General features: G+C 30.4%; 6 protein-coding genes, 1 non-coding gene and 1 pseudogene across 14 annotated transcripts in view; 1 reads left to right on the forward strand and 7 right to left on the reverse strand.

Annotated features, from left to right (window-relative positions):
- Positions 1-373: 373 nt before the first annotated feature.
- On the reverse strand, positions 374-16,035 carry LOC132938614 (uncharacterized). 4 transcript variants are annotated; one of them, XM_061005546.1, is made up of 7 exons: positions 15,786-16,035; positions 15,559-15,694; positions 8,040-8,118; positions 5,137-5,227; positions 4,083-4,210; positions 1,358-1,490; positions 374-1,279 (listed from the first exon to the last, which is right to left on the reverse strand). In XM_061005546.1, the coding sequence occupies exons 3-7, from the start codon at positions 8,112-8,114 to the stop codon at positions 936-938; spliced, it is 771 nt and encodes a 256-aa protein (XP_060861529.1). In that variant the 5' UTR covers positions 8,115-8,118; positions 15,559-15,694; positions 15,786-16,035; the 3' UTR covers positions 374-935. The 4 variants fall into 4 exon arrangements, with proteins under 4 accessions (XP_060861529.1, XP_060861526.1, XP_060861527.1 ...); XM_061005543.1 differs by having other exon boundaries at positions 374-1,288; positions 15,786-16,028; XM_061005544.1 differs by having other exon boundaries at positions 374-1,288; positions 15,769-16,028.
- Positions 16,036-18,735: 2,700 nt separating this feature from the next.
- LOC132939666 (deoxyribose-phosphate aldolase) lies at positions 18,736-22,501 on the reverse strand. Of its 3 annotated transcripts, none has more exons than XM_061006961.1 (7): positions 22,307-22,501; positions 22,064-22,140; positions 21,040-21,236; positions 20,369-20,558; positions 20,012-20,308; positions 19,113-19,198; positions 18,736-19,021 (listed from the first exon to the last, which is right to left on the reverse strand). In XM_061006961.1, the coding sequence occupies exons 2-7, from the start codon at positions 22,086-22,088 to the stop codon at positions 18,824-18,826; spliced, it is 993 nt and encodes a 330-aa protein (XP_060862944.1). In that variant the 5' UTR covers positions 22,089-22,140; positions 22,307-22,501; the 3' UTR covers positions 18,736-18,823. The 3 variants fall into 3 exon arrangements, with proteins under 3 accessions (XP_060862944.1, XP_060862945.1, XP_060862946.1); XM_061006962.1 differs by having other exon boundaries at positions 22,244-22,501; XM_061006963.1 differs by lacking the exon at positions 22,307-22,501 and having other exon boundaries at positions 21,040-21,247; positions 22,064-22,129.
- Positions 22,502-23,050: 549 nt separating this feature from the next.
- On the reverse strand, positions 23,051-27,622 carry LOC132938921 (dehydrogenase/reductase SDR family member 11-like; annotated as a pseudogene).
- A 2,291-nt stretch (positions 27,623-29,913) lies between these two features.
- Positions 29,914-42,406, reverse strand: LOC132938652 (general odorant-binding protein 71). Of its 2 annotated transcripts, XM_061005603.1 has the most exons (7): positions 42,081-42,406; positions 37,732-38,055; positions 33,338-33,607; positions 30,847-30,882; positions 30,366-30,492; positions 30,209-30,276; positions 29,914-30,093 (listed from the first exon to the last, which is right to left on the reverse strand). In XM_061005603.1, exons 1-7 carry the CDS (start codon positions 42,177-42,179, stop codon positions 29,995-29,997), a joined length of 1,023 nt encoding a protein of 340 aa, XP_060861586.1. In that variant the 5' UTR covers positions 42,180-42,406; the 3' UTR covers positions 29,914-29,994. The 2 variants fall into 2 exon arrangements, with proteins under 2 accessions (XP_060861586.1, XP_060861587.1); XM_061005604.1 differs by lacking the exon at positions 30,847-30,882.
- A 3,044-nt stretch (positions 42,407-45,450) lies between these two features.
- Positions 45,451-79,698, reverse strand: LOC132938599 (uncharacterized). Of its 2 annotated transcripts, none has more exons than XM_061005521.1 (5): positions 79,526-79,698; positions 55,418-56,836; positions 53,641-53,706; positions 46,948-47,075; positions 45,451-45,817 (listed from the first exon to the last, which is right to left on the reverse strand). In XM_061005521.1, the coding sequence occupies exons 1-5, from the start codon at positions 79,526-79,528 to the stop codon at positions 45,658-45,660; spliced, it is 1,776 nt and encodes a 591-aa protein (XP_060861504.1). In that variant the 5' UTR covers positions 79,529-79,698; the 3' UTR covers positions 45,451-45,657. The 2 variants fall into 2 exon arrangements, with proteins under 2 accessions (XP_060861504.1, XP_060861503.1); XM_061005520.1 differs by lacking the exon at positions 79,526-79,698 and adding an exon at positions 73,644-73,853.
- A 10,956-nt stretch (positions 79,699-90,654) lies between these two features.
- On the reverse strand, positions 90,655-212,023 carry LOC132939433 (uncharacterized). Its single transcript, XM_061006592.1, has 8 exons — positions 211,833-212,023; positions 192,529-192,575; positions 152,871-153,072; positions 126,353-126,578; positions 119,858-120,226; positions 103,315-103,500; positions 96,967-97,233; positions 90,655-91,913 (listed from the first exon to the last, which is right to left on the reverse strand). The coding sequence occupies exons 3-8, from the start codon at positions 153,053-153,055 to the stop codon at positions 91,710-91,712; spliced, it is 1,437 nt and encodes a 478-aa protein (XP_060862575.1). The 5' UTR covers positions 153,056-153,072; positions 192,529-192,575; positions 211,833-212,023; the 3' UTR covers positions 90,655-91,709.
- Trnae-uuc (transfer RNA glutamic acid (anticodon UUC)) lies at positions 116,551-116,622 on the forward strand. The gene has a single exon. It is a non-coding gene; the product is annotated as a tRNA-Glu (tRNA).
- Positions 212,024-285,824: 73,801 nt separating the features above from the next.
- The window catches only part of LOC132938922 (uncharacterized), a 4,729-nt gene continuing 2,195 nt past the window's right edge, over positions 285,825-288,358 (reverse strand). The window contains exons 3-5 of the mRNA XM_061005907.1: positions 287,862-287,961; positions 287,664-287,783; positions 285,825-285,998 (exon numbers count right to left, since the gene is read on the reverse strand). Of these exons, the coding sequence (XP_060861890.1) occupies positions 285,825-285,998; positions 287,664-287,783; positions 287,862-287,961 (394 nt within the window). The remainder of the gene's footprint in view (positions 285,999-287,663; positions 287,784-287,861; positions 287,962-288,358) is intronic.

Consider the following 288,358-nt stretch of genomic DNA (forward strand, 5'->3'; position numbering starts at 1 on the left):
ATTAATTAAAACCGATCAATTCAATTTAATAAATATTAATTTACCTGCAGCCTATATGTCTATATATGGTTTTATTAATCAGTATATTTTTAATCATTATTATATATTATTTATAATATGTTACCCATATTGATTATTTACAAATTCAATGAATTAATTTATTATTATTATTTTAAATTATAAACATTGGTTGAGCTAACTTTTTTTTGTGTAAAACGAATAATAATATAATCTTAACAAACTCTAATCATCAGTTAGTCATAGTTTTTTTTTTTTTTCAACATCGGTTATAATTTATGTCTTATGAGTTATTACAATAGTTAATGTAAATTGTATTTTCTTACACAACAGTAATAAATAAAAAAATATCTCATCAAATATCAATGTTTTTTTTTATTGATTACATAAAAAAATTACAACTTTGTTCTTAGACAGTCTTATACAAAATATGAATTAAATTAAACATTGTACAAACATCTAAGATGAATTTATTTTAGAAAATAATACAGTCTTAGATTGTTTTGATTAATTAATAAATAAAAAACAAATTAACTTTAAATACATAACTACTGCAGTATAGTACACATAAAATGCGTATGTTTCTTTTTTATTTATATTTTAAAAATCATATACTTAAACTCAAAAAAATCGGAACTAATTATAAAAACTAAGCTCAATGCACACTTATATCTTTTTTAAGCAATGAATGAGATTAATGTAAATAAGTATTCAGTGCTAAAATGATTAACACATAGTACTTCACATGGTTCATTAAATATAAAATAAGTAGTAAATAATAATATTGTATACAATAAACAATTTGTACTTTTCAACACATAACACATACAAGAGTCAGAAATGTATATATCATAATAAAAAAAAGTTTTGGATTAATTGTATAAGATAATGGATTGAATAATTTTACTGTATAATAATTATTGTTTCACTGAAGGACCTTCTTGTGTATTATAACTTGGCGAATACGGTGGTGGGTTACAATACTCTTGAAGGCTTTGTTGGCTTGGCACAGGCATAGCAACGTGAGACTGAGAAGAAGTTTGCTGTTGTGGCTGATACTGGTACGTTTGCTGAGGATAAGGAGTTTGTGTAATGGGCTGATGCACTTGTTGAATAACATAAGGTCCACCTTGCACAGGATAGACTGGGGTCTGAAGGGTTTGACTGGTTATGGTCACATATGGCGTGGCATGCAACGTAGGTGGAGTTATAGCATTAAGTTCATCATCATAAAAACATTTCACGACATAAATCTGGTACACTACAACAACTAATAACAAATAAGAATGTTGAATATTAGAAAATTTTAATATTATATAAGTAAACATTTGATACATACTGCTTACAGGAATTCCAATAGGAATTATATCAGGTGATGCATTTTTTACCGTAGTAAAACCAATAAACAGAACAAAAAATACAAAAAATATTGAGTTTACCACCAACCACTGATTGATACTTTGAGCGTTCCGCTGAAAATAAATATACAATTGAACATGATTAATTTTTTTATTTAAATATTATCTATACTCTTATCAGTGAAGAACTGTCAAACTGTACTCAGCGGTCTAATTTCACACAGAAGCATGGCATTATTAAATGGCAGACATACCAATGGTTGACTCGGTAGGAGAACAACTGAAACTTGCCACCCGAAAAAACAAGACGCCGTCGAGTACGATTCTTAATTTAATATAATGTATTGTATCTTAACAATAAAATATAATTGTTCAATAAGCATTAACAAAAATATCATACTACAGTTAACTTTCATGATAATTGAAGGGGTCCGTGCAAGAACGAGATAACTCCATTTTTTTTCTTCGAAAAATGGGGTTTTGGCTGTTTATTATCAAGAAAAAAATTATGAGTATATCTGTGCAAGAACGAGACAATTCCGATCATTCGTATAGGAGATATAAAGTAAATGGAGTTGTCTGGTCTTTTTTTTCCGTTGAAAAACCAGATAACTCCGGAGTGGTACATACAATTATATTTATATTTTTTTTTATTATTTTTTTTATATTTTTTACAAATTTCTAAAACATAGAATGAATAATAATATTTTTTTTGTATTAAAACAAATTATGAATAAATAATAAATACATGGTTCTGGTCAAAAAACAAGATAACTCCAAAAATGTAGGTTAATATTAACTATCATCTTAAAGAAATTAAGAAAATCAAATCAATTACTACGGCATCTTTTTTATCGTGGTCTAATGTATCTAAAGTAATTTCCAAATTATATTTATCTTTATTTAAATATTTTTAAAATAACATTATCGTTTCCTGAAAAGTTTTGAAAAATGGAGTTATCTCGTTCTTGCACGGACCCCCCCCCCTTCAATTATACTTCAATCATAAGAGTGCATAATATAACTAATGCAACTATTATCATAATAAAAATAAATTTTTTGAATATTATTAACTCTGTTAAGTGGTGTTATTATTGAAATACCTACTATAAAAATATTGTACTCCTGTAATAATACTATTTTCTTTTAGTTAGTAGTTATGAAGGCATTCATAACATTAATCTACAATAATCTCAAAAATGATAATATAAATAAAAATATGTGCAAATGATACATTGGTTTAACAGATTTGTGTTTATTTTTAACTTTTTTTTCCAAAACTTATCAATACATTAAAAAAATGTTTTAAATTATAATAAATATTGAACAGTAGATATTAAAATTCTGAGTACTGTAAGCAAGTGCACTTTATGACAAAATCAAGCCAAGTTGTTATTTATTGTGGTATTTAATCAATATTGGATAACCAACCCAAATTTATGGTTCACAATATGTTTATTATATAATATATAATATTCTGATCGTACACTATATTAGTTAAACTTTTATTAAAAAAATATTTAATGGCAATATTAATTATCCTATTCTGTTATCTCAATTTAGTTTTAAAGTACCTTCCCGCAGCAAATGTCAATCTATTCCATTCTACATCATCCCCACGTGCCAATGATTTTTTTAAAAAAAATCAACTTTTCTATCGTTTTATGTTAGAATCCAATTTGGACCCCCTCTTTTTTTCTTTATTAAGTATTAAACTGTCAATTTAAATATTTTTTTCTCTTCTTCTTTTAAATTGTTTAGAAAAAAAGAAACTACTATGTAATATTTGTATGTACTATTATTTATCGTTACAAAAACTGTATGACGTTAATTGATAAATAAATAAATAATATATATATATATTACATTGATATTGTAATAATGATAAATGATTATGAAATGATTTAACATGATAAAAATTGGTTGCTTATATTATGTATTATATTATTAGACGTACACGTTAACAAATTGTAAAAACTATATGATTTATATCTTTATTGGCCAGCAACCTATTCAATATAAAAATATACATTTTGTGTTTAATAGTTAGGTAGTTAGGTTAGGTTATTGATATTTGATACTTTAATTTTGTACGACAGACATATTCAACAAACTGCAGATCAAAACATTATAGAAAGTAGATTGTACACTGCACAATATTTTTTGTTAAGGAAACTACTATGAAATACTTGATTCACATCAAAAAGATAACAAGCACAAACATTTTGAAGACCGCAGGTTTTCAATTCCTGGAAACCATTTATATATATAGAAAAATATGTAAGACGAGAACAATAAATAATTGTAATACACTCACAGACATTTAACAAAAATATCTACAGACAGTCACGTTTATAATTCTATATCTCTAGTATTATATTGTTTTGCACAAATATGTAAAGCATGACAGTATCCTATAATTTATGATAAGTTTTAAAATTGAAAATAAAATAGGTATAATAAATTATGAGGTTAATGAACCATATTCATAATATATTTTGTAGATGACATATTGAACCTAACACTTTTTGAGCATATCATAGATTGTTCCGCTACCTAAGAATTGTTACGCTTTACATATTAGACATCTATCTACAACTCAAGGTACAGTAGACTTTAATCAATATAAATAAGAAAAATTCAACCTGACATTCTTAATTGTTTGTTTCAATTAGAAATAATTTAATTATAATATATTCAACTTACTATAAAAGTGGCTTTCTTTAGATTCAAGTTGACATAAAAAAATAGAAAAATTATAAATAATTGACTAAATAAGTTGAAATCCCTTTCCAATAGTTGAACACGATGCTCACTGGTGATGGATCCATCATCTACAAAACAAAGAAAATAATATATTAAATTAAATAATTTAAAATAATTAATATTTCTACTTATATTGTTTTACTAAATAAGGCTCCTCTAAGTTCGAACAATTGGTAATTGCCAAGCTATACTAATAGAAATTAAAGTAATATTTTAATAATAAATTAGTAAAAACTATTTTTAAAACTTGATAATTTGCTTTTTGCATAATATTATTTCTAATAGACATAATATATTATATAATAGATAAATGATATTAAGATGATATTAAGATAATATTAAGCGTTATTAATTAATATTTATCAAAAAAGTTTAAGCGAAGAGCATAATTTAATTACTAACATTTTTATAAAAACATGAAAATTACAAAGCTTGAACAAACAAACGTTGCAATTATATAAATAAAAAATGATTCACTTGTTTAAATGTTATAAATTATGATACACACGGAATGATAAAAAGAGAAACAAAGATGTATTATAGAGGTCAACCAATTTGGAATTTGACAGTTATATTTCTGACAAAATAAAATACTTATAATTATAATAATACCTAATATTGTTTGTTATATTCTTACATTTTGTAAAGGGCTATCGCCCGTTGATCATACAATAAATAAATATTTTTATGGTAAATGTGTTAAGTTATAGAGTATTTTTAAAATGTGATATATTATCCACTAAATCCTCGTTTTAAAATTTAAATATAGATAAAAAGTTGATGTAAGAACACAGATAATGTTCTTACTTTAAAGTTTGATAATAGGTTAATTCACTCGAATATTAAAATTAACAACACAAAATTGGAGCTGCTGAACTCATAATTTGCTTTGTTGTACCCACGGATACATACATGGACTTTAATACCACACTAATAATTTCACATCAAAACATTAGATATTTTGATTGAAAATAAACAAATAATGTACACTTACCATACGAATTCAATTTTACTTTGTATGTATACGTATATGGGGTGATGTTTAGCGTAGTAAGAGCTCTCACCGTGAGTATTATACAAATCAACTAAACAAACAAAAACACACACATTAGTTGTAAACAAGCTTCCATACAAAGTCATAATATATTTTTTATAAAGCTAATGCGATATGTATAGGTATAAGTGGTTAGAATATACGGTGTTATAAAATAAGTTTTACTGTAGATTTATACATTTTGTTTAAATATTAGCTAAACATGACACATGATATAGTTTTTACAATATTATAGGTAGTGTAAAATAAAAAAAAACATTCGGATAAACTGTTAATTCGGCTTAATGCTTAATTACACGATTCAATAGATTTTTTTAAAAATATAATTAAAGCAATTATTTAGTAGGTAGGTAGTAGGTACCTATATAACAACTATGTAGCTTCTAAGATAACACAGTATAACGATGAGCAAAGACGTATTATTAACATTATGACACAATTATAATGTATAAACATAACACCTCTTGAAATAAATGTCGGGTAATGATTTCATCTCTTAGATTCGGAATTTTAAAATAATATTTAACGATTTTACAAAAACTTTTTATTTCTTATGACGTACCTATAACTTGAAAATAGATTAGAATTTTATTAATTTAAAATAAAATAAACAAATTTCTAAATTTCTTATCAAAATACCGCGGATATATTTTATATAAAAAATGTACGTGATAGTCAAATGCTAATATAAATATATTAAATGTTACCCGTTGTTTGATGAATCATATTTTCACGTTCATTAAGGTTTGGAATTTATACCGTTTTCATCAATAAAATATTGTATTACTAACAAAGTAAACCAAACACAATATAAACATATAGGTAAGGTTGTTATTTTTTTTTTAATTAAAAATACTTTTGAAACACGATTAATTTGAATTTAGTGACGCCGATATTTAACGATCATGCGACTGCAACACTTTTCGAGGTCAGCAGATAGGAAACGTTATCGTGACAACAAAATGGTTTTGAATAGTAAGTTCATAACGATGTATCGTGGCCATACGAAGATAAATTAATGGTCGGAGGACCAACAACTTTATACAACTGATGGACAGCTATATCGTAATACTGAGAAGTGAGAACATATTAAAATGTATTTAGGCCTTAACCTTTCCGATGTTATTCAAGAATTATTTTACCGACTAATAGTCGGCGACTATACAAATTCAGAAAATCAATAAAATCGTAATCTGCAACTATACATATTATTACATAATGGATTCGGTAGGTATATCTATACACTCAATGTCTTGTGAGAGTACAATTAAAGAAAACGAATTTTATATTAAAAATACACATAACAGTATTCGATAAAAAAAAAAGAAAATGTATTTATAAGTGGCATACACGGTACACGCGACTTATGACATATCTATTTACACATTGTTCACGTGAGTGATATTTAATATTGAGTGTTGTACACTTGTACTGTAATATAAAACCGGACCTATCTAATGATTAGGTCTCATCGAACAGAGAACTAATGAATAAACGTTTTTTTTTTTTGTCTCTATAGGGTTAGACTTATATTATGTAGGTATGTGTAATAAGACCAGTGACTCTAAAAACCGAATGGCTTATTCAGAGGTTTTAATAAAACAATCATTTGATTTGACAAAAGACGGAGTACTGCAAAAAATATAATATTTGAATTATTACATTATAGAATATAGACCCACGAGTGTGTAACGATGTGTTGACGATCAACGTACACTTAAATACTTGTTAGGTACCTAAGTAATATACTTTGGATGTACACGATTATGTACAAACGACAAATCGGTAGATAAATCATCAAGCCGATTGAGGAAAATGCTCCAATAAAATATAGCTTAAACCATACAAAAAAGTTTATACAATTATACGGTGTGGATAACTTTTGTATAACTTTTGTATAGTACCTAACCACAAATTCGCTATCATAAAAAGTTGTACGTATACGAGTATTAGGTACTGAATAATCACAGAAAAATAATTGTTGTGACCAATGCAGGAGGTGCTGCCGTCAAATTTAATTTGTGGCCGAAAACGAAATATAGGTTACCTACTTCTAATCGTGGTGCACAACCTAAATACATAACGTCACGCAAAGGCGTGTTGAACCAATTTCAAACCTGAGGCAAACTATACCATTTCACTACCCACCCACTGCTTTAAGTCTACATTTTTTATTTTATTTATTATTCAGAACTTTTTATCGTACTAAATCTATTGCTCAGTTAAGTTAGATGGGTCATACATTTATTTTTTGAGGCAATTGCTTCAAAAAAACACACGTAGGCACGCCGCGTCACTGACGTCGCGTTGTAAACACGAATTTTTATTCGAATTTATTATTTTAATCGTTGGGGTCAACCGATGTTCAAATTGGAGTGTTGAATCGTGGCATAATATGTGTAACTTCGTCAGATGCAGTAGAAAAAAAAAAAACGTTGGTTGCATCTTCAAATAACCCAAAAAATATCCCATCTTGAAAACCGCGGGTTGTCATTATACATTTATACAGTGTACACGGTTATTTATTCGCATGGCCGTGGGTGTCCAAGATATTACGTTAGTGCGTCCAGCATTTTATATATATTGTACAATATACACTTAAATTAATTTTAAATTAAGAATCGAATACTCTATAGGCATTGACTAACTAGCTGCTGACCGATGGACGACGGTGTGTGTCACTTCATGTTAGAAAAATGTAACCAACTACCACCCCCGTCTCAACAAACATAATGGGTACCTATACAATTATAGTAAAAAAGTTTCGGGTACTAAGAACGATATAAGGTATTTTATGCAACTACGCTAATGATGTTATGAATAATATTTCTAGTTATACTCACCATGTCGAAGATTGATATCACCCACGCACCCTTGCGCACGTTAGAACACCCGAAACAGCATCTGGAGTCCGCCATTGGTCTGAAATAACAACAACGACGCACAACGATATTATGATTGATGTGAGTGTAGTTAGAATAGTACGATATTATAATCGTTGTTGGGTTTTTGTTTTGTTATAGGCTAACAATGGAATATTTTATTATTATAGTACGGTAAAGCGACAACGACCAACGACGGTGTCGACGCGGCGGCGGACCGAATTCAAATGAAACGGACGGACATCGCACGCGGAGCGTCACTGCTCGCCATACGACGCGGCCGACGCATCGCCGTCGTACAGGTGCAAGCGTACAACACGTCACGGAACGTACCATCGTATGGATCGGTGCCGGGTGCTGCGGTGTTCAGGGGCGGCTCGGTCGTTTTAAAAATGAGGTCCTCGGTGTTCGGACACGGCTTTTACTATGGTCCGTCAATTAATACATTTTTTTTTTTTTATAGATAAATCGTATTATAATACCGCTGCCGGATGACGCATCGGATAATTATTTAAAAAAAAATATTAATTAATTGTAATCGTATATTCGTATCATTATTTATTAATTTATCATAATGCTGTGGATAATTTCGTCCCGTTATCGATTTGTACAAAGCCGCTGCCGGTGCTATCGCAGAATAAAATATGTAATTATTTACATACTTTATCAAAATATTTTTATATCGTGTATGTTTAAAACTGAAAATAAATACACCCATTGATTGGTAATAAACTATAAAGAGCCGTCGGAGTTATTTCGATGAATTTTTCGAGACTTTACCGCGGACACAGCAGAATATCTTATAATAGTAAGTAACACGTAATCTATCGTCGGCAACCGCGCGGCGCGACTCGAATATTATAATAATATAAACTATAATAAAGGTCGCGGTCTGCTCTCTTATGCAAACGGCCTTCGTCGTGTGTCCAGGACAAACGACAAACGTCAAGACTATAAGTCATATATTATTATACGTATTACCATCGATCAACCACAGCACTTTGTGTACAATGTATAATAACAATCAATGGTATTAAACGCGTCGTGTAATAATAAAATAGTTTATCGTTTTTGGTGCGCATATATTATTATAGTCGATTGTTTTCACCACACACGCAAAAACAAATCGAAATGAACATAATATTAGTATACACTATGCATAATATATTATATATGTATATAGTGTGTGTATAGAGTATCAGATTTGACCAGTTTGGAAACCATTATGTTGTGTCGACACAAAAGCAATCGTCGTGTTGTAGTGTACGTACAGAAAATACTTAAACGCAAACACACGGTCGTATTTTTATTAAGGTATGCCAGACGACCGTCCGTACAATCAGTATATATTGTTCGGCTCGGCGCCACCGAGACCGCGCGTTATATGTTATATTATAACGTTATTATTTATTATATAAAATAATATAAGAATTGCATTAATATAATCTCCGATGGATTATACTCCCCTCCCCCCACCCCACCACCGGTAAGAGAAGCACACACGCTCGTATACGCGGTTGGTCCGTGGTCGGGGTCTAGGAGGAGGTCGTTTTGGTTATTTTTTTTTTTAAAACGTGGGCACTAGGTAGTCTATCAATTTCCGAAACCGAACCTTCCTGTCAGACGAACGCGTCTTCAAAAATGTCAAACCGACTTTGTTTGCAGGTGGTGTTTATCGCGGGGGACGTTGACATATAGACGAGTTAAGGTGAAAACAACGGTCAATGCTTTCCATTCTTTTTTTTCTTTTCCGGCCAAAACCACGTAATAGTTCATTATCATTTAGAAAATAATAAAATTGTTTGTGTTAAATGAACAGCGACGTCGGTTTTATTATAAACCATATTAATAAAACATTTTAATATTTTATATGCATATTATAATCGTCGTTATTCTTTGCGGGGGCAGACGTCTGCAGCCTGTACTTGTCGATAATGCATAATATATTATAAAGAATAACTGAATAAAGAATAACCGTGTTAGCAATACAATTATAATCATAATTTATTATGATTTATACAATGATTCATTATTAACACGTGAGAAATGAGTTACCGATAGAGATACCAGGAATAAAAAGAGATATGACGTTCATATTATTATCGTTGGAATATACACAGATATTTTTAGTTATATTATGATATTATGTTTTCTCAGATAGATTTTATTTTAATGAGTGCATCTCGCCATTACGTCGTTACAAATAGTGGTGTAATTCAGTGCCGTATTTACTGGGGAGGTGGGTTCATGGGGTCCGGGGGATCCCCCATTGATCCCATAAATACATATCTTAACATCTAATATAATTTACATAAATATATACTATAGCGGAGCTCTCCACTTAAATGTGATTAGAAAATTAGCTGGACCCCCTCCATGAAAAATGCCTAAATACGCCACTGTTGTAGTTCTAGTATTAGAGCAAACTCACTGGCTGATGTTACTGGGGTGTAATTGTGACCTGAGAAACTGAATACTCGACAGTAATACAGTATTATAGTTGTGACTTGTGGTCAAGTGGTCTGCAACTATATGAAAATAAAAATATCCCCCAGATAAAAAAAATCGGATTCCGTACGAGCTACGAATGACTTGGAAGTTGGGAACCAAATTGAACTACCTATTTCATGGCGGGTTATATAATGAAGAAAAACCACAGTCCAGTTGTCGGTTTAACAAAGTTTCAATAAGAGGTGACATAAGACTATATGAGACTATGAGAGTATACTTAAAACATTATCTGAAAATATCAATCTGAAACAATATATTCTTTGTCACGCCTGCACTGAATGTTATTATGTCGATGCAAGTTAAAGCGTTGGAAAATTACCGTATTTCGTCACATTAAATATGTTTTTTACGGCGACGGAAAAGTTAGTGTCTAATTTAATTGGCGGTTTCGAAGGCGGGAAGAGAATTTCAGACTTTGTCATCCGATTTACAATACTGTTAAAAAATACAGACGATTTCATGTTTATCCTGTAATTTTCGTATTTAATAATATCGTTTATTTATATTTGAATACCACACAAGGAATATGGAATATAGGTAATGATTATACTAGTCACATAATGTTCATAACCACGTGACACTGCACGAAAAACAATCGATTGAAAGGAACAGTCTGAATGCGATAACAATATAAATGCCATCGTAAAAAGATTCAAGTGTATCCGTGTTTGTTGAATCGAACTCGAACGTATATATTTCGCAATCGGCAAACGAATAACACACAAAATACTAATATTGCCATATTATATTATATTATTACTATCACTGCCATTGAGTCATATATCATAAGACAAGAATAATACAAGAGATAAATTAAAGAATACAGTTATTAATTATTATTAAAAGTAGATTAACATGGCGAATACAGAGCGTCCCGACATTATTTTCTAAGTGGTTCAAGCTTTCGTTACCGTCCTGCGTCCGTATACTCCGTATCACTCGAAACCGTCAAGATTCAAGATTTGAACATTAAATTGTTAAATTATTTCTCAAGTATTCGTAAATCGTACCTATTATCGATACCATTGCATTTTTAAACAACATTATATCGTTCCTATTTTTCCACAATACTGCAGTATATAAAATCTAACACGGCGATATAGGTACATATATAATGTATATATACACGACGCAGGGGATTTAGTACCTCTTATTTTAAAAAAAAATATTTTAGAGTATCAACACCACTATCAACATTAGGAATACGAAAGATGAAAGAATAATCGATTAGAATTTTGGTGCAAATTTCAATTCCTATTTCTTACTACCTGAGCTGGTGCAAATTACATATGTGGTATATATTTAGGGTCAATTTAGGTCCAAAATGACGGTATGGTAATAGATCAAGAAGATTTGGGGGGCCTAGATGATTTGAAAATATTAGTAATTACTATTGATCCATCAATATAAATAATTTGTAAAAATGATTTGAGTACAATGAATATTTCATATTGTTTATATTTTTGTAAAACCATATTTAAGGACTATTCTCCTTAGTATGAACATTTTAATAACTTATTAGAATTTTGATTTAGATACATCAACATTTTCATGAGAATCACCCACTAAATAATTTACCGTTTAAAAGAGGGATTTTAATTTGAATAAATTGAAGTTTTTACTGTCACACTCCTTGAGATGTACAAAATTATCAGAAATTTGAAAATTTGGTTTTCATGTAGGTATACTTAAAAATTCTAAAAATTTGAATTTGAATAAAACTATTATTAAAGGGATAAATGGAGGTGAACATGTTTAAAAAATTATTCTGTATATTACATATTTTTATAAGTTCTACATATTATTTAACATGTTGTAAACATATATATTACACATTATTAGGGAGGGGCCCATATATTTGTATAATATTATAATTATTAATTTATGACTTTTGTCAAGAATATTTATTTTATGGACATGTATATTACTGAATTTTTCAATACCTAGCCAAATAAATTACATGGCAACATTGCACTAAATTCATTCTCAATCATATTCTTTTTTGAGGTTTTTTTGGAACAGCGGTAAGTTCTTTGTTAATTTTGCGGCCAAAAGGTATAACATTTTCTATCGTTGGATAGCAGTCTATATTCTACTACATTTTTGTAAATTACATTGTCAGTTAATAAACAAAATACCTAAATTGTAAAATATGTAAGATGGGGAATGGTCATTTGATAAAAATGTAAGTAGAAATGTACTTGTGAGTATTTTTTTTTTTTTTGGTGTACCTATATGGGCGGGTCAAAACCATTCTATTGAGAACTGAAATAACGCCACTGTCTATAAGAAATTTTGATCATGAAAAACCTTGAATTTATGTAACGCAGCTATGATTGTTTCAATATTTATTGTAATCAGAACTTTTATGTTTATATTAATAATTATATAAATATATAATTAGGTATATAATAATGAACTTATATGAGTATACTTTTGTTTTAATTAAATTCTTGTTAAACAAATGGTTGACATTTAATAATAACAATAATAATATTAATGGTTATAATAAAATCACCAACACAGCAACACTAAAGTCATGTTTCAATTAAGATAAAAATTAAAAGCAAGAAGATTATTAATATTAATTATTTTTGTTAGTAAGAGCTTCAACAATAATATGACTTAATTATATCTTATAGCAATAAATGTACCGTGTCAATTGTTCAAAAATATTTTTTTTTGCAAGCAAATATTAATTTTTTTTTATTGTTAATAAAATATGAACATATTATCATTGATTATAAATTAATAATGAATATACAATTTGAATAGGTAAATTTAAGCATAAAGTTAATTATGTTATTTAGATTAAATTGAAAATCAGTAATTTTGTTACCGAAGTTTTTTTTTTTATAGGAATGTACCTATACATTAGCTTTTTTTTGGATGATATTGAGAATTATTGGAAACACTAAACTATTTGTTAATTTAATTTTAATTACCTAAATGGCTAAATATAACTAAGTAATTTTATTTTTCTTCATATTTTTAAGCGAACAAGAAAAGTTCTGAGGCTGACATATTTTTATGAGCAGTTATTATTTGTCAATAATTTGTTGCCTACCAATAATAATTAAGTCATTTCGATAACATTTTGTATTTTTTTTTAACACAAACAAGTCACCAACATATCAATATAATATGATAAAATGGGGTACATTTGATTTTAACTAAATTTTTTAGATTTTCTTAAACTTGCTAAAATATTAAAATAATAATAGAATATACAAGAACTTATAATGTTAGTAGTTTTAATTTGTAAAAAAAAGGATCTCCATAGGCTATGGTCTTTTTATTTAATTTTATAAAATAGTGTTTTTAATGTTAGCACGTTCAAGGAAACATAAAAAAAAATTAAATACATTTTGTACTATAATTGTTTAATTCAGGGGCGTCAATGCGTCATTTCAACTTTTTGAAAGGTTTGCTGATCCACTATACGTATGTAGGCCAAAAAAAAATTCAGCAGACCAATATAATATGCTCGACAATTACAATCTTTATATTTTTCATTTAATAATCTAATAGGTACCTATATTATGAATATAGTATATCTAATAATACTAAGTTTGTACTTAAATTATTTAAACCTCCAATTTAAATATTTATAGACACGCTTTTGTAGCTTATTATACCCTTTATTATATATCACCTACATTTGGTTATTAATTATTCTTTTAATGTGCAGGTACCTAGGTTGAATTTTTTTTCTGATCTCTCCCACCCACCCAATACAAAATGTATGTATACGCCACTGTATACATTGCCTGATATTATAGGTACATTGCTAGTTGTATGTTGGAAAACAAAACAATCTAATGTAGTAAAGTCAATCGAGGTTAATCACATTGATAAGTAAAGGGGTTTCTATATTTAAAATTAAAAAAAAAATCTAACTTACAAATATAAAATATATTATTTATATAATGCATTTATGAACTTTAATATTGTGCAGTTTAAAACAAAAAAGATCTTGTGAGATAATAATAAACACTTGCTTCTTTGTACCTTATAATTAATTACATTTTAAGGTACTCAATATAAGGAAGGTACTCATATCTTCTGAGATATGTTTATCATTATGTTTAGCTAGTTGCTATAATAAATAACTAAAAATACTTATTTAAAAAGTAAATTTACTAAAATTTTATAAGCATTGAATTTAATTTATAGTCATATTACAATAATACATAGTTCAGGGTAGTTATCCGTTATTCGTTACGGGTTAAGACAGTTAAGGGGTTTCGTTTTCCCAGATTTTAAATAATATATTAAAATAGGTATATATTATGTAGTTACCTATACACCCATACTTCATTCACATTAAGAATGAACATCGGCAGCCGATTTGTGCACAAGGGCGTGGCTTAATCATACAGATGGTTGATCGGTGAGGATGACAAACAGGTTTTGCCTGACCTCCGCCCGACAAAAACTGGTCGCCACTGAGGTCCCTTCTTAAAGTGAATAGAATAAAGGTACCTATCATATTTGTCTTAGATACATAAGTCCAACACTTAAAATGTTTCAGGTCAAAAAATATTAATTGGAAAATGTACATAAGTGAAATCAGAATGAATTCTTATATTTTATATATTTCACCATCTACCTACTTGGTTAGATAGAGCTGATAGAGGAGTAATTCATTTCAAATGTTTAACAAACGGAATGCAATATCATTGAGATGAACAATATTGCATATATTAGGTACACCAGAGTTGATCGGTAAATAATGTTTCTTCAAAAATTATCAATTAATATATTTTTAGAACTTTCGTTTTATTGTTGCTGTTGTCCACTATACATATTTTGTTTGACGCCTCTTTTCCCACCATCACGTAGTAGGTATCGATAACATTACAATATTTTTGTATGACTTTTCGAACAATCATTTTGTATTCAGTATTTTTTCCCCGTCATATTACTATACACTAAAACCAGTACAAAATAGGTATTCTTTACTTACCGAGCAGTTTGATATCACGGCTATGACACTATACTTCACAATGAATCTTCTGTATTCACCCAAAACGTTTGAGTTGAAGGAGTATATTATAAAGAGTTACTGAATTGTCGTTTAGTAATTTTTTTAGCAGCGTTTACTGAAAATGTAAAGATTTTAAGTTATTGCGTTAGTACGTAGAAACAGACCTGGGAAATGATGATGTATAGTTACTTTAGCTGCACGTTTACCTGAGACGATTCAATACCAAACAGGCTACAACAATATTATTATCACATCACCGCGAACGGAACGATAAGAAATTATGAAGATTATGAATAACTTGAGCCGTCGGGTTTTCGAAAACCGTCTATAATTAAATTTACGAGTGACAACAATGTCTATAAAAAGTGCTATAGTAGTGCTAAGTGCTGACCGCTGAGAGGATCTGAGTTTGTGGCTAAAACTAGTCCTAGGCCTCAATGATAATGATTGAACGATGTTATCACAGTATAATTATAGCGCATGATCATAATTACACAGAATTATATCACAGAATTCTGTGGACTGTGATTATAATATTATTATGACGATATTGTTGCATTTCGATTTACGACGATAACGAGCAAACAAGGAATATAACATTTACTTTAGAGGCTATAGGCATAGAACAATAATATTATATGATTTTAGGTAACTTCAGATTGCTGTCTTCGATAAATGATGATAAATTTGCAAATAATCACTGATATTTTCTAATTAACACGTATAAAACTAAAAAAGAAATCATCACCTACTTCAAGACCAAACTCTCGACTTTCACTTCAAAGAAGTTACCTAATGAACGAAAAAAAAACAATTTTTGTCTGAATTAAAAGTCCCAATTCAACAAATATCAACTGCTGGCCATCACCGAGGCGCCAAAGTTGTGCCTGGTAGCCAACTGTCAGATGAACAGGGAGAAAGAAGAATACTTGGTGTAGTACGTAACTATAGACCTTCTGACTAAGATTTAGCCCCTCCAAAAATATCTCTTATTGATATAATCCCACTATGGGTTATTTAAAATAAATAGTTTTGTTAGGTGGGCTGTAGCCTCCACAGAATTTTAACCTTAGTTGCGTCTATAGGAACACCTTTAAAGCGCTGATTTAGAAATTAAATTTGGTCATATCAAGAGATCAAAAATGAGTTTGTAAGAAATTGATAGTTATTAGTAGTCATCATATAAAACCACTTGTTTATAAAAACTATTATTTGAATTATTTAATATAGTTATAATATCTAGTTATAGGTAATGCAAAAAGAGATATAACTCCAGTCAGAGAATAGAAAAAACATTTTCCTATTCTAATCTACTGTTACAGAAAATACATTTATTACCAAAAACTACTGAATAATATAAAAACCCTAGTACAAATTCATCATAATTTATACCAAGATAGATCAATCCTCCTTGAGTTATATTTATATATTATAATATACAAATAGGTTATGTTAGGAATATGTAATTGTAAATAAATCAAATTAATGTTTATTTTAATAAGTAATATAGTTTTGTTTTGATTAATAATGTATCATACAAAACTAAAAAGTAATTAAATATTTTAAATGGCTATTAATTAAATAGACATAATAATAATAATGACTTAAATTGAAGACCTTGGGGCAACAACTAGACACATCCCTTTTTAAAAATGTTCAACACACAAAAAAACATTGAAAATTCCAAAAAAAAATTTTTTTTTTAAATGGTAGATTTTAGTTTGAGGGTAGATACCCACAACATATGCTTCTATAGATTAATGCTAACTTTTAATAATGAGTTGAGGAAGCAAAAAAACTTGTTAAGACATATTATCTTGTTGTTGCACTGTAATTAAATATTTTTTGGACATATCTTGCTGTTGCACCAAAACTAAATTATTATTTAATATGTATTTTTCTGGACATATCTTGTTGTTGCACAAAAAAACAACAAGACATGTCCATTTTGTATTATAACTTTATATATTATAAGTATATAACAGTCGGACATGTATGATTGTTGCACCAATCGATGCAGGGTTTTTTTCTATTTTATGACGTGAAATAGTGATTTTGGCCAAAACATGAATATGTCTCGTTATTGCCCCAAGGTCTTCAGTTAATCTTATAGTTATAAATGATCAAATTTGAATATTAACAGTCTTTGGTGGCAAGGGCGACCGCAGGAATTTGTCAAGGGGAGGACAAAATATTTTCCTTCTTACATTTTTTGTCTCACTAACTTTAAAAAAATAGTTAATTTAGTAATTCAGTAATTTAGTGCCCTATTTAGAATTGTTGGGGCATTTTTAAGTTTTTTCAGAACATTAAAATCATCAATAATAATTATGATAATCAACCCTGAAAAAGCCAAGGAGGGGATACCTGCCCCTACTTGCCCCTTATGCGGACGTCATTGTTTGGTGGTAATGGTCCTTTCTTTAAGATTTATCTTTACAACTTCTAAGAATATGTATCTTCATATGTATACATTTCATTTGTCTATGTGCATGTCAGTAACTCCTAAATTGCAGGACCGATTTTGATGACATTTTTTGTGTGTATTTGAGTGGTTCCCTAGATGGTTCAGATTCACAATTCACAACAAAAAATCTTGGTCGATTTAGTTTGCAAAGCTACACCTTAACCAAGATACACTTGTATAACTAAATTTTGTATTTATCCATTTCATCACAAGCAAAATCAGGTTATACAACTAAAATTGGATGTTGGTTCATCCAAAGTTAATAACCTCAAAAAACAACTGGACCGTTTTCAATTAAATGTATATCAATAGATTACTTGAAACTTGCAGGGTGTTTATAGCTTGATTTTTCAACTCCTATAGGCTAAAGATAGCCAAGGGTAGTTCACACATGATTTTTTTTAAGAAAATTAATTTGTTTATCTAAATGGTTGCAATTAGTTACTACATTGCATACAAATATATTTATTAAAAATACAAATCTTTAGCCTGGATAATATCAGGCAGGACAGTTATAGTTTAATACAAAGTACTAAATTCAATATTTTTCACAAGTAATTATTTTAAAATTAATATATTAGAATCAACATTTAACAATTGTTGAACATAAATGTGAATTAAACTTGTTAAATAATGTATGTCCTCAGTACTATCATTGTATTCCTGTTATATTATAAATAACAACTATCTATTGTGATCATACATTATGTTTATTATCATATAATTTTTGTCACAGAATGCATATAAAATTAAAATTTAAAAACAATTAAATTTAAGTTAATTTTTTAAATAGTTTGTTTGTAATTTTTTCAAGACAATACTTAACCTTTTAACAACATCTTCTAGAAGACTGGATGCACCAATACGGAATAAACTTGCTTTCAACCAATCATTTCCCAATTGGTTCTTTACCAAAATAAGCCAACTGAGTGCCTGTTCATTAAATTTAATGCCTCCAGCCGGTTTAATACCAACCTATAATCATAGTTTAACAAAAGTTTTAAACTTTAAAGAAATGCCTTTAACTTTTTTACAGAAAATCTGATAATAAGACATAATTATGTACCTTGTAACCCGTGGTATTGTAATATTTGTTAATTGCTTGACACATGATTACACCGTGAGACAATGTGGCATTCTCAGCTTCTTTTCCTGTGTAAGATAACATAATCATTATTTTAACATCAAGCACAAAATTACAATAAAAATCATAAATAATGGTTAAAAAAATCCCAAAAATCGATAAGAAACATCCTGTGTCATCAGTGGCGCTGAACTCTAAAAATGTTTGTGAAGTAAAATCTACAATTTTTATCCTACCGCCCACCTCAACTTTTTAAGAACCCTTATTTAAGAAGTGAAGCTATATATGATTGAAGCAACTGTGTGTCGTTAGCAAACATACTGTGCAGTGTAAGATAAAATAAAAATTTGTTTGTTTAAGCTTTGTACACTAATTAATAATATTATCAGACATCAGTTTGTTTGTAGTGTCCGACCAAAGATAAACAAAAACACTGATAAATAAGAAAAATAAAAATATAAAGATGTCAGTACACTATTTGTTTTCTCTCTCTGACTCATACACTATATCAAATTAAAATTAGAATAAATTAACATTTTACAAAACTTAAAGCAAAGAATATTATCTAAAGCACTTTATTGGGTTTTATTAATATTTTAAAATGTTTATAACTCGCTTTAAAATTTAAATATCAATTAACTTTGAGATGCCCTAGAACTTATTCATGTTTTATATCTTTAATATTGATAATAGATGAACTCACTATAATATGAATGAACAATATAAAATTGTATTTTCTGACTGAAAAATAGCTATGTTATATCAACGAGAGAAATACCTAACCTAACCAATGTACATCCTGTTAATAGCTTATAATTTTAGCACAAGATCATGTATGACTAGCTTGTCATTTTATTTTATTATACATTTATAATTCATACCAGTAGATGTTTTAATAAAGTCCGATCCAGCCATCATAGCTGTCATAGCCATTTTATACACGGTATGATAAGAATCCAATTCAGTAACAGACAGAATTGTTTTCAATGTGACATCACCATTAACACACACACTTTTGATGGAACGCAAATCATGATATAATCTATTAAAATCACCCATGTTTGCTAAACCACGATCAATTACAATATCTATTTCTGCAGCTCCTTGTGAAATTGCATATTCCACTTCAGTTATTCGACTACTCAATGGTACTTGGCCCATAGGAAATCCTCCTGCAACTAAACATGTTTATTATTAAAAATCACAATGTAAAAATATTTAATTTTATGTGTAATCACCGGAAGCAATGTCTATGTGTTCATTTTGACAATTTATGCTTTGTACAGCATCAGCTACACGCACAGAAGATACACAGACCGTTTGAGGAGTCAATGTACTAGTAGTGAAGTAGTTATACATTTCACAAGAATGATAAGATGCCATATTTTCAATATCAGTTTTTAACATTTTTTTGGTAAAAGTTAGAGCCTAAAAATGTTTTAAAAACTTCAATATAAGTAATCTAAATTAACATAAAACAGAACTTTACCAAAGCAATAATAATTTCTTTATCTGTTAATGAAACAGAAGTCTCCACAAAACCATATTTTTAGTATAACCTTAAACAGTTAAATCAAATGGTACCAGTAAAACGTTAACAACTGTTTTTTTGAATTAAGGAAAAAACAGTTCAATTATCTAATATACAATATTATTTTTACATAGATTTAAATTAATTTAATTTGAGAAACAACTATATCTAGAAGTTACTTTAGATTTGATTGTATTTTATAGGTATAAAATAATATATTTTGTGGTTTATATTATTTGTCCATATTACTTAAATCATGGATATTTAAAATAATATTTAGATAATATTCTATTGTACATAATACAATAATTTGTTTTAATATTTATAGTTTATGTAGTCGATATGCCTAAAAGAATATTGTAAGTTATTCCTTAATACCTTGTTTACAAGAGCTTCAATAGTTTTTTGATTGTCTGTGGAATTAAGTGAAGTAAGATCCATAACATGAATCAAGAGCCCTAAATAAGAAGCTTCTACTTCAGGTAAAAATCCAACTTTGGTACATCTATCACACTCATCAACAATTGTCACAATATCTTCATCTTGATCTTCATTACGCTTCAGCATGGTTTCATCTGAAAATAAACTACATTAATGGTATGTTTATAATATAATGATATTATCATGTGTTTTATCTTTTTAATTTAAATTTTTTTGTTACTATTTATTGTTAATTAATGATTTTTACTTTACCGTATAATTATTCTTTATTTTGCTGTTTACTATTACCATTGGTACTACTAATTTTTACTTATTATTTTTGTATCCAAAATTTATTATAAGATAAGCTAAACTGTACTTATAATTATTCAAATTGTTAAAGGGTTTAATACCCGTTTATCATACATAAACAAATAAATAAATATCAAAAATGTCTGTTCCTGCAAAAATAAGATTTAAAACTTTGTATACACCAAATGAGAATTGATATCTGGAAAGCTGTATAGATTCAAATGTAACACACATCAAAATAAGTTTGACCTTCACTTACTAAGGCGTTTTGTACAATCCACGCATATCGAGCATGCATGTGATGGTTACAGGTATACAATTTATATCAAGCATTAATCTAATAGACATTAGTTGCCTATAAGGTAAGTTATGTATAAATAATAACCCTTCGGTACACTGTTAGCCAGAAAAAAAAGCAGAGTCCAAATAAGACAGTAGGAAATACCAGAAGTGTTGTAGACTTATTGGAGAAGAGCAGTTAGGATAAAGTAATTTTAAAGGTATATAATTAACAATAAAAGTGTAATTGTAATTCCATCCTTTCTATTATAATACCGTGCAGTATCACTACATCAAACATCAACATTTTACTTAAAACATAAAACTTATTTTTTTTTTCATCATAGAACGAAGGCTGTTTAATGTAAAATAATATATATATTCTCCTCACCGAAAAGTATTCCTGGATTTGACATTTTTGTATAGCTTTGAAAATTTTCTATCTTTCACACAATGTTTGGTAATAATCTGTAAGAATAGTACGAAGTACAATTAACAATTTGTATAATAAATAATAATATATTAATAAGGAATGTAATGAAACTACATTCTATATAATTATTATATATACTTTTTGTGGTTATCGGTATAATTTTGTTTATCTATGATAATAATTATACTGTTTTTTTTTTACCTTCAGAAGTTCAAACTTCAAATAGTTATATAAGTACTCAGATTTCTATGAAGTAAGTAGTATTGTAATAAAGAAAACTGAGTAGTGACTACTGACTATAGTAAGAATGAATATTGAATACTATAACAAAATAACAAATACTATAGATTAGAATACGAGAAGCTCTGTAGAAACCTGCTGGCGTCATATTAGCGCTCCAAAATGTATGTGATTGCCTATCAGCCCCTTTCTCCTTATCATTTTAAAACAAATAATTTGGCGCCATAAATCAATGATATAAAATAGGTATTAAAATATAGATTACTATTATATTATAATGGGTACAATATACATTGGTGCATATTTTGTGGTATGCAAAATACCAAAACAATAATTATTAAACAACATAATATTAAATCAATGAATAATGATATCACTATATCAGCATTAAGATAATTGATTATTTTTCCATACCTTACGAAATTACTCTAATAAAGTAATAATTATTATTGATGTAACAGACAAAAGTGAGGATAATTCTCAAGTCATCCTGGAAAATACACACATAGAAATGAAATCGTATCAAAATGCCAATTTATTATATCCATTTAAAAACACATTGGAATTTGCAAAAAAAGTTACGTGTATATTTAATTTAAATATAGTCACTTTTGTTAAAAAATAAAACCGGTGTTCGAAAAGAAATAATAAAAATTGTTGATATTGTTTTAATATTATATTAAATATATGTGATGCATGTAAGACCTAATTCTTAAAAAAATTTTTAAATGTATTAATAAATAGTTTCATAAAGAATAGCAATAACAACATTGATGTCTTCAAAATGCATTAAAAAAATTAAAAAAAATTGTTCATTTGTAAATCAATATATTGTATATTAATCAAATTGTAAAATTTATATTCTTTAATTTTACCTATATTGTATTATATTATACACCTAATTATTAATTTAACATATTATATCATAAATATAAAAATATTGTTCATACATATTTTATAATGTTCTCATACCTAAGTTCTATTTCTTTTATTATTTTGTATTTGTACATTGTACATAATATTATGACTTGTAATGATGGTGTACACTATTGTAAATATTTAGTAGGTACCTACATTTTTTATATTGTTTTAATAATATTTTGTATTAATCTTTATGTCACACATTTCTCACTGTACATATTTTTTAGTTAGTATAATCAATATTTTGTGATAATTATATAATTATTTTTTCACAACTAATCGATATCATTAAAATGTTTAAAACTTAAGACCCGTATAACCGTGTAGAACTATATCAAATTATTGTAAAAACAATAACCATCAAGTATTACTCTATGAAATAAACCTTGTTTTAGTAATCCAGTGTCCATAATCCATACAGCCATACACTTGATACAGGTAAATGGTAATGATGTATTACACGTTTTATTATAAACTATGTATATATTTCTATATTTTAACACTAATAACACTATAATATTAAGTATCTAAAGGCTAATGGACTATTGGACTTAATTTAAAAATTAGAAAAAAGCTAAGTAGTTGTTCTTTTGTACTAATAACTTATCAGTTAATAGTTATCAGTGTCTAAAAAAGAAAAATTAAGGGGCAACCTACTATAATATGGAGCGCTACAGTGTCCCCTAGCAAATCTAAGAGCTTCCCGTATTCTAATCTATAGTATTTGACTATAATGAACATAATAATATTAATATTATGGTACATTGTGATAATAAAAAAAAATATCAATGTGATAACAATTTGTTAGATAAGTGCCTTATAATAGTGCCTTTGGTAAAAATGCTAGTAGAAGTGCTTCGATTTAAGTATATTTAGTGTTAGTATTTACAAAAGTAAAACTCTCAATAGTTTTCAAAAGCTTAGGGAAAAACAAAAAAAAAACATAATGAAAAACTGGAATTTTTAAGCAAAACCAGTTTTTGACATGATAATAGGGATATGTATCGATTTGTACAGCCTATACTTAAACCTAAACCTAAAAAAAAATAAATTACAGTGACTCTGACGGGTAAATCTTTCATGCCCATCAATTCTCTTAAATTGTCTGTGATTGAAGTAATACTTTGTTTGGTAGCACTATAAACTGAAATATCCTTCATATATGGAAATTGGTAATGACCTACAACATACTATAACATAAGTCAATATTATGTTACGATAATAATACAATTATTAGAAGCGTAGGTGTAAATTACAATTTTGAATTTCAGAATTTATACCATGATCTGAATAAACGAACATTTAAAAAAAAAAAAACTGTATCATAATAAATATTTATCTTTTTTTTAAATTTCTAATACAATTGTAACGAAAATCGTTACAAAATGGTATATATTTTTTGATTACCACACAATGTTATTACATTTAAATTGTTACCTGTTAATATTTATTAGGTATATGGCCCTCATTGATTTTTAATTCTTCCATGATTTTTACTGCCTCTCTAGTTAACCTATGACATTTGGGTTAAACATTTTTCTCCAATCATTTGTGTTTCCTGTAAGTATAAAAGTTGGCCAAAGATTTTAATAACATGAAATTAATACGATTTTGTTGATATTGATTAGTGATTATAAGTATCTGATTCTTCTCAACATATTTTATTTAAATTTGAAATTAAATTTAAAAATTATTTTGAATTACAATTATAGTTAATATTTGCTCAGCTGCTTTAAAAGGATACCTAATAGAAATCGTGGTTAGTTATTAAAGTAATAATTCATGTGAAGGTATGAAATTTATTATTGTTATTATTGTTTATAATACATATTTACAATAATATGAGTGATAATTGACAAATGTCTGATGTTAAGATGTGTGCAGATTAGAATAATTACAATAGATTTTCTATTGAACTAAATATTTGATAATTTATTACTTAGATATTCTTGCTTGTAATCCACCTGTATAGAAGTACCGATTTTTATAAATGTGAACAATTTTGTAGATACCTTATGTTGGTATTGTCCTTTAATTTGAAACAAGAATATAAAGATTTGATCTATGATCAAATTTAATGTTCTGAATGTTATTTAAGCCCCGGTTGGCTCAATGCCTTAATATATATTTTGATTTTAAAATAAGTCATAAATATTTTAAAGTTAACAAAAAATTACTTATTTTAAATGCTCATTAATTTATTGTTCTAAAGTTAAAATATAAAAAAGGATACGTGGAGCCGATAAAAATGTATATCTATAATTGGTAAAATTAACACTATAATATAAAAAATAACGAAGTAAAACTGATTATTATGAACGTAAAATGTACACACAAATACACAATATAATATATAATATATTACATAAGTTCGTTTCAGAAATAATAAACTATCAAGTCAATTTGTCAAAGATATTAACGAATATCATAGACGAAAAATATATTTCCGCTGAAGAACATCTGGTACTGTAAGAGAAAATGTCTCTTTTTGAATGAAGAGTAATTGTCCAATGTTAGATAAATTGAAAAAGATCTAAGTATACCAACACCTCCCCTTCACTCTTTTCTTATGTATTCAGTATTATAATCCAATGAAAATCAAAAAAGGTATAATCCGCATAATATGTAGGTACTTATTCAATATAAATAATTCGTTAGGTAGGTATATACAATATTTGTATTAATAGTATTATTCATGTCGTGATTTCAGTATTTCTACTTTATAAGTTATTTCATTAGGTACCTACATCATGAAAAATGATACATTTTACACTTTTACAGTTGAATTAATAAAAATGAAATACCTAGTTACAGTGTATATCATTCTTAATACATTTTATAAATTGTATTTCATATTATTTTATATACCTATATTGTAACACATAGAGTTAATTATTGTAATACACTTTAATATTCAAAATTACCTAACAACTATAAATTCATAAACTAATTCAATGTACCTAATAAATCACTTTGCTTCCAAACACCTGCATTGTTAACTAGCACGTCAACCGATTTAAATGTTCTCTTTACCCCATTAAAAGCTTCCAAAATGTTTTCTTCCGAACACAAATCAACTTTAACGTAATAAAATGTACGCAGTTTTCCTTTTAATTCCTTTTCTAATTCCTAAAAAAAATATGTTGGGTCAGATACAACACTCTGCTATATTAAGTACGAGTATCGCTTGTTATTGTTAAAGTGTATAAGGGAAATATTATATTTTGTATGCTTAAAACTACAAATGTTTTGTTAAATATATATTGTATTTTTATTAAAACAGAATATTTTTTTTTAATTCACATTTACAACGTATTTACCTGAAGTTTATATTCCCTTCTAGCAAAACCAACAAAAATCATTTCCTTTTAAACCAGTTGTCGGCAAGTCTCCTCACGGAACCCAGAAGAAGCGCCTGTCACTACAGCAACTTTTCCATTCCACTTTTCCATTTTCGTTTTAAAATTTCAATTTGGTATTAATTATAAAAACTACTCGGTGCTTATCGGCGTCTGAACATCAACTGAAACATTATTCTGAGAGTTCTCATTTCCTAAGAGTAATATTTTTAATTTATAACATAATAACTAAAATAGTTACAGGAAAAATCGTAATTTAAGTTTAAATATCTAATTTTGTCAGAATTTAAACTTCATTGAACTGTTATAGAAGAAAAATGTTTTAATTTATTACTGTAAGGAAAACTTTTGAGGAACTTAAATTGTATTAAATTTCCAAGATTTTTGACTTACAAACAAAGATCGTACAAACATAAATTAAATAAAAAAAACCTTTAAGTTAGCCAGTTATAACCGTTAAAAAAGAAATCGATATCGAAACTGAAAACAAAATCGAAAAAAAATCAATACCTATGTCCGAAACCGAAATCGAAATAAGAAAAAATATTTTCGATTTCAAGCCCTGTTTTTAAGGTAATTATAAATATAATACCTGAATCAGTGACGGTCTGGCTAATGATTGGGCATGGTCACAATTTTTTTTATAAGTATTTAAATACTTTAATAAATACGTTAAAGTCAAGAAAATGTGCAAATTATTTTGAGTTATAGATATTCATAAATATTTATTTTTGAATTTAATTTTTGAAATCGTAATATAAGATTCCCCTTAAGTGTTCCTAGTGTTCCTACATTTAACATAAAAAAGGTGGGTAAGTGGATGTCGCTCTGCTGTACAGTAGGTTAAAAGTGAGTCACTGTAATGGATGGTGTTAAATTTGAATTCAATGATATAATATCATTGTATAAGAAAAACGATTCTGAGCGAAAACGGTCAGTCAGCCTATGATATTACTAAGTATAGTTGATGATATTATTGTGAATAAAGTAATTTATATACAACCTATTTACGCCATGTTTTAAATTTTCAATCCTTAGTTATAAAAGTTGAACATTTTATAAATTTTTAACTACAAAATAATTATTAAATTATAAATTTGATAAATGTTGTCAAAATTTGAACTTTAAATGCTAATAAAAAAAATTATGCCTTGCATTAAATTTTCACGCTTTTTTACCCAGCAAATAAAATTTGATCGTGTATAGAAAATGCTTATATTACATTCAGTGAATTTTTCAAGTATCTACGTTTTTTAATTACAATTAAATAAGAAAATCGTTACATTTTTAAAATTGAGTGAATATCAAATGTTGTAAAAATATGAATTTCAAACGCTCATAAAAATTACTTTTAGCCCATTTTGGAAGGTCGCAAGTCGCTCCTTCATCTTAAAAATCCAAGTAAGTAAGTAATATAGACGGCACTTGAAAACTATTTTCCATCGCTAGCCTAGCTAAAATTAACATTATCAAAATTTTAATTAGGTATACATCATAAGTACTAACTAGTAAGTACGTAACAACATTTTCGGTCGGTGTCAGTCGGTCAAAGACAAGATCAAACATCCAGGTCAGTCAAAGATACATATCCTCTTACTTTTGTAACATACTTCAGTTATCATCGATCAATTGCTTACCGATTACGTAAACTTTTTTGCTTAGTTTTGAAACTCACCTGAAAATGCTTCCGCCGCCGTCAAATTCAAAATCAAGTAAACAGTTGTATGTAAATGACCAGCCTAACAGGTATGGGCAGCACCTAAGTGCGAAAAAATTTAACATTTTCGAATTTTTTTTCAGCCAACGTCTAGGTCGTCAGTACCACCCGTGGCGCGACCTCGACGGGTTCGCGAGCTAAGCCCGCTCGGTAATCGCTGACGCGCTAGACACCATGGCGGCTAGCTGGCGAGCGCCCGGTCGCAGTTACGGTCACGTGGTGCGACCGATGACGATGACGACAACTTTGCGGCTAGTATAGAGGTACCAGCGCGGGCAACTATTCCGCCCCGACAGAACCAACGATGACGACGACAGCGGTGTAGACTTTGGCACGGTGTGAGTTGTAGAGATATTTTGTCCTTACCTTAGTCCTCTTTAGGTCCGGTGGCTCGTCATTTCGTGGTGGCGGTCATTCAATGAGGACGTGGCTGAAGGGACAACGCTAGGGCGAAAATTACCGAGAGTTGAGGATTTCGGTGCGTCGAGCTATGCGGTTCACAGCGGTCCACTGTGGTCCACTGCGGTCCGCTGACTCTCGCCTTTTTCGCCCAGCGGTAACCCCATCGGCCGGGCCGCTTGTCCGGTCACCGCCGCAACACAAAGTCTCGTTTCACTCGCTCCAAGTCTATTATGGCCTCCGCCGTCCATCGTCAGAGTCGTCACCGCCAATAGTTATAAGACTTATATGTGTTTAACTTTTTGTATTCAAATTATGTAAAATTATATGTAGGTATTTATAAAATATTTATGAATGAGCCACTACTGCAGTGTGCTACGTTTATTTTGTTTAATTAATAAAAATACTTTTTGTATGCATAAAAAAATATTGTTTCTTCTTTTGTCGTACTGTCGAGTGTACATATTATATCAACACAGTGATACAGATTTAACGTCTAAAAAATCGTTAAAATATATACTTTCAACAGAAAACCTTTTAGTCGTTCATACTGAGTATAATTGACCTGCAGTATAAACGCTACACGAGTGCCTATTATATTATTATATGTTCGAAGAAACATTTAAATCGTCAATCACTAAACGCGATGAAAACTGGGAAGTAAATGATGAGACAACGCTGAACAAATCTTGTAACCGGTACAATACTGTAGTACTCAGCCACTCGGGAATTCATTTTTGACCACGTATATTATGTGAGTTTCGACAGTACAATAACAATTAAAGGCATAACCACACAATATGTGGTACACTGGTACACCTACCCTTACCCGTTACCGAATCGAAAATGTAATTGGTAAATTTGCGTAGCCTATAGCTCGAATAACAGTGTGAACTCGCGTGGAATTCATGTGTCAAGAAAATTATGATTATGTGTGCAAAAGTATAAATATTAAATAGTTTTTGATAAAAAATTTGAATATGATTAGGAACTATAAGGTACTTGAAAATATTTCATTACGCGTATTATTTGCATATAAAGTACGCTATACTCACCCTCCTCCTAGTGCGGCTGTCGGAAAGCGGGAGAGTCGCGACTGTGCAGCGTGCCAATCATTCGGAGAAAATTCGTTTTGCTACGATATATATATATATATACATAACAATACAGAATAATGTCGACTTTTAAACGTTTAATAAATAGTTGAAATAACTTAATCAATCACATTAATATTTTTCTACGCAGAAACTTTTTTAATATCCTTTTCTTTTGTCTTGCTGGTTGGTTCCGTCTTGCAAGCCGGCCGAGTTGATTTTGTTCGCGGATAAGTTTTCATCCCAATCGTCGCAATTCTACAGTGACATAAATTAAAGCAGGCATATACATGTATACAATATACCACTAGCTGGATGCACTATATTTAAATTTTAAACTATACATAAACCGTAATCGTTTTAAAATATTTACCCTTTGAGCTTTATTCTCCATGCACACAGCGAAGTTTTTTGAAAATTCGCATTTGTTATTATTCGAGTCTGTGTAAATTAAATCAATGGTGACGAGAATTAATTTATGTTAATAATATTATATTCGGCAATGGTTTCCAAAGTTATACAAAACTCACCCAGCTCGAGAGTGTCGAAACATTCGTCGATAGAGTCCTGTATGAATTCCTTTAATTCGACGTCTTTTATTTGATTGGTCATGATGTTAACTATCGAATATTTGTCTGGACGAGAGTTCGAGTTCAGCTATCCGGCAAGTATAAATACAATTTCTAAATTACTGTTTATTGTATAGGTATAGTAAATATAGATAGTATAACGGATTGTAATCGTTCGAGTGTTAAAGATAATAAACTTTCTTTTATAATACGTTTTGTCGCTCATAAATATAAAATTATCGTTTGATTTCCACACTAAATAAATCATAATACGAATTATATTTATTATTTAGTATTAAAATTGAACGATTAACGTAAGATTATAATATTTATTTGAAATTTGAATCAAACATACAATAGAAAAATAGAAAAATAGAATTAATTCAATAGAAAAATCAATACTTTGGATAACCGAATTTATTTTAAAATAAAAATTACTAACCATTTCTAATTGGTTGAACACGCAATGTACTGTGCACTGTAAATTCAAATAAAAATATTACAGTTTTCAATATGTGGAGAAAATTATTAGGACGAAATCAAATATTATCATTAAAAACACATAGATCAACCTGGATTTATTGATTTTGCTTAATTTCACATAATCCGAGCAAACATCTATATCTGCCTGATTTTTCCAGAATAAGCGTTAACTATTATACCTAATACCTATTATAATATTTATGTACAGGTCGAAATCGTGGTGACTATAATACCATAGGTATACGGTACACCTATAATGGTTATAGCAGTATGTTCTTCTATATTGAACTATATTATAATATAATATATACGTATATAAATAAATATAATATATATGAATATGACAGCATAAGGGCTGTAATGTATCCGTTCGCTATTAATATGTCAAAATAATGCTCGAATATACGAAACGTATAAATATTGTGCTGAGTAGGGTAGTGAGCGTTGAAAAAAGAGGTTTTTGACAAACTGAAAGCAACCGAATAGTGATGCATAACATCGGGCGTACATAATACATATACACATTTTATATACACATAAGAATTTGTGGATACCCACGCGTCCCAAATGCACTCCTATGTTTGGATCGATGGAAAAAAATCACCCGCAGACGATCTAAACAGTTCCTGCTATTATATTGTTATAGGCGACGATCGTGCATAATAAGAGCATAAGAGCATATCTACGAAATACTGTATTATAAACGAATTATATTACTAACTATTACGCAATATTATGTAAATAAAACAGTATGTAAATAAAGTATACTAATATTCAAATATAATTTTTGTTAGGGTAAGTATAACGTATAATAATCATAATAACTTGCACGAACATGTTCAGTGGAGCCCACTATCTTCTTGAAGAATACAATTAAATAAATAATGTACCGGTACGAAAAATACAAATCCGCTCATTAAAGCAGTTGTACATAGTGTATAATGACATAGTAATAAGTGTTTAAAACAAAAATAATTTGTACATCACAAATAATATTATGTAGGTGCATTATAGTTATAATAACCTAAAATTTAGGTCCTAAATTATCGTTTAGTAACATAACCCACTGTCGTATCAAAAAATCTTTAAGTAAGGATGAATTTCAAAAGCGCAATCAATAACACGTGGCTCTGCGTAGAATTATGTATAATAATAATAATAATAATAATAATAATAATATTAAAAACATCTAACAGTTATTAATTAAGTATTTACCAATGTATGTATGCATAAACATTAAACATGCGCTTGTTCTCTGACACCCATTCGCCAGTTAGGTCTTGTAATAACGTAAACATAAGGCATTACAAAATACGGCTGAAAGTTGTATTAGAGTTGTTTTAAGATTAAGTGAAGGACCTGAATGATTATTTGCACCTGTAGGCTGTAAGAGCTGGAGAATAATATCAGATGCAAATATGTAATGACGTCACTATATTCTTAGATATCCAGCTTCTTACATTAAAATCTACTCAAGTAAGTATATATTTGAATATTTAATGGCAATACAATTAGTAATTCAACTTTAAAAATATTTAACTGAATTTGGTAGGACGTATTTATAGTAATCAAAAAACCTAAAAACAATAGTTGAACATTATTTATTTTTGGTCCAGGTAAACTAAAAATGTTATGAATTTTAATAATTATCAAGAATTCTCTATACTAAGAAGTCGTGAAGTGAGTAATATTAGCATTTTTATATTACAATATTTTACATTCCTACTCAGAACTTGGTTAAAGTTAAAATACCGTAACAAAATCAACGAGAGAACACAAACAATATTCTTGATAGTAGGTCACTCTAATATTTAAGCGAACAACACAAATTCGTTTCCGCTGAACTCAAATTTCATATGTTTTACCTTTGCAAGACGGAGACAACACAGAATCATGTTTCAAAGTTATCAAATAGAAGAACTAAGTTAATGACACAGTGAAACATCGTGTTAAGTTTTTACCACGTGAAAAACGAGTAGAGATATTCTGCAGTGTTTACAAAATATGGCATACGCATTATAATGTAAGCATACGCACGATTCTAATCAGCCATGGAATCGTAATATTATCGTTAGAGAAAGTGTTAATTATTATAATATTGTATCGATAATGAACAATAATATGATATTTCGAAGTGAAGTAGGTAGCTATCGACATAATATTTTTGAGGAATGATATATATGTGTCATTACTCATTATTATTATTACTACGGTTAGGTATGATATATAATGGTATAGTCGGTCGAATGCGTGACGTTCGAGAATAATATATTTTTATTATTTTGAGAGTAGAGACGCGTCTGATTTAAAACTCTTGTCGATTACATCGACTAGGTACTATACTTTGAGTCTATAAAATATATCACATCCCCCCTCCCCCTCTTTTCATCCTAGGACATAAAGATTCAGCTGATGTATATTGATGATATTATTATGCTATACAATCTTACGGCGTCCATTTTGTCGAGGTACGTCCCTTTGCCCGCCTGGTTTCCTCCGGTTTTCGTCACGTTTCTGAAACGATTGTTCCCCAAAAGTCTGTTATTGCTGCCCGTCACGGCCGCCTTCTGACGTTTGCTCTTCTCATTGCTGTCATCTCTACGGTACCGTCTCGTCGGCAACGACTGTCGGTTATAGTTGGAATTTGACTGTCCCAAATCGTAATCGGCACTTGGATAACTCCCTTGCCGATGATTCTTAGATCGGCTGCCCGTGTTCCCCTATAATACCAGGGTGAGGGGAAACAATGAAAATATATTTTATATTACACGATATGATATCATAATATGTTTATATTTTCCGATTTCAAGCCGTAACTCGTAAGTATGTATAATATGATGCGATGCATAGATGGAACAATAAAATTATAATATATAAAATAATACTATATGTATAGGTGTATAATAGTGTCGAATTTCCGTTCCACGAAGCAACTACGCAGCGTTCACGGATCACCGCTGTCGTCAAAAATAATGTACCGAGTGTACCTGAATTTAATGGCACAATTTTTATTCTGCATTTTTTGCATTTTTAGGGAATTTATTGCTTTATGGTCATTTTATTTCATTTTAGATTCTGAGAGAAGCGATGAATGTATTGATTTTATAATAATGTGTGTTTTTTTTTTTTTTTGGTGTCTGTCATCGCCTTTTAGGACAGTAAAAATGCTTGGATTTTCTTCAACAGTAACTTTTCTGATAGGAAAGTGAATCTAGTTGGTACTTTGGGGGGTCGAAAGTACATATTTCCCAGTCATTTTCAAACGCGACGTGAAAAACAAAAGAAAAATTAAGGAAAAACGGGAATTTTTACGCAAAATCTGTTTTCGAGAAAATCGATTTTGGTTTTTGGTGCAACTCTAAAACAAATGACCGTAGGTACATGACATTTTGCTTGAATGTTTATATTAGCATTTTCTATACACCATAACATTTTCCAAATATTTTGACTTATTTGAGCTGTTTACGGACATTTTTAGTTTCCAGTTTTTTTAATTTTTTTTTCTATAAATATCAATAAAATTTTATTTGTTTGTTAAAAAGCTTGAAAAATTAATAGAAGGCTCCTAAGTTATTGTTTCAAAGGCAGATGACAAAAATTAAAAATCCATAGTCACAATTTTTGTTTATAAGCATTTAAAGTTCAAATGTTGATAAAATACGTAAAAATGACGAAAATGTGCAAATTATTTTGAGTTAGAAATTCATAAAAAATTTCCCTTTTAAATCTAAAAATGTAAATGAAAATGTATTACAAGATTCCTCATAAGTTTTTCTACCTTTATCAAAAAAAAAAATGTCTACAAGAAAGTCAAATTCAATTTTTATGAGCGTTTGAAATTCATGTGAAAATTTAATGCAAGGCTCCTGATATTATAATGTTACAATAGCAGTTGAAAAATATTGAAAATACATAGGCACAATTTTTTTTTATAAGCATTTAAAGTTCGAATTTTGACAAAATTTATCAAATTTAAAATTTAATAATTATTTTGTAGTGAAAATTTATAAAATGTTCAACTTTTATAGTTAAGGATTGAAAATTTAAAACAAGGTTCCACGTAAATAGGTTATATATAAATTACTTTATTCACAATAATATCAAATATACTTGGTAATATCATGACTGACTGACCGTTTTCGCTCCGAATCGTTTTTCTTATAGAATGATATTATATCATTTGGTGCATTTTATTCATTTTTGTACTTTTTTGTACATGCAATTGCATTTTAGATTCTGAGCGAAGCGATGAATGTATTGATTTTATAATCTGTTGAGTAAAAAAGCTTGGAAATTTAATAGAAGGCTCCTAGGTTATTGTTTCAAAGGCAGATGAAAAAAATTAAAAATCCTTAGTCACAGTTTTTATTTATAAGCATTTAAAGTTCAAATTTTGACAAAATACGGAAAAATCACGAAAATTAGCAAATTATTTTGAGTTGAGAATTCATAAAAATTTTTCTTTTTAAATCTAAGATTTTAAAATGTAATATAAGATTACTCATAAGTTTGTCTACCTTTATCAAAAAAAAAAAAATGTCTACAAGAAACTTAAATTAAATTTTTATGAGCGTCTGAAATTTATATTTTTACAACATTTGATATTCACTCGATTTCTCATGTAACAATTTTCTTATTTTATTGTAATTAAAAAACGAATGACTGTAGATACTTGAAAATTTCACTGAATGTTTATATTAGCATTTTCTATACACCATAAAATGTTGAAAATATTTTGACTCTTTTTGAGCGGCTTTTTGTCAGTTTTCAATTTTTTAAGTTTTTTTTTCTATAAATATCAATAAAATTTTATTTGTTGGGTAAAAAAGTGTGAAAATTTAATATAAGGCTCCTGATATATCGTTCTAATAGTAGTTGAAAAATATTAAAAATACATAAGCACAATTTTTTTTATAAGCATTTAAAGTTCAAATTTTAACAAAATTTATCAAATTTATAATTTAATAATTATTTTGTAGTTAAAAATTTATAAAATGTTCAACTTTTATAACTAAGGATTGAAAATTTAAAACAAGGCTCCACGTAAATAGGTTATATATAAATTACTTTATTCACAATAATATCATCAAATATACTTGGTAATATCATAGGCTGACTGACCGTTTTCGCTCAGAATCGTTTTTCTTATACAATGATATTATATCATTGAATTCAAATTTAACACCATCCATTACAGTGACCCACTTGTAACCTAACGTACAGCAGAGTGACATTTACTTGTCCACCTTTTTTTGTTGTAAGTTACACTTTATTGTAACACATTCAGTTTTCATTAACTTATCGATTATCTGTATAAAACGTACATTTTTAAAAATGTTAAGTCATGATGAAGTAATTTTTGTTATTTTTGTGGTCATTTTTTAAGTAATTTTTTTATGTTTATAACTTTATAAGGCATTTAAAAATTGTTATGTGTGAATTTTTTAGAGACTTTTAAGTAATCAAGCTCTGAGCCCTAGTTATAACTATATAGGCACCGAAATATATTGTTAAAGTGAAGTTTCGCAGGGCTGGCATCATAATAATATATATAGACACATAATATAGTTTCTCGTTTATACTTTACACCTAAAGCCGAGTAGAGTATTATAATTTTATAAAAATATATGACTGAGGCATTTGATATTATTATTATGTATACGTAATATTTACGTAAAGTTTAAAATCCTTAAGCGAAAAACCACCTTACGGAGTTGGGCCTGACATTATGTATTATGCGTAGGTGAAGGCTAAAACTAACAATAAGTGTTCGTCTTTTAGTTTTGTTTGATATATATCACGAGCTAAACAACGTGATCCACCAAGCATGCTCACCCCCATTCTTACCTTTAATAATTTATTAATTCAAATTCTATTTTTTGGAATTTTTAAATATCCATATAAATAGTTATAAATATTAAAGACCATATTTTAAAAATCTTGAAATTTTTTGCGCTACTCAAGGAATGTTCTTGTGGTGATATAAATTTATGTTTTTCAAATGAGAACAATGGGGGCTCCCCCTCACCGTATATTATTTAGTTGATAATTTTTTTTTTTGAAAATGTTAATTTATCTTACTGTTTGAACAATTGTGGTGTAGTTTAAATTAGGCACATTAAAGTAATTGTAAAAATACAAATGGTCTAACAAAAAAGAATCAAAATTAACAATAGTGATCTGCAAACCACAACCGGCGAACAACCCTGTACATCATTATTCATCATCATAAATCGTTCGAGTTTTAGGACAGTACATTCTTATTTGTTATCTTCGTCTTACAAGTGCATGTACATAAGATGGCAAACTTACGTTCAGTAGTTCACGTTATAAGCTTTCATAGTTTTATAATATTAGTCTGAATAGATTTTTATCGTATAATGACGTATAATTTTTTTTTAATTTATCTTTTTTTTGCCTGTTGTGGAAACGAACGGGTTTTACAAAATAAACTTTTGAAATATTTAAGACCGCAAACTACGTTGGTGCACGTCCTAGCTACATATATTATTAGTACACATTTCCATTACTATTAGGTACAATATTATGTCGTAAAGTCACCGGTCAGTAACAAAAAAAAAAACAAAAAAAACCCCGGATTCGATTCGTAATTACATGACACACACCACCCAACGCCGTTATCTGCCCGAAAAACAATTTAAATGAGAACGTTCCGTCACATTAATTTTTCGGACGTGGTTAAAACGCACACACTACATACCTACTCGTAGTATCTATATTCTATGCGCAGTAAGACGTCTCTCTAAATAGTCACAATTTCGTAAAAAAAGAAAATAATAATAATATGAAAAATCCAATATAATAATATTATTATAACACTCACCGAATATTGTTGCGGTCGGGCTTCACCGCACGACGACTGATCGCGGTCGTAACCACCACCGCTACCACGGTTGCCGCTGAAGTCCTGTCGGTTCACGCTGAACTCTCGATTGTTGTTGTTGTTGTTGTTGTTGTTATTGTTGTTGTTCCGCCGGCCGTCTCCGTTCCACCGGCCGTCGTTGTCGCCGCCGGACGCGTAAGTAGAATAATCGCCGTCCACCGCCGACGCTGGCCGGTCACCCGAAGTCGTGTTGTTGCACTGTTCAGCTATGTCGATAAACTCCCCATGGCGTCTCGAGTGGTCTGCCGTCCTGCACTTAAGGTTCTGCACAACATTATTGTGGAATATTATTATGATTGGTTGTAACCAATAAGGCTGGGCCAGTTAATAATTTGTTTCAACTCAGTTAAGTTAAAAGTTAATACACACTTTTTGTTAACTTTTAATTAAGTCAAAAAAAAGTTAATTTGCAGTTTATGCAACGCTAGCGTACTTAATTTTTTTCCAACCCAAAACTAAACTATAAGATATAGTGTCAATACTTCATACAGTATTTCAATATAAGTTAGATTCGAAAGATATACATTTTTAACTTTAAACAATTTACGATACATATTTTTTGACCTGAAAACGAAATAGACTGAAATAGTGAAATATTATAAAATGAAAAACAAAATAAATTAACATAACTTACTTCTTAAAATGAAAAATTAACTCGTTAATTTCACGTTAATTAAGAAAGAAATTAAGTAAGTTAACAGTTAAGTTAATGAAAAGCCAAAAGTAACTAGTTATGTTAAAAAGTTAAAAAAAAATAAACTTTTTAATTTAACTTTAACTTTTTAACTCGTTAATGCCCAGCCTTGATTTCAACTACACGTGGGAACTTTAAGTTTCGATACCACGATGGTATCAATGCGAATCATTAAAAATATGGTAAATGTACCCGTCTCAGGTACATCAAGTGGTCACCAACCAGGTTCAGGGCCTTGCCAGTTTGTTTGATTTGCCACCAGACAGTAGCTGTTTTCAAAGTTTTCAATAATAAACGTCATTTTGAGACTTAAAATAATTAATTTGCCAAAAAATTACCAGCTAGTAGTGAACTTCGTAAATCAAAAATTGAGAGCCTGCATATAAAATACTAAGTGAACGAATATAACGTGCACGAATCATACACAAAATGTCAAGCAGTTAGTTGTGAGCAAGACTTGCCATTTTCCCCAATGACTTTAATCCAATTTTCTATTTCTATTATAATATTATTATAAATTTGTAGTTTATTTTTATTTAAAGGTTTTTTATTTGGAGGCCAGTTTAAGTAAAAATAATATATCTGTAAATACCTGTAATTAACCTATAAATAACCTGTAAATAAACTTGTAAATAATAAGATGGCATACTGTCATAATCCTATGTTTAGATTTATATAAATAAAACGTTTTTGTCATGTTATTTAGTTGGTTTTTATTTTATAGCTATTACAACTAGCTCTCCCCGAGCGTCGCTGGGGGAGACCCCCAAACCCCCCGAGTTGACGAAGAGTTTTAACCGATGTTGGAAGCTGCAGTGGCCTTTTGGTCTGGTCGTCGGTATCGAGCCGGTTGGTGTGTGATAAGGTTAGGACCACCGCGGTTCGACGTGGTAGCCCGGGTTATGCCGCCGCAAATTCGAAATTCCGTAAAAAAATCATATAGCCGCCACGATTTTTTCAGTGTCTAGCAGGTCAGTCACCTCAGTTATCCGGTTAGGCAATCCGACTTTGTCGGATAGAGGACAATGTGCGAAGGCCGGGTCACGTCATAAGGTATGCAATCCGACTGCGTCGGATCGCGGACAGCAATCATTACTGTCACCAAAAAAGCAAAATAAGTAATAAATTACGTGAAAAAAAAATTAAAAAAATTTCGGGCGTCCATGCAAATCATTCAGCCAACTAATTTTTTTGGGTGTCTAGCAAATCAAAAAAACATATTGTATATACCTATCTATGATATATGAACTAATCAATACATATATATATATATACATATCAATATAATATTACAGTTGTCAGGTGAGTTAACTGGTTAAGGTAATCAAATAGCCACTTTCTTATTTTGGTAATTAATAATTTAATGTAGCATTCAAATACTGCTACAGTTACTATATAATATATATTAATAAATAAATAGATCCTCATTAAGTCATATAGTATACATATAGGTTAGTTATTAATTTGATTTTATGCTCATGATTATAAACGTACCTATAGTATAGTCGACTCGACTCGAATCGACATTTACCTACCTACAGACCGATACAGTGGCTATATCGTGTATATTTATGCCAAATTAAATATATAAATACCAATATAAGGAAGCCACGGCGTGACCGAGTAGGCAAAAGACAAAAGGCAGTCAAATATAGTATAACAATAACGCAGTTTATTGAATCAAAACAAACATGTAAATATATCAATAAAAAAAATCGAACTTTTCGACGCATGTATTTATGTCTGTACATAGTAATACCTACGCGACGTAAAGTGGTAAAACACGACTTTCCTAAAAAAATTATCAATAAACACGCGCGACGGCGGCACTCGGTTTGCACGTTATCTCCGCGCCGCGGCGGGCCCACCGGGAACAAAATACGACCGCGCGCGGCCTGTAAATTTAGCGGGGAACGCGAATAAGGTCCGAGCGAAGACGCAGGAAGTCCTCAAAGGGGGTAAAGATTGATATATTATAATGATATCTTCGTACATAAACTATATTATTTATATGAATAGATCAATAAATAAACTAATCAATAAAATATATAAGTTTTTATCTTTAAATATAAACACAAAGTTCCTCGTTAATATACCTTTTTTTTCTGATAATATTTTCTATAAATCTTTAAACTTATAATCTCTAAGTTCTTCATAAATATACCTTTTTTTCTGATGTATAATATTACAAAGTAGAGGCCTGGGAGACCGCCCATCGAATTTTTTCATTGGCCGTCTCAAAAATCGCCAAAGGTGCGCTACACGGGTCTCTGCTTTATAGTTAGAGATAGAGATAGATATATGTTAAAAATATTTGATTTGAACTTTTATGGCCCCCGAAAATGTTAAAAATTCCCAATGTAGCCCTCCCAAAAACATATTATCATGATCGTTTACCTAGAAATAAAATCGTTTGTACCAATATTTTTTTTAGAGAAAAAAGGTTTGTATTTTGCAAGAACTTGCTTTAGACCGTATATTGAACATGGTTGGTAAGAGGTGCGAGGAAGTCAAAATTCGACACGTTTGGGCTAAAGCGTTTATAATGAAAAAAATAACATTGAAACAATATTGTTGTCGCAGTATAGATAGGACATATAGGTATACTGCCAAGGGACGTAGAACGATTGACATAACATGCATGTTATTTGTCGTGAAAAATGTGGATTATTGGTAAAAAATAAAAGGTTCAAAACACGAGATGAAAAAAAGAATATCCCTCGTCAACGCACTCAACATAATTAGTATAATACATATAATATATTATTATAATGTGTTGTAGGCACATAGATATTATTACACGGATATAATACCTGTACTGTCTTATAATATACCTACGGTCTATGTGGAGAAATAATGTAAACATAAACTCTTCCAGTTGTTCCTAGTCCTGAATAAGGTCACGTAACAATATTATTATAATTACCTACCTTTTACGTTTTTAAACATTATAAAATATATTTTATCAATACGCATAAAATGCAGTAAGAGGATAAAAAAAAAAAATAATAAAGTGCAATTAGAGTTGGATTAGGGTTTTATATTATATTATCAAGTTATAGATTTGGCATCAAAACCAAAAACGATATTATTGAAGATTATGAGATTTCGGAAAAAATAGACTCGCGATAGTGATGTACCTACATTGCCTATGCAGGGCTCCGTGTTATCGTTATAATCATATAATATATTATAAATTAATTAGTAAATAATATATATTATGTATATATTGAAATTTTAGATATTAGAAAAACAAATAATACACAAAAGAGCAAATAGACCATAAGTGCAAATATAGGTGGGTGGGTAGAGCCCCCTCCCTTGAACTTTAGTATAGACCACACTGCCAAAAAAAAAAAAAAAAACTGAACATTTTACACATTTACAACATTTTTTAGGGGTTATGTAGTACCACGAAAGTCTTATAAGAGTCCGGTATAAACCTGAGCTTCAGACACCCTCCCCCCAAATATCAAACACTATTTTTCCCGTGAACGTGACATTATAATATATGGACTATTACACGGGTATGCACGGGGTGCATAATATATGAAATTAATAACGATTGTAATATAATATTATATTGCGAACTCACGTGGACTTGTCCGACAGTCAGCAGAATGGCAACCGACAGCGTCATGACCGTCGTGGTACTGTGACCGCAGCATCCTCCGCTGTTCAGCAATAATGACATGGTGACGATGGCGATGTGTTGCGAATACAATATCGTCGTATTGTGGGTCTTTCGGTTTTATACGCGTTGTCGGAAACCGTCATCGCGCACGTCGCGTGGACAACAATAATAATTGCAATTAATGTTATTGTGCTGTACCGGTGATTGATATATGAAAACAAATTGAAAAAATATTTCGATTCCGGTCCGGACCTACAACGCACGCGTAGAACGGGCGATGGCTGAAACCGCCGCCGAACGCGCGTCCGCAATATGTCTTCCGGTCGGAAGTGAGTAGTAGTCGTCGTGTCGTCGGCGGCGGGTGACCGACACGCACGTGGTGTATTATAATATTATGGTATATACGTGCCTATAATTATTTAATAATATGCTGATGTAAGTACAATGGGAATATGGGATATTCATACGATATGCTTATCGCGTGTACACTTGGTGTCTCGCCGCTTTCGTCTTGATCGACATTTTTTACGACTAATTAATAATAAATTATTTACATATTATATGCGATATAAGTAGGCACGTACGCGCGAGGACGACTAAGTCGCGAACATGCCATATGTACATTGTCATAGTTTTTGTACCCATTATGACTGCTGCAGTTGTTATCGTAAGGACGTTAAGCTGGTTATAGACTTCCAAGTTCCGCGGGGGTGCAGTATCATACAAACCGTAACGGACAAAGGAAAGCGGTAATCACAACGCGATTTTAAGCTACTCAACACATCGAATAATATTTTTTCGCACAGTATTATAACCAAATTTATTGATTTGATTTAAATTGCTTGAAAAAAAGTGTCTTAAAATAGATAATAATGTTGCACCCGATTTAAAATAAAAAAAATAAAATTTTAGCGAATAGGTAGTACCTACTATAGTTTTTTTCGCGCATTCCGGACACCGGTGGGAGCGTATGCACGGCTGACGATCGACGATGACTGTTGGCCAATCACAGAACGCATAGCCATCGCATGAGCGGTCAGGCACCATTCGGTGGCTCAGTCTGCATGCGCAAAGCCGGTTCAATCTTAACCTGAACTCAGTATACCTACTTAAAATAAGTTCTGACCTGATATCCATCGAAACGTTGACAGATACTCTTCCAACCCAAAAAATACTACCGCAGGGGTCCACGTTCTTCGCGTTCCACACGATCCGTAATAAGAATACAGAATTCGAAGCTCATCGTGACAACTTCCGGTTACAGGAAGTAGTTACTCATTAAACATACTGAGTTACCGGTATTATTATCGTCGAAAAAGCAGTTGACGATAGGGTTGGATAGGATATTTTCCGTTGGTGAGCATTAATAAAATCAAGATAGAAAGAGAAATCAGCGTTTCGATTATTCGCCTTTTTTATACTGCCAAAAATATGTCACGTCTTACAGTTATACTCAATTTGTTTTTAATTAATTTTAGGCATGGATTTGTTATAAAATATAAAATTATAGTATTATAACATAGGCTATTGCTCGCAAGTCGCCAACATTTATAACTAGGGTTCGGATTTAAAGGCAATATAATCAATAAAAAAAGCATTTAAAATGTAAAAAAAGGCAAATAAAGGCATTTAATTTATATAAAAAGGCAATTCATAAATATACTACAAAATAAAAAAAGTGAACATTTTTTAAACACTTTCAATTGCACACATTTTGAGAAAAATACAAATTAAAAATTAAAACTGCATGCAAAATAAACTAGTTGGTATTAAAAAAAAAAATTGACTACCATGTACTTTGATAGGCTGTCTTCAGTAAATACCAAATACTCGATAAGACGATATCGATAAATATTGCGAATAATAAAACCCATTTGTAGCGATATACGCAAGCTGTGTATAAAATTATAAATCAACTGAAAAATTAAACACAAAATAGGCATTTATAAGTACAAAAGGTAAAAAAAGGCAAAAAGGCATTTATAAGTAAAAAGGCAAAAAAAGGCAAAAAAAAAAAGGTTCCATCGTCTAATAAATTAAATGAAACACATTTTTGTATAAAAATTATTTTTCTATTATGATTAATAAAAGAAAGGCATTTGCCTTCAAATCCGAACCCTATTTATAACAAAATATTTTTTTTACGAAAGTTTTTATTTTTATCATCTAAACGAATTCAATGCAATACAATATAGATTGAACTATTGAAGTGTTTTAATAGAAGAATTGTAAAAAAATAGCAAAGGAACGCTGCAAAGGTGTATTGAAAGGTTTGTTTTTAGAAAGTTATTGATTTAAATGTCGTTTAAAAAAATTAGAAGTGGGTAGGATAAAATTATCTTTAAAAAATAAAAGGCAACCTCCCTATATAGTTCACTTACCTACTGCAGATAATAACATAAAATTATGTGGCATGTGTATAATATATCTGTAAACGACAATAGTCATAAATATATTTTAATATGTCATTAAGACTGGTTTATACCACACTGCGATATATGGTACCTATTTACTGTATATAATTATTATAATACACAACACAACGATACGATTACACGTGACTTAAGTAGAATATAAAATAATAACAGCATGACTTATTATGTTTATTGCGCTTTTTTTTTTGGTTTTGAATTCATTTACGATGAAGACGATTTATTTATCCTCATAAAAACCGACTGGCGTTGTCTCTCGCTCTCTCATCTCTCACCAGCTACAATATACCTACATAATACACAGCAAATCCGTTATGTAAACGGTCGACGACTTTGGATTCCAGGAACGTACGATTCGTGTTGGAAACCACGACGAAAACGACAGAGTAAAAAACCAAATAGCCGGAAATTTAGACGCGGTCGGCGAGTCGCGAGCAAACAAACAGCGCGATCGAACGGTGGCGTCGGTCGTCTCACAAATTCATCTTCAATCGCGCACCGATGCAAAACGTTCTGACGCAACTCACCGTGACTATATACGGTATTGCCGGTGTATGCATACCTATGTCCTACACCTACCTACGGCTGTATTTATAATTTAATGCCTATACTGCCGCAGATAGATAACGCGTTCGTACGAGCCGTTTTTAATCAATTTCCGCGTTGCCAGTCTCGTTGAACGAATGGAATACGTAACCACGGTATACGGGGGTTAGGTCAGGTCACGTCGCGTGGTGTCACAGTGACTGTAGTAGTTGTAGTCCGTAATGCGCAAGTGCGTTATACAATTTTAAATTTAACACCCAAGTAAATATTTTTTTAATATCATTATATGTAGGTAAATAATGTGTATTCCGTCTTTCTACACACATATATATATATTATTATTATTATGCATACACGCGTTTAAAAACGAATCGTTTATTGATGGGCACATAATATTACAACGACAACAAACTAAGTCTGTAATATTATACATAGTTGGTATTTTACGCACTATGTTACTTAAGATATTAATTTATAAACAATTTATTAACAATTATATTATTATTATATTATGCTATAATAATCACATCACGTATTATTGAAGCGTTATACAACTGCTGTCACACTTCGAGAGCTTCGGCCTTTTGCGCGCGATACCCAAGCTCCGGATGCGAACTATAGTTGTACACTTGCATTTTTCCGTCGTTGTCCAGATATCCGTAATGGCCGTGGACGTTTCCTCCGGTGTCCCTTTCCTCGTACCTGAACTGTCTGTTGGACCTGCTCGAAGACGTCATAGTTACAATGATTATTACTTCTATCAGTGGCGGAGTGAAAATTATTTAAATTGCGTACCCACCCACCATTTCTTCCCGTGTTTATGTGGACGGTCCCATTTACCTACCAAACCCAGTTCATAAAAGTACATACATTGTTCATAAATTATAAACAAGTTCATCATTAAGTTACCCGGGGGTGGGTAAGAAAAATAGGTATCACGCCGCCACTGATTCACGTCGTATTTAATATAATATGTAATAATTATTCAAGAAGACATAATATACCTACATATTATAATAATTTTATTAAAATTCCACATTATTAAATTTATAATATGTCCATTGTTCACTTCTGAAGCTGTACAATATGTGTAGAAAAAACAGTGATATATGCGCGATAACTATAATCGATGATACCGATCCGATTGCGTACAATGTGAACGGACTTTCTTGCTGTTGTGGTATGGGTATGTTGTGGGGGGGGGGGGGGATGAGGTTCATCATCGAACTAGTAGTCTCGTAATAAACATCATTACATATAGACTAAGCCGATTATCTATATAATATGTTATATTATGTAAAAATGTGGTAATCGTTAACGGTTTAGTTGAAATGTGTTGTTACTCGTTTCCGAAATACTTTCTAGAAGCTTATAAAATCTTTTGCAGAAATAATTTTGACGAAAGATATATTTATAAGACTTAACGACTATTATAATGTCGTATTGTATTGTATTGTGTGGAATATCGATTTAAAAAAATTGAATTGATTTTAATGTACAATCGACATCGAGATGATGGAGCTTAAAAACTAATCACATATTATCCGTTCCACAAGACGACCAGAAGAAACACGAAGAGCGGTTGTTTTCTCTCACAAACGTTTAAAAGATTAAACCAAAATTGTATACGCGTGGCACGAGCCAGACTGCTGGATATATAATATAACTTAAGTTTATAAAATATATATGAATAATATTGTATATAGATTATAGGTACGTCACGGCGTGCTGGTGAATTTTATTTTAATGTGGGAAGCGTTTCGCATCGGTGGCTGAAAAAAACCGGCCCCCGACACGAACACCGATAAAATACGATTGCTTAAATAATTAAGAAATAGTTTAAGAAATACCCTTTGCCGGTGTCGAATCCAAATTTGTACGAATCAGGACCGCCGATGCCATGCAGCTGGAACTCAACACGTTCGCCGCCACCGTCTTCGAATGTTAAGTCACCACCAAACTGTTCGCTGAGCTGAGACTGCACCACCGTGTCAAAAATATGAAAAAAAAATATGAAACGAAATTAGAAAGACATTTTAAGACATTTATCCAGGGTAGGTATGCGATTATAGTATTGGTTACCTATACATTTATAATGTAACAAAAAGTATTTACATACGATATGAAACAAGATTCGCTCAAAGTTTGGATTAATAGCCAATAATAGGTATACAAATACATAATATATTTAGAACATTTTTTATTTTCATAAATATAGTATGTTTATATTTTTTACATCGAACAATACGGGAGTACCTACTTATTTCCACATAATTTTTCTACTAAAAGTTCTCACATCACATAAGCCTAATACAATTAGAATTTATAGTAGATTGGGCAAAAAAATGTTGGAACCAAAAATAAGATATGTGATGCAGAAATAATATCATTATCTATATCATACCTCACCCTCCCCCCACATTATACATTATTTTGTTGTTTGGATATGCCACTGACCACTGTTATACTTGGGAAAAGGTCATTGAAACAATACAAAGGTATAACAAAACGTAATACGCTGTCACAAATGTAGTCACGCAATGTCACAATAATATAGAATGACAGTTTTCATGGACTTCCTGTGCTATCTATCTATTTGCTAAATTTTGGAAAAAATCAACAAAATATACAGCTATTTTAGTTATACATTATAATGTATTGTATTGAAATATAATAATAGATGTCCGACGAAACGACAAGAAAAAAAATCATACCTTTTAGGAAACACTGTCTCATATAGCGATGGTTGCAGGGTGGTATGTTATGGTAAAATGGGTTGTACCTCATACAGTTCTACCCGAAATGCCAATGAATACTTCGTGTTTGTTATTTCGTAACTATAAGAGAGATACATGATGCACACTATCATTAATTAAAATAATAATTTTTTTTTGTTTTTCCCGGCGCTTTTAAATACTACTGGAAATTTCAAAATTTGACCTTTTGAATGCACCAACTAGACTCACCTTCACACCGGAAAATACACTGAAGTTGAAAATCGAAGCATTATTTCGACTTCTTACCGTGTACACAGACACAAATAATAATAAAAAGAAAACGCATATCATTGTACAATTAATACATCTATCGCTCCACTTAGAATCTAAAAATACACTCAAAACATTTTATAAAGAAGTGCGATATCCATTTATTTAAAAAAAATTTCATGCAGAATATTTTTCGGAGAATCATTATATAGGTACACATGTAACAATTTGAACATGTAGGCAGTTGGTTAGTTATATGTATTTAAAGTCTACATGAGCTCCGAGTAGTAGATGAAGATTTAGCGGCAGTTTTGTGCCACTCCAGTATACTCATATAATAGTCATATTATTTACTTAAAAGTTTTAACTACTTATAGTTTAGTTAGATACTGGTTAAAAAATTTTTTTTGTTTGAATTCTTAGAAAAATATTTCAGAATATGAAATTAAAATAGTATACTCAAACTCAAGTTAAAAGAAAAAAAACTAAAGAAATTATAAGTATTTATAACGGTTCGATATGGTAGGAAATATAATTTATTCCAAAAATTATGTTTAGCTATAGTTTGTGTATATTATGTTATAGTAAATTTAAAATTATGTAAAACAATTGTTTTCATAGCGTTAATACTTATAGGTACCTCGTACCTACCTATACATTTTAATAACATTAAAATATTGTGATTCAGTTTGTTACTACTATAACCACCATAATAGTGGTTCACATATAATCATAATATTATACTCAAGCCACGAGGTTATACTGTTTGATTCGTTGTTTAAAAAATATTTTATATTATACAGGAGGGGTGTAGATATGTACTTAATTACTGCTATAGCAGTGTGTGAATCAGACACTTAAGTCGATTGTTTATACTACGTTGATTTGTATCGACCTATGTATAATTTATACATTTGTAAAATTCCAATGAGCGTTATACCATATGTGATATACTAGCTGATCCCGTGCACTTCGCTACCCGTTAAATGTACGAACTTTTATATGACTCAAACTTTGTTCAATGCGTTATTTAATTTTCGGTGTATGATGTTCTAGATTTATCTTAACTTTTCTGTTGCCGGAACAAAAATTTTGATTCGCAGCAGTATATTATCAGGCAAGCAATCTACCTGTAGTAAATCGCGGACCCCGTGCTATTTGTACGTAAGTGTATGAATTAACTCTAAAGTATCAAAGTTATACCAAGTTTGTCGTTTTTACTCGGTATAACTTTGATAAAAAAAAAAATGAAATTTAACCCTTTTTAAAAGTGATAAATTAAAAAAATTAGTCCTTTTAAAATTGTTACCCTTTTTTAAATTTAACCATTTTTAAAAAGTTTCTAAAAATTCAAGGTTTTTATTTTTTTGATCCCTTTTTTTAAAAAATCTTTTCAAAAATATTAATCCTTTTCCTGTAAAATAAAATAAATTCCTGTTTGAGCACTTCCCCAGGCTTTTATTAATTTGTCGTAGTGTGGTGTTATATAGCCTAGCTATAGCCTTCCTCGATGAATGGACTATCCGACAAAAAAATAATTTTTCAATTCGAACAAGTAGTTCCTGAGATTAGCGCGTTCAAACAAACAAACTCTACAGCTTTATATATAAGTATAGATATAATATATATATATGCACACGAAATACCTATCTATACAATATATTTAAAAATATATATCATACGATATAGTAAGGATCCTATCGTGATACGAGAGCGGAAATCCGATACATTGGTTAAAAATTCATAACTTTTAGTGTTTCACGAAACGCAGTACAAGTTTTGTTTAAAAATGTAACGGACTTCCGTAGAAACTGCTATGCATATTGTATACGCTGCGCTGCACGGATCGTTGGCAAAAGAAATATTTAGGGCGGCATATAACATAATAATATGTATCATGTATGAATAATAGTTAAAAATATACAAATTCTTATTAAATATTTAAAATACTCTGCACCGATGAAAAATAAAAATGGTACCTACCTACCATCCTTTGCATAAATTTACATAATTGTGTGTGAGTGTGTGTGTGTGTGTGTGTGTGCGTGTGTGTGTGTGTGTGCGTATCTGTGGTACATTAAAACAGATTAAAATATTTTTTTTCTGAGTAAATTTGAATTGTTTAACAGTTTAATCAAAATATTATTATGTATTTAACATTTGAATCATATTAGTTTATACGGTGAAACCTTCGCTGTTATTATTATACTTTTTTATGGGACTTTCACAGTCTACAAGATTAAGAAATAATTCGTTTAAGGATAAACGATTTAAAATTTCATTTCGAGAATGGCTTCTCCTAAAACCGTTAACAATGAACAGCCTCATTTAGCAGTGGCCTTTTTTGGGGATTTGCGACGCGCGGGTAGACATAATCCCGGAAAAAAAAATATCTGTACACCGCCATTTGACAAACAAATTATACATATTGTATATTGCTTTAAGTATAAAGTTGTAAATTGCATACGTATTAAACAAAATTCGTCAATCGGGTCAATTCTTAAATCGTTCCCAAAAACGATCAGTGCAGAATTTGTTTAAAGGGGAGGGGGGTTCATTTTAATTAAATATTTAAATACAACTTGGAGAGGGGGTTCACACATCTTATATATTTTGGGATTATACGGCCCAATAGGTGTGGGGGGGGGGGGGGGGGGGGGGTTATAACACAGTGTGGGTACACTGTCTTCGCACCAGCTTTTTACATATTTGAAGTATAAAATAATGCATACAAATAGATAGTGTATTTAACAATAATAAAAATAAGTTATATGGATGACGATAATATTGGTACAAAATTACAATGTTAAGTATATTAAGTAAAGTATCGACATCAACACTATTAATGAAAGATCGCATAGTTCTGACCGAGTAATCTTTCATTACAAAATTTAAACGGAAAGTAAGTCGGAATATGGCACGTCTCGATGGATCTCTAACGGGCCATCGGAGCTTGTAGAATGATCAAACGCACGTGGAGCCAAAGCGAATCAATCTTTCATTGCAGTAATAACTAATACTCGCATACGACACATATTATATTATAGTAAAATATATTTAGGTGTCATCACTTTTTAGAATCGTGTACAACAATACTTGAGCAATGCACTATACTCTGGCCCGACACAAGCGGAAAAAAATATGAATAAATAGTATTAAATATCATTGTACAGGTATTAATATTATAGTCTATACCACGATCCTTCCGCCGCCAACCGTCTGGTTGAAAACGACCCGCTCCCCACGCCGACCAACCGACCAACACGTGATCGACAATAATTATTAATAAATATTTGAAGGAAAATATAAAAAAAACAGTGTCGTCTGCCAAAAGCGTTATTATACGTTGATAATACACGCACTGCTGCGATTCATGACTTAACGTTTTGCGCATAATGTCCATGCCGTAATAACGCCGTGTAATGCAGGTTCGTGCGTGTACATAATAAAATATATAATAATATAATATATAACATATATCTATACAACCAGGATTTTGGCATGGGACTCGTGGGAGTGAATTTTTCCAATAAACGACCGCGTTCATAGGCGGCAGCTGATTATGGGAGGGGGGCAGGGTGTTGTTGCTCCGGGCATAACTATACTTTTTTTTATAAATTTAAATTTAAATAATCCTCTCAGAAGTCATAACTCCACACATGGACTTATTTCCTACAGTTAATATTATATTTGTATATTTTATAATTTGCAGTTACCATTTACCATAATATAGGTTCCTAGGTGGTTAGGTATATAATGTTATCATATCGACCTAAATTCCTTAGCCGTATTACACATCGAAAATGATCTAGCTGAAGGTTATAGCTACCTTCACTATAAACTGTGATGATATACCAAGTTTTTACAGAAATATTTTATTCACAACCCAGGAAAAAATGTGTATAATTGTAATTTTTTCAATGTTTAAGTTAATTTTATTATACAAATTGTTTTTTATAACTTAATACATTTTCTTTAGTATGATTGGGCAGTTTTATTTTGTTGTCTTCTGGCCGGAAATTCATAAATAAGGTCCTGCTTCTTACCGATAGTTACTTATAGCTAATGAATATATATATATATTTTTTTTTTTTTGAGTTAATAAGGCTTCGACATTTGAGGTAATTAGCCTGAAGGTTAATTTTAGTCGGTCATGACTGTGGGTTAGGGTACGGTTTGGAACACGTATATACGTGGCGAGGATTTTTTACTAAAACCCGGGTGGTCACCCATCTGGAGGCTAGTGACACCGGCCAATGCTCGACCTAAGAACATGTTAGTGACTGAGATCAACCACCGTGCCACACCAGGCCACAGAGTAAATATTTATTATTTAATATTATAACACCACATTGTTGTATATGATAATATTATGATATTTGTTACGATGATTAAAAACTCACGAACAATAACGTTAAGAAAAAAAATTAATAAATCGACCGAACCTTTTTTTTTGTTTGTTGTTCTAAAAAAATTGGTCCATTAATTTTATAATACCTATAAAAAACGTGTGACAATGTTTTTTATATTTTTAGTTTTCTTGGTGTCAGGGTGATTTTTAGATTTTTTCGTTCATAAAATGTTGAATAAATAATAATATAGGTCAATATATTATTATTATTTCTTGTGTCTGTAGAATTATTACAGTTTCTAATCTTAACGAAACCGATTTAGAAAATTCGTTAACAGAAAAAATATACACGGTAATTTATTGTAAGACCAATATCGTCTTCGTTCGCCATTGACCTAATCCAAAACTAAAAGATTTTCTATTTCCTTTATTTACAAATATATTTTGCGATTCTTTAACAAAGTATACAATCGTCGTGTTTGAAACATAATCTCCTATACATAATAGTGATAATACGGCGACGGCGACAAATACGAAAAAAGTATAATACTGTTCCCATTTATATATGATGCTCCTGAGTGGAGCGAAGGAAAGTTATTTGGTCTTACGAAGTGTTTTTTTTAGTTTACACTTTTACATAGGTACAAATAACTACAAAGCTTACGCTTCAAAAAATATTGAAATTTTAACACAGCAGATTGTCCACCGTTTTGAAAAGTGTCATTTTTCGAATTTTTCAGTGAGTTTCAAAGGAGAATTGCGATGCGTATAACGGCGAGATAAAAACTGTCGAAGAATGCAATTAAAAATATGTTCTTCACAATCGTTTTTCCAGTCTGACGATTTGTCACCGATTAGAAAATTAAAGACTCCCCCCCCCCCCTTAAAAATCCTCGTTGTGCGAATCGTATTTTTAAGATTGATATTTTTTATAATATTATCGACTCGCTGACTCAGTTACATTAATACATTAGCATATTATTATGTACACACTACACACACATATAATATAATATATTATTATAGCGTTGCGCCGTTGCTCATAAATAGTTTATAAATCTAGAAATCGTGAACTAAAATAGTGTAACATTAACCAGACGCGTGCGGTTAAGAGAGACTATATACCGCGTGGTAGAAGGTATATAATGATATTAAAATAAAAATTATATTATAATATTACTGTATAACAATAAAAAAAACCTCACCGGTTCGTCCAACGTGTGTTGTTGCAGTTCGTCTTCGGCTTCCTCAACGATCGTGCCTTCGGGCAACTGAAACAATAAAGATATGATATTATATTATATATTGTGTGTAGTTTATGTACACACTGCAGCTGGTTAGCGGTTAGCGGTTATTAATATAATATTGTCATGCCAAGCCGAGCGATATGCTTGACCACGGCACAGATCGCCGTGTATTGTATGGCGGTACTGTCTTTGTTTTAAAAACGTAAAAAAAAAGAAACTCGCTTACAAGCTAAAAATAGTGGTTTACTACAACTTCGACTGTTAGTGATAGGGTTTGTTCAAAGTTGAGAGATAAAAGTAAATATTATCGCAAGCCGATTTAAAAGGGGTTATTTTTTTTTTTTTTGAAAAGGAGAACATAATAATTTGAATTTTTGGAATAAATACAAAATTAAATTCATTCGGCAGGCAAGCGTGTATCTGCTAAAACTCAATAAAACGTTTTGATTATAATTCGAACAGAGCTGTTTGAGGATGGTTAATATTTTTAATACGAACAGTGGTATAAAACTAATAAAGCTTACGAAATAGTATATTGTGTGTCAAGGAGGAGAAGTGAGCTATTAAATTATTTGAAATTTCCTTCCCGCACGAGCCACACGTACTATTTTTTGTCACGCCTCTGCATCCCCTCTCCACTAGCCCCATTGAACATTTCTGAGAACGCCACTGCGCCTCAGCGTTCATCGATCAGTGTCTGGTTGTGCAAGGGATACGTCCTGAAATTTTGAGGATTTCCAGTTTACCACCCGGTACTTTTTGGGATTTATAGTTTTACTGTTTACCGCCCGGCATTATGGGGATTATCACATTACCACCAATTGTCAGAAATAGGTCGCTTTTCACCATCATCGAAAACTAAAATTTTGGCGCATGCGTGATAAAATAGTATATTGTGTGGCAAGGGCGGGAAGTGATCTATTTCAGTCGCGGGCGACGTGTGAGGAACGAGCCGCAGGCGACGATCGCATTTCGCCAAAGACTGAAATTGCCTTCCCACACGAGCCACACATGCTATTTTTTTTGTCACGCTTCTGCATTCATCGATTAACGGTAAAGGTAATGCAGCTAGGGATCTATGCAATAACTAGACCATAATTCTACGACAACAATATTTCATGAAAGAAACGATTTGGTTTTATTAATTTTAAGCGTCAAGCATGGTGGGTATAATATGAATATAAGATGTAACCAAAAGTTTATATTTTGTAAGGACCGTGGTATAGATTTCAGTATAAATAATAATTATTATTATATTAAAATAAAATAAGAATAAAAAAATGTAATCAAGGCAAAGGTGTATAATGCATTATGCGGGGATCTATGCAACGACCAAATTATTATACGAAGGCAATTTCATGAAAGAAAAATGTTTACGCGTCATGCAAGGAGGTTATAATATGAATCTAAGATGTAACCAACAGTTTATGTTTTATGAGGACCGTAGTATAGATTTTAGTGTCTGTTTGTTCAGAGAATTCGCGTGATATCTGAGCTCAGTACTCTTGGAGATTTCCATTTCACCACCCGGTACTTTTGGGGATTCCCACTTTACCACCCACTGGACGGAAAAACGTCGCTTTCCAACGCTTCAACCGTCATCGAAAACTAAACTTTCGGTGCAGGCGTGACAAAAAATATATTAAGTATAACAATAATAATATTATAGTAAATTATAAAATAAAAATGTAATAATAATACATTGTACATAATTATTATTTGACATGACGCGTACCTTTTCGCTGGTGTGCACGTTTTGCGATTCCTGTTCTTCGGAGTTGGGCTGTTCGTCGTCGGCCCGTTCGTCGTCCTGCCGCACAAGTTGCTTATGTCGCCGTGACGGCGGTGGTCGCCTGTCGCCGTCATCCTCCTCGATTTCCTCCTCGACCGGCGCCGGTGGTGCAGGGGTGGTGGCCTTTGCTGGTTTCTTCTTCCTCTTCTTTTTGGCCTTTTTTGCCTTAACAGCCGGCCGGGTGGCCGTCTCCTCTTCCTCGCCGTCTTCGATATCGTCGACGACGACCGTGGCACCGCTAACGTCACCGTCGTCCGGCCGCCGGCGCCGCACCGATTCCTGGTCGCGGTGTCGATCATCCCTCTCGCGCTGCTTGAGCAGTTTGTTGAACCGGGTCACCAGATCGTACTCGGCGGGTGCCAACAGGTGTCGCTGCGCGGTCGGCGGTGCCGGCAGGTTGTACAGGAAAGGCACTTGGGTGTACCGGGTGGCCGGTTGCGCTGCTCCGTAAGGAGCGTATCGGTGTTGCATGTGTGCGTGGTGGACGGGATGTGGCTGCAGCAGCCTCTGATGGTGGCGGTGCAGGTGTTGGTGTGGTGGCGGCGGGTAGACCTGGTGAACGGTGGTAGCTGGTGTCTGTTTGACCTGGTGGTGGCGGTAATGGTGGTTAGGCGGTTGCTGGAGGGCCGCGTACTGCTGGTGACCGGACGTCGAGACCAGCGGCGACGGCGGCGGCGTCTTACCAGTGGCGTGCTGGAGCGCGAACTGGAGCGCAGGAAGGTTGTTCAACAGCATTCGGTCGTCAGCCTCAGCCGCCAGGTATGGAAGCTGGTACGCCACCGCGGCCGCCGCCGGTTCCGAGTACTTGACGATCCTGGCCACGGGCTGGGCCCTGTGCGGTTTGGGCGGCGCGTACCGGGCCGTGGACGGGTCGTCGTAGGCGGCCGGCTGCAGCTGCAACGGGTTCATCAGTATCGGTCCGACGTCGGCGTGCACCACAGATGCCGTCTGTTCCCACGGCGGACGGTCGCCGCCCCGTTGATGGTACGGCGCCGCCGCCACGGTCGCGGGTTGCTGCAGCGCGTGGCGTTGGTGGTGGTGGAGGTTCTGCTGCTGTTGCTGAATTTGCAGTTGGCGGGCGAAGGCGTCGGCGGCGGTGCCGTGCACAACGGGCGGCGCGTAGTACTGTACGCCGTAATAGTTGTTGGCCCTGGATGACATACTTTTGCTGCTGTCCGCGTACCGGCGGCCAGTCGACGCTAAGGTGGCCAGCGCCGCAGTGGTCGTAGTGTTTGCCGTAGTCGTTTCGTCGTCGTCCGCTTCGGCCGTCTGCACCGTCATGTCTGTGTCGTTCCGCGGCGGTCTAGAGTACACGATTTTTGGTTCGGCGCCGCTTGCGCACATCAACAACACCTGCGCATACTTTACACGAAGGGCGTCCATAAGATAAAAATATTACAAACACAGTAGGACCTCGCAAGTCCGACTTATATGGTACCACATAGGGGTTGTCGATTTAAGAGGGTTTGTCAGAAAACTGAAGGTTTGACCGAAAACAAAAACGACGTATGATTAATGTAAAACTGCATGTATACTCCTATTTAGCCTATAATTATATTATAAACGTAACGGTAAAAGCTAAAAATGTATAGTATTATAAAAATGAATGTTTGTTTTATTGAATGAAATCATAAATTAATTTTTTGTTTTTTACTTTGTAAATAATTTTTCACCACCTCAACCGGCAGCCGTTTCAATACCATTTTAAATCTTTACGAAATTTTCATCGGCCCATTTGGGACTAGGAATAAACACGCATGCACTTTTTGTCTCAACTTTTACATTTTTATAAATAGTTATAATGTATTGTCTTTATGGCTTTATCTATTATCGTTTCTATGTATAGTAAGATCTTCTTATAACGGAATCGCTAGCTATCAAATGAGTTTTCTGCTGAAGGGGAGTTTACGTTATAAGGAGACTAAAATATATGGGATATAACCTATACAGGACTGTTGTTATTTTCTGCTATACGGAGATTTCCGTCTAGTAAGAGGTCCGTTATTAAGAGTTTTTACTGTATACCTATTTAAAACTTAATATGTATACTCTGTCCAGCGAGAGAACGCACCGGTTCTGCGCATGCAGACTGAGGGCCGAACGATTGCCATGGTCTCGTTTCCCCCTTTGTAGGTGTTCCGAAGACGGTCGTCGTCGAGACGTGCCGATGGTCGTCAGAGTGCGCCGTCGGTTGTTGGGTGGATAATCGTATGCGCGAAACTAGACCGGCATTGGCCGTAGGGCGTTCTCTCGCTGGACAGAGTACACCTATGTTTGTACGGGGCTTATAGATTTGGAAACTCCTGATCCAATTATTGGCACCAATTTATGCGCACATTTTCCTTGGGACTAGGAAAGTGTACTTTGCTTCGTTTTCTAAACTTATATAGGTGTCTACAGGGTGATTCACGCTTGCATTTCATTCTGGCTCACAAAAATCGAATAATTTGTTTGGTTATATATAGAGTGGCAATTGCAGGTTACAGAAAACAAATTGAAAAAAAAATGTATAGATTAGCCGAACCGCCGGGCAATGGTATAGGATTTGAAATAATAACAATTAATACTTAATAAATTGTATTTGTTATTCAAATGTAGCTTATAGGCTCAACAACTACACGACGCATGCTGACAAAAGTTTCAGAGTTTGTTCTTACATATAATATCAAGAAAGTTTAGAAAGTAGTTTGAAACTGCACTTCCGAAATATTCTATGTGATACAAGCGGATTGCTCATCCCGGGCGAATTAGTTCATGAAGCAAGATACAGCAACGCTGTCGATTTTCCCGTGAACCGAGGTACACTAAAACCAAGATAGGTCGATATACGTAACACCGCATTTTATGTGTGGTCATTTTGTCTCGGGCGAAGTCGGCTGATACAGCTAGTGGGTATTCAAATATAATAGTTACCCTCATTATCTTTTTAAATATATTCAATATGTTCTATAAATAGAACAATAATGGCATGCTGTATTGCTGTTGACCTGGAGTTGTACTCGAACACACTGATCGTCAATGGTCAATCGTCATAATACTATACTCATATCGCATGAACTATTCAAACTGTTTGATTCAAAATTAGTCTCAAATTTCTTAAAGTTTATGGTATATCAATGGTTTGCGAACCAATTCACCCATCACTAGGGAATGATGATACGTCTTACATACAGGTAATACATATTATTTATTACACTTGAAATATTACTTCTAGGCTGAAAAAACCCAGACTCGATCGGCCTAGGGGCTAAAATGCAAACGGACAATACATAACACATAATATAATAATACGCTTACTCCCTCTCGTGGCTAAGAAAATGCAATGACACGGTTTTTGAATCCAACGATTTTCTTTGGACAGAAACGTGACCATTGCACTATAAATTGATATAACATCATATTAATATTATTAATATCTAATATTTCAACACTAGTCTGCATGAATATAATTGTATGCGATGAAGGTACCTATATAATATGATTTATATAATATAATAATGCCACTGCCGTGTGGGACCACTGCTGCGGGAATCCGACTGGACTGTGGGCAAACGGCGGACTGCACTATTGAATGGATTTCGCTGGAAATTTGAGTGGGACGATGAATTCTATATATAATATTATAACATAACCATGATATGTATTATCTACATTATACATTTCTACCTACTAATTTATTATCACCGATGTGAACGTCTAAAACATGATTGGAGGGTGAGTGGAAGAGGGCAGTGCCAGAACAACAACAATTTAATATTATGATCTATATGTGGGCCATAATATTATATAATATATATTATTATTATTATCATATCTGTTTGTCTTACTACATAATTTAGTCGAATATAATTCAATGCACAAATTTGAAAAACCGACCGAAATTTCAGCTGTCGACAGTCAAACGTTAAATAATTAAATAGGCAGAAGTCAACGTGAAAATCAAAACCACAGATTTAACACAAATTCGATCGAAGAATAAAATAATATGTATAATTATGATAAGATGTATTACGAGACGTTACATTATACGGTTATTGCAATGGACGCAAATAGAAAATATACACATTTTCTGGGCATTAGATAATATATTATTAGGTATTATCATGGCTTAAACATACAAGGTTATTGCAATAGGTTAACACCCAGTACATAATTTTATCACGTGAAGAAATTAAAACGGCAGCGTAAGGGGACGACGTCCTATACTGGTTACACTATGACAGATACTAAGAAATGGACTGTACCCTTATACGCTGCCATTTTAATTTTGTTTGATAGCAATACAGGCTATATTATGTGCAATAACCTCCCCAGACAGCAAATGTTTGACTACAAATATTATTATAACATTATAATATTATCATTTCAAAATGCCGTCTGAGTTGTATATTTAAACCATGGTGGGTATTATATACAAATCCAACAACAATTTGTATTATTGGACCAAATTATACTGAACCGGGTTGCACGTTATTGAAATGTACAACGACAAGGCGTTCCAAAAAAATATTATTATTATGGTTACCTTACGGCAGTTACGCTCATACAATACCGAGTCGTCCAAGGTTAGGTTAGGTAATGTAGGTATCGTATACTATAGGTACGTATTATTTTATGTTATTAATTACTGTGCAATCCGAAATACGCCTATTACGGTTTGATGTGGATGAAAAAAGTTTTATTAAAATTTAAAATACGAATAATGGGTACATCTGAAACCCGACGACGACGATGACGACGGTCCGATAATGACGTATAACTCATAAAAAAAAATGACAATATTATAGAAAAATCGTCCAACTTCCGAGTCCAAAATGTCGTATACTATGCATGACAGCACGTCATAAAATATTGGGCGGTAGTATATAATAATTGATTCTTAAAACATTATGGTCGCGGTGTATGCGCTAAAGTGAGTTTTGATGAGTTGGATGCATATTTTGAAAACACACACGCGATGCAATTTTTAACTGCGTACATCGTTAACGAATGACGATAAAACAATATTATGTATATTATATGCCTACTATATAGGTGTACCTATTATAATATTATTATACAACGCATTTCGGTGAAATAATATTCAATATGCGTATTATAAACAATTTCAATGCAAACATGTGCGCTATGTTAAACAATTTTCATGTCAAACGAATAATTTACAAATAAATACCATTTGTATAATATAAAATATTTGACTTTGACCTGTCTAGCTTGATCGACCGGATGATAAGTTCCGGTCACGGATCTGCAGGGTTTGAACTCTACGGGTACATATATTGTAAATACGTCTATTGGTGGCCGCCTACGTTAATCTTTTCAGGTTATCCCATACATATTTTACAATGTCCCCTCCCCCCTAACCCGTATTCAACGACGATTAAAGTTTAATTGATATTCTCATCGTCCGACATTTTTAACCGTAGGTATAAATGTTAAAATAAAATGTACAATAAAATCATTTCTAAAAGATAGGGAAAAAATTATAATATTTTTACAAACGGTATACCTACCTACGACATTTTATACTGCATGAACTGAACTATATATCAAGAAAACGGAAAAATGAATATAATTATTTATTTCATTGGAGCATTATTGTTGTGTTCTATCAATACATATATTGTACATAGGTACTCGAGTTTGGTAAATGTAAGTACACGAGGAGGTACTTTCCATAAATAATTTTTTTTTTACTTGTGCTGTTCTTATGCATATCTATGTATAACAATGCCATAAAAATGTTTAATCGTAACGAGTTATAATTTATAACAGTTAAATCACGGCCCATTCTAGTAAAAGTCCAATGGACTGCGTTTGCACGAAAGAGACAACTAACAAGTGGCAAAATAATATAATATGTAATCCTCGGCTGCATAACCACAGGGCCACCTCAAGGGGGTCCTGGTACTTGGCCCTGCGCTTTCAAAGTATTCGTATTGTATATAATATGGACATATTAGGTGTGACGCACTACTAATAAAGTAATAAACATCGAATAACGATTGGTATGAAAACGAATAACTTGTCACAGTTATAACCTATAGGTAATCCAGTGAGTGTAACAAATTCAAGAAATCAGGGAGACTTATTAACTAAAATATTTTATATAAACCATTAACAAGAGACCGTAGTATAAGCCGGACTGTGTGCCAATATCCATTTTATGTATTTTCTTAAGTGTTTAGGTAGAGAACTCTTAAATATAAAAATTATCTCGCACCAGGCCCCGCAAATCCTTGATCCTAACCTAACCATTTACCTACTTATTTATAACCATACGGTCTAAGATCTGAACGCTTATAATGTTAGGTATTGGAGCACCGATGGGTACACCAGCCCCGTTATTGAATTTTTATCGAGGTACACCAAAGGAATAATAGTGGGACGGGTTTTTGAGATTTATGTAAAAATAACGGATGTATATAAAAAAACAATTTTTTGAAACATTTTTTCTTTTGGAAATTACTTTATGATGGGGTAAGAGATGGTTTTCTTTGTACATGGTATACACCAGATATTCAGTTCATTTTTTTTTTGAGGGGCCTAATGTGTGTCAAAAAACCTGTTGCCAAATCCTTTATATCCGGTCTATCCCTTTTATACACTTCCCAGTATACGAGTACACACGACAATTTTTGTATAATAATCCTTGTCACGGAATTTATTATAATAATATAGTATAATAGATAACGCAATTATGGTTGTTTCTATAGATTCTCCTAAACCCTAGTCTCACATACTCTATATTAATAATAAACGGTAAATAATTATAATATTATCATATTGGCAAACAGTCGTGAATAAGTACTGCCAGAGCAGTATAATTATTATAAACTGTTGAGTGGTGATTCCATGCAGGGCACCCTTTTGAATAATACTGCCATAATAATTGCAGTACCTACTTGAAAACCCAACTAAAAGTGGACGCTACTGCTATAGCAGTGGTATTTTTGATGGTACCATATGAAAGTCTCATGCTGCACAAAGTGACATTGGGCATTGTCAAAATAAAGCAGTTAATAATATTATATCTGATATAATTTTCTTCATATTATAATTATAATATTATATACATTGTTATATTCATTTTAAAATTTCGTATATTCATATTATGTCATTATTTATATTCATGATTATAGGTTGTAATATCACTCATATCAGGCTGTCGTATCAAATATTATTGATAATGACAAACGCGTTTAAATCGATGGCAGAACAGTATAATATCAACGAATAGATTAAAATTAAAAACTACTGCTATAGCTGCAGTACTAGAACGTTGATTAAAGTTTAGGCATGATATTTATGATTATTAATAACTCTCACCGTTTAACAACACAATATTGTGTTATTGTAGGTGAATGTAAAATAAACGTGTACAAATAATATAAGCGTAAATAAATATTTTAATAAATATAAATGTTAACCTATAGGTACATCAATTTATTACAGATTATCTTTAAATCCAGACAGAAATCGCTATTACGCGTCTTGAATAGCCAATAGGAACAACATTTCAATTTTGGAAATGTAAGAATATAAATTTTGGTTTCAAAAACAAACCGTTTAACATGACACACGCGAAAATTGCGTTGTTTCACGGACGAATTATCAATACTAATGCGTAAGCTGTTTGACGGCAGGCCGAGAGAATTACGTTTTGTTCTCTTTACACAGAAATTCTTGACGGCAAATTACTCGGGACTCGGAGAAATTTTGCGGACGAGCAAAACATACAAAAAAAAAAAAAAAACAATGTCATCAATTTTATCGGCGCTAAGCAAATGTAGATTAATTTATACAGAATAGGTAATAGAGCAGAAATCGGAAGGGAAATGAGTAAAAAATATTGTCAGTGAAAGTCATCACGACCACCATCGTCCTTCAATATTTCTTCTATAATCTATATAATAATAATAATATAATAGATTTCAGTGTCACACTTGAACGAATATGCACACAAAAGACGATACCGCCTACTACAAACATCGCGCGAATAATAAACACTTAAATATTAGTTATTATATTTTTATGTTATTTGTATATTGTATTCCGTGCCACGAGAGAAGGGGCCCGTTTTGCGCATGCAGACTGTAGGCATTTCCCAATTTTGTGCCATTTAGTGTATGTCAAATACGTGGCGATGCGCGGAATCGAACGTGTTTTGGTCGGGACACGGGTTCCTTCACTCGTGGCGTAGAGTGTAGTACTGAAATAATAATAACGTTTCATTATTATACCTACGTTTTGGTAAAATTCTTTTAAACAAGTGGATTCCAAAAAAATAAACACTTTTTGTGATAAAGAGCAGTGTTTACCTTTAAAAAAAACATCTTGTGTACATGCAATACGTATATATAAATATTTATACTGTACTATTACAGAATATAGGCACATGCATATTGTTATTATCGGTGAGAAAACGAAAAGTTACAATTCATCACACCTTAATATGAACAGTTCAGTTTCAAGTTGAATATTTAATAATACTATTAGATTCCAGGATCGGATCTAGGACTTAAATATTCCTAGCTACCTACTTTATCGCCACTAAATATAAAATCTATGTACCTATATCTAAATATGGTGCGTAACGCGTTATTATTATAATCTTTTTTTTGGCAAATCTACAGAGACTTAAGATAGGAAAAGTTAGAAACGAGAACACAAAATATGTAACCCATAGATCCATGCCAACTATTTTTATTATTATTTTTTCGTTATTTTTTTGTATTACTCGCCTTTGATTATAGCACCTATACCAATAACTAATAAGCACCTGCAGTATACTGTCACATATATTAGAGTAGGTTTAGACTATGTATTTACGTGCTACCTATAGAATGTTGTATAGATTTTAGATGTATATTTAATATTTATACATTAATTTTGTTGTTGTTTGAGTAATCGCATTTGGTTGAAGAGTTTAGTACGCACGCACTACGCACGTAACCATAATCCGCAATGTGTGAATGTGAACAATACATTTTACCAGTTTAAAGTTTACAATAATAATTGACATACCTACCATACATACACGACAATTTGTGTTTTAAAATAAATGGTGGACAAACCTATAATAGAACCATATGGTATCTAAATTGGTCATTAATCATTATTCATTATACACACATACTTATTATAATTATAATTTCGTGCTAGACTAGCTCTAAATTAGGAATTTAGGGTCTCTAATTACCTATATAGTGAATTTCGTTTTGCTCTCACAGTGTGGCGCTCAAGCGCGTATTATTGTATTATACACATATATAGGCCCTAGTCGATCCTATAAAAAGACGTCAGTCTTGCAACGACGAATGGGATAATATTTCTGTACAATATACGCGTTGGTCAGGGTCTAGACACAGTAGCGGCTCGTGATGTTAAAAGTAGTTGACGCACGAAACATAATATTAACAAGGCGTATAACATGTTTATGCAGTTTTAAATTTGTATTTTTTGATATCTTAGAGCCATATGTTTAGGCTAGGCATAATAATATATTTCAGTTTATAGCCTATAGGAAAACGATCAGATGTATTCGCTGCACTTAATGTGCACAATAATATTGTTCTACCATTTACACGGAAACGCGGGCACGTCGTCGACCAATCGCGCATAAACCGAATTTAATTGTAACTCCAGACCGGAACTCGTCCTATTTTTTGTTTTTTTTGTTTTTATGTAATATGCTTATACACACACACACACACACACACACACACACACACACACTCACGTGTGTATAAAATATAAAATACAATAATATTATAGTCTGGTGTTTTTGTTTGTGTAACGACGTTTTAGCCATGGTCCGAGCGATTTTATTAGTGTTATTCGAACGCTTTATAAAAATATATACCTATAAGAATATTAGATAATATTCATAACTATGTACATAATATAGTGTGAGTGTGTGGTAACATGGTAATTGTTTCATCTAAGCAAAATCTTATAAGGAAATACAATTTATTTTAAAATAATTTTCTTAAGCCTAAGCCAAAACCATATTGTTCTATGTATCAATTGAGTTATAATGTATATTATGCATTGATACGTTTTAATTTTATTGCGCATTTTATTGATTAGTATGTACCCATTTAATTCCCACCAATCGCTTGATATTGATACACGTTATCTGTTATTTATTTTGCACATTGTAAGTACCTGCAATTCATATTATTAATGTCATTACACACACGAAAAAAGCACATTTTATGGGATATTCATCTAAAAAAAAATACAATATTATGCTCCTATTTCAATCTCATAAAATCAGTGATGTTGTCTTTGACGAAAAACATGTACAAATGTATTAAAAATGCTAGGTGTGGATTTATTTCGAAGTAAGACTAATAAAAATGATTTAGCTAACACGAAGGACCTATTGTCCTTGGTACAAAGTTAAATAGTTCTAAATCTATTATTAGAATTATGAATTAAATACATTTTCAGAAAAATTAGTTAATACAATATAAGTAGTTTACAGTAAAAATGGAGTTCTTATTTGAAAAACAGAAGTTTGCATCTTCACAGGACACTGGAGTACTGGGCACTCCTTAAGTACTACGATAAATCTCAAAAATTTAAAATAGGTCATATTTAAAAAATTCCAAAAGTTATATTTTGAGTAACTGTGTTATTGAAGAAAAAAAGGTGGATGGTGATCACTCTGTATATGCCGTAGATATAGGTTTAGCAGGTGTATTGAAAAGGTTCGGTGCACACACGCATGATATAAGGATGCCGAGTTGTCGCGACAATATTTTATTTTTTAGGATATTTTCCAGTGACCACTATACCTAATACACATTGAAAAAAAAATTAATTCCTTAAAATAATGACCAAACACATGCTCGCGCGCGTAACTAATTTGTTTTCGTTGTTTTTACACCGTAGTAGGTACCGTACATAATATTATAAGAATATCGCGTTATTGTGTTATAACGTTATGTTGTACTTATATATTATTACCTATATATACAATATGCGTATACATACGTCGTACATAATACGTGTATAATATTATTATGTTACACACAGATTCGGTTCGATCGCCTGTTGGGTAATCGATTTTTGTTCACGATAAATTAAAATATAAATCAGCGAGCATTCACATAAAACAAAATAATAGCTCAGAAACTATGTTATAATTCAAGGCTGGGCATCAACGAGTTAAAAAGGTTATATTATTGTAACTGTTAAGCTTAACTAGGTTACAAGGTTACTTTTGGATTTCCGTTAATTTAACTGATAACTTAACTAAATTGTTTTATAATCAACGTGAAATCAACAAAATCAATTTTCGTATTTAAAAGTTAAGTTAATTAATTTTGTTTTTAGATTGGTTGAATTTAATAACATTGCAAAAAATATTTCAGACAACGTTTGGTGTGAATTGTTTTTATTTTAGTGACAAAAACTGCAGTGAGGTAGCCGGTAGGTAATGTATAAACAATATACACTGCAGGTTTGAGCTGGCAAAAAGTAACAAATTAGGGTAGGGTTAAAAAAAATAAAATTTGTGTACTACTTAACTAAGTGTACTGAAAATTAAATAAACTTTTCTTTGCCCTTTATTGAATTAACTTATAACTGAGTTAAAAAAAAAAATCGTTAACTTTCCCAGCTTTATATTATAATATATAGGTATATTCCGCGTTTTCAAAACGAATTCATCTGATTATCAATTCTCATAATAAAATTATAAGCGCAAAATATATATGTTACGGACTATGGTTAAATCCGTTATAAAATGCCGTAAACGCAATTTTAAAAGCTTTTGAAAATACTACGGTCATTTTATAAGCATTAACGTAAATACTTGTAAATTCAAAAAACTCGATGTATTTGAACGTAGGTGGGAATACGAATATAAATCTGAGTATACCTATGTGTATAAAAACGGGGTGGCGATATTATTGTTACGACGTACGAGCATTTTTTTTTTTCACTAAACACGTCATGTGCGTCGAAACTGCGGATTGGAGAACGATTTGTTATTAATGGTCGGTTTACGCAGTTGGACGAGTGTTTAAAAATATTTATTATATATTACACAATATACAGTGTACGCATACGTGAACCAACGGCGGTATAGGTAAATACCGGTTGGTGGTATATACCGGTGGGTGGTATATACCGGCGGGCGACAGCGTATATAGTATATGGCGGAGCTTAACGTTTCCGAGAACGGCCGCCGCGAGTCGAGAGGAAAGGAAATAGACCATTTCACGAGTCAAACGAGTATTTTTTCTCCATCAATATTAAATTGTTTTAAATTGCGTTTGAATAAACGATAACCCGGCGCGGCGGCCAGCGAGTTGCAAAAAAAAAATAAATATATATTATACAATTACTCCGAGTGCTTACGCGCACGCGATGTTCAGATACATATATAGGTACTTATGGCTACATCACATTATACGAAGCGATGTAAAACAATACTGTTAATATAATATTATTGTTACGTTTTGATTTTGCATCATATCACGATGGTGGTGGTAATATCTTTACGCATGATATGCAGACATATTATTGCATATACACATAACTGCCTGGTGGGCACACGCTCGGGCTTAACGGAATTATATGCGATTGTTGAACGGCTCGTCGAGAGTGATGGCGGGCGCGCGGGCGTACGGATAAAACAATTTTCAATCATTATTGAAACCGAGTTGATCGCCATATGGAAAAAGTCTTTCGTTCTGACGACTAGTCGTTATCATTTAGTTATTACACTAAATCGGCAATATCAGTTTGCATAGATTGTTTTAGGCAGGTACTCACCCAGTGCCCGCGCCTAACTTACACCTACGCTTCCTAGGCGTCCGATGGAGGGTGTCATGTGTCCGTGTTGGCTGTTTTGTGATATTTACGATGGTCGTTATGACTTTATGGGCGCGTGTTAACTATTACAATTCAAAAATGCTTGTAAATTGTATGAAAACTTAAATCTCGTAAAAAAGCCAACGCAGAGACTCAGCTTATGTTCTTAGCTTGAATAATATTGATAATTGGTGAATTCGCACTATAATATTAAAATTAACAACATAGGGTTAGTTCTGCCGAGCATAAATTTGCTATGCTGCGCGTGAGACGGAGAGAGAAAACAAACGGTGCGCTGACATCCTCTTAAGCACGCGCGGAATACGCGATTGTCGTAATACGACGTGCGATGACTATCCTATTATAATATATTCTCTTCCGAGAATTCATAACAAAAATAGTGTAAAATTTAATTGTTTCTAACCATTTTTCCGGCAAGCGTATTCTGACCTAACCTATACAGCGCTCTATTATTATAGGTAAAGTCGGAACAAGGGGGGGGGGGAGGTGACAGGGAGGCCAACGAGTTGAGATTTTTTTTCAGGGGCCTCTCATATTTCACAATGCATCAATAGTATTGTAATATTATTACTTCCTAAATATTGAGCGTAAAATTATATACGTATTATTCGTTTTTAGTCCTTAATAATATGAGTAAAAAATATTATATTTTAAGAAAAAATTCCGGTTCTAAACACAAAACATTTGATGCTTCTAGGTTTAGAGTTTAGACAATATGACACGACCGTGCTAAATTACCGGTTTCTACATTTGTTTTAATATACGACGCAATAAATGATTCCATACACAATTTATGTACAGAACATCGGAAATAAATAAATTGAAATCAACAATCGTAATTATGTACTGGTAATGGACAGATGGACGCACACGACGAGGGGATATATAAGGGGCTCTAAGCAAATGATATTTAGAAACCTAAAATGTTTAGATAAAGCTAAGAAATACATTTTTAATTAAATACAGTTATTATTAATGTTTTATGGAAATAAAAATTGAGTCTTGGACAATTTTTTTAAATTTTACACTGGAGACTCTAAAAAAATTCGCCCTAGGGTCTCAAAAATCTTAATCTGGGCGTGTCTACAGGCCCTTTTATGTTTAAAATACGTCCAATAACGATGCATAATAATTGTACAGGTATAATACAGTAATACCTGGTAATACAGCAGTGTTTGTGATGTCCATAAAACGACGAAACTGTGCGGCGGCCGACGTGACTATATTATATTTTTAAGACACGGCCTAATTTATCCAAAGCGGGTAATAATTTCACGGCGTTTTAACGCGCGCGCGTAATACCTTACGACGACCGATCATATGTATGTATATATACATGTGCACGCATTCTACATTACACGGTACGGTAGACAGTCAAACATTAACCGTTTAATACGAAAATAATGTGTCAAGGAAACGCATTTCCTCTAAAAAAAAAAAAAATCACTATTTATACATAATATAATCATTATAATAATTTTTTGCGACGAAATCGGCTACAAAATCCAATGACCACTCGCTGTCCGTATTATGTGTGCATCGGCCCAGCACAGCCATTATTCATATACCTAGGTACCTATGTATAATCGTCAAAACTTAAAAAAAAAAAACAAATGGTTTTTCGTACGAAAAAGTTATTGGTAGAACAATATTTTGCGGACAAATAATATGCAATAATAACGACGTATCAGTAAGTGCCAAATACTATATCATACTGTATAATACCATGGATGCACGTTGACAGGATTGTGTAAAACTATGCAATAGTATTGTATACACGAGTTCATAAAGGAACTGATCGTAAGTATTATAAACTATTACTATTATAACAATATAGTTTTCAAATTATCGGTGTCAAATTATTTTAGAAGGGTTCTCGCCACAAAGGGTGATTATAATATGTGAGTTGAATTCCGTTGCACGGATTTACCTACCTCCCTCCCATCCAATTGGTTTGTAACATAATAATATGTAATGCACGTACAGAATTCGGAATAATTGTTCACTAAACGGGCAAATAGTTGATCGTATAATCAATATAACATATTATCGAATTCGTCCCTTTCGATACAATATTATAATATGTATATCCGTGCAAGGACTGTCGATTTACACGAATAGCTCGCTATATTAACGCCGGGTTATGTTTAAGAGGCATATTATTATAATAATGCATATTTTACTCGGCAAATCAAAACATATTAGTATATTATGCACGTTTAAATTATAATATCATAATAATAAAGAGATTTGCAACTCCCCCCCCCCCCATACATACGAATAGACGATTAATGTTGATGTACACGTGACTTGTAACCGAAACTGAAAAGTATCCATATTGTAACTATTGTATAGTATCCACACTGGTTTTTGACTTTCGTATTAAGATCAAATCCTAACAATACTAGAATACACATAATACGACGTATATGTAGTGCGATTGTCGTGGTTTTTCGTTTGTTCGTCAACAGTCGTTAATTATCGTTGTTAAGCTAGTGTGGTTCGTGAAGGATGCAAGTTTCCGACCGCATATATCATAATATATACACATTACACATACATACAGTGTTGTTTTATTTTAGTTCCGAACATTAATAATAATACGTCATACTATTATTACATACGTATAGGTAATATATAATATGTGAATTCGTTGACGTTTCCGGAACCTCTATTCAGAAACAACGTACATATAAAAAGGGAAAAAGTCCCGACTATCTCGTCGGCTGTGAACAAGAGGGAGGAGTTCTCCCCCCCCCCCCCCCCGGTTGGAGCAAGTGAATAAAAATCGGCAAAAATACAACAAAAACGAATTTGTCACGGGAGTTTATCCGCAGCAGTCGGGTTCGAGTTTACACACCTATATAGAGTATATATATATATATACACTACACAATATTCCACTATGTTATAATGTATAACAATAATGGTCGGCGGCCTTCCGTGATGGGTACATCCGCGTCGAAGGGTTCATCAGACTCGGGTGCACTGTCAAGGTCGTGCCTAACGACAATCATCGATTCGTTCGGTGAAAATGTTATTTTTTATAATTGTTATATATAAACGAGTTTACATTTCGTGTATATATATATTCACATTGCCTACATTGCCTGGTTAAATCTACATGGTCGACTAGACGTGTATTTCGTTATAATATACGTACGGATATAACCTACATTGGTAAGCTGCAGTTTTAAGATGCGTGTATGTATATTATTATGTATACCTAGGTAGTTATTCACAACGTGCGTTTAACCGGGGAAGGCCAGCTAGATAGATTAGGTGAGATCTCCCATCGGCTGGATATTCACGACAGTTCACGGCACCATTGTCTCCTAACATTAACCTAATCCAACCCTTCCAACACTACAAGTGATGCCGTTTTCCAAAGTCACATAATACGGACACCGTGGACCTACACGAGGGCGCAAACCACTGCAAAGCGATGTTCCGCATAGTTCCAGCCGTTATCCTCATCCGGGTCCGTTTTCATTTGGATCTGTGGGTCGTCGTGGACTACCACCGGAAGATTTAATAACAATCATCAAAATAAAAAAAAAAACACAAAATTAAAAACAGCCGATGGAGGGCACAAGCAATGTTTACTATTTTCGTACGTTATTTATTCGTTCCGGGGCAGCGAACATCATACAGCGGCTACATAGCACAATATCGTAATATTAGTAATGTGTATTTGTAATTTAATACCTATAATACTATAGTTTATATTATTAAAATATACATAACTGCGTGTTTACACGCCAAGTACATAATCCATGGCTCGTGAATTAACAGCAGTGGTTGATGCACAATTATTGCACATATATAGGTACTATTATTAATAATATTAATATCATATCACTATAATATAACAATGTGATATTGAGCGTGCGTGCCTTGATGATTAACCTAGGCTACGAGGCAGGCAAGTAGAAGTGAATAAGTCATAGGTATTTGTGCCAATAGCGTTATGGTATAAATATAGTAAATACTAAAATACTTAAGTAAAATATAATATATCACGATATACATTAGAGACTAGAGTAGACTGAATTTTCAATTATTTGACATTGTCAGGTCAAACGGTCTTCAAATTGGTTTTATACTTGTAAAATTAAAAGGGTTACTAATTATAGCGTAATATTATACTAACATTTTTATGACGTACAAATAGTTGGTACCAATTTATTTACCCCGATCAATACCCTAACACCCACTCATATTGGTTTATTAACTATTTATGTAGTGATTTTTCCTTTTCCTAAGTATAAATTATTTCTTTGAATTAAACTATAAGACATATAAAAGACATATTATCTTGTAAAAAATTTGTAATGAGTTTGCTACTCAAACAAACATTATACATTTATTTTGATTTTAATGAAATTGGCAACGAGTTCAATTTTTTTTATATTTACCTAATGAATATTTAAGATAAAACTTAATGTTCATAATATGATTAGGATGATTTAATACATTAATGAATTGATTTGAAATCTAATAACTTTTATACAAGTCTAAGTACCTACCTAATACAAATCATAATTCACAAATTCACAAATCATATTAATATTATACTAGTAAAGCTCGAGAACCAAACGACAATTTAATTTTAGATTTTATGTCCACAGATTTTAGTTACAATAGTATTTAAATATTAGTTATTATAAAATCTGGAATCATAGTATAATAATGCATAAATCCATAATATTATGTTGAATTATATTCTACTGAAACAGTCAAGATGCAGACTTATTATAAAATAATCGCTATTATTAACAACTTATCATTTATAACTATCATCATCATAATCGTTAAAAACACTCAGTAGGTCAATATTAATAACATAGAAGCCAATAACAACAGTAAGCACTCATTATTTTTAAAAGCATTTAAGTTTTGGAAAATATTTTTGTTTGAATAATTAGAAGTCATTATAAAATAATTTTATAATTAATATTTTACATAATTTTTTAATATCGATCATATTCTTTGTAAAATATTCCAGGGATATAAAATTCAAAATCCACCTACGTCACGATGTGCCGTTCGAAAAAGTAAAAAAATTATGAAATTTATAACGATGAAAAATTGCAAAAATATATTTTTTAATTTTCAAAAATATCGTTTCGTGACGATGTCGAATAATTGTAAAATGGAAATGAAATATTTCCCAAAACGTTAATCGCGATACTCGCAGCCATTCGTGTTTTACAATAACTATGCTGTTGAATGAATCGCACTTCGTAGGTATTATATTGTGCACGGGGCCAAAACTACGATAATATTGTTGCAGTTATACTCGCTGTGTACTCACTATGATAATTAGCACCATGTTCGTGCGACCGACGGTTACATGTTGGGCGCGATCAATCCGTTTGTGCAGCGACGGTGTCTGGCGGGCGAGCTGCCTGACCGGGCGGGTTGGCTGTGCGGAGCGGACTGGCGGCGGCGGCCGATTTCTCAATACAACACCTGTCCGCGACGATCGATCTATCGATTGCCGATCCATAATGCCGACTACTCCGATCTACGGGCGGGCGCACTTTTACGCGATTATCGCGGCGGGGGCACCGACTCCGTTCCGTGTGTCGGATACGCGTGTCGGCGATATGTATATAAATATATTAGTTATGTGTAAATCATTGCAGGTATATGTACCTTATATTGGTACGTTTGAAGTGAACAAATGTAATATAAAAGTGTGAGTCCAATAGTAATAAATCATCGATCCGGTTGTATAATATACCTGCGTCTACGCGCATGCCGAATGAATGGGATCACCGTACAGTCTAGCTGCGTAGGACATATTACGGAAAGGTTTGGTCCGACTGCAGGCTACCGGAAGATTCCCATAAGTCACTAGGCCTACTAGTATTACACTATAGTTCTGACTACTCCGATCCATGTGCAGGCGCACTTTTACGCGATTATCGCGGCGGGGCACCGACTCCGTTCCGTGTATCGGATACGCGTGTCGGCGGTATGTATATATATATATAATTATATTAGTTATGTGTAAATCATTGCAGGTATATTATGTACCTTATATTGGTACGTTTGAAGTGAACAAATGTAATATAAAAGTGTGAGTCCAATAATAATAAATCATCGATCCGGTCGTATAATATACCTGCGTCTACGCGCATGCCGAACGAATGGGATCACCGTGCGGTAGCTGCGTAGGACTTATTACGGAACGGTTTGGTCCGACTGCTGGATACCGGAAGATTCCCATAAGTCACTAGACCTATTGGTTTTACACTATAGTTTCCGATCCATAATGCCGACTACTACGATCTATGGGCAGGCGCACTTTTACGCGATTATCGCGGCGGGGCACCGACTCCGTTCCGTGTATCGGATACGCGTGTCGGTGGTATGTACATATATTGGTTATGTGTAAATCATTGCAGGTATATGTACCTTATATTGGTACGTTTGAAGTGAACAAATGTAATATAAAAGTGTGAGTCCAATAATAATAAATCATCGATCCGGTTGTATAATATACCTGCGTCTACGCGCATGCCGAATGAATGGGATCACCGTGCGGTAGCTGCGTAGGACTTATTACGGAACGGTTTGGTCCGACTGCTGGATACCGGAAGATTCCCATAAGTCATTAGGCCTACTAGTATTACACTATAGTTCCGACTACTCCGATCCATGTGCGGGCGCACTTTTACGCGATTATCGCGGCGGGGCACCGACTCCGTTCCGTGTGTCGGATACGCGTGTCGGCGGTATGTATATATATATTGGTTATGTGTAAATCATTGCAGGTATATGTACCTTATATTGGTACGTTTGAAGTAAACAAATGTAATATAAAAGTGTGAGTCCAATAGTAATAAATCATCGATCCGGTTGTATAATATACCTGCGTCTACGCGCATGCCGAATGAATGGGATCACCGTGCGGTAGCTGCGTAGGACTTATTACGGAACGGTTTGGTCCGACTGCTGGATACCGGAAGATTCCCATAAGTCACTAGGCCTACTAGGTCTATTGGTATTACACTACAGTTCCTATATGACTGTCGGACCGGGAAGTCTGAAGTGGCGTATACCCGTGGGGAACAATAAGCGCATTTGCCCCGTGTTACCCGAGAAGTTTTTTTTTAGCTTTATTCGTATTTATTTCGCGTAGGTTTTGGATTTTCAATAGTTTTAAAATTAAGTATTTAATAATGTTTCTCAGACACTTACGCTACTGGACGTCTATAAGCTATAAACCATTAATTTGCATAAAATATTCAGTACCTATTATCATTTAAGGAATATTAATTTTCCATTGTATAAACTATAGTGTATTCAATTAATCACTTCAATACGCCTAACTAGGACAAATTTTAGATGTTTAAATCGCGCATAGCAATAATAATTATACCAGGTACATAAATATATTAAACACATAATATTATTTATTAAGAATATTTGAAGCTATTGTTATGAAATATAAAATGTATGAAAACCTTAGCTCCACAGCTCACTCGTCGCTTCCCGATTGCTTATAATATGGTGACTCGAAGGTTTTGACAATCAATGTGGCCTGCACACGTTTTTCGGCTCTTAATGTTTTTCCAGACCGCCCTCACGTGGGACCACGCTGAAGTTGGTTAACTATATATAATTATTCATAGTAAATATTACATTATGTTTAGAGTTAAGTACCAGCTATTTCATATTTTCAGCCGTCAATGGGTACGCTTAACTGTGATCTAATATAGGTACTATACACAATATTATAATATCTAGCAATAACTATAAAAGAATAATAACTGTCGACATAACTCGCTGGCTAAGTATTTTGTTGAATCGAGTTGCATTATCAACATAATATTATCATCTATAAAAACCATTATATTACGGAACGTTAATATTTCTTAACTTGCAGCCGAAATCGTGAAAAGCTTCATTGCTCTCCCAAGACTTGTATAGGCAATAGGTAAGTGGCCATATGGCGCATAACTCATAACTTAGAAACGAGCGGGTGCACTTCGGGTGTATATTATTTTATACAGGTTCATTCGCCAATTTTCGCGTTGCATTTTCATTCAACCTCCTCCCCCCCCATTATTCTTTATTTTTTTTATTTTTTATTTATTTTATTCGAATAAACGGCCGTAGGGGCTCAAGTACAGCAGATTAATACAATCTTAAGTTTAAATGAAAACAAAACGATTGATAATATTAAAGAGAAGAAAAAAAATACATATTATACGGTTAAATGAAATAATAATAATTAAGTTTATTTAAAATATAATGAACATTATTTGACAAAAAAACATGGGTTTGAAGGATATAAATCTTTAATACTAAACAAATCAAAGTTTATCATGGCATTACACTCTCTGAATAAACGATCAATGGGATTATTGTAACCATATAGGATGTACGATGAAATGGCACTTCAAACGTGGGACAAAAACGTGATTGATACCGAGGTATATGGAAGTTAAATGATTGTAATAATTCGGGGCAAGATATCGATCCATTTACTAATTTGGACAAAAAAACAAATATCAGCGTACCTACGTCTATTAGCTAGATGATCTAAATCAAGAGAGGCTTGTACTGAGGAGAAAGAGATACAACTCAGGTGGATTAATGTTAAACTGTACCTACTTTACGCTTATAAAGTTATAAGCAATGATACGTAAAAATCTTCTTTAGACTCGCTCAATCACTTCGGTTTGGCCTGTTTGAGAAGGATTCAAAGTATTCTAAAATAGGACCAAGTAAATAACGTTTTAAGACAAATTTCATTTTTAAAGTCATTGAACTTGTGTCATAAGACTATTTTTCCATAAAGATGGGAAAGTACCAACACTTAAAGATCGATTAAACAGTCTACGTAGAGGAATTGATAAGGAATATTTACAAGAGCGTAACAATATATATTAGGTATACCAGGTCCCGGGCATGGATTAAAGTCGAGACTCGAGAGAACCAAGATCTTCAAAAATTTCGCTAACGGTAATTTTAATACTTGGTTGATGACATATATCGGCATAATTTTTTTAATTATCTAGACTTTTACTTATATTTAAAATTTTTGTTGTATAAACAGAGCTAAAGAATTATTTAAATAGTTCAGCCACTCCAGACCCTCCAGTCGAGGATTTATCATTTAGTAATATAGTGTTTGGTTTATCATTATCAATCTTTAGGCTTTTGATATAATTCCAAAAAGATTTTGGATCATAAGTTAGACCAGTTTGGATTTTATGTAGGTATAGAACATAAATAACTTATTTAAAATTTTTTTTACATAGGGCACGTATGCGGGAAAATTCATTATAATATATATTACGATTTTTTATTAATAATCACAATTAAAATTCTAATTTTTAGAATATTTTAAATGATTAATTAAGACCATAATATATTATATTTTCAAACACTTAGATTTTTATACCATTTAAAGATGATTGATGGCTACATAAACTTCTATTTTTCCACCGAGAACTTTATTAGGTAGGCACGACTAGAAAATATTGCTCAGCAGATGATTTTTTTTTTTTTGAATATGTTGTTGTATATAAATTTATATTGATATTTTAACTGGTAGTTTCTGAGTTATAAAACTATGTACCTACTATAATTACAATTATATTCATAATAGTGATTTTACACAAAATATAAACTTGATGTAATATTTAGTGCTTGAGGCGTTTTTAAAATTACAAAATGTTAATTAATTAATATTAATTAGCATAATTTCTTAACCATCGCAGCCTCCATTTCTTTTGAAACAACTACATTGGATTATTTCCCTAACTTAATAAGGTTTAATAATCCAGACAATATTCGTTTAAATTTAGATTTATACATAGATCTGAATTTTTCTTTCATTCCCTTCACACAGTATTTGGGTATGGTAAAAAAAGGTTAGTTCTTGTGTATGAAAAAAATTAATTTTTACCACCACAGGACACTATTGGGATGAAAGTGGCATGAAAAAATATGTAGTTATTTGAAAATACGGTCTTTCAACTAAAACTAAAAATGTTAAAATTTGAATTCATTAAAAGCGTAAGAAAATATGCGAGCAAACAAACCCTTGATCACTCTTATAATATATAATTTGTAATATATAATTTTCAGTGTGTAGCTAGTTCGGAGTCAAAGATGAAGAGCGTTTTTCGGTTTTTTTTTTTTTTTTGATTGTGTGTTCGTGTTGGATAAAATTGGCCGCGTGTTCCAAGACTATACCGACTGTACAACAACGATAAAGGTTTTCACGCATAATAGTATTAGGTTTTACTGTTTTAGAGCATTTATAATCGCTATTCGCAAAACGCCCCTGCGGACAGGGGAGCGGTGGAAAAGGAAACTATAGCACGTATATGCGTTGCCATTCCGTCTGCAGATTTAATGCGATTCGATTACACACGCGGTGCGTCGTTTCGACGTTTTTATCGCACAACCATCAAATCCAGGCTCTCTTATTTTCGACCGCTTGTATATAGTACGTTAGCGTTGTAATAATAGAGTACATAATATAATACTGCTGCAATAGTAAACGAAAACAATATTATATTTTCAACGCAAATATGAAACAATAATAATAATATTATACCCGCACAATAATATTATATGACTACTACGTTTAGCGCCTGCAAGAACAATGTGCACAATAATAATATGTTCAATTATGACGAAAGCTCGTCTCGCGGTGCGCGGTGTACAATCAATTAATTATTATATTTTGCGCATATGTTTTTTGATGATAATAATTGTTGATCATTTGCAGACAGTTCAAAAGGTGAGCATTTCGTTGCATACTTTATAATGTGTTATAACACACACCTACTTAAACAAATACTACTTGATGGCAATGCGAGTATCGCGAATATTTATATAATTTCCATTGTGGACATCACTTACAACTGCTTCAACTAAACATTTTTAAAAATGTCCGATGATATTTTGAAACGATTTAGTACGAATGTTTTTTTGTATTTGTTGTATGTATCTGCAAAGCATAAAATAACACGCGTACAATTCAAAACATCAATCTATAGTCGGTGCTAAATTATTATTTTATTTGAAAATACCGTTTTCCGAGTAAAATATAAAAATGACAAAACTTAAATACGTTGATAAGAAATATATTTTCTTAGGATAATATTATTATCCGAGTAAGAATGAGAAGAAAGTTCAGATGAAAGTTTGATAAATTAAACTCACCATATTTAACAAATATCGCTGTCGAATCCACACAAACAACTTAAAGTTTGTCGGAGCTTCTACACTCACTCGTGTTATTTGTTCGAACCGAAGTTTTCAGCACATCCTGTGTTCTTCGCTGTCTACTGAAAAATACGAAGAAATAATAATCGAAGCTATATCGCACAAACGAAATTGTTTACAAAACGTGTCGTCAGAAAGCATATATCGCATGTAGGCACCTGCAGGTGTGTGCCGAAATATATTGTTTGCGTTCGTCATATAGGTACGATATTATTGTAATGATACTGAGATAATATTGCGTGAGAATTAAGAACGGCAAGTTCACCTCGATGCGGAACGATTTTATATCAAACATTTACGATGTAAAAAATAATAACGAAACATTATAAATTAAAATAATCATAAGCTGACGTCTCATTTGTATGCGCACTGTGTGCACAACCGCAATGCTTAAATAGAGAAACGCTGAATTCTATGTGCACGGTCATATTATTATATATTTTGTGTTTTACCGACGACGTAACTACCAACGAGCTGCGCTGCGATATTTATCATTGTAATTATGCGTATTTAAACTAACGCCATAAATTGTTACAAAGGCTGCAGTGCAGTGTACAAAGCCATTCGCCAGGCATGCTCATTTGTTCCTTTAACAATGAACGTATTAAAATTCTGATTTTTGGACAATATTTTCAAATTAAACATTAGGTTTTTTATATGTCATTATAAAGGAGTGTCCTGTTGTGTCGATACGGACTTTTGTTTTTGAAAATGTGAGAACCACAATTTTGTGTTGTGCGCGTTAGATGGTTTTTTTTTTTATAAAAACGATAATGTTTAAAAATACAATATTTTAGGTGCAGGTTGTGTCTGAATTGTTAAACTTGATCTAAAGACACAAATCGTCTGAATTTTTAATTATACGTAGGTAATGACATTTTGAAAAAAAATTATTTTTTATTATTATATTATTATTTAATAGATGATTTACATGAAAAAAAGAAATTTGTATCTCCGCAGGCACTCATTAAATGGTATAAAATATTTAAACATCTGAAAACTTGGTTTTTTAACTTTTTAAGCTATTAAAACCAGAATTTGAACCTAAAATGTGCATCTAAAGAATGAAAATTCAGTTGTGATCATACTTTGCGAATCATCCTGTACAATATATTATAAAGTTGCTAACAAGGCGATCGTCTTTATAATAATGTAATGTACACGAAATAACGATAAACAAGCGTGCGATTATGTGTCGTGGATTAACGATTTTTCGCCAAATAATAATATTATGAGTACAATACATATTACATGATATTAATTCAATAATACGGCTCGTAACGCGTCCAGTAAACGGGTTAAAATTATTATTAATAATAATATGTATTATAAATGTATACCAATATTTATCAATATCATTAATATAATACGTCTTATCAGTGCACGGCTTGGTAGTTTTTATGGTTATAATATACAGGAAAAGTACAACATGTCTACATAAAAGTTATGAAAATTATTACGTGGAATCAAAACGTTTCCCGGCTTTGTAATAATACACTTCTTCACCAGCATGATATTATTATTATATTATTACGCACGGTTGCAACGCGGTACACGATTCAATTAAATAATGAATTCCGATTGAAAACCGTCCAGACTTCCGAGCTCCATATTATTATAATATTACGGTAAAATCGATCGTCCGGCACTCCGGCGGCTGACTTTATATAATATTATTATCATTATTATTTCACAACAAAATCGAACACATTATTATTGTTCGTTAACGATACTATTATAGACCTCCGACGTTTAAACGAATTTGTTCTAGACGTAATATACGCGCGGGACATGAAACTGTTATCAAAACTGCAGCCGCATGTCACTATAATATGATATCGCTCATAATACTATATTACACGGACATTTTTTTCCTCGGTTATCGTTACTTCAAACAATTTATTATAACGGATATTACGCTGTTAAACACGTGTTAAGAAAATGTGGACAAGTATTTCGATAGACTATATGTATGTCACATGGAGCATAATATGATATAATATCTAAATTAGATTTTTTTTTTCGTTGAGTGGAAAAATCTGATTCCATCAATTTGTATTTCACGCAAATCTAATGTCTTACGCGGATTATATTATCTGCGTTTATTCTAGAATGTACCCAATAATAGTTGGCATAGTATGTATTACTATAGTTAGTTCTGTTCAAAAAGAGAAATATGAATAATGACAATATCATTTTTAAGAGTTTGTGTAGAAACAATGGTTAATTTGACGTTTATGGATCGATCGGAAGAGTAAATTTCTAAGAACGTCTAAAACGAAACAACACGGGGAAAATGTCCTCGGGGTACATCAATCAATATAAAGAGTGCGCGTAGGAAAAAAAAAAGTCACACTTTGTAGTAAGAATTACAGGGGTAAGCGGATAACTCGAGAGTCACTCTAACTTTTGATTAAGTGAATTCCGTCATCGTCCCAAAGTATATCTTTTAGAATGATGTATCATGTGACCCACATCATCCGCACCACACTCAGGATTTACCAAAGCTCAAAACAAGCGTATAATATAATTGAAAATCTCAAAGCCGTGAATTGTCGTTGATATGAAGAAAAAAAATAGTATAGGCTGACGGTGTGTCACTTAAAAACGATGCTTGAAAAAATAACGCTTTCAGACATTAAATTAAAATATGAAAAACGATGTTCACGTCGCCGCTGTGGCGTTTGCGAGATTCGTCGCGCGTCGAAACTATAAACGTCTATGACGCAATAATAATATCATGGACACGCGTGTAAGATACACGCAACTGGACTTTTGGAATGTTGGACGGAATGAGACATTGGAAATACTATACCTATGCGCCCTGGAAATGAACCGCGATATTCAATATTAAAACGTTGTGTTTGCGGGAGGTCCCGAAAGACGCACAGACCCGTTTTCGGATAACCGCGACGGCCAGATGCGTTAAATAATAAATAATAGCGTACGCCCGGATCAGTCTTGTGAAAACACGCACACATCATATCATTTATGTACATAAATAATAAAACGAGGACGCTGTTCGCATAACTTTAGGGTCGCTTAATATTGTATATGGTTAGTGCAGTACTTTGTGAAAACATCGCGATTTTCTCCTATCAAAATGTATTCGCAATTGATTCACGGCGAAATAATGCGTTCACTACCGCCAATAGGAATCGCGTGTCTATAAAACAACATCGATAAATGCAATAAATCTACTAGTTAGCTATGTCTAAGTTTTGTGTTAAAATATAAAAACATTTACCTACGCCTGCATTGCCTCTTTCATATTTTGTGTTTTTCACTGTAAATTATAGTAATATATAAGGAAAAAAAACTATCATCTAAAATAAAAAAAATTAAAAATATATTATTCTAAAGCTGGTAGGTATATTTACATAATATAGTTACTAAAAATAATATGCTCAAGTTCAATAATATTAAAATTAGCTACCTGATTTAAAAATACTGTCGAAAAGATTCGACGTAGTCGTGTAGAAGGCATCGACTTTACAATAATAACGTGTACGTGTGTGTCTGTCACCATGGTTCACCTTTTGGAGCCGTAAAAATGCATCCAATATCTTTTGTGGTAGGAAAGTGAATCTTGTACTTAGGTACTTAGGTTAGGTTAGGTTAGGGTAGATTTTCTATACATGGCTTAATTTTCAAAATGTTTTCACTTTTTAAACTATTGTTGGATATTATACATTTTTTGCTTATTTTTTTTTAAATAACGATAAAAAAATATATTCTTGGTCAAAAATCTGGAAAATGTTATAACCTTTCTCGTAAGTTCCACAAGCGTGGGCACAGGGGGGGGGGGCGCAGGGTGGCCCCTATATACATATACGGTATATATATCATGTACCGTGAGTGGCGTCTGCAACTAAACAATAATCGTTATACATGCCTTTGCACGGAAAAATTTATTTTCTGATTAAAACACTTTTATTCTATTTAAAATCACAATTTTTACATGACGTATATAGGTGCCTATAGTTTTGTTTGTGTTTAAAACAATCTTGAAATAAAAAATACTATTTATTTAATATGTATTATAATATAGGGAGAATGATATAAGTTGCGACGCGAGTTCATTTTTCCGTACAAATAATAAATATGAACATTGAACATATAACTGTACACGATATTTGCACTTTGAAAAACAGTACCCATCGAGTTCGCCATGTTAAAATGATTTATAGTCTGATTTAAATAACATTTTTTTTTAGACATTTATTCAATAGTATAATATGATATATCATGCATGTATTACAATTATTATTGTAAATTATTGACATGCAATTTAGTACCAATGCGAATTTTACTTTTTTTTATACATTAAAAAGAGTTTCTGATCTCTGATTCAATGGTTTTTTTCAAAATTATTCCCTCCACTACGAATTTATATTTAACGATAAACTAGTAAGAACACACATTCTGCAAACATTTTGTACATAGGTAATATCTACCTATTGTGCTTAATTTAATTCATTGTTTGATGGAGAAAAAAATGTTTTAATTAAATCCACCTTAAATTTATTATCAATATAATTAAATCGAGTAGCAGAGGTTACTATTTCAAATATCAGTCGATGGCAAGTAGGTCACACCGACTGTTGCGTTAATGTCTGGCAAACGAATAGGTACTAAAATGGCATCCTGTATTCTGAAAAAAGGTAAGACATATTATATTTTATTGAAATAGAACAAATCACGCGGGATTACGATGTATAAAATATTATAAAAAATAAATATTATACCTATATAATAAGCTAGGTAATAAAAAGACAATTTTTCAATGTGTACTATATTATAATATGTTTCGAATCATTATTTTATATTATGGTAAATTTATTTTTTATTTTTTAAAATTGAACCCATTTTGAATTGAACGTCGAGCTACGTCGAGATAACGTCGTAATTAAATAGATTAGGTTACCATATTTTCAGTAATCGCAAGTCGGTCACGCCGACTCCGTGTAAATGTCAAACTGGAAAACGTATTATACGAAAACGGATGTCCGTGTTCTCGAAAAAGGAAAGACATATTTATTGAAATAGAACGAATCACGCGGGTTTACGATGCATAAAATATTATTATATACGATACGTATTATTACTATATATATATATACACGCGAGTCTCTCCCGCTCTTCACGATCTCCGCCCGCCCGCCCGCCCGCCCACCAGCTTGCCACCCTCTCGCTCGACGCGGACAGATATCATAGTTTGAACATAAACACCCCTTAGGCCCTAACAAGAGACGGTGGTGCTGTAGGTGACTGCGGCGGCGGCGGACCCTTAAAGCGTTTCCGTGCTTCTTCTTCCATTTATCAGAACCCGGTCCATCTGTCGCCGGCGTTTTTTTTTCCGACCGTCTACAACTGCACTTTGCTTTTATTTTTTATGCGAACATTTTTTTTACTATTATTATTATTATTATTATTATTATTATTTTCCCTCGAAACTCGCGTATAAAAAAAAAACATACACTATACATACAACCGACTACGTCGTGTGGCCTCCTGCAGCAGACCTGCAGTGGCGACAATCGATTTACACGCACTCCCGTTATATATATATATATATAATATTATATAGGTATATAATAATAACAAAGCGCCAACTAAAGGCGCATTAGACCAAAATCAATCGAACGCAAGCCGTGAGGTAACGACCGTTTTTTTTTTTCATTATTACTATTATTATTATTATTTATTCGATTACGGGAGTGCGTGAAATTTGTAGCTTTCCGAAGAACTTGGTACCGCCGAATGCCTTTCCATACGTGTGTGCCTTGAGACTTTGAAAGGACGGAAAAATAAATACAAATTGTGTTTACCTCCAATAATTTATCAGCACATATTATAAACGATACGTCATGTTTGTTTTGACATTGAATTATTATATATTTTCTGTATTTTATGATGTACAATTTAATACTCACGAAAATTACGTGGCACTTTTACCAAAACAATCTATGTTATTAACATTGTTTAAATGTACAGTCTGTATGACTGTATGATATACTCATAATATAATATACAATGATTGTAATATTGCAGATAACAATAATATCGTCTCACGTTTCCGGAAAATAATACCTATTTGATTGCAGTACGAGTACATAGTATACTATGAGGTACACCTTTCGATGATTTAAAGACGAAAAATATATTATGAAAATTCAATTTAAAATTGTATTATAATATATTAATTATAAATCATCATATTGTATTCACTCACAATGTATTGTATTTATAAAGACATTTTGTCGTTTAAACAAAAATTCCATAGGTAGTTGAAAAAAAAAAAAACGTTTTATACAATTTACCTGCGAGGGTATAAAATTTGACAGTGATTCGTAGTAGGAAAATACGTATTGAAAGTTAAGCAAATGTGTATCGTGTATAATAACTGAGTAGAGTCTCGATTATCCGGCAACGTGATAGTCCGATACGTTTAGTAATCTGCCTCTTTTTTTTCTCAATAATAATTACTAAATTGCTTATAAAATCGATAAAAACAATAATTGACGATCCCAATAAACCGATTAGACATATTTTTATCTAAGAAAGTTGTGAGACAACGCGTCCAGAAATATTCATACAAGGCAAAAAACCAGATCAAAAAAATAGACGATTTATTACGATAATAATAGTAGGTATGTAATTTTTATAAAATGTAACACGACGATTAAACGATATTATGCATGCATTTTATTCTTTGTTTATACATTTAAATAATCCGACGTATTCGATAATCTGACTTCTATACTCCACTCCCATATTGGTACTTATGTCAGATTACCATAACTCTGAATATGAAATATTATATTACAATTTATAGTATTTTTATATTGTTTGTGTGGAAGAAAAACAAAAAAGTAATTTTATGGTTAAAATGTTTAGAATTTGCTTCTTTGAGAGAGGAAATAATATAAAAATAATAATGTTTTATGTTCTGTCATAAAAAGTTATAACCACTAAGTCAAGCCGGTGTATAGCATTTGTTTCAAAGTATTCGAATTAGGTATTTTCCTACTTTAATAATATAATGAAAATTATTTGAACTTTATACTATTTGCAAATAGGACGTTCGAACGGTGTCAGAGTCCATGCAATAAAGACACTGTACGGATCGAATGTGAAATTATAATGTTATGGCTACCTTCATATAGATAATGAATTAAATTATTCGATGACATCGAAATGATTTCTAAGGTGTAACCATGTGATTGGTTCTATTAGAATTTTTGTTAATTTCTATTCAGTTGCAGGAGAGCTTAAAATAATATGTATTGTTTGTGTACGGCCAATGTTCGTTTTGAAGACGATAATGGTAACAACTATATTGTCAAGTAGTATAATATTATATTTTAATCTAAATGCATTAATGTAGTCGCTTTGATTGGCCACCTATAATTAAAGTAATATAGAATGTCTATATCTATCAAGTATTACTGCCTAATAACTTGATAAACTGAAATAAATATACATCTGTTTTATTAGCCAATACTAACAATGGTTAAGATGATATTGTACTATTATTGTTGAAACAATCGATACAGTATGGTTATGAAAATAACTAGTTGGTGAAATTAATCGTACCATCATATCGATAGGTACTCCGTAATTAAAATTAAAATTATAGATCACGTTTGATTTCGTTTGAATTCACAATACATTATTGTTCAAATAATATTGTTATGCCGAACATCTGAATAAATGTATGAATCTGTTTATAAACATTCTTTATAGATGATGTTTTTTGCCTGAAACTGAGTATTCAAGTATTGTGAGCTGCATTTATAACAGAGAAATATGCCGGTAAGTAACGTACATTGTTCTAAACGCATATCGTCAATCTCATCATGGTGTAAATTGAAGAAATTATAACACACTTTCGACGAACCCCAAAAATTAAACGAACGGCATTTTTCCGACCGACTCGTTGCGTGACAAAATAGAAGTAGCACTCGAACAGCATATTGTTATTTTTATACAGTAGGTACACACACACACCCAATCATAGCCGATACTAAATTGTTAGGATAATGTTATTGTATTCCCTGTATTGGTGTTGAAACACAATTTACTGTACCTGTGATGGTTATGAAAAAAACTCGATCATACCTAATCCATGATTAAAATTTCAATCATATTTCACGATTGATTTCGTTCAGGTTTGTTTTCATCGATGAAATATGTCTTACGTTATCATAATAATTATGATTATTGTATTGGACAGTTTTAACTAATACAATACGAATCTGCTTATAAAAATTATTAATCATAGGTGCATTTTCTTATTGCCGGACACTGCTATCGTGAACAATACCAACGGGGAAATACGTCGGTAAGAACGTACATTATCGTATAGGTATACATAGGTGTTATCACATAATGTAATATTATCATCGTGGCGTAAATTGAGGAAATAATACGAATTTTCGACGACTCCAAATGAACAAAAAAAAAAAAAACACAAAAAAATCGAACGACATTTTTCCGGCCATTACTCGTTGCGCAACAAAATGGAAGTACCGCCAACGACGTCATAATATCGTTGTAATTACCTCTTATAAACAATATACCTTGATGTATGTTATCCAGCAGCAACAGCAGCAGAAAATCGTTTGATTCCTCGCTCGGCGTTGATTGCGATTTCCGCACGCGTAGTGTAAACACAAACATATAATAATAGTAATAATAATAATACAGGTAGAGGTGTGTTATATATATATATATATACCTACACGTCTATTACGGCCGTTGCACAAATCGATTGTCACGCGGAGAGACGCGATGGTTTTTTTTTTTTTTGTCTCCATCGCCGAGTCCGCATAATCGCGCGAATCGTGTACGCATGTCGAACTACCTATATATAATATTATTGTACTGCAGTCGCACGCATGATGGTTATTCAAAACGATCCATATACGATTTCGAATTGCTCAATATAAATTATACTGTTTTTGGCATTAGAATAACAATGTATAAGGTATCGTGTTAGTATTATCACGGCGGCGTATACCGCTCGCGTCTCCTCGACACCCACGATGACGGGTCACTTGCGTCCCCGACTGTTCGTATAGTGTTCGCGATTTACCTGTCGTATTAATTATTGACGGGTTTTTCGCGTCCTAAACGATAGTTGTTAAGACATTTCTAATAAATATATTTTTATAGTTCGGTACACACGAAAAACAATATATTTATGTAAGTAAGAGCACATATTATTGTTATCATATTGAATAATTAAAATAAAACATTATAATCGGGGAACGATATATTACCTATATTAGTTATATGTATATGAATAACATAAATAATATCAATTTATTTTTTGTTAAATTTTGCTTATTTGAGTTTCAATAAATTTATTTATTTTTTTTTTATCACTCCTTTATTTTAGATTCTGAGCGGAGCGATGCATGTATTGATTTTACAATGATGTGTATTATTTTTTTTTTGTGTCTGTCATCACCTTTTAGGACAGTAAAAATGTTTGGATTTTCTTCAACAGTATCTTAAGCAAACAATTCCTAATAGTTTTCGAAAGCGCAGGGAAAAAGAAAAGAAAAATTAAAGAAAAATGGGAACAAATAATATGATAATCATCGAATAATAATAATAATTCAACTCAACCGGCTACAGTATTAATGACAATTAATAACAATATAAATATAATATTATAAAATATCCTAGGCTGACGAACCGTCTCCGCTCAGAATCGTTTTTTGTATAGGTACATTAATATTGTATAATTGAATTCCAATTTAACACCTATTCTATACAGTCATGCACACACTTGTGATCTACTGTACCACATCCACTTACACACAATTATTTGTTTTCTTTTGTTTAATTGAACTTTTTATAAGAACATAATACTATTGATATATATTAATTTGAAATTCTTTTGGTACCTACTTAAATAAACGCGAAAATATTATTAGGGCGTGATTGATAAAAAACGAATTGAACTCAAAACGATGAATTTCTTATTTAAATAAATTCGAGCCGCACATTTGAGTTTCTATTTTCATTTATCACGTAGGGACGTACGTACATACAACTATAAGTTATAACATGTGTATCTACGGTGTTTACTGAAGATTACGAAACTACAAACTAAACATAGGTACACTGGTTACACCTGTAAAATATCACCTCCACCATGTTGTAACAAGGTATTTGTCTTAATTTATTACATTATAGATGTCAAATTATATCGACACTGTTCAATTTCGATGTGAAATATTTGTTTGGGACGCGTCTTACCTGCCGTTAATTCTCATCAACAATCACTAAATACGATAATCGTAAAATGATAATGCTTTAATAATAAATGTTCTATGTGTCTTCTCTCGAACACACGTATACACCCTGGAGGCCTGAACCCATCTAGTCGGAACTCAAATAATCATTTAGTGCCCATAATATGCCGTTATAATATCGAATCCACCAATTGCATAGCTCCTCTGTGGTCGATGACAATATGGGGTGGTACCTACACATTATATCCTTAACGCAATATCCCCAAAAGAAGCAGTATTAACATGGCGTAAGATCAGGTGACCTAGGAAGCCAGTTGGTGCAAAGCATCACAGATGATTCATTTTGAATAACCTTGTGGGGTACTTTTATAATAATAATACGCGTATACATGCGAGCAGCAGGCGATGAACTCGTCGCTATCGGTTTTCTTCCTCGTCGTGAATTTCTGGCGCAGAACTTTTCAAAAGTTGTGGGGCAGGTATACCATATTGTATATATATATAGGTAATACGGGGTGTTCTACGAACAGGTCACTACTTATACATAATATCTCTTTTTCTAAGCGTCCGCTGCGTCAGAAGCTTCGCAAAAGCTCCGAAAACTTTCGACCGACGTCGAGATCAGCGAATATATATATAGTGTAAAGGCCGCAGGTGAGTGTTCGCGCTGTGGGTCTTGACGGTCGGCAACAGCCATATGTATACATAGGAGGTATTCACATAAGTATTTTAGGTACTGTAGTACTTACGCTAACATATCGATCCATGTCGAAAATCAAAAACAAAATACGAGTGTTATAGATTGGATTCAAGTGTTTATAGATATAGATGTTTTACTTTGATGTTTCACAAAAAACGTAAATCATGGACACAATATAATAGACATACAATAATAATAATAATAATAATAATAATAATGGTAATGGTTTTTTTTTTTATAATATAATATAATGTATTTAATAAAGTAAAAAATAATGATGAGAACGTGCTAGCACAAAAACGTATATTATGTTCGAAAACAGGCTGAGCGCCCGGTGAGCGGTATTTCCGGGGACGACGGCGACGGTTGTCGAAAAGTAGGCCAAAGTGGTTGAGTGCGGGACACACGAGGGTGGCGTCGAAAAGGGGGGAGGGGGGTCCGAGATGGCGGTGGCGCGGCGTGTGAGATAAATTCGAAAAACAAACGAGCGGGACGATATGAGACTCCGCGAAGATTGATATAAATAGGTAATAGGTATGCATAACATATATTCTATCTATACATACCTATACACACACACACACCTAATACCTACTTGTAAATATTGGTCGTATAGTCGGTATATTATATTATTATAAATACGCGGCGACAGTGTTATCGTACGACGTAAAGACGATATGGTATAATAATTATGGTATCGCAGTGTACGTATAATTATAATACTGCGTGCATTTGTGACCACGTCGTTCCGCGAGCGGATTTTCGGTTCGCCGCCGTTAGGTCGGTCCGTCGCGGTCGTTCGTTCGATATCCGCCGCCGCCAAAGTCGTGAGGGCGGTCAGAGTCGTGGGCGGGTGAAATATCCCCTCGTAGTCTGGGGTGGGGGGGGGGGGTGGCGCTTTATATGACCGAACCGCCCGCCACCTCCGACACTGTGCCACCGCCGCCACCGCCGCCATAGCCGCCTCCTAAGTCCTAGACGCGCTCGCGCGCGGAAGAATGATTTCGGAAGATTTATTTATTTTTTATGGATTTTATTTTTACGATTTATTCGGGTGACGACGGCCCGGAGGCCGCGAAACGGGAACGACACGAACACGCGGGAGAGACGACGACGACGACGACGATGACGACGACGACGCGAAATAAAATCATTCGGGCGACGAGCACGGTGGCGTTTCCCGGTGATGGTAGTAGTGGTTGTATCGGCGGTAATCGTTCGGCAGGTACTCATGACTGTTGTACAACCGACCCATGTTGATGCCCGACATGTCGTGTAGGTTGGGATGCGACGAATGGTAGTCGTAGTGCAGATCCCGGTGGTGCGCACCCGGGAAACGGTTCATCGGCCTAGTCTGTGTAACACATTAAAAATAAAATAAAAAACAATTATTTAAACCATTTTCAAATAGGTATTATAGAACATTATGATATATTGAAAATTGTGAATGTGTAAATGGGTGCGTAGTAAATGATAATTAGTGGGTGTAAAACAAATAGCGGGGCGCTCCCGCACGTGCATGTATACAAGCCCTTACCTCGGCGTTGCGCGCGTGAACAGTAAACAATATATTTTATTCTCATTTGTAAGAACTTTTTTCCATCCTACCGATCGACCTAATAATGTGCTAATATTTCCGAAAACTGATATGAGTTCGTTATAATATGACGTCTACTTGAGATCGGTCAGTCAACGTATTTTAAGTTTTCTGATTCAAATTCAGAAATGTTAAACTAAATGTATAGTTGTGGAGGAGGAGGAGGGGGGGGGGTGTTGAAATTTGGGAAATCGGGCATTACTAGATCGATCAGTATAATGGAAAAAAGATTGGTATATTTCAGCTAAAATAACCGTCCACCACCGATCCCCATAAGATATTTGTAACATTACATAGATAGGTATATACAAAATACATCGACTTTGCTATTTTTGATTAGGCTAGAATGTTAAAAATCAAATACGATACTGAAACACATAACTTCAATAAAAATACATTTTATGATTCCCTGTAAAAAAAAAAAAAAAACAAAAAGCAACAAGTATATTATATTCGTTTAATCCGCGAGCATAATAAGTAGTATAAGCAATATTAAATAATAATAATTTACTTCCCAAAAATAAAGATTCATATGAAACATAATATAAACAAAAAATGAGCAGTAATGTTTACCGGTTAGCAATATTATAAAGGTAGTTTTTCTTTTAGAGTCAGCAAAAATATTACATCAATATTTTTTTATTTATCTTGTGTTTTTGTTTTTTTTTTATAATATATTTAATATTATGTGTACCTATATGAATTGCTATACCTACTGTGTGTTTTCACAAACGTGAACATTTTAAAAAAAAAATACACTATATACTTTAATCGAAAATTGTTTAAATATAAATAATTTTAGTGCCTCGTGCGGATTATCATATTTCAATAAAACGTTTCAGCACCTGTTTTATTTGGTTTTGATGAAATTTGTACACAGCTATTTTACACAAACTCGTTTATAATACTAGTTTTCAAAAAACGACACAAAAAATATCATGATTTCGGGTCAAAATTATCTTTTGCGCAATAAATTGAAAGGTAGGATAATATTACTTTTATGCAAAATGTAAATGCTAATTTATGAAAACCCACGGACATGATAAAATTAGGTCGCACGTGCAGGGAGGATCAGCAAGTCAGTGTCGGTTAATTAAAAAAAAAAAAAAAAAAATGATTTTTTGTTTTGTTTAAAATAATGTGTTTGCAGTGTTTAAAGCAAAAAAAAAAAACACCACGAATTTTGCGCGGGGCCGTTTGATTATTATAGTCGGACGTTAATTAATGCAGGTAGGTACCTACTACCTGTATTAAGTATACTGCTACAGTATTTGATTGAATCAACATTATAGGAAACTCATCACCGCGATCCGAAAACGACGACACCGGACAAATTACACAAGGGATGGCGTTACACATATTATTCATTTATCGTATTACAGATAGTGCTTATATCATCAAAAAATATAATATTATAACGCATAGACATTGATCATGCAGGTGTGTATTTATGGAGGGTGATATGAGTGGATATAATATACCCTTTTGAACTATTTTTTTTCTCACTATTGTAAATCCTAGTTATTTAAAACAATACATAATATTATTATATTAATTTCTACACAATGCGTTATAAATGTGTTAACAAATTTATAGATTTGCGATAAGTGCGGTATTGCAGTGATAATACGCGATTGAATGATTATCAGAATAACAGATGATAAAATTATTTTATACTATAATGATCGAAATTATAAAATCATCGTGTTCATTGTTATTTCAATCCATAGCGTTGTTATCACGCCGCAAAGAAGAAGAAAATAGTTTATTGATAACTTTGCCTTGAAGAATATTGTTATATTATTATAAATTTAAAAAAATATATTTTTTTTACGTTTGGGAGTGTGTTATTGTTATCATAAGTAAAGTGAACATCCAAAAATGTAATTGTTCATCCCCTCGAGAAAATGCTAAATACGCCCCCGAGAATATGACGTATGCTAATTAGTAGGTACCTAACATATCATTTATGAGAGATGAATTAATTTCAATGGTCAGATTTGCATAAAATTCACGAAGGTATTATTATGTAAAGGCATTATAATAGGTATATATTACAATGGTTGAAATTTAAATAATATCACACATTTCACATAAAACTAGAACTTTTTGATTGAAGATAAATCCAGAAAATACGATATTATGTAAAATAATATTATTTTGATAGGATGGCTTTCTCAAATCTTAAATTTGATAATTTTTCATTAAAATGATGGTTGATGATGTCCCTATACAGTTAAAAACTGTCTAGTGTATAATGTAGAATAACCACCACATAATGTTAATATTAATGTTGAGTTATACTATTGTTTCACACAATTTTTATATTTACGCGCAAAGCTCTTATATCTCAGCATTTTTCGTCAAATTATGTGTAGGGTTCCCATATTGTTTTATACTCAAGCGTGAACTCGAAGCGATTCTCTTAGACGTTCTCGGACTCCGGAGTTGTGTAGATATTACATAATGTTATGCAGAATTCATCTCGTACAAAAATATACATTATAAGATGGCGATAAACATAATACTATTTTAGAGTTTCGGCTATAGAGTTTCTTGGCTGATACGATACATATATATTATACAGGTTATAGGTTTCACGGTTCCACAGTTCGCGGTATACCATATTATATAATGTATAGGTATGATGCGTTGGTATTTGGGGAGGAGCCGAGGAGGTGAGCGAGATGAACAAAGTGAAAATTTCGCGGAAGACAATAATACAATATTATTACAACGACATAGACTGGTATAAGTACATGATATTATTGTAATATACGCGTTGGCCGGATCTCTCTCATCACGCGTCACTGGATCTACTTCCGAGTCCACATCCATCACATGGTGCTCGTACACCGTACAGCTTTTTGCTATGTTGTATTTGTGTTAATAACAGTTATATATTTACGTGTGATATTTATATGAAATTATGTATATACGCGAGTTCAGGAGGGCGGGTGACCGGCCAGCCGGCGTTTCTCCATTCGTCATCCGTCTCTGAGAACCTCCACCGCCGATTAACATAATAGAATAAGGGCGTATGATATTATCGTTATAAGAATAATTAAGACCACTGAACTGGTAAGCAAAGTATTATACAACTGATACGGTACAATACGATTGCGCACTTTTTACCCGTAAGACACGCAACACTAATGCACATTTTTTACTTTTTTATATTTGAGAAAACACAACACGTACTGTGTTGATTATTTTTTACTTTTTATATTTATGAAAACACAAAACTATAATTTAAGAAATTATTTACTTACAGGATATAGTACTCATATAATTGATTACATTCCTACCACGTAGTAATAAATTGTATAGTACAAATAATAATTATACTATTGTAAAAATATATAACTACATAGTACATAATATTATAAATTTATAAACAATTCAGTACCTACTTTGATGAAAGTATAATAAAATAATATATGAAATTTGCGTATGATACTTATAAAATATGATATTAGATCCTAATTTTTATTTTTGTATGTCTTATAAAACACTAATAATGAGCATTAGGGCGGTATGTCGGGGATTAGTGCTTTTCATTATCCCGCTAACAGTATTAGTAGTGTATGCAAATCGCTATAGATATAATTAGACAGCCTATGCATTTTTTTAAAACTTACAGTATAAAATATTAACTGTCATGCGTAATCGTGTCGGGTTTTCTTAAAATATAGGAAAATGTATAAAATTCGCAATCGTGTAGGGATTTTTGCAGGTGAAAAGTGCGCAACGCCCAATCGTTTTTTAGCGAGGCGCTGCGTTCGGGAAATAGGAATAGTGTTACTATAATATTACACTATTATAATAGAAGCTAAATTTTAAAGATATAAACATTTTGACGGAGGGCCACTGCAGCAGACGTGGGCAATTGAAACTCCTCTCGCGGTCTTATTTGGTATGTTATAAATAAAACGACAATTCAGGAGAAGCCTCAGGCCAACCAGGGACATGTGTCCTATGCTCTGTTGTCTGGCATCATAAGCGATTAAAATGTAAAAAAAAAAATGTTAAATTATATAGGTGCCTCTAATCAATTATGCTAAAATGTCAATTATAAAAAAAACTAACCGACATTGTATTATTAATATGAATAGAGTTTTACATAGTGTAGTGTATTCTGATTTTTTTTATCTTTTATATTAATACCTACTAACATTTGTCAAAAGGTATTTTACATATTTTATCCTTTAATGATTATTTTATGATACAACTTTAATTTATTATTTTTTTTTATATCGATTCTTATATAATATAAATGAGTTTCCACTTACAAATAACATAATAATATGTATAATATTATATTATAATATCAAAATATGACAAATTGGGTGTACGATATAGAATACTGAATTTGCGCGATATACTACGATATGTATTACCAAGTGCATGGGTGGTATGTAAAAATATAATGAAAATATTCGAACTTTTAAGCCCCGAGAAATCATTTCGTCTCGGTTCCCGCAAATTCCCCCCCCCCCCTATGGCGCCGCCCCTTAGAAACCCTATCCCGCACCCGCGCCGCCAGCTCGACAAGGCCAATCCGTCAAAGTGCCACAAGTGCACACCGAATAAGACGTATTTTTCCGTCGACCTCTTAGACGTTTTGAATCCCGTTTTCTACACTTAAAGTACTTAGAACTCCCTCACGCATCCACACAACACCACCCTGCCAAACCTGACGCCATACCCATCCAAACCCGACCCGACCCAACACAACTGTCACGCAACGACGATATCAATAATAATGATATCGCGCCCCGATCCATCGCATAATATTGTCGTTACTCACCCTCATCGAAGTGTGCCGAATGGTGTACGCCGGCAGACTGGTGGGCGGCGGTGGTGGCGGCGCGGCCAACACTGGCTCGGGCGACATGCCCGGCACCGATGCGTCCAGCGTGTACGGTTCCGGCGACCACCCGGCCGTCAGCCATCTGGCCACCGTGGACATGCTGGTGCAGCAAGCGTCGGCGGCCGCTTGCCGGAGTCCCCGGTGCAGCACCAGGAACAGCATGGCGTTGACGAACGAATGGCCATTGGCCACGTGCAGCGTCACCTGTAGCAACGACAGTACGTCGATGGTATCGTATTAACTATTGTCGACGGTATTGAAATCGGTCATTGTATAGTTAGTCATTTGTTAGTCATTGTACATAGGAATGTTATTATCTACGTAATATTTATTATATTCGAGCACTTTCCATGTTGTAGGTACATTAACTATATGTGTCATGGGCGATCGTATTGTACTTTCGCATCATTTCAAAAAAAAAAAAAAAAACACTAACATTTTTTTATAAACATATTTTACATAATTTCAAGTCATTACGAAAACAACATTTATGGAAAAGTAAAATGATATTCCTTAGCAGAATATTATTCGGAGTATTTCGAACTATAATGCCGTGTCTCACGTGAATTCGGCGAGCAAAAAACAAAACGGCTTCTATATTCAGTGTTGAGCCGAGATGAATATAATTTTATCTAGATAAAGATAAAGATAAATTATAATAATTTTATCTAGATAAAGATAAAGATAAATTATAATAATGTTATCTAGATAAAGATTAGGTAAAGATCACTTAATTATTTATTTATCTAGATAAAGTTGAAAAAAATTTTTTTTATCTAGATAAATCAACGGATAATTTTTTTTTTATATTGGTTTATAGAACTCTCTGTAAGCTCGTAGAAATATAGAATAACTTAATTGTACGTTATCAAAAATGTCCATAGCTATTAGTAAAAATCACCTACTTAATAAATTACTTAATTGTCTTCCTATAAATTATAATGAATAAAAGCCGTTTAATAAATTTAATTATCTGGATAAATTCAAACTGGATAACGGTGATTTTTATCTTGGATGACTGTGTAAATTAATAATCTCTATTTATCTAGATAAGATAAAAGATAAAAGAATATTTATCTAGATAAACTCAACACTGCTTCTATTTCACCGCATCGGACGCACCGCACTGCGGCAGAACAGCATGGTCAGAATAGAATTCACACACACTCGCCGCGTTCACGTAAGACATGGTACGCCATAATCGAATAATTTTGGACTAGTAGTTTATTAGTTACAACTTTATAAGTATTTGAAGTGGGGTTGTAGTGGACCAACATTCTGCGGGGAATCCAATGTGTACCACTCTATTCCGCTCATCTAAAATTTAAACTCTTACAAAATAATATCATAATTCAAATTTCTATTTTTATACTGCCAAGTAGTACTCCAAAAAATATTCTGCTTTAGAATAAAGAATTGAGGAGTAATTATAAATGAGTTTTTTCATGAAAAAAAAATATAAAAAAAAAAATAGTGAAAATATTTTTTCTTTGAAAAATGTCGTTTTTCATTGTTTAAAATTACGTTGAAAAATATTAAAGCCAAACTAGTTTTGGAAACGATGAGTGTCTTACGTTAAACGTTACTCTACAGTATATTATACAATGTATACTTCAGTACATTTGTATGTTCCACGGTACGTTCGTTTTTTTTCTCCGCGGTAATTACACCATTTTCAAGCGAGAACGTCTCCCCCCCCCCCTCAGTGCACACTGATTTTACCGTATATCGCACCCATCTCGCGGAGATTATTTACACGCTCGCCGTCCCCCTATTCGTCACTCGCACAATAATATTTACTGCGTATAGAATTTCACAGGGACGTTTCGCAATTTTCGTCCACGAACTCTCTCCTCGCACAAAAATATTTACCGTACACCTAGCATTTTACGGGGAGGTCGCACACTCAAAATCGTTTTTTGCCGCTCACTCGAAAATATTTACCGTATACGCACCAAACGTTATTACAAAACTGGAATATTTCAAATTTCTATATGATATATACATATAAATCGTTTCAAGAATTGTACTGTGAAAAAAGTATACGCAACCCGATATTAAGTACTTATCTACTTTCCTATTAAACGCGCCAATTATAGTTATCGATGGTTCAAAACAGAACGATTCAGCCACAGCCTCGGCGGTGGATGTTGAATTGGAAATTTAAGCATCATATAACCGCTTGCAGGTATGACTGCTTATTGTTTGTTAGTTCATAATCGCATTGTAGAATATGTACCTTTTACTGAGTTTTACTAGAGAAGTAAGAAAACTCGTGTAAATATAATTAAAAATTAATTTAAATCAGTAAAAAAAAATTTAATTATTTATTTAATAATTTGTGTTCTTTACTTGAAATAATTATTTCAGTTTTATAATAAGGTTTGGAAAAAAAATGTTAGTGTGTAAGTATACGGAAAATATCTCCGTGTAAGCGGAAACTTCGTGGACAAACGTACTGTGAACATACAAATTACTACTTAAATTTGTATACATAGTTCGGAAAAAATAGATAAATCATTGGAAAATTATTGTCATGTTGTAGAGTTGAACAAAAAAAAATGTACACATAATAATATGTATTGTCGTCAAGGCTGATAAAATCACATAAAATGCTCATTTTAATTAAGCATAATATAAATAAATCACAAAACGAAAATCAAATCGTGTTTCTGATCAAATTTAATCATTTAGAGCAGTGGGCGATACTAGTTTCAATAATTATTAATTATTATTATTTTATTGTTGTTGGGCTGTTTTTCTTTGTTACTTTGTAGTGGATATTAGCACAAGCACTCACTATAATATAGGTTCCACAAATATGATAGAACAATAGTATTAAAATAATCTGTGTTAATACTATTTTAGTGATACATTACATTTTTACTCTTGCAAACTACTATACTTTTTTATTTGAGCGCATTTATAATTTTTTTTTTTTTGATGAGTATTATAGTATTTTTGGAAAATCTACGGATGCCGACCTTATATTTTGTATTATTACCAAGGAGCCGCTTCCAATAGTAAATTCGAATAATAATATTTATTTGTATTCGTGAAAACAGGAGTAACAGCAATTTTTTATGAATAAAAGGGCATTGCTTACATACTATAGATTTTAATGTTGTTCAAACCAATAAATGCATTAAAGTATAATAACATCGAATTAAAATTAATCTCTATAAAAATGGCTTTTGTTAAAAATATTTGCTAATATTGCTAAAAAAAATAGGTAATAGTTTGGCATAATATTCAATAGATTTTATCGCATTAAATTCATAGCCTTGATTATTACCTAAATATTATTATTATTATTATAGTTAATATTATTACTGTTGCTATTATTATATTTAAGAGAGAAAAGATCAAGATTATATTTTGCTATGTCTGCACACTTTTCTTCGAGTGAATCTTCAGACTTATAGTGTAGTATTCGTAGGTACGTAGTTGGTTTTATTTGTTTTTAGAGCTATCAAGGAGATTTGATTAACAGAGTACTGACTGCATAAAATAGAAATATTTGTGAGCGTACAAACATATTATTATTATTACAAGAATGCGATGTATGTTTAATATCGTACGTCCATAAAAATATGGATGGTGAAATAAATATCTTGGCTATATCTTCTGATGTTCACGATAAATGATAATAATAATATTATGTTGCACTTACACCCATAGAATTATTGTTATTATTATTTATTGTCGTTAAATATTTATACATCAAACCACAGTAGGTGTCTGTGGCAGTATTTATTAAAGCCAATTTGAAATAATCGATTTTCCTCCTTTTTGGAAACAACAAAGCTATCCATAGTTTTATTAACGTATTATATAAGTATACTGTATAGGACGTGAATCGCTCTCTTGAGATTCCCCAACCTCTGATATTCTTGGGGGAAATTTATTTTAGTTTCAGTACGTCAATATATAGCGCATTGCGAATTTATAACAATATGGTTCTGTATACGTTATAATAATAATAATAATAAATTGAACTTAGATGATGGTATATTAATATATTATACTGTGCCTTATACTTAACAACTACTTGTCTCATAGACGAAATTTGATTTTATACGCTTGTTGTGCTTGAAAAATATTTATATTATATTATATAAGTATACCTGGTCGTGTATTAATATTCATCCTACCGGCAATATAATAGTCTAGTAAATTATGTGAAGGCTCAGTCACCAAAGCCAAATTGTATTCGTGATCAATAATAATAATAAAAAAAATTCTTATAAACTCGAACGTATCTGTTTCGAAAATGATGAATTATTTTTCACGACAGATGTATTAACTATAACAGTATGCGGTGCGTGACGTCACATATATATTACAGCATTATATATAAAACTGAAATACAAGTACGCTGCTGTTATTAAAATTAGAATTTTATTTATGAAGATTATACGAATTCATTTGTTTTAATTTACCATTTTTTTTTTTTGTTTTTGTTTTATTAATCGTTATTCGGAAAGTTTGGGTTTACCATAATATATTTTAAGTTAGTCGAAAACGCGTTCTCAGGCTATAAATCTATAATATAGTACTGTTACAATATCATTTACACAATATCGTACCTATACAGATTTATAGTCTTAGACCGTTCTCGAAGTATTTCCATTTTTCCTCGCTCAGGTCTCAATCACATTTCACCAAAATTTCACAGGTCATTAAATAATAATATAATATGGAACTATGATACCAATAATGTGTCGATGTACCACGTATTACAAAATATATACATATATATATTGCGAACGTACATAAACAAACAATATTGTTTTACGGCGTGTGACGTGTGGTTTGCGCCTGGAAACGAATGTATCGGACGAGATGGAGTTGAGGTTGGATGCGTATAAATGATGATGATGATGATGATGATGATAATGGCGATGATGGTTATAATATAATCATAGCAAAATGGTGGCAAGTCTAGGCATCGATGTTGCTTAATCGCTAGAAAGGAGTTGTGGGGATGGTTTTTTTTTTCGCGTGTGCGTCGGGGGAAGGTGCTTCTCGCGAATAAAATATTACTATGAAATAATAATCGTTTAAATTAGTATTTCATACGTGAATTGTAATTGGTACATTTTTTTTTTATTGGGTAACCCGCGGCTAGGCCATTGGGTGTGGAGGAGGGCACTGTAGGTTTTTATATTGGGTAGGTTGGTACACGTGTGTGTTGGTTTTGGCAGAATTTCTAATGGGGCACCCGTAGGTTTCTGCCGTGCCCCGGGTGGGGGGATGGCGGCACTTGTTCTCCGGACACCGTGACTCGCACGGAGAAAAATGCCGCCCGGTGGTCGAGGATCGAACTCGGACCGGCTGTGCCGAATCCGTCGCGTTAGACCACTCGGCCGCCTCGTCCCCCAATTGGTGTATTATACTGTACAGTGTAACATAAAATGAATTATAATTTAATATGGACAGAGTGAATTTAAGAGGCGAGAAAAAAAGAATCGTCCGAATGCATTTTGACCGTTAAAAGGGTCTGTTCGAGTTGCACGCCATTTACTTTAAAAGGGTCTGTTTGAGCTGCACGCCATAATGTAATATTAAATTAATAAAAACCTAACAGTGTTATAGTAAATTCTAATCTTTTCCATTCCAAGTTCTCAGGCTTGGAATAAATATGCGACATAGCAACATAATGTTGTTTGCACTACTGGTACGTATGGTTAATAAAGTCGCAGAAGTCTTACACGTGAGCTATGTATTGCTATTAGGTATTTATTTATATATAAAAAATGTATAGATATTTTGAATCTTTCCAATGATGTGCTCAAAAACCATCGTTTTTATTATCCTAACAAATGATTTTATTATATTATTATTATAATCATTTTTGATTCCTAACTGACTATTATTTTGTTTTTTCCGAAGTATAATTAATTATACTTACTCGTAAACTAATTTTCTTTTTTATACTTAAGGGTTGGTACGTATGCACGCGATGATCGACGAATTATTTTTTAGTGAATGTGCCATATTAGTAGGGAGTATAATATAATATCTGATTGGCATGCAATTATCAGAATCACTGGCCTTAAATAAACAAATACGACTAAATCGAACAGCATTTACGAAGGTACACAGACAGCGCCGGATGCATAACTTCTTGTCCAGAGGTACAACATAAAATAATTAGCAACCTTTTCGCGAAAGTAGGATATATTGTGTGGCACGTGATTCGACCTCTACATTTTAGTTTTCTCACGAAATTCACGGACGCGCCCTGCAGTATATAAAATAAATATATTTAAATCAGCTTACCTCGTAATCGGAACGATTGCCGGATAACGGGTGTTGTACCAACGTGACGAAAAATAGTGGTCCCCAGAAGATCACATACGCCGCAGTGATGACCACGAACATCTTAACCTTTTGGACGCCTTCCCTCTCGATGCGCAACAGGTAGTTGCGCATTCTCTGGTGCTCTTCCACCGCACCCAAACTTCTCTGCGAACAAACAAAAAAAAATGAATTGTTAATATTGTCGAAACAATTTAATATAATATATTATCGGTTATTATAGGATACATCTCCGATATTTAGAAGGTAAATTGTTATCTGGTTATGGTCAATAAACAAGACAATACTTATACAATATTAAACGTGGTGTACAATTATTCTAGTTTCACCATTAAAGGAGTTATAGCTAACATAAAAAAATCAAAAAATAACATCGCCTTATCATAAGTTTTACCTTTTCACATTAGATTTTTATTTATGTACGATAAATGCAACGAAAAAAAAAAATTAATTAAATAGAACAAATTAGTTGGTTTTAATGGTCCAACTCACATTATAACTGAAAAAAGTTGTACATTGTTTTTATAGTAAAAACGAATTTAAAAATAATTAATTTGATTCCATTTAATGTATAAGCTAGTCTACTATTTACTTCTACGTATAAATAAATTGATTTTAAGAAATCCTACATTTTGTGATTGTCTATTAAGTATTTGATAATGGTTACTGTTTCTATAACACAAGTTTTACCTTTAAATAAAGTTTAAGGTAATTATTTCTATCTGTTCTTTGAATCTCGCAGATACGCTGGATGTATGTAATTGGCAACACAAAACCTCAAACTACAAATTTCAAATGACCACTTGGTGACAGTTTAACGAAGTTAGAGTTGCACATCTTAAAAGGTTTTTAGAGTGTGTATTTTATTTATTTGTGTTAAACTTCCGTAAAGAGTTTAAAACAAACTTTCAGCGAAACTTTGACTTACTTACACTTGCGCTTCAGCCTAGGTATTTATTGAAATATACATTTGATACAATTATGATGTAAAAAAAATATTTTTAAGCAAACGCACTATATTAAACGCGTCTATGTCGATATAAATTTATAATTATAATAATAAATTATTTTTAAAAGTATAAAACCGTATCATTTTTCACGAGCTTTAACAAGTTTTTGGTTGATAATGCTTTAATTTACCTCGATAATTTTTGCAATTTGACACCCTTTCAGGTCTTTCTTCAAAAACCATAGGAAACTTTTAGACTCATAATTACTAACAATAAATCTACAAAGTATACACAGTTTTTAAGATATATATAAATCTAAAAACTATATAATATGCTATAATATCAAGTATCATTTATCATTTCTCATATTGTCTTATTTATACTTACCAAAATAAATTTAAGACGCATAAAATATTTTTCGTTGGTAAGACACACAATATATTGTAGAATAAATAATTTTTTTTGGTCTCTTACTAAGGTTATTGAATTTAATTTATAAAATCAATACCTAAATAAATTTAATCATCAGCATCATGCATAATGGATGGAGTTGTTTAGTTTGGGCATTGAGATACACAACTAATATTGTTATATTAAATAAGTTTAAAATGTAGTATTGTTTAAATTATCATACATCAGTATTTTATTTTATATAAGACTTATAAAAACAAGTAAATTGTTTAAATTAAAATATGTTAAGTTTAGAAATAAGTGGCAATAAGAAAAAAGCGTACCTATATAATATAGTCTATTTTATTTATTTTTTGCTGTCGTTTGAATGTCTGTTCAAAAACTTTTTTAATAAGTTGATTATTAATTTGTCGGATTGTTGTCTTTTGAATATACAACTGCACGAAAGTACATGGCCTGGAAACTTGTAATTGGAAAAGTAATCTCGTTATTAGATTTTTTCGCTTCAGTTCATTATAGGAGAAAAAATGTAAAAAAAAAGTGTTGCTAAAGTAAATTTATTAATAAAAACTTAAAATAACTCTAAATTATGCACTAATGTTATTTTGGAGTGAAATATATTTAAGGATAATATAGTTAAATAATAAAAGATGACAGAAAAAATCTATTTTTACCAACCAATTACCATGATTGTTTTGAAATATTCAAACATATGCATGATATTTTTAATGACTTATACAAATGGACAATGCAGCCAGAAACTTGTAAATAAGGGAAGTTTTTTGACGTCCGTGTCAAGAATTAGTCAGAGACAGCAATGTGCGAAACAGTAAAATAACAATAGGTGGGTGTTTTTATGAACCAAAATAATTTATAATAATAAAAAGAACAATATTTAAATTGAATTATAAATTTGTATACAGTACCCGAGTACTTATATAGTTGAGGAGTAAATTAAATTTTTTCATTAACTATACCGATAAATACCTACTATAATTGAAACACTACGTTTGAGGAAATTATACACGAAATAATAAAAAAAAGTCATCAAACTACGTGATTGAGTAATATAATAGGCTTATGCTGTACATTATCAAATTAATTATTAATATTAAAAACGTGTTCGTCCTACATCACGCACTATTAGCCTCCACTTTTTTATTAAGACCTTTCTATAGAGGCAATAATATACAAATTATATTATAACAAAAAGTTAATATTATCATACATAGTAGGTACCTCCTAATAATATCTATATTATAATATATGGATTTTATTTTTTTATCGAACCTGCCCAAACGTTATTCGTTATTATAACGAACAGAGATCCGTAGGTACCTATATTAATTTGGATAATTCAAAAGAGATTGGTACTATTATAGATACTTGTGATGTATACTAAATGTTTATGGGATGGCCAACTGAAGAACTACAGGTACATAATATTATATTAAATGCTCGTAAGACAGTCACAAGGAATAGAAATACTGATCATCGGGTACAATTTAAGTAAAACAATATTGGTAGGTTAAAATATTTTATAACTTAAAATTATTTAATCATATCGATGGGTAATTTTTTATCATGACTTATTTACTGATTAATGCTAATTATTTCGGGTCATTGTCGTATACAACTAAATGTTTTGAGATGGGCAAAAATTGATTTATAATTTTAGCGATCCGCCCAATATAATCGTGGAAACAATAACAGCACAGTGAGTGCTCTGATTGGTCCATCTATATTTTCCCACGGCGGGACAAAAGATAAAACAATATAAGCGTAACAATCATATTTTAATATAATAATAATAATAATAATAATAATAATAATAGACCCATTTATGGATCATCATTTATCACACACCGATATATCGTGTTATTGTTTTACTTTATTTTTCATTCAGCCTGTCTGTCTTAACCAAATAATGTAATAAATTATATTACTATAATTTATATTGACAGTATAGGTATATATTTTGTATTATAATATTTCCATACAATAGGTACCTACTATATTATAATACGATGGTCGCTTTGATGACGAGCAATTTTCTTTTTGTACTATAAAATTATAATGTTGCATAAGATCAATACATCTATTATGATAATAATGAGTATTTAATATTATGCGTATTATTACTATTATTGTATTATTATGATTTATGGTATAGGCTCGGATTATGGTATACCTCACTTGAAGTCTATGGTATGCTAGTGGAGCTGAAACGAGTGTTATACACACGATGGGCGTTGATCATAGGATAGACGAACAATCTTGTACAAAGACAAAAAAAAAACTGTATTGTATGTAGTGATGAGCAACAATATCGATATCACGACAAATTTTCCGTATCGATATTGTTTTATACATCGGGAACTAGTTTTTTTTCCTATCTTCAGTTAGCCAAGTAATAATTAATAATAATTAATTTAATATTAATATTTATTTATTTATATTAACTATGAATTTTAATAAGTAATAACTAATAACTCATAACTAATAAGTAGGTACCTACTAAGTATGTAATATTTAAAATGTCAAATGTGTATTATCGACATTTTCAATGCGATATCGTTAGAACAATATCGGAAAAATCGGGACGATATCGATACACTAAATTATATCGTTGTCTATCACTATATAGTCGTAACGATGGGCCAGCTACCACGATGTACCTAAATTGCCTAACCAGGACGCCGTGTCATTATTATTATTGTATTATTGTTTTCAACTGCATCCAATATTTATATCTAAATTATATTGTTAAAAAATGGTACAAGAACCTACACATATTCCTCTATTACTTCTCCCATTACAATACCCAATGATATTATAATTATGTTTTAATTTTTACCAGCTGTCTCGCACTATTATGTCAGTTACTAACAGTTAAAAAACCCCCCCAAAAAACGACATAAAACTAAACTTGATAATTTATCATCAATATTGTAGGTACTTATCACCCTGCACGACCGTCATACATTTGTTAACGAGATAATAGTTTGGCATTAGTGATCGTCCAGTAAATTATGAACATCAGAACACTTATAACTTGTTTGTCTATGTGACTATGTGTTTATAGAACGATCGACGATAATTTGCTGGAAATCACGACATTACCGCGTGAACGAATTAATATATATACTTAAATTGAGACCATGCGTGGTTCTAAGTCCTACGAAATATATACCTTGATATTATTTTGTATTACATACAATGATTCACCAAACATTCTGTTTTTCCGGATATTTTCCACAAAGTACTAACTAGATTAAATTTGTTACCAGAAACCACTTCCTAAGTGGAAAATCGAAGATTTTTTTTCCAAAAAGGTGATGACAGACAAAAAATAAAAACACACATCGATGTAAAATCAATTTATCATTTATCGCTCTGCTTAAATTCTTAGAAAATATGTGTACAATATAATGATATTTCACTAAGTCATATTTAACTAAGTACCTCCTCACAAATATGTCATATTATAATAGTGTGTGAAATAACAATAAGAATGCCTAAAGTTGCATTTTCATCAAAAAATAAATTATAATAGGTACATTATTGCTTATATTATATTATGTTAAATGTGCGGTATTATTAAAATCGTACTAGATAATATTTTGTTGGCACTAGCATAATATTGATTAAGTAGTGTATACAATATTATAAACACGACGTGACATGTGAAAAGGTTAGATTAAGTTAAGAAATTAAATTTAATCACTAACATACGGCTAGTGCGGTGTACGTTGGATGCGTCTAATCCTTGTGAAACTGAACAATATTATACTCTGTCGCGGGTTTTCTCCAGGCTCAAATATACGAATGAAGTACGTATAAATTATAATATAACATTTTTTAATATATATGTTTATAAATAACTCCTGTTACAAAATTTTTAAAATATCTTTACTCGTGCAGGTACAGGGGCGTATATAGGATTTTCTTGAGGAGGGGGATATCAAAATTTTTTAGTGTTGATGCAACCTTTTGTTAGTTACTCCATGTAAGGCTAACAATAAAAACAATAATATTGATTTTAATCTTACTCTGTTTTATTAATTTATAAAATAAACTCTAGTTTTCTGTTTTTTAAGCACAACTCATCAATTACTTCATCTGTTGTAATTTTGACCTCTCTGTGACAAGAAAGCATAGCCAACCCATTAAGTCTAGTCTATAATCACAAAACACATACATTTTTTAATATTTATTTCAAAATTTACGAATTCCTTATCGTTTTCTGTCCGCTGTCGCAATTAGTTTCGTGTTCTACGTATATAACAGTATAATAGGTTAGGTACTAGCGGGTTTTACCCGATTTCTCTCGAATATAGTCCTATTTTAATTTTGTTGTTATTGTTGGGTAATATCACTCGCAGCCCACAGGATAACAAAATTATAAAATATAAATAGCAACAGTACTGCAGCTTAAACTTTATACATAAACTAAAAATAAAAAGGTCAAGGGAGGGGATCTATCCCCCATATCCCCCCCCATAAATACGTCACTGTGCAGGTAGGTGTAGGTACTGCCGAAAACGACCCAAATACGCATATCCGCAATAAATAAATCATTTGAACATAATAATATGATTCCCTGTAAACCTTGGCTTGTGTATAATATTCCACAGACGATACGAATAAAATTGTTGTTCGTTTTATTCGAATATGATATTATTATGTTTACCTACGTCTGTGAATCCGAAGCGTGTTACAGTGGTGTATCAATAATTTATTTATTTATTTGATGTCATGTGGCATTTGTTAAGGGGCGTACAGTATCTATAACACAATATTATATAGTACGTTACGATAAACATATTATAATGTTATACAGATCGTCCGAACAGCTACGGGGAACTAGGTACTACAACTACAGCAAACAGCGACAGCGGTTATTTATATATTACAATCACAACGAACCTTTGTAGTCGCCAAGCTCCAGGCACCAATATATCAATGAAATACTCAAATACGCGTATAATATTATACATTATATGAATAATTATAGTATAGGTTTCTGGTATATTACGTTCGCAAAAACTCCTATTATCTACAAGATATCTTTACCCATACAGGTAGGTAGGTTAACCGAAAACAATCCAATGCGCGTTTCCGTTATAAATTTATCGTTTAAACATCATAGGTATTATAAAATATTATGGTCCCACCTACCATATCTTTCGTATATTCCACATACGATACGAATAATTTTGTTGTTTGTTTTATTTGGATATAATATTATTATGTTTACCAATAGTTCGTCTGTGAATCCGAAGCGTCTTACAGTGGTATATCAATAGTTGATTTATTTATTTGACGTCATGTGGCATCGGTGAGGGGTGTACAATGTTTATAACAAAATATATTTTATATAAGTAACATTATGGTAAAAAAATATAAATAATATTACATAGATCGTTCGAAAACAGCGGGCAAGTGCAATAGCAGACAAGCGGCGGTGCTTATATTTATATCATAACGAAACTCGGCTGTAGACCATACACGAAGGGTTAAAACGCATAATAATATTATTATATGGGCACGATAAACGGAATTACCATTTATATGTCACTATCATGACGTTTCGTGAACAATTCACACGTGTTGAGAATTGCAGACGGACTAGCACACAATATAATATAATTATCGATCATCATCTATATTTTCCCTCCCATTAAAAAAAAAAAATTGTTATTGTGTGTGCACGATTTTATTATATGTAACACAGTTAGGTACGGCTGTGCAATGTGCATGCAAAACGTACATCACATGATATATTATAATGGGTATACAGGGTGATTTATCAAGCTTGCTCTTCCCCTTTTCTTCTTCGATGATGCAGTAATTCAAAATCGAAATTTTTTAATTTTTAAATATAGACCATAGTTTATTAAAGTTATTAAATTATTCAACTATTACATATTTTAATTATTAACTAGGTATTTAAGCTGTGTCCTGTGTAAACTTCTGTTTTTCAAACGAGAACCCCATTTTCTACAATAAATTATTTAGCAGATCATTTTTCTGAAAATTCAAACGAGTTTTTAAGGTATTTAACTTAGTGTTTTAAAGATAATAAGTCAATGATGATGGGTTTGGCAGATATGTGGCCTATTGTAATTTAAGCATTTTATTAATCTATCAATATTTATATTTTATAAAAATGGTTCCAACTATAATAAATAGGATCTACTAGATCTGATATTACATTTATTTTATATTTTTGTTAAAGTATTTTATAAGGACCAACTATAAATTATCGTTAAAAACATTTTAATAACTGATAAACTGATAAAATATTCACTAAATAACTTACAGTAGAAAAGGGGGTTCTCATTTGAAAAATAAAAGTTTATATCACCACGGCTAGGACACTCTTTTAGTAGCACAAAACATATCATTTAGGGTATTCAAAATATGTTATAAAATATTTAAAAATTCCAAAAATCAGATTTTGATAAAATGTATTATCAAATTAAAAAATGGGGGTGAGCATGCTTGGTGAATCACCCTGTAATAAATATACACATTTATAATCAGTTGTGCATTGCGTATCTAAAATGTGCTTAGGTCATATAAAAAACACGGTTTTTGTACGCGTCGAATAATACAAATAAAAAACAGCTAACGCGGAATAGTTAATTTTTGTTTACCGTCTGAAGTACTGGATTTCGTGAATAGATAAAAAGAAATTGGGACTGCATTTCAATGTAATATGTAAATATGTACATTGTATATCTCACATGTAAAAATTGTATTATTGTATGCATAATATAGTCAATTGAATAGTCAACAGTCCAAGTCTAAGCGATGGTAAGATTTAACTGTACTATTAGCGTCCCACAGGGAAAAGTGGTTCTCTCTCCCGTTTTCTATTTAATATATTATGTAGGTATACATTTGATAAATGTATGGTTCTTAAAATATAATTTAAGAATACATTATACTAAATAAAATTGTTATACTATAGCTTTTACCGTAGACGAGAAAAAACTCATCAAAATGTATACGAAATAAAAATCCGCAACGTAAATTGTAAAATAAACAAATGTTCGTGTAGCACTGTATTTATGGAACAGAATAGATACACGAAATATTAAGGAATTACTATTGTTTTCACCAGCATTTCAAATAGTACACAATATATAAATAAATAAATAATATTATAATAATTAAACTTCAGAAATTACACTATATTCTGTCATCTGTATATTGCAAGAAAATGATTCAAATACTACTTACGAATATGATCTATTTTGGAATGACACAGTCTATCCTACAACAATATGGTATTAATCGTACTACTTGGGGTGGTTGTGGTACCTATAGCAATTACTATTTATAGTAGCAAGTAATAAGATATCGAGTGTTCAAAGTACCGCCATAATTATTAATATTTGATATGTATTATAAATAAATAATTTTAAACAAACCCAGTAAATATAAAAAAGATAGAGAATAATATTTTTAAGGGAATGACATATCGATTTGTCGATTTGTACTAAAACAATTTAAACATAATTTAAATTTACAACATTTTTTATTTATTTTGGTCGAATACAAAGTAAAATAACAATAAAGTATAAAATCCATGTGTCATTTTTTCAAAAATATTATTCTCTATCTTTTTTGTGATGGGTGATTTTACTCTAAGATTACTTAAAAACATAGAAAAAATGATTCTGCGTTCATGTGTTTTGTACATGTTGCGCGTGGGCCAAAGAGAGAAAACAAATAGTGAGCTGACATCCTCTTAACTATAAATGTTACATTATTAAATATAAACGATCTATAAAAATAGATGGTTAATTGATAATAACCTAAACAACTAATAGGTTATATAGGTAACGACTGACATTTAATGACAATATGTTTGCACAATTACGCATATCTTATATTCTTTATGCTAAAATGTTATTCGTATTTCTCAGAAAAAAACTTCTTGTCCATTCCACAGTAAATAATATAATATATTATAATACAAACTACAAAAAAAAATGTATAACTTGTTTTGTTTATTTTATTATACAATCATTATGATATAATTAAAATTACTGTGCTCGTATAACTTTTATTTAGACTGCAGTTTAATATTGTATAATATACGTTTACCGACTTCTTAGAACTTAATTAAAAATGATATACTTTTAAAACGTAGGTAGATAAACAATTAGGGCGAAGGAAGCCTGGAATAATAATAGTAATAATACACATGAGTTAATTAAAAAATACTCGGAAAAACTAATAATTCGTAAAAAAATATAACAATGTGATAGGTAATTAAGAATATACATTAAAATAATAATTTATTGTAATCATTGTTATAACAGCGACAACTAATGGTCGTTGTCGCCGATGTTTTGTTTTAGATGGATAAAAAAATTGAAAAAAATAATGTGAAGTACACAATTTAGATTGAGAAAATAATATCAATATCTAGTATTTCAGTGATGCAACAGTAGTTATAGGTAACCAACTAATAATAGAGATAATGGCCAATATTACAACAGTGATAAACACAGTAAAATGGTTTTAAATCTTTCGGTTATTTAAAATGTAAACGTTAAAGCAGGATAGGATATAATGTCGGGTTCAGTATTATTGATAATATACAAGCAATCAGCGTGTCATAAACATACAGCAGTTAATTATATTAATACCATTCATGTTTCGTATAACAGGTGCCTCCTATACATTATGAAAACAAAATAATACACTCTGAACTCAAACACCAGACTATATTATATTATCTGAGAATCGAATGTATACAATAATTGATTTTAATTAATTAAACCCGTACACACCGACGGTAAGGTGAAATATTATATTATTTAAGATTTAATTATATATTATAAGCTACGAGCACATCGTCTGTCTTGTGCACGCAGCTTACGTTCGTAATCGTATATTAAAATTGTAATACCACTAAACAATACCTATATATATATACGATGCATAAATATATATTTATTATTTAGACGTATACCAATATAAGTTTGACGATTATTATTATTTTTTTGATTTAAATGTTATGTAAATTAAAGTTTGTTCAACAATGGAGCTATGTGGACGGATTTAATTATGGTTAATTAAGTTATGATTCGGGGGAATTACGCACACACACACACACACGTTACACATTACACTGTAATACTGTATACACCAATATGGTATAAATAATAAATGTCATACACTAAAATAAATTAAAACTTTATCTCATAAACATATTTTATAGTAAAAGTATATTATACATTTAGCGAATTGCAAAATATTTGCATAAAGATTTATTATAAAGGTACACGTTTTGAATTTTGATCGTGAAAAAAGTCGTGCGCTGCAATAACAGATGCTTTTATATTATTATAGTATAATATAAAGAGAAAAAAAAATTTTACGAATATATAATGTATGACGCGTAACTGCCGGCGCTGCTGTGTACTAAATTGAATTAATCGTGATAACATTATTATAATATGAATTGTCCAATAGATAGACGGTACATGAATCGGAGTATAGAGGTGAAGTATCAAACTATAATATTGTCAGGAATGTAATTATTCGTTAAGGTTTTTAGATTTTAAAAAGCCGACCGATAAATGTATTTATCTCGCAATGATTTGTGTTTTTTTTCTGTCTGTCATCGTCTACCTTTTCTGGTAGGAAACTAATCTAGTTGGTTATTTTGGGTCAAAAGTAAAAAAAGTAGTTTTCAAAAGAGGCGGGGAAAACATACTTTAAATTGTCAGTAAATATTTATATGGACATTTCCATACATGGTAACATTTTCAAAATATTTTGGATCTTTTAGCTATTTATTATAGGCATTAGACATTATGATTTTTTTTTAAATTATTGTCGATTAATAATTTTTTTGTCCGAACAAGGTATCATAAATAGTTCATACTATGACCAACAAATCTAAAAAATATATAAACTAGTTTTTTTTATATATATTATTATGATATTTTAAGTTCAAGTTTGAACAAAATTAGTTATAATTTAAATTTTAAACGAAGAATAACGATTTTAGTTATTTTGTTGTAATTTAAAAATATTATTATTCATGAGTACCTACTATCAAAACTTTTAAAGTTTATTATTATATTTTATAGACACAATGAAATATTTTTAAAACGCTACGTTGTAACTTGTCGGCAACAATTAACTCAACCTACTGTATTATTAATAGTAATATAAATTAATTGAATAGTATTTTTATCATAAAATAGGCTGACGTTTTTCGTATACAACGATTTCATATTATTGAATTGAAATTTAACACATCCATTACAGTGACCCTAGCTGCACACGACACTTGATGTACAGAGCTTGCCCACCTTTTTAAAATGTTTCATTATCAAAAAGCTCGTTATAAATAGTTATTATTTTGCATATTGTACTGCACCGGAAACTGCGCAGAGTGGAGAAAAACTAAATGTTCATGTTTGCAGTGGTCGCTGTAGTTGTTAAATTCAGCGTGCGCATTTAATATAACGTATAATATAATATAATAAAGCAAAATGAACATTTTTTATTTTTCGTTTGGTGAAAATGTTTAAGTCATGTTTCATGTTGTTACAACGTGTATGAGTGTATTATTTTTTTTTTTAAAACGTTAAATGTACCTTTACCGTTGCGCTGTATACACGGCCGCTCGGAGTTTACCCAAGTGAAATGTACTGAAATATAGTTTAAGTGGTCGACATTAAAGCACAAAGTTCTACCTCGCCTGACCCCCTAACTTAGGTTATGTAATAGCTTTTATCCACTCGTTTTCCTATACCTATACGTAAGCTACTCACTCACTCACTTATCCGTCGCTACATCTAAAAAACTACAAAACGTACGAACTTAAAATTTGGAATAGTGGTTCCTCTAATGATCTATAGATGTATAATAAGAAATGATTTTCCGTGATTCGAATTTTAAAGATGTAGTCAAACAGGGATCTTGATATTCACTGTGGAAATTGAAACTTTTATCGTTTATAAATGATTGCCATTGGTTGCAGATTAATATAATAGTAATTATATTGGCAATTAGTAGATATTAATTTATTTTTGTATATAAATGGTTGTTATTGGTTACTCGGGTCGATCGTATGCGAGTTTTGATGGTTTTGATAGTTTTATAGTCAAGTGAGAATATTATTATTAAAAAGCTTACAGAGCAGCAAGATTTCAGCAGCGTCGATTTGTCATTGTTCATAAAATCCAACTATTGATATTATAGGCGTTATGCGTTTTGTAGTCAATTACCTACCTACATTATATAGGTGTTGTATACACCATTCAAAGTTAAGAAAAATAATAATAATTTAATATACTGATGACGGAGGACGAGCGGCCGACTAGATTGTGGGCTGCGGCCTGCGGGTATCCACTACACGGTAGGCATTAATATTCTACACAATATGATAGATTTAGTGGGATGGGGTTCGGGTGGGATCATATATAATTAACGGTGGCATCGGTTACTGCAACAGGTGTTGTTAACCCGGAATACGCTTAATTTACAAGTTAGTAGTTGTTAGTAGTTACCTACCTACTAAATCAAGTGATAAATCCTAGGAATGTTTTATGTTTGTAATAATAATATGGTTTTGTGCGGTCGTGCTGGCATCGTACCAACAATATTGATCCGTCCCGCCCGGTGCCGGGTAGTTGTATTTGTGTTGGAACTTATAATAGTCACATTGCGACTATACCTTTTAGACGTCGATGTAGGTAATTTGAAATATTCATTATCACAATGATAAAAAAAAATGAAGCTGTCTTTGTAGTCTTTCGTGGTTAAATATACTTGTTTCATCACTCGTTCATATCTATCCGGTATGGTCTAGTGGCTAGGATACCTGGCTTTCACCCAGGAGGCTCGGGTTCGATTCCCGGTACCGGAATAACTTTTTTGCGTTTTTACACAAAATTGATTTTACAAATAACTCCACTTTCATAATTTCATGTCGTTATTTTTAAATTAAATTATAGGTATTGGTGGGGGCAGAGGGATGTGATTCTTTTTTATTTTTCTGATAATAGGTAATAATTTAGTTTATGTCCAATTCGAAAGCCTTATTATCAAAGATATTTTTGCTTACACTAATTTTGAAATTCTCTATGACTGTATTGTTTAAACGTGAGTAAAAAGTACATTATTTTGAACCTAGTTATTAATTAGAATTACTAGAATTTATTTTTGAAATATATAAGAAAAATCTGCTGAGTTCAAAGTCGGTTATCCCGGGTTTTTTAGTATAAAGTGAAAAATAAAATATCACATTCCTTTGATAATTTAATAATTCAATAAAAATATGTAAGTAAATACGAAAGAGATCTTGATAAAAAAAAAAAAATTGTACAACATAAAACTAAGGATTCGTCCTGTGACATCGGAAATACCATAACATATAAAAAAACTAAGGCACGTGCAATTATTAAACAATATTATTTATTCCCTCGCCGGAGCCTGCCATGGTAGGCATTTCCATATGTATATTGTATAGGTCGTTATCCCACAAAAATATAAATTTACGTGTATCCGGTATTTCGGTTGTTGGGTCAAATATGTATTGGGTAAAACATAATATTTTAATAACGAGTAAACATAATATAAAATATATTATATGATAAACGATTTCCCCACCACCAGAAAAAAAAATCGAATGCTATGACCTTTGCGTATACCACTAAATTGTATAACATACACAGAACGGATACGAGCTTATATCTCAGTTGGTATACTTCTCAGCTATTATTAATGTGGTTGAAATGAATAAAAAATAAATAAATATCATATTATAATATAGACCCACACGAAGAGAGGTTGCGCCTCGGGTCCGCAAGAATATACATTTTTTTCAAACCACCACACAGGTGGCCGGTGGGATAATTGTACAAAAACCTGGCCAAAATCATATGTTTGAAAATGCATTAAGAATAACATTAATTTTGTTGTGATAATGCCTCGAAGGAGGGGTCGTCCACCAGTCGATCTTGTAAAGAATAATATTGTTATACGATTTCTTATCATGCTGCATGTAATAATATAAATAGTATACCTAAACAATAGTGGTAGCATTTCATAAAGGGCACCTAAATAAATACTTTATAATTATAATTAATAAGCAATTTTAAATGATATGCAAAGACTGAGTGTAAACGTTTAGTTTTCGCCCATACCCAACTTACAAATTAGTCTAAGGACGCCCCTGTAGGCTGTAGCCAGTGATCTTAGTTTAACACCGACGGACTAACCATCGATAGTATTTAACTTGATTTCAAATGACATTTTGAAAAGGACAGAATTGAGAAATTCAGCCAAATTCATATTTCCCGATGTAAACCTACATTATTATGACATAGATATTTCAGTGCAGTACTCGTATGGAGCTATCCATTATTTGATTTTTAAAAATGACATCCTACAAATTTTTTTGATTTCATCAATTAACAATTAATAATACAACAATTAACTGTTATTTACAATAAATTAATAACGTTAGGTTTAAAATTATAACAATTTATTTTACATTTATGCATAGGCAGTAGTCATTTATAATATATTAGAATAACATAATCGTTAAGACTGCAGTGGTTCTCAAGCTTTTTTATACCTCGACCCAAATTTCCTTCAAAAAATCTTTCACGACCCACGTGGCTTAACTTTTCAAAAAGTAGTTATAAAAACAAAATTCGTTTATTACTTTTATTAGGTATTTATTATTTTATAGGTTTATAACCAATATATTTTTACAAAATAATGTACTTTTAATAATGAGGCGTAATATACCCGTCGTAATAAATAAATATACGACAAATCATTATTTATTATACCCACGTAATTTTTGGTACTATATATTACTATAATAATATAAGTATATTTAATATTAATTTATCACACATTTTTTGAAATCTATATAATTCAAAAAAATGTTCACGACCCACCGATGGGTCGCGACCCACAGTTTGAGAAACGCTGGTTTAGAGTTTAGACGAACCTGTACCTAATATCCAATATTCAAACTATTCTTCAGCCTCTCGATATATAATCTGGCGATAGAGGACACGTCGCGTCCATAAATATTGTTTGTTAAAAAACCGTACAGCGCAGGACGAACTATGTAATGGAATTGAATTTGCATCATAAAAATGCAAAAACTTGGACCGTGCTATATCGTTTTTATTTTATTTTTCGATGCAACTAATATGAAACAAGTTACACAATTGTTTTAAAATGTGTATACTAACATCATGTTTTTGAAACTTAAATAACTTTTTCCGTGTACCTACGTCATATTATATTAAAAAAAATAAAAATGGTCAAAGTTCTCTTGTCCGCATACTTTCTTACACTGAACTGTTCCCCTGCATAATAAATAATAATTTCGTAATAACGCAATAGCAACCAACCGCAGTGCCTACTGGCGTTGGACCACAATAACTCCAAGTATTTGGATTAGAATACAAAGTTATACCTCCATAATATTGTACCTCGTATGATTTAATAATTAGGGCACGGATGCAATTTTTAGATTGTTTTCGATTTTAATGTAATTTTGTCGAATTTACTTATTTACACAACTAGATTGTTATAATAACATGTAAAATATTTATTTTATTTTGTAGAATTTAAATATTATTTAAAAATGTGTGGTGCAATTTTCGGTATTTTTTAGTGCAATCCTGGAATAAATTTTAATAGTTTTTACTACTACAACATCCGTGCCCTATTTAGAATGCGTGATATATTAAATAACAACTCTGGTATGTGGAGTAGAAAGGTCGACAGACAACTGTTAGAAGAAACAGTGATGACCCCAATTAAAATCTACATAATAAGAGATCGAAGGATCCATTGGCTCGGGCATATTGTAATGCCCGGAAACGACAATTGGTGCAGTCAAAGGAGTTATGTGCCGAATCCCAAGCGGAAAAAAGCCACGAGGATGGCCAAGAAAAAGGTGGGTGGATTTGGTCGAGAAGGGTTTTGAAAGAACTGTGGTGTACGAGTGGAGCAACATAATTATTCGAGATCGGGTGAAGTGGTGCAATGACTTTTGTAGAGTATATAGGTAGTATGAGAACCAGTGGAATAATAATAATAATAATAATAATAGTAATTCAATAGTCACTCACCCTCGGTGCATGTCGCGGGTCCGAGTAATTGTTGCCGGTTACGTTTACCAACGTGGTTACCAGTCCGGCCACCCTGACGGCTTCCACGTTGGCCTTGGTCAGGTCCCTGTGCAGCTTGCGCAAGTGGAACAGCGTGAGCAGCACGCACAGCAGGTTGATGATTATCCACAGGGCGTTGAGTATGTAGTGCCGGAACGGGCCGTGAACAAGCGGACAGCCCGGCTTGTCCCTGGTCACCTCGGCGCCAGCGGCCAGCGCGCCGCTCATGAATGTCGGGCCCAGGTTGATGGTGATGGCCGCGAACCATATCATGAACGTGCCGAACACGACGCACTGCGGCGAGTCCAGCAACAGTGGCACCGAAGACACCTGTAAACCGCATTAATTAATGTCCATGTTTGATTATCGTTATTAATTTAGGGTGTGCAATGCCTTAAGAGCATAAAGAAAACGCCTTGTGTGCCATACAAGTCCAATATTATATTGTACCAGTAAAATCCACTTCATTTTTGTTTTTATTTTAAACAAGTTTTGAACCGAAAAATATATTTTAACACACTGCACTATTTCAAGTCTTATACGTAAACTTTAAATCTGAAAAAAAGAATTGTTCGGTCGCTACTCTTTATCTCAATTTTACTTCTTATGGATCCGTTCGACAAATTACGATTAATATATTGCATTAGGTAAAAGAACATTGTTAGCTCGTTAAAAAGTTATTTTTTTTTTAAAGTAAAAGCCTTTTAAACTTCTTATTTCGATTCGAAAACACGTGAAACGTAATTTAACATATTCTAAAACGAACATCGCATAGCTAGATTTGAAAAGCCATACAAAACGCAACGAAATTACAGCCCGAGTCCAAGACCATTTTAGAGACAATTTATTATAAGAGAATATTTTAAGGTTTTTTTTTTTTTTTGGAGAATATTAAAACACATTTTAGGTACTTAACTTATTTAAAATTTGTAATGTCACATTTAAGTAACTTTGAACTGCCCACTTAACTGTACACTGAACAATTAAAATCAATAATGTAATATTAACTAAACAGTAAACGGTTTTTAACGAAATATAAAATAAATAAATAATATACTAATAGGTGTTTGATATGTTGATCTTAATTGTGAATAAATTAAAATAAGTAATTACTATCAAAAACAATGTGAAATGCGACGAATAATTGATCTTTTGAATTATCTATGAATGTATTTACATATCAGTATTTGATTTTCGAATACAAAATATTGTACGACCAAAACAGTATTTAAATACATATTTTACTCGAATAATTTACTGGACTAGTTTATGATTATAAACTATTATTATACTGCTGTCATCACTTATCTGTATAATAGATACACAGCATGATTACGCTGTCAACCATGATGATAAAACCCTACCAGAACTCGGAAGCACAATCGAATTAGATAAATCTGATTCAAACAATAATGTTACGTACGCACTGCAGCGTACTTTGTTATTGCAAAATTACAAACGAATTATCGTGTCTTAAACACAATATTATATCATTACGGAACCTATTTCAAACACAATAAATCTGTGAAAAATAATTGATTTTTTTTTTTTTTTTTTTTGACAAGAGGTTAAGACAAATAAAAAGAAAAATACAAACACTATAATAAAAGCGTCTTACAATATTATGTACCGGACCCGGTTGACTACAACAGTCGTATAGGTATCGTGATTAACGGTGGGGCGTAAACTATACAATGTTGGTATAGTTACCAACAATGGTTACGGCAACTGATTTTGATCACTGATATATCAATATATCGTACATATTTTGTGGGATAAACACTTCAGCTAATTCTGCAGGTCTTTACCAGTGTATTATATTTTATATAATATATTATATTATGTACATACGCGGGGGGCGACATGTAACACACTATTTATTTCAAAAAACAATGAATTTTTTTAAATGTGTATCTTACATAATTTTAAGTCGTATTTAAATTTTTTTTTTTTCGAAAAAATAATATTCTCACTGTTTTTAGCGTTATCGTATGTTTTTTTTTTTAAGTTTTTACTCTTTTGAACGAAAACACACATTTTTAATTTCATACTCTGAATCAGAGTATATTAGGTACCCGTAGTATTTTGATCTATAAGTATCGACAATATTTTGGACAAGTATTTAATTAGTTTTACAAGTATTTAAAGTTTTGATGAGCGCAGTAGTGGGCCAACATTTTGCGAGGTACCTACCACTGTTTTATCACTCTAATCCGCTCATCTAAACTTTAAATATTTACAACTCATAAATTACCTACTCATCCATAATTCAATTTTTGTACATCAAATTACCTTAAAAAAATTGTCTACTTCCGAATAAAGAAAATATTTTCAAAAACGTTTATAGTTGTTTAAATAATAATGGGCGTTTTACGTTAAATATATCTCACCCGGCATACACGTCGTCAAATCGGATTTCATTGGAATTTAGAATATTGTACGTTGGTACATTATGACATGTTTATTAAATTAAAAACGTGTTCGACTAAAACCTGCAATTCGCAAGGTTGTGTTATCTAACTACATACATTACTTTTAATTACGTTTTAATTGAAACAACGATAGGTAGCTATATATACGCTTTAGTTTCGGATGTCTATTTTGATCGTAAGATTGCTAATTACTTGATGACCCGAAGGGTTGTTAAGTTATAACAATGTTTAGAATAATAATTAGTATTCACCGGGGGACGGATATTGCTCGACACAACTTTCCGGCCAAACGCAAATCCGCTCGTTACACGGGCGCACTCGGCTAAAACTCTATTGTATTCGTAGCTTACCGTATTTGTTTGATGTTATTATAATATTATTAATAAAATATTGCTTACAATGATATTAGCAATAAAGCCCCCGTGCCCATGGTTATACCAACCGAGTGGTCTATTTCACTGGCCGCACTAATTTTCAAAGTACACGTTTGTGATTTTCATCAATTATTTTTAATGTAATTTAAAGTTTCAATCATATATTTTTATATATAACAAAAAAAAAACTGATAGTAATAATAACTAATACTATAATTCTCAATGACATTTAAATTTTATGAAAATACATATTCATTTTTATTAATAACCAAAAATAATTATTTTTTCAATATTCCATATCTACCTATATTGTGTATTAATATTATTATATAAAGGTACATTTAAAAAAAAAAGGTATCTGCTCCTGACTATAAAATTAAAAAAATATTTTATGGCCGCCCACACTGACATGATAATGTGGTAAGTTTGATCTTATAATACAATTTATGTATTATTATATGGTAGTAGTGAATAGTGATCATTGATTAACTTGTAGTATTCGCAGAAATATTTTATTAGGAATTATAACATTTGCATTTTGCATTATAGCTTGGTTTATTTTTTTACTTATGTTCTTCAATAAGGATAATATCATCAAGCTTTAAGAAACCTAAATATATTATAGTTATACTTGTACGTATATAACTGAATACAAAACTTGATCTTTTTTAAAAATGTATTACCTACCTTTGTACATTTATTTATTTTAAAACATTTTTTTTTTTTAAATCATAAAAATTATCTTAGAAAATCAGTGTAGCGCATCAAGTTAAACGCATTACCACATATAATACAATATATTATATTCTATTTCACTTTAGCTAATGAAAATTAGATCGCCTTTATAAAGTCTGAAAACATTTCGCGTAGGTAATTTCCTTTTTATCGAAACGTACGTCCTAGTATTTTTGGTTCTAAGCGAAACGAGGTTATGATAGTGTATTGGATATTTAACAATCACTTTTTTTTTCCATCACCTTCTTTGTAAACACTTTTCGGATGAAAAAAGTGTTTGAAAAATATCACGTAACACCTCTGCGAATAAGGATATCGAAAATAGACGGTGTTTCGAAGAGATCCTTTTTCACAAATAGTTTTCCTACAGGTAGGTAAGCGTCTAAGGAAAAACAATCTACAGATTATCCAGAACCACCCAAAATAATGTGAATCGCAGTCCGCACAGAATCTGTTTAATGATTTACTATATTATTATGATTATTCATTATTACGTTGAAATTGTACACCAAAACACCGATGCTACCATAAACTATAACCATAAACTAGGATACTATCCTAAACCGAGTTGAGCGAAGCAAGATGAGTTCTCAACATCCGGCGTCTGTATCCGGTCCGGATTTTATACTATATTTATTTTTCCATCAAAGTGAAAACTCTTGTTTGTCGGCAAACCATATTTTTGTTTTTATATTCTGTCCATCAAAGTGTTTCTCTTTTAATTTATTTTTGGTAATTAAATTCAAATACTGAGCCTAATGTAGAAAAACAGATAAAGTCTATTGTACAAAAATTAAATTATTAGAAATGGCCATTTCAGATATTTTAGCATTGTACAATATAATATTTTACCATTATATTAATTGATTCACAAACATAAATCATAATATATTATGCTATATTATATTATGAACCGTAAATAGATAACAATTCCATGGCGCGGTCTTAATAACAAACAATAATGAATAATTATAATGTAGATGTTGAAGCTTTTAAGTTCTAAATAGCGTTTTTTTCCCAGGCAACGAAATAAATGTACCTACAGACACGAATGTGAGAAATTATCCAATCGACAGTTTTTTAATACCTACTTAATAGATCGATTACCTATACCTATTGTATTTGAGATTCTATAAGCATTGTCATGAATGTATTGATTTAAGGATGATATTATTATGTTGTTTATTTTATTTTCATGTTTTGAAGCAGAAAAAATGACTCAATCATAAACTTTGAATGTATTTTATATGGCTGATATTTTTGGGAGGGGGAGAGTCGAAGAGTAGAAAATTCCTAGTATACTTAAGTTAGTATATTTTTAAAAATAATATGGAAACACTATCAAAAATCAGAGAAAATAATAAAATGTTTATGCGACACCAGTTGACAAAATCGATTTTATTTTGTTTTCTTGTTGTACCTATATACCTACTTAATTTGAAATGGAATAGCCGCAAACACCCATTTTATGTTAAGATTTTCTAGATAATATGATACATTTTCAAAATATTTTTGCTCTGTTTTAGATATTTATAGAAATTTGACAATTTTTTACTTTAAAATTTTTTTTTTAGTTACCTATCTATGTCGATATAAAATGATGTTGCATAGTCAAAGAGCTTGACAAATGTATACAAGACGACTTACAAATGGTTCTTATAGCAGTTCAAAAACATTGAGGATACATAGTGTTTAATCAATATTTTTAGTCGCATTATTTTGATTGAAACATTTTGTCATCACACATATTATTATTATTTTCTATACACGATAAATGTTTTTAAATTTTTAGACTAATTTTAAGCTATTTATAATAATCCACAACGAACCTATAATCCACACAGTTCTATAATATTATGTTAGTGTTGGCTCATAAGTTGATATCAATAGGTAACAGTGGCGTGGTGAAGATAATTTTTTTGAGGCCTGTACCTCAATATAAATGGGTGGGTGGTGAGGTGTACTGATGTGAGGCCATGAAAATAATATCAGATTGACTTGTCATAATACAGAATTAAATGTTAACAAGTAACAAACCGTTGGGAAGTAGGGGACTTGTAAAATGTACAGTTTGTACTTATAAAAGTAGTGGTGGTGGTATAGTAAAAATAAAAATGCATTGGGCCTCACACACAAAAAAATGTTCTACACGCCACTGATAGGTAATATTATTATGTAACACTAACTATTAGAACAATTTATTATTATGTGACGTTATGATATATCCGATTTACCTACTGTTGTCAAACATTTGTTCATCTTCTACCCTATTATTGGTTGATAAATAAGTTACGAATAGAAATACAAAATAGAATGTACAATATATTATGTTGAATAGATGACGCACAGTTTCTGATTGTATTCGTTTTTCGTGTGCAATGATTTATCATTGAATTCATAATTATTAACTCAAATATTACAGTGACGTACTCAATGACGCACTCGAAACTTACCAACTATATACAGCAGAACTATACTTCCACGGTTTATTATTTTTATCCAAGAGTATCTGAATTCCGGAACTCGGTCGGTAAACGATTGTAAATAATTATATACCAGCACACACATTTCATTCGTGACTGTATGCTCTTTCTCCTGTGGTCACCGATGTCCAACAGTCAAAAAACGATTGGTACCTATTTGTGGTTTCTATATTATTCATAACACTTTTCTTTTTAACGATTATCATTAGTTGTATGCAGTGGTATATAAATAATAATAGTAATATATATATTAGGCCATTGAAATATATACAATTACGAATGAAACATGACACTAAATGTCAAAAAAAAAGAACAAGATGATGCACCCTCCCCCAATCACCTCTTAAAAAAATCATGTCTTGTACTTGGGGTGAATCAGTTCAAAAAAATCAAGTTAATAAAAATAATGGTATTCGATTGAATTGAGCTCACCTGATAGCCGTCTTCCTCATCGTCCTCCGGAAACACCGGTGAATCGTTAAGGACGATGGTCAGCATGTTTATTGTGGACACGGTGACCAGCAACAGGAACGCGGTTTCGACCAGGCTACATTTTTTCACGGGCACACAATAAAGGAGGCTGTGCGCCAACGGTATCAATATGGCCGCCCTCGCGCAGTCCACCATCGCCTGGTGGAATAATAGTCCTTGCGACCACCTGTACAACAACAGGATAGTTTTCATAATATAATAATTCAGAGCGTCAACAACTGTTGTACAATACACATAGATAAATATCATACAGGTACATACAAATTTCGTGTTGTATAAAATTATTTAGTGTGATAGGTACTATTTGTATATATTTAATATTATTTATATTACGATTGGCGATAATCTTTAGAATAGCGCTCAAAAAGTTGAAAACGTACAAATAATATTTTTCAATAATAATTACGACGTTTAAATATTATAATTTAAAAATACACACAACGATTAGGATTTAGTATCAACGTAATTTTCAAATATTAACTGATGTCTAAACATCGAATTGAAAATTTGTAGTGACTCTAGACGAAAAAAAAACGATAAGACAATACAATTATGAAGTCAAATGAAAAACACAATGTACAAATTCATTTAAAAATAGATTAAAAAATTACGAGATCCACTTGTCGACGGATAGACGATAAAGATAAAAAAAAAATATTATGTTAAACAAGACAAATATAAAATATAATATAAACGTAACAAACACGTACAAAGAAAAAAAAGACATTTCCGGGGGATTTATACCTCCAAAAAATGTATATGCGTAATACATGTTTTATATTACCTTTATATATATTTATTATTTTTTTATTAAAATCTGATTATTGGGAAAAGTAAATATTCATAAAAATATATGAAAATATGTTCAATTTTAATAAAAAAAAAAAAAGAAATAAAAAGATCATAAATATTTATGTGTCTGCAAAAAGCCAGAAAAGTTTGATTCTCATCTCTTTGTAACGAAAAATTATTAGGTTATACAATGTACACAGAACTGTTTCTACACGTAATATTTTATACAAATATGTGAATATTCTGCAAGATAAAAGATTATTGTTCACGTCTTTTATAATATTATAACAAATTTTTATTTTGTAAACGTCGAAATGTCTGTTTCGTAAAGCCAGAATTTTATCTAAATTGTTACGTTATCTTTATATTGATTCCGTTTAGGCATATTTACGATGAAGATCACTATAATATTATCTAAATTTGAAATAAAAATTTAGTGCAGTGGTATATCTGCACACTGCGACACGGCGACATGTTTGTAATTGTCGGATATTTTTTTTTATTTAATAGTATCCGATACTGTGATTTTCTGTTTTTGTCCAACACACGAGCGACATAGAATTTTAGTCGTGTTTTTTGCCAAACATACCAATTGATCTAACGAAACGATAAGAACTCTGAAAAGAGATTTGAATTTGTCGTCAAGTCTACTTGAAATCAATTTTCCCATATTTTTGATATCATCCCCCAAATTCCTAAAAATGTAAATGTTTGGAGAAGTTAAAATTAAAAATGTGGGAAAGTCGATTTCAAGTAGATGACTTGATGACGAATTCAAATCTGGTTTTAGAATTCTTATCACTTCATTAGATAAATTGGTATGTTTGGCAAAGATCCCGCATAAAATCCAATGTCGCACGTGTGTTAGACAAAAACAGAAAATCACGGTATCGAATCCCCTTAAGACTGCAAAATATTCTCCATAGTCACGTCATGTCATCTTTGTATTGATTCCGTTTAGGTGTATTTACGATACAAATCTCTATAATATCTAAATAATAATATTTCAAATAAACGAATAGTGCGGTAGATCTGCACATTGCGACGATAATATTATGACGACGTGTTCGCAGTCATCGGCCAATTTTTTTATTTTTATTTTGCGCATATACGCATACCGGGATGACCTTATTTCGCATGTAGCCAGCTGAGCCGACTGTTACAAGCTTTTAACCACTGACTGGTGTGCGGCTGACGATCATCAAATAATATTATAAATTCTACCTGTATGTTATATTTTATTCGGAATTCACGTGGTAGAACATTGGTAGTGAATATATAATCTGCGCATAGATATTATTATTTAATTACGATTAGAGTGGTAAACTATCATTTATCAGTAGGTACGCGTAATATTAATAAAATATTATAACAATGAAAGAAGATATTTTTTTTTTTTTTTTTTAATGTTCCTCTCTATAAACTTGTAAACTATTTACTTCTTGAGTAGTTAAACAAACTTAAAGAAAAGTACTATACTAGAAATAGTTATACAGTTATATTGCAAATGTGGTGGTTATAATTAAATGGGATTGTTAATTGTTTTAATTCAATTTGTTTCAAAATGATTAATATAACAACAGAATATTCCATATTATATCGACTGAGTGAAAATATGTTTACTACTCCATATAGCAGCACTTCATTTTAATGACGATGAATTCATTCAAATTTATTTTTCGAAATTGCAATACAAACATAAACTATGTTTTTGTTATATTGAGTACTTGTAGTATAGTAGGTACTTATATAAGTGCACTTACGAGAAATTCCCATTAAAAATGTTAAAACTGAACTAATTGTAATAAAAACGTAAAATCGATGTAATAATTCTTAAGCCAGCTTGAAAAGCAGCTTTAGAGCAGGTAGAGATGTTAAAACTTTTCTAAAGAACATCTTCGTTTATAGAAGAGATGTTTTAAAAACCGACAGAAAAGTAGAATAAGAAAATAGTGGGTAATAAATGTATTTTTCTCTCCATAAAAGTGGCTACCAAAACCTATTCGTTTTCATAGTGACGTCGTGGTAATTCCTTTTTCTTTTTCGTTTTATCGCCGTACACTAAATGGTTATCTCATTGACGTTTTATGGCAAATGTCTTCCCGAATGTATACGCGATAGCCTTTTGTAGTCTTTTGATGGAATTGAAAAAAAGCCACTATCATAAATACATTTTTTGATATTTCTAAGATCCGGCGAGAGAGTACCAGTACCTACAAAGGTGCATATTTAGGCGTATGCGAAAAATATCACAAACATTAGCTGGTCGCGGACTTCGCGTAAAAATACTTTGATATAAATGTAAATGGTATCATACATTTTCTCTCCGTTATTTTTACGTACCTAGGTAGTTAATGTTTATAGTGTTTCGCTATCCGTTTAAATAATCCTCCATATAGCCAGTATTTAATAGACTATTTATGGCTGGATTAAGTTTCTCTCTCATAGATCAAACAAAGTGCAGAGCTCTTCTGCAAACCTTTTAGCTCACATTTCTAAAAATGTACACGTCTGTCTGTCGCGTTTAAAATTCTTATAGAAATTAATTTATATGTACCTATAACGTAATTAGACGTGGTAATAATTATTGTCACCTATAAAGTAAAAGTAACTTGATGAATTTAAATTGTGACATTGGACGAAATTTGAATAACATAATAGGCCAGCAGGTACTAGATATTGTGTTAGGTAGCAAAACTTACGATTGTTATGCTGTGTGAATAAAGTTTAAATTTAAGCAAAACCGGTGAAAGTTGAGGTGATAATAATATGCAAGAAGCGTGTACAATACTGAAGTTGTCTTTATTCAAAATGTGAGAGAAAAAAAATGAAACTCGAGCTTTCTTGTTTTCACAAACTTGCTGAAACTTTTCACTAAACAACCAACATTTAATGAGAAAAAAACAAGAATTATTAATTATGAATTAGTGTTGCAAAAACAATAGTTTTTAATGGTAGGTAACTATAGGGTATATTATAGTGTCGACCAAAGAAGATTTCTAAAATGTTTCATAATAATATACAGACTATACAATATAATTAATGAAAATATTACCACTATTATTTATTATTAATGTACAAACAAAATGGTTTAAAAATAATATTATGATTTATGATATGAATTATTATTACGAGTTATATTGGGTATAAACAATAATTTTGTACGTACTTGGCCAATTTTTATTTCTGTGAATGTTTCATAATATTATGCCTATAATATTGGTAAAATAAATAGTTTAATTAATGACAACGTGGACGGCATATCTAATACTGTTTTGATACCTATAGGTAGTCACTTTAAAAATATATTATAATATTATGCGCTTCTCAGTTTACTTAGTCAAAAATTCTTCTTTCGGTGAAAACTGATAAATGTGTATTATTAATAATCCAATTGTAAAAATAATATCGCGACAGTTATCTGCAATTGGTTCTATATCATGTTAACTTAATATTTATGTCAATACAGTGCGTTGTTTTTAAAACGTTATTTCATTTCAATTGGCGGGCGTGTACAACTTTCTAACAAGTTTCTAGAAACGATTCAAAACTTATCACTTAAAACTTTTCTTACCGAAATATCTGCAAAAAAATAATAATAATAATAATAATAATAATGCAAAATAATATAATAGATCCTTCGGAAGACTTATTAATTATTATATTATTTGGCTGTCATTTAAAGTGGATCGGGTATTTGACAAGACGTATTACATGACATATGCCTTTATAAGTGAACTAATTTAACACACGGAAAATAAAATGTCAATATTTTGTACGTTGGTACAAAATAGAACCGATTTGATAATAATAATTATTGCAGTTCAGTAATGTACTAATGTGTCTCATAATATTTTAAAATATTATTAGATATATTACATTTCTAATCGCGCGGTTGAAATGGAAAACGAAATGAAAAAACATTTTCATTGTGTAGCCTTTTATCATTTGTGCGCCACAATTTATATATAACATAACATAATGATAATAATAATAATAGTATATTATATTTATGCATAGGTACTAAAATAAAAAGGGGATGACATTATTAAACAATGCTAAACGTCGTGGCCGACGCTTTCTCGACTCCACGTGCTGCAGTGGGGTAAATTTATTAAACGAGGTGTCCTTAAAATTATTGTATTCCGTACAGAATATAATTGAAATAAATTAATCGACTTCCGGACCTGTGCTGCAATTTAAACGTCGGAGGTGGCGCGTAGAGTCTGCATTATGTTTACAATTGTAAATGTCAAAAAATTAATTTAAGATACTCTGCCAAAGTATATACCTGCTACTACCTGGTATAGTTGTTTCAGAGAATTGAACAATTTTACGCGGAATACTGTGTTTGAACAATGCTTGTAACTTGTAAGCCAACCTTTTATAATAGTTGTTGGACCTAAACATTTCCTGCGATATTTTTTTTCATATATATATATTTTTTGTCGTTGAAATAACGGTCTTCCATTATACTTGCGACCCCGAACAATTGAGAGCATTTTTTTTACAACAAATTTTATTCGAAAATAAAATCCCACCCAAAGTCGTTTTCGAGCAATAATAATAACAATAATAATAATAATAATAATATGTTCTTTGTATATTATACAACAAACCGATTGGACGTTAAAAATGTTAAAATTGTGTACAATTTAATTTACGGGGTTAGAGGTGGTGGCGGGTGATTTAAAACCGGTCGCCATTTTCTTTCGTTCATGAACCAAACGATATATTTTATTATTTATCAAGACATTTATAGTTCGATCAATTTGTGAGGTACAAACAACAACTTCAGTACACCATATTAAAAAATAATAGAGTACCTATTTATGAGAATGTTTTCGACACATTTTCACGTACACACATATAGGAGTAAAAAAAAAAAAGCTCTCGTCAGACTCGAACGACATATTATTTTAGCCCATTAAACTGCAGAGCAGTGCTCGAAACATTAAGGGGATTGAAAACGGGTCATTTTTTTCCCGAAGAAAACACTACATCGACTAGAACGGTTTTGATAATAATTCAAGTGCACCCCCCTCATCAACCCCTCTCCGAACTTACCTACCTATATAATAATATAGTGGATCGAAACCGTGTCCAACGCAAGCCCAACTTTATAATCTCAAGACGAGAGAAAAAAAAAATGCACCATATCGATGATTGATGAATTACCGAATACTCTCATCTACGTCACATGTATAATAATAATAATAATAATAGCAATATGCATTTTATACGTCATAATAATATATTATCGTTGTTGTTATTATATTATTATTACATCGTACGTGTGACGTGTATGTGGCATGAAAATGCGACTAGCGGCCGATAAGCGCACAATGGAAAATATAATATACTTTTGTATGCATTAAATAAATATGCGTTTATCATTTTTTACAGTGTATTACGTTCGGCGCGTACCTATAATACGGCTGCTGCACTGCGATAATAATAATATTTTAATAAAACATCAATTATTACAACCATGCCCGTCGCGCGTGCACAGTGTTCTCCGTGTAGGGGATCAGGAATGACAAAATATTATTATAAAAAATATATATAAAATTTATGTCACCAATTATTAGTAAATACTAAATAGTAAAACCAATTATTGGTAATGGCGGGTAGGGGTTAACCCCCCCCCCCCCCCCCCAATAGCCCTGGCGCACAGGTATGATTACAAATTTACAACATGGGTACCGGCGCGAATGCATACAAACGAAATAAATCCTTCACAATAATGAAGTATGAAGTTCGTTTTGAGGGACATTTCGACACATTATTCATGTTTACTTTTCACGAAAGCTATGACATGAATCGTTTTCGTATGTCGCTCACACTTGGGGTGATTATTGTCGTACCGTTGCAGACGTCGTCGGTCGGCTAATATGTATTCAGCATTGGGTACACGTCACGTGACCATTGGCTATTGTGTATACGGTATTATATAATATTTAAACATAACTATTCTTGTTTTTCGCGCAGCCCGCCAATAACTTCTCTCGATTCTAAAGAAACAGTTTTGAAAGGGGCAGAGCTTAACGAGGCCGAACAAAAGTAGAGAAGAAAAGAATATGAATTATTATTCGAGATGTTTGATGTTCGGCGTTGACTGGAATATCAATAATATAGCGTATGAGTATAATAATGCTCGGGCCATTTAAAACCATTCAAAATGGGTGGTTGGTCCATTACTGAAATGGATGCCTCACATAATATTATGTTTATTAGGACTATACAGTGTAGTATTATAATAGAATATGACACACGAGGATGAGGATCCTTTACCACCTATTAAAACACACCTTAACCCTGCTGATGAAATCCTCCCTATCGCTATATATATATATGGACCTCTGCTGACTTAAAGCATGCCGAGTATGAGCTGTGGCTTCCCCGAAGAAAATAAAAATATTTCCAAATTCTCCTAAACAATTCCTAAGAGTAGCACTCAAAGTCCCATGCAGGTTCGTGCGAATCAAAAAGCTGCACAATGATACGGGAATTCCCTGCCTTTATCAACGTGAATAATAAATATTAACCTATACGACAATTTTAATAAAAACCTAAATATTATATAAAACTCAAGGAGCTCTCCATCACAACATTGGGGGGGAAACACCTAAGCCTAGGCTAAACCCACGACTATACCACAATATGCTTCCTAGAAGGCCAACCGGACCGCATAATATATATAGGTACTAACAAAGAAGAATATACTTTTTTGTTAATTTATGATGTCAATATTATATTGTATTCACTGCGAATGTCTTATAGCTTTGTAAAAACATATTTTTGTCGAACCTACTAGTTGATTAAACAAAATATAATTATTATAGTCTATAGAGCACGATAAAATGTATCGGTACTCACGAATATAATCAATATACAATGCGATATGAAATCCCTACATGTAAACAGCGGCGTGTACCTAACTGCGATCCCGTGCAGACAGAACTGCGTCTTGTTGCCTATCAAAGTGTAATATAATATCTGACCTCTATAATCAGTTTATAGCGTATATTATAAGTAATGCGTTCCCGCAGTCTGTGGTTACTGTTATCGTTTGACGAGGCGAATTAAATGTAGCGCACACTCGTCCGTTTTCAATTTTATGATAACGCTTTAAGGTTCACTCGACCTTTTCACCGGACGTACTAATAATATAAATGTAACTAATAACTATAGTTTTCGTACCTGCAGGGTGGGCGATCCCCCTGCAGAAATATCCATCTCTGGGGCGTATACGGTTAGGCCAGGATTAGTTTTCGAAATCGTGTACATCATAATAATTAATATTATAATCGCGGATATTATATTATTATACAATGTGGTGGAAACAATGCAACTCGCCGGGTTCGCTAACCTGACCTGCTCGTAGGGTTGCGCGCAAATTATATATACGCGTCGAAAATACATAATATTATTATAATACAACGTGGCAATACGTTTATGTCTCTCTGTCGCCCTCTGTTTCACTGCGTGTGTATGAGTGTCTCTCTCTCCCCCCCCCCCCCCCTCTCTCTCTATACATATATATATATATATATATATATATTTACATTAATATGGTATATAGGTTATGTTATTGTATATAATATTATATTGTATTATAATAATATATAGGTGATGGGCGGCGGCGGCCGTGGATGAATGAGCTGCTGCGGCGGCGGCGTAGCAGGTTGGGCGAGTGATAAATGACGATTGCGCGCGCAGAGCTATATGATAAATCGAATTTTAAGTACCGGGTCGGTTCCATTGTGTCCGGTGTAATATTCTGATACGCTTTTGTCGGTGACACCGCCGCCGTCGTCAGTCGTATACAATATTACAACGACGACGACGACGAATGCTCCGGCGACGGGTGCGGCGCACATAATATACCGAATAAAACGGCTAGCAAAGTGACGGAAAGGTCGGACTCACGTTCACGCGAACATATCCGAGACCCGTCGAGCTTCGTATTTTTTTACGCGTACAGTACAAACTTGTATAATATAGGTATAACGCCACACCCAATAGTTATATTAAAACATAATGATATAATACGCCATTAGAATAAACGCGTTTATATATTATACATAATATTATATACCGTATTATGCATATAATATACGGTATTATTACAACGACAACGTCATCGACATCAACATTAGGTGTGCGTTTAGTATATTATTATTGTTACGATTGATATTTTCCCCTTCTTCGAAAGTCCATCAGTCTACCGGCCGTCCTTCCTCCCGTGGGCTACTCCGGTTAGGCGCGGTAACCAACACTATATGGTAGTACCTACAATGCGGCCACTACAAATACGCGTCCGTATTATTATTAAGATTTATAATATTGCAAATAGGTCGCGCACGAGCCTGGCGAGGTGATATAATTTAAAACAACACAAGACGTATTTCAGTTTTATCTGTCAACTTTTGTGTTTTTGTAACAGGTAATAATAATTTATGCGTTATGTCTCTATTGTCCACTATTTACGGTTCTCGTATTGCAGGGTATACGACATACTTACTATAGTCTATAGTTACTATTTACCTACATGTTTGTAACTGAAATATCGTAAAAATGTAAAGAATGTTACACATTATTTATAGTGTCGATTTTGTAGCATTTCCCTTTAAACGGCGACCCGGTTTCATAAATATAATATGTTATTGATTTCGTCATATTTCTGGAATTGAATATTTTCCTGGACATATTTCTTTGATTCGCAAGTATGCATCATAAATATCATTATAATATATACGTAGGTGTACAATAAAACCTCCTTATAAGTTATAAGAGAATCGCTAGGTCCAAACTGATTTTTCCGTCATAGAGGAGTTTTCGTTACAAGGAGACTAAAATAAACGGGGTATAGATTATACGGGACTGTTGTCGTTTTCCGCTGTAAGGAGATTTCCGTCTTATAGGGGTCCGTTATAAGGAGGTTTTGACGTGAGATGAGTTATATATTAACGTGTGTATAGAAATGTTGAAGTTGAGCCGATAGATTGATATGTATGCGAGCTTATGCAGGAGCGTTTCTAGCCGCATGTTTAGGGGGTGGGGGGCGGCAAAAACTTAAGTTTTAAACTCCGTATTTGCATATAATTATAAAATTTAATATAATCATTTTTAAAATATATTTTGAGAGAACGTCGTACTTTCATGCCCGCATGCGTTGTCTTCATCTTACTATTTAGTAAAATATAGGTAGTAAGTTATACGTCCAGGATACATTTTACTCTGTTATATTTTATCACAGTGAATTGAAAATCTAATGGAATCTACAGGTTTTTTTATATATTATTTAATTTTGAATTAAGTAACGAATAATACGTTTACAAAAACGTTATATCTTTCTAAATGTTCATAACTTCTTTTAAAATTAAAATATCAAAAATAGCCAATGTGAGCCCCCCCTAAATAATATTAATACCTACCTATAAATTTAATAGTAGGTCAAATTACTCTTATATTCAAAATTACAGAGCAAAATGGAAAGAAAATTGCTTTTATTATGTGTGTTTGTTAGACGGAGACAATACTATCGGGTATGATTTTCTCAAAGAGGTTATAGATGAATTATTTAAACCACATACTAAGACAACATAATATAGTTTAAATGCATTTAATTGATTATTGGTATAATAAGTGTCATATAAAATTGTATTAATATTTATGGATACTGAAACAGTTCGGTTACAGAAAAATGAATTGTAAAAACTAATAACGTTCTTAAAAAGCTACAAAGTACGAGTATGAATGGTCTACCTACCTATCCTCTTACCCTCCTACCATCAAAACCCCCCTACCTTGAGCCGATGAGCATGTAGCAATTTTAGATGAGTTTTTTGCGAGTAGTCTGGTTCACTGTAGGATATATATCTATAATATCGGATATCCCCTACCTCACACCATCACCATCATTCGGTACATAAGCATACTATTGTGCACAGTTATATTGACAATATCTGTCACACGCGGGTTTCGAGACAAATGCAAACCGAATATAATATATTATGTTTTATACCTTTGACCTACGTAAATAATATTATAATATAATACATAAATACATAAAGTTTCTCTCATTTTAAATACGTCAATCATTATATTATATTTTATTCTATGGCCATCGCCCATCCCTATGCATTTTAATAATATTAGGTGCATATTTAAAATAGTTTGTAGGTATGTACCAGGGTGACTAGGACTAGGTTTATAGTGTCATTATTATACTGAATATGAATACTTGTAAACACAAGTGAATACTACAATACATACTAGTAAACAAGAAAAGTGGATAAAGAGTAACCACTCTGCTGTACATAGTAGACGTTAAGTGTACCTATTATGGTCATCGAGTAATAGATGGGATGAATTTGAATTCAATGATAAATTTCACATGAAAGATTATTCTTAGTGCCAGACAGACCTGTCAGCTTAAATATTACTAAATATATTTTATCATGTACTTATTTATTAATATTATATTTCTATAACTAATATAGTTATTAGTAGGTAGTTATTCCATTTTTTACCTATATTAGCTATTTATTTTACTATATACTTATTAGTAAAACACTAATACCGTCGGTTGAATTAACTTTTGCCGAAAATATAGCATAAGTATTTACTAATTAATAGTTATACAGTCAATTTTATTAAAACAGTAAAAACATATTTATATCATATACAATCGTTATAATTATAACTTTAATAACTTTAAGTTAATAAAGATTTACCATAGAACGGTATGAATAGGTTCATGGTATAAATAGGCGATACCTCAAAACGAATTTTAATATGCATAATATTAAACATGTCATTGTGTATTATACTAAAATATAGTTGTATAATATATAATAAACCTACAAAAAATATCAAAAATCGTTATTCTTTAGATATCTAATTTTGTAAAAATTGTAAATTTAATTTATCCCTGATTATTTAAAAGGAATACTGCAAGTATAAAATATTCAATTTTGACCTCCCAAAATCCCAAAATCATAGTAAAACCTATTCGTTCGCCGCTCCACTCAAAATCTAATATCAAATAATAAGGCGTGGTCGATACGCGTAGATTTTGATGTGATCCTCAAAATTTCGAGGCAAAGACCTTAGCATAAAATATTATGATACGGTGATGAATTATCTCAAACTGTTAATTTTTTTTTCTAATTTTTAATTTCGAATGTTTAAAAAGCCGGTGAAAATAAAAGAATGCAGACACTTTTAATAACCATTGCTAGGTACAATATATAAATGTTTCTTTTTTTTCATTTGTGAATTTGCGTCTCCGCAGCTCCCTATTCCCACTGTTTTGCAAACTCCGGCGTGAGTCCGCACCTGCTGCACTTTATTCCGAACGGCAGTGGCTGTGGGATATACGATTTTTTTCATTCATTAAGTACATAATTAATATTCATAGTATGACGCCGAATTGACGGCAGACTCATTATTATACTATAGACACTTATTATACACGTTATACCTATTTACTCGTTTTAATTCACGGTGATTCTTCTTAATGAAGTAGCATTGGGGTTAGTCTGAAAAATGTTGGTCGCCGCTCATCAAAACTTCAAAATATGCTTTCCTACTTGTATAATTATTTTATATAACCGGTACGGAATTCGATCTGTACACCACAGAATCCGTATAAAAGTATATTCAGCTCCTTCTGAACAATATGAAATTAAAAACGGTTGTTCGCGTATGTAGAAACTTATAAAATAACATCGATAGTTAATAATAGTGACAAAACATAATTTTTAATAAATTCAAATCGTCCAAAATGAATAAAATATATTTTCAAAAACGTTAATACTTTTCGAGGAAACGAGTGCTTTTGCCCAGCCATATCATTCATTGTAATAAATTGTAGTATATAACCATCGTACGTATACACTCATATTTCGGGTATATTATATAAAATATAGTATCTATAGAATTCCAGGCAAATGCGCCAACGACTGCAGGACGCTAAAATTCCGTTTCGTATAAAATATTCATGTCGCCGTGTGCCCAACCCCGTCCACCGAGCACGGCACAATACGGCTGTACTCAATATCAAATCTTATCGTTGTGTAATATTACAAACATTATACACCAGGCTCAACGATAAACAACATGTTTCAAAGGCATGACTCTGAATTTCACCCGGTTTTTTCTTTTACTGCATAAGGGACTTAATATTACACTTTTTTTGAAAAATTTAAAATTAACTCGACTATACACGATGTAAAACTTTATCGTTGTAATATTATTCACATTACACAGCGTGCTCAATGATTAAGGTACCTAACACAAAATATTTCGAATGCATATTTAATGCGTGTTTTTGTTACTGCTCGGAAAGGGCTTATATAACACTTATTTTTGAAATATTTGAATTTGAAATTTATTTTTTTCCACTAATACGTGGGAAAAGAATACTGGGTTGAATAGTATCATTTTTTTTTTGAGTCTGAATTAGATTAATTTGTTTAAATTTGAACAATTAGACAACTTTGATTTACGAAGTTTTTTCCATCTTAAGATTTAACTAATTGAGATTGATTTGAAGTTTTGATTTATGCATGTAGTATAATTTATCGTATTTTAACAGTCTATCTGAAATTTACACAGAACCTAAAATAAGGGTTCCAATTTCACAACTCTAAAATTGTAGATCAACCGTTAAATATGATTAACAAAACATGCATAACTCGAAGCATTTACTCAATCCATCAGGCCGGCAATAAGTCAACTTTTAAGATGGAACATTTGTTTTAAAAAAGTCAAAATTAATTAGTCAAAATCTGTTCTCCAAAAGACGTGGCGCAATATACAAAAAATTAATTTTTTCAAATACAATTGTAATAGTAATAATAATATGCAGTAAATAAACGCGAATGATATTCTGCAAGTCATGCGTTTGAAATATTTCGTGTTAAGTATAACTTTTATCGTTGAACCGCACACTGTATATTATTATTGTTGATATATTGCTTATACGATGTTAATATTATATCATATTATATACACACACGTTCATCGTGATTGATATTTTCTGCCGTGCTCCGGACGCATCAGACGACAAAATATATATAATATATATTATACACGATGATCCACGAGTTTTTAATTATGACAATATATTGGCTCTTAGTGGAATTTGAATATGATTATATAATAATATTCTGATAATAATATAAGGCTTCGTGATTGGAATATTTGCAGGTGCAGGCGTATGTACGATGTACATATATGTCATATGAGTATTATATGCATAGCGAGATTGAACACACACGTTGCAGCAGACGATAAAGTGGGACTGAATAAGCTGGTTGTGTTGTTTACATACCGCAGCGTCCTGTCCACAAGAATTAACCGTCGAATAAAAAAATGGGGAAAAAATTGTTCACTGCGTATAAATGTATAATTATATTTATATTTGTTTTTAGTGTCGTGCATTTTATTATATTGGATATTGACGCCCGAAAAGGGCAATAGAGTTTACTATATTAAAGTTTCTTATATTATATACCTAATATAAATTCAACTCATGACTAAAATATAATAAAAGTACCTATAAGACACAACTATTTGATAGTATATTTTATTTTTATTTTTTTTTTTAAATTGGTCATTAGGCCCGGAAACTATGGCCATTAGCTGTTTGTTTGTTTTTATTTGTAGGGGAGGATACTGTTGGTTGGTAAACACGTGTGTGTAGTTTTTGGCAGATTTTAAAGTGGGCACCCATAGGTATCTGCCATGCCCGGGTGGGGGATGGCGGCACTTGTTCTCCGGACATCGTGACTTGCCCGAAGAAAAATGCCACCCGCGACCGAGGTATCGAACCAGCGCCGGTGTGCGTCGCAACCGACGCCTTAGTCCGCTCGGCCACTCCGTCCCACTTAAATTATTTATTATCTATATAGTTTTGATAATTTTATCATACGTTTAATTAGAATCAATTTTTAATTTTTATTTTTTAGGTATTTATGTTACACTCTGTATAATATAATATAATATAATATCACGTGCAGGCTGTAGACGTGTTCGAAGACGTCGTTATAGACGACATGCCGTTATTATAATATGTAAGACCGACGTGGATTTATTTTATATTATTTCCAAAATCTATACGTAGTGAAATCACTGCCAAAATTGTAGTGTCGTAGTATCCGAATGACTCTATACGCGCAATGGTATCTACCTATATATAGTTTCAATATAATATAGTGACCTGCACCGACTTGCCTTCCCGATTTCGATTGGTAAATAATAGACGTGAGCGCATCGTGATTAAATCCTTTGGCCTTCGTGCCAAAAACCCTCCAACGGCGACGGGTCAATTATTATTATTATTATTATTATTATTACATAAGTTGTGGGTGAGAGGGGGGTACCCAGTACCTACTCGTGGGCCGTGGCAACAATACTGATACGTTTAAAACACTGAAAATAAAATATCGAAAATCTACTTTTCATCAAGGTACCTATAATATAATACATTATACGTTGCATACCGATGTACCGTGATGCATACCTAGGTAATTATTTATAATATATAGTCCCACTCTTTTGATTTTTCTCCGAAAGTTAATTTACTTCGCATACAAGACCGTGTACAACTGACGTTCACGAAGTATCTATTCGAGGCTTCGAACATACTTCGGCGACCGGAATGCAAAAAATCAATGCGTTTTCTGCATAAATTAGAACATCAAATTATTTTGTTGTTTCCAAATGCTGTTAAAATACTATTATGCTTAATACGCGCATTTTTATCATATTTTTCAATTATATGATATTGTTATTGTATTAAGCGTTCGTCAATCGTTATAGTTATTGCGTATTTTTAAAACAATATTTGCAGTATTTGACAAATAATGGCCACTAAACTTTCGTAAACTACTTCGAAAGGTCTGCATATAGGATTATATGGCAATTATTATAATGTATACATAATACCAGGAAATATGAATTTGAGCAGTTGTTTGGAGCGGAAAATTATTTGACAGTTTGGAAATAATAATATTATAAAATATTCAACCGATTCGCCATTTTCACATTTTCTGGACAGATAAAAAAAGATATTAAATCATTGCGATTGAGCAACGTTTAGAAGGATATTGATATTAAATTAATCGCTCGTATTTGTCAACCGACTTCAACTACAGACTTCAATGACCTTTTTTGAAAGATGAGATGTTAATCGGAACCAGGATAAACGATACATTTTTGAATTAAAAGTGTTTCATTTTTCTTACAAATAAATGTTATAAAATATAATGTATAAATTACGTCATAAGACATACTCATTAAATGGTATACAAGTCTACATTTTTTAGAATATGGACACTATAAGTAAGTATACAATATACTTGAAAATTCCAAAGATCAGAGTTAGATTAAATACAAAATAAAAAAAGGTTGACAAGTGGGCACCACTGTGCTGTACAGACGTTGTCGAGTATGCCATTGTAATGGACGTGTCATTTTGAATTCAATGATAAATCACTGCATACGAAAACGATTCTGAGCGGAGATGGTTTATCATCCTAGCTTACATGTATAAATTATCAAATTTAATGATTAAACCTAATAGCTGAATATCAAAATCTAGAAAAACTTGTTAGGGATCTTCTATTAAATTTTCTAATGTTAGCTATAAAAATAAGAACTTTTATTAACTTCTAACGTAAAAATAATTTACAAAATGTAGGTATTTGGATTGATTTTGTCAAAATTTAAACTTCAAATGCATCATATAAAAAATATTCGTACCCATGTATCTTTAATATTTTTTAACTACTATTAAAGCAATTTGTGAGGACCCTTGAATTAAATTTTCAACATTTTTACTAAATAAAAAAGTTTTAATCAATACCTAGTAGTTTAAAAAAAATGTCTCAAGGCTAAAAATATGCAACAAAAAGAGTCAAAATATATTTTTTTTAATGTTATCAATTTACCATCTATGAAAAATGCTAATATAATTTGGTTTTGCGTAAAAATTTCCACTATTTCTTAATTTTTTTTCGTGACGCTTTCAAAACTACTGGGAAATTTAACCTTTCACCTGTCAAATGTACCAACTTTATTCTTTTCTCTATCATACATGATGCTGATGTTGAAATTTGAGCATTTATACTACCCAAATTGTTGGTGAAAGAAAAAACAAAGACACATCTTTTTAAATACAATATACATTCATCGCTATGCTCAGATTCTAAAATAAGTAGTTACTTTTTCTGGTGACCATATTTAGTTTAACACACTGTAAAATTGTATTACAGCAGTATATCATATAAATCAAATTATGAGCATTAGTCGTTTAGTACGAAATGTGTCATTAAAACCTGTCCAGCAGACCATGCTGACGTTTTTCGTATTTTATATACAATTATAACTTATAACTACTTATAACCAATTGTTTACTTTGGAATTTAAATGTAATGCAGAAAAACATTTTTATTTATATGGTGGTATTTTTAAAAAAAGCATACATTCTAATGTCAATCGACGTTGCAGGCCGTCCGTAAGAATTTATTGAAATATATTGTATTGCGATAGGAAAATAACAAGCCTGGGGTATATAACTTTAGTAAATGTAACTTTAATGACCATTTTTCAATTTATTCTATATTATTTTATATTGAAAATTATTATTGAAAAAATTGCTTTCTATTTTTATACAATGTGAATAATTTATGTGTAAATTATAACGTATACACTTTAAACATTTTCATTATAATTGTATATAACTTACTGTGTTTATAAACTGGGACACTATTTATGTACTACGTACATAAATTAAAGGTTGAAAAAAGAAGAGTAGAAAAGATAGTTCATTTTCTTTTTATTTCTCGGTAGTTTATGGCGTCGCAATACATCATAAAATATTCACTCTTCGCTCTATCCGCACACGAATTTTCGCGAAAATAAGAAAAGTTTTTAAATAGCATATTACATAATATTATACCAAAACAATAATAATTATTGTCCACCCGATTATAACAGTGTATATAAAAGAATAGATCGATATTTTTTACGACTTTGGTGCATTATTTGATGGATTACAGTCGTATATACGATAATAATATATACGATATATTATTAGTACCCGCACGACAATGCGGCAAATGCCACATACACACACACACACACACACACTCATATAATATATACTGTTTTGATTTGGACACGAGGGACCTGTTAAATAATGGATTTTCTATCGCACGTCTTGCGTCCCGTGTTCAAGACATAATAATACTGCTCTGCAGTGGTATAGAGTTTTTAGTATTTAGGTTAGGTAGTAGTATAGGTAGGTACTGTAATAAACTCACGCCTGTGTGTGTGTCTCTGTGGGTGAGTGTGGACGTGGGTGTGTGTGTGTGTGTGTGTGTGTGTGTGTGTGTGTGTGTGTGTGTGCATTATAACTTATAAGCAACGTTGTCAGCAATATAGGAAATTGATATATTTTTGCCGCAGTCACATAACAGTGGCGAGACGCGTAAACATAACACGCGCAGACGAAATATGATTTCGCAAACATAATATGGCCGACGGTCTTTATAATGATATAGTAATGTTATTGTTTATTAACTAGACAATTTTGCACGCATGCCGCAATAATACTGTTTAAGATACGCAGTGCACACGCAAAGGCCCAAATGAAATTATTTCATATAAATGTACCGTGGGCCGTGGCTACAAGACGTATAGCTCTGCAAATATGATAATAGATTAATACATCGATATTTTTGGTAAAAACGATAACAACAAGTTGGTAAGACATTTCTCGTGACGTCAATATTATAAACCATCATTACCAGGATTTTTCTGTAATACATTGTATGTACATATACCTAAACGTTTATAAGGTATTTGCTTACAATTAGTTTTCTTGTATGCCTATATTAATTTGGTGATCGTAAATTATTTACATTTTTTTTTATTTAGAGAAAACAAACAGAATCACGCGGTCCGCGGAAACTATTGACTGAAATACGAACAAAACACCGTATTATATTATAATTGATCTCCAATACATTTTAATTGGTTGCGCTTCGTTTAGTTAAGCGACAACGTTTTTCATCATTATTGGATTAAATTAATTCATATTATAGCCTATTTAAAATATAACCGGATTTAAAAATATTTATTAACGTACAAGTGTATTAGGCGAATAGTAGGCGAATATCATACAATTTGTATTGTGTTTGGTCATAGTAAAAATTTCTAGAACACACGAAACCCAATAATTATCATTAAAGTTTATAATCTTAAGCTGGCAACGGGAGTAGCCTTGGTTAGTTTTTGAGCTATACGTCTTCCTATAACGTTTTAAAATTACAATTTTTTTTTTGTTTCTTTCCACGAGTGCCCATAAAATATTTTTGCCAGGTCGGAATGATTGGAACTGTAATGCAAGCTTCATCGTTATAGATGAAATATTATTAGGATTCAATATATAGGCACCGATTTAAACTGCAGGAAACTATCTGCTACATGTGCTGTCATGTGTTGTGCTGTGCATCATATAATATTATTGTTTATTACATTATATAGTATGTTCGCTAACGAAATCAAAAATGTATGGATAGCTTTCACCTGTACATTTTGTTCGTTATAATATTATTATAATTTAAACCGTTGAGTACGGAACCCGTGAACTAACTACGGGATAGATAATATTTAAAAAATATATAAGTAAATTCACCCTGTTCGTAAAATGTTACAACAGTTATGTAAAATAAATTAAAGTAAGACCAGTATGAACGCTTGATATAAGACAAGAATAAATGTGAAACATGCAATAATGTATATAATTTTTTATTGGATAAGTTTTCTCGTGCGACTCGCATAGTATTCTGTTCAATATTTTTGACCCAGTTGATATTTTACGTGACATGTCTGGTGTACAGTTTATGAACTTAACGTTCCGAAATAATTGTAAAGTGGGTGGCTGGGGAAATTCGCATTAATTCAAAGTAAACATAACATCGCGTAGTACCTATTAAATATAACACATATGCGTACTAAATATAATATTATGCTAGCTACCGCAATGTACTATTTTTCTTTTTAAATTTCGTAAACTTTGTGTCCTGATGGCTTGTTACTCGAAATGTGTTCGAAAAAAATAACGTTGACGGCAAATTGTACTCATTTTTACGGTTGTTGCGGCACAATAAACCATCGTGCGTTGTCCCCTCGTGTGCAGATCTCGAGGTATAATAATAACGTTTTATGGTTCAGTTTCAACGTGCAAAATTTACGGGTTTTCCTGATTTATTTCGTCTTTTAACGTTATATACGCGAATCCGAAATGAAAATTTTTCGCCACACTAATACACAAATATATATTTATTAATATTTAAAATGAGAATATTTTGCAGCACTCGTTCTAAATGACATAAGCGTGTAACTCACGCTCGTCATTCTCCTTTGTTTATTATTTTTTGTTTAAAAACCGCATCTGTGAAATTAAAATAATAAAATATAACAATTTCGCAGTGGAAATAATAAAAAAAACTGTTTATTAATATTTTGTATAGCGTTAAGTCAAATGTGTATGTTATTTTTAAAATAAAAATTATTTTAAAATTGATTGTACATAATAAAATATGTAAATAAAAAACATAATTCAGTAAAAAGATTCAGTAAATCTAACAAAAATAGGAATTTTATAATTTTACATTAACCGTACTTCAATAACAAATAAGTTAATTGTCAGTGCAAATTATAGGTACCTATACAATACAATTGAATTTTGTTTACGTTTTATTGTTATAAGAATAATGGCTTATATCACAATATCCTGTGCAATATTAGACAATATAATATATAAACTCCGACTTAATTCGATATTTCGACGATATGAAAATAGTGTTTAAAGTGACGTAAAAACGACTGATCAACGATTGAAACCATAAATCATACGCCCAACAATATATTTATAATATGATTTGAGGTTTAGAATATTCTTAAGAAAAATGGTTTTTCGTTTCATCATAAAATACATCTGATCCTAACTTGAATATATTAAATGTATTAAATATATATTTGTTTTGTTTCTAATTGGTTTTAATTATTATTTACGATTATTTATTAAAGAACAAATTTTAAATGCTTTATAGTTTATATACATATATTTTAGCAATAAATTTAAACTACCACCAATCATTATACAATAAAAATTAAACCAATAAAGGAGGGTGGGAAGTAGGTAACCGTTCTACTATACAGTTGTGCGTGTCGAGTGTACCTCGTAATTGAGTGTAAGTCTGCGTAATGCACGCCTATGTGTTAAATTGAAATTCGATGATAAATTATTGCATAATATACGAAAAAAAGATTCTGAGTGAAAACGGTCTGTTATTCTACATTACTAAGTATATTTTTGTGATGTATTTGTATTGCTGTAAAAGTAATTTATTTTACTATAACTACAGTTACATACTAGTACGGTAAGTTGAAATAATTTTGGGCGAAATCATTGCATCAGAAAAAAGTCATTGTGTGTATAAAATATAATAATCTACGTTACAAGTTTGAAGTACCTACCCATTATGATTTATGGCATCATTAATAGAATTAAAATTTAAATCGGAAAAAAAAACTCAAATCGTTATTCTTCGTATAAATATCTAACTTTAAATTTATTTTTTTTTATTCAAGAATCAAATTGATAAACAGAAAATAAAAATTTACATGCATACATTTTGAATAATTCACACCTTTAAGCATAGTTTTTGGTGGGGAAAATGAGTTACTTGTTAACAAGTACATTTAATATCCAATTACGTCGAAAATTAAACTTCAGTCAAAAAATATTTGTGGAAATACGGTGCTGAACTTTGTTTTTATAATTCTTGCAATAACTTGTGAGAAACACTGTATTCAATTTTAAAATCTTAGGCAGGTAAGAATGTTAAAAGTTGTAGGGATTTTTAACTGCAAATTAATTTGCAAGTTTTCGCGATTTTGACCAATCTCGTAAAAATTCTAACTTTAGGCACTAAAGAGCCTGCAGTGTTATTCTCGCGTAGATATGTTTAGAACAGTACCAAGTATTGTTGCCTTCTCGACAATTTAATTTCAAGACCTCTACTGGTAACCAATGTTTGGAAACAGTGAGTTTGTTGCGTTCACATTCATATTTAGTGAACGACAAGTGAACGTCACTCATTCCTCATAAATAGAGTGAACATGAACGAAATACGTATTCGAAAGTTTCAATGTTTTACAGGTAGTTTAAATTAAATTCATATTTAATGATGTTTTATCTAGTGAATTGTACATTTATAGCTAAGGTATGTGAATTGATAGCTACAGAATAAAATCAAGTTTGATTTTGAAATGTTAACCATTTTTGTTTCTAGTAAAGTTTGAACTAATTAGATACAACATATTTACTTAGGAGGTGTTTTTACGTGTCTGATTCCTATTCACAAAGTCTTAAATTAATAAATTATTTGTCTCATTTCTGTATGTAGAAATTAATTTTTAATAAATAATTGAATGAACGACATAATAAACGCGTTAATTTCTTCAATTAACGTAAGCTTGAACGCGTTCCTTTGAAAAAATAATGAATAAGAACGTAATAATGTAATGAATGACAAAGTAATAATGAGTTAGTTTTATATACACTGAACATGAACATGAACGCGTTAAGTTTTCAAGTGAATTATCCAAACACTGGTGTATACTAAGTAGTAAGTATAAGTACATTAATTGTCAAGTGAAGTATAGTATACATACTAATATACATACTATAATTTGGAGTGATGTAACAATAAAAACAATCGGGGAGGGGGGTATACATATAAACGTACACATATCATATTCAATTCAACACTTAATTATTACCCCTTCCTCTCTTCGATAAAATAAATTTAATCGACTGTTGAAAAAACAAACAAAACTAACTTAAAAGTAAGTAAGTTCATCTTTTAAATATTTTTTTCACGATAAGGGTTTACCCCGCGCTATACTATCCCGCCATGTGAATCAGTACATGTAAAAACAACTATAATCGTACACAAATAATATAGATTGAAAAAAATTGACTACCTATTATATTATAGCGGTAGGTTCATAGAAAGACAAGAATATTGCCATTGACAATATAATAATACTTATCTTAATTTTAGCAGTAGATGATATATTTCAATATTTTAATTGTTGTTTAAGTATTGCTTGTTGTTTTGCAGAGTGGGGTGGAATCGTAATGATAACTGTAATATTATATTACATCCCCGTTAAATACCACTTAAATAATTTTTAGCGGAGAAAGCGCACCTTCGCTCTCCCCCACACTATCACACTTTTAAGCAACAGAAAATAAATGATACGCATTGAATATTGTGGTTACCTATACCCATAACTAGTAATAATTCAATATAACATATATTGTACATACGACCGCGGTATATTGTTATTATTATAATATTATACTATCGTGTTAATAATTATTATGACTATATTGCGTAGGTAAGAAATATCAACCGAACGTGGTGTCAAGACCATCGCACTGCGGAGATGGTAAATCGTCGTGTACCGTGTACGTGCGTAGGTATATAATTTATTACAATAGTTATATATATATATATTTAAAAAAGGGTACCTGCATACGCTCATTGTACATATATCTAATATATAATATCGGTTGTATACCTCTATACACGCGCGGATTCGGGCGGGGCAGACGTGATAATATTAGCGAGCGTCACAACCGCAACGGTATGATAATAATAATAATAATAATAATAATAATATATTATTATAATATGATATACGTTTCTCCATAATATTAATTCGTTGCGGCCGATATGGTCGACTGCATTTGACGGCGCGAATGAGCTTTTTGTCGCCGGCGTACCTATATAGCGTCTTGAATGTGAAGACGTTTGTGCACCACGAAAAATATATTATAATATATACCTATATGTATTACACCCAGACCCAGTATGTATTATTACGTATATGCATGTCCGTGCCATATATATATATATATATATATATATTATATATTATGTAAGTACAGTGTACAGTGTACCTATGCACGCGTCTACGTCTGATACTGTTGAGTATTATAACACGCATGCGGACGCGTTTTGGTTGATTAAAACGGATAAATTGTCCAATTGTCTGATACACGACGTTGTGCATAACATCGTCAAAACATACCTACGTAGACTATTTATACCTAACCTATCATAGGGAATCATTGCGACTGCAGTAAAACGCTCCTCTATATTATGATAAATCGCAACTAATCCTTATTTTTATTTTTTGATAATTTAAGCGGAGAAAAAGTTTTCTGAAGCATTCGAATCGTATAAAACAGTTAACCAACATCGATAAAGATTGTATATTAAGTCAAAACCATGACTAGTTTGAATATTTCGATTACTATGTTCTACCTGAGCTAGGATACCGATTGATGGCCCGAGCAATGCGATCAGCACAATATTAATGTATAATATGTATACATTCGTAGGTATAGGAAATCCTGTACAATATGTACTATAGTATATTCGATGTACCTACAACTATTAATATAGCGTAGCCAGAAGGATGTTTTTGCCTTTTGGCGATGAATCAAACGGCCCTTTGGCCGTTATTATGCAAAATATATATTATATACCCAGTATCCACTATATTATTATTATGATTCAGATTTCTACGAAAATTGTTGTCGTATGGTTATGCAATATTTTATGATATTTGATATTATTAATATGAATATTGAGGACTCCAATCATGGAGAGAGTGTGTTAAGCTCCCCATATATTATGTTAATATATTTAAATATGCATTTAAAACACCCCCCCCCTCCCCTAAAAAAATCCTGGCTACGCGCCTGACATGTATTATAGTATTATATATAATATACCGCGTTCACATAACTATATCGTACAGTTTAAACGGTCGGTGATGGTCGATTATGAACGAATATGGAGCTCTGGAGGTGGCTTCGATATAATAATATGTAATTAATAATAATCAAGAGACAACTGAAATATATAAAAATATGTACAATAAATTATATGAATAATAATTATAATTTAAACAATATGCATAATAATGGTCCTTGGTAACCTTTAATATGATGTGGAGGGTGTATAACGAGTCCAATTTCAATATCTATGTCGAAACAGGTACGTATAGTTTGTGACCATTCCAGGTAACGTTAGTTCAACCCGGCGCGTTATGATATAAATTATAATATGATGCTAAAATAAATCACTACTCGCCAACCATATACCGAGATCCATTAAGACCATTTCGGTGAACCAAAATTGTTTATACATCAATATTTAATATTTTTTTTTTATCTCTCCTTATCGCTAGCGAAGGTTTCACCCCAATCGGCGCTTTCTTATAGCCATCAACACACAATAAACTACCCCATAATATCATTTTCCAAGTCCGTCTTTTAATATTCTTACTCTCATTCACCTGAAACATATTCCATACAATCCACTTAAAAAAAAAAATTCAATATCCATAATAATATATCCCGGTCCTAATCCAGATGATGTTGGTATATTATGGTTGGCTGCATATAGATCTGGGCGTCGTTGAACAACGACGTCTTCTTGGACCGTCTTTCAACCCGAGGGATGTTACAAGTTGACTTATACTCTCCGAAAACATCATCGAACGGTGTAACGCATATATTATAGTACAAATTAATTAAGCAATAATAATATAATATATATATATATATACAGTATAATATTATACGTGTAACATGCGCGTACTCGGACTGTTTGCGTTTCTGGGATTTAGCGCCTCGCCGAGCAGGTACCTATATTATTAAAAAAAAAAAATAAGGCTGATGCCGGCGGCCATCGCTGCTCTGCTTTGGCGTGCATGCCAAAAATCCTTATCGAAATTTATCGAGACGTGTGTTGTATACCTACCGTGCATTAAATTTATATTACGCAGCATATACTATTATTAAGTTTGGCGTTTAACGCGTGTACATAATGATCGAGAACGTCCCCAGGGAGATGTGGGCAACGATAAGTTACACATAATAATATTATGACATGAGTGAAATTGTAATAAGATTGTATCCCATTTGCTTAACATTTTAAGAGGATGTCAGCGAACTGTTTGTTTTCGCTCTCTGGCCCACACGCGTCGTTGACAAAACGCATTCACGCAAAACATTTTTTTTATGTTTTCGAGTTGTCTTAGAATTAAATCAACAATAACAAAACGTATAGAGAATAGGTAATCATTTTTAAGGATATGGCATATCGATTTTTCTAAAGCTGGTCTCGAGACAATTTAATATCCATTTCCATTTATAGCATTTATTTTTTATTTTTTAACTTGAATACAAAGTCAAATATTAATAATACAATTTAAAACCAATATGTCAAGATCTCAATACTATTATGCTATATAGTTATTGTAATAGGTGATTTTAGTCTGAGATAACTCAAAAATCACAAGAGCGAAAAACGATTTTGGCGAGTGCGGGTGATCTGTGTTGCGCGTGGGTCTGAGAGAGAAAACAAATATTGCGCTCACATCCTCTTAAGATAATTTATATGGCAGCTATTTATTTGGTTTAAGTGGAAAAACGTACGTTAATCTTAATGATTTCCTCGCGGGTCTATAATTTTAATAATATCATCATTATTACCTTCGCAGATGTTTGTTGAATATTATGAGGGCCATAAGCACCGTGTTTGCAACTATGCCCAAGCCGACAAGCGTGAGTGTTATGGTAGCCTCGGATTCTCCTTCCGGGTGGCATTGAAAAGCTCTACTGCCATTGGTCAAGGTCCCGTTAGGTCCAGGATTTCGAAGGTTGGGCGCACCAATCATCACCACCGTTCCTCCTCCTGTAAAAAGTCCAAGTTATATGATAACCATCATCTGAATTATTTTTAAATATTTTCACAGATTTTGTTTAGCTAATATTAAACATATTGTAAATATTATATTATATGTACAGTGTGAATTAAGAAATTTTCACGACTTTAGTAGGTTGTAGGTGCACTAAATAATAGTTATTTAAAATACACAAAAAATGTCAAAATCACAGTTAGGTACACAATATAATATATACATTACATGTGTACAATATACATAATATAAAATATATTTTATACGTGAGTGCCTACTCAAATTTCAAATTTATAAAGTGAATTATGTATTATTTATTATTGTTAGGAATAATCTGTAATGAAATCCTTAAATTGTAGGTACTTCATTAGAGAAAAGTGTTTTGTATTGCCTGGTTATTAGCTATATCCATAACATTTAATGGGACTCATTTATGAAATATGACACATTTACAGTATGCTAGGTAAACTATTACTGTAAGTTAGGAATAATAATAATAATTTTGAAGTGTCTTTACATAGACATGCACTAGTCAGATCAGTTATATTATCAATTGCCAAACTCCATCTTTTTAAATTTAAATTAGTTTAGTTTTTAAATATATAAAATACATAATATTGTAGTAACAACTGATTAAAAATAATGTAGGTATTGTTTAAAATAAATTAGATGTAGGTACGAAAAAGCCATATTATGCATAACAATAGTTTCGTAAAATATTATGTGAAATGTTTCGACTTTTTCCCTTTTGTGAAAACGACAGATAGTGTTTCTAAAATAGTTTGAAACTCGCAGTTGAGAGGGTGGAGGTGGGAATAAAATAGGTAAATACGTATTATCGGAGTACTGAAGTGTCATCATTCCGGGAACTAAATCTAAAAACCCAATGTAAGTGTGTGGCTTATGTGCTCAAACACATTCAATTGAATTTGACGAAAATCTCAGAGATATCATAAAAGTTTAGAGAGTAAGTATTATAAACCACGTTAAAAAATATACCAATAGTGCTAAATCTAATCCCCGACTTGCCCATTTAGGTCGAATTATTTACACAAAGCTATAGGGGCACTGATGCCGCTTAGTCCATGAACTGAGGAACACCAGATAGCGTATATTATATACCATATATTATACATAGGATTTGTAACAAAAAAAAACTGCACATAGGCGGAGCTGGAATATTCAGCTAGTACAATATAATATTATTATTATATAACTTATAGGTTTAATAATAATAATAATAATAATAATAGTATAATACATAATATATACGCGTGGTATTTTGTCACACCGGCCACCGCGCCGCCGCCGTTCCGCAGTCGGAACACTCGAACGAGTTTCAGCAACCCTCATCATCATCATCATCATAATAATAATAATAATAATAATTACTATGTCGTCGAGTAGTTAATGCTCTCTCACATATTTCAGGTGTGCACTCTCCCCCATCGTCATCATGCTGATTCTCTTTAACCGTGTAATACGCACATACTACAGTGTAGGTACTGCATTACATATTATACGAGGTATAGGTACGCGGGATAAATAATTAACTTTGTGCAGTACACACGTGGTCGTGTTGTACCGGGTACCCGGTCGCTGGTATACTCGAGCCCGTCATAATCTGCAGCAGCAGCAGCAGCAGCAGCAGTGGCAGTGTATACCATCGACTCTGAATCCGGTTCTTGGTATAATATGATTATTATTAAATCTTCCCGAAATTTGTCGAAATCCCGGGAGCACAGCTGCTGGTGCTGCACGCAGGTGGTTGAGGGGAGGTGTGTGCAACTTCGATACGCGTAGGTACACACTGTAATAATACGTATTATTATTATTATTATTATTATTATACATGTTGCGGCTTCCCGCAGTTTGCGTTTAGCATATTATAATACTATATGAAAATATTGCAATAACCGTCGTCGCCGTTATATTTTGCGCAGAGACGGTCGCGGAAATCGTTATAATAATAATAATAATTGTTATACGCATACACGACGCATATTATAGGAATATTACGAAGAAGCAAGGCGCAGCTATTGTAGTATTTTAATATTATATTCGACCGTTCTAAATTAATAACTAAATTTGATAAGAATCCCGCCATGGACGTTATTTAATTTATCAGCACTACTGTTCAACGTTTCACGCACTCAATATAATAATATAATATTATAAAAATACAATTATTTTTTCACGGTTACAACCAGAAATCTGTGAAAACTATAATTTGTTTATTATGTAGTTGTAACTAGTTTTCACAATTTATCCCCAAACTGATTTCGACTTGTTAGTTAAAACTAGAATTGACCGGGGTCCAGGGCCATAGACGTTGGAACTAGTTTTAACTTCCTCTTTTTTTTTTAGCTATAACTAGTTAAAAGTTATGTCTGAAATAATATAATAATAAAAACTAGAACTATGTATCGAGTCCAGTGGAAATAATTACTTAAGTACATATTAAGCAATAGAAATATATTAATTTTTGGAATGGATAATCAAACATTATTATTTGTTTTGGTGGGGCAAACTATCATGGCATTGAGATAGTTACATAGAAGTTTTTTGCTACCGAACCTCACAAAGCCTTGTCTTTACCCCATCGATGCTTTTTTTGCGGCTGAAATAATATTTGATATAAATCACTACAGTAACGAACACCTCTGTGCAAAAAAAAAAAATCATTCTCAAAAACTAATTATCTTATTATCACTTAAACACGTAAAATTTGGTTAAGACTAGGATTTTCAATTAGAAACTTAAACACGAGGTTAACTCTAATTTTAACGATACGTAGTCGAACTAAGTTTTGACGGAAGTGGGTAGTGAAAACTATAGTGTTGACTAGTTAGAAATAGTTTTGACGGGATTTTGGGTTTTAGCTGTAACATATTATTAAATAATACTTCAACCGAGCATTTTAATGAAATGTTGTTTTTTTTTATAGATTTATCATCTCCACAAAAATAAGTCTAGACGGTTTTTTCGTGCAATTAGATATTTACGCGAAGGTCTGATGAATAATTATTTTCAACGCACATTACCGGATTACACTGTCCGTGAGATAGGTAATATTATAGGTATAATACAAATGTTATCTACGAGACATTTTTTAGGCTTATAATTAAATCATAGCTCATCTTAGCTCATAAGAAACATTAAACATTTTAAAGTTACCATTATTTATGATATAAAAATATCTTACGATGGCCAAAGTTTTAAATCTACACAATAATATGATAATCGATTTATTATTTGAGCGGAACGTGTTCACAACATTTAATGCAGCACATTGTAATATAGATATATTATAAGCGTATATAAAACATATATTATATTTATTACCATTTGATGAAAGTCTCTGTTTTGAAAGTAATGTTCCGGATGAACTATGTTTGTGGCAAGTTTTCTCTTGGTTTTAAATGTTGTTCTTGCAAGTGAGGGCCAGTGGTAATGCAGTATTATCGGCGCATATAATACAAAATGTACATTTGACAATGGTTTTATTTGTACGGATAGTGGTTTACACAATACTGCAGGGACATTATTTCAAAATTTGAAGGTTTTATGAGAACGAACGGCTTGTTTATAATATAATATGATTTTCTGCGATAAGGAACTTATCCAAATTATGATTTTTTTCGGCTTTTAAACGTACTCATAAAGATCATGTAGTAAACATTAAAATGTTTCATTCAAAATGGATATTATATAAATCGTAATACAAATGAGTTGTTTATATTCACTTCTGTGTTATTTGACTTACCTAAAGACCTAAAGGGTAAAGTATACTAAGGGTTACCTATATAGTCCATGTCAATAGGTTTATAAGATACTAGAGGGGCATTTAATGACTTAAAAATATTGTAACTTGAAAAAAAAATTTTTTTTAACTGAGTTAAGTTAATTTAATTTTCTATCTTAACTTTAAATTTATCTAGTTAAATTTTTTTTTGTTAACTATTAACTGAAGGCAATTTAATTAACTTAACTTGTTACAGTTAATTATTTTCATTAACTTGCTCACCTTTGCAAAAAAATGTGTCATCACACTTGGCACTTCATATGAATTATTATAATTAAACGGATTCGTTATCAGAAAACTTATATTATATATTATCACCTATTAATATGATTTACTATATATTATTATCTTTCGATTACATGTTTACAAAATTACAGATTATAATGGATAATGGGTATAGTTTAATATTTACTATACCTAAAGGCTATAGCAGTATATCCATTGTAATTTGCATATCATATTATTATAATATGTATTATGATAACAGATGCAGCAAAAGTTAAAATATTTGGCAAATCGTGTCACTGAAAACGGAACTATACATCGTAAAATTTTCTATCAACATTATGATAAAGTTTAAATTAAATTATCGATTTCGTTTTTATTTTTAAAACAAAAATATGTTTTAAAATACAAATTGTATACATTTTTTTAGGTTTATTAAATTTTTATGTACCTAGGCTGTTTAGGGCGGTTTCTTGATTCAATGTGACTCTTAATCTTTTAGAAATGACATAAAACTATAGACTATATGGTTGTAGGAATACTTTTACTTTATATTTGTTTATTGTTTGATATACACAGAAGTTCTATGATAGAACACAAACATTGACAATTGATATGATACATACTATCAACAACGTTAAGTTTTTTATACTGTTTTTATATTAAAGTTTTGTGAAATATAACTCTGGTATGCTCAGTACTATATATTTTAATGTATTATTTAGCTTGAAATTCAGCCATAAATGTTTTCTAAAAATTTGGCTTTAAAAAACAATTTTATCAATAGACAAAAGCGTCAGTAAAAATAACAGAGAACTAACACGTAAAATAATACTATTTACAACCATGTCATATTGTTGTCATGTGACAAGATATAAAAATATACAATAATACACTTTTGACGTTATAACAAAAAGAAAATACATCAAAAATCTAAGGAAATGGCATTGTGTCACATCAGTACGTCAGTAAAAAATAACGAACTGCAATGAAACACGGATTTACCAGTAATCCTATCTTAATAATATATTTTTCAACTTCCTGTAGTACAAAACGTTACTGGTATTTATCTTGAATCAAAATTCCCGAATAGTCTTCTTCCAGAATGGAATATTTCTCGGATATTATTTTCCCTAAAATTATTTTTCCTAAAACTCTTAGATACCTTAGGCATCAATAACGAAAAATGCTGTCTGGCTTGCATAATAAGACTAGCAATTCGATCGAGAGACTTAACCGTTTTCAGCATAAAGATCTCTATTCTGTATAAGGGTTTAAAAAAAATTTTAAAACAACAAGCTGACTTGGAATCAATGTTTTTGGAACTAATTCTAGGACGAGAAAAGTCAGAATTCAGCAGAAAAGAAATTAGCGAATATCCAATGCCCATCACTGTGGATTACACAACCATTATATCATAATAATAATATAATATACAATGACTAAATTACTTGGGCTCTTTGCGGGAAGTTGGTCATTTTTTTGTTTTGTGTAATAAAATTGATAGTTTTTTTTATTTGTAATAAATAATAATTTTTACTATTAAAAATATTTTTTTTCTTTTCAGGAACTATGTATAAGATTTAGGAAGAATACTATTAGTAAAATAAACCATTCGGCAAAAGGCTGTTAGGGAATTTCGATATGGGAACAAAAGTCGGCTATGATTCTATATACTTACTTCGCTAATCGTTACACTGTAGGATTATAGTGGTGTTTAAAAGCAACGACGAGCCGTCTCGTACCTAAACACCGAAGAAAAGCTAATGGGAAATACCGAAATTACCTCTCCCAGACTGGACGTCCAATCTCTAGAGACTGGACGTCCAATCTCTAAGAACCATACAACACTTTCTGAGCACGTGACGTCTTATCCGAAATAAAATGTCGACAAAAATATAATCCTGTAAGACAATATTAATACACAATATTATTACTTGTATATTTCACAGAGTTATTTATCAGAGTTTAAAACAAATAACTAAGCGTTTACTTAGCGTTTCTCCGCTAACGTGATGTACAATTACTATCTATAATAGGTATCTACCTACCTACCGCGGTTACCGCGGAATCAAAGAGAGAACCAACCACCTATTACCGTCGACGTAGTAAAGGTCGCGTAAAAGCTTTTAGAAATACGTGGATGAACCATTTGATTCGTTCGCTCGCAGTTAACCATTTATGGTGTAGCCGTTCAATTTAATACTCGGCCGGTAAGTGCTTATATAGCTACATGCGTATACCTATATAGTATGTATAGCTGGGCCATTACGAAATAAATAAACAAATACAACACAACCACAACGCCGTATTATATTGTACGAAATATTATATGATTTCGATGTTTTTAAAATTCACCTGTACAATAGGGTGGGGGAGGGGTTGGCATTGCGTATAATATGTTATAGTAATAATAACCAACAGGGAAAGCAATAAAAACTAAATAAATATTATCATATCGAAGAATGGAACTGAAAATATGTAAACATTCACAACATTTTAAATCCCGAATCTTTGTTTTGCAAAAAAATTAAAAATAGATTACTTTGCTTTATTTCTTGGCATTTTATGTATAGAATATGAAAAAAAAAATAACGCAAATTCATCCCCTGCACAACCCAAAACCCTATACGCTTAATCTGTTCTCTGCTTTTAACGGTCGGTCGATCTTCCAATTCGAATTGCGTAAAATTTAATCTCAGGCCTCGGCAAATATACATATTTGATATCTGAGTAACAATGTATGTGACTGACTGGCAAAATATTTCGTGAACGATTTTCGAAAATCGCGCCAACGAGAATAAACCGCGATTAATTTTCGTCGGGATTTTTGATATTGTACGGGGACAGATTACGATTAACTTAAATTTATATATTATATTCTATGATATATATGCATGACACAAGAACGTTTTTCCATTTTCTGCGTTAAGTTTCTAATGCTTTGGATTTGGCCAAGGTTTAACTTGGACTTTTGTATTATAAGAGTTGCAGTCCACGCCAATAAAATATAGCTAACGTGCCGTAGTTGTATTTTTTTTTTCCATACATAAAAGTCATAAGCAAAGTTTTTCCTTGAAGAATGAAAACCTCTTTCGAATATATTATATTTTATACGCATATTCCATGAGAAAAACTTTTGGATCAGAATGCTAAACATGCGTAAAATAGGAAACCATTTGTCAATATATCTAAGAAACTTTTCAAGTATTTTCCATTTTTTCATCTAAATATTATCATCTAGTCTATGATGGATAGTGTGGTATATTTATTTTATTTAACGGTGACGATATATCATACCACATATCATTATAATACGACTTTATAGAAGGTTATAAACTAGTATTACATAGTACGATTTTACGATTTTACAAATCCTTATCATTTCAAATATAATTATAACTTTTAGTTCTATACGAGAAAAAAAATAACAATACTTCAGTTCATAAGTCATATATTATCCAAATCGGTAATGAAAAAAATCGTCAATTTTTCAAGTAGGTAAGTACTTAAATTTTTTTTAAAAATTGCATCGAAAAACCACACCATTATTTGAACGCAAATGTTTAACATACATAGGTAATAAATCAAAGAGTTGTTACAAGTATTTGTTTTTTTTTTTTTTTGCAAAAATTAAAATTTACGTTGAAGGTTTACCTATAATGCCTACGCGTTCTTTTATAATACATCAGTTACAGATAAAAATGTTATTCGATGTTTTATTTATTTTTTTATTCACACTTTAATAATAAACTCGTCCAGCTATCAACGACCATATTTATTTATTAATATTTAAAGTGAAATAATCCAGCTATTGTATAATATACATCGTATATTGCCTTGTTCATCGTTTAGACTAGTTTTGTGCAATATTTTATCCTTTTTATTGATGTAGGAGCCATATTTCCCATGGACTAGACACAGACCTAGCTAAAAATAAAAAATAAAAATCCACGTGACACTTGTTGATTGCATTCCCAGGAGACGGAAGGGATGTCGGGGAATGTCATATGGTATTTCTTATTCAGATTCTATCTCTGGTATCGTCCGTATTATGTTATATACGTATAAACACAATGGGAACCAGACATTATGTCACCACTTTCATCTTACAAACAATTATCACAATAGACATGTTCCATGAATACTATCAAAATGTTAATATGCAATTTAATACAATTATATTATTTTACATTTTAGTACACTCTATACATTATATTATTTTCGTGTTCCATTAAGTTTTAATTAAAAAATATAAACTAATAAAAAAAGTTAATAAATCAACATATTTTGTATACAAAACACACATCCATAGTATGTATATTATAAGAAGTATATAATTTAATATTTTATGAAATAGTGAGTTTTTTTTAAATGCAATTAAATAAATGTAAAACGTACATTTGAAAAACGCATGAAAAATGTACTGCTGTGTGTGGTTAGGTTAGTACCTAACCTATGTCCATTAAGTCAGGTAATATTAATTAACTTGATATAAATTACAAAAATAAGTTAACGTATGAACTTTTAACATCCTACTAAATTGAACTTCAACAGTTATTAAACGCTTTTGTGAGATTCTTTTTAATCTCGGGTTGATCGGAAAAACTTGTTTACGATTTTATCTTAGGCGTGCCCATTCAAAATTTACAAACAACAGTTTACTTTATTGTTTTAGTTGAACTACGTAGATACAAGACACGTTTACGAGGAAAGTTTTAATTATACTATATGAATAGACAGTATAATAAACGTAGGGTTTAAGAGAAACTATAGACTATTCTAGTGGAAATTATTTTTATGTATTCAATTTATTAGAATATAATATCATAGTATTGTACGAAAAGGCACAATAAGTAATTGGCTTAATCGAGTTATATAATATAATAAATAGTTATTAGCTGGATGAAAATCTACTGACATTTTTTTTTATTTTTTCCTACGTGATCACGTTTTAGACGATGAAGACAACGAGCACTTGAATATTGTTTGTTAACGATGTGTTAGACGGCTTTAAGAAACTGATGCAAGGTGAGTTTTTTGCGTGAATCTGAAAGGTCTGATGAATAAGGACCATGCATGGTGGCTTTCAATATTCAGTAGGTATATGTTTATTTGTTTTAGTTGGGCTCGTTGAGATAAGACTTTTAATGATAAGGATTTAAGAGTAAAGGTACCTCTTACGGAGGTTAATAGTGGTAAGGACATACATGTTTTCGTTTAAATTTATTCACATTCAAACCTCATAAGCATAGTGCTAAGGTGTGTTTGTAGTAGTAAAGAAGTTGTTTGATGGTTTTCATTTATGGATATGAGCATCTTATCCTTAAGATAGTTGTAACGAGGTGACGGTGTTTGGTCAGAGGTATATATATTGAAAAGTATCCAAGCATCCATGTTTATCGAGTAAATCGTTGGAGGAATGTCATTATGAACTTTGTTGGCAAAGGAGTGGTTATCTTAGTAGGATTTGTAGAACAGGAAATTCAAGTTGGAAGAATGTTACGAAGTTTTAGAAGAAGGCCTGGGAACCAGAAACGATCAAAGGGCTTCTACATATCAAGCATAATAGTATAGAGCAGTAAAGTTTCTTTTCCAAACTTAACAATATTAGTTGCGCGAGGCTGTGCATTTGGTGATTAGTTGAATGTTTTTAACTAAAATTTAACGAATTGATAATCAGGAGTAATGTTGACAGAAAATTATAATGCAGTATATCCATGTTTTTATAAATCAATTCCGTTCGTACTTCGTGTATCGATACTTTGATAATTGCATTTTTCATTTAGTCAATTAGTATAATGATAGTTATCTAATAATACTTTAACACTGATTTTACTAGAAGTCAGTCATAGTTGTGCCTCTGACCGACTTCTAGTTAGGTTAGGTTAGGTCTAGGGACATTTTTCTGGGGGTCAAAAATTGTATCAGCAACATAAACCCTGATAATTAATGTTTTAAACTAAAATAATATGGTTAAAAAACTAAAGCCCTCCTAATTTCTCCGATGAAGTCAGTATTTATAATAAAATAAGTGCTAAAGTTAACATCATGATTCAACATATAAATTATAGATACAAATTTAAATATTAAAATTATAATATTTATCGCCTTGTGACAAAATACTCTCCAATGCAATATCCCATATATATCTACATATTATTATTATATGTATGTTCATCAAGTACTGTATACACCTTCTTAACTTTAACCAATTATCATATGTATTCGACAACGACGAATCATCGTATTAAAATATGAAAAAAAAACATAGATAGGTATTGTATGAACTGCCTTGAGCATCATACTTTTCGATGTGAAATATTACTGTAGTGATTGTATACAGATTGCAACGTGACTAGAATGTTTAAACAAACTACATAAGTAAGTATGTACATTTGCCAAGTTGTAACTTTAAATTAAAAATCAGGTACCTACAAGAAAATGTTGATAATACCACGTAAATATTTGTACAAGTAGCTAGTTACTTATTACTGGCGTAGAATATCACAGATAACGTTTTTTTGTCAAATGTAATTTTAAGATTTATTTTTTCATAATTATTTTTACCGCGAAATTACATGAACATTTTATATACCCGGTTGCTTAATGGGATTTTTGTGTTTGAATTTCACATATTTTTTTGGTTATTTTTTCCCAGAATAATATTTAAAAAGTCGAAGGAACAGAATACCACGGGCGCTTTCTACTCGCTTCTCAAAACATGCATATATATATTTGGGTATACAACTCAAAAACCGTAAAAAAATAAGTTATTACTATTAAATTGAAAAAGTTACGTTTGACAACAAACAAAATTTACGTGAAACTGCAAATAAAATAAATATTTTTTTCTCATGCCCCCGGGGCTTCAAACGTTCAGGAAGTAAAACTCAAAGGATACCGAAAAAACCATTAAATATAAATACACCTAATTCAACGAACAATTAAAATATTCCAGAAACAAGTGATATACTATCCGCCATATTTTTCTGAGGTTATTGCTAAGGTTATATGATTTTATTGAAGTTAAATGAAAGAATTAATTTAAAAACCACGTCCACGCGTCAACAATCAAACGCATTTTATAGATTTGGTTCGTATAATATGTTTCATTTTTTTTTAAAATTATTTGTATTATAGAGAATAATAATACAGAATGATATATACGTTGAGCAAGTTTTTATATTTGGTTTATTCTGGTTTTATAATTTTTTATTTATTTATTCGTATGGCATAAATAACACAGTAACATTTTAAAAATAAATTTGTTAGTAAGATTAATAACAATACATTATAATAATATATAGTGCGTAGTCAAATTTAGATTTCTTTGTTAAAGGCCATTTAATTCCTTCCTTCGTAACTTCATTAATTCCATTGAAGTCCAACTCGAAATAGTGATAATATTACTAAAGTTGTAGTAATATTTTCTTATTTTTAATGATTTCGTTATCCGTACGATGAATATATATTCAATATAATAATAATAATAATAATATTAACAATAATATTTTATCTTGCCATAAAAACAACTAAACATGTAATAGTTAAAGTGTTACACAAATACACGTAATTACTAAAATAATAACTGATTATATAATAAAAAAAGTATTTGGCCCCACTCACCACTATAAGGTGTAACCTCGTATCGGTGAGTTGGAGTCTTACAAATTAATTAATCATAATATATTAATATTTAGTTGAACAGTCGTTAGAAAAATAAAAAAAATTAAAATTAAATCTAATGTAGTAATGAACAAGTATAGAATAAAAGAGAAGGAAAAGAAAAGATAGAGGTGATTTGATTTTTGTATAATAGTATAATAGGAAACAAGTAGAAAACCAAGTTATGTCGTATGCATTTTTTAGCCATATTCTTATAAGAAGTTTGAATTTTGTGTATGCGATTGACAGTTTAAAATATGAGGAGCTACGTTATTTATAAGTTCAAGGCCTACTTTACCAAAGAATCTACTGGATTTTAAAGTTTTAATTGCAGGAATAGTTATTTTATCATTTTGGCGAGTTGTTCGCGTGATCTGTTTGAATTCTATTATGTTTATTTTATATGTCAAATATAATGCATTTCTATAAAATAATTGTTTTACGTTAAAGACATTCATATCTTTAAATAGTTTTTTTGAAGAGTATGTTTTTGGTTTATTTAGAGTTACTTTTATAATGCTTTTTTGTGCTGTTAATAATTTGTTATGCGCCACTATTCAAAGTCCGCCCCAGGCGGTAATGCATTATTGTAATAATGATTGGATCATTGCAAAATAAACCATACGTAACATAGGTTTATCTAGTGCTTTTATAGCGTTTATATAAAAGTGATTAAGTTTCCGCATTTGTATTATTTAATTTTGAATTTAAATGTCTCGTTTCATATGCCGGTCGAATATGACGCCTAGATATTTAATATTATCAGTTTTTTTTAATTATATCGCACAAGTCATTTTTAATCTAAGTTTTACATCTTGTATTATGTATTTTAATTTAATTTATTAACGGTTGGGTTCTTTTGTCCTGTGCAAAGGTTATAAATTTGGTTTTGTTAAAATTTAGTCTCAAATTGTGCTTACAAAACCATTTGTTGATAGTACACATGTCAGACTCGGCATATTGATTAGCCTTTTCCCAATTACTTTCGGATATCATCAGAGCCGTGTCATCAGCATATGGAAATAGTTTGCCGTGTATGCTTGTATTTAAATTGCCTAGTTCTGCTATACATATATTATATATAATATAGGCGATGGTACAGTGGCTTGGGGAACTCCATTGTAGATTATTAGTTCGTCACTTAAGGTATTACCTATTTGTACTTGTTGTTTTCTATTTTTTAAATAGGGTTCAAAAAGTCTGTACGGTTTGTTGACTATACCTATTGATTGCATTGTTACTTAACAGTTTGTCGTGTGAGATTCCTAAAGATTTGTTTTTCTGTTTTAAGTTGGTATTAAAATTATTATAATTATTATAAGTCTTTGGAAAGTTGGGCTAGTCAATCAGTATCTAAATTTTCTCTAAAACCATATTGGGACTTAGGTAGAATAAGGTACTCTTCTAGGTCTGTTAAAAGTATTTTTTCTTACGATTCTTTCGAATATTTTTGAAAAAAACGTTTAGAAGACTGATTGGTCTATAATTAGAAATATCGGACCTTTATGTAATTAAAACTGTTTTGAATGAATTCTGTTTATTGCATTCCACTAAGATTGTATTAAATATATGTTCTGGCGTATCTGATAGAGATTCTTTAATATTTTTTATAATGTTTATAGTAATTCCGTCCTTACTCGGGGGCCGGGGCTGAGTCTCCTTTCATGTTATTTATATTATAATTAATTTCTTTTTTCGTCGTCATTCTGAGGTATAATGATTGAGCAGGATTGTTATTGACAGAAGGGTACTGCTTTTGACTATAACTGACGTTATTTGAAGTTGAACGATCACAATTTTTTTAAAGTTGTAATTTTTTACGGGCAACGAATTGCGCGGGATCATTGATCACCTATAGTGACTAATAAAATACAATTTAAGCCGCAGTCAAGGCGAGTTCGATCATTCTTCGACAATATTATTATGCTGTGGACTTAATCTATTAATTAAAGTGTTGAAAAAACCTAATCAAAAAAACACATATTATATTCCTAACGTACTTGGAAATGAAATGTAATACACAGAAATCGAATCGTACACAAATTATTATTGATGTAATATATTATTATACGCGTGGTACTTCGAAGTGACAAAATATATAATATGTGTAGTTTAACAAAACCCTTTTACTACATTGTTACCTAAATATATGCACAATACGCCTGCAAATATTGTTGTATTGGTTAAAAAAAAAAAAAAAAGAAAACTCTTCAGAGAATATATTATAATATTATATAATATAATATTCGTATTTTCATTATTTTTTTCAGAACGAATTTGATAGTACGTGGTGAAATGTAAATAGAGTGCTACATGAGCCGCAGTCATGCTGGGTTTGATCATTCTTCAGTAAAATATTATATTGTGAACTTAATACATAAATATTTAACGTGTTAAAAATCAAAAGCCTGATAATAAAACACATATTATTATAGTGGTAAATATTATTGATCAACACGTGTCTATTGATTTTCAATTATATTATATTTTTTACTAGCTGATCCCGTGCACTTCGTTACCCGTTAAATGTTCAAACTGTATATGACTCAAGCTTTGTTCAATGCCTTATTTAGTATTCGGTATATGATGTTCTAGATTCATCTTAACTTTTCTGTTCCCTGAAAGTTCTTATTCGCAGCAGTATATTATCAGGCAGGCAATCTACCTGCGGTAGATCGCGGGCCCCGTGCTGTTTGTACGTAAGTGTATGATTTAACTCTAAAGTATCAAAGTTATACCAAGTTTGTCGTTTTTACTTAATTCCACCTACGGATACATATAATATCAAAACACGGCGTACAAAAAAATTAAATGCATTGATTGAATACACTGGATTTTACGGCAACCAATAATTATTATTATAATAGCTTTAAAACCCCCATGGCAACCATTTATAAACAAAAATTTCCACCGTAAATCTCTAAATGCCCGTTTGAGCACATCCCCTGGTTGGACCTAGGGGGAAGATTTGAGAATCTAAGCCATCCGAGGCGTCACCCAAACGCATACAAAAAAATTCATTCAAATCGGTCCAACCGTTTAGGAGGAGTTCAGTCACAACACACGTACAGTAGAATTATATTATATATAAAAATAACTTATTATTTGATAATAATATAACAATAATAAATATTATAGATATGTATAATATAGCAACACAACAAATTTTACAGGATGAAACGATTTTTTTTTTGCTTTCAATCTCATGCCTTATAAGTTATAACATATTATATTAAAATAATATAGTGATTACACTCAAAAGTGATTTCAAGAAATCGTAAGTAATATTTTTTATGCAGTTTTAATTTAAAAAAAATACATTTATTTTTTCATTATTGAGACGATCAAATGGTGCACATTTTATTTATTGATTTTTTTAATGATATAAGTAAAAGGTATACCATATATATAGTTTTTACCCACACGCTTATCTAAACATTTATTTTTCATGAAATGTACAAACATTGTAATAGGTACACAGTTTACACAGAAAAGTATGTTCATATGTAACGAAGCAGGTAAGTTATCGATTTTTTTTTTAAATAGTTACGTTAAAATAATTATAAATTAATTGCATTCAGCCTTCTTTCTATATTATATATTATATGCATTTAAAAAATATGTATTGTGTGTATTTTACTATTTAGTTTTATTCAAAAATTAATTGTATTACCTGTATAACTACCTCGAAATAAAAACTGTAATTACAATTATATATAATATATTAAATTCCATGTGTTTTAATATGGTTAGATTTTCATAAACTAAAACCAAAGAATTCTTCGTGTTTCATTCTGTATAAATTAATTTAAAATAACATTTTAAATTTGCTTTTTAATTGAAGTTCTGAAACATAATGTGAGTCTTTGAACTCGTTTTTAAAATTGTATTTTACAGTTTAATAGTAAAGTTGTAAACTGGAAACGTTTAGACCATAAAATAAAATAGGTTTCTAGCCTCACATTTTATATACAATAATAGGTAGGTACTGCAAAAAGTCTGTGCAAATAACATAGTAAAAAATACGATACCTTCACAATACAATATATAATTTTTATTATTAGTCAACTCCAGACCCACGTAATCAACCGCCGAGCCGTAAATTTTTATTAACAATTATTTTTAACTGAATTTCATATTAATGTATTAATATTTTAGTAACGGTTTTTTAATATTAAAACTATAACTATACTAAACGACACATTCGATTAATTTCTATTCATTGAAAGCAAAGTATTGTAATATTGAGGAAACATAGTGAAAATAAAGTGAAAACATTTGCACTCATACCAGACGATATTATAATACATTATAAATGCCATTGTTGTAAAATAAAAAACTGAAATAAAATAAATGGAAAAGTTTGTTGTCACTTTGTTGGTATTTGTTGAAGTAAAACTCTATGATTAAATAAATATTATTTTCCATGAAATATGTATAGAGAATGAGCCGCGTTCCGAGTTGAAATGATGTATACTTACTTTATTTTGAAAGCAAAAAAGAATCGCTTTGAAGTTCTTCCGTTCCAAAAAAATTTACTTATGATAATTCACTAAGCTAATAAATTGGTGTATACATGTTTCGAATATATTTGAAAAAAAACATTTATATTTTTGTATGAATTTTGATATGCCGTGATGATTATTGATTATGCAAATAATTTGCAATATTATTATTCTTTAATGGTACTTAGCATAAACCGAGTTGTATGTTTCTTTTGAGAAATACCAACAAATCAGTCTACTGGAAAAATGTCCAATCGTTAATTTTAAATATTTTTTTTTTCTATTTCTGCGAGCGTAAGTATACCGGACTGTTTAGTTTTTATTTGACTTTATTTCGTTTTCGTGAACTTCAATTTTTCAAACTTAAACGAATATTTTGAGTGCGATATTATAAATTGTTGTTTGTATATTATTATATATTATTCTGACAAGTGACAACTAATATATTATTATATTCCAGTTAATATATTTTGCTAAAATCTCGGAGTACCGCACAGCAGTACAACACAATAATAAATTATTTATAATAAGGTATAACGCGCGACTTGGAGGATTTACGTTTATTTATTTATTGTTGAATTGTATAGATAAAAAAGTTATTTAATTTACAATACGTATATTATTGTTGATATTTGTTTTTAATTTATACTCGATATTCTATTGACTGATGTTTTTTTTTTTATGTGGTTTATCTACAGTATATTCTTATTATTTTGAAACTAAACAGGTCAATATAATATGTAGGAAGCTACTACCGTCTACTACTCTACTAGTAGTGCATAACGCTTTATTGGATATATTATGTATTATAATAATATTATCAAAATGGCATACGATACTAAAAATTAATTTCGTTTATTCAAATATTTATTATAATTATATTAGAGATAGTATTCAGACTAATGTAAGTACTGTTTATTTTAAAATACTGCTTAAACTTGATAAAAATCAAAGGATAAAAAAAATAATGGCTTTCACGTAAGTATAACATTAAAAAAAACTTAAGTGAATAAAAAAAACCAACAACAAATCATGTAATGTAAACGTACATCGTGAACGGCATCAATTTATTAATACCTGATGGGTACTTACTTATTATGAAGCTTTTCGAAATTTGTAGTTTTTACCTTTTCGAAGACCACAAAATACTTCATTCTTTTTTCTTTTAAACATAATACTTATAGATTTATCTACAGAAGCTATTATCAATGTATCACGTGATTATACCACATAATATGGCGTACAATAGATAAAATGGATATCTATTTATATTTTTATGTCAGAATTACATTGATACAATGAAAAAATGAATATTGTTATATCTGAGATATCCCTTTGACTATAATATGAAACTAGCTTTGTTCGGTATCCAAAATGCGTATTGCTCGAAATAATTAATATCGTTCACTACTACACGGGTAGCGATACAGACGGAGCATATTTCACATAATTTCATTAATACTTAATTAGCAATTTTAAGTATAAACTATATCGTTCGACAACAATAACTATATTATAGACATGCAGCAGTACCTACACAATAGTTTAAAGCGCTAGCATAGTATTGTTATATTAATATAATATTAAGGTTCATTTACCATGTCCACCGAGAAATAATCGTTTCCCCCCTCGCCGACAGACGATTGCGGAAACGGGAAAATATATCAAAAACCGAAGAACTTTAGCAGCTTTATCTACGTTGAATTATTTAATTAAGAGAAACAAGTACCGAAGTTTTGATTTTATACGCCAAACACTCAACATAATTTAGTTTACTTTATGCGAACGTTTCGATATGACTTGAAAAGTTTGAGTAATTCGTGATATACGGGCTATATAGATATTACGTTCTGTATAATATAACTCACATACCGGAGAAAATAAATTGTTTACCTAGTTATATCGTTCCTTTGTATTAAATGGTTTGAAACCTGAATCATATAGTAAAAAATATTCGCTTCTAAATCCGTAGGTAAATGTAATATAGCTAAAAATAAAATAATAACGAAGGTAGGCAGGTAAGTATATCATATTAGCACGCCCGAGAAATGTCATCAAGTTATAAATACCATATTAATAAAACTGTATTGTGTCTTATTTAATAAGAATAACCATCACGAGTGATGAATTATGACATTCATCTTTAACTATGATACTATCTACCTGAGTATATATTATTTTATATTCTAGAATGTAGAAAAATGCCATTGTCATTATAATAATAATATTATACTGTAAAAACATATAATATGTTTACTGAAAAATGTTTTAAAACAACATGTATTATTATCACGATAATGCGGGATATAAGCCGTACATAAATATTGTACGTTTAATAAAAAGTTTGAAGACATCATATTTTTATAATACCGCATAATAATATACTATTAAATTTATATAATACCTACGATGAAAAAAACAAAACCGCTGTAACCAGAATAAATATTGATACATATTTCATGATGCAATTTCGTCTTTATAATGCACCAACAGCATAAACAAATATTTGTAAAGTTTTAATAAAGACTATTGTCTTATTGTAGCGGTAATTGAAATTTTTTCTGATATTGTGGCAGTCAATTTTATTTTCTTCCATTAGCATATTATTGAAATTTGTAATATTCTAATAATAGTAACGGCACACGACCATATAATGGCTGAAACAATAACGATATAACCAGGGCATAGACACTGCAGTGTGTCCAAATCGGGCGACTGTGGCCTTGAAGACGGGGGGGGGGGGGGATATACGCGGGTAAATATTAAATATTTCCTATTAATATTATAAATTATTCGAAAAATGTCAAGTAACAATATTGTAATATTCAATTCATATTTCATAGCAAAATGTATAGAATTATACTGAAACTGACAATACCATGCTTAAAAAACATTGAATAAATTAAAACGGTCGTCGCCCGTGGTCAACGGATCGTTTCCGTTTATATAATTTCGTAACGAAGAGGGATACATTGCCAATACATTCCATCAGATTACGGATATGGTACGACTTTTAAAGAGTCCAATACTTCATACCGTAGGGATACACAGAAACACCCGATCAGCCGATCGAGTGTCGCTTCTATACGTTGTTCTGTGATCGAACTTATACCTACTTGGTAACAAAACAAAACAACTTGCGGGGGACGGAGTGGCCGAGCGGACTGACGCGCACCGACGCCGGTTCAAAACGTGTTTTTAGTTGGGTGCCCACAAAAAAATCTGCCAAACTGTGTAAAACGTGTTTAAGACCTACAGCACTCTCCCACACTAAATAACCACCCAATGGCCTAAGTTTGCCACGGGTTAATTAATATTATTAATAATAATAAAAAAAAAACAATTTGCACCTACATGCATACATACATACATACATACACGCATACCTAAGACTTACGCACCCATTATCATAAATAAATTAGATATGATACTATAATAACAGATAAGATGATATATTATTTTAACAACCTATATTATTGGTGAATGTGGTGAATACATTACAATTTACAAACGAACACTTTTGGTACATCCCGTCAATTAATAACTATAGTATTAAAATATGGATTATTGGAAATATTGTAAAATTGATTTTCAATTGCACATTAATCTGTCGGGATTGGAATTCACGAAAAACCATAATATGCCAACATATTATGTAGTTGTTTCGCAGGAATTTTGTTTAAGAAAATAAATATAGAATTTTTTTAAACTCAAGTGACAGAATACCATTTTTTTTCTCGGTGAATACATCAGCCGTTTTCCTCGGAACAATGCACCTACTGTAAAAATATTGTTAAAAATAAAGTAAATGTAGGGAAGCATTATAAATATCTGGTCAGGGATTTCTATTAATATACAATTTTGAAAACTCGTCTAAATTTGATCACCTTAGCGTATCAATATAAACTTGAAAGCTCCAATGAATAAATCACTGACGAGAAACGATACCAAGCAAAGATTAAGAAAACTTTTAGAGCAGTTCCACTTTTGTTAATAAACAAAAACAAAATTAAACATTGTAAAACCGTTACACTTGGAAAAATAAAATACAGGGTGTAACAGGAAGACCTGACAGATGAAATTACTTTTGTTCTATTCAATATTTTTAATTTTTTTTTTATATATAATTTATAGTCACTTTACGTTACACGTATATAAAAAAAAATGAATTAAAATTTTTTTGAAAAATACAAAATAGCCAATTTGTAAATCTGATTAACAATTTTGATGGTAAAACCATTTACCTAAGTAAAGTAGTTTAATTTTTAGAATTTTTAATATCAATATTTTTTCGAGTAAATTAATTTAGAACGTAATAACTTTTTTCAGCTTGACATGAGTATATTTCTTAAATTATTTACTAACCATATTATCATTTTCACAACTTTTGTCATACATTTAAGTATAGCATCATTTTTTTTCAGATCTTCCTGTTACAATGTTACACCCTGTATACTAGAACTATCCAACAATTTTTATTATAATTTATAAGCAATCGTGACTGTTTCTAATTTTTAACATATTTTAGATCAGTAGATCCCAACCTCTTCTATTCCACGCCATTCAGTAGATTTTCCACAATTTCACGCACCCTTCCTATAAATTGACAAAAAGTTAATTTACGGACGTCGTCGCGGCATAAAAAGATTTAAGTACCTCGGCGAAGATTATGAGTACACTCATAATCTTTATCGAAACTCGATCGTTATAAATTTGTATTTTTTCCATGCATTGTAAAATGAAAAATAATTAAATACATACAAATTTTACTTTATGGCGGCTGCTTGCGCCTCCCCGGTAATGTATACACGACCCCCAGGTTTGGAAACACTGTTTTAGATAATCAATTGATTTTTATTTAATTTAAAAACCGAAAAGCGAAGTATATAACTGCTGTACAGTACAATCAAGTGTACCGTCATTGAGTAGATCACCTTAATGAATAATGTGTTAAGGTTGTTGGAGCCGGTGCGTTTTTTTTGAACAAAGTATGTCTTACAGGAAAAACTCTCAAGCACTGTAGAATAGTTAGATTTCGTTAATTTTTTTTTTATTTGAAATAAGAGAACAATTTGCAGGTGGGATCAAAGCCCGATTTTATAAGTTGTAATTATAAAAGCTAAAATATGCATTTGAATAATGCACAGTATTTGTTCTGTTTCAAACGTATTTTTCTACCATTATTTAAAGTAAAATAAATTTCGGCCTTTGATCCAACCTGAAAAATGTTCTCTTCTTTTAAATAAAAATAAATTAACAAAATCCGACTATTTTACAGGGCGTGAGAGTTTTTCCTGTAAAGTCATTTTTGTTGATATAATACACCGATTACCCCCTCCCCCTCCCCCATAAAGAGGTATCGAGCTATAGATTAGTGGAAAAGTATTATAATTAAGGTATAGTAACTAAAATATAAAATAGAATTTTCAAATTTTATAGAACTTCGTAAAATTGAAAAAAATCAGCACCGATACCATCTAATTGAGTTCAAAATTCATTGCATATGAAATAAACAATTTTGACAATTTTGGACTGAAACGTCTAAATACGTGCCTATATATTATCAAGTAAATTATATACTAATATTGTATATTGCTATATTATAGTAATTTCGTTTACATTTAGTAATAGTGTAATACGGTAGGTGTTATGCAGCACAAGACGTATGTAATAGTGTTTAAAATTAATCTGAATAAATTGAAAATGTCATTGCGTATAATAAAATATATTAACAGATATATATTATATGTAAAAGTTTAAAGTAGGAGCCTACAAATATTTTTCAATATTCTTTAAATCATATAAAAAAAAACTAAAATCATTATTTTACGCGTGAGTATCCAGCTTATCAAAATTCAAATTTTTAACGATCACAATAAATATTCATGTTATTACACTCCTTTTATTTTCTTTTTTTTTTATTACAAAATTAACAACTTACGAGGAACATTGTAATACATTTTTGAGCTTTTTTTACCGAAAAAAAAATTTTCATTCATACATTGAAAAATATACTGAAAGAAAGTAGACAATTTTAAATATCTATACAGAACACGTTTTATAACCTTGACATCTGACTCACAATAATTTATCTCAATGATTTGGAAACGCGTGACTCCTATCATTAAAATGTATTAAAAATAATGGATGTCCGCACCGAATATTGGTCTCTGTATTCTGTCCACTTACTGTTAGGTACCAATATACCTAATTGTGGCACCATACTTAACGAAGCGTATAGCATTGTTCATCCCCAATAACTATTGACACAACAGCCAATCACAGGCATTATATTTATCGGATCAAATTCTGTCAACAACAGGTGGATCATCGACTATAATAGAGTCGCTCTCACACTGTCTCCGACGTTTGTGGGAAGAAACATATTATTAATTCGGGTTAGGTTAAAATCTAATATAATTTAATAACTGTACGGATTCGTGCTATTATAATGTAATTCGATGATTTAATACTCGTGTTGTAACTTTCGAATATCAGTGGCACACTCGGTACCCACAATATTGAGTAACACAAATGTATGAAAACTTAAACATTAGCCGCGATACCTGCATTGCAGCAGGGCAAACGCTTGCCGATTGATTTTAAAATATGTTACTATACATTATAACACTGATATGTAACCCTGAAAGCGCGTGGCAATTGCTTATCGGCTAATCTGTCGATGCATTATCCAAAAACCTAACCTAACCATTATTACCCGGCGCATATAGGACAGGTATAAACCGTTAAACATGATATGGCTAACAGTAATTGAAATAAGTGAACATTTTGGTGTTATATATAATTATATTATAGAAAATCATCGTGTACACGCATGTTCGTAATTGATGTAGGCTTCGCTGAAAATAATTACCTTGACGTCTCCTCCTGTGGAATAACGTCGAGGTATTTGTATTCTTTGAATAATGAGAGCACTCAAAATGTTCTTACCATTATACGTGTATAAACGGGATGCGGGAAAGTACTTTAGAATACTCGATTTGCCGAGGGAAATTAGCAGTAAAATAAAATGAATATCTCGGTGTCGAAAAATAGATAGTATTTTGTGTCTAGAAAACTAAACTGTTTGCGCAGTGTCTGACTACACACCAATTAACTGTTAAGTATAAATTATTTCTGTGCACACAGACAACGTGGTGTAATTAATTGTTATTTATTCAATATTGTAATGAAACCAGCATATTTTACTGTTTACTTTTGTAAAATACTTTTATATTGTATAACACTTACCTACTAGCAATAATAGTTTTATGTCCGTCTTCAATTTAATAAGAATAAAATCAGGTAATAGGACGGGAGCCTTCTAATTTTATTTTTTCAATTCGTATATAATATCTAATACCTACATAATATTTTATTGTAATTGTTTTGGGTTTAAAACAAATAACACGAATCGCTAGTATCGTAGTAATTCTTTTTTAATATTTGTAAGTATTCTATTAGGTATTTTGGGGTGTTCATAGTCTTTGGACAATGAGAAGACTCAAAATGTTCTTACCAACACACGTATTAAATAAACGGAAAAGTACTTTAGGATACTCGATTTATGCAATAGGTATCTACTACGTTTTACGTATTATATTTAAAATAAATTGTTATCAAACTGAAAATGTTTTATGAATTATTCCCGATTTATTATACAAAATATCATTATTACCATCAAAAATTCTTTGATCTGTACACACCTATTATATCTAATATTATACTTATATTTGAAATATATATTGTAGGTACCTATACCGTTGTAGCACTACCTAATTGCCAAACCTAAAGTGAATGAAATATGAATAATTCAACGTCAAGTATAATATTGTTGTTAGCACGTTACCATAAACTGTTGGATGGTTTTAAATATTTATTACATAAATATTACGGTAACGTAAATATTATGACATCTGAGGAATTACGTTGAGGATTTTATGAATTTTCATACCTATGATATTTTATGTCATATCTCTACCATCCGTCAAAATAGTTACGTTTTCGTTTGATAACATTTCAATTATTCAACACAGAACGCAGCCATTCAAAAAGGACGAATAAATAAATAATTTTAATTCGTCAAAGAGACGTTATACACTTGCCATCTAGTCTGCAGATATGCCATATTATCATTGTTCGCAGACAGTTTTTCCACTCGTATTGTTATGAGTACTATAATCTCGTCGGCTTATTTATCTATTACAGTAGACGTCCTATGTGTAAATATAATATATTTGTTGAGTTATATAAAAAAATAAAAGTCATTTTTATATAAAATGTTTAACATCGAAAAATCGTATACCCACATATTATGGGCGAATGTAAGTTCCTACACGAGATTAGCAGGTACACAAAATACATACGTTAGTTCCTACACGATAGAAAAAGGTACATAATATGTAAGTTCCTACATGGCGGAAAAGGTTAAATATGTACATATGAATTTAAAAAAATAAATATATGATGATTAAAAAATATAATATAATAATATGGTGATTAAAAAAATATAAAAATTCGTATAACACAAAATTTTATATTTTATGAGGTTTATTTCTATAAACACTTTTCCGCAGTGTAAGAACTTACATATGTACCTTTTTCCGCCGTGTAGGAACTAATGTATGTAATTGTTTACCTACTACTCTCGTGTAGGAACTTACTAGTCCCCCATATTATAGGTAAGTACTATCAGGGACACTGTCTTACGGGTAATAAACTAGTTAGGTCCCTGAAAATGTTAGGGTTAGACCTAAATAAAAATACCTAATAATCTAAAATAATTGCTGCATACGATTTGATTTTTCAGGTATCTACCTATTTATCTAAATCGAGACCGGTGAACTGATTACTTTCTTGATTCCATTTTTGATTTGTGGAAAATTAGAAAAATGAAGTATTTATGAGGGAAACGATTTACAACTACAACATAACTATAAAAAAAACCTCATTGGCAAATACCAAATTTCAAAGCGATATTTTTCATACGTTTACCTACTCTCCACTAGCAGGTATATGAAAAAAATACATTTAATAACTGAATCAAAATAGTATAATCTACTTTGAATATTCATGATGGCATAATAAATAGAAATACCTATGACAATATTATTGTCCAAATGTAATACCAAACTAAAAAAAAAAAATTCTGGGAGCCAACCTCCTCGTGGTCCTGGCGGTAACGTTGTAGACTGAAGTTCATACCATATAATATGTGTGTTTGAAATCAATTCATACGTCTCCCAAATTAACTCAACTGGAATAAACTAATAAGTAAGTTCCGGGAATGAACTCACCCACACCGTTCACACTAATTGACTACCGAACGATTATATAATAGTTAAGTTCTACACGATATCTCGTCGTTTTGACATGGTCGGTACGACGCAAGTCAATTTAAGATGCAATATTATTTAGATACATGTGAATTTGGTTTATTTTTTTTTTAGAACAGATTTAATAACAGTACTACGTGTAACTTTGGAAGATTTCGATTTCATCACATTTATGTTTATTGTATGTTCATGTTCGTATCATCGTTAAATGTTAATAGAAAACGTCAAATAAATAATATTTCACATAATATGTCGAAATAGCCACGTCGAAATGGCGAATCGACAATCTGGGACCCAACTAGTGTAGTATTGTAGTAGTAGGTATCTACCTAAAACAATTCGGAACCAACTAGTGTACAAATTTAACTTTGGGATCCAACTCGTATGCAGCTTAAAAAAATTCTCCGAACCAGTACTGCGTATAATAACAATATTTACGTTCAATCGCAAATTATGTAAAAGTTTGGTCTTCATAATTTGTTTTAGGTCTCCGATAATATTCCCTGAAACTTCAGTTTATTGATATTCAAGCCTGCTCGTAGGTACCAATTTGTATGTACAATAATTATTTTATTAAAAACAAAATTACTGTACTTTACATTCTTATACTAATTGAGCAACTACGAAGTTAAAATTAAACAACATTAAGTCTTGTGAGTTAGTACATTTTCGGCTTTTAATCGTATTAAAGTTTTACAAATAATTAAGTAACTTTACTTGTGTTGCGTTTCAGATACTAATTAAGACAAATCCTTAATTCGGTTCCCCTAATCATTGGAATTAATGTTTATTAGAATTACGAATGGTCTACGAAGAAATAACGAATTTAAGTAAACAAGATATTGATGTAGTTTAAGGCTAAAGGATTATATTACACCTAATTAATCAAAACAATAACTTTCACGTTTATTATACCTATCTACGCAAAACATGTCTGAAACTGTATCACATTTGTTTGTTCATTTTTTGTTTTTAAATTACTTCTGCCCATTTGTATTTGATAAAACAAATTTATTTTAGTTAATTAGGATTATATTGAAAATTATAAGCCAATTATTCATAGCATTCGACTATTTATATAATATAATAAATTAAGCTGTGAAAGTATAAGTAATATTGTTCAATCCTTAATTTTATTTTGCACTTATATTATCAATTAATGCCTATATAGGTATATTAAGTAGGTATATATACTTAACAATTGACTATTACCGATATTATATATGACCAAAAATAATGGAGTCTGCTATGCTTATTCCCCAGTGGCGTAATTTGATTCACATATTTAGTATTGCACACTTTTGTATGCTATAATGTTATTCAATCTCCCTCTGCTGTCTTTCAATGGCCTCGAATCTCAAACACCTGGTACACAAATATGTGTAAAGGGATGGTTAAAAACAAAGTTAAATAATATATTGTTGAACTTAAAGCTAAAAGTAATTCTGTACTGAGTTTAAATAATATTAATCCGGTGTTACTATCACACTATTACATTGTCACAGTAGGTACAAATAAGTTAATAGAATATCTCTAATAACATGATAAATCGCAAAACTAAAATTTCAAAACTTATAAACTTGAATATTTTTGGTGTTGCAAATGATACACTCGCTACACCCAAATTACGTCACTGTACTTTATACCTATATAATATTATAATATAACTCTGGTCTCGGATAAAAACCACCAAGTAGGAATAAGAAATAAATATTTTAAATCATAATAATATTATTATTTATTGAATATATAATAGTAATAATTTAATAATCATTTTTTTTATGTTAAACAATTTTGATTTACTTAATGTATAAATTATTTTATATTATAATTAAATTGATATACTTTATTCGCAGAAATATTTGTTCAATGGAATTAGAGATACTTTTAAGTATACTCAGTACAAGCTTTATTATTATATCATTACATATTGAAAATACATGTATTAAAAACAGGAGTCTTATCAAATCACATCAAATAATAACAGTTAGAGAACCATAACAACAATAATAATTCCAAAATTGTCATTTGTCACTATTAATTTGTTACCGTCGCTTGTCAGTACAACCAATATGGGTACTTGTACAATATTGTATATGAGTTTTTAATGTTAACGCTGTTATCAAATATAGTTTATTCATTCCTACTTGATTTCAATACAAAGTAAAATGGTACATTCGAATGATGAAAATTGATGTTGTTTAACATTTATTTTATAGAAACACTTGTCGATTGTTTTAAAAATATTTTTAGTTACACTACACGTCTCCTGCAGAAATTAGTGTTTAGATAATATGTTTAAAGGTAAAAAATAGTTAAACCAATATTTATGAGAATTAGTAGATTAGTCTTGTAGCCTAATTAACCTAACCTAACCTCTATAGCTCGTTTTGGAAATAATAAGTCAGCTGTGAGTGAGTTATATTTCTCTTGCCGTATAATCCCATCGTTTTCAGAACATAAAGTGGTTGGAAAAAAATGTAGTACGTACATGATGTATATCATGCATCATGATAGCTTTAGGCTCGTTTCACACTACACGGTTTTAACCATACGGCAAAAAACCAGACGGCGAAATTTTGTTAGAGGCGCGAAGAAGAGCATAATATACGTTTTCATATTATACGGTCACGGCAAAATGCCGGCACCGTGCCGTGCAGCAACAGTCGGTGGCTTGGTTAGGTCGGTGGCTCAACAATTTATTGGAATCGAATTTGTTTTAAAATGTATTTATATTATTCAAACGTGAAAGTTCACTAGCTGAAGCTGAGGGTTTTCCAATTCTAACGATTTCCTGGGATCGCCTCGAATGGTGATTAAACAGTAAATTTGTGGTTGTAAATACACAAACATCGGAATGATAAATGGTCGAGGTGAGAATTTGCTCATTGTAACGTAACGATATTATACCTAAGGTACAGTCTTAGGAGTTGAGACCAAACCTACCTTCTACGCGTATAATAAAATATGTTGAGTATTACTACAGGTGCCTATATATTATGTAGGTATGATAAAATAAATATATTTATACTTAATTCACACAAAATCATTATTAAACTTCGTTTTTTGTGTGTAAAAAAATGGAATCTGTATACGAATTAAATATCGTCGTATAATATTACAGCAATATAATTCAATATCCTCCTCATTCTCTAATATCTTATATGGCAATAGTATTGCGCCTATATGCAGTCACTATTATTTCTGCGAAGTGCGAAGAAGACATTTCTAGCCTGCAGCCATGTAATATTGTGATTGTCTCCGTCTCACTACACACGATTCACATTTAACGTTATCCGCGTTTCGTGTTGGATTTAAATCAATACCTTCGATAAAGTTTCTCCCTCGTTACGTACTTTAATATAATATTATATGTATTTTTATTTAACATGTTACTTATACATGGAATTGTCCCCATACGTGTATCTAATCCGGTAAACAAAGACCGTATTATTATATTATTTTATTTAAATGTATTAATCTACCATACCTATTAGCTAAAAATGTAAAAAAAAAAAAAAAAATAAAAAAAAAAGTATAATAATAATATAATATTGTATACGAATTCGTCAAATATGAAAAATGTATCGTTATTTAAAAAAATTAATAATTTAGGTACCTCTATTCGTCTCGTATAATAGTACCTACTAATTTTGGAGAGAACATATTTTACAATAATATTATCGTCTTGAAACACCCGATCGCCTCTCATAATATCATATAATATTCCGATGGCCGAAACATCATATTATAATATAATATAACACCTAGGTAAAAACGTATGAAAATAATAATGATACTAATATTGCACGTAATTATATACCCACTGCGCAGTGTGATGGTCTTTACTCGCTTTACATCTCGCTATCGTGGTCTGATATTATACAGGTGTTTGGAGCGGCGCGAACCGTAGCGTTCCGAGCGGCGACCGTGCACGTTTTATGTGGGTAGGTATAATGCGACTCTCGACTGGGATTTATGTGACCCGGTGGGGGGCGGGAGGAGGAGGAGGAGGAGGACGACGACGATGAGGGGGCATTGGGTGAGAGAGTGAGTGGGAGAGGGATGGAACATAATGTGTATGTGTATATAGCTGCGGTTGTCGAGAATCAGAGGTCGCGAATATTAATAGTGAAAATTCGAGGTTTACGTGAATAATTGATGTGCGTACTAGGGACGTGTGTATCTATAAACTCGTGTAATATATATATAAATATATGTGTGTATATATAATGTGTGTGCGTGCGTGTGTGTGTGTGTGTGAATTGGCCGATGTACCGCAGCTACCGGGGGCGCGGTGGGTTCGAAGATAGAGAGAGAATGTGTTTTATCAGCGCTCGCTGAACAACGGTATATTAGGTACCTATGTGGTGGGTGTGTGTGGACAGCGGTGACGGTGGGGCGGCCGGGGACGAGGGATAAAATATTAAATTCGGATTACTCTGCCGGGGGAATCGGAACGGACATGAAATATGCAAAAACGAATTTCCGACCGTCTATATCCACGACCTGCATAACCGCAAACGTCGCTGGACGGTGCGCAAAAGACCGACCGGCAGCATTATAATCGCGATATCGTGGTGATTCATCATATTATTATTTTGCATAAAAGTACCTATTTTTTTATTTTTTGGTAACGTGGGGGGGGGGAGGGGGGGTGATAAAGACTAAACGTTTAAATAAATTTAGCCTAGTGTTAGAGAGAGAGAGAGAGAGAGAGAGAGAGAGAGCTCTGATATTTTTGATCGAACAGAGTTTTTCCTCTATGTATGGAACAGAAATCAATTTGTGATGCGGAGGTTCACCAATACTGCCTAGCCGACCCACTTCCCAGCAATTCCTTTTAGGCATCTGGTATACATAATTGCAATAAATTATCATAACCTATTGTTGTATTAACACTAAACGGCAATTTCACATATATTATAACTACTGATATGGTAAACAAGCTCACAAATTAGTTACATAGAATACAATACAGGGCCACAGGGCTAATATATATAAGAAATGTATTCCTTATACTAAAAGACAGAGTGCAGAGTCGATTTAAAAAAAATTTGTTTTATTTTATAATTTCATAATAGTTGAATCAAGTAAAAATGGTTGATTTTATAATATGAAAGTACCTACACGGTATAAAATTTCACGTAGGTATACCACAACGTTATTCAATTTATTTTATACCGAAAACTATGAGCCGCATTACTAGTGCTCCTTTGACAAATCCTAAGCACTACGAATGCACCTCCACACGTGAAGCTATCGTTGTAGACTTTCTAACCACGATTTTAAATATGTAATACTTAATTTTAGCCTATAGGATATATTTCATAAGCTTGTCTGTGCCTATAATGACCAGAATGAAAAACTCTAGTGTGTTTTGAGAGGTGGCATAATATCATACATGTATCATAAATCATAATGAAGATTATTTAATTTAAATTTTTTTTTTTATTAATATAAACCCGTGACAACTTAGACCATCGGGTGGCTTATAATTGTGGGGAGGGTACTGTAGGTTTTTGTAAACATGTGTATTTTAGTTTGGCAGAATTTTCAAGTGGACGCCCGTAGGTACAATCTGGCATGCCCGGGTGGGGGATGGCGGCCTCTCTCTCCGGACACCGTTACATGCCCGAAGAGATAAGTGCCACCCGAGACCAAGGTTCGAACAACCAACGCCTCAGTACGCTTGGCCACTTCGTACCCCAGTAAAGGCAGATTATTTTATTCCATAAAACCATTAATGTCTGTACAACAAATATAGATATTTTAAATTATTATTAGACTGTGAAATATTATAGGCAGGTACCTATTTTATAGATGTTTAAAATATACAAGTGGTTAATTGTTAAATAATCTATTAGCAAAGTGATTGATTAACGCGAGTAGAGTATCAAATTAATGAAAATTAAATATTTATTAAAGTTTTTATTTACAATTATTCGGCATACCTAACTATTGCTGAATAATATTCTATATTAATTAATTTATGAAAACACTTAACGGTACCTATCATAATATTGTTATGGAAATATAAAAAAATAACTTTTTATAGATATTTTTTTATCTATATAATAAATATCAATCGGGTAGCGTTCACAAAGTTTTAGTAAATGCCTCATCAATACCACAGTTACCAGAAGTAATCATTAGATAACCATTCCCAATTATCAATAATATACAATGACTTTTTTTGTGAAATAAAAAAATATATTATCCCGTAGGTGATTACTCATGAGCAGAAAGGCGATCAAGATGGCTTACTCACTCTATATTATCTATGGATATAGTAAAAAGCCTATTTCATTCAAATTCCTACATGAACTTTTTTTATTTATAGAACTCTTTGACTTTTAAATTTTAGTTTCCTGTCATGAATAATAATGTAATGTGTAAATGCATAATATCAATTATGCTAATAATATAATATTTTATAGGTACTAACTATAAAGTAATTTTAATTTGATTGCATGATAATAATATAATTTTTTAAATATCTTAGAGATGGTATTAATAAATTAAATTAATTAAGTCATCTTACGATTAGTTTCTATACTACCTAATATATTTCTTGAATTTCTCAAGCATTCAATTTTCCATAAGATTATTCATTTTCTTAACCCCATAAAAATATCCGTAACGCTCAAATATTATAGCCAGTAATAAAATAATGAATTTAATTACAATTGAATACACCTATCACAATACGTACCTACTTCATATATAAATGTAGGTAATCCTAAACCTACTACACGTTGACTACTTAGTACTCTCTATCATCTGCTAAGTGTATGCAATACAAATGTAAAACTATAATGCATATAGATACAAACCTAATTAAGACTAAGAATATGCACACAAAATTCACCCACAGGTTCTTAATGGCTAAAGAAAGCCCCCTCCCCAATTTGCACCACTTGTGGAACGCGCACAACAGTAAAACACATACTCACTGATTGTCTGAAATGCGAAGACCTCAGGAAAAAAAACAATCTGCCTGAACAATTATCCGAAATCCTGGGACCCGACCAAGTTACTAACCTAACCAAATAATAAATTTTCTAAAAACGTCTGATTTGTAAAAACCTATTTAGCAAAATGTCTTCATAATAATACTGTTAAAACAAAAAAATAATGTAACCACACACTCAATAACCATTGTTGTTGAAGAGAAACAAAAAAAAAAAAAAAATTCTAAAACCAATTCTAAAAACATTCAAAATTCAACACGAATAAGAGAAAATTAATATATTTTACAAATTACCTACTAATTAGAAGTTATTTCTAATCTTATGGTATTCAAGTATTGGGTGTACTGCTACAAAATATGTCCAAGAACAGTATTTAAATCTCCGTTTCACATCTCCAATCACCAACGAAATTATACACACTCTAATTCCTATATGTCCAAAGTTCAATTTCTGAGATGTAACAAAATATAGTGATCCCATTGAGTCATGGAAGTTGTGTTCAGTACTTAATGGCCATCCAGAAATCTCTCTGCAGAACACTGGGACGCTTAACGCCCAGTCTCGCGAACTTACTACATGCGATGTCATTAATAATTTTAAAATGAAAACCGTCAAAGGAAATCATAAACATGCATAATATTGGATAACTGCATACGTAAATACCACGCAAAAGCTCCCCCGCGACAAACCCATTAGTCTTATAGCTCTTCATTTTAGACACATTACTAATGCATCTAATATGGTAGGTCTAAAATGACAATGGAGGTATCTTTCGAAATATTTTCTCTCTAGTCAATTTAAATATTTATTGGGTGGAGTGAATCTATTAGTTGTTCTTTCTATGTGTAACAGTATTACATTATCAAATCTATTTTATACATATTTAATATAGTATCACTTGTACTTATTCCTTAATTTTAATTTTTTTTTTAAATTTTATTGAATAAATTACCAAATTTAAAATGTTCTCACATAATAGTTAATGTTTACATAAAACATCCATTCAGAAAGTATTTAAAATACATTTCAAATACTTTTAAGATTTAAAATAAGTATAATAAATAAAAAGTGAAAAATGTACAATAATACACGGCCAATTGGCTATTGGCATATAATTAAATTACCTAGGTAATTACCTAGCTATTAAATTTAAATTATGTTATTTTAAATATATTGTTTAAAACATCGCTTTAAACAAAAAAAAAAAACCCCCTTTAAAACAAAAAATACAGTTTTTTACACATTTAGGATGAGATATTTAAAATTCTAAGAATAAATATTGTTTAAATTAATATTATATATTATTCATACATTTGTATTAAAAATTATAATTGTACAACATAAATTTAATTTTTAAAAGCTACCGTATTTCAAATGCGCAGCATTGTGCTTGAATTGTTTTTTGTGTATACTCTCGTAGGGTCTTTAATTATACATTACAAGCCATATGTATAATGCATTTATTAAGTTGTTTGGAAAAAACTTAATTAGATTTCTATATGACGTATATACCTCTACCTGTATAATATTTACTATGATAAGAAATGTTGATATAATATATTTTTTAATATATACTACCAAAATATTCCCGTCGCCAGCGAAATGGAAATTTTACGTCAAACCATATATCAGATAAAGTCATCAACGAACCTTGTGCAAACAAAAATCCATAGATATATTATGTTTAAAAACTAATTTGATATTAAAACGATGACGCGGTATGATTGAAAACAGTTGATTATTATTGTCGTATACATGCAACATTTCCGTATAAGAACGATGCGTACAAGTATAAAATTTGAGTTCGTCTGAGTATATTATTATTATTATTACACGAAACATTTAAACTATTGAATACATTCAAAGACTTTTAAAAACTTTTATGAAACTAAAGACCATGATAAAAAAAAAAATCAACACAAGATAAAGATATTAATAATTTTCAAAACTAGAACATTTTCGATGATCGCTTATAAAAAAAAACCCCACTACATCATGATTAATAAAGACTACTTAAGTGTTTTTACCATCGTAATACCTATGAATGGGCTACATAAAACTTTCCCCAAGTAGGTCAATCAAATGTACCGCGATCTTGAGGTTCAATAAAATTGTATATCTTTTGTAAGTTTTGAAATGTCTGTTTTTTTTTATTGTCTTAACAATTTTATGTTTTTTATCGAATAACATTGATTATTTTTAAATCAACTAAACAATGCATTGGTTGTTGGTACCTACTCAAAATACAACGTTTATTATTTTCTGTATAATTTAAACTTGAATTGATGAAGTTGAATGCCCTACCTTTTATCACCAACCATTATATCATAATATATGGTTGTACCGCATAGACTTTTAAAGTTTAAAAAATGATCTGATAACAGAGAGAAAGATTATTAAAAAAAACCATACAACCACTTAGTCTATATTATAGATCAGCGAAGAAAATCTACCTTTATACAAAAAAAAAATTAGAATGAATCATTATTAACATTAAATATTATTTGGTTTATAAGGTTTATTGAATGTTTATTTGATAGTGTGGAGCTCGTTTGCAATCTTAGCAATTGAGATAACGATATTCTCTTTAATATAATACAAATCGATAAACTTTATTTGTTGACTTAACCAGTGACTCTACCCTAAAAACCGCTTTCAAAACCAAAAATATCACTAATTTTTGGCTGGACGTGAAACAAGAATACTCGACATTGTCCACACAAGCTTTACAGTTTCTAATCCCTTTTGTATCAACATATCTATGCGAAAATACATTGTCTCACTTATTGTATACAAAAAATAAATAAAGAAGTAGATTAAACGTAGAAAACGATTGAAGACTTAAAGTTACCAATTTGGAGCCCGATATTGACGTCATCGTCCGTTCAAAACAACACCAATCGTCTCATTGAAGTAAAAAGTAAACTAGATGAGTTGGGTGAGAGGGAGTGAGTGAGAGAGAAGAGAAGTTTAACAACATTTTTGGAAAAAGATTGCATACACTATTTAGGTCATATCACAAAGACATATCTGGCTGTTTTTTTCTAAATATTTTGGCGCTAGAAACCTACGGCAGGGTATGGGATACGCGTAGTCCAAACATTAATATCTATTTGGAGTTGTACACTTGTACCACTCTGCCGGGCCTAGATACAACAGTGATGTGTAAATAACTATTATACATACACACAACAATATGCAACAAAATTATTAAAAGGTAGGTAGGTACCTACTAACAATAAAAATAAATGTAGAATTGTAGAATTTGTTACGATACCAACTCATACCAAATAATTAAATTGTTAACTCATATCGTTATCGATCAACATAATAATATAATCGTATCAATATTCAGGTATTCAGAGTTTCGGGCGCGTTGTATATCTATAACTTTTAATGTAAATATTATATTTAACAAATGCTTTATATGTATAATCATAATGGTATCAAAGTATAATAATTGTATCGTTAATTTAATTTTACCCGCATAACTTGTAGCGAACTGTGATTTTAACAGTCACGAAAGTCTTGGTTGAATAGATTACAGACGAAAGCTGTTTTCCAAAAGAACGAACAAAAAAAAGTTTAGAAAAAATTAAACATAATTAAGTTCAAAATAAACATTTGTTTTTATTGTACTGCCGTTCAAGTATACAAGCTTATTATATGGACACGGGTTCCACGCTTTTACGAAACTTGTATGTTTATTATTATTTGTACTAAAAGAAACACTCAACCCTCCATAATGATCGGTAAAATGGTTAGTTTTAGAAAATTATGAATTTATACAAATTGAATTCTTATATAAATTAATTTAAAATACATGCACTTAATAATATTGTTATTATAGAACCTACTCCAAAGTGTATTTGAATTATTATTTACCCATAAATGTTATTACGGTGTACAATATTCCTATATTATTATGGAGAATCGTACAATCAACAATCGAACAAAATAGTTTAATTTAATAATTATACCACATTTTTAAGTTTACACCAAGTTTGAAATTTGATAAAACAACCAAATGGCATTTTTGTTTTTGGTGTTAAATTGAATGATATTATGAATGTCTGATAATCCTTTTATTTATTTTTAGAAGCTACCTGCAGTAGTATCAAGATAACATTCTAGAGTTACATGATAAATATGAGTTTGTCTTTATTCAAATTAATTATTTACCAATAAAAATTTACAAAAAAAAAAAATACTATAGAATTATATAAATACTTGTACCTCCTTGGGCCGACTGATTAATTTGATTTGCCGATAAAATCCCCTGTAGTTTTAAATCTATCTGGAAAGCTTATATTTTTAATATACATTCAATTAAATGAAGTAAATTAAAATTTTAAATATAAGTTTTGTCTGAGTTGCAGGTAAAATAACTTATTTTAGTCTGTGAAAATCCAATAACATTTTACTTGAACCGTATGAAAATAGTTCCTTTTAATATTGTAATCAGCCTCACAGTTTTCGGGTATCAATGGCCTCGAATTCTTTTAGCATTTCTATAATGTGTATTGTTTTAAAACATTGGCATTTACGATGAATCAAAAATGTCTGAAATAAAATTGACAAAATTAAAACTGTACTTTAATGTACCTAATATTACTCTATACTACTAATATGAAACTTAATTACCTACTTGTTTTAGATTTTAAGCTATTCATCATTTTGCAATAAAAATATTGTACCATTTGTTTATTTTTTTACAATAATAAAATGTAAGAAAACATTTTTGGCATCTATGTTTATGTAAATAAATAAATTGTTTTTTATTTTATATTTTACAAAAACTATAATTCATGTACCTAGTTAAAGAATAATATAATATCAATTAAATTGAATACTCATTAAATGAGACATGATTCACGACGACCAGGTAAAATGTACTTGATCAAAAATCCAACGCGTGATATGTATGCACAATATAGTATATTGAATTCACTTTTATTTTATATAAAGTTGGTCTTTTACAAGGTTTATTGCGTTCATCTCGGAGTTCATATTTATGCAAATCGTTATCCGAATACACCGAAGTGTATCAGCGTAATTTTGAATTTTGATGATTAACACTGAATACCATATAAATAGGTACCTTTCTAAGGAATTATAAAGAACTGTGATACATCATACATTTGATAATACTTCCGTAAATAGGTAGGAGGTACCTTCTAAATATAAAATATTGATTGAGATCAGTGACGAAAAAATAGGAAAAAATAATTCAGATAAGAAGTCGACTGAAAATAACGATAAGGAATTTTTTTTTAAAAATCGAATAACTCAATCAGTGATATACGTACAATAATTGATACAAGTGGTGAGTTCTACGTTGTATAATATATTTTTATTTTTTACACAGTAGAAAAACAAGATATAAAATCGTAATTCACCAATATCGATGAAAAAAAAACTCAAATGTTAGTATTCTCTGCTCGTTATATTTTCTAGACATATTTCTAGGCACATGTTTATAAATATATATTCAAAATTCTTATAAATCCAATAATAATCATGTTCTACGATGTGGCCCATTGAGATTTAGTCACTATGCATAATACTCAGACAATGTACAAGGTTTTTCCTACTTCGGATACAATGACCTATTTCATACCGAACAAAGTCCTACAGCGCATATCCATACATTACACTGTAATATAGAGTACACGCTGTCTATAGTTATTTTCGAAATAAAAATAAAAAATATGTTTAGAGGGTATAGTGAATCGATTACGATACATAATAATTATTTTATTATATTATTATAGACTATAGTGCAATAAATATTACATTAATGGTAAAAGTAGAACATTGAAATAATATGGTATTCGTTTAAATATTATATAGGTATTACTTATTATAGTAATCTGCAGTCCCAAACTTTTGTCGACATTGGGTGGGACGTGACATTTTCCACAGTCTATAGTCATCATTCTTATTGTGAGCATTTAAAGTGTTTTTTTAACTCCCTACAATAAAGTGTCTGCTAAAAAAACAATATCTCCTCCTTCTAATAATAATGACATCTCTATTATATTTAAAAAAAGATATTTGTGATATTTGAGAATACGGTTTTTTGTGATATTCTAAAATGCTAGAGGACTCATTTTTAGTAAAAAAAAAAAATGTTTTTATTTCTTACAGATAGGTAATGAATGTTTCTAGAATATCTGTATCAAAATATAAAAAAGAAACAAAACAACATACTATAGGTACTTATAAGTGTTTGAAAGAATTTACGTTTTGTGCTTTAACAACATTTATTTAAACAAATTATTATAAATAATGATCATAGTTGATGCATTAGTTACAATAATCAATAATCAATAATCATACATAAAAAAAAAATAAAATATTTAGGCAGGTACCTAAATTGTATTATTATGATGCACAAATCCGTTGTTTTATTACAATACCTACCATAGATTTAAATGTCTTAAATCGGGTAATTTACCAATATAGCTAAACATACCATTGTGATACGAACAAGTTTTAAAATTATACATATTATTATTATTATTATTATTATTATACAATATTTAAAATTACAGAATTATTTTCTGGTTTATAAAAATGTGAATACTGTTCAACTACGTGTAATAATATTTTATCAAACTATTTAAGTGTAAGTGTACCTACGTGTTATATAACAGACAAATATGATTAATATATCTTTATGAACTTACTAAAAGTACTTCTTTAAGTAAGTAAGATGTTAGGCTTTCATTTTTATTTTTGCCTACCTGCCTTTTTTGTGTGTGTTATTAATTTAAAATAAGATGGTTCTAGGCTATAGGCTATCTACATCTACGGATAATATGTTATACAAACCATATAGTTTTGACTATTTAAATTTTCAACATGATAAAGACTAATAGTTAATAGCAGCCATGAATAATATAACCTGATAATTAAATAAATACTATGTACTTACTCTTAGTTCGTTCTTGCAGTATCCAAAATGAATCGCATCTTTAGATCCTAGAAAAGAAGAAAAAAGCATTTTATTTACCATTTGTTTTTTATATTTTCAAGTAAACAACAGTACCAATTGTATTGTTATTTTGTACAATGAAAAATATACATAAAATACGAAATGACATTTCTCTTCACCTTGAAATAATACACCATTATAGGTACCCTTTTTTTCTTTTTTTCATCTTTTAATTTATTATTACACAGTTTTAAATATCTCCAAACAGTTATTTTTAGTTTTAAACATCCTACAATTTTACATAAAATATATGTACCTACCTATAAAACTATGTGTACGTTTCGTAATTAAAATCACGTTTTACCATGTCCGTTAAATGTATATTCATTCCACCGTATGTTATAACCATATTCCCACATCCAGTGAAATATATTATTTATGTTTATAAACTACGTATATATTATTATGGTAAATATAATATAATATTAGTTTATTTGCAATTTGTTGAATATTTTCAAGCACGAAAAGATAGATTCTTAACTAGCTACCTATATTTAGAACTAGCTACATTGTATGAATTTCAGTATAAACTAACCAAGAATTCATTTTTTAACTATAAATTACATTTACATCTACCAATAGCATTAATTTGAATTGCACTTTATAGCTCGTAAAAGTTAAATGGAATTATCCGGATGTGTTATCGTTTTTTAATTAATTTTTATTTTGAGAAATTTTAACGTTGGAAATAATATCAAACGGCAAACAGATGTGATTTAAATTCTGGAAATAATGTTTCCTTAGACATAAATCATGAGTTGGATGTCTCGACGAAACCATTGATTTATAGAGAATAGCAGAAAACCTGTACGGCATCCGGTAAATATGACAAATTGGTGTGTAGGAAAATTATCAGTTTTCAACACGGTACTGTTATGAAATTGAAAAATCAATCTTCAATGGGAGAAAAAAATGGAGAAAATAAAAGAAGGAGAGAGAGAGAGGGAGAGAGAGCGAGAGAGAAATAGAGTCGGATAGATAGAGAGCGAAAGAGACCGCGGGAGAGCAACGCAAAATATATATATATATTATATGTACATAAAAGTTTCTGCTGGGTAAGAGCAAATCCAAAGGTCAGTTAACAATATACGGAAAAACCTCGTAAATATACGAAATGTTCAATAATTTATGTGCTTTTGTTTTCAAGACGAGAAACTATAATGATGTAACTCGGTCGTATTTCGTGTACGTGCACAGACTTGTTTTGTTTATTGGTATCACAAATCGCACAATCAACATATTAAACACACATTTTGTCACGGATCGGATGATCTTGAATGCACGTGAAAGTCCTGCAATACCGTGTGTGGACATTGGCTGTAACTTCAAGTTTCTATCACCGCTAACGGCCTACGTAAGTCTAAACTTGTTGTTGAAACTCCAACAAAGGTTGAGAGATAAAAATACTATTATCTTTATGCCACATTACAACGTGGTTTTGTACACTTATGAAAAGCGATCCAGTTAAGTATGAAGTAGGTGTACGTTCGTTGTTTCTAAAAGTACTTATTGTCTTTTTTTCAAAATATTATATCTACAAAATGTAACGTCATTGCAAAACAACAATATTTTTGACCCACTACTACAGTCATCGAATTTTTAAATAGGTATAATACCTATAAATAACTAACACTTCCCATTCAATATTTGATTTTCATGTATCAAAGTATGACAAAAAATATTGCACTTCTAAATAGTATGTAAATAAAAATATATGTCTTCATTCAAAAAATATAAAAAAAATTTATTATATTTTAACAAAAAAAATAATTTTAATGTAATGCCTATTGTTTGGTGATTTTTATCTGTATAAAATAATATTTAAAAAAATATATTAATTGTTTTAGAATTAACCTGCAGAGTGTGTCACGAATGTATCGCCTTATATTGTTATATATTATAATATCTACAAACCTACCCGTACACGCCATACTTTACTTGTAAATTGTACTAAACAATAGTGTGGTAGGTAATGTTTTAGTTTCGAGCGAAAAATACATACGAAAACTGCCATTTTGTAATTCTATCGTTTTACCCGATAAATATGAAGTGGGTAGGAAAACCTAACCTATAGTGGAAAAGTTTTTTGTTAAGTTTACACGTGTTCTCACAACACGAATACATAATAATATATTGGTATTGGACATTGGTAAAGTACCTATAATAATATAATATGCATTTGTGTAACGTTTAACATGTTGTAATAATACAGTAAAACAATAATATGTCATTCCTCGCAATATCCATTTACATAACACCTGTTAAATAAATGCGCGTGTGTCAATTCGCATACGATATTCGACGAGGTAGAATAAGATATACACAAATACCTACTTGTTGAGCTTTTTTTTTGGTAATATATTAAGTAGGTATTATTTTTTTAAATAAAATATGGTGAAATGAGAACATTATTCAGAAAGTATTTATTTCCTTTAAGTAAACTATTTAGATTAAGCCTCTGAGTGCAAGAAAAAAAAATTAAATAAATACTCGGATGGTGATTTTTGTTAATATTAAATTATCAGATAGGTAGTAATATTATAAGTTAATGTCTGTGGGTTGGACGCCCCACCGCGATAACGGTGTGCCATTAAATTAAAGTAATATCAGAAGTCAACCTGCAAAGGTTAAAAGGAAAATAAACACTCAACAGTCAACTACACAATAATATTGTTTTAAATATTACTCTGAAGTATAACTGTTGAAGCAGCGTATGGCTTTCTGCTATAGGCGTTGTCCCGTATCGTTATTGATTTAATCACATCTATGATATAATACACAGATTTAGGTGACAGATAGGTTTTCCCTGGCCGACGGTATCAAAATAGGTGATGGATCCAAAAATAATTTGCTACACTGTGGGGCTTACGACCATTATTATGGACAGGACAAAGGCAAACAGCGTGGAAGTGGCCATTTCCTACACTGTTGGCCCGGACGACGGACTTAAATAAGTGAGTCAGCATGGGACTTAACCTAACCCATTAGAAAGGACTACTTTATATACCAATCGTAGAATTATCGTCACGGTCTTATTAACAGATGTTTTCGTGCGGTGCTTCGAACATTCACGTTTACCTGGCGGTGTCATCGTCGGATAAGTATAGCATGTGCTGTACCGGAAATACTTACCATACCTACAGCGGTGGGCTAGTGAATCTGTATCGAAGGGTTCTTTTATAGTTGCACTGGAGGTCTGCTGGATCTACGTCGGTGGGAGCTTTTTTTATGATACACTGCTGGAGGTCTCGTTATCCGGCGATCGCTGAATCTTGTATTCGGTTTTTCATTAAATGAATAATGAATAAATAATAATTAATGTATTCATTTTCAACCCTTGATTTTCTCTGGTCTGGTAAGTTAAAGTGTTCTGGTCGAAGGTGTATCAGTAAGTGCCCATCTGAGTGAAGTTTGCTCGTATATAATCGATTACGAGTTATCGATAAACGGTGGTCATTCAAACCAATGACTGACATTTTAGCTCGACGATAATCCCCTCGTTCATCGATCGTCGTAATGTGCAGCATGTTGCTTTCGTTTGTTAAATGGATTTTTCTTTCCCAAAAGTCAATAATATTTTAAATTGGTGATGAATTTTACGTTTTTCCCGTATTGTGTTCAAGCTTCCAAGATAGAAGGTAGGATGTAGGTGAAGATTTTGGATAAAGTAGCAACCCTTCTACCGAGTCTGGGTTATCTTATATTTTGGTGGTCCTAAAAATGACCGTTTTCATTGTTATTTGTAGCAGTGTACAGTTATATCCATAACAATAACTGTTGTGAACATGTGTGAATTAGAGTTGACTATCATCTCACAGAATACCAAACCACAATTTATACCAAAAATGTAATATAATTAATTTTAAAAGTTGATCGTTGATAGTATTTAAATTTATTTTTATGATATAAAAATTATTTACAACATTTATATTATAATATTTGAAACAACAATAACAATTATAGAAATGATAAATGATAATACAAAATATACAGCTGATTCTTTTCGAGACTTCAGAATTTAAAAATGTTAGAGAAATAAATTACAATTTTAAATGTATCAATTTTATTGAACAAGCTCTTGACTTACATATTTGTATTGTATATCCCGAAATATAGTATTTTAAAATAATGAAAAAATGTTGAGAATTAATAAAGTGGTTTATTATTGTTACTATTATTATTAATAATTCAATAAATATAAAGTTAGTACCTACTTAGTGGTCAAACGTTAAACCATGATAATAAAACAACAAATAATAAAATAACTAAATAAGAATAGGAAAATAATAAAAATAAAGATGAAGTTTATTGAACATTTTAACGCTATAATATATTGCCTATTATGTAGGTTTCTTATGAATTCGTTAAAAAAATATTCGGGACTGCCTTACTTTAATACTATAGTCATGTGTCTATTTTAGAAAAATTAACATAATTCATATTCATAAACTTATTTATGATTTAAGTGAAAATAAGTTTTAGGAATAAATATTGAGAAATATCGTCACAGAAGATACATTTTTTGTCCTCTTAAAATATTGATTTCTAAGACACACGGACTGGCTACTTTCAGTTTCATTGCTTTCAAACATACTTTGTTTGATAATATTGGACCAAGTAAAACGGATTTATTTATAACTGGAATTCAGCGACAGTTATAGAATTTCATCAATTTGTAAAAAACCATTCGTCAAAAATTAAAACATAATTGAATTAAATATAAAGTTACAGTTTCTAAAAAGAACATATTATTATATTTATTGCTTTAGAAAATATTTTTTCGTTTAATTTTTATTTTCATAAATATTTAACTGAGAAGATATAAAAAAATGTTTGGCATATCTAATGGTAACAAAGAGGCTAAAATACAAATTGTACATTCCATTTTTAAATCAAATAGAAATTCGTGAATAACTAATGATTTGAAATGTTTAAATAAAGTAAATATGTATGCGTTAAGTTAAGTTAAATAAACAAAACTTACTTAAACAAGCTCTTTAAATGCAAAACTGATTTTTTAGCAGTAATAATTATCAGTATTAATTCCAATGCAATAATTTATTGATTCTTAAATTTTTTTAATGAAAATTCTTTAATGATCACACAATAATAAAACGTCACCACTCTAACTCCAATTAGGTACCTCCTCCACAAGTCAATAATTAACATTTACAGTTTTTAAAAGTTTCCAAGTTTTTTCAGTTAAACATTAGAACTGAAATCGTTCATTTTTCAAATTTTGATATGCGTAATATGTAAATACTATAAATTACTAGAATATTTTTTTCGAGAGGATTGTATATACAAATATTCAGTTAAAAAAATTAAAATATTACATTCGCATATACGTGTTGTTATTAACATTTCAGAATCAAAACAATTTATTTATCTAATTCCGAGTTGTATAATATTAATTATTATTATAATCTAATTGGTATACATTTTCCATTGGTTATCGATTCACCATTATATTATAGTGGATTATATTTTGATTTTGTTTGTCCAGAGTAATTAATGTTCGCTTTTAATAACCTATATGACATTTTCAATTATAACTACATTTGTTATTCAATTTATTGAAGAAAATACTAAACTCCAAAACTTACCCCGAGGTCCCTTTCATTTCCGGACGGGCTGACAAATATGTCAAATCAAAATGCGAAAGCCCAATGCGTTTGACATTGGACTTTCCCTCTTTAACTGTCAACCAGACAAAATAAATCATTCCGAATATTATCATCATTGAACTGAATGATACAACGATTAATATAGCGACAAAGCAGTAAAATATTATATTATACTGGCGTGTTTGAAAAAATATTTTAAAACATTACATTCAAAATAAATAAACTAATTTCAATGATATTTTTTATGAAGTAAATTTTTAACAGGTATATTTTTTTTAAGAAATGTAGATCTAGATATTGTTACGAAAATAATTTTCAACTATAATACTTTGTATTCTTATCTGTTTGTTATTGTTTAGGTAGGAATACTGTACCCACACATATTAAAGAAGTGAATTTTACGAAAAAAAAAAAACCATCGTTCAACCCGTACGAATACTTAGTACTATATTCAACTCAAAAATAACGTACTGTACAAAAATATATTTGTTATTTTTATGTGAGTGAAAATAATGGTATAAATAGTTAAAAAAAATTAGTGTATAAGAGACAAGTACTCGTATTAAAAATCAACTTTAAATTTAAGCTTTACACATATGGTATGCTTGTAGCTTTATTTTTGAGTTTAATAACTTTATGCGTAGGTATCGTAAGAGTTATACCCAATTTTAGGGATTGTTTACTTACGTTGTTAGAAAAAAAAAATCAATTATGCTTGTTATTTGTTTTCATAACTATATATGGATGCCACCATACTTACATATTGTAATAATATGTTTAATCACAAAAACAAATTGTGTCGATGAGAAATCAATTATATTACAGTAGGTAATCTACTATACACTATCTATCTATCTATAGAATAGTATATGATAAAGGAACGAATAAGACCGTTCGAGTGTTTAATTGACATAGGTAATAATTAAGTTAAAATAACAAAATAAATAAGAATTGTTATATGTAGGTAGATGAATCAAAAAGAAGTTTTTTTACATTCTTAATTACAACAATAATTATTATATTATACGTAATTGAGCTTATGTCTGTAGTTATTATGGACTGTAGTTGCAGAGCGATAATTTAAGAATAATTATCAGAATAAACTCAAAATAAATGGTATGTTATGATATATTAATGCATTATAATTGCATAAACATATATCAACTTACATTACCTAATTATTATACTATTTAAAAAACCAACTATGAATTTACTACAATGAAATAGGTATTACTAAAACGTTGAGTATAATAAATTTTAATAATAATAATAATAATAATAATATAAAAATACATATTATTTATTATTCTCCAACCAAACCTGATTCTGAGTATTTCGATGTTAATATTTTTAATTTTTATTTGTTTAATGTTCATAACTTTTTCAAACAATGATTTATTTGTTCTACCTTTTGTTATATTCTATGAGTATATACCTACTTATTTTTAAATTTATATTTATCATTTAAATGCTTTAATATTTAATATTAAGAATATTTCTGATAGCTAATCGGATATATTTTGAACTTGGGGAGGAGTGGTTATAAGTAGAAAATGATCAGCCTCTACTTTTTAAAATTATCAGAAAAACAAAAAAAAATTACGAAAAACGGAGTATTATTTACTCAACACCCGTTTTGGACTAAATGGAAATTTAGATTTTTTTTTTGTAATTTAAATTAAATAATATATATTTGAAGTTGTCACCTTAAATTAATTTTTTCAAGATACGATGTACTTCAGTTGTTTTAAAATATTTGATTCTTTTTGATAATAATATATTTAGGTAACACTTATTCAGGTAATACTTAAAATCTATACTATACATTTGACATTTTCGGCTTTTTTTGGTTTTTGTGACGTACGCCCAATTGTTACGCAAATAAGACATAAGTAGGTACCTATCATTAAACAAGCGCGCACGGATGGTTCTAGTAGAATGGTGTCTATCTTTGCATAAACCAATTCACCCAGTTCTACTCACCCTCGTATCTCTGCTTCTTGACTTCTTCGGCCTTTGAAGTCACCATAGAATACCAAAGGTGACAAGATATTCCGTAGATATTCCACAAGATACTCTAATTTATTAATATATAATCGTTCGTAGCCACGTTCCTCTCAGTTGTAACTGTTCGTATTATTTTTGAAGAATACAACCATGTAATCGACCAGACATTATTTATTTTCCACACCTTGAAGTTCGAACAATTATTGAAAGCGACCGGTGACACACAGTATTTTACTTTTTTCCTTTTTTTTTTTTTTTTTTGATATTTTGACGTTTTACTCTAAAAACTTCAAGTCAACTCAGACCATTCCCGTGGGAATCGACCGTGGTGGTTCGACATCGGTAGACGGTGGTCAGTAGCCAGTGTATTATAGGCCACCCACACAGGAAACACAGTTGTTATTGTTGCGATGTTTTTTTGGCATACATTAACATGTCGTGGCCACCATATTACTATTTAATTAAAAATAATTAATTACTCATAGATATATGAATGACAAGCAATCTAGACTGATACACCAACACCGTATCCGTCGTTTTTAATATGCAATAATATGATTTATCAATGAATTGAAATTTAACGAATCTTTAACAGAGGTATAAACTTAAAACCTTAGATCATAGGTATCATTGGTAAGCCTTTGCAAAAAATATGAAAATATTATCTGTCACACTAATACATTTTCTGTTGTTATAGAAAGCGTTGATACATTTTTCCTAAGGTAGTGATGACGACGGTCATAATGGATCATAAACTTTATGTTTCAGAGCACTGCCAAAATTTGTTAATTAAAAGTCATTTAAATTTACTACTCAAGCTATAAAACTATACTATACATGAGTGTTACTATTAGTTCCAAAAGTTATAATACGAGCATAACATACTGTTATATTGTGTACGAAATTATTTTGTATATTTGGTTTAAGTCACAAGTCACGTTAGTCATGACTAACTGTTTTATATATTTTTTTTGTTCTTTCTAAATTCTCAATGTTGTTGATTATTTATATATATTTTCCGGCAAGTATCTTTGGTATGGTGATTCACTGAAATGACTTAGGAAAATCGTTGTCTTGAAAATATATTATGTTTTGTTGTAAGAGTAGCTAGATACTATTATTACTATTTAAATGTGAATTTTAGTATATATTTATTTTTGGATAATTTATATTATATTTTTTTCAATAAGTTTATATCTACAAAGTATGGTAACAAACAAAATTATTATGAACCAACACTGTTTTTTTTTTTTTTTTCAATAACATTTATTCAGGTAACATAAATAAAATAAAAACAAACATTGTAATTTTACAGACAAATAAAAACAAATCAAATAAAAATAATTAGCACGTTTTTAAAGCATGAAAATAAATTTAATTCATATATTTTGATTGAATTGTTTTAATATTTTTAGGTAGTAAAATACTAATATAATTCATAACAAAAGTTAAAGAAAATAACTGCCGAAGAATAAGGCCATTCATAATAGTTTTTTGATTAGTGTTGTATTGTTTGAATGTACATTTATAGATGCACATAAAATTATTCGGTGTTTTAAGCGTGAATATCCTATTTTCGCAAAATTTAAACTTTAGACGATCAGAAAAAATATTATACTAAATTACGCTTAAATTTTTTTTTTTAATTCTAGTAGTAAAAAAATGTGAGGACCTTTTACTAAACTTTCTATTAAATATTAAAATATTAGGTATGAGTATTAGGGACTTTATGAATTTTGAACTATAAAATAATTTTCAAATTTTCCCGCTTTTGACGAAATTTATCAAAGTTCTAAATTTGAACGCTCGTAAAAATATAATATAGATTTACGCAAAACTTTTTTTTTTTATAAATTCCATAAATGACAATAATTATTAAAATATTCTGATACATTTTCAAGCTTTTTGATTGAGCAAACAATTTCTTATCGACAAATATTGGCAAAAAATTAAAATTTCACATATTTGTATAAGTAGCTCAAAAAGAGTCAACTTATAAGATCCATAGAAAATGGTAGTACAAACATTTCGTGAACATTTTAAAAACTACTAGGATATGTCAGATTTTATTGAAAACTGGTTTTGCATAGAAATTTGGGTTTTTCTTATTTTTATTTTTATTTTTTGTTTTTACAATTTAACCAATCAAAGTAGCAATCAGATTAATAATTTTATAATTTGATACCACAAAATATATCAACAACTAAGCATTTTTACTGCTCCAAAAAGTGACGACGGACACAAAAAAAATAAATAAAAAAAAACACACATCAATGCGTGAAATAAATCGCTCCACTCAGAATTTAAAACCGTAAAAAGTATTTATAAGTTGTATATTATTATATTATAATAACTTAATGATGCGTGATAACATTGAAGTGAAACTATATAGCTATAACTATAACTATAGCTATAACTATTATAGAAACAAATAGCCATTACAGAAGTTTATATTATTTTATTCAGAATAAAGTATATATCTATTATTAAAAAAAATTTTTCGATAATTTCGCATTTTAATTTTAAATGAGTGTTCAATATTTTTAAACTATTACCGAACTGAGTTTTGGTTAATTCTGTAGTTTATAATAATGGTTTTAAAATCGTACGAATGTTTATGTTGTAAGAGTAATACAAATCAAATACTATAAGTTTATACAATTTTAAAATTACTCTTGTCGACCATTTCTATGATAATTATTGTTGAATAGGTAGTGTTAATGTGCAGTTCGGTATTTTCAGTCAATACACGTTTCTATGTTCAAATCCGGTAAATCAAAGTTGTAATCTAAGCTCCTATGAGCTTTATTATGTGAATACCTTGTATATTATGGTACAGGGAACTTGCTAAACCCTACAGACACAACCCCCTAAAGGCTTAGTGGAGGGTTGTATGTGTTCAAAATCATTACCACACACATAACGTACATATATGTGTTTATATTCGACTAAAATGGAGTTGTAAACACTACTAAGAGTTAAACCCATTGCCCGTCATTTCATTAAATAATGTAATTCCCTCCTATCTTCCAACAGAGAAAAACGTAATTCTTGTAATCAATTTTAAAACATGTTTACTGTTCATACGATCATATTATGATTTTGTTTTATAATAAAAAAGAAGTCAATATATCGTAATTAAACTGTTTTTTTTTTTTATATATACCTAATTAATAATATTATACCTGATATTATTACATTTTTTTTTTTAATAAATTCAAAAAAGTTTATTATCAATAATTTATATATGTACTAAGTAATGATAAAATGCATTTTCCACTGGTTGTTCAGGCTATAGTTTTTATTAAAGAAACATGTTCCAACTTTCTCAGAGGAAAAAAATAATATTTTCTAACAGAGAAAAATATTGACGTTAAAATCGATGTCCGTTTTATTCTTTATTAAATAGGTAAAATTGAAATAATGATCTGATAAATACTTAAAAACTGGTACTCTGATATCGTAAATAATAATTTATAAAACAAACTAATTTACTCAAAAAAATAAAAATAAAATTGTATTATTCTTTGAAGACGAATAAAATGAATCAAATATTACAAAATAGTATGTAGATTAGACAGCATATAGTATCTTTAATTACAATAGTAATAATGTTTTCTTAAATAAAATTATTATTTGTTAAATACGAAGACGCGTAGGTCCGTGAAAATAAATCATCATCCCTGACCTTTAATTGTAATCTCTTTATTCAAATAAAATAAATCAGAATTAACACCTCGATAATATGGAGATGTTTTTCACACTGCAGTATTCAAATGCAACCGTTCAAAATATAAACAGTTTCTTAAAGATCAGTGATTTCAATACCTGTGCTGTAGTACATCATTGTAATATTATAGAAGTGCAAAATGTTTACTAATTGCTATATAATATAAGTAGGTACCTATACTACATCCGTTGTGCTCTGTCGTTATCCCACTGATCAAAACAACACGACGATTGTTCTGGTACGAGTATATTGTACATGATATTATATTATAACCTTTAGATCCTTTGGTACAAATGTGCTCGCGGAATGAGGTTTGCAGGTGGCTTCTTTCAATTATTACTATTATTATTATTATTATTATTATTATTATTATTATTATTATTATTACTACTACTACTATTATACACGTAGATATTGTTTGCCATAATTAATTACAGTAATATAGAACGCCACCCGCGTGTAACAGCACAGCAGCGTTTGCAGAGCACGTAATCCAAAGAGCGATGGATAAATGGAGACTCGAAACTAAAAGCGTTATTTATATAAGAGGAGACGACGACAGAGTGGAGTGGTGGAAATGAAGAATAAAATTAATCGGATCCCAGAGGACATTTCGGGATTAGTCGCGTACATACACATGCGTAAAACGCTCATACCGATGCGCACACACGAATAAACACCATGCACCAACACATCTATCATGCATGCATAATATTTCAGTGAGTAAAAAAATATTATTATCATATAAATCGAACAAATGTCGTTCGGTCGAAGCCCCTGCAAGAAAAACAAAACCGAATTAAATATTTCATTCTGATAGTTGAAAAATAAACGATGAGTATATAAGACAAGCTATAGGGTGCTCTGTACATGCAATACAAAATGATAATATTATGTGCTCAATAAACGGTGTTTTTTTTCCCATTTCGTCATCCGAGTTATACTATCATAACTTTCAAAAATGCATACGGATTCATCGGCATTACACCAAAGTTTAAAGCACATCAATTGGAAAATGTGATCATAAAAGTTTGTCCGCGCGATAAAACTTTCTTATGGAGACGCAGTAATAATTTAATTTCAAATCCTTTCAGTAAACTTTTTTTTATATTTATTCAAATGTTCACTATTGACACAAATGTTTCTCTACCTGTATAACACTTCCGATATTTTACCGTCAGTGGCCCCCGTGGGTTTTGAAATATTTTAATAGTATTAAACCGTAATAAAAAAAAGATAAATTTAATACAATTAAAACTCTGATTTCAACATAGCCACCCATCCAATTTTAAACTAAATTTTGTCACGTTAACATGGCTATTTACTTGCTCCCGATAGTATGACAGAAGTGATGACAATAATCTATTGTGCGTAAGTACATAATATTATTATGTGTATAGCAAATTTAAAATGTGAGAAACTATTTCATTTTCAAATTCAACCAAACACTAATTCTCAGTTTTACCAAAGCTATATGCCTATGTTAAAAAGAAACTAATGCAATGCAAATAATATTTAAATAGCAAATTCAAACAAATCTTCACTTAAACAAATTCACTAATCTTGTACGTCGTTATTATAATAATTTACATTTTTTTACTGTTACGTGCCTATAGTATCATTTTCACGGGTTTAATAATATACTATTAAAAGTTAATAGAAATCAAATTAATTTGATTTAATAAATAATAAATGGTGATATTTATTAACATATATTAAATATTGATGATAATTTATTAACGAAATCGTTTTTCTATAATATATAATTCATTAAAATTGTTTGGAAAATAAATGATTTAATAGATTGTATTTTAGATTTCTCAATATCTACCCACAGCCCACAGGCCACAAACATTATTGTATCACGAATCAATAAAGTGAGATCAAAAGTTTACGCTTTCATGATTTTTATTTCAAACTTCATGCGAATAAATGACAATTTTTTTTATAGAAACTGGGCGTTAAAAAACTACAAAGGACATAGATGGTGCCAAGTTTACATTGTATTGTTCATGTATCAAAGAAGCTTTGATACGTGATCGGTTATTTTATATATATTTTCAGCCCACATTCCATACACATGAACTTTGCGATGTTCTCAGAATATATATTGAAAATATATTTTGCTCGGTCATTATATACGTTATTGAAAAGCAATGATTTTAGAAAAAAAAATATAATGTACCTATAGGCAATTAACTAAATTAATCAAATATCTTTTTAGGGTTTATCAACAAATAGCCATTTAACGTAATTATTTTAAACGTCCACGATAAATTTATAGACTAAATAATAGAAAATAAACAAAATTAATATCCTCTGTAAACATTTCTAGTCGGATCTATTAAGTGTTTATATTTATTATTTTATCCACCCAGTTAAATATTTAAAAAAAAAAACAAAAAACCTAAACATTTTAGTTTGTAATTGATGTTAAAATCACTAATTTTAATTTGAAATTTACAGTAGGATACATACAGGAACATACAGGATATTTTTGGAAAACTTTCATGTATGTTGAACAAATAGTTTTAGGAGTTAAAACCATTTAAACTTTTGACACGAAGGCGAAGAAATAGAAAATGTGCTTAGAGATAAAATTACTTCTTCACCGCTCTGCCATCTTGTCTAAACTTTAAATAGTCATAGCCTTAGTAATAAACTGTAAGTTTCTAGTTTTGAAAATGTTTAAAAAGAATTTTCCAAACTGTGTTTAAAGTTATAATTTAACACAGCTTTGTGCTTAAAAAAGTTAAATATTGACTTTGTGAACAACTCAATACAAACAGGACGATACAAATAATTATCAGGAATACAAACTAGTACCTTGAGTGAGACGGTGTAGTCATGTGATTGCCTGATTCCGGAAATCATGAAATGTAACAAAATGTATATGTAAATGTACGAGCCACACAGAAGAATTTTTAAAAGTCTTCTATGCACTTTCTCGCTCGAGGGTTTTATTCTCGTAGAAGTACTATGACACTATAATAAGTAAAAATAAAACTACTGCTAAAGTCATTATTATAAAAACCCCTTTGACATAAGACGATGTAATTTGCATCTGAAAGTATAAGAAAGGCACAGTTAAGAAAATCGTACTTGAGTGTTTTGTTGCATTATTGTTGAACAAAAATTGACCGACAATTTTTTGCCTGTTATGAGTCTTGTGAGGTCTTTGCTAATGAAATTCGTTCAGGAATTTCCATGTCTCTAGGGAAATACGTTATGAAATAATAATGGTCGAGAAAACAGCTTTTTCCTGTAGACATTCCTTTCTCGAAACCGTCAGCTTTCTTATATTAAATTATAATGTAATTACACCGTATTTCACCTTCTCAATGAAGTTAAATAAACCACAAGAATATCGTAATTATTTATTTTTCCATTTTTTTTTTTTAAAAAAATTTTAACAATTTATAACCAGCTAGTTTTTTTTATGCTTAAACATGCTAGCTGCTGTATTGTCTGTATTTACTCTTTTAGAATAGAGTGGAGCGACGAATGTATTAATATTACAATGATGTGATAAATTGATGATATTTTAGATATATGTCTGAAAATACTTTTTTTATAATAGAAAAAAATCTTAAATCTTTAACTTTGGGTTGAACAAAAAAAAATGTATTCCAACACTTAGAATCTAATAGGAAAAAAGAGAATTCTTACGCAAAACCAGTCTTTGACAAATCAATTTTGTTTTTTTGTTGTAATATTCAAAAACAAATTACCTTAGATAGTTACATACTTTAGTAATAACCAAATGCTTATATTAGCATTTTGTATTCATGTATATACGTATGATTTTCAAAATATTTTGACTCTGAGCTATTTATAAGCGTTTTAAATTTATGAGTTTTTTTATGTAGATAAAAAATATTAATTCGGTTAAAGCTTGAGCATATAATGAAAGATCCCACGTGAGTATAAAATAATATGAATTAGGATTTTTTTTTATAAGCGTTTAGTGGTTGAATTTTAACAAAGTTCATCAATATCACGAACTTTTGCAAACAATTTTGTAGTTAAACATTTATAATTTGTTGAATTGTTATAGCTAAGGCATGGACATTTCATACAAGGCTCCTCATGATCGTTTTTTTTACTGAAACCAAAAAATCTAAAACAAAAAAGGTGGGCAAGTGGGTGTTGCTCTGCTATATAGTAGGTTACAAGTGGGTCACTGTAATGGATGGTGTAAAATTTGAATTCTATGATATAATATCATTGTATAAGAAAAACGATTCTGAGCGAAGATGGTCAGTCAGCCCATGTTATTATTAAGCATATTATTTGGTGATATTATTGTGAATAAAGTGATTTATTATTCTAAATTTTCAATCCTTAGCTATAATAGTTTAACATTTTATGCATTTTTAACTACAAAATAATTATTAAATTTTAAATTTGATAAATGTTGTCAAAAATTGAAGTTTAAATGCATATAAAAAAAAATTGTGCCTATGTATTATTAATATTTTTAAATAGCTATTGTAAAAATACATCAAGAGTTTTATATTATATTTTCACCCAACAAATAAAATTGTATTCACAATTATAGAAAATAAACTAAAAAAATTGAAAATGTCTCTAAACAGCTCTAAATGAATCAAAATATTTTGAACATTTTATCAAGTATGCTTGAATTGATAAAATAAACATATGGCGTAAATTTCAAGTATCTACAGTTATTCGTTTTTTAGTTATTGACTTTCCAGTAGACATCATTTTTTTTTGATAAAGGTATACAAATTTATGATGAATCTTGTATTACATTTTCAAAACGTAGATTTAAAAAGAAAAATGTTTAACTGAAAATTGGACATAAACAGCTTAAAACAAGTCATATATTTTTCCAATACTATGGACTATGGTGTATAGAAAATGATAATATTATAAAGATTCAGTGAAACTTTCATGCATCTACAGTCATTTGTTTTAGAGGTACACCAAAAACAAAAATCGATTTTGTCAAAAACCGATTTTGCTTAAAAATTCACGTTTTTCCTTAATTTTTTATTTGTTTTCCCCAGCACTTTTGAAAACTACTGGGAATTTTAAATGTTGACCTTTCCAATGTATCATATATATTCACTTTGCCATCGAACAAGATACTGTTGAAGAAAGTCGAAGCAGTTTACTGTCCCAAACGGTGATGACGGACACAACAAAATAAAAAAAGACACATCATTGTAAAATCAATATATTCATCGCTCAGAATCCAAAAATATTGTCACAATTTTTTTTATAGATATTAAGTTAAGAAATTGATATATATGCTTAATCAAAGAATAAAGATTGTAGTTATTTTGATGTTATTCAAACTTATTCGTGAGAACTTGACATTTTTGTGGATATCATATCATATTTTACTATACCTAAGCTATGAAATTTTCAAAATATTTAAATTAATTTTAAGCCATTGCTTATTTATATGGTCATACCATAATTTTATTCACACCGTTAGGTAAATTGGTATTGACTCAAAAGTTAATAACAATAATATATTATGATATAAATATATAGGTACTTATACCTAATATTAAAACAATAATTAATGTGATGTATTCGGTGAAAATTAATTCAACCTATACCATAAATTACTAATGTGAAAATACATTACTTAAGAGCAATATAAATATGTAATAAAATATACTTAAAATATAGGCTGATAACATTCTTCGCTCCAACCCTTTTTCGTATGAAATGATTTATTATTGAATTAAAATTTAACACATCCATTACAGTGACCTCCTACACTACGACGAGGTAAACACAACACCAACTGTACAGCAGAGCGATTGTTCTCTACTTTTTTTTAGTATTACACAAATAAATTACATTTTATAAAATCGGTGATTATAATAGAATATATATTTAACGAAAACATTTTAAAATCTATTGTAAATGGTATTGATTTGTTTGAAAGTATAGGTTAGCACGACAACAATTAAGTGGCTTACATAAAAAGTAGCATTAGTTTTCTTACTCAATTTATTTTGACAGGTATTAGAAGAATACCTATGCTTAACTTTCGCTTAATTATACTTATAGTTTGGAAATATTATTGATAATATAGTTCCATCGCATATTTAGTCATATTTTTATTGCATATTTTACTATTTTATATCGCGTATAAATCATAGCCCTACTATATAATATAATATCATCAGTATTGATTATTATTGTTACCTAGGTATATGAAAATGTATCGGTAAATTACAGATTTTACTATGGCTACTATTAATATCCGAATTTATTGTTAGAATAATTTATTAATAAACTAAAATTATTATTAATAATTGCCAATAAATAGTGTTATTATACTACATATTAATTTATTATTCTGATAATATTTGTTTTAATCAATGATATACACTAAGTCGACATAATGTGATGTATTGAGTATTGTCACTTATAAAGTTATACCTACCTTACATGTACATTACAAATTACAAAATGCACTGCCCATAAACTGAGGCACTTAAAATCTTTATTTAATTAAAAACTGAATTTGATAAATTATCATGATATTATTAGTATAGTTGCTTATACAGTTATGTGTTATAATATGTATATTGTATACATATTATAACAATATATTTTATTATTTCAAAATAAATACAGGACGGCGTGACGTTCGGTGGCGATACGGGTGGCAGTAGTTCTGTGGCATCGCTGTTGTCGCGTGATTTGTTCGGCAAAACGGTACATTTAAATAATGATAGTATCAAAACGATAACATGCATAATATACGTGCACATTACATTAGTATGTGGAAAGAGAGAAAGGGAAAGAGAAAGAAATAGAAAAAGCAATAGAGACAAAAATAATTGAAACGTAGGTATCAATACACCAATTAACTATATTATATAACAATGAGTGCATTAAGTGTATATAATATTAATGCACGAGTATACAGTGCACTGTGCACTTTATACAGCATACGTTGTGAATAATACCCTCGTCTATAGATGACGACAGTTAACCGTGGTTACAACATTGTTATTATTGAAAACATGGTTAATTTTATATGGTTATAACGACTTATTACGGAGCAACATACAGAGCTACCCTCAGCTCTATACCTACTTAAGAGCCGGTGCGTTTTTTTAGAACTAAAACATGTCTTATAGAAAAAGCTCCTCACTCTCTGTACAATAATCAGATTTCGTTAATTTCATTTTATTTGAAAGAAGAGAACATTTTGAAAGTCGGATCAAAACCCGATTTTCAAAATGATAATTTTGGAAGATAAAATTTTATGCATTTGAACAATGCACAATATTTGTTCTTTTTCAAACGCATTTTTCTACCACTATTTAAAGTAAAAAGAAAATTCGGCCTTCGATCCGACCTGTAATATGTTCTCTTCTTTTAATTAAAAATAAGCAACGAAATCCGACTCATCTACAGGGCGTGAGAGTTCTTCCTGCAGTGAACTTATTTTCGTTGATATAACACACCTATCAACCCCTCTCCCCGTAAATAGGTATCGAGCTGAAGATTAGTGGAAAAGTATTAGAATTGAGGTGGTAACTGAAATGTAAAATATAATTTTCAAATTTTACGGAATTTCGGAAAATCGGAAAAACCGGCACTGACACCCCCCAAAAGGTTTATATATATATTACGCGGTATATGCATTAAAATGATACGCGTTAACTACAATCGTAATGTGTTATCAACTGTGCGACAATATAATATGATATCGTGTTTGGTATAATGATGTGACATTAATTATATCGAATACGCCGTAATATTATATTGTTATCATTGTAATATTATCGGTAGACGGGATTTCGTCGCGCAAATTACAATAATAATAATAATAATAGTAATATTATCGTGTCATAATAATATTATAATACTATACTAACCAGACGCGACAACGAGGCCCGTGCGTGTATTGTCGGCCCGACGTTAATTTATCGTTTCGACCCTGCGACACGATGTCTGGCACGACGCCGGGGCGGTGTGGCCGGTGGTGGATCGAGCGCGCAACGTGTCTAGTGTCCGCGTACCGACTGCCGTCGTCGCTCCGGTCCGCTCGCATCGCACGCACACACTCGTCGCGTCCCTGTGCACGAAATAGGTTCATCTGCGGCGGCGGCGGCGGCACTCGCGGATTCTGCGCAACCACCCCCGACGCACACGAGATATTACTATTATCATTTTATTACAAGAGATATTACGATATTCATACCGATACCATGCAGTATACCTGAATTATATAGGTATTATAATATTATCGTATCGTTGGTGTTGTGTTTTGTGCAACCGACTTCACGTAAGACCCGCTCCAAAAACTACGTGTAAGGTTCGTTTGCGACGTCGGCGACGGCGACGGTGTTGTCACTCGTGGATTCCACGACCCTCGGTGCACACGATATTAATAATATTTTCTTTATCACGGAAATAAATTTCAATTACAATATAATATTATTAGTAATAGTTTATATATATAACATTAATAATAATAAAAGAAGAAATAGCTATTAATATCATGCATTATAATATTTAAATTTATAAAATAATGACAAAATGAAATAAAAACGAGATATTTATTATGCTTCTAATGCACTAATTTAAAAAAAAAAACAACTATAATCCATAAAATACTTACCTAATATTAACGTGCAAGGTTCACCTGCAACGACGGTGGACGCAGTGGCTGCGGCGGCGTTGGCACTCGCGGATTCTGCGCAACCACCCCCGACGCACACGAGATATTACTATTATCATTTTATTACAAAAGATATTACGATATTTATACCGATATTATGCAGTATACCTGAATTATATAGGCATTATAATATTATCGTATCGTTGTTGTTGTGTTTTGTGCAACCGACTTCACGAAAGACTCGTACCAAAAACTAAACGTGTAAGGTTCGTTTGCGACGTCGGCGACGGCGACGGTGTTGTCACTCGTGGATTCCGCGACCCTCGATGCAGACGATACTGTTATATTATTATATAATAATAATATTTTTTCTTTATTACGGAAATAAATTCCAATTACAGTTTTTTTTTTTTTCATATAATATAATATCATCAGTAATAGTTTATATATAACATTAATAATAATAAAAGAAGAAATAGGTATTAATATCATGCATTATAATATTTAAATTTATAAAATAATGACAAAATGAAATAAAAACGAGATATTTATTATGCTTCTATTGAACTATAGTAGGCACCTAATTTGTTATGTATTTCTTAAAACATTTGCCATAAACATAACTGAAGAATTACAAAAAAAAATCATTATTTTTTATCGAGTTACCTGTGTACATTAAAATATTGGATGGAGAATTTTCATCAGTTTCATCAGTTTTTATAATAGTATGTGATCCATTTAACGTAAGACGCGCTAATTTCAAAAAAAAAAAACTTTAAACCATAAAATACTTACCTAATATTAACGTGCAAGGTTCACCTGCAACGACGTTGGACGCGGTGGCTGCGGCGGCGTTGGCACTCGCGGATTCTGCGCAACCACCCCCGACGCACACGAGATACTACTATTATCATATTTTTATTACAAGAGATATTACGATATTTCTATAGGTATTATAATATTATCGTATCGTTGTTGTTGTGTTTTGTGCAACCGACTTCACGAAAGACCCGCTCCAAAAACTAAACGTGTAAGGTTCGTTTGCGACGTCGGCGACGGCGACGGTGTTGTCACTCGTGGATTGCGCGACCCTCGATGCAGACGATACTGTTATATTATTATATAATAATAATATTTTTTCTTTATTACGGAAATAAATTCCAATTACAGTTTTCTTTTTTTCATATAATATAATATTATCAGTAATAGTTTATATATAACATTAATAATAATAAAAGAAGAAATAGGTATTAATATCATGCATTATAATATTATTTAAATTTATAAAATAATGACAAAATGAAATAAAAACGAGATATTTATTGTGCTTCTAATGCACTAATTTCAAAAAAAAAAAAAAACTATAATCCATAAAATACTTACCTAATATTAACGTGCAAGGTTCACCTGCAACGACAGTGGACGCGGTGGCTGCGGCGGCGTTGGCACTCGCGGATTCTGCGCAACCCCCTCGACGTACACGATGTTATTATTACAATTAGTATTTTTGTTTTTATATTGTTGAGATAAATGCCAAGAATGGCTCAAGTGCGGAATAATATAAACAAAATACGTCCTACCTTAATATAGCAGTAAATAATGCAATTACATTTCGTAGGATGATAAACTAATCTTAACGTCGACGAAAATTTAACGTAGTACCTCCACCGTAAATTCGTGTAATATACAATACAAATTTAGGTAAGAAAGAAGTCCAGTCTGGACTCATTTCCTAGCCTTAGAATAATGCCAAAGGGATTATTAAGCACATAATTTAATTTAGTTTCGTGGGTTTTGACATAAAAAGTAGCAACCGTTTGCGAATAATTAATTATTTCATGTAATTATATTACATAAAATATGATATTCATATACCGATGCGTAGAATAATGTTGTACTTGCCGAGTGACTGTTCAACGTAAGACGCACTCATTATTTCAAAAACTATTAACTTTTAAGAAAATATATCTTTCACATGAGGAATTGTATGTCGTTGTAAAACCACATTTTTGTAAAAAAAATTATACTTAAGTATTAAGTTTTTACTTTTTTGGATGATACCGTACGGCGTACATTATTAATTTCATATTCCTAAGCGTTTCGATCTATAGTAATCACATTTTTGTTGAGTAGGTAGTTTATTAGTTATATGTATTTAAATTTTAAAGTTTGATGTGCGAAGTAGTTGACCAACATTTCACGAGGTAACCATGAAAACTTAAATACCTACTAAATACGTCTTATAAATTATGAACTATATAGGTACACTCGTCCGAAATTCGATTTTTATACATCAGAGAACTTCAAAACATATTCTGATTTATGATAAGAAATTAAAAATGCATGTTGTCATTAAAACAAAAAAATTTAAAACTTATAACGTTTAAATAAGTAAGTAGTAAAAATATAATTTGTTTTTAGGATAGTTTTACTTTATAAAAACTTGAGATTTCATAGGTATAAAAATAATATTTTCAAAACCAATAATAATTTTTTAAACAATGAGTGTCTTTGTTAAATAATTGATCAAGTGGTATATACCTACCATTATTGGCATTATTATACACCGTCGGCCGATCGCCACACATCTAATAATAATAATAGCTTTATTCGTATGCTGCAGTGTAATACAAAGTGCGGGTTTTTTAGCCTCTGCAAGACACTGTCTCGCGTAATTGAATCGGTCAGATAATCCAATCAAAATATAATTCAAATAATTCCATCAAGTTCGTAGTTTATAGTAATTTTTCTACTTTTTTGTTTTTAGCTTTTATAGCACATTTAGGGCTTTTGCTGCTTCAACAATTTCCCGCCAAATATATATATGAGTTCCTGAAATTTAAATTATTCAAATAAATACTATAAAAACTCAGAGGAAAAACAAAAAACTGGCATTTTTAATATGTAAGTAAATATTTTGTACTATTAGTGCGCTAGACTTGCCTGAGGATCACTTATAGGTAGGTACTCACAGACATTGCTTTTTATTAATATATACATTGTAAACTAATATCTCTGCTAGTTAAACCCTACAAATATAAAATATAGAATTTAATATCAATAAAATATATAATAAACCAATAATATTTCATTAATGGGTATTGTTTTTTTTTTTTAAATTAATTTTATTATAACAAAAGTCATTGATTTGATTAAATGTTTAATTATTAATGTATTACACCCTGATAAGTAATATCCTATTTTTATGTATATGCCTATATTTATTATTTATTTTATAGATCAATTCTGTAATCGATAGGCAGCTAATCTTTATTTTAAAGTATTAGAATATGATAGTATAGAACACTGCTGTATATGAATATGTAGACCAAAAATGTTCAAAATAACATTATACATTGCTATATGTTTCGTTTGTAATGAAGTTCTATTTATTTTTTTTCAAAATGTTTACTTGATCCATTTACTCGTAATAAATATTAATGACAGGTCGCTGTAGAAATATAATACATTAATGACCAACGAACGTTGCTAACTGTTCAGTAACCTATTACCAATAAATATCATGTTCCGAGCATTTATCAGTACCTATATCTATAATGGAGTATACTGATAAATAACCATTAAATAAAATATGTCCAACTAGCTAAAATAATACACCCATGAATAGACTGCGTGCATAGGCTATAGTGTGTATCTACTATATAATAAATTTAGTATTTTTATTCACATAAACCGGGATATAAACTACAAGTAACATGTTATACGATAAATTACAATGATTTCACGAAACGGATGAAAAAAAAATTGATGTATAGGTTTGTTATAATATGTGAATACCTTAAAATATTATACAATGTGAATAAATTGCAAATGATAATGACTATACGTACTTCCATGATCGATCACACCGTCCAATAACAGTTGAATAAGTTATAGGTTTTAAATAGATAATATGAAATTGTTAAACGTATAAATTATATAATTGTACTAGCATGGGTGTGGAATGGTTGGATATTAAAATCAATAATATCATAAATTGCTAAGCTTACACAATAAAAATGCACGTTACATGTAAAAATTCATGAAAACATATCGTACAAAAACAATGTATGTTTTTACAAAAATAATTTCTAGGTTTTATTTTTTTTTTTTATAAGAAAGTAGTTTTTAATATTAGGATATTAGGTGGGAATCAGATAATATTAATTGAATTTATAAAACAACAGGCATATTATTATAAAATGATATAGTTATTAAATAGTAAGGTTAGGTTAGTAATATTAATAAAACATGTCAAATTGTGTGGAGAAAAAAAAGTATAACAATTTTCATGAAATATATAATAAATTGTAATGGTATTATAACAATATATTAAATTAAAACAATTATGAAATAACAACACTAATTAGGTATAAATTATGATTTATATGACTTTTTGTCCGCGGCCCCACCCAGTGCCGTAGACAGGAATTTTATAAATGGGAGGGGTGTTTGTTATAATAATAACATGTTATAGTAAATAAATTAAGAAAAATTAACACATTATATATTATATTTTTAAATTTTTATTTTGATAATCTTTATAATAATCTAAATTATATAGCTCTATTTTCTCCGTTTTTTTAATAATTCGCGATCGGCCAGTACTTCTTCTGGTGTGATTTCAATATGCCGATAATAACTTAGTAACATTTTCACTGTTAGCACCTCCAACGTCGGTAACTTTAGTAAAATAATTTGTTATAACACTCTTTTTTATTTTTTCGTTAGGATTCATTAAATTTTGCATTTTTTTGAACCCCCTATCACCCCTTCCCCCACCCCTCAATGTATACAGCCCTGGCACCACCCCAGGTTACCGACCATGTTAGAACAGCAATAATAATTTATTGTAATGATCGAATAATAATAATTTTAGATATACATTTTTGTTTTAAAGTATTATTTTTCTCTGTTATTTTTAATGTCAACTCATGATAATATTTTCGGAGTTAAAGGGGGGAATATGGGATTTAAACGGAAACTGTGTATAATGTAATAAAATAAAAAAGGAAGGTTTGCCACGGTGTTATATATATCATAAAAACAATAGTTTGGAGGGGATGGGGGAGGAAATGTTGATACGTTACGGTTTGAGATGTTGGTTATGTTTAAATGATTGTGTAATTTCAGTATTGCCCCCACCATTCACCATTCGCCCGTTGCGTTTTTTAGCTGGATATGATGGCAAAAAAAAATATTATCGTATATTAAAAATAAACCATGATCGTTTAGCTTTAATATTATGATAATATTTGTTTTCTATTTAATAATAATAATAATTCTTTATTTACGGAAAAAAAATTTCAAATTACATAAAATAAAATATAATGACAGTGGTGAATAGTGTATACATATTATATTATGTATATTTTATGTAACAAGTAATTTTATATTAGTAATAGGTTTATAGAAAAATAAGAGAGAACGATAAATAATATATAAATATTAAGTAGGTATGTAGACATAAAAATATAAAAATACAAAGTGATATGAATAACATGAATAATTATGAGAACAATAGGGTGATATGTGTACACATTGGTAAGAGGAACAAAGAGAGAGTAATACGAGAGAAAAAAAAACATATGTTAAATCAAATATTTGACTAATTTAATAATGTAGTATTAAATAAATCTAAATTATTATTTGAATTTGTAATTGTAAATATTGTATCATTGATATAATACATAATATATTGTGTATTGTTAGATGTGAAGTAACTTTATGCCTTTTATTAATTAAAAATATTACTCATTTAACGGTGACAATAATTATCTTGCCATCGTTATAATAATTACAGACAACAGTAAGTATATCTACTTTTTTTTTTTTTAATTTTTTATAATTAAAGTTTCACTAACATAAGTCATCTTAACTTATTGTTGTTGAATTACATTTTTTTTTAGAATTTGGAAAAATAGATAACAATTAGTCATAATATAATAAATAAGTACCTAATTAATATCTGTGCTTTTTTTTATGAATATATTACATCTTGTCGATACATAATATTATTATATTATAGTGTTAAACATTTAGTAATAACTATACACATAAGAATATTTTACTATTATACTATTATATAAATAATTAAATAATGAATTATAATTTCGTGTAAAGAATTATATTTTAATAGTGACATTTGTCTTATTTTTTTTTTGCAGTGGTTCTTATAATTATAATACACCAAATCAATCCAATAATATTAGAGGCAATGTGTATTCATTTTCTGAATAAAGTTATATGTGATATAGATCTGCAAAGGTTAAAAACTATTTTGGTTGTCTAAATCTGATGGCATTACTTTTAATTCTTAAGCTAAACACAAAAATGTTTGAATGGACAAGCAATAGGCAACACTGCCAAAAAATAAGCCACAGTTATTAATGATTTTATATTTCAGTATCAAAACATGTACCTATATTCATATGGTTTTTTTTAAAAAAACAGTTGAGATTTAAGTGTTAATAAAATAATGTGTGTCAAAACATATTATATACGTGTGCAACTCCAATAGTTTTTAATAGTTATATATTTGTTTTTTATTACCTACAAATACATTTTCATTCGATGAAATTTCATACACATATACACATGTAATAAAACTTTTTGGTGAGTTCCTCCTACTTACCTATATCACAGAATATAACAATATTGCCTATAATCTATATTGTATATAAAAAACCTACAACCTACCTGAAATATCTAAAATAACTACCTGCATGTTGACATGTGGCTTTAGCAGAAAGACGTGTTGCAGCTATAATGAATTTGGTTTTTTTTATTAAAAATTCTAGTTGGAATATAAAATATATAGGTATTACTAATGTAATAATATGTGTTATTGAATCCTGTATTAAATATTTTAAGAATATTCTAAATAAATATGATATTTGAACGCGAGTATAAAATAAATACAACAAAACTTTAGTCCGAATTAAAAATAAGGAATGTTGGTTGAAAATTTGGATTATAATTTTGCAACTGACATCCAATCTTGTACGAGTAAGTATGTCCTTTTTCCAAGTAATATCTATCCCATAAACGTCAATTATCGTCATCACTGATAAAATGCTGTACACGCGATGACGTACGAAATCCCTTTTGAGTTTTTCACATTTATTTATTACCAGCTACACATCCCGTCGTTCGCACCAGAACACTTATCGATTTTTACACTTGTCATACGATTGCGATTTCTAGTACGCCCACATGGCATGAGATTTAATGTGATAATTTATATAGATGTGCAAAGTTAGGTAGAATATCGACAATAGTAATAGTCCATTTCTGAGATAATATTGTGATGAAAAAACTTCCATGTATTGAAAAAAAATGTACGTATAATATCTCTGTTGGATTGCATGCAACTCACTGTCACGCATACATTTAAAAAATGCTAAAACTTATCAGTTTTGCTGTTAAACTAATATTATATTATTTGAAATTAAACTTTTTCAGATATTACAAAAAAGTATGATATATGAAAATATTAAAATGAATACCACAAATATTTTTTAAATTCCAAAAGAGCATAAAATATTTAAATGAATTACAAATCAAGTCGGCTAACATGGTATATGGATTCATTAAATTCATGTGTCGTAGTTTTAACAAATAATTCACACTAATTGTCAACACGGCATGGGATTTCATGTGATATATAGATGTGCAAGGTTAGGTGGAATACAGACAATAGAACTAGTCTATGGTTGAGATATGACGAGAAAACTTCCGTGGATATATATACGTAATTCAATGCAAAATATCACATGGATGCTATTCATAAGTTGCTTATATACATTCGTCTCTGTGTACATAAAAATGCGACATTTACTGTCTTAATATTTTTAAAATTCTAAAAGAGGATAAAATATTGCAATGACTTACACATTTAGACAGCCATACCCCCCCTCCCAATTCCAAAATAATAAATAAATAACTTTCAAATAGGTGCATACTATTTATACAATTGAATTTAATATGATATACGCTTTTATTATCACGGTATATAATGTTATATAATTATCTTATATAGGTACTCGATATCGTTTAGTTGTAAATTCTCATTACCGCCGTTATTGTCATTATGTTGTATTTTCACGTAGTATACACTTAGTACGTAGTACGTACGTGGTTTTCCGATAAGGGACTCTAAAGTTGAGTTAAGTATTTATTTTTTTTCAATTAAATTGATAAGTTAAGTTAATTATATTTTTTTTAAAATGCATCAAAATAAGGTATGAAAATAAGTAATATTGGATTGTAACGCACCTATCAACCTATGGATATATTATATATTATTATGTATGTAATTTAAAACATGTAAGGCTGTATCATTTTACACGCTGGGTTCGTTTAAATTTTAATTTGAGTGTGAATGTGCTCACTGTATTTTTAAACATATTTTATAATTCAAAAAATAAATTACCCAAACATTTAAAAACTATAAAAAAAAACGACTATATTTCTACGAATAAGTGGTGAATATTATTTATATTCTTATATAAGGTTTGTATTTTATAACAAGGTTATTATAAATATCTATTAGATTTTATTAAAAGCGTAAATTGTATGAATTATGGTAAATATAAAATTCCATTTTAAAATTAAATCACTTCTTGTATATTTTAATGTTATGCATTTTTATGATTAGAAATGCTTGCATTTAAAAAATAACTAATTGAATCGTTTATCCATATGATGTACCTACATCTAGATAAATATGTGTAAATCTGTATTCTGTATAAATGTATGATAATATAAATCGACTAATGTAAATTGATGTTTATCGATGAAAATAATCTGTATAAATGTATAACAAATTGCTGTTTTCATTTATATTATTATATCTAAACCAAGTAGCTGAATACCTATCGGCTTTTATCAGTTTTTATATTACAGGTTAGGTCAGGAGAATAGAGTTTACCTTTGAACCATTACCATTATTAATATTATAATTATTTATACTGCATTCGTCTGTAACATGTGAGGCGAGGTACAAAATGAATATGACAAAATGGAATCAAAAAATTATCATTATGATATTACCTTTGTTCTAAACATTGTCAGTTACGAAAATAGATGAATTGTGATCGTAATAATTAACCAGACAGGCCAGATATAGCACTTTTTCTCGAGATAATTTAACGCTAACAAATAACAATATACCCAACTATAATAGTTAAACGTTTTACAAGATGATTAAAAAGTTGTAAATTTTTTTTAGATGATAAACGTTATTCGAAACTAACTTACTTCCTGTAGAAAGTAAAAGTTTTGCTAAATATTTGGAAGTTTGTATACGAAAGTTGGTGTGTTTAAATTTGAATGGATCCTGATTTAATGCAACTTAGGATAGTTATAATTAAGCTAGACATGTTTGACGGGTTGTATTAAAGATGGAGTACAGCAAATCAATATATTGTTAGGACTGTTTTACAGATACGCGTGAGTGTATTTAAACTTGGTTTAAATTATTCCATGCATGGTCTCATGAGTTATTATTATTTTTACTTGATTGTTACATTGTATCTTTTTGGTGACAGTTTTTTTTTGTGCCTAATAATGTTTTATTTAATTACTTAAATGAATTTGCTGGTAAAAATATCTATACTCTATAGTAGCTGTTATAATTAGTTTGTTTAATTTCAGTATCGTACAAATGTACAATGTACTATCGTAGTTGGAATTACCCGGAGAATTACAGTATACTTAATATACCTACTAACTTTTGAATGGTTTTAACAGAAATACATTGAAGCTTCAAAGTCATAACTTTATGAAAATATAAAATAACTACGAAGAGTAAACTGTAAAGTAGGCAGGTTTCAAGTACGCAATTTGTATTTATCATTACCATCATCGTCGTTATTATATGGTCTCAAAACGACAAAAATCTGTAAGAGTTATACCTAACTTCATCGGCAGTAACCTCCATTTGTCTTGATTTGTAATTATATTTTATGTACCTACCTATTTCATACATTATTATAAACTATACTTGTATTACAGACTTTATTTTTAAAACACAATTGAGTATGCATATACCTAGTATGTTTAAATATTTTACTCAATGATAACACCGCGCAATATATAAATATTGGTATAACTAACCCTACAGTGTTATATATTCATATTATTCATTATATATATCACTTTTATAAGAACTTAATTTTTGGATTACGATAATACGATAATTTTTTTTTTACATAACAATAAGGTGGTAGATCAATTATTAGGAGTAAATTGACGACTTTACCTGTTGACTGCCATGAATAAATAAGAAATGAGCCATAAGAAATAAATAGAAACAAAATATTAGCTTGTCAATTTTTCATAATAATATATGACATAAAAATATGAAAAGTAAAAATGTAATAATAAAAATATAATTTTATGAAAATACAATTTTGTTTTATCGCATAAGTACAGCATGCAATTTATTTTCTGAAATTACATCGTCGAGCGTGAATGGATTAAATAGGTACGTTTCATCTAAATCCTTTAGTTTAAAATAACTTTTAATTTTCTCGGATACCTTTTTATTCAATGTATTTTCAAGACTAGGTACAAGTTTTATTTTGGTACTTCTTTAATAATTTTATTTAAAAAATATTATATTACAAAAACTTTAGTTTTAAAATGCTTACAGATTTATTTTTTTAGAAACGTTAAGTAAAATTCCCTATAAAACAATAAATTAATAATAATTTAATGTTCAGATATATTAAAATTTAAAATAGTATTTTTAACTACTAATTTATGGCCTAAATTATACGTTGTTAACTCAAATATTATGTTATTGTATTTACATTTTACAAAGACACACAATAAACTAAATTATCAGTAAGACAATTTTATAATTTATTATTAGACAGTCTCAGATGACATAGTACTGACAGTTCAATATTTAACCAAAAATCTATACAGATTAGCTTGTACATTTTATTTGAAAGTATAAAGGTATAAGTTCTAATTTAAAAATATTTGTTTGGTTAGAAAAATAATTTTACTGAAGTAGATAGTATTAAATATATCAATCAATAAAAAGTATTGTAAATATATAATATCAATTGAAAAAATGTTTGCTGAATATTTTTATACATCGATATAATATTATGAAAAAATATGAAGACAAGTACTAACTTTAAGTAAGGCTATTTGGACTTGTTGACTAGACGTTAAAAAATTATCAATTATTCTGTAAAAGTAATATTTGAAATTTAACATTTGCATACTTTACAACGAAATAATATGATATGAGATAATATTAAAACATTAAAAAGAATAGCATAAATATTTGTAAAATTCCAAAAGAGCATAAAATATTTAAATTAGTTACAATTCAAGTCAACTAAAACGGTATAGATTCATTAAATCCTAGTCGCAGCGTGTCATCATTTCGATAAATATTTCTAATTTGTGTACATTTTGTAGGTAATTGATGATAGTTCTTAAATGTGTATATTATTTATGTAGCATTATATTGTCATATAACTATCTATGTTTTTTTAACTGTGTTTAGTATTTTATTTATAAGTAATAAGTTCGAAAATTGTGTAAATAATTGAATAATATTTTTAAAACAAAAAAAAAAAACGTTTTTATACCTATGTCTTACACTTATGTAGAGACATTGCATTTGTTAGCGGCAATGTGTATAACATTGGTATTTTATAAAATAGGAATTCTATTTAATCACGAATTTAACACCTGGTGATTTTTTAAAACGTGATGATATATTTTTTTTAACAGAATATTATACTTCGTAAGTCTTTTATATAATAACTAGGTATTTCACAAAATGGCAAACAACAAATTGGCAACATACAGAATATGGAAATCAGTAATCACTAAGAAAATCCATTTCCTTTTCTTAATACTTCCAAAGACAATATTCATTTTATTAGGTAGTACACAAGAAAATATTTATTACAAAGTACCAATTTAATATTAAAGAATATAATGCATTCATACAAATGTATTTGTATAGTAATTAGTGGTTCACAGCTATTAATTATTATTAATTCCATATTATTATTCTGGAAAATACTTATAAAAATACTTTTTATAAGGGAAAAAATACAATACGCTTTTTAAAATGTATTTTAATTCGTCAAGACAACATATATACTATTACAAGTATTCAATTAAAAAAATAATCTGTTCTAAAAAAAATATTAAATTGTATTAATACATACTCAATCAATCGCCCGGCACACAGCCGATACTATATAATACATTTACGGGTGGCATAACTGCATAAGACAATATATACGATTATACAAACTATACATCGTATAATACCATAATAATATATTAATAATGATAATATACAAAAATCTATACATACAGCCATTTAAAATATTTTATCACACAGCGTAATGTTGATGCAATATAAGCGCACTAATGCATTGAGTATTTAGCTTTAAGTTTTGGTATCTTTATAAATCGCCATTTTATCATAAATAATATACTATTGAAATACCCAAGTAGTTATCACTGACTTGTATTACATAAGTTTAAGATATTAAATACGCGATGTAATTATTTTACATTTTATCATAATATTACATCAACGTATTTAAAAACTCATAAAGTCATAACCAATATAAATTACAACAATAAATATGAGTATATAGGTACTCGTCGTTTAGATAAATTGTTATTCTACATAGAAAATAAACGATTCAACCGTAGGTCCGTAAAAACTAAATGTAAAATCGGCGTTATAATAATACACCCAGATAAAATGGAAGTGAGAATGCTACTAGGTTGATAATCTATGTCGGAGGACAATGTCATGATTAGCAACAATAATAATTTGAATGTTTTCAGACTGTCAAAAAAAAAAAAATTCCACAATTATTGCGTATCTATCTATACCTATGTTGTTGTCTAGAATTTATTTAAGAATAAAAATAACCAATAAAACATTAAGCTATCAGGAACGGGGGTAAACAAAATTCAGGTCTCTGTTATGCTATTAATACTAGACTAACATACATACTATAGTCAGGCAATTTATTAAGCATACATTGCGTATAGTGTTTCGATATTTACAGCCAAAAATTGATAAAAATGATAAAATGATAGACATGATTGTAGGTGAGATAAAACGTATGAGTATTCTTCAACAATATTTGTGAGAGGAAAATCAAATCTAGTCGGAAAATCCTATTGCAGCGAACCGTTTTCTCAACGCTTGTTTGGTTTTTTTGTAGGTCAATAAATGAAAGAAGAAAACCGACTGAGTCTGAATTTCTAGTCATCAGCCGCCATCGGTGTATATTGGACTTTTATATTGTACACTAAATAATAAATATTATACTGGAATAAATACGAATCTTTTCCATATTTTGAACATTTGGTAAATTCTTAGTTCCAATATTGCGTATACTTACATAATATTTGGATTTGAAATAAATTATATATAATTATATTGAAATATAAAATTCGTATATGCAAAGAAAGCAGAATAGCAGTCGATGAAACAGCTGATATTATTCATTATTTAAACTCGATTTTTTTTTTTATTACGGTCGAAAACCATGGACTCTTACAAATTAAAAATGCATTACCTATCACAGAAGAGACTTATAAAATACAAGAAGAAGATAACACATATTATGTAAACATAATATCCAGTGAGAGTCGCAAAGAATAATATATTTTCTATTTTTAATTAAATTGTTTTTTAATTGTTTCAATATTATGATAAGATTTTATATTTTACATTAAAAGTAATCACACTTTATGCGTATTTTAATTTAAAATTAAGTTCCTGATTACTTTTTTTTAATATGCTACTCTATATTATAAACGTATTATTTTAATATCAATATTGTTCATAGGCTTATACAGTTATACATATAATCTACTTAAGTTCTTACTGGATATTGAGTTGTATTTATTTTAGATTTTAATCAAAAGAAAATGGATGAGGCGCATTTCCTTGGTCTTACAATAATTTAGCCATTGTAATATTATTTTTATTTTGTTTTATAAAAATAATCACTTTATTACGTTCACATCTTTCAACTGGCTCATGTCTCATCGGCGACGAGTATTTCATAAGCCACTCGCCCACACAATTTTCTTTACATTGTAAATTCTCATACGCCTACGGGCTACGGTAGTAGACCAAAATAAGATAAAAATGTTACTTAATTAATTCTAAGTTATATATATATATATTTAGAACAAACAGAATAATTATCAATTATAATTCAATGTATAAATGTTTAGTAATTACTAATATTACCATTTTAACACGTTGATGGATGTCAAATTCTATAGTAGTCATGGTAATAAATTAAGTTCTGTATGTGCACAACTGAAATAGCAGTCATGGTTTCAAAGAGAAAAATATAGGGTATAATATTATAATTTATAACTGTTACAACAATCACGTACTCACGTCTATAACGGTACATATTTTCTAATTCTACAGGTTTTAGTGTCCTTTTGCGACTCCACACTTTTTTTGGCAACTCAAAAATACCTGCGATTGATTTAAAATTTAGAATAATATAGATATATAGATTTCGAAGCACAAAAAAGAAGTCAAAATAATTACAGTTGATGTCACAACAGTTATACCAGTTCTGTCCGTCAATATGCATTTTTATACTTTTTTATACTATTTTTTTTTAAAATCGTCGGATTTGACTGCCGCACCCTGTGATTAGTTCAAAATTCTATCATTATTTATCGTATGAATATAATATTATTTTTCTTCCGATGTCAGAACAATAATTATACGACGGTATACGTATAGACCTATATAGGTTATTCATGTTTTAAAAAGTATACTTTATAGTGCCTAGTGATATTAGCAACATTATCGAAGAATATTATAATTATATTTTATTTGACTAATATTATAGTTTATTGCAAAACGGAAATAATAAGTTATTTTTAAATATATTAGCATTATAATAATTGATACAATTATTATAAGTATCTAAAGTTGAAATGTTCTTTATCATTTTAGGAATTTCCTTACATCATTTTTTGTACATAAAATTTTTCCTAGTATCCATAATATTATCCCTATTTATTGAAAATTATTAGTTCATTTAAAAGGACTTATTCCTCAAAATAGTCACAAATAAATTACAAAAAAAAAACTTTATTGTATCAAAATATGATATCTGAGGTTTTATTATTATTGTATCAGCAATACCTATAGATATCATATTTTGACTTGGTAAAATGTCGATTGTATTCTTCACATAATATCATCATGTTTATCCCAAAGACCAAAATTGACTTTACTAGTACTTATCAGCTTTTGCCACTATGGTATGGAACTTTCAATTTTGATCTTGTGGAACACTGCAGTAATGTCTAGTATTGTCAGTATTGTCTAATAAATTTCCATCTGGAGGTATATAATGTATACCGTTCGCACAGAACTGGATGGCCATAAATCGTAATCGATTTAATTTAATTTATATTCACCTCGAGATTACATATTGAATACATCCAAGCCACAAAACCAAAATTTGTGAGTTTTGTGGTAATAATATCATAAAATATACTTAGTCATATAGGTTTACAGGCCGTCTTGCGCAGAAGCGTCCTTCGTATGCAATGATTTATCATACACATAATATCTATGCATACAAAATATAAAGAAACGAATAGTTTTCTTAAATTTGTTTTTTATAAATAAAACATATTAAGCTCTTGGGTAACTATTCAAACATATTTGTATTAATATATTACATGTTTATTTAAAAACGTTTGTTTCATTTAGTTTTGGCGTATACATATATAGCTACTGCAGGATCAGTTATTTATTAACATTATATTCATATAATATTTGTGTTTACAATATAAATAATATTATGATTTATGAGTTATACACGAGTACTTCGGGGCACAATATTATAATAGAATATACAAACTATTTGTTAACTCTTCAGAAACTTTTTATATACAATTATTATTCCGAACGATCTCCAACTATAAGCTCGCTAATAATAGAGTAAGAAAGTAGTTAGTGTAAATTCGGTACAGTCCATAAATGTACATATTATGTTTTGTGTATTACCTAACAACAACTAGATAATATTATTAGTATTCTTTATTTTTACAATGGACTTACTGGAGTTATTCAAAGACGACGATGATGACATTTTTAGTTTATAAATGATCAAAGACGAGTGTACTTAGTTAGAATAAGAATCAACCAAATTGGTTTATGGGACGATCATGATTTTAAAGTCGGATTCTAAATATGTAGTTTTCGAAGTTCAGAGATACATAAATAAGGATATATTATCTTTACAGTCAGATAGGTAAATTTAATTATACACAATACAAGTAATTGCATTGTATATAGCTTATAGCCATTTTCATATTGGCCACGTCCAGTCTTAAATAACTTACTTTTGGTTCCTCTCAACAATCTTTTGATCCCTTCACATTTTTAATCTCAAGCTTGTAGTATCTCTGGGCTATTATTTAAAATATTTATCAAGATATATAATTTCTTCAGATTTTTCTACGAATATACGCTATTGTTTATACAGAGTGTATCTTATGTCATTGTACGCAGGGTTTTTAACGATTATGGATCGATGACGTAGCATTTCGTTAAAACGAAAAAAGTCGTGTTTCTTTATTTTTAACAGGCAATTTTTTAATAACAATTTCAAAATTTTTGAACAAGCAGGTGTACCAATAGCAAAATCGACTTTATTTTTTCAAATGGTAACTACTATATTTTTTAAAGGATTCTGGTAAAGCTTTTTTTTTTTGAAAATTTTGACAGTCAAATCATAAATTTTGGTTCACTAGTTTATTAACTAAAGTCCTCTAAAGTTTAATAAAATATGCATTAATACTTTTAATTGAAATATTTGGTATAGGTTTAATTTACAAGAGCTAAATAATTTTTTCTTATAACTACCTTTATACTAAACTTTAGAGGACCATAGTTAATAAACTAGCGAACCAAAATTGAAGATTTGACTATCAAAATTTTCAGAAAAAAAAGCTTTACCAGAATCCATTAAAAAATATAGTGGTTACCTGTGAAAAAATAAAGTTGATTTTGCTATTGGTACAACTGCGTGTTTAAACATTTTGAAATTGTTATCAACAAATTGCCTGTTAAAAATAAAGAGACAAGTCTTTTTTCGTTTTAACGAAATTCTATGTCATCGATCCATAATCGTTAAAAACCTCCGCGTAAAATGACATAAGATACACTCTGTATATTGTACTTACACAGTCTCATGTGGTTGAATTATATACCTCACTTGTTCTTGTCCTTCCACGAGACAGCGTTTGATTGTTTATTTTCGAGTACATATTTGTTTAGAGTAGCATATTTTAATAACAATTATTTTTCTTCAAAGGAAATGTTTGTAGTCGAACTTCTTTTATTTGACACCATAATTATATATTCAATTAAAATTAGGTTGAGATGTTTCAAAGTACTCAACTCCTAACATAATATATTATCTTAATTGATTTTATTCTCCAAATAATTATACAGAAAGTAAATTTGTAATGAAAAACACTTATCAACATTTTCTCTTGAAGTTTATTTCCTGAATAAGTTTATTCGACGATTAATCTGTTATATGACGAATAACTGTCTGATTTAAAAACCAATAAATAGAAAAATTAAAATGAATTAATAATAGGCAGTTAATTACATTTTTGAACGAACATTTTAACAGATTAAACGTGAATAAATAAATCAACGTTGGTTGGAATAAAAAGTTTCAATAAATTTCCGAATAAAAAAAGTAAACATTACACAATCACAATTCTTGAAAACATTATAATGTTATCTTGACAAAAATTGTGAATGGAAATCCTGCAGGTTCCAACTTCCAATACCATTTGAATAAAAATATAGAGCAAACTACATGATGATTTAGCAAACAAAACCTGTCATGATTTGACAAACATGTTTTATTTACTCTGTTAAATTAATATTCACTAATTGTACATCTATAACACGCATACAAAATATACAGTGGTTGCCAATAGATGTTTTCAAGAGGGGGGGGGATATGTCTGATTTTTAACATGCACTATTTGATTATGAAAAAAGCGGGTAAGTGCAGTGGCGTGGAGCAGGCCAGTGGTGGTGGAAGTTTGTCCATCGTCTCTTATAAGTCATCGGACAGGATAGTGCATTGCTACAGTACTCGATTTGAATGCAATGATTACATTCGATAAAAAACGATTCTGAGCGGACGAGAGAAAATGTATGCATCATAAATATGTGTCAATAAGTATAACCGTTAATTGTATAATATAATATACCTAGTGGGAATTAGGTAATTTTTAAATTGTATTCATTTCTATGGTGATAAACAATAAACGTTAGAAAAATAAATGTTAGTGGGTTTTCCCCTTGGCGTTAAAAAACTATTGAGAAAATCGAAAAATGATCTTTTTAAAGTACCATTCTGGTAAACATTTTGTTTACAGGAAAAAAAACCACTAGATATAAAATATAATTTATGGTTATCAGATCTTAAACATTGAAAAAAAGGTCATGGAGAGGTCTATCCCCCCCCCCTCATCACCCCCTCACTATTTGAGACTGCCACCGAAAATATGTACAATTATATAAAACGTAATGGTATAAGCACAACTCAATATTTTTGTTTGGCTATTATATTTTGTAGGTATGCGTTAATGTACGCAGTCGGTAGGTTTAGCGTATAGATCACAATATTATGACAATTGTAAATATAAAATTAAATATATTTCATAAAACAGATACCTATGTAACCTATATGTTTAATAATTAATACAACGATTATATGTAATGTAAAATATTTAAAAAACATCTTTAATGGCGATTCCCCTCATACACACACACACACACACACACACACACGCCATTTTGTTCGAAAAATGTTAGAACCCAAATAATCGAGCCAAATCTTCAGCCAATATCTAATAATTGAACGGCGGTTTGGTATTATGCCAGGAGAAATTCGGGTTTGCGTTTTACGCGAGCGCACGTATATTGAGTTTAATTAGTTTGCTGCAGGGTGGGAAGACCTGAAAGGACTTGTACACCCCCGGTGGAGGAGTAAAGTGAAAAAAAAAAAACCATTCCGATACCATCTTGTCAGTAATGGCTCTGTCCGCGGACTTTTGTCAATGTTGATGAATAGCCTACGTGATATAGATGCCCATAACTCACATAAATTTCGGACCATTAGTTTCCATTACCACAACAGAAATTTGCCAATAATTGACAAGTTCAAAGTCTCGATATCTGTGGGCACAGTGAACAAAATAGTCCTGTGTCCCAAATGTGTTACAATGTGTTTTATGATTTATGTTTTGTTGTTTTCCACGTCTCTGAAAGTACCTCAAAAATGAATGTAACGGAAAATATCACACCAAATTATAAAAAATAGTCACTGAAGAGTATAGGCTTTACGATTATCTATAGGTACCTACTCAACAGTTTAATATCACAGTTGAAATATAAGTACGAACTTAAATTGAAAGAATAACTACCTATTTAAAAATTCAGTTTGGCCCGCATTTTAATTCATTTAAATTTTAAAACACCGAATTCTATATTCAAATGCATATTTTAGTATTCAAAACACGATTTTAAAACATTCCGTGATTTCAGTGATAAAGATAACTACCTATTCATTTTCCCCGTAAAATATTGTAATTTTCCAATTAATTTTAATTGACAGAATTATCTATATTTATTAAATTTTTTTTTACAATCTGAGTTATTTACTTATTAATTTAAATTTTTTGTCGTTTGCGAGTGATTATTGCATTTTTCTTCAAGAATTATAATCACAATAGGTAAATTATAAAAACTATAATGAGTTCTGAATAAATATAAAAATACGATGTTTGTAATACTTATTTTGTGGATAAGTAATATATTATATGAACCACCGGTTGCCGCGGTAAATTGAACTTTGTAACCAAACGTACAACCTTCTTTACAACTAACAGATAACAACTATACAATGAAAATATATAATTGATACATTTCACTAAAATTACTAAGTTTTATACGATAAACAACAATTATAATATAATATTATGGATTATTGGTAGGTTTACGAGTCATAATAATTAGATGTACCTATGCATAATATAATTTAAAAAAATTGTATTTCGTCAACAATCCATACCAAAACTTGTCAAAACGATAATAGGTAGTATATACCAATATGCATAAGTTTTAAAATAACTGAAAACTGTAAAAAAATATATTTGTTGCAAAACTCCTTGAAAAGAAAATTATATTAGAGTGCTTTTTTAAGAATAACTATTCATTTACGAGTAATAAATTAGTTAGGATTTTGTTTGCTCACAAAAATTAAACAATTGGTAGGTACACGCCAACGCAGAGAGTTATGTATTTTATACAATATTGTAATGCTATGCGTAAATGCCCATGTTACTTCGGATACCGTTGCACACGTCTCGTTGCTCCTACTAAATATACGATTATTATGATTTCTATATAAAATTAATCGGTTTATTGGTAGGTAGTAGGTACATCGTAATAATAATTATACGTACCATGTTCAATATTGTATCGTTTTTTTTTTTTTTTATTAAGAACTTTCAGTATAAACTATTATAGTTCAACAATTACAATATTGATAGATACAGTATTACAGTGATACAATAAGTAATAATTGGTAATTAAACATAATGAGCATAATAATATAGTAACAAATAAGACAATAATGTCAGATAAGAAATGAACAAAACGGAATATTAGTGTATATAATAACAGAAACAATATTAAAAGTAGATGCCATAATTAATTGGTTATTAATATAGCGGAAAGAAAAGAATTTACTATGGAGGTTAAATAGGGGAATTTTGAAAGAGCTAATTTTAAATTTGAGTTTTGCGGATTAGTGTTCAGTTTTGAACCAGAAGTAGCAGCAGCATAAGATAGGATGGATTGAGAGGGGTCAATGGGGAGGGATTATATCATATATCCATATGTATCTTGACCACCATCGCCGATTAGTCGCCGAATAATGAACATTATTCTTATTTACACAATTGAAAGATGACAATTATTTTTATGAATTAGATTTTTTGAACATTAAAAGTTCAATAGTAGATATCTTATGTTAAATTAATAATAAGGGTAGGCCATTTTATTACAAAAACAGTATGAAGTGAGAGGTAAAATAAATTCAATAATCTAATACGCATTAGGATAATCTTTTACGAAATCAGATTTACCATATCGACTGACCCACGTGCATCCCAATAAAATAAAATAAATAATTATTCAAATTTTATTGACGTACAAATATTATTATAATTATTATTTCTACGAGGTTTTGTTTTGGTTTTGTTTTTTATTTTTAACATTGGTTTTAATGTTTTATAATATAATAAATAGAAATAATTATATATATATATATATATATATAAAAACGTAGGTACATGGGTCGATCTTTCAAAAAATTTCACATCACATTTCCATTATGATATTATTCACTGCAGTATTACCTACCTAAATGATTATATATTATACAATTCAACCATTGGGCATTGATTATGATTACTGTTTATAATCAATGTGTATACTCTATATAGGATGGTATACAAGTCCATCCACCCACTCACTGCAGTGTATAGGTATATCGTATACACTGTATACATTATACATTGTCAATCTTTCGAAAAGTATAACACTTACTTTTTATCATCGTACACTGCATCAGCTGCAGTTCCTAAATAAGTACAGGTAAGTAGGTACAAGTCCATCTGCCCACTCACTGCAGCCGTATATATGTTGTATATATATATTATAATGTACGTTTTGCGCAATTCAATTTGCCGGTGTGTTTATTTCCTGATAAATCACACAGTTGGGCCATAATATACATCGCGCAAATCGTGATGGTTCCCTACCATTATATTCAAATATGAACACAATACCTGATTCTGAAGTGGATGGAGCCACCATATTATTAGTCACTATTCCACTTGTAGACTCAGAGTTACTTGTAATGCCTGATGCTATAATGTTAAAAATAACATATGTACAATTAGGTTTTTTATTAGTTTAAAATAAATATATTTCACAAAACTTACTTTCTTCTGATGTTTGAATAATACATGGTCCAGACGGTACCAGTAACAACAAAGTATTTATTAACATTTGAATTTTTACTAGTAATTTTTTTTTTTTTTACACTAATTAATGTGAAGTTCATAATTATGTTTGTTCATTAAACTAAAATTTTTACCACATGTGCAAATTTTATATTTTGGTTGTGACGACATTATTAAAATAATAACACCACTTATATTAACGAATAAGTAATAACGATTAAAAAACAATGTTTTTATTACTTTTGAGTCAAAGTTTGTAGTTTTGTACCGTTACACTGAACGTAAATGAAGATTGAGGAATGACGAAATTAATATGTAATCCCTAATCATTGTAGTTTGTAATCTGACACTCAGTAGACTATAGACACGATACATTGGTGAAACGTGGATAATACCATGAGGGTACACTGTAAAAATAACTCCGAGAAGACAGAAGAAAAATGTAGATAATGTAATATTATCAAGACCACGACTGATAAATATTAAATAACAATAGTTGTAACAGTTGTATTATAGTACCACACTGGAAAACTATTGCTCGCTACCACAAAATACTGAAAATAGAATACGAAAACAACATTTTCTGTGGACCGCGATTACTGATTATATGCATAACTGCATAATTGTATAAATATAATCAATGATAAAATATGTAATCGTATTAACTAGGTATTGACCTTTGACGATGCAGTAGCAAACTTGCACTTGCAATACACTGGCCACGATGTCCATGTACAAAGTTGTACCCCTACTACAACTCCATGCTATGGACAACCCCCCCCCCCCCAATATAAAGGCGTTGCTTGAGCAACACCTTGACCGTAGGATAGCCGCCACCGGTCTATACCGCGTCGTCTATATATTGCGGAAGTGCTGCGTATAATAATAATATGTTAACACGAACCGTTTACCTACATAGATATTGATATGTATAATAGAAGCATATTAATATGTATAATGAAACATATTAATATATTGTATGATAGGAGCAAACGTTTCTTAAACTTTTGAGCAAAAGTAAAACGCACGTAATTATATTATTATATTAAACATAATTTATTTGACCATCACGCTAAATGTGTACCTATATATAATATATATCAGATTCTCTACATGCCATGGGCATTATTATACAGACGTGTGCGTTTTGTTTACCGATGAAAAAAAAATGTAGAAAACAATACAATTTTTTTTTGGTCATATTTTTAATTTTCAAAGAAAGTATGATACACGTTAAATTTCTTAATTTTTCAAAACTTTTATTAAATCTGTACATATTATTTTTAATATATTTTTTTTTTCAATTCATACAAATAGGCTACAACTTATCAACATTCTAACATATTCCTAAAATTGTTCATAGGAAATAAAACTCATCATTATTTAATTTAATAAAATAAAAACTATTCATTCGAGGCATACAATAATAATTTATAAAATAAACAATTTACACTTGCGTAAAACAATTTAAACTTCAATATCAACATACATTTTAATATTTTTATGTAATAAAATATTTATATTTATAAATATAATACTATTTATAAAAACAAAGCAATAAAATATTATATAACTATTAAGTACATTGTTTTAAAATCAAAATCGTAGAAATTAGTAACGATACTGATATTGATGACATTTGTTAAATACAGTTGGCTTACGTTTTTAAAATGTGTAAAATATAAATAGACTAACTACGTTCTATGTCTATATAGTAGTATAGTCACAATGATTACCTAAATAATAACTGGTTGTTACGTTTGTAAAAAAAACATTTGAAACGAGGAGTCACTCGATTTTAACAACGGTAAAATAATGTACTGGGTAAAATGTGTGTACATTTTTTTGACCTATACAATTTATCAGATTAAATTACCGAGTTCACAATATATTACCTCATTATATTTTAATCTGTGTTATAACTTATACTCCAGCTATACTGGGACGATCATCACCGTTGGTACGTCATGTGTCAGAATTTATATCCATAATATTATCTTCTCATTGGGAGCAGGTTATTCGATATTTTTGTTACGAACTAATGACAATATAATATTATTATTATTTTCCTTCTGAGCAGTGGCGACTAAATAACAATACTAATAATAATACAGAAACTAAAACAATAAAACAGAGTATGTAAACGTCTGACTGATTCTGAATATTATTATTAAACCTGTCAATGGCGGTTTGAAGTGGTTCGCAGAAATCGGTGAATCGGATATCAGGATTCGGGATAACAATATATATTATTATACACGCAACAAGATATTATATACATATTACATATTACATATATTACTATTATACATATTACGATATAATATATTATATTGTACCAAATCGGTTTGTGACGTTCCGTCCGGTTAATGAAGATCGAAAGTCAGTCACCGGCAACACTGCTGCGGAGTCAGGTCCATGCTTAATAAATTAATCCACCGAATTGCCCTTCGAAGAGTTATCGAGGGACGCGCACCTATTACGACGTTATAAATCTCCGCCACGGGAACTGTGCGCGGGCGTTTCTATCACCATAACTATAATATCATACACGTTGCTAGCACGTCGTTACTGCCGACCACCCGTTACGTACATGGACATATTGTTTTGACGATTGAAGACGTGGGTGCAACAACCAGACCTCTCCGTTTTTATCAATTTTTCAGGACAAGCGAAAGAAAATTTGTCATCTCATATTATCTATCACCGATGGCGGGAAAAAAAATCATCTCGCAACATCTTCGGAACTAATCAATAGATTTTTCTGATTTATGTACCAAAATATAGATGTTTCTCCCATGAATAATATTCTACGAAAAACCGATTTTCGATAAAAACGGAGATGTCTGGTTGTTGCACCCGCGGCCGCGTCTTCATATTATGTAATCATATTATGTGAGCGTTCGGTTGGCGAAGGACGAAATGATATTGTATCCAATCGCGGTTGCTGCGGGTGTATAAAAATGAACGTTTGTTTGTTTATCTGTTTGTCCGTCCCCGATATGCTCTGGAAGACCGAAACTACTAGACCGTTTTCAATAAAATACGCAGCATCAATAGTTGTTCCTTGGGTCGCGGCGAGGGATTTTAGCTTCTCTTTTCAACCATTATTAGGTTAGGTCATATTGTTAGGGGGCTCGCTCATGCGTTTTGCACTGACTCGCGAAGATCGAATATTGTTTTGATTATAGTTTACACTACAACCTAACCTAACCTTTTTTTTTATAGTTGGATAAATAGATAAACGTTATCGCTGATAAGAGATGCGGGAGAGGCGGGATGCGACTCCAAAACTCTTTTTTTTTTACCCTATTTATACTATATATATATATATATATATATATATATGGGGTTGCAATTGATTACTGCAGAAAATAAAATGGTTATTTTGATTGGATGTAAATGATATACCACATTCGTTCATTTCTGCTGGCGATTAAATAACAAACCGAGTTTGACTATTCAAGAAAGGTTTAGATAGTAGATTGAACCAGTTATTTAGACATATTATTTTAATGTGAGTTGCCCGCTATTAATAATATTAAAATCAAAACCGCATATTATTATTCGTTTATTTCTGCTTGCGATTGGTTGACGTAAGAAACACAAGTTAGGTACTATAATTAGTTATTATTCATTATTTTATCCGCCACAGGTGGATTGCTCTATCTCGGATCGTGTATAATACAGCTAGTATGATTTATTATATAAACGACGGTTTAAAAAGAAAATGTCAACCATCGTCGTATAGTAATACCAAACATGTACCTATAATATTATATGATTATTGTTATTTTTTCATACTTTTCGTGTTCACGAATCCATATTGTATCCCTTCACCATGAGGCCGTTTTACGTGACATAATATAAATGCTATATTGTACATCCGGGGTGGTAGATATTACATAAGTATAATACATGTTTCTAAAATATTAAATATTATAACGGTGCTTCATAAATTCCGCAATGAAATTGATTTTTTATATTTTTAAGATGCACCTATCCACGTTAAACACGAAACACGTCATTAAAACTGTATTTATTCTTCTTATAACAATGATGATAGTAATAATAATAAAAAAAACCACACTCAATTCGTAAACTGGTGTGACTCGTGGTCTGCCCAGACTTGTTTGAAGACGTAATTTTATTGTATTTTTTTTCCCCGGTCTATCGATTGCAGTACCAGCAGCAGCGATGTAATTTAAAACGCGTGCGATACAAAAATAACGACTCAATAGATTGGTGGGAAAAGGGCGTGTGGGTATCGGGACAGTGGAGACGGACGGGCCGAAACGCGAGACAATGATAATAAAAAAAAATAATAATAATAATAATAAAGGGAAAAGCGAAACGGAACAACGACAGACGGTATAAAAGTTTCGTTGAATTTTTAACGAGCCACCTGTACTCGAAACTATTATACGATGACAACGTCAGGTCGAGCTGCGTTACGACTTTGCGAGCATTACTATTATTATACATAACACGTCATAATGCTGGCTACGCGTGTATACTGTGCAGGTATATATTATTATACATATAGGTATATTGCTTGCGTGGCTGAGTTGGTTCGGCCGAGGGATGGTTGCGGCGGGGTGTGAAACTTTTCCGCGTCGTCGTATAATATAATGACTAGCTCGTTTATACGCGATTTACGTTTGACGGGGTAAATAAACGCAATCGGATGACGACGGGCGACCTCTGCGCGACGGCGGTGGACGAGGATATTTCGCAAGAATATTGTCATTTCGTGGGCGCACACAAAACACTCGAGACGAGGGTGGAAAAGACGCGTACCTACACATAGGTATATAATGTACGTATATGTGTGTGTGTGTGTGTGCGTGTGTAGCACAACAACAATACTGCTTGTGAAAAAGTCTATTGTTGTTTTCACTGCACACACGACCCTGAATTTAAGTGGACTTTTTTTTGTTTTTTAACCCTACCGTATCGCACTCTTTTTTTTTTTTTTTTTTGTTTGGTCCTCGAGATTCATCAATTTCGTCGGTACTTTTTTCGGACACTTGGTTTTTCTTTTTTTTGATCTTTATTCTGTGTCGTTCCATTTCCATCTCTCCTAGTCGGTTTCATACATCTGTATATTGTTTAGTGTGATTAACCAACCATGCTCACCTTCAGTTTTTCATATAATAATGAATCATCTGTTCAAATTCTGATTTTTGGATTTTTAAAATATACTTAAGAATCATATTATTTTCAAATTATTTAGATTTTTAAATGAGACTCTCCACCCTTTCTGATAATTTTTTTGAAGATGTTGGTGTACCTCATCCAAAACTCAAACAATTAGATTTTCTGTTACTAAAATATTATGGTTTATATTATAATCCTTAAAGAACCTCGCTACTGCCGTCGATTTCAGCTCAAAATATCTTAAGTTTTGACAATAGTAAAGTTAGTTTATGTTGTCCGATTTTGATTCTGAAAAAAAATGAAGTCGAAAGAAAATTCTCTATAGGTAAATCAAACCGAACTTTCTAAAAACTAAATGCTATATTATTATATTATTATAAACAATATAAACTGTAATTAAAAACTTGAAAATATACATTTTTCAAGTCATAGATAGTTAAAATTAAAAACGGAAAGTGTTTTGTACAATTAATTTCGACATTTGTCTGCTGAGTTCAAATATTTTTTTCAGAATCAAAATCAGACAACGTTAACTTACTATCTTTAATACATTTTCTCAAAACAATAAGTAAGTTGTCGTAAAATTCGTATAGTAAATTTTACATTGCAGCTTTCTAGTTATATTGACATGTACAAGCGCGTATTATGTAGAGTGGTACCCATATTGAATTTCACTCAAAATAATAATCATTTACAACTAACACATAGATCCTAAACGGCTAAAACGAGATTAGAAGTTGCCTAAATATTGTTGCTTAGATAATAGCTAGTGATTAACAAGGCCCCTTAATAATGGTTTTACAAAAATATGAAATGGATGTAATATATTTTGATCTACTACTTATGTCTTATTTACTATAGGTACTTGGACCATTTTTACAAATTATGACTTATGAGTATTTAGGATTAATATGAATTACTAAAATGTACAAATTACCATAGCTTCCATATTATTATCTTCCAAATTTAAATTTCCAAAATTATCTAGGACATATACACGTTCGAAATTTATTTTTGATACGTTAACATTTTCAGAAAACTAACAAATTAATAATTTATAATGGAAATAGGGGTTGAAATTTGAAAAACAAAAGTTTGTATCTCCACAGCACAAAAAATCTCAATAATCTGAAAATAAGGTCTTTAAGCATAGGTATTCAAAAGTTTCAAAAATCAGATTTTGAATAACTGAATTATTGAAGAAGAAAAAAGGGTGAGCATGCTTGGTGAATCACTCTGTGTATGTATAGAGTCATATATATTATATATATATATGGTCCGTTGAGTAAAATAATTATATACATATTACATAGTATACAATTGAAATAAATATAATATAATATAAAGGGTATATTAAGCTTCAGTGGCGTGCGACGACTGACCGACAAACATACACGAAATAATGTTAGACTTTTGCAAATTCATGAGTGTGCGTTTTTTTTTTTTTTTGATAAGATTCTATCGCTAAAAGCTATTTTTTCCAATAGGAAAAAATAAATGTAATTTCGAGCTTTGCGTATATTATTCAAGTTGACTTTTGAGCTTATTTTTAATATGGGTGTACATAATATATTATGTACAGAGTCCTGATGAAAAAGATCGAATTTGGCACTGGGTTTTGTTATTATTAGTTCCATATATTACTATGTGTAACTGTTAAAAATATTGTACTCGCACTTAAATGTGCAACGTAAAATTAGACCTTAAATAAATGCGTACACATCACGCATCTATAATAATACGATGATTGAGCTTTTCACACACCACGCCAGCTGATGAGTTTTTCGTTGTTATCGACGTCATACGAATGTTAAACTACTATCAAGCCCGTTAACTGCAGTTGTGCAAACGTTTATGGTTATATCAATTTTTAGTTTGAAATACAAAAATATGACAAGAATGATGTTATTATGATATGGTTGTGAAATGTTTTATAATTCACTTTCAGACGACGGTTTGTTTTCCGACGGTTATTGCATAATGTTTTTTTATCCATCCATAATAATACAATTATTTCAAAGAATCTTTTAAGACAATATTATTTATATTTAATATATACATGTCGAACACCAATTACGGACTATTGTCATGGTATGTTTTATCCATTGTAGCCATCAATTAATATAAAGTCTAAAAAAAAATCTACCACTGTCTAAACGTTTTTAAAGCGAAACAATATAAAACTACTTCAATGATACAAACAACAAAATATACGAATCGTAGTATGTTTTATAGGTCATGACAAAAATATTCAATATTTTTCCGAGAAATCTTATAAAGCAATAGAGACACTCTGTAAAATGTAACGGAAAATTCGTATTAACAAAACAAACTTGACCAAGGATGAAAATCCTATACTCAGTATCTCAGCTCAATCCTATACCAGATTTGGTGTATTTTTCATTTTTGAAAAAAAAAACTGTATTTTTTGTTTTAAACTGTTTTTTTTTTTGATGTTTCAAACAAAATAAACTTAAACAGTTTAAAACAGTATGTTTAAAATAACTTAACTTAAATTTAATATGTAAGTTAATTGTATGCCAATATGATACCGTGTAATATGTTTCACTGTTTATTTATTACTTATTTTAAATATTAAAAGTATTTGAAATTTATTCGAAATATTTTCTGGATGGATGTTTTTATAATGTGGACATTATATTATGTATTTATATACCTATATATAAACTATCAAGTAAAAACATGCTAAATGTAATTTATTCAATAAAATTTTAAAAAAAAATAAAAATGAAGCATGGTAATAGTTATAATTATTCGATAACTTAACTTTTTTTCTGAAAGATATCTATTATTATTTATTATGAATAATGAACCAAAAAAAACACAATATTCTCTTGGATCGTACACTGTTATAAACATGTTTTAAACAGTGTACAAAACGTTTAAAACATTGTGTTTTAAACATAACAATCCTACCTTATATGGATTAATTAAAGTACAATACTGCTATATATTGTAATAATAAGACCTAATGCTCATGCCCAATATTATCGGGCATGGGCTTCTACATTTCAAATATTAAAAAATACATACCCTCCAAAATAAATTTCAGAGAATATCTCTAAAAGCCCCTTGGTTGATGCAAAACAACCATACAGGATTACGCTATCTTGTTCAATTTCCGGTAACGTGACTTGGTGGGAATAACCGGGAATGTCGAATAATTTACGGTAATTAATTACCTATTATCTGTTTATTAATATATAAACATTTTAATCTATATTATATTATCTGATAATGACATACCTAATAGGCATCTCAATTAGATATTCAAGTGTTTGATCAAAATATATAAGCACATATTTTTTAAATAGAATTAACTTATAACTTATAAGTGAAAACAGAATAAGTTGTAAATTTCTCTTAACAGTTTTATCTTAAAATATACAAAATAATTAATTAATTACATAATGGAAACAAACAATCGAAGATATTATACAAATATATAACTGTATAGGTATGTACCTACTACCTACATAACTATGTAAACTAGTATGTCAAAAGAACGTGACTAAGTAATGCATAACCAATGGTGTATCCAGTGAGGGGATGGAGTCTTGACTCTTGAATACCGCTTTTAACAATTAACAAAATGTATAAAATGTATTTATCTATTAGCAAAAACAGTACTGTATACCTGAAACTAATTTTATTATTATAATATAATACATATAGGTAAGACGTTATAATTGATTTATTGGATTATTTTATTATTTTATTAAATTTTAAATTGAAGAATTAATTCAAACAAAATTCTGTAAATAATAATTGATTATGTATTTATGACTTATGTATTACATTTATTACAATCTCCATTATTGTTTAACTGTATATCAGGTTCTGCAAATAGACGAGTCTCGATCTTACCGCAAAACTTCCCAAGTATACACGGCATTCCGTTAAACTGTTAAAAACTAATAATGGACTGCAGTTCTCTTCTACTAACAGAAGTAAACTAAAAATATATATATATACCCGTTAAGCAAGTATGTTGTTCTGCGGGTACCTATCTAATGTTATTTTATCAAATGAATCGTACGTGGATTAAATTCCACGGTTGCTCGTTCAAGACTCACCTATTGTATCTAAGTCACACCCACGCGTACCAATACCGGCAATACCTAAGTAGTTTTGAAACTCAGTAAGTCATTATAATATTATATATATTATTGTGAGTACCTAGGTGTACCTATACTATATCTTTATAAAAACGATATAGTTTTCATATTATTTTTTTTTGTTTACTTTTAAATCAAATTGCCTTCGGCCAGCGTTCGCCGCGGCAGCAGTGTATCGCTACCCCCCCCCCCCCCCACCGTCTTTGCTTTCTCTCGTATTTTTTCCCCTTATTTTTTCGTCAGTATCTGTGCGCCCGCAGGCCGCAGTCCGCACGCCAAAGCGGGGTAAACAACTCGTTGAAAAATAACGAAACTTGGCACGCACCAGCATATACTACACGTTTTCTTCCCATATAATATATATCCTTCCTCCGTCGTCACCATATATATGTAACTACGCCACCTCCACCACCTCCACCACCACCACTGCCTCCACCGCCACGACTGTACCAACCACTCGATCGGACTGCACCACACGGTTTTCGTCTCTCCGCGGCCGTCGCAGGCAGCGCGCCCCCTGCACACGCGTAGGTAATATATATATAATATCCGATCGTGCCCCAGCCCAGGGCAATATCGTTTATTTTGTTTACCTGGCGCGAACAATATACACACACACACACACACACACACACACACACACACACACACACTTACCCAACGACAACGTAATCCACCAACGGTCCGTTTCCAGAGATTGTTGTCGAAATAAAGGACGTATGTATAATGTATAGATATATGTATATATATATATATTAATAAAAATAAACATATATGTATACAGCTGTGTATTGTATTACAGCGACATATTACATAGGTACGACTGATAACACCTGTGTGCGCAAGCGCGCGCGTGCAAATAGTGACAAACAGGCCGGTGCCAGTAGATTTCTGAAAATGATTAATGTACTCGAACTTTTTGGCCGGATAAATTTGTCCCAGGAGACCTACACAAATGAGAACTAGAGGAGGAGCACTCGTTCACGCACAGCTTTGGACGAAATCACTCGCTGGGGACCGTGCTGCGAGGTGCCGTGCATATAATACCGCGGTATACGTGCCTGCCTGCCTACGGTAACCTAACCAATCAATAATCGTTTTTTAAAACTTTAACGTTTACGCCGTTTGGGTCTGTTATGGATCACTCGTATATTTCTACCGCTGCGGTCGTTCTGCACAATAATAACTTATACTACACATATTATTCTGTACGTACCAACCATGCCTATATATATATAGACATCGACGTTTCATTTCGATAGTTTTATACATCTATTACATAATATATATATATATTGATTTGTACATTATTATATAGTATAATGCTGGGATTTAAACTGGACAATCGATCATTATCGCAAACATACCAGTAATATAATATAAGTACACGTAATATTTTTTTGGGAAGGTTCGTTCCGTGTTCTTAAATAAATATTCACACCAATTCAAAATATGTATAAATTGATTTGATTTGAAAAAATATGTTATAAATTAAATAGATATTTTAAGATTTTTATTTGTATATAATTTTTTATTCATTTCCATGGTGATAAACAAAGCCTTAGAAATTAAAATCCCGGTTATTTGTAATTTGTCGGTGGTTTTTCTCGTGGCATTAAATAATTATTGAGAAAAATGACCTCTTTAAAGTACCATCTTTGTCCAATTTTCTAAAATATAAAATACTATATATTGAAGTCGAAGCACTTTTTCTGGTAGAAATTGTGTGTACAATATAAAAAAAAAAAAAAATAAATACCATTGTAAAACCACTACCTAGCTTCCTCGCTCTGCTCAGAATCCAAAAAAAAATAGTTAAATTAACTATTTATACAATTTTGTAATAATATTATTAAAGCATTGTTAAAGATACTACAATAATTAAGATACTACACTTCTACTTTTTTGTAGTATACTGGTATATATTATATCCTGCAATTAAATTATTGTTCTTTTGTTCTTTATTTTTTTTATATGCTCACTCTTTGACCATTTATAATTCCTCAATACGTTTCCAAATTATTGATTTCTTACAATTTATTAATCATAAAAATGGAAGTGTGCCAACCCTTAATACTGTTATCGGTTCTCGTTCGATCAAAACAGTTCTACATTTGATAAAGTATTGTGGTTATCGCCCTCTACCTCTCATGTCTAAAATTCCAATTCATGTATCTTCGAAATAGTTTAGTATATTAAGTGGTCATAACATTTCTTAAAATTTTATAAAATACTCCCTCTTTAATAATAGGTACTTCAAAAGAATATTTTGCGAAACGTACTTAATGTGAAATTTATATCTTCTATGTATTGTGTTGCCATTTCATAATCCTATTTTATTTTCCAAATATCCCGACTCAAAATATGAAAAAAAACCATGTATTTTACTATACTGGGAAAATTATTTTTGATAGCATTCATGATTCATCACTGACTTTACGAAATCTGCAATATACCTGATGACTGTATGCCATTTAATACATACAAATTCCGATTAAAATAATACAATTTTATTATACTATACCTACGCATGTTGTTTCTTTTTTACCTGTCAATAGAATATGGTGTATATTTTGGTGTAAAGGCATTAACCGGTAGAGAAAAAAACTGGACGAGTGCCCTAAGATTTCCCGAAGAAATTTGGAAAAGATGAAAACGTATCATCTGAAAACGCTATATGATCCGAGTCTCTTATAATATTTCAAACGTTTTCTTTTTAAATTATAAAATAGATAATAATAATAAAATTCGATCGTCAAACACACCATGCCAGTATTCCACTTTAAAAATAATAAAAATATTTCTTTATCTTATGCCAATTTACATCTATAAGAAATTTCTAATTTTAATATTGTGGATTTTCAACAGGTTATCCTTCCATAATATATTTTCTAACTTGTTGGACAGTAATTTATATACCTACATTTTGAATTCGGTGTTTTACCTGATACTTCAGATCGACAAAAAAGTAATATATCTAAGGGGGATGGAGTGGCCGAGCGGATTAAGGCGTCGGTTGCGACGTGCATCGTCACCGGTTCGAATCTCGGTCACTGACGGCACTTCCCTCCGGGCAGACATCTGTCTGGAGAGAGACACCGCCATCCGAAATCTGCAAAAACCCAAAAAACACACGTGTTTACCAAAACTTATGTACTCTCCCCCACCGTTTAAGCAACCGACAAATGGCATACAAATTAATGATTTATAAATGATCTAAACACAATTTGATTTAAGCAATTTAACATAAATATTTACTCGTATTTTCATATTTTTTATTGCGTCCAAACAAAGTATTAAAATAGAAGTAGATAATTGAATATTTTTCAAATACCTTTATACCTAGGTTTAGTCGAACGTATTTTTTTCAAGAAAAAGTAATTCAAAGTAATTGAATGTTTATATTTTTTACTTATGAAATATAAAACTATTTGTAAAATATAAAATAAGAGGTTTAAAAGAGTTAAAAAGAAAGAATTAATTAAAATATTATATTTATTATTCATAAAAAGGTTTCATAATTGTATAAAAAAATATGTTTTACTTTTCAGTTTTAAAACTCAATAAATGGCCATGGGCAATTCTAAATTGATTATTGTTTAAACATTATTATTCAGACATACTTTTAAATAGTTTTTGAGTAATTGAAAAAATATTATGAACACTGCGAGAACTAATATACGTTTTCTGAATAATATACTTTGGATATTTTGCTCTTTTTACTTATTTCTGATAATTACTGAAGTGAAAAAATTATTTCTAGGGAAGAACTCTGAGTCTGATCTGGGGTCTGATCGCCATCGGTTATTCGAGCCGTAAATGTCACTGAATAACGTTTAAAAAATCGCAAAATAGTTAAGTGTTAGTCTCTTGGTGTATTGAATACTTGAGAAGACACTTAAAAGTTTACCATAATATGAAGATTAACGTAATAGATTTTTATCTTCTTCGGACTAACTTTCAGTCCTTTTAGCATACCCTTCTGAAAACATTTTAACTTTTTTGTACGCGAACGTCGCCTGCTTAAGTCGTGTGAAATAATTTTATTTGTCTACGCTTCTTTATTATACGATTAGGTATATCGTATTCTACTCAAATAAATTTAGTTTTCAGACAATATAAGAGTTAACTTAATTTTTCAAATATTACTATTTCAAATTTAAATTAGGTTTTCGACTATATTCCATATTTTTATCGTACTCTTCAATATTTTTATTATCCATTCACGTATATAAATTGTGTTATTGTGATTTTCCTATTACAGTTTTTTTTCTCTTTCTTTATTTTTCTCCTTATACCCACAATATTATGTCCAAACAAAACTACCGTTGGCAACTCGACAAATATTAACGGTCTTAACGAATGTTTTATAAACGTCATGTTTTCATACGAACGTTATATACTAAGAAAAACTACATTTATTACATTGTACATCTGATTAATATTGTTTGTATCAATATATAGTGTTTTAACAAAAGGTTGTTTAAGATTTAGCCCACAGCACAGAGAGATAGTTATTATAAACTTTTAATGAAAATATAACATCCAACGAAACATTTATCATGTCAAATAAAACAAATTATTGACGAAGAACATTGATGCAACTAAGTATAAGCAGGCACTAATAATTATAATATATAATAAGAAATATCTATATACATACTTTTATTTAAATATAGGAAGATTTATTCTGAAAAGTATTAAATATTAAAAACAGACATAATATTATAGGTATATAGGTTAATACAAAATATTTAACGATCCATCGATCAGTACCTATACTGGTATATATAGGTATAATACCTATACTGTAACAAGTCCGGACGATTATACAAAAATATTATTATGACATAACATTGGTAGGTACCTTCATCTTATTTAATACTATATCATTCGGTGAAAAAATCCTGGTGCATTTGACCACGAAATATTGTACCTACCCATCAGAAATAACTGAAATTGCATTCCTAAAATTTAAATTCGTCGTGTTATGTTTATGTTATATTTTATTACTGTTTTCGTTACACATCCTCCGACAGTTTGTAAATAATAGCCTAGGTAAATACCTTTATTATTTATATACCTATATTATTTTAATAAAGTAATTCATATTGTATATTCTTGTAGGTAGGCACCGCATTGATCAATGTTGCACATTCGAATTTACCATATTTTTATTTGTGTCTTATAATAATCGTTTTATGTAACGGCCGTCTGCTGTATAATCTACATTAAATAAACCGACATTTTATGTAAAAATATATATATATTAAAATGGTTGTTTGATATATATTTGCGTAATTTAAAATGTATGTAATTGTGCGTATAAGTTAATGAGTTTATAAATACATGTTCAGTTCACACGCATGATTCGAACGAAGTTTGTATATAAAAGGTTTCAAAAGCGGTGGAAAAAATGTTCGAAAATAATGAGTTTTAAACATTAACCGTACCTATACAAGATTAACGGACATTAAAAAAAAAAGAAGTTTTTCGACAAGCAATTCATATTATATTATTCATATTCATATTATATGTTCAAACCAAAGCGAAAATAATGCACAAATATAAAATGATTAACATTCAACAATTAGGTAGTTCAATTTTCTCATCCAAAGTAAATAAATACTACAACAATACACTATTAATAGATATACCTATATGAATAAATATTAAGTACATTTATCCACGTGTGGCTAAATTGAAGATAATAATTGTATAGTTGTAGTAAATTGTATCTACATAGCACATTGCATAATATTATATTATTATAATATACATTTATCTGTAGACGAAAGTATATGTATACCAATAGTAATATTATGATACGTTCATTTTTGGCATATTTAATTAACTCTTGTGCAATATTATTTCTTTTGTTTTGCATTGTTTTACATTTTCAAAACAATTCAAGCCGTATTGACAGGATTATTATTATCACCATATTAACAAGAACACGTGATTTCGTGTAAATAGGTAAAGGTAATTTTTCGTTCTGAACAAAACCATTGCAGCTGACAGCCCGCGACAAAGCCATTACATTATAATATTATTATGTTTGCGCGCGGCGGCGTAGTCACTCGTAGGTTCTCTGTCTACTGACGACGATTTATTGCTAACAAAAATTATATTTTTCGGTGAACCGCGAATCGTCTCTCCATAATAATTAGACAACAAATATATTATAATACAGTGCAAACCAGGGATCAACGCCTAGGAAAACAAAATAAATGTTGAGTTAACTAATTGATCACGTAAATAAAAATTGAATCATAAGTGTAGGTACCTACCTATATTATTGTTATAATCACGCGCTATTCATTTTAACTCAATATAATATCTATTTCGATGTTTTTTTGTTATAGTTTTATTTTCTCATTTAATTGCAGTCTCTATTAGGTATATGCTTCAAAAAATAATGTTAAAATTACTGTTCACGATTATTCAATATTATAATGTCGATAATGTACTTGGACGGTGAATATAATACAATAATCATTAACATCTTCAATTTTTTCCACGCTTTGACTTCATGTTTTATACTTCATCATTGCGTACCACCATTATCATATTGCACTGTATTAGTATTTTCTACCAGATTTTTCTCGTGCAATTTAAAATTGTTTATTTACATTTCAACATAATATTTTGACGTACACTAGTTGAGCACGAATACGTACATAAAATGGATTTATTTTTTTCTAATTTAATCATATTATCACTCGTAACTATAAAATCAAGATGGGCAATCTACCTGCGTCGAATAGTAATAACTAATAACTTTTAGGTAACTAACTTTTTGTTTCCTACGTGTAACCAATTAAATAAATTGAGAGTGAAATAAATTAACATGGAATTATGGTTTTAATATCATAAATCATAGGGGACAAGCCGTCCTAAAAGAACTGGTTCAAACTGTTTGAACAGAAACCTTCCTCGGATTGTCAAAATCAGTCGAGTAATTTTTAATTCTATAAGCTCCGGCCATACACTTTACCCGTGGGGCTTCTATTCGAATTCTCTTACGACCCTTCCGAGATCTCAAATAATATGTGATAAATTCGGTGCACCATTTAGTCAAAAACTTTTACATATGCGTCGTGTTTAGATATACCTAACTAACAATTGACTTCTGTTGAAATATGAGAATTTTTTTTTTTTTGTAAAAATCGGCCACGTATTTCTTTAGTATACAAACATCATACACTTTGATTTTTTATACAGGGATGATTCACTAAACATACTCATCCCCATTTCTTAATGAATCATCTGATTTTTGGAATTTTTAAATATACTTAAAGACCATATTATTATCAATTATTACTTATTAGTGATTTTTTTTACCTACTACTAAAGCCTGGAGGAGTGTCCTGTTGGTGATACAAAATTCCGCTGTTCAAATGAGAATCTCACTGCTTTACTTTTCATTATTTAAGAGATCATTTTGCTGAATAATTTTGTCTTCTTAGTTCAAGATGAAAACGAGTAGTTATTCAATTAATAAAATGTTAACTCATTAAGGTTAATATTTCTTAAAAATGATTTAAAAAAATTATAAAATAGATGTTGTATTGGATCTTGTATTAATTATACCCATTCAAATTTTGATTTTGATACGTTAACATTTTCAAAAAAAATTATCCACAAAATAATTTACAGTACAATAGAGGTTCTCGGTTGAAAAATAGATGTTTGTATCTCCACATATAAACCTTTAAAACCTATTACAACAAAATATCTCAAGAACTTAAAAATATGTTCTTTAAGAGGAAGTCGTACCTGAATGGATTGTCTCCGACATACTAACGGATAATATGCCAAAATGTTCGTCCAGCAGTTCCAAGTTTGTGTTGTTAGCATAAGTATTAGAGTACCTTGACCTTTTATCAAAACTAAATGTGATAACATAATGTGTATTCTATTGTTGGTTTTTTACCATAGTTTTACTTTTAAGTGATTTATCTGCAGTATGTAAAAATGTAAAATATTATTATTTAAAAATGCTAATAATTCATCTAAAAATAAAAAAATATCGTAAAAATCAAAGAGAAAACACAGATAATGTCCTTACATTTAAGTTTGATTATTATCAATAGATCAATTCGTTCAAATGTAGGCTGACAACCCTATATTATAATTTGTTATTACATTTGACATTTATACTGAGTAGCTGTTTATTGGCCTAAATTGAAAAACTATAATACAATATAGAACATTAAACAGGTACAATCATAATAATTATTTTGTATTTATTATATAATAACTATTTTGTGACTTGGTGTGACGTGGTGGTTGGCCGCAGTCACTAACGTGTTCTGAGGTCAAGCATCAGGTGGTCACTAGTTCCCGCGTTTTTAGTGACTTATCCTCGCCTCGTATATACACGTTCTATCCAACCCACAGTAAAAACCAACTTAATAACCTTCAGGCTAATGACGTCAGACGTTGAAGTCTTAACTCAATAAAAAAAAATAACTATTTTATTAGCATTAACCAATGACAACCATACATTATATAAACAAGAAAGTATTCGATTTTCGTGAGCCGATACGTTATTATAATCCCTGCGTGATGAGCCTTACTTTAAAATACGATTTTTTTAAAAGAAAATCCTCTATCAGTGCACCCTTACATTGTGATACAAAGTTTCTTACCATGAACATTTCAAATCTCTAGTTATCATAGTTTTGGCTGTACGTTGATAAACCAGTCAGCACAGCTTCTTTTATACTATATACAGATAAGTAGTATAATAACAAATAATATGTATGCATAGCTATTTACTTAAAAAGTAATGAATAAAACTCTTGAAACATCCTCCACGTGTCCCCCTTCGTCTCCCGCTGCCACACGATTATTTTTAGTTAGTTACCTCGGATTGTCTACTGCGCTTTTACATTTCAACTTGGTTTGTCATTAGGCCACCGTACCAACGTCTTTCTTGAATAATTTCCATTTAGTCTTGTGCTAATTAGCTTATATTATATATTTATATTTCTCAAAAGCTCGACGCACACTCTCACGCAGTCTTTGTCGTCGAGATTTTTGCGGCATTTGTATTGCCTCCCACAAAGAAGACACGCTTTCGTGTTTGCGCCCGAACACAGTCGTCAGAACGTCGAAACGAGATCGCTCTATATTTTATTTCAACTGCCTCTACTCCTAGTATATAATATAGTATTATTTAAGTATTTTATCTAAATTAACGCCCGTTTTGTCCAACTGTTTTCCATATTATGTTCATTTCAAGTGATCGTGACTTATCGTCCAGATCATGAAATAATTCTTTTATTTTTATTCATATTTAATTCCGAGTTCAAGTAATTACACGCTGACAAAATATTTTATTCTGAAAATTCAGTATAATAATAATTGTTTATATTTTTAATATAATATACGTGCTTTGCTTATAATATTTATTTTGCATTGTAAGTACCTAAAATATTAATTATATTTTGAAATCGTTTTCGAAATAAAAGAAACTCAACATCATATTATATACACATTTTTAACGTTGAATGCAATTCCTTTTTCTTTTTATTATTATTCAATTTATTATGGCGTAAAGCCGTAAATGACGGCAATGTTAATGACCAAATTTATGTAAATGGAATTATTGAACATTAAATAAACTTTAAAATCGTGAAATATAAATGCGTAAAAATCTCGACCTTAGTTTTCGATTTTCTGTAGTTACACATTTATCAATTACGCGTTACGTTCATTCAGTGCGCCAAGTTAAGTGTATTTGAATAATTAATATTAATGAACCATAAATATTTTTTTAAGATAAAAACTTGTGATTTTTTTTTATTAAGTTTTAATCTATTCTATGGCCTAAATAGCGTTACGCATATTTATATTTTAAGTATTTGTATACAACAATATAATATGCATTATGCATACATATAATATAGTTTGATGCGTGTAAACGTTTTGATATGTACGACAAAGGCGAAATACGTTGTATACTTGCATCCAATAGAAAATTAGGAGGCTAAGAAAATGTACCATATAAAATATATATTATGTTAGAATATAGTACGTATATATTGTATATTTTATGTATATATAATTTATAAAATGAGATTAAGCTCCAGAGCTGTTTCGTTGCATTTTTTAAGAGCCTAAATGGATGTTCATTAATGAACCTCCGTGACTCATTGCGTTTGACTCGTCGACGATGTGCGCATCACACGATGCGCACAGGTGTGTGAGAGGGTGTGAGAATGAGCGTGTGTGCAAGTGTGATAAGCGGGAAAAATGATTGGGTAAAACACAGATAACCTAATCACCGTACATACTCCGGAAATAAGTATCATAAAAACAAGCGGGGATAATATATGTCGTCACTTAGTCCAAACTTATAAGGTGGCGGTATTATGGTAAATTTAAATTTTCAAAATGCAATTTACTAAAATATTTTTTAATTAAAATATGTGTATTTTCTCTCCAAGTCAAATGTAATTTAAATGTGTTTGCCGTATAGCGCAGATTCAATATTACCAAAATGATAATTATCTTTTCAAAGAAGCTGTGTATATATTATAGTATAATAATATGTATACATGTTACCTTTATATAATATTATATATATTCAATATACACACGTATACTGCATTCTCTTTGAACTTTGTAAATATCAAACACTAAACAGTTATTTTTAGACATCCTATTTCGAGTAGTTCACTTCACGTGTAATGGCACTAAAAACGACCAGCAAAGAACTAAGAAGGCATAGTGTTACTGTAACATATGTTCCAACTACATTCCCCCTCGATTTTCAATTTTTAAAAAACGAATTTGATCATCAGTTTGTTTTTCGTTTATACATATTTGTACGACCATAGCCCCGGGGTAAGAAATTACTTGTCTAGCTCATTCGACGGTGAATGGTCACGAGTTTCCTTTACGAAAATAAAATATAACGGTTAACGAGCGGCGCATAAAGAGAATTTGCGTGGATATCGATAGTGAAAATCATTATTTTTGGAAATGCCGTCGAAACAGCAAACGCGTATGAGTAGACTGCAGGTATTATAATAATAATGCGAGAGAGACAAAGGAACGCTATGGCACAGCCTGACTGAAAGCAGAAATTATTACAAATGACCTTAGTTCAGTTAATATCTGTAGGTCGAAGACCATCCCCATGGCGGTTGGAGGCCTCCAATTAATTGTTAATTTTAAGTCCTTGGACGTACCATGGATTTAATATTTGTTTTGTTTTATGTTTGTTGAATTGTAAACAAAAACTATTTGACCGGGGAGGCAGCAATGGGAGTCAAGATTCCAAAACGAAAAAAAAAATCAAAAAAGGTTTCATAATTTAATATAATAAATTAATAACATATAACTATGCCCAATATAAATAATTAACAATACATATAATCCGCCAAACCACGGCCACATCGCGTTATTAAATTACAATAAGTTCCACGGTGATATTGATTTTTCCCTCCCCATATAATATAGGTGCCTACCTATACCATATACATATGTCATCCAGTAAATTTACATTCACTTTTGTCAAACTCTAGATTAAATTTTGTATTTATAATGATATTATGTATTTTTAAAACTCAGGCTCGTGTTCATAAATGCATAATATATGTAGGTACATATTATGAACATAAATATTATATTTCTATACCTTTGTTCCCCGGAGCGTTGTATATAATATATATATATACTATTATAAACGAAAAAGCCAAAAGGTAGTACATATTATTATACATGTAGAGAGAAAGAGATCGAGAGACGTAGTGCAGGAGACCGCCGAGAGAGGATGTCTCGTGAATACAATACTATATTAATTTCAAAAGCTAAATTATAATTAACATCCACTTTTTAATTATATACATCTATGCTTTATACACAATTAGTTTTAAATTTTAATAAAACAGTTGCAATGTATAATTTTTTTTTACTCGCAAATACAACATGACGCAGGCACTCGTTGGGTGGATCCAACATTTTTTATGTTAAAATATTCACAAAACGTCAAAAACATTAAACTAACCAACTACTTTTTTTTAAGTGGTTTGAAATTTGAATAAAGTTAGCATTTAAACTTTAACGTATCGATTAAATTCAATTATCGTTTAAAAATTTGTTCACAATTATTTATGCACTTAGAAACGTACGTACCGTAAAAGTACTACACATTCACTAATCACTATCGTCGTTCGCGTTCAACGTATATATAGATACTCGCCGTACTTTCTCGTAAGATTTAAGACTAAAGTAACGGTTATTGTGTACATAGATTATAATATAGGCCATGTGTTATAGGTGGTCACATTTTAAATAATAATTAACAAAACGTATAAGTCGACCTTTGATACGTCGTTAGTATTGCGTAATGATAAAACAGATATATAATTTATAGACCATAACACCACTCGAGATCACATTTTCTTGACTGTCGGAGTTTCCCCGTTGTATACCACAAGTTACAGACCACACACACATAAAATTATGTGGGTAATAGTACCTATACCTAATACCGTAGTGCCTGGTAAAACTATATTCCGTCTGTTCTCGTATTTTTGGTATTACTCCAGAGTAATTCGAGTGTCTCCACCGATCGCCACCTGTCGTTTTTCGCTATTAAACCGCGTTAAACTATAGAAAGTTAAAATTCGTGCTCCGGATTTCACGTGGCATTTTTCAGCCAATGGCGTTCGAAAATTGAAAAAATTGAAATATGATCGACGATCGTACTAAAATCAAAAGTGAGTGACCGACAGAAGTACTGAATATAATATACCTCCTATTTTCAGAAATATTATTTTATAACATACCTAGTTATAATATAAAAATATAAAAGTATTTCTTTTATAGTTTTAATTTTTTACGGAAAAATTCATATACTTATACCTATAACATATAATTATCATATTTTCATAAACGTTTCCGAAATATGATATCTTTTGCGTATACCTTGGATATTATGTATAAATTGTAAATTTGTAAGTACAATAAGTTGTATACAATTTCTACCTAATGAGAATTTTCAATACCACGATTGTAAATGTCTATATTTATAGTGTATATACCTATAATATATTATAATTATAGAACAGGTATTTTAAATATTTTATGGTGTAATGTACCTATCTCGAATTTGAAATATTTGACATGTCGTCGGCTTAACAGGAAATGAAACAGTAAACCAGCTGTCAGCAAGACAAACGTCACAGCTTCAGATGATGATGAAACCTATTTCAAAATACGTGACTTATAATACACAACATGATAAAGCTTAATGGACAATTTAATATTTTATTAAATTATTTTCTGAAACAAGTTTCAATAATAAATAAACATATTATAATAAGTAAACATTGAATTAAGTCTCCGTCTCAGTAATATGTTTGAACATAACTCAAATATTTAATAGTTTCATTGAATATATGTATAGGTACTACATTTCGATCCTGAACATGCCATTGAAGTACCCATCTAATGTAATTACGAAAAAAGATGACAAGAGACAGGGTGACACATGTAAAGAGAATTTTACAATAATACATTAATACTACTTACGAGTATATTATATTCACTGTCTAGCTAGGTAAGTGCCTACCTTATATAATACCATCAACAGTGGTCTGCCACAAAAATACTCAGCACTCTGAAGCCTACGGGAAAATCTCAATCCTGAAACGCAAGTAATTATTCAGACACTCAAGTCTGAAATTCATTCGTGAAACTAAAATATTCAACTTAACACAATGTTAATAAAATCCAATTTAATGATGTAGTTAATGCGTTGTTACTTTTAATTAAAATTGTAAGAATTCCGGTGTATTAAAACAGCCTTGTAAGTATAAAATATAGCTAACGATGAGGCTTATTATTTAAAAAAACAAAAATAAAACGATAAGACATACTCAAATACACTGGAAAACTAAATCAGATGACTAGTATCATTGTTCATAATACTAGAACTCGCCACTCACGCAAGTTTTAACAATTTAAGAATTAGTTTTGATGTTACGTATAAAATGAGAGTACGGATTCAGATTGTAACAGAATAAACACAAAGTAGACTCTACTAAAAAGTAAAAAGGTTTTGTTTAACTAAGTTTTTTTTAAAGTTTCGTAAAAAACATTCACCTGAATACGCCATGTTGGCGTTACAGTTTTCAGTGTTAATTTAAAATTTTACGGCATTACCCTTGTGCATTGCAGTTTGGGTAATACGTGCATTAAAAAAAAAATATACCATAATTTCATACTTAGAGAATTTTTATCTAAAAATGTAATATTGTTTAATTCCATGGACGCAATATTTCGTACCCATAGGTGAGCTCTACGATCAGAAAAAGACTATTGGATTATTGCGATAAAACACAATAGTACCATGTAAGTATAATATAGGTGAATACGTTGGACGTTATTTTTAATTTGTATTGATACGTTTAAATTGATAGTATTTGTCATATTATTATAACCGTGCGCCTTAGTCATAAACTGTAGTACGTGCAATTATTTGGTCACGATTTCCCTGCCGCGTGCCTAGGAACATGTGGTAGCTATAAAATATATAATACGCCATAGTATATTATATAGCACTGTTAATACTTTGCAGGGTGACAGTAATAATGTAAGTTCCGTAGCGTGTAGGTAGGTACCTACAGTGCTCGCGCTTCAATATAATATCATATTATTACGCGGTCAGATCTCTTGCGGTTTCCCGCGGAAATGTGCGCACGGTTTTATTTATTTATGGATTTTTATTTTCTCGGTTACATTTCACTTCAAAGCGTTCGCGAAACGTGTGTGGAAAAAATTAGAGTTTTTCAGTTGGGCGCCGGTACGTGATGGCCAAACACGCTCGCTCGTAGCAAACCCGCCCGCAGCCCATCGCAGAATATTATACCTATGCAATGTATTATTAGTTATTACACCCGGGCACACACACTCGTCTTTGATGTCTGCATATTATATTATTGCTGTCGTTATTATTATATGAAGATTTCTCACCAGTCCACCGACCTATAATAACCAGGTGCAGACGAGAACCTCTGGCGGTGTCACGGTGTGTTTGAAATGACGGGAATTTCATTATGCATATTATTCGATGTAGGTACATAATATTATATAATGTGTACAAGTACAAATTACTGCGGTTTGCAGCATACACGTTATTGTGTATGTAGGTAGCAGTGTTTGGGTTAGATAAGCAGTTTTTTTTATCTAGATAAAGATAAAGATAATGCAACTCAGATGTATCTAGATAGATATAAAAGATAACTTAACTCATATTTATCGAGATAAAGATAAAGATAAATACTTTTTTATCTAGATAAAAAAAGATACAATTTTTTTTTTTAATGGGTTTTAAGTTTAGGTATATTTTAGTTGGGCACTAAGAACATAATATAATAATAATGGTATAAATAAAAATAATTACATTATTTATAAACCATAGACTTGGTATGAGAATCTGTATAAATATTTGAAATGCGTTTGTACAATTTCGCGATTTTTATCAATAAAAAATGTATCTAGATGAATTCATTTAGATTAGTAAAAAAATTATCTAAGATGAACGTTTAGATACCTTGTAACTATTTATCTAGATAAGATAAAAGATAAACAAATAATTATCTAGATAAGTCCGAACACTGGTAGGTAGGTACTCGATATTGTACATAATATAATATGTATTGGTGCAGTTCTGCTGACGTAATTAACTCAGATTTAGTCAAATTTTGTGAATTTAAATAGGAAGAATCGTTTTCACATTTTTTGAAGTAGATATTGTACATAGTGGGCACTCATATTATGAATTAAATATTATACTGTATGAATCACTCTACATTTTTACAAAAATATATCAAATCGTTTAATATACTGCTTTCGTTATAATATCTTGCATCTACTTCGATTTTTTTTTCGATTCTTAAATCCATAGATTAATTAATTAGTTTAGGTATCATATGTTTTGAACGTAATATGCCATAGCAATTTCTAAACTTGTTTATATTTATATAGTAATAATAATATGATATGCATTTAATCGTTTACTCTACAGATGTTGCATCATGCTGATTAATAATATAGTATTTTCAAACTTAATTTATTAGGTGATATTATTTGTTGAGTCGTAGCTGCGTATACCAGCGTGGTTATATAAGTACAATGTACATATATACTTATATACATTATATAGCGTGCATATATACTTATATACTTTATACATTATAAAGCGTGCATATAATGTCATTTTAGCAAAAGTTATTAGCTTTATAACTATTGTTGTGTATATTAATACTCGAATATAATTAATTTCAAAACTCAGCTGCGATTATACACGAAGATCTGACTTTTGAATTAATTTTAATAAAAAATCTTAATGCATCAACGTCGTGTACCTAATAATTATAATAACAATAATAATAATAATAATAATAATAATGTCGTTTTGAGTCCCGCAAACCGTGAAAAAACGAACGTAATTCGTTATTGTATAATTAGTATTTTATACAATAGGTACCTACCTAAAGTTATTATATACATAAACCAAAATATGCAACTCTGGTTAAATATTATAAAACACTATCGTGTGACGTAGTATTTATATTAAAAATTTGTCGGCTACAATCAATGTATTCGTCAAGTTTTTTTTATCTATATTTTTTGGTACATACTAAAAATTCAAAACCGTAATAAATTTAACTGATCGTGTCACGTGCGTCGTTCGATATTATATTATGCTCCTACCTAGCTGCGGTACGCCGTTATCCTTTTGATCCGTTACGTTTTGTTTTGTTTGCCCGTCTTTTTATTATTTTGCGGAGACCATCCAAACATCGTACTAGATTATAGTAATATATCACTAAGTCCTAAAGGTATACATATCATAAAAATGTTCTGACGGGTTTACGGTCCGCATTGCAAACTCAATGACGTACGCCACGTACAAAAGATGATCGCATGCGTTTCGGCAACATTGTGTCGTACTTTTTCCCTTACTCGTTTTTCTTATTTTTTTCTGTAGGACACTATCATTGTTGAAAAATAATAATTAAATAACGCATACATTTTTATGCATTGTTAATTTCGTATAATTTTACAACGTAGTTATTTTAAACATAATCAATGTTTGTTTATATCACTATCAGCTCGGTGTGTTTATTAAAATACACCCTACACCAAACCAAGGTACCTTATCTAGTATGTTTTAGTGTTGACTTTTTTTTTCAAGTTCAGTTCCATTCCAAAAATGCAAGTTCAGAGTTTTTTGAAGTAAGCGCTAGACGGCTGATAGTTGTGCAGACCTTGGAACCTTTATTTATCACGAGCAGAGTGAGAAAATTTCATTTGCGTACATTTTGTTTTTGATTGTGTTGTATATTATGTCAGGTAAGCACAAAATACGTCAAGGATAACATTTTGACAGTTTTTAATACATATTTTTGCATATTTTGACATTAAGACTTTTTTTTAGTTTATTTTGTGTTTGCTGTAGCAAGTACATAATATTAAAGATTTCAAAAAACATCTCAAATATGATTTGTACCTATAAAAAAATACTATGGGATAAAAAAAAGTTTTGATTTTTTAATTTATCTGAAGATTTATATTTTACAATTTATATATATATTTTAAAACAGTGGTATAAATTTGTTTTATATTGAAATAGCCATTACCGGAGCCATTACCGTTTATAAGTCATATTTTTTTTTTTTAGCAAACTCGTATGACATCAATCTGTACACGCAAAATAGACAATCATACTATTTAGTAATTGCATGGGAGACTGCTTGCTGTTAAGTCATGATACCTTTAGTATATTCACTAAATGCATTTTTCTTTCCAAGTCTTAAGCATAGTATAGGTACGATAATATTATGTAATATGTGATACCTAAATAATATAGTATAGGTATTATAATTTATAACGGAGGCATTATTATTGGATCATATTATATTCGATTTAGTAATGCGTACAAAGCATCAGTTAAATAATATTTTGTTACGTAACACGTGATATATTATATTATAGGTACGTGAATTATCGTACTTCCTGCGGATATCCTAACAATAATTAATAATGCCTAGCATTCTCCACCTTTCTTTATCCTTAGATTAATCCTAGGCTTGAGAACTCTAGTATGTGTCCTATATGTATACCGTATTATTTAAAATACCTAAGTACCTACATGATTTTTAGCAGCACAAACTTCATTTTCCAAATGATATAACCTCTATCGGAGAAATGAACTCGGTGAACCACCCTACAGTGTATTATATACTAGCGGTTGTGTACCTACTAATTACTATAATATTATAGGTACCTACTTATCATGTTTGTGAAACTTGAACTGGTTAGTGACGCTGACGCCGTCCAAAACCAAATATATATTTACGTAGATTATATATATGTAAATATATCATATAGGTACGTACACCTAATACATTTATCTCTATAACACGACTACGGCGAAATACAGGATGTATTTTAGTTAAATTTGGATTCGATGCAGTGGTTTTGACCGGACCTTAAATTATCTACATAATAATATGTACCTACTCTGAATCTATACACAACGTCAATAGTAACGGAGTATAAATATATAATATAGTATTATCTCAAAATTCTTGGTGTAGGTTTTGATATATACAGGCCATATATAATATTATACTATATTATTATACCTAGTGGTTTAGTCGACTAATGTCTTTTTGGAAAACTTTTACCAGCCACGAGAAACTGTTGGCGAAACTTACTTCCGACTTCTCGATACGATTTGTCCCCTCAAATAATACTCCTATACATAATTGATTAATTTAATGATTATTTTATATTCATATGGTATAATACCATAATGCTATATTTAAAGTGATATCCGTCACAATAATAATACATTATATGTTCCTTTTAAAGCATGCATTTTTTTTTTATCGAATTGAATAATTCCGTCTTATACATTAGAGATTATAATATTCGTACGACTGTACGAAATTTACATCACATACCAAATTAGTCATCGATTTTCGACCCACGTCGACCAGTTTTTAATGTTACAAAATATGTGCTATCCTTGAAAAAATATCGTACCAACCTTCAATATATAACATAGTATTTAAATAGGTAGGCAATTTTTAATATATGATGGTACTTACCTATAACTAATATAACTAATATAACGAAATAATATGGCTATACACCAACACAACGTTGATAATCACACAAGAATTCGGTAATGACGAAATTACGGGTGAATATCCAATGTCAAAAAAATTTAAACTTTAAACACTCATAAAAAATTTCCTATGAACTTTTTTTTTTTTAAAGTAGGAAAACTTATGAGAAATATCGTAAAAGAACATTTTTTTAGAGCTTCTAACTTAAAATAATTATACAATTTTCGTCTTTTTTAACGAATTTTATCAACATTTTAACTTCAGACACCCATAAAAAATTATTGTTGATTTACACTAAACTTTTTTTTGAATTAACAACAACTTATGAAAAACCTTGTATTATATTTTCAAGTTTTTTGACTTTGCAAATTATTTTTATAAACAGAAATTTAAAAAAAATTAAATATTCTTATGCTTATAAATAGGCGAAGTTTGTAGAATATACGAGAAGCATAACTGGATTCAAAGGTATTATAATATAACTTTAAAAACTGTAAAGTATACTATTAATGTATTATAGTATACATTTTATGAAATATATTAAGGTTAATTTACTATAAAAAAATTAAAAATTAGATATGTTTTGAAACTTAATTACCTATACAATATGGTTAAACCGTAGGTTTAAGGGTGATGAGTGTAGGATGAGAAGAAAATAATCAATGAAGCCGAGACTGAAAGATTACAACCTGCAGTGGGTCTCATAATACGCAAGATAATTGAAGATATCGTATTTATGGAAGATTTTGTCAAAACGAAGGAGGATAACAGGCTCATAGAAGAAAGATTGAAAACAATAGAATGTAATTTTTTTATAATTACATCATTACAGACCTCCAGTATAATTATTATGCCTTTTTAAAAACATTATATCAATTTATAAATCAATATTACAATATAAAAATAAGGAAATCTGAACAGGAAAAACGGTCGTCACGGGATTTACAAATATGATGCAAAAGCTATTTAAAATGCGAATGGGCGTAATCAATGTAACGAATCATTTCATTCTCATTTCCAGATGCACCGCATTGAAGATTTGTGCTGAACTATTATGGCACAGCCTGATGATACCACGGACTCAATGTTCTCTGAGACCGTCAAGCAATTGAAATTAAATGTTGATACGTTTTTTGCCAACAAGAAGTAATAAGTAATATTTAATTTGGCCCGAGAACTAAAGGAATTAATATCGGAGATGGCAACTGTGAAAAAGGATCAACAATTCAATTATTGACGTCCGTAGAAACCAGGTAATATAATATAGTTCTAACATATATATTATATACATTACAGAACGGGTATACATTCTTTATGCTTCTAGAAACACATATTATATACTACGTGTTATTCTATCGTTTAGAAAACGACGAGAAGCCAATTGTTAAGTACAAGGCACTAAAAACGGGGATCGACATTCTCCAAAGTTAAATAATATACATAGGTACCTATATATTATATTATTTATGACCTACAAAATGTCAGTAATATTTTTTTGGACACGTTTAAGTGTAGGAAACGTAATGAAAAACTCAATGCACGTATTCGGAATGAACCTTTCGCAAAGGACATCGATGGACCATGACGGCCAGCCCGTACTTCGGTTCAGGTTCGCCCACTGAAGCGTTTACGGGAAACTACAGTTACGACAGATACCCGCAGAACGAGTATTATATTATAGTAAGCAATCCACGGCTGTCGAACTACATTTGCAGCATTTGTTACGGGCAAACCACCACCCACGGCACCCACCGTACAGGGTAGCCGTATATCCTGCATCGCCGGAACCCATTGCACAAGCGCCACCGATGCCGTTTCCACCTCCGGAATCCTGCACTGGTCAAAGGCCATTGGCCTCGCCGTAGCACTTACCGTTCAAGGGCCACCGCCTCCTCCCCTGTCATCCGGTACCTATGTTCAAGGGTCACCGCCGCCACCCATCACGATAACGGCCAGTAAGCCTGTGATCTCATCTTCTCCTGGTTTTGGGCCAAAAACGTACTATCACATTCAAATAACCACAGATATACTGAAGTCTGTGATGCTGAAGCCTGCCGGGGGGATAGAAAGCTCGGACAACGACTTTAGACGGAGTGACTTCAAATGACGTCAATAATAATTTAATATATATTTTTATCCTAATATAAAAATACAATCTTATAATGTTTATATAAAATAAAAACCTTACAAAAAAATAACTATTTGTATTCGTTGTGTATGTGTGTTTTGTGAAAAATATTATTAATATTATATTACTATTTAGTTTATTAAAACATTTTAAAATTAGGTAAGTCAAATATTAATCTCTTGAGTTTAATATTTTCAGATTCATGCAGTTTTTTACATAATTTACATTTAATTTGAATGTTTATATGAAATTAATTATAGTGTAACAGAAATCGATCAAAATATCAAATTTCAAATGTTTATAAATCGTTCAAAACGAGTCAAAATATTTTGAATGTTATGATGTATAGAAAATGGCGAAATAAAGAATTGGTGAAAACTTTAAGTATCTATCTACGGTTATTTGTTATTGAATTACAACAATACAAGAAAATCGTTCGATGAGAATTCATTAATTTACTGGTGAATATCCAAAATATAACTTCAAACGCTCATAAAAAATTAATTTGACTTTCCGGTAAACTTTTTTCTTTTAAAGGTTGAAAAACTTATGAGAAATCGTGTATTGCATTTTTAAATCTCGTATAATCATAAAAACATTTCCTATACATTTCTAACTCGAAGTAAATTAAAAATAAACTTACGTGATTTTGACGATATTTGTCAAAATTCTAACTTCAGACGTTCATACAAAAATATAGTGGATTTACGTTAAACTTTTTTAAAATTTTTTATCGACAATTATTTCAAATAAATAGCTCAAACGAATCTTAATTATTTTGAAAATTGTATGGTGAATAAAAAATGCTGATGTAAACATTCGGGAAAAATTGCTTGGTTATATTTTTTTTGAGTTATACCAAAATTGATTTTGTCAAACACGGATGTTATGTAAAAATCTCTGTTTTAACTTTTTTTCCCTGTATAGCTTTTGAAAACTACAAATAATTTTTACTTTTAACCTCGATCCATTGTCCATAGATATACCAACTACCAACTATAGATTTACTTTCCTACCAGAAAATATGCCGAAGTAGAAAACCGAAGCATTTTATCGTGCTTTCAGCTACTTATCGTGAATGTGCACGGAATATAAAAAAAAAAAAAACACGCATCATTGTAAAACCGAATACTGTTCATTCGTCGCTTCGCTCAGTATCTAAAAGGTTAGGTACCCATCATGAAGCTACGGGATACATTTTCCTATTAATGTTTCTCTCGATACATTTAATAATCTAAGGAGGCGACGATTAAAATGTATACAGCTGTCAGCTATATACATATAATATATTGGTTGAGTTCATATAAATATATCACATTACGTTGCCGTAGGTCGCAGCTAGATCATCCATTCCAGGATTGAAACTCCACCGGCCGCTACTTCGCCTCTCCCATCGGCGTTTTCGTGCTGTAATATATAATTTATTTATGCGCTGTATTTTTATACGGCGAACGGCAGGTGTAAATACTATATAACTTTACCGCGATTCAGCCGCAGCAGCCTAATGGTTGTACCCAAATTGGACGGGAAAACCCGCGTACCATTAAAAAAATCGAATCGTAGGTCTATATATATATATATATATATATATATATTGTTAGCCTTGACTTTTTTTTTATATATGCACTTTTTTATGCGCGGGCGGTTTCAAGGTACCTATTCCGATTTTACGACACCTCGCCAAAGCACCTTTGTTCTGTTTTCCTTTTTTTTTTCCTTTTTTCATTTCCCGGAATGGAGTAGAAACATTTTATTTTTTGACCCAACGAAATTAAAGTAACCGCAAAACAAGGGCCGAACAAAAACGAGATCGCCTACTCGGATATAACTCGGCCACCCTGCCAGCAAGGTCTGCGCACGCCTATCGTAGCGGTAAACCATACACAAAAGTATTTATTTGTATATAGGTGTAGCTGGATATTATAATTTATTATATATATTATATTATGATGGAGTGACCTTGCAACAAGATGGTGATTACATATTATTATTATATTAGCTATTAGAGGACGCGCATAACCGATGACGATGCGAGAAACTATACACACTATCTTATGATGTATCTATAATCGCGTAAGCTAACAAATAATTAATAACACCGAAAAATCAATGGAAGACGTTAATTTCCGCCGGGTCCTGTCAACACTCTGAACAATGAAAATCGCTTATCCTAAATAGTGGCGGTCTTGTCGGACAATTGATTTTATAATAATATATAATACAAAATATTAATATTATATATTGTATTCTGCAGTACCCGCGCACAATCATAATATTATTATTATTATTATTATTACTATTATCCTCCATTGTTAATCACCATTAACAGACCGTCTCCACTTAGAATCGTTTTTGCGTGTGCAATGATTCATCATTGAATTCATATTTATCACATCCATTACAATAACATAATCAATAATAACATTTACATTCGGCCCTACTGTACAGTAGTGTAGTTACCTTACATATTATCTACTTACTCACTTTAGATTCTGAGCGAAGCGATGAATGTATTGATTTTACAATGATGTGTGTTTTTTTTTTATTTTTTTTTTTTTATTTTTGTGTCTGTCATCACCTTTTAGGACAGTAAAAGTGCTTGGATTTTCTTCAACAGTAACTTTTCTGATAGGAAAGTGAATCTAGTTGGTCCTTAGGGGGGGTCGAAAGTAAAAATTTCCCAGTAGTTTTCAAAAGCGACGTGAAAAACAAAAGAAAAATTAAGGAAAAACGGGAATTTTTACGCAAAATCTGTTTTCGAGAAAATCGATTTTGGTTTTTGGTGTAACTCTAAAACAAATGACCGTAGGGACATGAAATTTTGACTGAATGTTTATATTAGCATTTTCTATACACCATAAAATGTTGAAAATATTTTGACACTTTTTGAGCTGTTTACGGACATTGTCAATTTCCATTTTTTTTAGTTTATTTTTCTATAAATATCAATAAAATGTTATCTGTTGATTAAAAAAGCTTGAAAATTTAATAGAAGGCTCCAAGGTTATTGTTTCAAAAGCAGATGAAAAAAATTAAAAATCCTTAGTCACAGTTTTTATTTATAAGCATTTAAAGTTCAAATTTTGACAAAATACGGAAAAATCACGAAATTTAGCAAATTATTTTGAGTTGAGAATTCATAAAAATTTTTCTTTTTAAATCTAAGATTTTAAAATGTAATATAAGATTACTCATAAGTTTGTCTACCTTTATCAAAAAAAAAATGTCTACAAGAAACTTAAATTAAATTTTTATGAGCGTCTGAAATTTATATTTTTACAACATTTGATATTCAGTCGATTTCTCATGTAACAATTTTCTTATTTTATTGTAATTAAAAAAACGAATGACTGTAGATACTTGAAAATTTCATTGAATGTTTATATTAGCATTTTCTATACACCATACAATTTTGAAAATATTTTGACTCTTTTTGAGCGGTTTACGGACATTGTGAGTTTTCAATTTTTTTAGTTTTTTTTTTCTATAAATATCAATAAAAAATTTTTTGTAGGGTAAAAAAGCGTGAAAATTGAATATAAGGCTCCTGGTATATCGTTCTAATAGCAGTTGAAAAATATTAAAATACATATGCACAATTTTTTTTTATAAGCATTTTAAGTTCAAATTTTGTTCAAAGTTCATTATTTTGAAGTTAAAAATTTATAAAATGTTCAACTTTTATAGCTAAGGATTGACAATTGAAAACAAGGCTCCACGTAAATAGGTTATATATAAATTACTTTATTCATGCTTTATGTTTTTACATACTCTTACTTCTTAAGTATTAACAAATTTATCATTGAAGGTATACAAAATGCATTTGTATGGATAAAACCTTTATCCTGTGGAAGGTATTCAAGCTTATAAAATACAAAAATAGCGAATTATAAATTAATTGAAACACGACCATTCTTGATTCTTGAAATTAACAACAATTTAGTTGTTCTCTTTTTACATAATAATATAATATGAATCCCATTTACAACAAATGATTTAAAAAATGTCATGGTCTAGTTTCGACTTCAAATTTATATTACCTAGCTAACTAAAATAATTTTTTTTATGTGGTTGTGTTATAAGATGCTGAATCTGAAAATTGTAGTTGTTTTTTTTTCTACAGAAACAATTTATAATTATTAAAGAGGTAGATAACCTAAACAAAATGTAATTAACTTTAAAATACAGGTAATAAAATCCCGTACTTAACCTGAAGTAGTAATTTTAAATTGAAACATGAATACCTATAATATAAAGATGAAAAAAAATATAATTTGTTTTTGAATGAACAAATATTGAATAGGTATTATAATTTTATTAAATATTCAATTATCATAATTCTTGAACCAAAAATAAGCATGCTATTTTGATAAGCAATAATTATGATGGGTAGCGTATGTACTGCATTGTTTCCTCAAATTAATTTTTGATTTGTCTAATTTAAACAATGTATGCGTTACTACAATTTCCGCTATTACATTTTTAATGCATTAAAATGAAACGCTCGGAAAAATTAAATTTCTATAATCCATCATATTCCCAAAATGATTTGTTGAGCTTACCAATGTTATTGGGTTTATTATTGTTACTATTAATTTAACAAATAATCACTGCAAATTATACTATGAACTATGATACATTTAATAATAAATAAATAATTTTGTTTTTGTAACGCAATTAATCACATGACCACATTATATTATTTTACACCAGACAAGTATTATAATATTTCAATTACTTCCCAAACATATGTTCGAGCGGAGTTGTTTTGATGCAGAAGCATTTACCTTATTTACAAAATATATTTTAATGATTTGTACAGTTTCAAAAAATATATCATTGAATGAGGGGCTCCTCAATTACAATTTTGTACAATATTAGCCACATTCACAATATATAAGGCTCAGATAGAATATAAATATAATATACTAATAGTAGGTACTATCTAAACATATAATAACATATAACTTATAGAATACGTCTAACATTTCGACCATTTCCAGATATTATAATAAATGTATTTATTATTTAATAAACAATATACATACAGGTATATAAATACAAAATACATTCACAACACAGATTCATTTACATGTATCGATAAATTTAAAATATACCTATGTATTCCTTGATAGATGAGGAAAAAAATCAACGTGGATAATTAGTATCTTGCTATATTTTACAAGTTGTGTTTTAAAATTATAAGTAGTACCTTTATCACCAGGGAATTCCCATGTAAAACATAATGCAGTATAACATTATTTGATTAAAATATTTTGATCGTTGATTAAATACAATGAAAATATCCCAAGCGTGCAGTATATCGATGGTCAATGCCTCATGTCAAAGATCAATGGCTACATAATTTTTTTATGATAAGATCATTTTTTCCAAATAATAATAAATTATCAATCACTATTACCATTTACCATCTAGTAATATATTATTACATAAGGATTATATAAACATGAATTACTTATTTTTTTTGAAAATAACACCGTGTGCTTGTGTTTGAATGTTATCGAAAATCAGTGAATTTTAAATTCGGTGGTTATTCGGTTGCCATATGCGTATGAATATTCAACATATTTTTATGAGTTAAAATATTAAATTATATTCGAATTTTTGTGATTTTACTAAATTCAAACGCTATCAAATAGTTGATGGTTTTAAACGTGCTACCCATTTTGATGTAGGTACATAAAAAAGATTTGTCTCCCTTACTCTTTTGTCCGATGACTGATGTGGTTGACTGTTATAAATCGCTCCTGGCACGCGCTCGGAAGTGAAGGTACTCACGGCACGACCGGAGCACGTTGCCGAATAATGAAGACCGGTGTAGCTTAATGCCACCATAAGTCATAACACTGTCAAGCCAAATACACAGTCATCGTTCCAAGGAGTTTGCAATACGCTTTTAAGTGTCAATATACATTCGAATGTAAATAATTATATATTATCTCAGTCGCGGGCATACAACAAAAATCCATTCGTCAGGTCGTCGGCGGTGGCGGCCAAGAACGATCGCAGAAAAAAAATTTGATATAATTAATTAATGGTTATGCAGAATTGTATATGAACTCGGTGTTATACAATGGCGAGAGAGTTCAGTCTATACTTTCGTAACGGGTCATATTGGTAACCCATGTGAGAGAAGAATATTTTCAAAAAATATCCGAGGGCCAATAGAGAATATTCTCAAAATTTTTTTTTAAAAATATCATCCTGTATATTCTCGTTTTTAATTTGAACTACTTATATACTACTTTTCACAATTTGTGTGTTTTTTTTAATAAATTGTGTAAGACTTGTGGGTAGTACCCTCAATTAATATTACGATCATTGGATGGTGGTCAGGAATAACAACAATTTATCTAGGCTTGGAACTCAATGAGTTATGACTAATTATGCTAATGAGTTGTGAGTTCAAGAATCACTGCAATTAAAATATGTGTGTTGTGCGTTTAACCTTTTGTCCTTTTTTAAGCTTCTAACATTACACTTTGAGGAAAAAAATGAAAATTTCCAAGTATTCTCCGTTTTTAAGGATATTCTTGGAAAAGATTATAACTGTAGTACCTAATTTAAAATCACTTCGTGAGCATAATATTATTATATTATTTGGGTAGAAATTACTATACTTACAGTATTCTAAGGGGTAACTTTACGGTGCTAATCATCCGCGGTACCTATATTCATTTTTACTACACCGAGCAACGCTGATATTGCACCGTATTTTATAGCTGTTCACTTTTTCCCGGTTCAAGTCGGGCGTTATATACAGCTAAAATATTAGGTAAACCAAGTATAGCATATTACTGAAATCGAATTATTATTCTGTAGAAATATTAATAATAACAATAATGTGTTATAACTACACCCATAATATACGATAGCGGATTTTTGTTCGTAAAAGATTTATTATCCTAAGACTGTCGTTGACAAATGTTTAATGTCCCGACAATCGGGTCAATAGATTAAAATTGGAAACTCGTTAGATGTATAATATTGTGATATTGACCAATATTATAATATACGTATTTTGTATCCACAGAAATCGCTACACACGTTACCAATAATCGTATAAAATAAATCAGTAGGCACTGACGTTATTATACAGTTACCTATTGTTTCAAATTCACTGCACGAGTCAAAGTTTTTCAAAAGCTATGTAATATTATTATAACTGTCCACACATTGACGTTAAGAATCAACGAACGAGGCCACGCCGTCCAATGTGTGCAGACACAAGTTTTAACCACCCACCGACAAACATTTTATTTTCAATTAGGTTCAAAGTCAAAATTTCCAATAAAACTTTAATAAAATATTGTTTTGTACATAAATTGATACATCTATGATCTGTCTATAAAATACATGTATATGTTATGGTATATAATTAGTTTTTACGTTTTAAGTTTTAACCAATAAGTGTCAGTTTTTCAAAACTACGCGGACCCAGACACCCAGTGGCCAGTGCCCACCCACCAATTGTAGGTGGTGCAAATGCACCACCTTAAGCACGTGATCGGCCCCACTGACGCCGTCGTTAAATTATGATCTATTCTAATAGTAAACTCGATAACTATCGGTTGAATTTCGATCGGAGATATATTTATGTGATCACGCGAATGTCATAGACATACCATTTAGTCCGATAAAGTTAGTAAATAATTAGTTATTAATAATTAAAATAAACGTGTAAATTGTATGCCCATATGCGGAGCGGCGGCCCCCGGATTTCCAGCTACCTGCAATCTGACCTTTTTGCCTGTCAAATTATGTATCTGTTCCGAGAAATTTATCGATAAAAATAATCTCGCGCATGCGCGTACACCGACATGTATGCATTCCTAGAAGTTTAAACGACATAATACATACCGTTGACGTAGAAACCAATACACATACTTGTTTTTATCTATCTATCTATCTATATATCGCACCCCTGAAAGAACAGTGACACGAATCAAAATATCAAAATGTTGGGAAATCGACTTTTATTGTTTCATTATGTAATTTAGTCATTATAAATAGGATTTTTCTATAATTTTTCTTTTTTCAATCTTATAATATTCTTCATATTATATAGTTTTCTTGCATGTTATGATTAAAATAATAATTTAAGTACCTGTACTAAACTATAAAAGATGAAATTCTGCAAATTTGTATGGGAATAACTCGAAAAACGTACCTATTTTTTGAGTTGTGTCATTATTCTTTCAGGGGTGCGATATACAGGGTGTAACTTTATTTTTTCAAATGGTAATACGTAATGTTTGCAGTAATTGACAGGACCGGGGCGCCTTAGTTGCGTACCGTAAAAAAGGTATACACGAATAGCGTCCTACTATATATTGGTTGGGTAGTAGAGTTTTATTTCGTTTTCATGGGTTTTCCGTGGAGTGTTAATTACCCAGTTAACTATAATGTAGACTGGCCTCTGATATTATGTTTCGATAATAATACAAAATTTAATTACGATAATGGATGGATTTCGTTAGCGATCCCTGATTGATAAGCAATAATAAGTAAGTTCGTTTATCGTCATCGTGAACAATAAAACACGACCTCTATTCTACCTACACTATATCGGTAAAACTTTGAATTATATTTATGTGTGTATAGCATTTAGTTTCGCAATGTTCTGAATTCACCAAGCTTATATAAAATACTTGATTAGGTACAGTATCTACTGTTAATAATTGTTGAGTTTAACATATCTTTTACTGCCGTTCAGTCTTCGTTAGTTACTTTTTCGTATACCTACGTGAGCTGTGATAAATGTTAAGTTTTCAAATGGAAGTGCAAAATATTATAAGTGAAAAACAATAACATTTGAAAATAATTGACAAGTATAAGTTCTGTTTTCATAAATGTTTGGCTAATAATATTCAAAGGTGGACATTTTTTGATTGATATTTTGATTGTTAACATTATTATTATTATTATTATTATTTATTTATTATATTAAGGACTATATTGATTTTGACTAGATCTAAGTGATTTAACGTATTTGATGAACAATTTTTTGATTGACATTTTGATTATTAACATTATTATTATTGTTATTTATTTATTTTTGTTAGTTGTTTAAGAACCCTTGATTGAATTACATGAATCATTTTTAGGACGCAATTCGTATACACTCGTACTACTATATTATGTAAGTGTGCACTAAAGAAATCGTCCTCCAAAATTCACATTTTATAAAATGGCGGGATCAGCTAATATACCTATCATATACATAAAATGGCGTAATAACAGTGTGTAAAAGTCGTTATCGCCGTTAATTTTAATGCAGAGAACGCACGTATAAAATATAATACGTTGTCCTTCACTTTTCCATCTACATTGTGATTATTTTGGGTACCTAGGTAAACCTACGCGCATTGTAGCTGGTGCTCACTGCTCAATGCCAACAAACTGGTAAACAGACCACGACAATTCGACTGGGAATTTGTTTTTCTTTCATCTACAATTATACAAAAGTCTGGCGAAACATGAAGTCGAAACGTTTTTTTACGAAGTATTGGGATTGAATAATATATTTATTATTTATATATATACATTTCACATTACCGTGTCTGTTGAAACAGCATGACGCGGCCTGCATCAGTAGCAAGCACAATGTACAAGCACTATACCTCGCAGTAGGTGAGTTGATTCCCGAGACCTACGTTATGTATTATAGTTGATTCCCGGGTCATTATTACGTATGTACGAGTTGATACCCGGGTTATTAAAATATGTCACGGTATATTGGTAATCTCATTACCAGATACCAAATTTTAAAAGCAATGTGTTATACATTTTTACCAAATTACTAAATTTTTTTAATAATAATTTTTTACCTAATTACTAAATTTTTTATAAATAATTTTTTACCTAATTACTACATTTTTTATTAATAGTTTTTACCTACTACATTTTTTTACTAATAATTTTTTAACAAAAAATTGAATGATTTTCACAATACGACAAAACTGAAAAGAACAACATTTTTGAGAAACTTGTCTGCCAACCTCCTCGTGTTGTTCTTTGGGTTAGGCTAATAGGCTGAATATTTGACTAAATATGGAAAATAATATGTAATGACCAAGGAATCAACTCATACATACCTCTTGATGACCCGGGAATCAACTCGTACGCAGCCGTCTACCTTATCTCCAACCATCACTACGGGACCCTGTCGATCCGGTCACGTCCAAATAGGACGCGGGACCGTGTCGCGTAAGACGGAAAAGACCGATCGGACGATCTTTCATAGGACCGTCGGACCAATAGCACATCGTCTTACGTAAAATTCATCGATCGAGCGACACCAATGCATTATTTGGTTTTAATATAATGCAATACTTTGTGACATTTGGTACCTAAAGTGTTTCTGTTGTGCTTTTTATCACCTCAATCCAAGCCTACACTACGACCGAACCACGATCAATCAGCATTCAATCATCGGGTCCGCGTCAAACAACTTGCAAGGTATTTAAGGGTTTGACATATTATTATATTATCATAACTAGATAAACCTCGATCTCTTAAGCCAGAGGTATCACCAAACTGTGGATCACGATTATATTTTTGGTGGGTCACATTATAAGTTTTGAAATCTGTTGTATATATTGTTTTATAATATTAAATATTCACCGTTATATAACACTATACATTATATGAGTATAATAAACGTATATGATAAACTGATACAGTTTTTTCCATTTAACTATAAAATTGTACATTGATGTTCGAATTCAGTTTTATCATTCATTGTTATCCGCTATAATTACAATTGAACCCCAGTGACGTGTTACCATGATGCCGCCAGACTAAAAGTTATCGCAAAGATAGCAATCAACAAAGTAAAAATAAACTCATATTAAGTTTTTTGTTTGTCGCTAAAATTTAAAAATTTTCCAAATTGGGACAAATGCAGTTTGATAAGCAGATAAGTAAATGCGTTTGCATTTACACTGCGCATTTTTGATTTTTATCTTTATAAAATTAGGAAATCATTTTTTAGACAAAAAACAATACGTTTTGAAAATAGAAAAATTTTATTTTGTATGTCTAGTACTTTTTTACGGTTTTTCATTTTTTCAAAAGTCATGTACGTATATTGTACCGCGGGGTGTTACCGGATTAAAAATATGTTTAAGTTTTAAACCACTACGAATCTACTTTGGTATAAATATTAAATATTTTATAAACTTTTTCCAGCGACAGTTTAAAAGTGGTTGGCACATACGACTGTGAGAGACATTCGTGGTGGAGGGTTAGTTATGACTTTATGAGAGTTAAAAGTGATTCACGGCCGATGCAACGCGTTTTAGTTTCTGCGCACTCCTAAACTCTCGCTGGACAGAGTATAAATTTGGTTTTTTTTTCCAGAAGTACCTACAATCTACATGCAGTATTAATTAATAACAAAAAGCAAAATATTATAGGTACCTACTTCAAATAGTTGAAACTATACAAAACTAAATGCAGCAAGAACATATTATAATTATTATTACGCGAAGAGTTCATCTAAAATTATCACATATTATTTTATTATATTTTCTATACCTCCCGATATCGAATAAATATAATTCCATATCATATATTATACAACTAATGTCTGCGTTGGATTATTTTAGAACGAAATTCTCAAAAATGGTTCGGAACAAAAAAAAAAATAAAACTGAGAGAAAAATCGATGACAAATAATTATTTTCAATATTCAGCTGCGTCCCAAAATTGATTAATTTTACGTTGGAAAATTCGCAGGTCGTCCAACAACTATAATACCGAACGATACAACCGTCCGAGTTGCAGCCGCTGTACGCGTACATACAAATATTATATGCGAACAAAAACGGAGTTTACGGACAAGGAGTGTGTTTGCGACTTTCGACAAAACGCTTTCGCCGAACACGAACTCGCGACGACCATAAATCCCTGTGTCCGGGGCTGTATTTCATTTCTTTAATCATATTAGTATATAATTCAGAGAACTTTTCAACTGGCCGAATGATCGCCACCGCCGCCCTACCCGTAGTCAGCACTCGTTGCGATTTATAATATAATATTATTATTACTATTATTATTATCATTACAATATAACAGTTGGTTTCACGCTGTATGCGTATAATAGGTATACTATATTATACGCGTCATATTTTGTACACGTTCGAAAACAATATTGTGGACGTATATTTCATAAATAAACTTTCGCCGAGCCCGTTTCAAATTCTCATTTAGACCGCCTTTGTGTATTATGTATATCAAATGCATAATATATAGGATTTAAAATGTTTTCCGACCACACTAATTAAGCTTTAATTAGAATTTAAATATAATAATAATAATAATAACAATACACGTATTATTATTATATTTTATTTGATCTTATAATAAATACGTTACAACGTTACTGTATTGGAAAGTCTCATCACTAATCATCAGCTTTAATATTGTTACTATTTCTATGATAGTTTCTGACGGTTGTACAACATTTGTTACGTCATAAGAAATCGAAAATAATATTCAGGACTAAAAGAGTATACCTCCCTACGTCTCAAATTTTTCTCTACATTCATACCTAAATCTAAAAACGATAAGTTATGAATCTAAATGTTTTTATAAAAAATTCCACAACCACCTAAGTACTCATTCGAATACCCTAATCAAAAATGTGTCTTCCGCTACCATACCTTGTAATCCTCCAAGAAGCCTAAAGCGCAAGTGGTGGTGTGATTTGTTATAAAAATATATATATTCAATGGTGTTTTGTTAAAAGGGCGTATACCACAAAAATCGAAAAAATGAGATTTTGGTATCAAAATTTTCAGAAAAATAGGGGCATTATCTGTAAAAGAGATGGTTACAAATATTGATGTTTATATTCTATACAAGACATCCAAACAAAATAAAAAATATTTTTACTGAAGGCGTTAAAAGCGTTGATTACACAAATATTAGTGGTTATAATAGAAGGGCGAATCTGAATTATAAAAGGGTGCATCCCACGACTACTATCGTCTATCTGTCTATCACTTAGAATTATAATAATATAATTTTCGTATGTTTAAGCATTTTAATGATAAGTTTTATCAAATTATCAACATGCATACTATATATGAAGGTATATCCGAGATCAACGTTATCATTTTTTAAAACACTATTTTGTTCCTCCTGAACAATTTGAATTATGTGGTAATCTCCCTTTTACAAAACACCATCACCATTATGTATAAAACAAAAATAGTTAAATATATAATAATTAAGTAACCATAGGAAGTGTCATCGATGGGTGGCTCCTTTCGTCAAAATAATGTTACCTGACATATTTGTTACTTTTAGCCTATATTCTTATTGTGTCTGATAAAACGGATTGTATATGGCTTGTAAAAAAAAAGGATTAAAAGAACTAATGTTTATATTATAAACCAGTTTGTTTGAATTTTAAAGCATAGAATAAGTACTTACTATTTTATCTGTTAATGTTTGCGAATCCAGGATTTCATGGTTAGAATTATTGAAACGCTAACTGCAGAAAGGGGACAAGTCCATTTTTATCAATTTCGATTTTGTTATCATTTTTCATTAAGCACGCGTAAATATATAGTTTATTGCAGAAAGGAGTCGAATCCGACTATGCAAACACTAAATATAGTGTTTGGAAATTTCAGTTTACTACAGAAAAGGGACATGTTATGATTTCGTTTTTTTGTCTCTCCTGAAAAGTTATCAATTGTAGACCTATTCCCTTTCTTGCAGTTAACGATTCAGTTAGTATATAGTACCAATAGCCAATAGATATATACAGTGTGTCCCGTGAGGATATACCCACTAGCCATAGAGGGGGCCTCGTCGCCCGGACAAAAATCGGTGTCTTGCCAATTTACCTATAAACTTAAAAAATTATTAAGAACCATGAAATCAATGAAAATAAAATGTTGAAAGGTCAACATTTTCAGAAAAATAAATATTATAAAATGGTTATCTTCAATATTGTCAAAAATAAAAAAATAAAAAAACAATTTTTTTAACTTTAAAATAAAATAAAATATACTCGTATGTAAAAAATAAATGGGTAAATCCTCGCGGGACACCCTGTATAGTCGGTCGAGTATATTATATTGTTTACTTTTCTTTGCACTTATATTAATGACCTTCAGTTAACATAACATGTAATATGTTGTTGATAGTAATAATTGTGCGTTATATGTGTTTCCACAGGTTGAACATGTAAGAGATTCTCCTTTGGCCGTCATGAAGTCATGTGTTAGCTTTGTATAGCCAACTATATTTAATAAGGTATCATATTTTCTATTATATTTTGTCGGCCACTTGTGGAACGTTGTTTTAATTTCACTTAGTTTTGGTGTCTTTTTTCCGTTATATTGAGCAAATCGCTGATATTATTTATTTGTTTTTTTATCTCGGCGCATGTCTGTGTATTTATTTTGTCTGTATTAATTGTTTGAGTGATCCTTTATGATGCTATCATTTGCTTTTTCATTACCATGTATAATTGTAAGTGACCGAGAATTCATAAAAGACAATTGAGTGGTTCTCAGACTTATTTTCTTTACAGCACATCAGCTGCATCAGTACTATCAGCTATCTATTCAAATTGTGGTACCAATGAATTAAAAGATCGAAAAAAATAAATCCTGTAATTCAAATGAACTATTCACACTAAAATATTAAAATATAAATTTGTATTTTTTTTTACAAATTTATAGTATTATAAATACCTCGAATATTGGTAATATTATAAACTGTTCAGTTGGTGTTTCTACTTCTATAAAGCTACAGTAGAAAACATTACAACGAACATAGATTTGAACAAGATATTGTTTCGATCCAAAACGAGTCTATATAATGTATATTATGATTGTACATTGAAATAATATACGTTTAAAAAGAATATGGTTAGATGGATATATCGGATACACCGATCAAGACACCAATTAAACACCAATTAAAACTCCGAGCAAAACTCTGAACTACTAGAGTACTAGCTGGTTACTACGAGCAAATTGTTATCTTTTATTGAGTGAATATGTAACGCATAAGGCATAACTATATTATGTACATAATATATGAATATACAGGATGATTCTTTTCAGGATCACTGAACACTCATTATTTCAAGAAGTTTAAATATTTTTGAAAATATTGTTTTACATAGTTTCAAGTCGTTTACAGAACAACGTTTTTATTAAAAAATTATATTTTTAAATAGTTGTTATCCTTATAGTTTTTTGAGTTTGTTACTTTTTTGAATGATAACATAGAGTTTTAATTTCATATTCCAAAACAGAATATTTGTCTAAGTATTTCGAAACATAAAAATCGAATTTAGAGTGAGTAGTTTACAAGTATTTAAAGTTTACGTGAGCGGAGTAGTGGACAAACATTTCGCGGGGTAACCCCATACCACTCCACTCCGCTCATCGTCTAGTTTTAACTTCGAATTTGTATTACCTTGCTGACTTGTGCAATTTTAGACAAATGGGTGGTAAAGAGACGCCACCAACACCAAACTCGAACATTTTTATTTTTATTTTATGTGGTTTGTGTTTTAAAATGCCGAATCTGAACATTTTGGTTGTTTTTTTTTTTACAGTAACAATTTCTAATTAAAGAAGTAACTGAAAAAAAATGTAGTGAACTTTATAACACAGAAAATAATATCCGTGCCTTACCTGAAGTAGTTTTGCGTATCAGGTTTTAATTTACCATCAAATTTTAAATTGATACATCTAATTTGTTTTGTATTAATAAATATTGAATATTATAATTTTATTAAATATTCAACTATGATAATTTGTTAACCAAAAATAATCAATATGTTTTGATAAGCAAGAATTGTGAAAAATAAGATGGGCGCCGTATAGTGCATATTGTTTTCTCAAATTAATTTTTAATTCGTCTAATTTAAACAATGTATGCGCTACTACAATTTCCGCGATTAAATTTAATGCGTTGATATTGAAACGCTTGAAAAATTAAATTTTTATAATTCATCATAATATTCACAAAATAATTTGTTGAGCTTGCCATTGTTATTAGGTTTATTATTGTTACTATTAATTTAACAAATAAGCACTTAAATTTATAGGTACTATGAATTCAGAATTCTGATGTATTTATTTGACCACATTATATTATTGTTGTACACCAGAACAGTATCATAATTTTTCATTTACTTCCCAAACATATTCGAGCGGTGTTATTTTGATCCAGAAGCATTTAGGTACCTTATTTATAAAATATATTTTAGCACTGAATGGGGAGCCTCTCAAGTGTCATTTTGTGAACTAAGCCACATTCACAATATAAAAGGCTCTGATGGAAAATAAACATAAATATATTAATATTACTATATAAACCTATAACAACTTAAATATATAAAATACGTTTTACCCTTGTGAACATTTCCAGATTTATGACAATAAAATAATAATTTTACGTGTGATATCTATTATATCATTACTTGTTGATAAGGTATTTAAGGTTGTCAGATTGAACCACAGATATATGCTACTATACTAGATGCTCGACTTTATATTCTACTGTGTGTGGGCTTTTGAAGCCAAAGGTTGAGCAATGTTTACAATCTGTTATCAATATTATAGTACATAATAGATAGAAGATTGATAACATAGATTAATAAACATTGACCAACCATATAGGTAAGTGTATAGCGTATAAGACGATTGGCTTCAATTATGGTTGAATATCTGTGGGTTAAACTATGAAAATATTTTTTTACAGAACATAGAAATATAGAATGCTAAATTACCTATATATCCTTTAATCATATCATAACGTGCTATTTATAGGAAATTTATGTTATGATGCAATTCGGATATTTAAATTATGAATTAAGACATAAAAATTACAATATTATAGCAATGGTTCGCATCATAATCTACATCAGTGTATATTAGATTATTTTAGAATATTTCTTCAATTTGCAAGTAATTTAAAATAATAAATAATAAATAATAAATAAAACAATAAAATAAAACAAAATAAAATAATAAATCGCCATTCTCATGATAAAAAGTGTAAAATTAAAATGATAGGTAAGTTTTGAAATCCTGCAACTCAATATTATTATGACGTATGTTACGTTTTTTATTCATTTATGAATATAATTTTTATACAATATATGTTTATGCACTAATCTCGTTTTAGTAGACAATCGATTTAAAAGTAGATCGCATACTAGACAGCGGTTTTCGGGGAAAGGAGAATGTGTTGGAACTTAGAGTTTATGACACCTGGGGCACCCATTACATCTTTCAAAGCCTGGCACGGTGACACCTATAATATTATTATATATTATTATACCCTTTGACTAGAGAGTAACAAATAATTAAGTGTCATTAAGTATAATAGTTCTTATGTACACGATACATAATATGCATACCATTATAATATTACAGCAGTGTAAACTAATTATTGCGCTACACCACTTCGTCGGTTCCTTATAAGTTATAGATTATTAGTACACCAGCATTAGAATTCGATACACGAAACAAAGGTATTTCAAAAATCACATTACTATTGTATTCACTTTGAAAATTATAATTCTATATAATTTCGTTGGTGAACTGAATAGGGTGTTAAGCGACATATGGTGCATTCACACGACACTTTTGCAACCACAGGTCAATACGTATGTCATAATAATATAATATTAATGTTTCACTGTTTTTTCCAATTTAATATTCCTTTTTACACTTCTTCGATATACAATGACGTTGCATATCGCGTGCAGGATGACATCTTTTAATATTAAATTATTCAATACGCCCGCTTAATGAAAATCCATAGTAAATGTTCAACACTTGCAGCTCAATCGTTGTCCATCATAATTATTTTCCGATGACAGTTTAAAAACTTAGGTACCTGAATTACGCTGACAAATCATAGTCGGTACCTACACATACAAATTAGGTAATAAAATAAGGTACGAAAATATATGGTATTATGGAATAAATTTACTCGTTTAGGTAAGTCACATATATTACACATAACAATTATTGATACTAAAACAAAAAACTATAATAATCTGTCTTCACGCTCCTACTTCTCGGTCGATTCTGCTGGACTCGCCTGGACTAGCTAGAATGTGGATTTACGTCTGACATCCTAACGTCTTATTTTGTGACCAACTACATTATGATCGAGTTCAAACTCGCTTTCTATCTTTTGCATCGACTCATCGACTAAATTATAAATATTCCTTCACTACCTTCTCGTACCGTCATGTAACTGTACGTAGGTACCATCGATTTATTTCTTCCCTATTCCATTCTTAATAGTACCCTCGATGCCGCCGATTTATTCGTCTCGGTCTCTATCCATTTTCCTTTACACTTCACAAGAAAAATAATTCTTTATTTTCCATTCTTACCCATCTTCGGTCAAAATCAATCTCTCTACAGAATGTTACGTTGGCTTTACCCAACTTAATCTCCAACCTCATAACTTATCTATATATATTATATTATATTGTTAAAAAAATTATTAACTCAATGTCTGACAATTCGTTTAGTTATAAAATAAATAAATAAATAATTTCTAATTTATATATGATGTCAGAAGTGTTTACTTAAACTACAGTTGATCACACAATATGGTACTAATAGTAAGTGTGCTTAAATTATTATAATAGTACACCTACGAACTATAATACAAAGTAACTATTTTACCAATATCGTTTGAATAATATTCGTTTTTCTGTTCATTTTTTAATTGAATTTAGTATTACGGACACCATACTGTACGACATTTTCATCACCTACAAACAAAAGTAAGACGTTTGATTATAATACAAACAGAAAACATTGTTAACATTTGTAGTCAACAATTTTCCAAACTACCAACACAATGTTATAATTGGTACTTCACACTACATAAAAATTATTTTTACAGTAAATCAAAATATTTTGCGGCCCATGTAACATAACAAAAATATTGTGTATGTGATGGATCAAGTAAAAAATAAGAAAGGTTGGGTATAGCTGGCAGCTGCTTCAATAAATTAGGTACAACTGTACAAATAGAGACAAATTTAAATATAATAAATATTATATATTATAGTTCACTAAAACTAAAAACAGTTGATGTTACAGAGATCCGTGTTTTGTTCAAACTATTTTAAAAATGTCTAAAAATGTTAAACAAAGAACAAGTGATTTTAGTCAATCAAACTTTTTATTTAATACATATTTACAGTGGTGGGTAATATTAACTTTTTCATTAATAAAGAAGTGTGTTACAATTAATAACGTTTATCATTGATAACTGTTATCATTTTTCTTGAACCAAATTCAATTCATATTATCATTAAATTATTATGTATACATTTTACAATCACATACGTAGTGATGCAATAGACCTATTATGTACAAAATTACATTTAATGTACAATCATCTCACCTATATGGCTATATAATAGTCATAAGTCATAAATCATAATTAATTTTAATTAAATTTTATTTTTAAACCAAACTCGTTTCTTTCTGCTAATAAACTGATAACATTAATTATTCCCTGAATGTTTTTAAGGGATTCGACACCGTGATTTTCTGTTTTTGTCTAACACACACGTGACATGAGATTTTAGACTGGTTCTTTGCCAATCATACAAATTGATCTAATGAAGCGATCAGAATTCTAAAAACAGATTTGAATTTATCGTCAAGTCTACTTGAAATCGACTTTCCCACGTTTTTGATTTTTTGATTTTAACTTCTCCAAAAATTAAAATATTTTTTTTTAATATGACATTTGTAGGAATTTGGGGAACAATATCAAACATGTGGGGAAGTCGATTTCAAGTAGACTTGACGACAAATTCAAATCTGTTTTCAGAATTCTCATCGCTTCGATAAATCAATTGGAATGTTTGGCAAAAAACACGTTTAAATACCATGTCGTCGCGCATGTGTTAGACAAAAACATGTTTATCTGCAGATAATCACGGTATCGAATCCCCTTAGCTATTATCGGAATCGAAAATAAATATAATTGATTTTTTATTTTTCTGGAATATCCTATCAGCTTGTTTATGACGTAATACAATATTCAAACGTATTATTTGAATAACGTGGAAAATAACGCGTATGTGTGTAAAAAGTGATTTTGTTACAATTGCGTTAAAAAAATGAAAATGAAATTAAAATGAAATTACTGATGCGTTACAGAAAAATTAATTGCGTCACAGTAATTTGTAATTTGCATTACGTTACTACCCAACAGTGCATATTAATAATATCTATATTAGGTATACGATATTATGTGTAGCTTATAGTTTTGGAGTAGGCAACCTCCTCAAACTGCATAATATTATATCGAAAATCGAGATCTTAATAACTTAGTCCTTGGCCACAGTATCTTATTATTGTATTGTGAGTCTACTTCGCAATATTACGTTTATTTAACATCATAATAACGTTAGACTATTATTAGAATTTTAGATTGTGTAATAATGTATATATTTGGTTTTAATTTTATATCATAATCAATCAAAATATGCTTACCGCAGCGAATATTTCCAAATTGATGATAGATTTTGGTGACAATCTCATAACCTTCATGTGTGCGGAGTTCATGCTCATGGCCAAAAATAAAGTTTTTTTAAATTTTAAATCCATCTCAGTCCAGTTACTACTATACAGTCCAAAATTCAACGTACTTTTCTAAAAGTAAAAATTAACAAGCTATACTTAATAGTAATTTAACGCATTATTAGCTTAGATTGTTGATGCGTTTTATTTTCATTTAAGTGGGTAATATTTCAATGAGGCGAATAAATGAATATAGAAATTAGTCGTTTTTAATAATATGTTACATTGTTTTAACTAATAAAGGTAAATTACATAGTATATTATGATAATTATTATTAATTATTGCATTATTGATTTTTTTTTATAAATTAATATTAACATAAAATTAAATGTGTGGTATCTACCACCATAATACATAAGTTTATTTTGGTTTAGATAAAATTACTCATTTGGTATGTATTATAAATAGTTAGAAAAATTGGTTCTGCGTGTGCACAATGCGCCTACATATAATTTGATAGGTGTTTCTAACACTATGAATTTAGTATGGTGACTATAATATGTGGTTCATGTGATTACAGTAAGTACATTGTCTTGTGCAAAATGAAAAACCATTCTGAGCGGAGACGGTTTGTCAGTTTGGATATTTTATTATTTTATATTATATTGTTATTAGGAGGTACTTATTATTAATACGGTAGCCGTTAAATTGAATTAAATTTATAAAATTACAACAAAATAACTAAAATTGTTATTCTTGGTTATTAAATATGTAATTTCTTCAAAATTTGAACATAAAATAACTATAAAAAAACTGTATTTTTATATTTTTGAGACTTTTGGGTACAGTGAATAACCTTGTTTTAAATTTTCAATCCTTAGCTATAAAAGTTGAACATTTTAAACTAATCATTTTTAAATTTTTAAATTGGTAAATGTTGTCAAAAATCTAATTTTAAATGCTTATAAGAAAAATCGTGCCTTTGTTTTTTTTATATATTTCAAATACTAATTTAACAATAATACAATATATCAGGAGTCTTGTCTTAATTTTTCACACTTTTTGACCCAACAAATAAAATTAAATTGTATAGATATTTATAGAAAAAAAAACTAAAAAAATTGGAAACTGAATAAGTCCGTAAACAGCTTAAAACAAGTCACAATATTTTGAAAATTTTATCAAGTATAGGAATTGATAAAATAAACATATGATATAATTTTCAAGTTCTACAGTTATTTGTTTTTGAATAACAACAAAATAAGAAAATCACTACTTGAAAAATCAAGTCAATATCCAATGTTATAAAAATTTGAACTTCAAACTTCCATACAAATTTAATTTGACTTTCTTACAGAAGTTTGATAAAGGTAGACAAACTTATAACTAATTTTGTATTACATTTTAAGACCTTGGATTTAAAAAGAAAAATTTTTTATGATTTTCTAACTCAAAATAGTTTGCACAATTTTGTGATTTTTACGCCTTTCGTCAATATTGAAACTTTAAATGCTTATAAAAAAAAAAAATTGCCGGCTATGGACTTTTAATTTTTTTTAAACATCATTGTAACAATATATTAGGAGCCTTTTGTTAAATTTTCAAGATTTTTTACCCAACAATTAAAATTTTATTGATATATATAAGAAAAATTAAATCATGTGATTACAGTACATTGTTTTATGCAAATATGAAAATCGTATGCAATATACATTTAGCGCCAAATAGGCACCACATGTAAAATGTATATAATATATGGTATTAACTATTATTATTATTATATTCTTATTTCTTACCGCGGTTTCAATGGAATTGAAACTGTAGCAATAAAAATAGTACTGGAAAATAATAGAGATAAGACCAAAGATTAATCTTAAAACTGGTCCAAATGTTAATGGCTCACCCATAAAGTACAACTAAATCAGAAAAAATATCATGGTTTCGCAATTTATTATTATATTATTATGTTTCGTAAAAAATATACAAATACTCACAAGTTCAATGAGAAATACTAATCCCACGATTGAAATCGAACTGCTGACAACTTGGGTTATGACCACAGGTCGAACAATTTCAAAAAACTCATCGTGTTTCCTATAGGCACAAATAATATTACACGTTTACCGAAATACGAAGACAAAGGTTTATTTTATTCACAGATATGAACAAAACCAGGGCTTGAAACCGGTTATAATAACATATAAAGTATTAACCGGGTACCGAATAGTGACAACCGTTACTTATGAACTATAATATGTTTAATTTATTTTAGCTACATAAATAATGATTAACTCGTAGCTCATATAATAGTCTAATAATAAATTACTTCTTAAAAAAATATTCTTAAATCATACTACATACGTGTAATACATCTGTTTTTAGAAAACCGGTATTCAATCGGTTACCGGTAACCGACATTTTTTGGAAGCGGTTATCGCTTAATCGATAACCTGTAATTTTGAATATAGTACCAGTAATTGGTTACCGATAA

Source organism: Metopolophium dirhodum, chromosome 2 (genome assembly GCF_019925205.1).
Source record: "Metopolophium dirhodum isolate CAU chromosome 2, ASM1992520v1, whole genome shotgun sequence".
Classification (NCBI taxonomy): Eukaryota; Metazoa; Arthropoda; class Insecta; order Hemiptera; family Aphididae; genus Metopolophium; species Metopolophium dirhodum.

Bases quoted from the DNA above. Each gene is read 5' to 3' on its own strand.
- LOC132938614 (XM_061005543.1), bottom strand. From the start codon at position 8,114: ATGGCGGACTCCAGATGCTGTTTCGGGTGTTCTAACGTGCGCAAGGGT. The intron at 5,228-8,039 runs GTGAGTATAACT...TTGTTTGTTTAG, and splicing joins TGATATCAATCTTCGACATG to TTGATTTGTATAATACTCAC. The intron at 1,491-4,082 runs GTAAGTTGAATA...ATTTATTTTCAG, and splicing joins TAAAGAAAGCCACTTTTATA to CGGAACGCTCAAAGTATCAA.
- LOC132938652 (XM_061005603.1), bottom strand. From the start codon at position 42,179: ATGTCATTATTGCTGAACAGCGGAGGATGCTGCGGTCACAGTACCACG. The intron at 38,056-42,080 runs GTGAGTTCGCAA...AATGTTGTGCAG, and splicing joins TGACTGTCGGACAAGTCCAC to AACCTTAAGTGCAGGACGGC. The intron at 30,493-30,846 runs GTTAGTAATTTT...CTTGCCGGATAG, and splicing joins TGTTCAACCAATTAGAAATG to CTGAACTCGAACTCTCGTCC.
- LOC132939666 (XM_061006961.1), bottom strand. From the start codon at position 22,088: ATGTCAAATCCAGGAATACTTTTCG. The intron at 21,237-22,063 runs GTGAGGAGAATA...GTTTATTTTCAG, and splicing joins AAATCCAGGAATACTTTTCG to ATGAAACCATGCTGAAGCGT. The intron at 19,022-19,112 runs GTACATAATTAT...CTATGATTATAG, and splicing joins ACAATACCACGGGTTACAAG to GTTGGTATTAAACCGGCTGG.
- LOC132938599 (XM_061005520.1), bottom strand. From the start codon at position 73,838: ATGGATCGGCAATCGATAGATCGATCGTCGCGGACAGGTGTTGTATTG. The intron at 56,837-73,643 runs GTGAGTACACAG...CTTCGTGTAAAG, and splicing joins ACATGGTGCTAATTATCATA to TATGCGCAGGTGTTGTTGAT. The intron at 53,707-55,417 runs GTACGCGTCATG...TTATTGTTTCAG, and splicing joins ACGTGCACACCAGCGAAAAG to TTGCCCGAAGGCACGATCGT.
- LOC132939433 (XM_061006592.1), bottom strand. From the start codon at position 153,055: ATGATTGGTGCGCCCAACCTTCGAAATCCTGGACCTAACGGGACCTTG. The intron at 97,234-103,314 runs GTAAGCTGATTT...TCGTTGCTACAG, and splicing joins GCAATCGTTCCGATTACGAG to GTGACGCTGCACGTGGCCAA. The intron at 91,914-96,966 runs GTGAGTAACGAC...TGTGTTACACAG, and splicing joins TTCGGCACACTTCGATGAGG to ACTAGGCCGATGAACCGTTT.